At 40.1% G+C, this 217,609-nt stretch overlaps 10 protein-coding genes and 1 long non-coding RNA gene across 25 annotated transcripts; 7 read left to right on the top strand and 4 right to left on the bottom strand.

Moving 5' to 3' along the window:
* Positions 1–54,779: 54,779 nt before the first annotated feature.
* On the bottom strand, positions 54,780–57,442 carry LOC110947607 (endoplasmic reticulum chaperone BiP). The gene is given in 10 exon segments (XM_051938942.1): positions 54,780–55,363; positions 55,474–55,644; positions 55,735–55,750; positions 55,752–55,970; positions 56,092–56,482; positions 56,586–56,698; positions 56,868–57,005; positions 57,116–57,325; positions 57,327–57,347; positions 57,431–57,442. Coding segments are annotated over 10 exon segments (1,860 nt in total). The 3' UTR covers positions 54,780–54,794.
* Positions 57,443–61,541: 4,099 nt separating this feature from the next.
* rabepk (Rab9 effector protein with kelch motifs) lies at positions 61,542–65,711 on the top strand. Of its 3 annotated transcripts, none has more exons than XM_022197954.2 (8): positions 61,542–61,852; positions 62,401–62,455; positions 62,540–62,694; positions 63,181–63,336; positions 63,542–63,706; positions 64,492–64,641; positions 65,168–65,317; positions 65,447–65,711. In XM_022197954.2, exons 2-8 carry the CDS (start codon positions 62,403–62,405, stop codon positions 65,671–65,673), a joined length of 1,056 nt encoding a protein of 351 aa, XP_022053646.1. In that variant the 5' UTR covers positions 61,542–61,852; positions 62,401–62,402; the 3' UTR covers positions 65,674–65,711. The 3 variants fall into 3 exon arrangements, with proteins under 3 accessions (XP_022053646.1, XP_022053645.1, XP_022053647.1); XM_022197953.2 differs by having other exon boundaries at positions 61,542–61,925; XM_022197955.2 differs by lacking the exon at positions 61,542–61,852 and adding an exon at positions 61,976–61,997.
* A 169-nt stretch (positions 65,712–65,880) lies between these two features.
* LOC110953791 (endoplasmic reticulum chaperone BiP) lies at positions 65,881–69,743 on the bottom strand. The gene is made up of 9 exons (XM_051938352.1): positions 69,593–69,743; positions 68,929–69,081; positions 68,569–68,800; positions 68,321–68,458; positions 68,103–68,215; positions 67,610–68,000; positions 67,252–67,489; positions 66,999–67,166; positions 65,881–66,888 (listed from the first exon to the last, which is right to left on the bottom strand). Exons 2-9 carry the CDS (start codon positions 69,042–69,044, stop codon positions 66,320–66,322), a joined length of 1,965 nt encoding a protein of 654 aa, XP_051794312.1. The 5' UTR covers positions 69,045–69,081; positions 69,593–69,743; the 3' UTR covers positions 65,881–66,319.
* Positions 69,744–73,350: 3,607 nt separating this feature from the next.
* On the top strand, positions 73,351–93,380 carry golga2 (golgin A2). Of its 6 annotated transcripts, none has more exons than XM_022197959.2 (28): positions 73,351–73,460; positions 74,860–75,021; positions 76,748–76,816; positions 77,819–77,956; positions 78,303–78,349; positions 78,759–78,822; positions 79,463–79,519; positions 80,901–80,981; positions 81,715–81,753; positions 81,868–81,930; positions 82,322–82,415; positions 82,505–82,611; positions 82,841–82,899; positions 83,032–83,173; positions 83,380–83,469; positions 83,834–83,941; positions 84,037–84,124; positions 84,596–84,738; positions 84,955–85,173; positions 85,545–85,658; positions 85,905–86,129; positions 86,385–86,484; positions 86,912–87,003; positions 87,263–87,491; positions 87,679–87,840; positions 87,950–88,056; positions 88,486–88,678; positions 90,066–93,380. In XM_022197959.2, exons 1-28 carry the CDS (start codon positions 73,413–73,415, stop codon positions 90,332–90,334), a joined length of 3,309 nt encoding a protein of 1,102 aa, XP_022053651.1. In that variant the 5' UTR covers positions 73,351–73,412; the 3' UTR covers positions 90,335–93,380. The 6 variants fall into 6 exon arrangements, with proteins under 6 accessions (XP_022053651.1, XP_022053652.1, XP_022053653.1 ...); XM_022197960.2 differs by having other exon boundaries at positions 73,376–73,460; positions 87,682–87,840; XM_022197961.2 differs by lacking the exon at positions 76,748–76,816 and having other exon boundaries at positions 73,376–73,460.
* A 1,297-nt stretch (positions 93,381–94,677) lies between these two features.
* On the bottom strand, positions 94,678–157,963 carry dnm1a (dynamin 1a). 7 transcript variants are annotated; one of them, XM_022197965.2, is made up of 23 exons: positions 157,526–157,963; positions 145,695–145,768; positions 143,588–143,737; positions 143,191–143,394; positions 142,434–142,532; positions 138,869–139,029; positions 138,622–138,764; positions 138,418–138,553; positions 136,616–136,683; positions 134,872–135,010; positions 128,625–128,711; positions 127,019–127,089; positions 126,875–126,926; positions 125,369–125,380; positions 122,865–122,894; positions 122,436–122,549; positions 105,338–105,447; positions 104,204–104,315; positions 103,921–103,935; positions 103,239–103,409; positions 102,859–103,100; positions 101,824–102,027; positions 94,678–97,763 (listed from the first exon to the last, which is right to left on the bottom strand). In XM_022197965.2, the coding sequence occupies exons 1-23, from the start codon at positions 157,684–157,686 to the stop codon at positions 97,733–97,735; spliced, it is 2,586 nt and encodes an 861-aa protein (XP_022053657.1). In that variant the 5' UTR covers positions 157,687–157,963; the 3' UTR covers positions 94,678–97,732. The 7 variants fall into 7 exon arrangements, with proteins under 7 accessions (XP_022053657.1, XP_022053664.1, XP_022053665.1 ...); XM_022197972.2 differs by lacking the exon at positions 122,865–122,894 and adding an exon at positions 100,871–100,907; XM_022197973.2 differs by lacking the exons at positions 122,865–122,894; positions 134,872–135,010 and adding exons at positions 100,871–100,907; positions 132,651–132,789.
* LOC127530943 (uncharacterized) lies at positions 116,002–117,986 on the top strand. The gene is made up of 2 exons (XR_007937752.1): positions 116,002–116,819; positions 117,447–117,986. It is a non-coding gene; the product is annotated as an uncharacterized LOC127530943 (long non-coding RNA).
* Positions 157,964–160,088: 2,125 nt separating the features above from the next.
* ciz1a (cdkn1a interacting zinc finger protein 1a) lies at positions 160,089–169,643 on the top strand. Its single transcript, XM_022197975.2, has 16 exons — positions 160,089–160,274; positions 160,761–160,990; positions 162,148–162,275; positions 162,386–162,603; positions 163,350–163,473; positions 163,666–163,753; positions 163,995–164,104; positions 164,243–164,322; positions 164,437–164,643; positions 164,754–164,884; positions 165,230–165,323; positions 165,465–165,569; positions 165,678–165,818; positions 165,957–166,035; positions 166,125–166,246; positions 166,543–169,643. The coding sequence occupies exons 2-16, from the start codon at positions 160,836–160,838 to the stop codon at positions 167,068–167,070; spliced, it is 2,310 nt and encodes a 769-aa protein (XP_022053667.2). The 5' UTR covers positions 160,089–160,274; positions 160,761–160,835; the 3' UTR covers positions 167,071–169,643.
* On the bottom strand, positions 169,490–172,652 carry bbln (bublin coiled coil protein). The gene is made up of 2 exons (XM_022197978.2): positions 172,291–172,652; positions 169,490–170,656 (listed from the first exon to the last, which is right to left on the bottom strand). The coding sequence occupies exons 1-2, from the start codon at positions 172,367–172,369 to the stop codon at positions 170,400–170,402; spliced, it is 336 nt and encodes a 111-aa protein (XP_022053670.1). The 5' UTR covers positions 172,370–172,652; the 3' UTR covers positions 169,490–170,399.
* A 302-nt stretch (positions 172,653–172,954) lies between these two features.
* Positions 172,955–176,804, top strand: surf2 (surfeit 2). 2 transcript variants are annotated; one of them, XM_051938933.1, is made up of 7 exons: positions 172,966–173,364; positions 174,034–174,229; positions 174,429–174,580; positions 174,763–174,866; positions 175,704–175,889; positions 176,150–176,292; positions 176,425–176,804. In XM_051938933.1, exons 2-7 carry the CDS (start codon positions 174,155–174,157, stop codon positions 176,512–176,514), a joined length of 750 nt encoding a protein of 249 aa, XP_051794893.1. In that variant the 5' UTR covers positions 172,966–173,364; positions 174,034–174,154; the 3' UTR covers positions 176,515–176,804. The 2 variants fall into 2 exon arrangements, with proteins under 2 accessions (XP_022053668.1, XP_051794893.1); XM_022197976.2 differs by lacking the exon at positions 174,034–174,229 and having other exon boundaries at positions 172,955–173,364.
* A 2,534-nt stretch (positions 176,805–179,338) lies between these two features.
* On the top strand, positions 179,339–188,006 carry surf4 (surfeit 4). Its single transcript, XM_022197979.2, has 6 exons — positions 179,339–179,564; positions 181,847–182,033; positions 183,308–183,384; positions 183,495–183,538; positions 184,387–184,573; positions 186,628–188,006. The coding sequence occupies exons 1-6, from the start codon at positions 179,517–179,519 to the stop codon at positions 186,892–186,894; spliced, it is 810 nt and encodes a 269-aa protein (XP_022053671.1). The 5' UTR covers positions 179,339–179,516; the 3' UTR covers positions 186,895–188,006.
* Positions 188,007–190,313: 2,307 nt separating this feature from the next.
* Positions 190,314–217,353, top strand: ass1 (argininosuccinate synthase 1). The gene is made up of 15 exons (XM_022197980.2): positions 190,314–190,456; positions 192,137–192,267; positions 193,246–193,314; positions 193,779–193,967; positions 196,867–196,923; positions 197,394–197,468; positions 198,543–198,613; positions 198,707–198,737; positions 203,813–203,903; positions 207,317–207,401; positions 209,017–209,081; positions 211,808–211,939; positions 213,621–213,777; positions 216,794–216,859; positions 216,959–217,353. The coding sequence occupies exons 2-15, from the start codon at positions 192,166–192,168 to the stop codon at positions 217,005–217,007; spliced, it is 1,239 nt and encodes a 412-aa protein (XP_022053672.1). The 5' UTR covers positions 190,314–190,456; positions 192,137–192,165; the 3' UTR covers positions 217,008–217,353.
* Positions 217,354–217,609: the final 256 nt, after the last annotated feature.

Genomic DNA, 217,609 nt, shown 5'->3' with positions numbered 1-217,609 from the left:
CCCGCCTAAACATTTTCTTTTCATTTTAATTCGTTGACTAAAGTGTCTGTTATATTTCCTCACAGTCTTCGTCTTCATGTCTGATTTTTTACTTACTTTTTATTAAGTTTCCGTTCATGAAAAAGGCTCATTGATGAATATTTATCGTCAGAGGCTTCGTCAACAAAATGAACACTGATGATGAGAAATAACTGAAAATCTAAGTTGTTTATCTTTAATAGTTCCTGAGATGATGTCATCCAGAACAGAGCCCGAAACTTCACTGTGCTAAAAAAAAAAAAAGAATTTAAAAGTAGCTCATGGACATTTTTTTTACCATCTCGAAAAGTATATATATCTAAAATGTCACCAATATCTTTATAAATATCAATATATTAAGTGATAAAAATGGTTGAGTAGAAACTGTTCTAAAAATCTGACCATTTTTGGAATGACTGTCAGAGAATGAATTTGGATTTTATTACTCTGTAAAACTTTTATGGTCATTGTGTTTTCACAAATTGATTTTCAGTACAGCGGGACATCATCTGAAAATTTGACGGCATCGGTGCAAATACCTCCAACTTCTACCCACACAGAATGCCATTACTGATACCAATACATATTTTGAAACCTTAGTTTAAGGAGCATTTATATGTTTCATTGGACCCGTTTTTACCATGTTAACCTCTCCATATGGCGTTTTTTCATATGCTAGACATTACCATGAGCAAAAGAAGCAGTCAAAACCACAACATTAAAATTGTAGTGTACTGATTACAGTCTCACAAACACTGATGCAGACTTTCGGGGACCAACCCTGTCTACTGGCGGGCTGGAGGTACATCAGTGTCAAATAAACCTGAATAAAACATAGCCTGAAGACACATTTAGGTCTCCTAATTTAAATTAAAAATATCTCAAAGAATAAGCAAACAAGAATCTGAACAAAAACTAGATGCTGCTCCTCTAATGTTAGATATTCTTGACTGCATCAACCTGATTACTGATTCATTTATCTTACCAATGCTGTGGTGATTGTGTTGTGTGGGCACTCTGAGATGCTTCTTCGTCCCCAGCTCTTCCCCAAGTAGGTAGTACCATCCGTGAACCTCCTGGAGAACACACACACAAACACGAAGACTGACTATTTGTGTGTTATACATGCGGACATGTGTGCCTGAGTGCTGACTTCCAGCTTGGAGATTCAACCTAAGGAGAACTAAAATTAAAATGAATCATCTCTGTGACAGCATAAACACATTGTACAGAAACTCACAAGCACAAACACACACACACAGTTTGTTTGTTGCTTCGGGGCTGCAAACACTGAGCGCACACACACTCACAATGCTTTTTCCAGCAGCTGATGCCCGGACTTCTGCACGCCTGCCTTGTGAGCCAGATGGTGTGTACGTCAGAGTGTGTGTGTGTGCGTTGTGTTGTGTATTTGCTTCATGTGTGTTAAATAAAACCGTGCAGGCTGAGGCAGAGGGACTGTGATTTGTAATCCCAATGATGTGGACACGGGAGTTAGAAACAAGACCATGACGGCGGCGTCTGCCATCATTTCACCGTGTCACACAATCATCCGATGTGAACGCGCGCACACACAGCCAGCCTCCTCCTTTTGTACTGAATAATGTGATGCTGTGGACAGTGACAATAATCTCCATTTTAAAAGCATCTTATCTGAGTGGACAGATTTCTGCAGGCTGTGGGACAAGAGGGTGGAGGGGGACAGGCAGGGAACTTGTATAGAAGAAGGGGGGATGGGGAGGGCATATGTCCTGAAAGTCAGGGAGGGATTTATGCCATCGTTCAATATTACCCTGCACATGTGACAAAGGGAGGGGGGTTTAAAAAAAAAAAAAAAGAGTGGGGCAAAGAGAACTGTTAGTCAGCAGGGAGATGAAAAGGCAAAACAGGCAATGAAACAGAGGTAAAAAGAAAGCACTAAAGGGTGCGAACATGAGACAAAATCTGACAGGCAAGTACAGCAGCTTCATAAAAATAACAACTCATAAGCCGCAAATGAAACAGAAGGAAGGGAAACACTAAAAGGATGGGCTTGGAGGAAGGACTGAATGGAAAAAACAACAAGAGAGGAGAATGACGGATGTGGCGAGTAGGATGAAGAGACATAACTCCCCATGACTCAAAGCTAAATCTCCCTCATTAGCATATTAAGCCAATTAAATATTCATCCGGATAAATGTTAAGAGGAAGGGAGCTATAAGCTGGTGTAAAATATAATTTCTTCTGTTGTTGGCTTTCCGTCGCTGATGTGTTAATTGAAACTACAGAAAAGAGTTTTTTAAGAGAGGGGTTGGGACATTTGTAGCTGCGTTCAGTTCTGCTCTTCTCGTTTTATTGCCAAACACCAGATTAGGAGTTTTATGCCAGCTTGTTAATTAGTTTCTTAAAGCCTGGGTCACAAGGTCAAAATAAAGCAGGTACAGGGTTTTTACTGGTCTTCATTTTGCAGTAATAAACTCCAGAATGTTTTAATTGTCAATGTCAGAAACTCAACAACACAAATGTATTTGAACCAAACCTGTGTTACTGTACCAACCACTAAAACATGGATTTCCTTTTAAATGTGGTGAAAGAATCCCATCTGTAAAGGCAGAGGACAGACGGAAGGATAAATTAGATCTGAATAATTAAGCAGTGTAAGGGAAGAGCTAAGACAAGCAGTTATGGGGATATTCTGTGCAGCGGAGGACGACCTATTACTTCTAACTCAGCCAAACAGCCCCACTGAACTTTTGGACCTCACATTTATCTGCCATCACCTGGGACAGTTTTGGGAGGACGACTAAACGCCAGTGTTCTCCTCTCTGCTATAAAGTAGGTGTTTGGTTGAGGTGGAGTCACTCTTTGTGTCTGTTTTGTGTTTTTGCTCTCTCTCCTCTTTGGCAGTAATAAGTATCATCACTCCAAGAGTGTTTACACTCAGTTTCTGGTTATTTTCACTGAGAAAAAAAAAAGTCTGTTGGATTTATATGAAAAAAATATGTACATAATAATATGTTAAACAAAAATGATTTAAATTAAACACATCAAACAATTCCTTACAGAACAAACATGACTTGTTTATGTTAATTAACGAGAAGCATGTGGTTTTGCCGAGCCAATCAGCGAAGATCACTCTGCATTACAGCACACTAGCATCGTGGCATTTGACCAATCAGCAGAGGCCTGGAACGCATCAAACTTTCTCTTTTCTCCAAAGTTGGAAAAAGACAGCCTTGTGGCTTAGTCCTCTTCCATTTGTGATGGAAACGTCAAAACCAGGCGTAAACTAACCGTGACGTCACCCGTTGGTTTCAACGCCGAGAAAATGAAGCCCGGATTTTGCTACTTCCTGGTCGCCGTTTTGGATTTTTTGGAGCCAGTGACGTAAAAAGTGTCATCAAACAGACTGGACCGGAGAGCAACCAGGGGCAGGATTGGCTGAGGACTCTCTTATCCTGCCCACATTTTACCGCAGAGGCTTCTGTTGCTGTCTATCAAGTATAGCCACGCCCCCTGGCTCCGCCAACTTTAACGATTTATTTAAAATTCAGTACTGATTTATTTTAAGATCGGCCACCTGATCTCTCATTTTGACCATGAAAACTAACGGGAAAAAAATCCTGAGCTGTAGAAAATCAGTCTATCAAATTTTATTTTTTCCAAAAATGAATTGGGGTCTATGGAGAAAAAGCTTTTTGGAGCCAACCCTAGCGGACGGCGTGATATTGCAAGTTTTTGATACTTCCGGGTTGGCTTCAATTCTGGAGCCAGATGCTACATCCACTATATATACAGTCTATGGTCAAAACTAGCCATGCTTAGTCGACGTAACTCACATTTTATGGTTGAGTAGTTGTGCTAAGTGATGACACATACATTTCTCGGATTTTTTTTTTTTTTTTACCACAAGCTGGTACAGAACCATGTAAATGTTGCACAGACTTTCACAATGATCAGAGAAAGAATCGTACCAACTTTTGTGATTCACCGACTTTTCATTGAGCACCAGCAGGTTGACAATTTTGGCTTGTTTTGTGATATGAATGCTCACCTTAGTAAATGATTGTAATTATTATTATTACATTTTTATTATTAATTTATATAGTGGAGTTACAAAACTCTGGTTTATGACTAACTATTTGCCAAGCCAATGACAACACAGTGGCATCTTTGTGTTTATTTCTAATTAGACAATCCAAGCACGCTAACATCTGGTGAAAATGAGGTTTCTTACAGAGTTAATGTGTCCACATGGTGCATTTTTATACACAACATGAGCAAAATATGCATGACTGAGTATTTCCCCTTGAAGCTTACAGTAAGTGTACCCAATGGCAGTGTCAACGGCACCGATTCAGACTTTCAGGGTCTCATATGCAACAAATCTGAAGAACCAATCCCATCAGTTTGCAGGGCGGGACTTTCTGTATTAATATTCCATATCAAGCACATTGGGCTGAATTAGGCTAACATTACAACTTGCCATTGTGTTGTGCAGAGTGGTTTTACAGTGTTTGAGCAGGTGTGCTCAGGCTTCAGCAAATAGTGGAAGCAACGGTGTTCAATTCCTGGAAAGGGACTGAACAGAACTCTGTAACTTCCACCATTTCGCCTGAGCATGCTGATGTTTGCACTCAGCTCGAAGCACCGCTGTATATAGAGGTATCTGTATAATTTCGGAATCATTTAGTGCAACAGGAAGCCAAATAGAGGCCAGAGCCCGTGGTAAGCAACACAAGTGTGCTGAGAACAGGATGTGCCGTTTCTGACAGCTCAAACGCAGACTGAGAAGAGGAATTGATTTAGTGCTTTGTTATTTTGTGACAGAAAACAACAAAGCCAGTCTTACTGTCATTGTCTCCATGAAGTCACACATCTCCACTTATTGTGTTCATGTTTTGTTCACAATGCTGCCACAGAGGACACAGTGTTTGTGGAAAAAAATTTTTTAATTTGATTAGAGAAGAAGAGGATGTAACGCTTCTAAATTATTGTGACCAGTGGAAATAGTAATTTTTTTTTAGAAATAGTCTAAATCAGTAAATGGCAAACATTCTGTTCTGTGACACTTGAAGTGCATCTATGTGTGTGTAAATACAAAATGATGCACATACACTGAACAGATGAATAATACTATTATACAATGATAAAAACTGAATTTTGTCAGATTCTCAAAGTTTACAGATAATTCACACTGATAAAAACACATTCATTCAGCATCACCACACTTAAAGTATACAAGATTTGGTAACACTTTATTTGAATGGGGGTTCATAAGACTGACATAACACTGTCATAATCATGGCATGACGCCCGTCATGAATATTAATAAATGCTTATGACAGTTGTCATTAAGTGTCATTCGGTAAAATTATGTCACTTTTGATGCAAGTTGACAGTGTTGGAGATGCCTTTGTTATGAAAACTTGACATAAACCAAGACAACAGAACCTGTCAGAAACATGACATAGTAGACTTACTGTCAAACTTTAAAAAACTATTTAGTTTTATATCTTAACATGACATCAAACTGCTATAAGGTTTGTTTTGACATTAGCTGTCATAATACTGTTACGATTGTTCTAGCTGTTTAGAACTGTCTTATTTTACCTCTTGTGGGTAGATAATTTGAACCTGTCATTAAGTGTAATTACATAGTTAAATAACATTATAACAGTGTCATGACTGTTCTTTGAATTCAAGTAAAGTGGAACAATTTGAACCTTTCGTTAAGATGTCATTAAGTGTAATTGCACAATTAAATCATGTTATAAGAGTGTCATGACTGTTTCTTCTGAATTCAAGTAAAGTGGAACAATTTGAACCTTTCATTAAGATGTCATTAAGTGTAATTGCACAATTAAATCATGTTATAACAGTGTCATGACTGTTTCTTCTGAATTGTGAAACACGTTAAATTGACACTGAATAGACATCTCAGTTTCAATGGAAATTTATTCCCAAAGTTGTCTCCCTCTTTTAGATTTTGTTGCCTTTTTACACTCAGAAGCGTGGCACTGCCTTTTCAGTTGCTTCTTGTGAGAGGAATTTCACAAGAAGCATAGCACCCGACCCCGATCTCCTGCCCGGTGGAAGGTGGGCCCTCCGGGCGGCGACCCCGTGTCACTTTTTCCGGCTGTGCCCGACCAAGCCCACGGGGCACAAAGACTCGGCCACCAGGTGCTCTGTGACCAGCTCCCCTCCAGACCAGGCTCCAGGGGAGGCCCCAGTTTCCCTAGTCCGGACGAGGTAGCGGCTTTCGTCTTTGTCATCAGGGTTTTCAGAATCGCTCTATGTCTGGTCCCTCACCTAGAACCAATTTGCCTTGGGAGACCCTATCAGGGGCTATTGCCCCAGACAACATAGCTCCCAGGATCACAGGGACACTCAAACCCCTCCACCGCGATAAGGTGGCGATTCATTAGAGGGGAACATAGAACACAAGACGCAGGACAAGACACAGGACAAGACACAAGACAAGAGAGGAAAGGAAAGAAGGAATAGAAAGAAAGAGTAGTAGGGAAAACAGGGAAAATATTTTTTGCAAATATTTAAAAACCTTTTGTTTTGGTTTTTGTTTTTGTTTTTTATAAGTATTCATCCACTTTAGTGAGCTGCTGAATTTTCGCATCTTGCTTAGTGGCGTTCTCAGTGAGCTGCTGCTGCCACAGATCATCAGTAATTTGTTATGGAATTCAGCAGTCCTTTTGAGCACGATCGCTTACATGTTAGTGTTAGCTCATTCTCGCTCTTAGTTCTTGTTAGAGAATGTAAAAATCTTTTGGCTAAGAACTGCCTAAACATAAAATGCTAATGGAAGGATGGATGTCTAAAATGGAGGTACATCTTGGTAGGAGAGCCCCACCGAGCCACCCAGACAGCTGTACAGCTCAGTTGTCGTACTTAACTGCTGATACCAGCAAAAGACCATACAACAGGTGGCACCCACCTTTAAAAGGCTTTTACCCCAGCGACCCCAAAAACCAGGCTGAACTGCAGCAGCTGGAGGGTCAGCAGCAGGAGTGTTTTCAAGAGCAATTCTTGATTCGTCTTGAAAATTCTCTGCACCAGTCAGAAGCTTTTCTTTTTGTTGTGCCTCCAACTGAGCCTCAAGAGCCGCCACCTGGAGTTGAAGATTCCTCACATCCATCTTCAAATTCTGATTTTCTTCATTTTCTTGGGTTCTCAGGCTCTCAGTTTTGACCAACTTCTCTGCAAGCTGACTGTTCTGCTCGCTCAGGAAGACTTCCTTTTCACGGAGGTCATGCATTGTTCTCCTGAGCTGTTCCAGCTTTTCCTGGTATTTGTCAGTCAGCTTTTCATTTGTCTTCTGAGAGTCTCTCAGTTGACACTCGAGGAGAAATAGGTCTTCCTTCAGACTTGCGATCTGTTCGTGCTGTTTTTCCTTCAGACCTTCAAGCTGGGCCGCTTGAGCACTGAGGCTTTGATTCTTCTCAGTGAGGATTTTCGTATTTTCCTCCAGAGCCTGAATATCTTCCAATAGTGTGTCATTTAGCACTTTCTTTGTGTCCCTTTGAGTTTTAACCCGTTTCAGCTCAGCACTGATGACGTCTTTCTCTGCACTCAGAGAGTTCTTACTCTCCTGCAGATCTTCCAGCTCATCCAGAAGGTTGTCGTTCCTGATCCTCAGTTTTTCGGTCAGGTGCTCAAGTTCACCAACTTTTTGCAACAGCTCGTTTTTTTGGTCTTGTTCAGCATCATCAAGTTGATACTCAAGCTGCCAAACTCTTTCCTTCAGCTGCTCAATTTCTGCCAGTTTTTTCTCATACACAGACTGAAAATGAGCAGCCTCAGCAGTGAGACTCAGCTCTTCAATCTGACTGCAATCTGACTGGTGAGACATGATCGATTTTTTCTCAATGTTTGCGTGTAGCGGAGATGAAATTGTAGAATATGTTCCTACGGTATTGTCGTCCGTTCACAAAATTCTTTCGTTGCTATACGTTGGCTGTTCCAGGCTTCAGAATAAGCGATCTTCACTGTTTGCTGAATGCACTGACAATATCTCAACAGCTCAACAGGCTTGCATTTGTAGACTTTTTCTGCTGATGTCATAGTGATGTCATCAATGAAGGGTAATTGGAAGCTTGTGATGTCACAAAGTAGAATTTTGCCTTTGAGGTCTGGAGTTCTGTTGATGTTTACATTTGATTTACAGTTCTCTGTGCCTCAGTGAGAAGTTCAAAAGAAAACAACAGCTGGGTGTCCAACTGACACAGAAGCATGAGGGAAAGATTTAGCAGAAAGAAGCAACGTCCATAAACAACTACACATAATAAAACTGTGTAAATGGAATCATAAAAAGTTTAAGTAGATCTGTGTGTATGTGTTTTTTTTAATTCAATTCAATTCAATTCAATTTTATTTATATAGCGTCAATTACAGTCAAATTGTCTCAAGACGCTTTACAGAACCCATATGCCTGACCCCCAGAGCAAGCCCAAAGGCGACAGTGGCAAGGAAAACACCCTTTTAACAGGGAAAAAACCTCTAGCAGAACCCGGATCTATATGGGGGGACCCATCTGCCTGCTGGCCGGGCGGGTTGAGAGGGACAGAGGAGGGCAAGGGGGAGGGGGTGGGAGGAGAGGGAGGAGTGGGAAAGCAAGGAAAGTACAACACACATTTGGATACATGTATGACAAGATATGTGACACAAACAAAGTGTAAGCTAACATTGAAAACTGACTCATAGTTTACTCTTATGATGTACGGCTCTGACATTAAACATACTACATATATAGCTAGCAGTAAAATTCAAACAGTATGTAGATTAGCATAACAATTATAGTGAGGGCGATGCAGAGTTGACTGGTCAGTGTTGCCAACTTAGCGACTTTCTCGCTAAATCTAGCGACTTTTCAAAGCTCCTAGCGACTTTTTTTGGTCAACAGCGACTAGCGACAAATCTAGCGACTTTTTCTGCCATTTTGGAGACTCTGATAGGAAAACTCGGCTCATTCTGCAGTTACTGTTTTCAACAAGCAGTAGGTCAGGTGCTGCTGTGAGCTTCTCCCCCTCCCAGAGCACAGGCTGTCAGTCCAGTAACCCCGCATCAGTCCCAGTGAGGGGAGGGAGAGACCCACATCACTCCGCGGCCAGACGACAAATGAATTGCGCCTGCGCAGTCACTACAGATCCTATCCAGACTTACGGAGCCATATAAACGAAAATGTTTCTTCACTGTCATGCTAAAATAAACCACAGCATTTAGCCTCTTGTACAAAAACATATTTTGGGTGTTTTGTACTCACTTTTTGGTCTCTTCGACAACGTTATTCTTCTCTCCTACAACGTTGATTACAATTACATGCAAACTGGGAAATATGCAAATTTGGCGATGACGTCATTTAGCGACATTTAGGACAGCCAACAGCGACTTTCCTTACTGAGGAGTTGGCAACAGTGTGACTGGTGGAAAAGGGGAGCTGGAAGCAGAGGGCTGGAGGAAGGTCAGCAGCAGCATCCCACAGTGGACATTTTTAGAAATAGTCTGAATCAGTAAATGGCAAACATTCAATTCTGTGACACTTAAAGCTCGTGTCCGGAGTTTGAATCGCAGCGTCTCCCAATACACTGTTGGTCCCACCCTCCCTCTGATTTCGTCCCTTTATTTGTGCACGCGCGCAGTACCTGACAGGAGTGCCCGGAGTGCTGCAGCATCTCGCCTGTTTTGCTGTTTTCCACTCTTCTACATTTAGTACATTTAGTAAATAATAAAGGAATTACGTTAGAATGCTGTATTGAGTCTAACTTGTCCTAATACCAAAATAACATGAATCTGCTAGGACGAACGAGTAAAGTTTCAATATGTGATTACACTCGTGTATCCCTCTTGATGACGTTGTTTATCAAACTTAGTGCATTTACACGTGTATATGTGTTATATTGTTTATTTCTATCTAGAGTTCAGAATTGCATGACTCCTCTGACGAAGAGTATGTCCCAGACGCCCCAACATCTTCCTCCAGAGGTCGGGCATCTAAACGAAGCGGTCAGGCGGGCTATGGAGGCCGTGGTCGGGGAGCGACACGAGCACCCCGAGCCAAAAAACGTCCTGCAGTCTCTTGGCCTGACAAGCCGTGGGATTGGTAACTTTTCTGGAAGTTGCTGATCCCTGATGCTCTCTCCTCCACAAGCAAAACAAATGTGCTCACGGTTGCGTAGTGCGTAGCTCGCCCACCTCTGCATGGGCTTGCTTGCTGTGCGCGTAACCGTTGATTGACAGCATGACAAAGCTGAAGCTCGAACTTGATTGGTCGGCAGCGACCGGCGCTTTTCGGAATAACATGGGGGTCTATGAGAGGAAGGCGGAGCTCATGAATAAATTTTCATATCGCGTCATACTAACATTATATTATAGTATCGAACTAGACTAACACATTTAAGCTTTGTTAAACAATGATACATAAATTGAAAACAAACGGAAACTCCGGACACGAGCTTTAAAGTGCATCTATGTGTGTGTAAATACAAAATGATGCAAATACACTGAACAGATGATTAATACTATGATATAATGATAAAAACTGAATTTTGTCAGATTCTCAAAGTTTACAGATAATTCACACTGATAAAAACACATTCATTCAGCATCACCACACTTAAAGTATACAAGATTTCTTTCATTTAACATTTTTTTTACGTTTTTTTTTTTATTTTTCTATCGCAGCTATCACTAAGCTGCCGTTTACAGCTATTATCAACTCTTTTCTACATCTAACTGAATATGCATATCATGGGATAAATCATAGTTTCTACAGTAAATGGGCACCAGTTTAATGTTTGACAGAATCACAGAGAACAAATACTGGACCTCCAAACAAATACTGCAACATAAGAAAAAATAACTCTTTTGAAAACAATATATTTTATCATTAAAATACATTTGCCTGATGTATATGTTAACCCACAGAACCAACACTTACACATATATTCACATGAATAAACTTTTATTTAACAAGTTGAAATAAACTGGAATTATTATTTTATTTATTTTCTCGGCTTTAATCTGTTTACAGGTGATCACAATAATAACTGCATCATTCCAATACATCAAATAAATGTGATATTGCTCTTTTTTTTTTTCTTTCCAATGCTCTTGTTTTGGAATAACAGTGCCGTCTTTAAGAAAAAAAGAAAAAAGAAAGAACAGTGTCATTTAAATGCCACTGTCCCGTATCTCATCTTTAATCAAAAAGACAAACACTGCTATTCTGATGGCTTTTTCCTTGTTCTTTTTTTGCTTTTTTCCTGGAGCGATCTTCTTCTGGATATTCTAATTGCATCCAAATGTTCTTTAATCCAGAGATGAATAATAATAATAATAATAATAATAATGGATTAGATTTATATAGCGCTTTTCGAGGCACTCAAAGCGATTCACAATGCATCCATTATTCATTCACTCACACATTCTCACTCTGGTGGTGGTAAGCTACATTTGTAGCCACGGCTGCACGCCGAATCGGATTGTGTGCCGCGGTCCTGTCGGGGAATAGAAGCAGAAGATGATCTCTATGTCAAGGATGTTTCTATACATTTCCATTAGACTATTTTTCTTTTTTACAAATCTTTCCTGAATTGGTAAATTCCTCCCAGGTGAATCTTGACTTTCTCTAATGAAGGGAAATGTGTGAAGGGTTGGAATTTTCTGAAATCACTCAAAGACGCAAGAGAAGATACTCGTGAAGTGGATGAGAATTTGTGGCCCAACCGACAGGAACATCAGGAAGTGCAGGAAGACTGCACATTAATTCCTACAGCACTGCATGTACAGTTTTCCCTAAGGACATTGTCCTATGTTCACATTTCTACTTTAGGTTTTTTCGTTTCTTTCTGTGCTATGCAGCGCTGTTTTGATTTCTGTATCACAATGACGTGATCTGTCAACAAATTACACTACAAACAGTAAAAGCATAAATATGAATCTTGTCCAGTCTCTTGCGGTCAATCTCCCACGTACACTAAGGTGGAACTTTACAGTATACAATACTTGTCATCAAAATTTTAGCCATCGTTTACATCAGAACATCCCTACAGAGTCCACTGTTATAATGACAACATGACTAAGCAATTTGACTGTCTTATCCATACACAATGACCCGAGGACTAGTTATTCTGACGGCACTGACATGTTCATTGACACAGATATTTACTTTTGAGAGATGAACTAAAGATTTTGAGCAAGAGACTGGCTTTTGCAGGTAATTCACGGTGTTTTGCTATTTGTATGAATTGTTTTGAGAAACGCATTTACTGTTTTGCAAATGTTGAGGATGATTCGAGAAATGAGGAAAACTGTAATTTAGCCGTTTCTCCTTTCCTCCTTTCCTGTGGAGGCTGAGCAGTGTGAAACCCCGTTAAATTGACACTGAATAGACATCTCAGTTTCAATGGAAATTTATTCCCAAAGTTGTCTCCCTCTTTTAGATTTTGCTGCCTTTTTACACTCAGAAGCGTGGCACTGCCTTTTCAGTTGCTTCTTGTGAGAGGAATTTCACAAGAAGCATAGCACCCGACCCCGATCTCCTGCCCGGTGGAAGGTGGGCCCACCGGGCGGCGACCCCGTGTCACTTTTTCCGGCTGTGCCCGACCAAGCCCACGGGGCACAAAGACTCGGCCACCAGGTGCTCTGTGACCAGCTCCCCTCCAGACCAGGCTCCAGGGGAGGCCCCAGTTTTCCTAGTCCGGACGAGGTAGCGGCTTTCGTCTTTGTCATCAGGGTTTTCAGAATCGCTCTATGTCTGGTCCCTCACCTAGAACCAATTTGCCTTGGGAGACCCTACCAGGGGCTATTGCCCCGGACAACATAGCTCCCAGGATCACAGGGACACTCAAACCCCTCCACCGCGATAAGGTGGCGATTCATTAGAGGGGAACATAGAACACAAGACGCAGGACAAGACACAAGACAGGACACAAGACAGGAGAGGAAAGGAAAGAAGAAATAGGAAGAAAGAGTAGTAGGGAAAACAGGGAAAATATTTTTTGCAAATATTTAAAAACCTTTTGTTTTGGTTTTTTTTTTTTACAAGTATTCATCCACTTTAGTGAGCTGCTGAATTTTTGCATCTAGCTTAGTGGCGTTCTCAGTGAGCTGCTGCTGCCACAGATCATCAGTAATTTGTTATGGAATTCAGCAGTCCTTTTGAGCACGATAGCTTACATGTTAGTGTTAGCTCATTCTCGCTCTTAGTTCTTGTTAGAGAATGTAAAAATGTTTTGGCTAAGAACTGCCTTAACATAAAATGCTAATGAAGGATGGATGTCTAAAATGGAGGTACATCTTGGTAGGAGAGCCCCACCGAGCCACCCAGACAGCTGTACAGCTCAGTTGACGTACTTAACTGCTGATACCACCAAAAGACCATACAACAGGTGGCACCCACCTTTAAAAGGCTTTTACCCCAGCGACCCCAAAAACCAGGCTGAACTGCAGCAGCTGGAGGGTCAGCAGCAGGAGTGTTTTCAAGAGCAATCCTTGATTCGTCTTGAAAATTCTCTGCACCAGTCAAAAGCGTTTCTTTTTGCTGTGCCTCCAACTGAGCCTCAAGAGCCGCCACCTGGAGTTGAAGATTCCTCACATCCATCTTCAAATTCTGATTTTCTTCATTTTGTTCGGTTCTCAGGCTCTCAGTTTTGACCAACTTCTCTGCAAGCTGACTGTTCTGCTCGCTCAGGAAGACTTCCTTTTCACGGAGGTCATGCATTGTTCTCCTGAGCTGTTCCAGCTTTTCCTGGTATTTGTCAGTCAGCTTTTCATTTGTCTTCTGAGAGTCTCTCAGTTGACACTCGAGGAGAAAAAAGTCTTCCTTCAGACTTGCGATCTGTTCGTGCTGTTTTTCCTTCAGACCTTCAAGCTGGGCCGCTTGAGCACTGAGGCTTTGATTCTTCTCAGTGAGGATTTTCGTATTTTCCTCCAGAGCCTGAATATCTTCCAATAGTGTGTCATTTAGCACTTTCTTTGTGTCCCTTTGAGTTTTAACCCGTTTCAGCTCAGCACTGATGACGTCTTTCTCTGCACTCAGAGAGTTCTTACTCTCCTGCAGATCTTCCAGCTCATCCAGAAGGTTGTCGTTCCTGATCCTCAGTTTTTCGGTCAGGTGTTCAAGTTCACCAACTTTTTGCAACAGCTCGTTTTTTTGGTCTTGTTCAGCATCATCAAGGTGATACTCAAGCTGCCAAACTCTTTCCTTCAGCTGTTCAATTTCTGCCTGTTTTTCTCATACACAGACTGAAAATGAGCAGCCTCAGCAGTGAGACTCAGCTCTTCAATCTGACTGCAATCTGACTGGTGAGACATGATCGATTTTTTCTCAATGTTTGCGTGTAGCGGAGATGAAATTGTAGAATATGTTCCTACGGTATTGTCGTCCGTTCACAAAAGTCTTTCGTTGCTATACGTTGGCTGTTCCAGGCTTCAGAATAAGCGATCTTCACTGTTTGCTGAATGCACTGACAATGTCTCAACAGCTCAACAGGCTTGCATTTGTAGACTTTTTCTGCTGATGTCATAGTGATGTCATCAATAAAGGGTAATTGGAAGCTTGTGATGTCACAAAGTAGAATTTTGCCTTTGAGGTCTGGAGTTCTGTTGATGTTTACATTTGATTTACAGTTCTCTGTGCCTCAGTGAGAAGTTCAAAAGAAAACAACAGCTGGGTGTCCAACTGACACAGAAGCATGAGGGAAAGATTTAGCAGAAAGAAGCAACGTCCATAAACACGTACACACAATAAAACTGTGTAAATGGAATCATAAAAAGTTTAAGTAGATCTGTGTGTATGTGTTTGTTTGTTTTTTTAATCCAATTCAATTCAATTTTATTTATATAGCGTCAATTACAGTCAAATTGTCTCAAGACGCTTTACAGAACCCATATGCCTGACCCCCAGAGCAAGCCCAAAGGCGACAGTGGCAAGGAAAACACCCTTTTAACAGGGAAAAAACCTCTAGCAGAACCCGGATCTATATGGGGGGACCCATCTGCCTGCTGGCCGGGCGGGTTGAGAGGGACAGAGGAGGGCAAGGGGGAGGGGTGGGAGGAGAGGGAGGAGTGGAAAAGCAAGGAAAATACAACACACATTTGGATACATGTATGACAAGATATGTGACACAAACAAAGTGTAAGCTAACATTGAAAACTGACTCACAGTTTACTCTTATGATGTATGTCTCTGACATTAAACATACTACATATATAGTATGTTTAGCTAGCAGTAAAATTCAAACAGTATGTAGATTAGCATAACAATTATAGTGAGGGCGATGCAGAGTTGACTGGTCAGTGTTGCTAACTTAGCGACTTTCTCGCTAAATCTAGCGACTTTTCAAAGCTCCTAGCGACTTTTTTTGGTCAAAAGCGACTAGCGACAAATCTAGCGACTTTTTCTGCCGTTTTGGAGAGTCTGATCGGAAAACTCGGCTCATTCTGCAGTTACTGTTTTCAACAAGCAGTAGGTCAGGTGCTGCTGTGAGCTTCTCCCCCTCCCAGAGCACAGGCTGTCAGTCCAGTAACCCCGCATCAGTCCCAGTGAGGGGAGGGAGAGACCCACATCACTCCGCGGCCAGACGACAGATGAATCGCGCATGCGCAAAGTCACTACAGATCCTATCCAGACTTACGGAGCCATATAAACGAAAATGTTTCTTCACTGTCATGCTAAAACAAACCACAGCATTTAGCCTCTAGTACAAAAACATATTTTGGGTGTTTTGTACTCACTTTTTGGTCTCTTCGACAACATTATTCCTCTCTCCTACAACGTTGATTACAATTACATGCAAACTGGGAAATATGCAAATTTGGCGATGACGTCATTTAGCGACTTCTAGCGACATTCAGGACAGCCAACAGCGACTTTCCTTACTGAGGAGTTGGCAACAGTGTGACTGGTGGAAAAGGGGAGCTGGAAGCGGAGGGCTGGAGGAAGGTCAGCAGCAGCATCCCACAGTGGACATTTTTAGAAATAGTCTAAATCAGTAAATGGCAAACATTCAATTCTGTGACACTTAAAGCTCGTGTCCGGAGTTTGAATCGCAGCGTCTCCCAAAACACTGTTGGTCCCACCCTCCCTCTGATTTCGTCCCTTTATTTGTGCACGCGCGCAGTACCTGACAGGAGTGCTGCAGCATCTTGCCTGTTTTGCTGTTTTCCACTCCTCTACATTTAGTACATTTAGTAAATAATAAAGGAATTACGTTAGAATGCTGTATTGAGTCTAACTTGTCCTAATACCAAAATAACATGAATCTGCTAGGACGAACGAGTAAAGTTTCAATATGTGATTACACTCGTGTATCCCTCTTGATGACGTTGTTTATCAAACTTAGTGCATTTACACGTGTATATGTGTTATATTGTTTATTTCTATCTAGAGTTCAGAATTGCATGACTCCTCTGACGAAGAGTATGTCCCAGACGCCCCAACATCTTCCTCCAGAGGTCGGGCATCTAAACGAAGCGGTCAGGCGGGCTATGGAGGCCGTGGTCGGGGAGCGACGCGAGCACCCCGAGCCAAAAAACGTCCTGCAGTCTCTTGGCCTGACAAGCCGTGGGATTGGTAACTTTTCTGGAAGTTGCTGATCCCTGATGCCTTCTCCTCCACAAGCAAAACAAATGTGCTCACGGTTGCGTAGTGCGTAGCTCGCCCACCTCTGCATGGGCTTGCTTGCTGTGCGCGTAACCGTTGATTGACAGCATGACAAAGCTGAAGCTCGAACTTGATTGGTCGGCAGCGACCGGCGCTTTTCGGAATAACATGGGGGTCTATGAGAGGAAGGCGGAGCTCATGAATAAATTTTCATATCGCGTCATACTAACATTATATTATAGTATCGAACTAGACTAACACATTTAAGCTTTGTTAAACAATGATACATAAATTGAAAACAAACGGAAACTCCGGACACGAGCTTTAAAGTGCATCTATGTGTGTGTAAATACAAAATGATGCAAATACACTGAACAGATGATTAATACTATTACACAATGATAAAAACTGAATTTTGTCAGATTCTCAAAGTTTACAGATAATTCACACTGATAAAAACACATTCATTCAGCATCACCACACTTAAAGTATACAAGATTTGGTAACACTTTATTTGAGTGGAGGTTCATAAGACTGACATAACACTGTCATAATCATGGCATGACACCCGTCATGAATATTAATAAATGCTTATGACAGTTGTCATTAAGTGTCATTCAGTAAAATGATGTCACTTTTGATGCAAGTTGACAGTGTTGGAGATGCCTTTCTTATGAAAACTTGACATAAACCAAGACAACAGAACCTGTCATAAACATGACATAGTAGACTTACTGTCAAACTTTAAAAAACTATTTAGTTTTATATCTTAACATGACATTAAACTGCTATAAGGTTTGTTTTGACATTAGCTGTCATAATACTGTTACGATTGTTCTAGCTGTTTAGAACTGTCTTATTTTACCTCCTGTGGGTATATAATTTGAACCTGTCATTAAGTGTAATTACATAGTTAAATAACATTATAACAGTGTCATGACTGTTCTCTTTGAATTCAAGTAAAGTGGAACAATTTGAACCTTTCGTTAAGATGTCAATAAGTGTGATTACACAATTAATTCATGTTATAAGAGTGTCATGACTGTTTCTTCTGAATTGTGAAACCCGTTAAATTGACACTGAATAGACATCTCAGTTTCAATGGAAATTTATTCCCAAAGTTGTCTCCCTCTTTTAGATTTTGCTGCCTTTTTACAATCAGAAGCGTGGCACTGCCTTTTCCTTTGTTTCTTGTGAGAGGAATTTCACAAGAAGCATAGCACCCGACCCCGATCTCCTGCCCGGTGGAAGGTGGGCCCACCGGGCGGCGACCCCGTGTCACTTTTTCCGGCTGTGCCCGACCAAGCCCACGGGGCACAAAGACTCGGCCACCAGGTGCTCTGTGACCAGCTCCCCTCCAGACCAGGCTCCAGGGGAGGCCCCAGTTTTCCTAGTCCGGACGAGGTAGCGGCTTTCGTCTTTGTCATCAGGGTTTTCAGAATCGCTCTATGTCTGGTCCCTCACCTAGAACCAATTTGCCTTGGAGACCCTACCAGGGGCTATTGCCCCGGACAACATAGCTCCCAGGATCACAGGGACACTCAAACCCCTCCACCGCGATAAGGTGGCGATTCATTAGAGGGGAACATAGAACACAAGACGCAGGACAAGACGCAGGACAGGACACAGGACACAGGACAAGACACAAGACAGGACACAAGACAGGAGAGGAAAGGAAAGAAGAAATAGAAAGAAAGAGTAGTAGGGAAAACAGGGAAAATATTTTTTGCAAATATTTAAAAACCTTTTGTTTTGGTTTTTTTTTTACAAGTATTCATCCACTTTAGTGAGCTGCTGAATTTTTGCATCTAGCTTAGTGGCGTTCTCAGTGAGCTGCTGCTGCCACAGATCATCAGTAATTTGTTATGGAATTCAGCAGTCCTTTTGAGCACGATAGCTTACATGTTAGTGTTAGCTCATTCTCGCTCTTAGTTCTTGTTAGAGAATGTAAAAATCTTTTGGCTAAGAACTGCCTTAACATAAAATGCTAATGGAAGGATGGATGTCTAAAATGGAGGTACATCTTGGTAGGAGAGCCCCACCGAGCCACCCAGACAGCTGTACAGCTCAGTTGACGTACTTAACTGCTGATACCACCAAAAGACCATACAACAGGTGGCACCCACCTTTAAAAGGCTTTTACCCCAGCGACCCCAAAAACCAGGCTGAACTGCAGCAGCTGGAGGGTCAGCAGCAGGAGTGTTTTCAAGAGCAATCCTTGATTCGTCTTGAAAATTCTCTGCACCAGTCAAAAGCTTTTCTTTTTGTTGTGCCTCCAACTGAGCCTCAAGAGCCGCCACCTGGAGTTGAAGATTCCTCACATCCATCTTCAAATTCTGATTTTCTTCATTTTGTTCGGTTCTCAGGCTCTCAGTTTTGACCAACTTCTCTGCAAGCTGACTGTTCTGCTCGCTCAGGAAGACTTCCTTTTCACGGAGGTCATGCATTGTTCTCCTGAGCTGTTCCAGCTTTTCCTGGTATTTGTCAGTCAGCTTTTCATTTGTCTTCTGAGAGTCTCTCAGTTGACACTCGAGGAGAAAAAGGTCTTCCTTCAGACTTGCGATCTGTTCGTGCTGTTTTTCCTTCAGACCTTCAAGCTGGGCCGCTTGAGCACTGAGGCTTTGATTCTTCTCAGTGAGGATTTTCGTATTTTCCTCCAGAGCCTGAATATCTTCCAATAGTGTGTCATTTAGCACTTTCTTTGTGTCCCTTTGAGTTTTAACCCGTTTCAGCTCAGCACTGATGACGTCTTTCTCTGCACTCAGAGAGTTCTTACTCTCCTGCAGATCTTCCAGCTCATCCAGAAGGTTGTCGTTCCTGATCCTCAGTTTTTCGGTCAGGTGCTCAAGTTCACCAACTTTTTGCAACAGCTCGTTTTTTTGGTCTTGTTCAGCATCATCAAGGTGATACTCAAGCTGCCAAACTCTTTCCTTCAGCTGTTCAATTTCTGCCTGTTTTTTCTCATACACAGACTGAAAATGAGCAGCCTCAGCAGTGAGACTCAGCTCTTCAATCTGACTGCAATCTGACTGGTGAGACATGATCGATTTTTTCTCAATGTTTGCGTGTAGCGGAGATGAAATTGTAGAATATGTTCCTACGGTATTGTCGTCCGTTCACAAAAGTCTTTCGTTGCTATACGTTGGCTGTTCCAGGCTTCAGAATAAGCGATCTTCACTGTTTGCTGAATGCACTGACAATGTCTCAACAGCTCAACAGGCTTGCATTTGTAGACTTTTTCTGCTGATGTCATAGTGATGTCATCAATGAAGGGTAATTGGAAGCTTGTGATGTCACAAAGTAGAATTTTGCCTTTGAGGTCTGGAGTTCTGTTGATGTTTACATTTGATTTACAGTTCTCTGTGCCTCAGTGAGAAGTTCAAAAGAAAACAACAGCTGGGTGTCCAACTGACACAGAAGCATGAGGGAAAGATTTAGCAGAAAGAAGCAACGTCCATAAACACGTACACACAATAAAACTGTGTAAATGGAATCATAAAAAGTTTAAGTAGATCTGTGTGTATGTGTTTGTTTTTTTAATCCAATTCAATTTTATTTATATAGCGTCAATTACAGTCAAATTGTCTCAAGACGCTTTACAGAACCCATATGCCTGACCCCCAGAGCAAGCCCAAAGGCGACAGTGGCAAGGAAAACACCCTTTTAACAGGGAAAAAACCTCTAGCAGAACCCGGATCTATATGGGGGGACCCATCTGCCTGCTGGCCGGGCGGGTTGAGAGGGACAGAGGAGGGCAAGGGGGAGGGGTGGGAGGAGAGGGAGGAGTGGAAAAGCAAGGAAAATACAACACACATTTGGATACGTGTATGACAAGATATGTGACACAAACAAAGTGTAAGCTAACATTGAAAACTGACTCATAGTTTACTCTTATGATGTACGGCTCTGACATTAAACATACTACATATATAGCTAGCAGTAAAATTCAAACAGTATGTAGATTAGCATAACAATTATAGTGAGGGCGATGCAGAGTTGACTGGTCAGTGTTGCTAACTTAGCGACTTTCTCGCTAAATCTAGCGACTTTTCAGCCCGATCTCACGAGGATTCGTGAAACTGTCACGTAAGTTTTAGTTTCGGTTTCGTGCGCACCAACACGATTTCGTCATGTTTTTCGTGCCGCTCACCACGAAATGCGCACCAATGTATTTTAAACGGCGGACTTTTCGTGCCACCCAGAACGTATTTCAAACGAATGTGTGTATTATATTTTTAATGTAAAACCATGGCGAATCCAACGCTATATTTTGCATGACATCGTCCCTAACCATAACCCTAACCATAACCATAACCCGGTGGTACACTTACCTTTTTTTTTTTTTTTTTTTTTTTTTTTTTTTTTTCCCAATTTGCATAGGAATTTCAAGAATGTCCGGCGGCCGGCGGCCGCAAACGCGATCACACAAGCAGTATACACCGATGGACAGCTTAGATCGTCATGAATCCGCCGGTATAAACCACTTTCAGCTGTGATTACCACAGCGGGTTTCGTTGTGAGCAACACGAAAAACATTTCGTGGTGAGCGGCACGAAAAACATGACGAAATCGTGTTGGTGCGCACGAAAAAGAAACAAAAAATTTACGTAACAGTTTCACGAATCCCCGTGAGACCGTGTTGGACTTTTCAAAGCTCCTAGCGACTTTTTTGGTCAAAAGCGACTAGCGACAAATCTAGCGACTTTTTCTGCCGTTTTGGAGAGTCTGATCGGAAAACTCGGCTCATTCTGCAGTTACTGTTTTCAACAAGCAGTAGGTCAGGTGCTGCTGTGAGCTTCTCCCCCTCCCAGAGCACAGGCTGTCAGTCCAGTAACCCCGCATCAGTCCCAGTGAGGGGAGGGAGAGACCCACATCACTCCGCGGCCAGACGACAGATGAATCGCGCATGCGCAAAGTCACTACAGATCCTATCCAGACTTACGGAGCCATATAAACGAAAATGTTTCTTCACTGTCATGCTAAAACAAACCACAGCATTTAGCCTCTAGTACAAAAACATATTTTGGGTGTTTTGTACTCACTTTTTGGTCTCTTCGACAACATTATTCCTCTCTCCTACAACGTTGATTACAATTACATGCAAACTGGGAAATATGCAAATTTGGCGATGACGTCATTTAGCGACTTCTAGCGACATTCAGGACAGCCAACAGCGACTTTCCTTACTGAGGAGTTGGCAACAGTGTGACTGGTGGAAAAGGGGAGCTGGAAGCGGAGGGCTGGAGGAAGGTCAGCAGCAGCATCCCACAGTGGACATTTTTAGAAATAGTCTAAATCAGTAAATGGCAAACATTCAATTCTGTGACACTTAAAGCTCGTGTCCGGAGTTTGAATCGCAGCGTCTCCCAAAACACTGTTGGTCCCACCCTCCCTCTGATTTCGTCCCTTTATTTGTGCACGCGCGCAGTACCTGACAGGAGTGCTGCAGCATCTTGCCTGTTTTGCTGTTTTCCACTCCTCTACATTTAGTACATTTAGTAAATAATAAAGGAATTACGTTAGAATGCTGTATTGAGTCTAACTTGTCCTAATACCAAAATAACATGAATCTGCTAGGACGAACGAGTAAAGTTTCAATATGTGATTACACTCGTGTATCCCTCTTGATGACGTTGTTTATCAAACTTAGTGCATTTACACGTGTATATGTGTTATATTGTTTATTTCTATCTAGAGTTCAGAATTGCATGACTCCTCTGACGAAGAGTATGTCCCAGACGCCCCAACATCTTCCTCCAGAGGTCGGGCATCTAAACGAAGCGGTCAGGCGGGCTATGGAGGCCGTGGTCGGGGAGCGACACGAGCACCCCGAGCCAAAAAACGTCCTGCAGTCTCTTGGCCTGACAAGCCGTGGGATTGGTAACTTTTCTGGAAGTTGCTGATCCCTGATGCTCTCTCCTCCACAAGCAAAACAAATGTGCTCACGGTTGCGTAGTGCGTAGCTCGCCCACCTCTGCATGGGCTTGCTTGCTGTGCGCGTAACCGTTGATTGACAGCATGACAAAGCTGAAGCTCGAACTTGATTGGTCGGCAGCGACCGGCGCTTTTCGGAATAACATGGGGGTCTATGAGAGGAAGGCGGAGCTCATGAATAAATTTTCATATCGCGTCATACTAACATTATATTATAGTATCGAACTAGACTAACACATTTAAGCTTTGTTAAACAATGATACATAAATTGAAAACAAACGGAAACTCCGGACACGAGCTTTAAAGTGCATCTATGTGTGTGTAAATACAAAATGATGCAAATACACTGAACAGATGATTAATACTATTACACAATGATAAAAACTGAATTTTGTCAGATTCTCAAAGTTTACAGATAATTCACACTGATAAAAACACATTCATTCAGCATCACCACACTTAAAGTATACAAGATTTGGTAACACTTTATTTGAATGGAGGTTCATAAGACTGACATAACACTGTCATAATCATGGCATGACACCCGTCATGAATATTAATAAATGCTTATGACAGTTGTCATTAAGTGTCATTCAGTAAAATGATGTCACTTTTGATGCAAGTTGACAGTGTTGGAGATGCCTTTCTTATGAAAACTTGACAAACCAAGACAACAGAACCTGTCATGAACATGACAAAGTCGACTTACTGTCAAACTTTAAAAAACTATTTAGTTTTATATCTTAACATGACATTAAACTGCTATAAGGTTTGTTTTGACATTAGCTGTCATAATACTGTTACGATTGTTCTAGCTGTTTAGAACTGTCTTATTTTACCTCCTGTGGGTATATAATTTGAACCTGTCATTAAGTGTAATTACATAGTTAAATAACATAACAGTGTCATGACTGTTCTTTGAATTCAAGTAAAGTGGAACAATTTGAACCTTTCGTTAAGATGTCAATAAGTGTGATTACACAATTAATTCATGTTATAAGAGTGTCATGACTGTTTCTTCTGAATTGTGAAACCCGTTAAATTGACACTGAATAGACATCTCAGTTTCAATGGAAATTTATTCCCAAAGTTGTCTCCCTCTTTTAGATTTTGCTGCCTTTTTACAATCAGAAGCGTGGCACTGCCTTTTCCTTTGTTTCTTGTGAGAGGAATTTCACAAGAAGCATAGCACCCGACCCCGATCTCCTGCCCGGTGGAAGGTGGGCCCACCGGGCGGGGACCCCGTGTCACTTTTTCCGGCTGTGCCCGACCAAGCCCACGGGGCACAAAGACTCGGCCACCAGGTGCTCTGTGACCAGCTCCCCTCCAGACCAGGCTCCAGGGGAGGCCCCAGTTTTCCTAGTCCGGACGAGGTAGCGGCTTTCGTCTTTGTCATCAGGGTTTTCAGAATCGCTCTGTGTCTGGTCCCTCACCTAGAACCAATTTGCCTTGGGAGACCCTACCAGGGGCTATTGCCCCGGACAACATAGCTCCCAGGATCACAGGGACACTCAAACCCCTCCACCGCGATAAGGTGGCGATTCATTAGAGGGGAACATAGAACACAAGACGCAGGACAAGATGCAGGACAGGACACAAGACAGGACACAGGACAAGACAGGAGAGGAAAGGAAAGAAGAAATAGGAAGAAAGAGTAGTAGGGAAAACAGGGAAAATATTTTTTGCAAATATTTAAAAACCTTTTGTTTTGGTTTTTTTTTTACAAGTATTCATCCACTTTAGTGAGCTGCTGAATTTTTGCATCTAGCTTAGTGGCGTTCTCAGTGAGCTGCTGCTGCCACAGATCATCAGTAATTTGTTATGGAATTCAGCAGTCCTTTTGAGCACGATAGCTTACATGTTAGTGTTAGCTCATTCTCGCTCTTAGTTCTTGTTAGAGAATGTAAAAATCTTTTGGCTAAGAACTGCCTTAACATAAAATGCTAATGGAAGGATGGATGTCTAAAATGGAGGTACATCTTGGTAGGAGAGCCCCACCGAGCCACCCAGACAGCTGTACAGCTCAGTTGACGTACTTAACTGCTGATACCACCAAAAGACCATACAACAGGTGGCACCCACCTTTAAAAGGCTTTTACCCCAGCGACCCCAAAAACCAGGCTGAACTGCAGCAGCTGGAGTGTCAGCAGCAGGAATGTTTTCAAGAGCAATCCTTGATTCGTCTTGAAAATTCTCTGCACCAGTCAGAAGCTTTTCTTTTTGTTGTGCCTCCAACTGAGCCTCAAGAGCCGCCACCTGGAGTTGAAGATTCCTCACATCCATCTTCAAATTCTGATTTTCTTCATTTTGTTCGGTTCTCAGGCTCTCAGTTTTGACCAACTTCTCTGCAAGCTGACTGTTCTGCTCGCTCAGGAAGACTTCCTTTTCACGGAGGTCATGCATTGTTCTCCTGAGCTGTTCCAGCTTTTCCTGGTATTTGTCAGTCAGCTTTTCATTTGTCTTCTGAGAGTCTCTCAGTTGACACTCGAGGAGAAAAAGGTCTTCCTTCAGACTTGCGATCTGTTCGTGCTGTTTTTCCTTCAGACCTTCAAGCTGGGCCGCTTGAGCACTGAGGCTTTGATTCTTCTCAGTGAGGATTTTCGTATTTTCCTCCAGAGCCTGAATATCTTCCAATAGTGTGTCATTTAGCACTTTCTTTGTGTCCCTTTGAGTTTTAACCCGTTTCAGCTCAGCACTGATGACGTCTTTCTCTGCACTCAGAGAGTTCTTACTCTCCTGCAGATCTTCCAGCTCATCCAGAAGGTTGTCGTTCCTGATCCTCAGTTTTTCGGTCAGGTGTTCAAGTTCACCAACTTTTTGCAACAGCTCGTTTTTTTGGTCTTGTTCAGCATCATCAAGGTGATACTCAAGCTGCCAAACTCTTTCCTTCAGCTGTTCAATTTCTGCCTGTTTTTTCTCATACACAGACTGAAAATGAGCAGCCTCAGCAGTGAGACTCAGCTCTTCAATCTGACTGCAATCTGACTGGTGAGACATGATCGATTTTTTCTCAATGTTTGCGTGTAGCGGAGATGAAATTGTAGAATATGTTCCTACGGTATTGTCGTCCGTTCACAAAAGTCTTTCGTTGCTATACGTTGGCTGTTCCAGGCTTCAGAATAAGCGATCTTCACTGTTTGCTGAATGCACTGACAATGTCTCAACAGCTCAACAGGCTTGCATTTGTAGACTTTTTCTGCTGATGTCATAGTGATGTCATCAATGAAGGGTAATTGGAAGCTTGTGATGTCACAAAGTAGAATTTTGCCTTTGAGGTCTGGAGTTCTGTTGATGTTTACATTTGATTTACAGTTCTCTGTGCCTCAGTGAGAAGTTCAAAAGAAAACAACAGCTGGGTGTCCAACTGACACAGAAGCATGAGGGAAAGATTTAGCAGAAAGAAGCAACGTCCATAAACACGTACACACAATAAAACTGTGTAAATGGAATCATAAAAAGTTTAAGTAGATCTGTGTGTATGTGTTTGTTTGTTTTTTTAATCCAATTCAATTCAATTTTATTTATATAGCGTCAATTACAGTCAAATTGTCTCAAGACGCTTTACAGAACCCATATGCCTGACCCCCAGAGCAAGCCCAAAGGCGACAGTGGCAAGGAAAACACCCTTTTAACAGGGAAAAAACCTCTAGCAGAACCCGGATCTATATGGGGGGACCCATCTGCCTGCTGGCCGGGCGGGTTGAGAGGGACAGAGGAGGGCAAGGGGGAGGGGTGGGAGGAGAGGGAGGAGTGGAAAAGCAAGGAAAGTACAACACACATTTGGATACATGTATGACAAGATATGTGACACAAACAAAGTGTAAGCTAACATTGAAAACTGACTCATAGTTTACTCTTATGATGTACGGCTCTGACATTAAACATACTACATATATAGCTAGCAGTAAAATTCAAACAGTATGTAGATTAGCATAACAATTATAGTGAGGGCGATGCAGAGTTGACTGGTCAGTGTTGGTCTGGAGTTCTGTTGTTTACATTTGATTTACAGTTCTCTCTGCCTCAGTGAGAAATTCAAAAGAAAACAGCTGGGTTTCCAACTGACACAGAAGCATGAGGGAAAGATCAACATCTATACATCATAAAACTATGTAAATGGAATAATAAAAAGTTTAAGTAGATCTGTGTGAATGTGTTTGTGAAGCATCTGTGAGGCTGTGAGTTTCAGCTGAGGGTTTGTGTTGTCGAGTCTGATTGCTGATGAAATGTTTTGATTTTCTGAATCTTAAGTTTCAGAAAAGATGACAGCTTTCAGTCCAGTGTGGGGCAAATGGTGTCCTGTGGCCTGAATCTTGCCATCCAAATATCTGGCATGCTTTGAAATATCTTCGGATTTACGTTCAAACTTTGAGTTTGTACGTCATAAATCCTATTGCTGAGGCAGTTGAGACAAATGAAGGGTTGTTGATCAGTTATAGAATTAAACAGAATAGAATATATACTTTATTGTGCAGTAGGAGCAATTTAAACAACAATGGCGACGATCATTATGGAGAATTGAACTACTTTCGCCTTGATCCATTAAAGAGCAGTTTTGTAACGTTAGATAAACTAACTTGGACATCCTGCCATTTTCTTTACAGCTATGCGTTCATTTTCAAAATGATGGTAAAGGAAATGACACTTCTAATGCAGCAGCTGGTTGCAGGTAGCAGGTGCGTAGTAGCTGTGGTTCAAGCTCAATGTCACAATTCAGGTGAAATCAGTAAAGCACAAATTCTCACTGACTTTTTCATAAAAGTTGAAAAGAATGAATGAACTAAAGGCAGTCTGTGCACAAATTAATTTAGTTACGAGTAAATAAATTAGTTGCAGGTGTCTTGTTTGCACTGTCAGAGAGAAATACACAAACAGGAAGTTGCCAGAATCATGGCAACACAAAGCTGCTTAAACTGCTTGTACCTGTGAGTGATCATAGTGTGTGTGCGCATGATACATCACATTTCTGTCGACATTTCAGTAGACAGAGTGACTCACACTGAATTTCACTCCAGTATCTGGAGGCAACATTGCTGTGCTGTAACACTGGTAACCCCAAAGTGTTTCCTCATAACTATTGAGGTCACTGGAATTCATTCACACTGAATTAAACTCTCAGATTCATGGCCTAATGGAAAGACATACACATCTGTGTTGTGAGGAAGAGTTGAAAAGGACACTGTTCAGAGAATGTCTTTATACTCAATCTGTGTTCGAACTCACCTTCTCTGGATCCATAAGGGAGCGAACACTGAAGCTCATGCAGCCGAGCAGGACACTCATCCTGTTGCTACAGAGAAAGAGACGGACAGACAGAATAAATGAGTAAAACAGAAATCAATTAACGCCCTTAGGTAAAGCCAGTGTGTTCTGTAAATCAGGCCAGACATCCAAAATGTGTTTTTTATTGCCCTGAAGTGCTAAATAAAATATCCCAAACAACAAATCCAAGTGATGCTGTTAAAATTTTATCGTGCTCTTCATCTTGTTGTCAGACTTTGTCAAGCATAATCTGGTCCCGCAGCACCATCCAGGCTCATTTATAATGAAACAGAAAGCACAACATTAATCCCTTAGGTGAAAAAGGCAACATTCAAAGCACAATAAGCCATAATGAAGAGACAGTAATAGCAGAAAAGGAAACTCTTAAAAAATATGACACTTGAGCAATATACATAAACAACAAACTGGCATTGGACAAGCATGTTATGTAGAAAGCCTTCTGTGCATGGTGGTGTTGGAGCGGGTGGAGATGTTTAATTATGCATACATGAGAAAAACACTTCTCGACAACCTCACAGCTGGACAGGGGTAATGCAGCTGCTGATGCTGTGTTCATGGCAAACTAGCCGTCAGCACTGATGAACACCAGAAATGCTCCTTGGCTCCACTCGGTAGAGCAAACCAGTGACCAAAAACCACCACGAAGCTCCAGTGAAACCAGACTCAGCTCTGTCAAACTTGTTCAGCCATCAGAGTCAGTGTGCAGTGCATGCAAAAAGCAACACCACCATCGACTCTAAATCCTTATTTTAAATAAATCCAGTGAAAAGTCCAAAGCTGATCACGAGCCGAGCCCAATATATTGTTAATATCTAATATGCAGTCTGTAAACAACAAAAACACTCAGTGAGTTCAGCACTCCAAGTCGTATCATTTCCTATGGATGAAAGCTTAAATAAAAACGGCCTTCCACTGAGCACATTCTTGTGTTATGTATGTGTATGTTATGTATGGATACCGAATGGTGTGATGTGAATATGTAGCGGGCAGCGGGAATTGATGGGACTCTGAAGCATCCCCACAATTTAATCAATTGCTCCTTGTATCATTTCCGATAGATAAATTCTGATAAGTCCGCAGGTGGATTTGTCGTAGGATTGCAATCATGTGACTGTCAGCAGGCAGTAGTTACAGTGACGCCATGCTGCTATCTCGCAATGACATGGAAATCCTGAACAAATCCGCGGATCCAGACTATGAGCTGCATCACTGCCAAAATCTAATCAGGTAGTCCTTGTGTCATTTCTGACCTTCTCTGAAAATTTTATCCAAATTTGTTATTCTATTTTTGAGCAACGTTGAGCACAGAGATAAATGGATAACTCCATCATGTTCCTTGTCAGAGTAAAAAGTATTCAGCTCTCTTGAAAGTTTTCCCACTTTATTGCTTTTCAACACTAAATTATGATCATTTTAATTTGGCTTTTTTTTTACAAGAATTCATAAAAAACTGTCAAAGTGAGTGCAGATTTCTACAAAGTAATGTAAATTAGTTAAATATATAAAACCAGAAATAACTGAGTGCCTACATTAGTCGCCTAACTCAACACAGGAGCAACCAGTTGGTGCTAGAAGTCACACAACTAGCAAAATGGAGATCATCTGAGTGTGATAAATGCGTTTCAAATCACTGTAATATCCGGTCACAGATTAATCAGGGGTGGCAAGACAGAGCCACTTGGAAATCTTGGGGTAGCACTCCAAAACTAAAAAAACAAAAAGCAGTCCCTCCAGGAATTTGCAATGGCAGCAATTAACGCAAATTATTCTACACTGAAGTCTGGCCGGGCATTCCACATTCTCTTCATGTTTGTTTTTTCCAACACTGATTAAACAGTAAAAATTTAAGCCCGTCATGGCTGTGGATAAACATGTCTGTAAAGCTGGCAGCTGTCTACATGGGACACATTTGGTGCAGTGTAGATCTTCATAGAAAGGAATAAGATGAGGCATAAAATGCAGGAATATCACTCATGCTTGCACTGTATAGTGGTCCAAAGCAAAAAAAAAAAAAAAATTAAAATTGAGATTTTGTGAATTTGTTCATATGAATTTTATGACTCATGTATATTCATAATAATCTGCAACTGCTGTTGTGCATAGATTATTTTTTCAGGAGTTGTCTCATGTTTAATTGAATGTTTTTCTATTTTATATCCATCATCTAATAACAATAGCCGTTTCTCCTTGTAGGTTACAGAGAGGCTGGAGTCTATCCAAGCTGGGCATAATGCGGACCGATCACTTAATCACAGGGTTTGATTGGAATCATAAACAGACATTTAAGTGAAAATCTGTTTTTATCTTCACCTTGCCGTTGTGTCAATACATCACATGGCTGCATTCATGTAAGCATCAGCTGAGCTTGGCCACAGCCGCACTTTGACCAGTGCTCTGTGGTATTTAAGAGGATTTGCTCAAGAGGCACCGCTTCCCACAACTTCTTCACTGCAGCGCAGCAGGAGGGGGAGTTGAATAAGCACATTTCATGACATTTCAGCTGGACCTTATATAAAATTGTTTCTGAGATGAATGCAGGGCTAAAGATCATCCCTACAGAGACTGCAGGCATGTTTTCTAGTTGTGCTACTTTCATCTTGGTTCCAACAATCACAATAGCCTATAAGGTATAAACAATTATATATTCAACACAAGGTCCAAATCAGTCCTTTGTAATTCTAACAATATTCCCTTGGATGCGGCATGATGTCCTTGGGTCCATGAAAGAGGACTCAGCAGGTTGATCTCAAGGTCTTTTCCTTGAGCTATTCTAGAGTACAGTTGTCAAAGGACTCGGATGATTGCTGCTCATCTGAAGTGACAGACTGTCTGTGCTGAACAGATGCTGCCCTGCCTCATTGTGAGGGCAACAATATTGTCATTGCTCAGTACATCTGAAGAATCCACAGCAGTGTGTGAAATGGCTTTCTGCAGAAGTACGTGAACAAAGACGGCTAAATACAACTAGAAGTACAGCAACCTTGGTCCTCAGCTGTTCTGCACAGTGACAATGAGAATATGTACATCCACCTCCTTCATTTGGACTTAATGTGTACCTATTCCCAGAGACTGGGCCCACTGCTTTGAAAAAAATCTAATCCTTGGGGAAAATGCACTTGGTATCTCTTTTTTACACAATAAAAAGAATATTCAAGTAATCAGGCACAGATTGTATACGGCAAGCAAATGTCCAATGTGTAATTCCTTTGGAAACATTTGTTTCTACTGGCTTTTCCCAATTAATACCATGTAGACATTTGGTGTGAATGAGGCTTAATTCCTTACCAAAGATGAGAAAATCGCTCTTAATCTGTGTCCCAGAAACTGTCCCAAAAAGGTCTTTATCTTTATAATCATTCCATGATCTCAAGTCAATCACTCATGCAAGCCTCCCAGTATACAACACATCTGTATACATCCTTTTGAATAAATGCAATATAGGTATTTATATTTAATCATCTGAAGACAGCTAGAATTGTTTAAGGAAAACAAAGGGAAGCCCAGCAATTTTTCTACATCATCGTCCTGAGAACCGAAGTTAAAAAAAAAATCTTTCAATTTAACTTTTTCCTGTTATTTCCCGCCTTTTTGGAGCTTAAACAACAATCCAGAATTTTACAAAAAAAATTTTTATCTTATGGATCCATGGATGGATATTTTTATCTTAGATTTGACAACATGCCCACCGTAGTGGACAACGGAACGATGTTCGTGACTCTTCAAAATCAAGAAAACAAGTATGCCAGTCCATTTTCTAATGAAACTTTAAGAAGCTACATTAAATAACAAGTGTCAAATTTAAGAGGCTACATGAAACAGTTATTTACAACTATTTATTCATTATATTAATTACTTTACATAGAAAATACATTCGGCATGTTTACTACCACACAAACAAATGTGTTCTGGGGAAGAAATCTGAATGTAAACAAAGAACTGGCAAGCTAGTTAGCTATTAGATATTCCCATCAAATCATTCTCATGTCCACTACAGCTGACATATGGGGCGGCATGGCTCAGTGGGTAGAGTGGCCGTCTTGTAACTGGAAGGTTGCTGGTTCGATCCTCGGCCCGTTGAGCTCATGTCAAGGTGTCCCTGAGCAAGACACCGAACCCGTAATTGCTCCTGATGGACTGTGGTTAGCACCTTGCATGGCAGCTCCCGCCATCAGTGTGTGAATGGGTAAATGTGACATATCATGTAAAGCGCTTTGGATAAAAGTGCTATATAAATACAATCATTTACATTCATAAAGGGGAGATTATTTTTTCTGACAATAAGTTTTACTGAACTCTGACCCCCATTTATAAATCCTGATATGTTTATAAGAAAATAAAATTACTATTGGTAAAAACAATACCTTCCTTGATAACTTCTCTTTTCCTGACAGGTGCATTTTGTTGCAGTCTCCATTTTGTTTCAGCATGAAAACTGAGTTTATCCAATCCCACGATATATCATTTGGAAAGACCAGGATGTCCTCTACTGAGCACATCATTTAGTACGATAGCTCAAATGAGTCAAAAGATAGATTTTTTTAAAAATGCCTAGTACAGAGGACATAAACGAATAGGTCAGGTCTCAGGAGGACATGATGAAGTAGCTTTAACCATAACAGTGTTCCTCAGTGTTTCCAGCACATACTAACTCTTTTCTTCTGCCCTCTTGATACAACACAGCACAAGAAAATGTGACTCATTCAACCACATGTCCTCCATCCCCAGCAATGACCCTGTTTCAGCCCAAGTCTGCTGAGGCAGGGAGGCGAGAGTAACACATTCACTCAGCCAGATTCAGAAACAGGCATACAAAGAAGAAAAAAAAAAACACACACACAAACACTGCATGCAGCAGGAGCAGCATCAATTATAAAATGGTATGTTGCTGCCCTAGGAGGAACCGTTGTGTCTGCGCATATGTGGTGTGCTTGCTAATGTGCTGGAGCTTCTCCAAAACAAGCATTTTTAATAGGACTTCAAATGAAAAGATACTGCAATCATTATCATCCTCAACTTTCTCAGCAGGTACCTTGTTGTGGAGTTGGAGTTCCACACTGTGAGGAGCAGTCTCTTATGAAGATCCCCCTCACTGACAACACTGACAAAACAAAAAGAAACAAAGAGTCAGCTATTATCAAATTCCATCTGCGTGTTCAGACAGAGACGCAAGGCAAATTATGAATGCAAACTCGCTCAGGGGCCAAGAACGGACACAAAGATGCATCAGTCTTGAAAATATGTTAACTTATGCAAAAAAAAAAAAAAAAATGGTGCTTATCCTGAGGCTTGATGTTGCTTCATGATGGCACAGAGACAAGAGGAAAAATATGGAGGGAATTAACAAAAAGAAACCAGAGCTCCTTGTGAGTCCTGTTATTCTGAACATCAACAGAAGAACAGAAAAAAAAAAAAAAAAAACAACAGCATGGGTATTGTTCAAGTTAAGTGGCACAGTGTGGTGACTGAGCTACAAGTAATGAAACGACAAGAAAACGCATAATCTTCAAAAAAAATGCTTACAAGTAAATGTATGTAAGAAGATGGGGTTCCTGCAGTGAGGAACCATCGGAGTCTTCTGTCTTTCTGGAGGATCAGAGTCAGGAAACATGCCAACCTGAAGAACACGGCAAAGCAAAGGTACAGATTTTGTCCACACAATGGCTTTCTTTATTCTATACCGTGTCTCCTACCTTGACATAAGAGTCACATGGTTCCTGGCACTCAGTCAGAAAGCCCCTTGCCTCCAAAACTGAGCACAAAGATAAACAGCTGAATGGAAAACAACTTGCAAGCCACATTATTGTGTAAATGTGCATCCAATTTTTAGGTTTGAGGTCAAAATGAGAACATGCATGCAATGTTTCACCATAAAGCTTGTTGCCGTGTTTAGCCTGTCTGATTTCTATCAGCTCGCCCATATTTCTGCGTCTTTTTGAAGCATGTGAGGGAAGAATAAGAGGGATGTCTGCCTGCTGAAATAACAAGCTGTGAAAATGATTTACAAGAAGCCATCAAGTATTTCCAGTGGCTCAGACCTCCTCAAAGGAAATGTGCATACTTTACAGAAACAGCTGCAAGTTGTGAGAGTTAATCGACACTTGATGCACCATTTTCTGCTTTTATCGTTTCCAGCAAAGACCGTTTATTGTGGGTATTTCATCCTTCGTCACAGCACTGGATCACATTCCATTTTGCTGGTGAAAAATGAGGTTTTTGCATTGCTTAAGCTCAACTGTTATCTGTAGCCCTTATATATAATAACATGCACATGGTAAGACAAGTAACACACGTAATCTCAATATTAATACTTTTTAAATCAAATTAATTTTATTGCATAATATTAAACCTTTGAGGTCATGGTGGTTGAAGACAGTGAAGTGGACAAAATGAGCAAGGATTGTGTGGAATTACAGGCTATTTTGATCAGAAATTAGTAGTGACTTGTAGTATTTCTGATGATTTGAGTTATTTACTCAAGTGGCCATGATACAGAATCCTTACAGGACACAATTAGAGAAGATTCATCCATATAGGGTCGCTATTATGCACGATGGGGTGTGACTATAGCTGATGACTCCTCAACAACAAACATAACACAAAACCAAAGCTTCAAGTGCAATTTGACTCCAAATACAACATGAAAAAGTTTTTTCTTCTGTGGAGAAAAACCAGAGACGAAACAAGCTTCACATCAGTTGCTGGTTTGACTATAGTGATTTCATATCTTAACAGATAAAAGCAACTGCTATATGACTTATTACATCTACCATGGTTCTTCTGTTGTTGTGAGAGAGAGGCGTTTATAGATGTAGTCATTTTGGAGGACATTGTGGTGCTATGCTGTTGGACAAGAACAAATACAGAAGAAAACATCTGAAGAGTAAATGGCCTGCCACAGAGAGAGAGAGAAAGATGCTGAGAGGGGAGGAGGAGAATTGCAAACAATAGGAGGGTGCTTGGTGATGGTTGCTGGGAAACCAGAATAAACAACCACTTTGCTTGGATTGATGCACCCACCAATCTACACTCCTCATTAGCGGTCGCCTGTCACGGTTTGAATGGTGATCTGCACTGTGCCAATGAATATTTATCACACGTGTTGTGCAAATAAAGTAATTTTTCTGTACATTTCATACAGGCATATATTGTATAGTGCTTTCACTTCAAAGAACAGCAACAGTCTCAGCATGAAGAGGCTTTGACAGGACTCACCGCTGACAACCAGGACTTCATGCTCTTCGATGATTGACAGCTTGACCTGACCTATTGAAAATGAGAGAACAAGAGAATAGAATCGCTTTATTCATCCCTAAAGGGAAATTCAGTTGTGATATGTATCAAAATTAAGGTCTTTATTAAGAAAACTCAACCTTCTTTCTTGTAGAGATCAATACCAGCTTCATATCTGTCAGTCTCATATCCAAATATGAATTTAAAGTAAAGAGAATTTTTTGTTCTTTTGGTTGGAAGAGGTGTTTCAGGGTTAGTATTTAGTTTCAGGTTTAGGTTAAAACTGGGGTTAGATAAGGGATCAGGGAGTTCATAATGTCAACAAATGTTCTCACAAAGATTGCATGCGTGTCTTTGTTCACCGTCTACCCTGTGTCATTTATTCTCGCTCTCACTCTGTACGTCTGCCGGTTTCTCTCCTTTCCTGTAAACCTCCTCGCACTGCGAACAACTCCAGGAGACTTGTTAGTCATGTTGACACGGCTAACAAGTCGTGGCCAGTGCCAACATTGGCTTTGTGCTTCTCTAAATTAATCCTGCTCATAAGAGCCGAGTATAAAGCTAAAATGAGGGAGCCCCGTTGTGTGATAACACCGCTGGCACTTCAGAGCATGGGTACAAAGGATGTTTGTCGTTCCCACACTGAACTTGGCATCCTTTTGTGCTCCTGGCCGCGGTAGAAGAAAGTGAAAACGCTGCCAGAAATGCACTTATCAGCCACAACATTAAAACCACAGACAGGTAAAGTGAGTCACATTGATTATTATGATATTAATGTTGTGTCTGATCCATGAATCTTCTAGATCTAAACAGGACTCATTTAAAAGTAGGATGAAAAAGTACAAACTCTACTCATATCCCCCTGCAGGCACAAGACATACCAAATGGATAATAGTAGAAAGAGAACCAACAAATGCTGACAGTCAAAGGCGTTTGGAAATAGCAGAACATTCTGCAGGAAAGAGATCAGTAAAAATGGATCTGATCATTCGTGATCCATGTAAACAGTTTGAGTTGCTGGGCAAATAAATAGTCATGGAGAGAGTTACTTTTGTGTTAGTGTTCTGGCTTTTTCCGTTTCTGCATTTTGAAAATAGCCATTTGTTTTCATTTTCAATTTTGTTCCCACATACCCATGAAAAATACAATGCACCACAGTACTGGAAGAGGCTATTTGTTTGAAAAGAAAAATGTCCCTAAAAAAAAAAAAAAAAAATTAACAATGCTTTTATTCTCTCCCTCTCTGCTTAACATGGATCAAAAGCGAAGAATGAAAGACAATCCAAATAGAGGGCTGTTGACAGGACTTAATACGAGGTCAAATGAAGTCACTTCCTGTTTCTTGTCCTGCACTGCTGGGAAATCCATCTTGTTTAAGTGGACACAACCCGCTCACAATGTTGCTTAAAAGGTCTTCATGTTTGCAGTAAACATCAGTATTGATCCTCTAATGGGATTTTCCTCCATTCTTAAAACGCTGCAGGTGATTTTACTGAACAGGGGTTACGTGCAGTCGATACATAGATTAACTACAACGTCACCTCACGCAAAGAAAGAGAAAACATAATTACAGCGGGATAAATAGTCATTTGGAGTGATAATAGTGGGTGATTAACCAGCAAAGGCTTCAGAAAGTCAAAGTAGATGGCCTATAAGAGCAAAACATCAACATTTTGAAGTCTGTGAGAGGAGGAGTGACTTAAGGCATGGCAGAAGAGATAGCACTGCGAGTCAATACATGCACAATTGCAAAACTCACCAACAGCACATGAATGCACACGAAAATGCACTTAGCAACATTTATGGAGTGGTATGCAGCCAGTCCTGTACAAATATTCTATGTTTTATGACTGAGTTTAGGAGCAGATCATGGACTTCATCTTAATTATTGAAGAAGACACGCCTGGAGCCATGCTAGCGGCCATGTGAGGCTGTACTTGGCACAGCACTACATGCAAACATACTCACATCCAGGGTGCTGATGGTAGGCATGTACAGCATACGTAATGTTTACTATATTTAGCTTTTTGTTAAATAATTCTGCACGGTTTGAAGGCGTAGAATGGATAGGCAGCAATATTGTGCAGTTGAGGGAGATGGATATGTAGCTTTACAGGTGTTCGAATTTGGATGTGAAAATGCTAATTAATCCTAAGAGGGAACAAATTTCACGCGAAGATGTGTCACACTAGAAGAAAAGCAATGTGTTGTAGTTATGAGGATATATTGTCTGGGAAACAGTTTCTCCCCCCCCCCCCAAGTAGTCTAATAAATTTTGAAATATTTCATTAATGAGAACCCTGACCTGCTGGTGCCGCTTCTTCCTCCTTTGAGGACCATAAATGTCTGTACAAATGTGTCTCTAATGTTTTTAAACTAATTTGAAGCATGACACAGAATGCAAACCCTCACTGTCATTAAAGTCATGTGTTGTGTGGCGTTATGTGAACGTCATACTACTTCTTTCAATGCGACAAACCGTGCTAGTGACTGTAAATCAGGGTGCAACAACTAAACTTCTAGAAATTATTAACAGATTAAAAAAAAAAAAAAATAGTGGAGCATAAAATCCTTCTGAGACTATTTCCTGATTTCCAGAGACTCTGAAATGCTCAGAATAAATTACTTGGATTTATGCATGACAATCCAATCTACTGCAATCAGAGAAAGTTCCATCAAGGAGTAAAGTTCAGCTGAACTTCAAAAACTATCAAATGTTCCTGCAGTTCAGCAAATCCCAGCAAATAATAAAATGCAAATGCAGATTGGTAAAAAAAAAAAAAAAAAATGAATTGACTTGGATATATTGTTATTGTATTAAAGTTTTTAAAAGAAATCTACTCTCCGCTCTTCCTCAGCCACTCTTTTAGTGAGTTAGAAATGCACCAAACTCCCCTGGGGTGGCACAGTTGCCATCCTCAGTTGTGGACTTGATGTGTGTGGAAGGATGTGGAGCAGGCGGGAATTTGCAAAGTCGTGATTGTTCAGGTGAATGGAGGTCAAGGAAAAACAAGCCTTCAGTGTTAGAGCGATGCCACCTTTACAGAAAGAAAGAGTCTATAATTAAAATAACACTGCATAATAAAAGGTCTAGAATGAGACTTTTTACAGCAGCAGTAAAAAATAATGAGTCCTCTCGACAATAAAAGTATTCAGTCCCTTGGAGTGGCGGAGCAGGTTGGAGTAAAAGAGAGGAATGAGACAGGAAAGGATAAAAACGCTAAACTCAACCATTGTGTTTGAGAAAATATTTATTACTGAGACGACAAAGAACAAAGAGACTCAATTTTCTAGCGTTTGCATCCAATGTAGACTCACGGTGCTGTAAAGACCAAAGCTATTACAAAGTCGCTTTTCATTTACATGGAAATTTAAAAATGACTTTCCCTGAATCCTTGTGTATTTCTGATTATTTACTCTACTTCCTCTTTTACAGTCAGTCACCAGCCCCCACTATCAATTTACATACTGGCTGGTCTCCACTGTGGGACAAAATCTGGCATAAATTAGAAACTCCACTAAGGTTTTTGTCAAATAACAGCAGAGATGGCTAATATTTTGTTGATATTGTGGATATTGAAGAGGAAACTCATTTTCAGCATGTTATTGTCTTCGAACTTCAACATATAGTGGTGTCGTGCTCAATTTATTGCCTTTCTTATGTGCTGTTTGTGTCCAGCTATTTCTCTGGACAACATGTGCTGCAGCATTTCTTTCTCTGTATGTTTTATGTCTCTTCTGTCCTCAAATTCACCAACTGAACATCCAACAATATGTTTCATAACCTGTGGTGAATCTATGAGAATATTGATTTTTAAAAAAAAGACAGTTTGCGTGTAAGGAATTACACCAGAGTGGCAAAGTACTGTAGGACATATTAAATCAGTCAGATATGAAAAACGGGTTTAGGAAAGAAGACAAAGATTTAAAGCTGGGGTCAAAAAAAAAGAAGATGAGACAAGAATGCTAATATTAACTCTTTTTCCCTGCCCAGTCTGTCCCTGTTCATATTCCAGCTCATTTAGGCCACAAACTGCTGTCTATTGTCCAATAATTAAACAACTCCACTGCAACCAAGTCAATAATAACCAAACATGATTTTTGTTTTATGTTCAGATAACTTCTGTGACCTGTGATCAAAATAATAGGATTTCTACTACTACTACATTTGCACACACAAAAGCACATAGATCAGCAAAAACAACATATACAGTATTTAAAAACACACTTGTACGTAAAAAAATCTGGCAAATTGCAACTGAACTTAGTTTTATAACTCTTTGCAACATGTTCGACTCCTATTCTGGAATTTTCGTCTACATCTTCAGGAAAGTTCATTTCAAGTTTGGAGATATTTTTAGGCTTGCACACACAGCATATTTAAAATCTACAGATTTTGTCTGATTTTCAGGAGGGAGGACTGTGAGAGCTATAACAGAATGGCATTTGCATTTAGAATTTGCTGATACTCGATAGAATCCCTTCCTTCTTCCTGGGTGACACACAGGCACCTCTACCTCCATATGCTAAACAGTTGGCAAAGTGTTCTTTTTGTCAAATCCTGCTTCCTTTGCCCTCCAAATGCAACGTTGGTGACTGTGGGCAAAAAGCTCAGTTTAATTTTTTTTTAGCTGTCCTCAGTGCTTGATGCCCAAAAGGACAGGAATTTATCCACATGGTGCTTTGCTGAGGTCACACGTAACAGTGCAAAAGTATTTGCCCCCCCAACAGAAATCTTCTATTTTTGCACATTTCTCACACTTAAATGCTCCAGGTCATCAAACTAATATAGTTTGATGATAGTTATTGAATATTATAGATAACCCACAAAACACAAAATGCACTTTTTAAATAATTATTTACTGATTTTTTAATTATTTTTTTTATACAGAACTGTGCCATCTTTGTGGACCTAAAAACTTGTTGGTCCGTTGGCAGCTACAACTGCAAGAAAATGTTTGTTACAGTTTGTGATCAGTCTTTAACATCGCCATGAAGGAATAGTTTTAATTTGGTCATATTAGATGGTTTTCAAACTCGAACCGTTCTTCTAAGGTCTAGCCACAGCATCTCAGATTCAAGTCAAGGCTTTGACTCAGCCACTCCAAAACCTTAATTTTGTTCTGTGTGAGTCACTCAGAGGTGGACTTGCTTGTGTGTTTTGGGTCATTCTCATGCTGCATGAACTATTTAGATCATGAACTGATGGGTCTTTAGCTTTATGTTCTTTTTGGTCAGTAGTGGTTTGCACCTTACAGTTCTCCCATGGATGCCATCTTTGCCTAGTGCCTTCCTTATTGTAGAATCATTTAGACAGATGTTCGCCTGGGTTCTTTTGTGACCACCTGGATTAGATAGGAGAGCTTTTGGAGAAATGTTGGTAGGCCGGCCAGTCCTGAGAAGGCTCACTACTGTTCAATGCTTCACCATTTGTGGATAAAGTCTCTCACTGTGGTTCTCTGGAGTCCCAGAGCCTTAGCAATGGCTTTGTAACCCTTTTCAGACCGCTAAATGTCAGTGATTTTGTTTCACATGTGTTCTTGCATCTCTTTAGATGATTTGAAACATTTAAGTGAGACAAATATGCAAAAATAGAAGATTTCTGCAGGGGGTAAATACTTTTGCACTACACTGTATGATTCCTTCTGGTGATGCTTCCATTTGTGTAGCACCACTTTCAATTAAATTTCTCTGTTCCTATGCAGTCACGTGGAGGCTTTGCTTTGACTTTCTTGTTCTTCCAGATCTGGTCTCAACTTCCACAGTTACTGTTGGCTGCCAGTTCTTGATGACATTTCAAAAATAGGATTTGCAAGCTGTGAGGACTTGGATTCCTTTACATTCTATTCATTTTCTGCTTTCTAGGCATCAGTTAGCTTCATTTTCAAATATCTAGTCAGGCTCATGGGAAACCAAGGTTGTTATAAGTTCCTACAAAGCTTGAAGAGCTTTAAACGATTACGTTTCACAACAGAAATCTGAACTTTGCAGAAAACAGCATCAACATTTTTGTCACAATCTGTTAATATGTCAGAATCAAAGGTTTTTACAGATAGGATATTGGATCTCTCTTTTTAATCGCTTCATAGATCAGAATATACCATCAGCACCCAGAATATATTCCAATTTCCATTAGTTTAAAAAAAAAAAAAAGTTCTGTCAGCCTATGAACAAGATAAAACTCTTTGAAAACCGTCAGCATATCAAGAGGAGTAAAACTGGGAAGTTTTATGTATATAAGTGGAAGCGAAGTGGAAGTTTCCAGGCCCTGAGTAGGAAAAAAAGCTTATTTTAAGAACACAACTTTTGAAGTTATGTATTCTACATTAAACCTGCAGATCCAAACAGATGAACTGTAGTAAAATACACATAAATGTGTATTTTGAATGTTTTCTCACAATTTGAAACAGAAAGTGATATGGGAGCCTGTTTTCTTGCCTTCATTTTCTTTAAAAAAAAAAAAAAAGGAAAAAAAGTTTTCATATTAAAAAAATAAAATAAAAGCAGTTTCCATTTAAAGAAATGCTTGTTTTCTGCATTTTTCCTGCAGGGGTTGCATTTACTTTTTAAACTTCAAAATAATTTCAAAAATCGATAATTTGCCCAAACTTTGCTCACCAAGGACGCCGTCCTTCCTTTAGGTGGCCTTGCATTTTATTAGCCCATCAATTCAGAAATAGAACCTTTTTTTTTTAGGTTTCAAGCCGGTATGACACAGAATGTGACCTCAAAAAATATCTTCAAAGAAAACTACAGAAAAAAAGTATTGAGAAAAGGCTGAATTCCAGCTGATGAAGGTTATGTGGTGTTTGTGTGTTTGGCTCTTTGTTATCCTCCCAGTCCCCCGCTCTCTGCCTAAATAGGCTTTGCGCTTATTTGTTCAATTTACATTTGAAAACCTGCACCCCAAGAGCATCCAGTAAGGCCAGACCAGAGGACACCGTCAGTCTTTATGTGACAGTTTAAGTAGCCATTATCAGCAGAAAGGAGCAAGAACAGAGAGCAGAGTTAATCCCTGTTCTGTAACATTGTCTTTGAAAACCAGAGCCATTTTGAAAAGTTGGAAACTGCTGTGTTTAGGATTTAGAGTTTTCATCTGGGGCGAGCGCCAATTCATCCCATCTGATCCAAGGAGGGAACAAAGAGCAGATTTGATGAGACACACAAGGTGTCCTCGCGTTTCTTCACTGGATTTCTTCTAACGGGCTTGTTATATAACTCCTCGAAACTCATCTTCCTGCGTTAGCTGCCAAAACCAGTGAAACAGAGCTCTTGCTGCATTACCTAATCAGGGGAGTAGATCAAATTTATTGTGTCCATTGAATCCACAGAGGGACAGTAGAACACCCTTTGATGGCTTCAAAGAGAAAGGTCTGCAGGAATTCACCATGTGGAAGACTGCACACTTCCCATTTCTGAAAGACCTTGGCATGTGTTTAATGTTTAATAATCGGAAATGCTCCATGCACTTTAATCACGACGACAAGAAACTTCCATCAATTACACCCAATCATTAGCAGACCATCCATTCTGAGAAAAGGACAAGAGATGAATGTTCTGTAAGGCGGGGCCAGAGGGAAACACTGATGCTTAGTGGAAGCAAACAGAAGATAGAAATCCTTTTAAGCTCATGCAGCAATCTCTATATTAGTTTTATTATTACTGTATTTTTCCATTAAAATTGTCAAGAGAAAAAAAACACACTTAACTAACCTATTTATAGTGATTTGGTGTGATATAAATGGCATCAAACTGTTTTAGAGTTTGCAGATTTTTACCGTCATGGTTTGACAGTTTTTCACTTTAAAATTACAAACATTTTTATAGTGTACTGTTCACAAACTGCTGGCAAACTGAACTTGCTCAAATGATTTAGATCACTTTAGCTGAGTCGCCGTCACAAACAGCTTAACCTCTCATGATTTCACTACTTCCATATATTCCATTCTCATTTGGATTATCTCAAGATTTTTGCTTTTGCTCATGAGACAAACATGACATATAAACAAAAAACAAAACTTGAATCCCTGGCAGTACATTTTGTCTCATATGATGTAAAACCTGGAGCTATTAACTGAAGAGCAGATTTTAGGATCTAGATAATGTTTAATACCCAAATGGTCCTTTGGTAACTTACTACCTCTGAGTCACTGGAAAACTCAAATCCTTACTTCAAATGTAAGATCTGGTTTGCTGATTCTGTGCTGGACAGTCGCTAGAATTACTTGTGCTGATGAGACTAGAGGAAAAAAGTATACAAATTCTTTAAAAAGAATTGGTTAATAATAAATATCACTGTAAAAACACAGTTTATCTTAAGGTCAGAAAAAGCCTGTGTTCTTTATTTTTTCTGATGTCTTTAATGTCATTCCTCCCTTCTCTCCTCTCCCTCCCTTCATCTATGATTTTTCTCTGTTGCTTCCCATCTGTTTGACTCACATTTTGCCTCAAGCTCCAGTAAGTGGTGCAGACAAGATTAATGGGTGAAAGAGGGTGATAGAAATCGCCTCAGTCTGCAGATTTACAGTAGCTCAGGAAAGTCCTCTGCTGCAACATGTGTGAAAACTATAGAAATCCTCAGTGAAAGAAATAAAAAGTACAGCCAACTACAGTAGTAAACACTCAGGACCTTACCTGGTTTTTCACTGTAACTCACTCTGTCAGTAAAAAAAAAGTGCGCGCATATATATCTATATATCTATATCTATATCTATCTATCTATCTTTCCCCTCAGGGTCCATAACTACCAAACAATAGAAGCTTTCTGAAAGTGGTAAAGCCAAATTTGGCCTAGTTTTGAAAGGGCATACTGTCAAAATTAACTCAGTAAAGGCCCAAGTAGAAATGTCACACGTATCATAACCCCACATAACAAATCATATCAACCTTACATTTTATATAAAGCGCCTAATGTCATTTGTAGCAAGCATTTGGTGCATTTTGTGTTATGGTAAAAGCTTGAGTTCTCTTGTTTTGACAAGTTTCCAAGAACTTTCCTCCTAAGAATGCAGAGGTCGGCCATATGAGCATCCAAGCGAACTTTGGAGCTGAACCAAAACAACTTAGCTATGCCTTATGGGTCAGCTGCGTAACCAATGCAGAGAAAAAAAAAAAAAACCAAGAATAAATATAGGTTCGTATTTATTGTCTCGGGACATTTTTCCAGCCTGTGCACATTCCCTACATACAACACAACATAAACACCCTATAGTTATGCCGCTGCATGTCTAAAGCTATACATGCGTATGGATGTACACAGATGGGTCTGGAATAGAGACTGACATTTTTTCGGGATTCCCGTGGGATTCCCACGGGATGGGAGTCAGCTTTACTATTGATCATGTGATTGGGACGGTACAGGATAAAAAGTTAACGGGAGCAGACGGGAGTGGGAACCAATCAATAAGACAAAATATAATTTATGACATGCGCCGCCATTTTGTAGTTTTTTTTGCCAATAAGCCCACACTGTAATGGAAGTGAAAAGAAATACACGGCCCAGAAGCCAACAGTGCTTCCGGGCGCTGCTCTCCACTGTAATTCAAAGAAGAAGAACAGCAATGGAGGGAGTCAACACTGGCGTAGAATCTGCTGTGCTAAAAACTGATTTGCAACGCAAAGTAAGAAGTAAGGACCTATCTATTAAGCTGACAGAAATGGCAGGGAAGTCGGAAATATTGCTCAGCTTCACGAGAGTTGAGTGTGACGGTGTTAACACGCCGTATGCCGCTTGCAAAACGTGTTTAACCATAGTTAAGTACAGCAGTGAGTCAGGGACGAGTGGTCTGGGAGCGGTAAAAAAGGGAAGCGGTACAGAAGTGGGAGTCATTCTGAATGGGAGTGGGATGGGAGCGGGAGCCATTTCACCGGCAGTGGGATGGGACAGGAATTTTTTTTTTTTTTACTCTGGCCTGGGATTGGGACAGGACAAGATTTTTTCTGTGGGAGTGGGATGGGACAGGAGTGAAAATCCACTCCCGTGTCACTCTCTAGTCTGGAACAGTGTCAACAGTTCAGTTTGTGAAGTGCTACGATGTGAAGGGACAAAACATCTGCCAAAGTGAGCTCTTGTCCATTTTAAAGTCCCTCCCTGGTCATTGATTAAACCCCTCAAAACTTAATCTGTGTTTGTATGACAATAATCCAGTCCAGCCTTACAATGATTTAGATGTAATTCTCTATGAAGTCCCGGCCTCTCAGTCCACACAACCCTCCACACTCACTGCAACTCAAGCTCACCAGCTCACCTATGACTGCTCAAACACTACTCCACTATATACAACACAGTAGCAGGAAAAACGCTATTGTGACACTGGAATACACCACAAACCGATTATGAAGGAGAATACCGATATGGAAGGCCCAAAGCTACAAGATTGATTCCTTAAATTTACATGAAACTGCATTGCAGTTTAAGGTGGAAATGCTCAATCATGGTACTGACTGCTTATTTTACTCATATGTCCAATAACATATTTAAAAAAAAACACCAGATGGGTAAATTAATTGGGTAATAAGACAGCCAGTGTTGGTTAAAGGGAATAATTATGTGTTTGTTGTTGTTGGAAGTGTAAGATGTTTGATGGCTCTGAGGAAAGCAGTTTTGAAAATGGAACATGCATCGTGATGAGCTTGTTTTTATTGGATAATGGGGAAGATTATGGGGGAAAAAAAAATCCATGTTAAATAGAATAGTGTTTCCTCAGTTCCTCAAACCCTGTGTTTGAGAGTTCTCTAGTTCTAACATGACTTTGGGTATGGGGGATTGTTTGTACTGTTTTATTGCACTTTAATTCTTGTAAAACACTTTGTGTTGCATTGTATTCATATGAAAAGTGCTATATAAATAAAGTCTGATTGATCGATTCTTTGATTGAATAAAACATGTGGAGCAGAACAATGGGACGGACTTGAGCAACAGCAGGAAGTTCTGTTTGTACATCTTGGGCTGCTTTATAATTGAATTTCCCTTCGGGGATCAATAAAGTCATTCTATTCTATTGTCTAAAAGTGGTGTTAAATGTTTTTAAAAAATTCTTGTATTTATGACATTGAAGTTGTCAACAGGAATAAAATGGGGTTTCTTTTGAAAATAAAGTTGTTGATAATGTGTAAACATTGAAGCATAGTGTTTTGTCTGAAGTAGGGGTTCCTTTTATGGGAAAGAAAAGGAACCCCTTCTCATAAAGGCCAGCAAAGCTCCAAGGTGCATTTCTTTTATAGAGGAATGACTGATTATCTTCCGTTCTCTTGAAAGATCAGTGGCCCTCCTGCATATTAAAGCACTTGTAACTATATGATAATTTCACAATAAAAAGATAAATCTGATGTTTCACGACAAAGATGTTAGGATAATTCCTTGCTGGGGCCTTTAAAGTCCACCACAGCGAAAACTTAACCTCCTGATAAAACCACACATGCATCAAAAACCTACAAAATGCATCCCCGCAACTGTAACCACACACCTATAATAGTGTATCCACATTAATTTGTGCTGACTGATAAATACTGGATAATGGATGAGGCTTTAGTCTCAAACAGTTCTGGTGCACCCTCCTCCGGTTTGGATAATAACCCCCATAAATGATTCAGGGTGTCACCAGATGAGGAGGGGAAGCCTCATTACCAGACCAAAGGACATGTTGCTACACCTGAGTCGTCCTGTTGATGTGAGTAATGCGCTTCTCATCCTATACGCACTGCAGGATTGAGTTTCTCTGGTGTGAGACGTATGTGACAATCGTTTACGCAATATGGACACATTCCTTTACTGTCACTGTGACAGATAAAGATTATACAGACATAGATAAATACAGAAACTTCTATACTCTTTTGGTCTATATGGGTTTCTGCAGAAAAATTTTACCAAACTTTCAAAAATTACCATATATAATCCTACCAAAAAAGAAATTTATCTCACCGTGGGTACAGAGGAGGAAGGACGGCGCTTCAGGAGAGCTGGTAGGCGGTCTGCGAGAGTAAACTCTGAGACAGGTCATCTTAGAGAGAGCATGTCAGCTGCTACTGCAGGCGGGATGTATCAGCGGCTATGAAGAAGAGAGGAAAGAAATTTGATGCCTGCTTGAGTGTCTGACTGTACAATATGCATGCAGCTGAAGACAGCAAGGAAACACACATTTAGCTATAGATTGATTAAAATATAAATGTCAATAGAGATTTACAAATGTTTGACATGGACTGGTCTGGTACAAAATACATCACTATTAAAAATAAGCCCCATTCAATACATATTAGTATAATGCTATGCATGATCCATCTGATTAGTGTGATTAATTCCGTGAACTCTGCTTGTTGCTTATTGCTACTGATAGTCTGTCTAGTGGTAGTAGCTCTGCATTTGAAACAAGAAAAACATTCAGAGAGTGCAGTACTCTATCAAGAATGTTTATTCCCTGACTGCGCTGAGCACAGGTGTGTGTTATTCATGTGTACGTTATGCACAGATACTGAATCGTGTGATCTAAATATGTAGCACTCACCACTAATTTATGGGACTCGGAAACATCCCACAATTTAATGAATTGTTCCTTGTATAATTTTCGATACATCGGCAGTGGTCGATTTGTAGTAGGATCGCAATCATGATCGTCAGCAGGCAACGGACAAAGCGTTCGCTTGTTGTCATAGTTACAGTGACGCTGTGTCGGCCACTATATCTCGTAATGGGAAATCCTTGACAAATCCATGAATCCAGACTATAAACCGCATCACTGCCAAAATCTAATGAGGTGGTCCTTGTGTCATTTCTGACCTTCCTTAACAGTTTCATCCAAAAATGTTGGACCGTTTTTGAGTAATATTCTACATGGTCAGACAGACATTCACAGACAAACGTACGCCAATCATCACATAACTCCGTCACATTCCTTGGCATTAAAAATCAAACATCAGCGTTCTATTAAAATACAATTGTGTACTGTGTTTTGCATGGGATGGCTGGACTAGCATAGTTCAAAGCTGATCAGAGATTTGCAGGAAACCATCACAGTACTGTTTGCAGCTGTACTTGTCAGCTGCCACATGGACTCACAACCACTTGACAAATGCATATGGACAAGAGTATTAAGAACATGTTAAAGGCAAGATTAACTTAGCAACATGCGTTTAGTTCCCAAGATTTGATCTGTTGGTTCGGAGAGGGATAAAGCCTATTTAACTTATTTTTGTGGCCACTTTTTGTGCAACATTTTCCATTTAACATGAAAGCTATTTTCATCATTCAGTTCAACAATTTTAGACAGAAAGGCTGTTCTCTTAAATCTGGTGATATTTCATATTAAAGTCAGCAAGGACAAAAAAAGAGCAACCTCCAGCTGCTTCTAGAGCCAACAACAAAGAGAAGACAAAAAACATGTTTTTAATGCCCAGATTAAATAATCAGCAATTAAATAATCACAGAGGCTACAGCGCAGAAAAATCAAAGCTAATCCAGTTTTATGTTTTGTGGCAATAATCCAGATTACCTGACAGCATCATTTAACACACCTCCGGGTGAAATGTGACACAACAGCACATTGTTTTGACATCTCCCCCAGTGGCAGTGAACCAGTAACCTACAGATGAACTCGCCATATTAATCCCGATTACCAAGCTGCACGCCCAAGCACGAAGGCACCCAAATCAAGCTTTATTTAACGGAAATGAAAAAAAATCCAGTTGACAGATTTACCACTGCCGACCACACACAGTGTTCAAACTCAAACAGGCAAGTATCGCGCACACACAGTATGCTCACAACAATAGCGTGCACTCAAAGAAACTATTTCGGGCTGACAAAAATAAAAAATAAAAATCATATCTCCACATATCTCTTCTGCCTCTTGTCCCTTCCTCAGAACTTTGAAAAGTCATAATCATTTTCCTTTTTCCTCTCATTCTGTCCCTCCACAGAAAGCCAATGATTCATTCGGTCCTTATCAGTTAGAGTGAAGTGGAAAACAAAGGAGCTCTCTGAAACTCATACTCTGCTTTCCTGAAGTGGAAGCTGGCCAGATATTTCTCCTGTGAAACAGCACGGTCTGTGCCGTGGGACAGAACGGCACTTCCACATGTCAGACTTTCACAACGAGACACTTTTTAGGATGTTTATAGTCCTCATTTTCAGAAAAGTACACATTGTATGTGACAGAGTACAAGGAAGTGGCAAGAAAACCAGAATATAATCACCTTGATCATTCACAGGCTGTACAAGTTTGTTAACAGAAACACAATAGAGACACGGTTCGAAATAGACAAAGAAAATTCATTAAACAATTGATTGAATTCTAGATAGCCATAAGTGCTTGCAGAGAGAGTTGCTTAAAAAAAATACAAAAGAATAAGCTGAATCTTTATAAAGATGCACCAAAAGATTAATTCTGTTCAACAATGCAAGTCTTTTTAACACTTCCAGCACAATAAAACTGGCAAAGAGAAAGGAAAAGGGGGTAAAAGGCAGCAGGCAGGAGGTAGCTCGTTACATAAGAGTGTGTTTTGGGAGTGCAACAACTTACCCACTGCTTGTGAGCTCACTGGAATTGTATAATATAGTGTGTCCCCAGTGCTCTTAATGCTGTAAGCCTAAGGGAACCACACTAGCTTCAGCCGCCAGCCAGAGAAATAACCACAAATACAAACAAAAACACAGGAATAATGACCAAAAACAGGTAGGTTCATCGAAAAATGACGGTAAAGACTAACAAAGCAAAACTGATGTAAACTTTGGCATAACGGTGCACTAGCTGAGCAGATGTGAGGAGCTCAGCAGCATCCACATTACCCAAAGCCAGACAAACCTTTTCAGCCAAGCAGACCTTATGATGAGAGAGAGGAGCACATGTGGCAACCAGCAGGTGAGACAAACAGTAGCCATGTTGCCTTAGGTGCTTTAAATGCCTCCAATTAGGGGCTGGGCCATGTGAGGAGTCGACCTACTTCTAAGGTGGTGAGTTCAACAGTGATCAGGGAATACTGAGTTCACCTGAATACCCTAAGTGTTCCCACTAGAGGCAATCCAAACAACCTAAAAGTCCAATGTGTCAAGTAAAAAAAAAAACTTGCATGATTCATCTCCTGTACTCACCAAGAAGAATAAGTTATGACGTATTTGAAAGGTGTTATTTTACTGTCTATTTACTCTATATTTATCTAATTGTGATGCTGTTTTCTGTTCTTATTTCACTCCCATTTCATGATGACTTTTGTGCATCTCATTAGCCTTTCATAAGCACTTTCTATGACAAAGTTTGAGCTAACCCAAAAATAGTTTTTAATTTTTAGTCCGTCACGCTAATATTCTGCATCAACCCCTAATGTAGAGTGACTGGAGTGCAGCCGTTTAGTATTTTTAGCCCCTGGATGGTCAGTATCACAAGCTACAGGTTGTGGGTCAAAGTCACAGTAAAGCAGCTATTAGACGTAACAAATATTCCTGTGTCCCAAACAGGTTGGGGCACGATAAGGAAAGTGCAAGGGGAAGGCTGTACAGTTTGTGCAAGGCTGAGAAATGCGAGGAAGGCGCAACATCAGGTGCAACTGGAAGAGGAAGGTAAAGGCGAGGGAGACTTAATTAAGATGGAGGAGATAAGTAGGCGAGAGCGGGACATGTTCCCCGAGGAGATGAATTTTCAATTTGTGCCGGAAGATTGGAGATGACTGTGCAGTTTTGACTGGGGGTGAATTCCATCGTTGTGGAATCAGAAGAGAGGAGTCCATACTGCCAGAGGGGACAGCTCAGCTGCTGGTGGGAACAGACTGGAGAGTGAGACTCCATTTCATGACTGACGCCCACTTTAAGTCTATTAAATACACAGCTAGTCACAATGAAACAAGATCATGACGTCAGGCAATAAAAACAGATGAAAAAAAATAAGTTAGAGACACAAACTTTAAAATTTGCATTCAAAAGCAGTTCAAGAATTAGACAAGATTAAAAAAAAACTGAGCTGAATTCCTCATATTTAAAGGATAAGTTTGGTGATATTCTGATTTGTTGTCAACAAATCCCATTAAAGGCCAAAGCTAACAGGTCGCAGTGTAGTCTGTCTCTTAATATTTTGACATTAAAGTACAAGAACAAACCACAGTAGCCATGAATATAGTAAAAACTGACTTTCTGATGTCTTACTGTCTGTTTCCCTTTGCAATAATAGAGTAAGCATTTTAAAAAAAGGTTTTTAAAGTTGCAGTATCTATAAAAGAGACCTAAATCCAATATAAAAACATGCAATATGGCGAGCTCCATTCTGAATGACAGTTTCATTTGTTATTTTTTATATTCTTGAAAGTGTTTTCCCTTCAGGATGATCGGATAGGGACTTTCTTTACATTTTTGTTTTTTATTTGGCCAGAAAATCATGAATGAAACATGGGACTTGAACTGTAAGTTTTACCCTAGAAATAACAAAATTTTAAAATTTAGTAATTCGCCCCTTCCAAGTCTGAAAGCGCTCGTGTTATACTCTATGATAACCATAACCATGGTTATTTTCTTTGACAGAACCTCTACTGGCCTAATAAAATATGGCACACTAGTTCAAACTGCCCAGCAGTGTACGACGTAATTAACAGTTGCTTGCCCTTGATCTGCCACAGTCTAATAATGAGTTTACTTGTTAGTCTTTTTATGTTTTTTAGTCTATTTGTGTGATAAACAGAATCTAAACCATATTAGCAAAGCATAAATTAAAACCAGCAATAGAACAGTCTAACTGTCTAAAGTGTTAACTGTTAATAAAATGGAAGGTCAACAACTGAGATGGGTCTTCACTCTTAAAACTAGAGGCTGTTTGAGCTTATGATGGCGATATCCAATAAAATGTGCCTCAAAGAGCAAGTACAAACGGTTCTGAAGCATTTACAAACTCACATAGGCAAATAATCCTACTCCCATTCTAAACCCACAACTGAAGAGAAGCAGCCTTGTAAGAGAATCCTTCTGCTTCTCAGTGAATTATAAAGGGCACACTGAATGACAATGTTTATTCTTTCAAATATGCGGAACTATCCGACCTTTCTCCCTCAGACTTTTTTTTTTTTTAATCTCTACAAACTGATTTCCAGTCATTGCAGAATAACATACTTACATATTCAGGACCAATTTGAGCATATGAGTAATCTAACTGCAGTTTATACAGACATTTGGGAGGATTAAATCGTCCAAATGTTTGTTTCTCCCTTTTGGGATTTTCATACGCTCACTGTTTTACTCATTTATTTAATGATTTGATAAGGAATGGGTACATTTTAATTCCACTGAAACATTTCTAACAGTGCAGAAAGCCTTACAATTACAATTTGACTTTGTTATACTGCATTTTCCTATTAGAGATTAAATCTTTATTATTCCACACACCACTTCATATATCTGATTGAGGATACATTGTCATATTCATTGTGGTTGTTAATTCCTGACAGTGTTACTATTTTATGGATTTTTATCGCAGTGATTAAAAGAAGTCAGACAAAAACATGTTTTAGAAAAACATTGTATTTACCCTTACAGAAAAATCACCAAACAATGTACATTTGTGCTGCTTGCTGATGACATCCTTTTAAAAAAGTACATATTTCATTGTTACATTAACGCACACAATGAAAATATAATGAGGAGCAGTGCATGGAAATGTAAAGGTTAATAGCTTAAAGCATCTCCCTGATTTAGAGCAGTCACTGCTTAAGCTGAGGTAACAGAAAATACAATGGCACAGCCTAGTGGGGACACGCTGAAATGCACTCTTGTGATAAAACGCATCACTTGGAGAAACTCAGCTCATGAAACACACAGAGAGTAAAAAATATTCGACAATGCATTGTTTACCATACATTCACTGCATTGACTAGTTTCAGATTTGGGTTTGTATATGCAATCTTTCCTCTCATAAATTTTTAAAAAGGCTCAGTGTATTATATTTCAAATATGCTGGAAAACTGTAATTGTAATTTTCTTGCAACAATTTTAAAGTCATGTCAGTTTGAGTATGCTTTTCTGGAAAGTGTTTGCAGATCCTGCAACAAAACCACAAGGCTAATGTGAAGTGGGTTTTGGCACTCCAGCTTAAATGTGGAGTCACTACACTGTCAATTTCTACATTTGATCCACATTTACGCAGCATTGACCACAAATTCTTACACATTTTACTGAAAAATTAAGGGACTTAGAAACATCAAAATTTGTATTTATAATGGGAGCACAGGCAAAGTACAGGCAAGAGAATTTTATACTAGACTAGTCTGCAATGGATTTATTTGGTCTTAATGAATCCAAAATATAAATGGCATTGTAACAAAATGTTGTTTGTTATGACCTTTGGTAAAGTTTGGATGCATGATTGTGTTGGATTTTGCTCCTGTGAGTGGATAAAAAGTACAAAAATGATTGCCGACTGCTGAACAGTGAAGAATGATTGTACAATATTTCCCAAGATGCATCTCAATCTGAGATCAATCTAAACTTTTTAAAACCCACAAGTGGATTAACAAATGATATCTAAATTTTAAAGCATCTCCAGATGCTTCAAAGACTCAAATATTCCCTCTTCTGCAATGTTTTTAATGTGGTGGACTTGTAGCTTCTCTTCCACAAAGGATAAAAACACAAATACTATGCTGTAACATAAATAATGAAAAATTGTACTGCCACTGGAGTTATGTCTCACCATTGTTGTCTGGCTAAACCAGCACACAGTATCTTACAAGACACATGGTTAAAAACCTGGTGTTATAGGTCTTTTTTGTTCCAGCTATGTAAGAGGTATTGTTATCAAGAAAACATCTTTGAAACAGCCATGACTGCTTGTCAAATATCCTGCAGGATGTTTTAAACTTTGAGTTATATAGAAGTTGGTAAAAGGTAATTAGCTGGGCTTCAAAATGTCACTGCAAAAACAGTGTGGCAGACTTCATCCATAGTCCACCGTGTTACTTTTCACCAGTAATAGATTAAGATTTTGAGGAGAAACTTCAAAATGCCTCAGCCCAAACAGGCTTCTTTGCAAACCATGCAAGGAATTCACAGTGTGATAAAATAGGAACTTTACAGTTGCTAGTTGCTCTGTTTAGTGGTTGAATGTTAAGAATAGGTGGACCGTCTGGGCAGGAAACCCTATAACCAAGACAACTACATTTGGAATTGGTGTCAACCCACAACATAACCATTGTAACAATTTACAAAAACATACTGTTTTCAAAATGGAGCTCCATTGTGTATGGCAGCTCAGTATTTAGCGAAATTCATCATTTGTTCTGTCCTCGAAAGTGTGTTCAGTTGAAGCTGAAAGCACAGGGCTTTATTTAAATGTCTTTTGTTTTTGTCCAGATAAGCATAAATGAGACCTTGTAGAGTGAAAAGGTTTGGAGGCACAAACACTGTAGTTTTGTACCAGAGAGCTGTCCACAGAGTCTCTGGGTGTTTGCTGGGGCACAGCAGACTGGCAATGGCAACTACATCCAGAATATACAATTTAAATTCACCTGACATAGAGACCTCAGGTGCTTTCATAGATCCAAAAAAAGGCTTCAATCAAAGAGGACAATGATCTGTGAAATTATCTGCTGTGGATTTTCCGTCATATGATCATAACGGTTGATTGTACATTTTGTGACCACAGATTTCAGTAAAAAGAGTCCAATTCATTCTGTACATACAATATATATGTATATATGTGTCCAGACAGTAAGTCCTGGGATATATCACTCAACTCAGTTTGTCTACTGTATAAGACTTCAAACCTGCCTACAACTCATCCTTGTCATCATGCTCACCCTCAGCACCCTCAGGTGGAGGTCCACCTGCACGACCGTAAAGCTTGCTGATGATGGGTTGGACCACCTCCTCCAGCTCCTTCTTCTTGGCCTGGAAGTCTTCCAGCTCAGCATCTTGGTGCGACTCCATCCACTCGATCTTCTCCTCCACTGCCTTCTCAATGGCCTCCTTGTCATCATCGGACAGTTTGCCACCAAGCTTCTCCTTGTCGTCGATCTGGTTCTTCAGGGAGTAAGCGTAGCTCTCCAACTCGTTGCGGGCATCGATCCTCTCCTTCAGCTTCTTGTCTTCATCGGCAAAGCGCTCAGCGTCGTTCACCATGCGCTCAATATCCTCAGGTGTTAGGCGGTTCTGGTCATTTGTGATTGTGATCTTGTTCTTGTTGCCGGTGCCCTTGTCCTCAGCAGTGACACGCAGAATACCGTTGACATCAATCTCAAAGGTGACTTCAATCTGCGGCACACCACGAGGGGCAGGGGGGATGCCAGTCAGGTCAAAGGTGCCCAGCAGGTGGTTGTCTTTCGTCAAAGGACGCTCACCTAAAGAGAGTCAATAATTAGGCTTGTGTAACATTTCATTTCCCTCTCTGTATACACAGGAATAATGCAAATGATAAAATCTTGTTTGGAAAGTTCACACCAACTCTTACCTTCATAGACCTTAATGGTGACAGTAGGCTGGTTATCAGAGACTGTAGAGAAGATCTGGGATTTCTTGGTGGGCACCACAGTGTTCCTGGGGATCAGTTTGGTCATTACTCCTCCAGCGGTCTCAATACCAAGAGTCAGGGGGCACACATCCAGAAGTACTTTACCACCATCTGCAAGAGGAGAAAAGTATATGATAAACAAGATAAAATTTGCCATCTAAATCAACTGTAAAAATTATTAAGAGGAGTATGAGAACTTACCAGTATCCTCTCCAGAAAAGCACTCCAGCCTGCACAGCAGCTCCATATGCCACAGCCTCATCAGGGTTGATGCCTCTGGAAGGCTCTTTGCCATTGAAGAACTCCTTTACCAGCTGCTGGATTTTGGGGATACGGGTGGAGCCTCCGACCAGGACAATCTCGTCAATGTCAGACTTCTTCAGGTTGGCGTCTTCCAGCACCTTCTGCACAGGCTTCATGGTGGAACGGAACAGGTCCTAAATAAGGTTTTAAAAAAAATAAAGTTAAAAACATTGTAAAACATTGAGTTTTATTTTTTGAAAAACAGTTACTGTTGTGATTGTTTATTATTGTACCATAATTAAACTGCTAATTTACCATGTTCAGCTCTTCAAACTTGGCACGGGTCAGGGTCTCAGAGAAGTCTTCTCCCTCAAAGAAGGATTCGATCTCGATGCGGGCCTGGTGCTGGGCAGACAGAGCCCTCTTTGCCTTCTCAACTTCACGACGCAGCTTCTGCACAGCACGGTTGTCTTTGCGCACATCTTTGCCAGTCTTCTTCTTGTACAGCTTGATGAAGTGCTCCATGACGCGCTGGTCAAAGTCCTCACCTCCCAGATGAGTGTCACCGTTGGTGGCCAACACTTCAAACACACCGTTGTCAATGGTCAGGATGGAGACGTCAAAGGTGCCACCGCCCAGATCGAACACCAGAATGTTCTTCTCGCCGTCCTTCTTATCCAGGCCGTAAGCAATGGCAGCAGCAGTTCTGAAAAAGAAAATTATCATGACATGTCATTATAGACAGATGCAAGGACACATCTTCATACTTTCAAATTTAAAAATGATTAAATCATTCTTTGTACACTTACGGCTCATTGATGATTCTCATGACATTCAGACCAGCGATGGTTCCAGCATCCTTAGTGGCCTGACGCTGGGCATCATTGAAGTAGGCAGGGACAGTGACCACAGCGTGTGTGACCTGCAAAAGAAAGAAAATTAAATGAAATTCTCTGCTCATATTTTAATATTACTACATTGTTTGATGTACACCCCCTGTCAAAAGTTGTGAGACACTTTCTTATTCAAATAAATTAGAACCTGTCTCAAAACTTTTGACAGGGGGTGTATATTCTTTGACATTTTTGTACCTTCTTGCCCAAATAAGCTTCAGCTGTCTCCTTCATCTTGGTCAGCACCATGGCAGAGATCTCCTCTGGAGCAAATGTCTTCATCTGGCCACCACCAATGTCAACTTGAATATGGGGCTTGCTCTTCTTCTCAGTGACCTTAAGAAGAGCATGGCTTATTATTAGTACACAAAGTCTGTCACTCAAAAATTGTCTGAAGATCTTACAATTATAACTATAACTGTAAACTACAGAGAGCAGAGGATCACCTTGAAGGGCAGGTACTTGATGTCCTGCTGCACAGAGGAGTCGCCCCAAGTGCGACCAATCAGTCTCTTGGCATCAAAGACAGTGTTCTCGGGGTTAGAGGTCAGCTGATTCTTGGCAGCATCACCAATCAGACGCTCACCCTCACTGGTGAAGGCCACATATGAGGGGGTGATGCGGTTACCCTGGTCATTGGCGATGATCTCCACACGGCCATTCTTGAACACTCCAACACTACAGGAAAACATTTGAAAATGCGTAAAATACAGCCTCATTTTGAAGTGGCATTATTGCATTGTCTTCTGGAACAATCAAGCCTGAAGACACATTATTTCTTACCAGGAGTAGGTGGTGCCCAGGTCAATTCCAATCACAGTGCCCACATTCTCCTTCTTGTCGTAGTCATCGGCAAACACGGTGCCGATCACCAGAACCAGAATAACCCACAACAGCTTCATCTTTGCTTCTTTCTATTTGAGTCGATGAAAAAAATTATCTGCAGAGAAGAAATACCATGTAAAAATTGTGATTTTGCATTCATGACATGGGCTCTCCCCTCAAATTCAAGTAGCCAGCAGCTAATGAGAACGCAAATTGTTATTTCCTGAGCTGAGACGCATGATCGCTTGAATGAACAACGCAAACGAGGTCTTTACCAATAAATTCTTGTAAGATTGTCAGAGTGTGAATTACAAGATCCCAAATGTGAGTTTTTTTTCCAATCTGTTGCAACATAAAAAAAAATATATGCATCACTCACAATCAACGTTCAGATCTGACAATGCATAAAAAATAATACAACAGAATCAATGCTGTTAATTGTTGACATATCTCAGACTATAATAGTAAAAAATTAAATCTGCATTGTTCTTATTATGTGAAATGTACTTTTTGGTCTTTCTTCATTAAAAACAACAATGCTACTATGTAAATAAACTGACATTTAAAGGTTTAACATCCTGAAAATCAATGAAAATTGGTAGTTATAATCACTACTAATATATGAGATGGTCTATAGAGATTTACTCAGTGATAATGGACAACAATATTGATATATACTAATTTTATGGCAGACATTTTTATCTTTAAGGACCTCTGAGTAACTGTTTAAACTTGACATCTCAGGGAAACTAATTTTAAAAAGGTTGATGCTAGGTACGGACCCGTTAAGGTCACTGAAGAGCTGGCGCCGGTTAACTACTATTTGCTGCACATTACAGGCAGTTTATATGAATGACTTTGACGGCGAACATTGTATAATTTAACCAAAAATACACCGTCTCCTCTCACACTTTAGACATTGCAGTTTTTACGCTTTTAGACGCCGTGTCTAAATTGTTTGAAGTCCAGTTCCTATTAAGTAGTTTACCGCGTTCAGTGGTGAAAGCGGCTGACGAACTCCATTGCAAATGTTCCCATTTAATTTCGGACGCTAATTTACAAGATAAAGTTAAGGATGTCGAATATGAAACAAACACTCGTGAATGGTGAGGAGCAGTTCTTTAATTCGGCATGAATTAAAAAAACCCACAAACTCGATTTACTGTGATATTGTGAGATCTGTTTGTGGTTATGTAACTTAGCCATTCAACAGAGTCCGCTAACATTAAAGTGACTGACGTGCAGTGTCTGTGTTGACAGACGTAGAAAATACGTCAGGGTTTTGTTTAGGTTGTTAAAATGTAATAGTCTGTCGCTACTTTTGAAGGTAAAAAATACTTGTAGTTTGCTGGCTGTTAGTTCCGCCATTTGTTTTGTTTGCTGTTTGTGCTTTATTAGAACAGGGTCACGTGAATAAAAAGTTTTGCTATTTTTAATAGTAGTGCTGATTTCAACCCCCAAATCGCTGTCCGTGAAAAAGTCAGATAATGGTATTTATAAGACATTATGCATGATAGAAAAGAGAACAGCAGATGACTGACATGACAGGCTCGGCACGCAGATTCACCTCGAATCACGGAAGCGCCTTCATCACTCGGATTACAAAGCCGGCTCATTAATATTTATATACGTCGGATTACCAGCCAATCACAAAGCGCGTTCATCAGCCGGCTCATTAATATTCATGTCCGTCTAATTAATATTTATGACAAGGGAAAGTGCCGTATCCGAAGGCCACAGGCTACGGGTACGGGTCCGTATCTGTAGACACTACCTTTTAAAAAATAATTAATAATCGATGAAAATTAAAAAAAAAAAAAAGATTAAATAAATAAAATTAATAAAAATATTTGATTTAAAATGCTACAATAAAGTTAAACTTTCGGTATCTACAAGATCTAAATAACATTTAGCCTTGTAGAAAATATAAAACATTTAGATAATGCATTATCATATTCATACCAAATTGTGTACTTACCCCAGTGGAAGTGCTGTCAATCAATTAACTTGTACCAGCCTCTTGTAGCAAGTTGGTCTCTTCTTTCACCTGAGTTGAACTCTTGCCGCTATGAAATGATTTGATTGATGATTTGATGAAATGATTTGTAGTGAACCGCGCTCCTTTTATTTATGAGTCGACTCGTGTTTCCTGTTGGAGAGGTCCTTTATTGGCTGAGCGGCTGCTTGTTGGATTGCGCTGATTGGCCCATCCAGCATGCTGGCCACCACTTATTGGCTGTGAAGTCACAATGCTGCCTGTGATGTAGAAAGTATGAACACGTCTGGTGCAATAACAAGCAACCACCGTTTGACTTATTTTAAAGTACTGCGGTCACGCCAGGTTTAAATTGAGTACTGCACTTCTGTTTACAATATAACTCAGTGTATTGGATTGACACTTATTTATTATTATTTATTATTACAGAATTTCCCTCTGGGGATTAATAAAGTCAGTCCAAGTCTATTTGTTGTTGTTTTCACGATTGTGTGCATATGTGTTCATATCATGCGTAGGAATGGTGACTCATTGTAACGAATAACAAGTGTCCAAAAGCCTGTATCTGACAGAAGGTTACATCAGATAAACTGGACTGTGGAAGTGTTGTTTGCTCTTTAACTGATCACACATTGATGGCTACATTATCTATCTATCTATCTATCTATCTATCTATCTATCTATCTATCTATCTATCTATCGTGTAAACTTAAGCCAATCACGTATGACTAGGTGTAATGTGTCACTTGTTTGTCTTTATTAAAATGTTCACCAATTTTATTACAGGAAACATACGGAATATCAGTAAAACTATACTTTTTGTTTAAGTTTTCTACAAGCAGAACAGGTCCACTCTCTACTGATTTGACATATGAAAAGTTTTTTTCCTTATTTGACCTGTTTCTAGACACTAAGTTGAAAGAGTCTCTAAAGTCTTTGTTTTATGAAAAAGTACACAGACAGAATACAGAACATGAAATAGTCTATGGTTTTCCCAGTGGGGCTATGTCATGGCAGATTTGTTTTACTAACCAAAGATAAGCCAATTTATGGTTAAAATTTTGATGACGTGTACTGTGTGATGGCCGTTTTTGTACCAGCCATCACTGTTCGTCAGATATCTTTCAGGGTGGTTTAAAATTTAACGTAGTTAGGTGCGGTTAGCATATTAAGCTAGTCTCAACCTTTCACTGCAATAAAATATGTATCTTACCTTTTCATTTGAAGTGGGACATAAATTTAATTTCAAGGAAACTGAAGACACACGTATGAGTGTCCAGACCGAAACAAGCTTCTCTGCAACCAAGGACCTCACATTTATATTTTATTTTTGATAATATAGCAACTTTAAGCTAGTTGCTACTCTCAGTGGTTAAATGGTAAAACCATAGACATAATAAAGAGTAGACGCGCATCGACCGCTACTGCCTACTGGGGCTGACGAGACGTGGGGCCGCCATCTTGGTCCGGTAATAGAATATTCTGATATTAAGCTCGACTGTAGACAGGTATTTTGCAAACACTGTAAACACACACACACACTAATATATGTTAGAGAAGCAGATAATGGCAATAAAGTCAATTATTTTAATAATTTGAAGAGACAATATATGATTACACTATATATACATATATAAACAAAATACTGACTAATGAACGCATATTTCTATATAAAACAATAGACAGGAGTTATATATCAGAGAAAATGAATATATATAAATCATAGATGGAGTATCAACATCATTCACATATATACAGGCTATAATCGATAAAAGTTATATATCAGAGAAAATCATACTACATATATAATACCTGTCTACAGTCGAGCTTAATATCAGAATATTCTATTACCTATTATTATTATTATCTATTATTCCCGCTATGAATATTAAAATACGCCGAACCATTTGTCCTGTATCATAGCTACATGTATGACGTTTGCAGCAAAAAATAAATAAAAAATAAAAACGCGTGAAAATCTGTTTAGTATTCAGAGTTAGGATGGATTAAATGTGCTGTCAAACAGCGCTGAGTGGAGCGGGTGACCGGACCAAGATGGCGGCCGTATTTCTCGCTGCGCAGCACCCCGAGCGGCGTCTACTCTGCTGTCTATATATCTATGGGTAAAACGGTTGGACGGCTTGTGGACTTGCGCTCCAGAAAGCACCGTAACCATGGCAATTACGTTTCGAACGCCACAACGTAACCAACGTAACTCTTTACGTAGTTTTCAACGTAGTATTCCACTCGTGCGAGCCTGGTGCTAGCAGCTTAGTGTTTACGCTACCGAGTTCGTTTTACAATTTAGTTCAGCCCTATTCGCCGTTGCACACATGAAAACAAGCCTGTGTCGTGTTGAGAGGTGAGAAAACGGGTCTAAAGAAAACGGACTTAAGTTAAATACACGGATAAGTTTCAGGGACCCGGAAGAACAGGTCAGTGTAGATGAAGCATTTCCTTCACTCAAAATGTGGACTGATGATGTTCATTGTGTTCACAACTCAGTGGTATTGTTTCTAATCTAAGCTACATTTCACTGCATTTTACAAGCCACCATTTACTGGAAGTGGCACTGTAAATATACCTCCCTGTTGCTTCGTTTGTGACTACGTTTCACTTAAAAGTTTCTGTGCGTATCGTTAGCTTCCTCAGATACACGTTAAGATCATAGTTAAATCATATCGGGCAGTAAGATCCTCGTCAAATTTTGACCCTGGCTGCTACGGATCGCTGAGTTCCTTTTTGCACAACAATTTTACCATTTGGTACAATAAAGAAACCTTGAACCTTGAACTGTATTATCTATTTGACGTTCATCTGATCACCACCTAAAGTGTAATATAATCAGTGACAAAGGCAAACGTAAGAACACAACAATACCACGTTAATTTATTCATATATCTCTTACAGCCATGGAGTTTCTCCCAGTACTTGACCCTCTAGAAAAACCCAAGGAAGGATTATGGTAAGTAAATAGGAATAAGATCACTCCACTTGTGATGTTAAAAATAAAAACGTGTCTCTTCTGAAGCTGTTTTGTTGTCAACAGGTATTCTTTAATACCCAGTGGAGATGCTCCAGGTGTTAGTGTGGGTCACACCTGCACATTTGTTCCATCTGAAGAAGGAGGAAAAGGAAGAATCCTTATTATTGGGGGAGCCAATCCCAGTGGCAGTTTCTCACATTCACACATTATAAATCTAGGTAAATATACGTACATATACAGTTAGTCTTTTATAGTATTACATAGTGCTTATAAACAACATCAGGCGAATTACATCTTAATTCTGATTGATTTTGTGGAAACCATCAGGCTTTAGGATATAAAAAGTCACACTAACAACAGATGTGACCTAACCCGGGTCTTTTTAATATATATTTGTTATGAAATCACAATCACTGCTAGCAATGGTTTATTTTACAGAAACTCTAGAGAAACAAGGATGTGGAAAAATTTTAATGTTTTGGTGCTAAGCTTTTTAATTCTAATACATTTTATGATCAGTATAGACCATCTTCATTAACTAGGAGGCGGCCAGGGGCAAACATTGATATTGGCATTGTTTGTTAAGTCAGTTGTCGCAGCTCCATATTGGCAAAACATTCATTATTTGCTATGTATTTGGTAGTGTGTTGCCTTCAGACTGATAGCATAGGGCTTTATTTGCATGTTCTTTCACCTTTTGCCAGATAATCATGAATGGGACATGGCAGAATGGGAAGGTTTGGAGGCGCGATATGAACACTGTAGCTTTGTACCAGAGAGCTGCCCACAGAGTCTGTGGGTGTTTGGAGGAGCACAGCAGACTGGCAATCGCAGTTGCATCCAGAATATACAACTATCAGGTAAATGCCGATCAAATTTATCTTGGTGTTATCGTCATCTATAGTAGTCACTTTCACAAATACACAAGGCTTCAGTCAAAGAGGACAGGTCAGTCTTTGAAATCCTGTTCCGTGGTTTTTGGTGGCAGTGAAAACGAGCATATTCTGTTCCATCACATAGCCATAAAGATTAGGTGAACGATTCTTTACCTTTGTGTGTGTGCAGACAGTGAGCCTCGCTGGAAAAATGTAGTTACAAAAGGGAAACTCCCCAGTCCCAGGACATACCACACCAACTCAGCCTGCCTAGAAGACAAACTGTATGTCTTTTCTGGTGGTGAAGCAGGAGCTGCACCTGTCTCAGACCCCAAGCTACATGTCTTCGATACAGGTTTGTCTCAAATTAACCTGCTGCTCAATATAATTGTGATATGCTTTGCAATGAAATTAGCCTTTATTCCAGCTTGACTCCTGATGATCAGAGGTCACAATGTTTCAAACATCACATTGCACCAAAATGAAGATATTTAGTCCCACAACTTAGATTATCCTCAAGGCAAGATAACGTTTTGATGAATAAGCCAAGAAATGTAAAAAAAAAAAAAAAGAAAAAAAGGCAGAATTAATTTGTGTTAATTGATTTAAGCTGACCATCACTTTGGATGTTTCAGGAGATCGTGGAATAAATCTCAGTGTGGTTGTATTACATATAAAAAGACACATGGTAAGTGCAGACATCTTTCATTAAAGGTGTTGATCCTGTAAAAACAGGTGTTTTTCAGTTTTTTTTGGCTGAATTGACTTCTTAGGACTGATTGTACAGAGATCTGATTTAAAACAATTACTGAAAACAACTATGAACAGATCCATAGATGTTGAAAAAATGTTATTAATGTGAGCTTTATTGTCTGGTGCAGCATGATAACGTATTATGCCCAGAGATTAAGTTCTTTGTAACAGATTGGTTCTGTGATAGTTGGTCACTTTTCACTGCATCAGATCCTTTTGGATGTAGTAGACATACTTTATAGTTGTCCTAAAATAAAGCATATTCCATTGATGGTGTTCAGTTATTGTTCATTATAAGTGTCATCAAATTCCAAAACAATGTGTATTTTTATATGACAACAATTATTAACGCTGCATAATAATAATTTTTATGGAAATGTGTTCTAGTGTCTTCCACTTGGTCCCAGCCAGAAACACAAGGCAGGCAACCTCCAGCCAGACACGGCCACATTATCGTAGCAGTGGGTTTAAAGATCTACATTCATGGAGGCATGGCTGCAGATAAATTCCACAGTGATATGTACTCTTTTGACTCAAGTAAGTGAGTTTATGTGTTTTTTATTTTCAAATTTAGTAAATTTACAAGGCAGGAAGACAACTTAACCTTCTTTGTTTACAGTTTTCACTTTAGTTTGTATGATGTGGAGGTCAGGATTACTACTCAGAATGTATATTTAAAAGAATTTCTAGATCGTGACAAGTTATTTTGATCATAAAGTAAAATACTTTGTGGTTCAGTTCCAGATACCTGGGACTGTTTTGTACCTTTTGTAGAAAAACGAGGCATAATATTGTTGAAATTTCAGGTTGTTCATAATGTTTTGTCAAAAGATAGTTCATTCAATGTGAACCTTTTCAGAATGTACTTTTTTGCACTCAAACAAAGGAAAAATGTTATAGTTTTGGTTATTACGTTATGATTTTACTGGTCTGAGCCAGGTTATGTCAAATTGGGCTGTATGTGGCCCTGAACTAAAATGGTTTTGACACCCCTCATTTAGAGCATGGTGCTGGGATGCTTTAAGAGTTTTAGCTAAACATAATTGAACTGTTCTGTTTAAAGGGAGCACGAAGTGGGATAAAGTGCAGGCCAAAGGAGATATCCCACCAGGAGTAGCAGCCCACTCAGCTGTGGTGCTGGGCAAAAACATCTACGTATTTGGAGGGATGACTGCAGATGGAGCCTCCAACTCCATGTACAGATTTAACACTGGTATGCTGCCTTCAGTAACTATTAGACTAAATATTGGTTTAAGTCATTGTTTGTTTCTACTCACTGTACAGAAATGAAAAAATAAACACCTTGAAAATTTAAGTATGAATGTTATATTTCTACTTACAGACAAAAGTAGATGGATCCTAGTGAAATTTGAAGGAGATATGCCACCTAATCGACTTGACCACTCCATGTGTGTGTTGCCATGGAAGAAGTGTGGTGTGGGGAATGGGGATGAAGAGCAGGCCAGCACCTCAGTAGCCTCTCAGACAATAAATCTGGCCTTCGTATTTGGTGGGATGGACACTCAGGGTGTCATATTTAATGACTGTGTTGTGACTGTTGTAACATGAAGAGCCTTGATATTGTAATAAAGCATTGTTGAGTTCCACAGAGTAAGTGATTTTTTAGATATTGTGCTACACGTACTGACAGAAAAAGGTAAATTCCTCTCATTTGAGCAAGTGGTGAATGTGTGTGGGATAAAATGAAAACATTTGGCAGTAATACTGAAATTTGTTATCTGAACTTGAAAGTTAATGCAACAGGAGTCGGACAAGTAGCAGTTTGTATCAAACATTTATTTCAATTTCTTTCCAGAAGTACAGTGACCAGATTCAATAAATAACTTTTAGCGCTGTCTGTGAACATGAAGAGCCCTTGATCTCACAGACACTCTACTCAATGTATCCACAAATACCTGCCCTCCCAACCATCCGCCCAACTGAGTCCCTCCCCATTACAGAACCCCATCAGGACTGCCTGAGAACAGCAGCAACAAGCCTCATATCCGGGCTGACGAATATCTCCGCCTTCCAGCGAAGAGAACACCTCTTACACACTGAAACCTATTTTCAAGTCTTTCAGAAGATTCAGTATGGTTGCTTGTTATCGTCACCCCTTCCCTGCCATTCCTCTCACTATTTGAGTCCCATCAGTTCAATATGTACAGATGCCACCACTAGAAGGGCAAGGGGCGACAGAAGACTTCAAACCTGCCTACAACTCATCCTTGTCATCATGCTCACCCTCAGCACCCTCAGGTGGAGGTCCACCTGCACTACCGTAAAGCTTGCTGATGATGGGTTGGACCACCTCCTCCAGCTCCTTCTTCTTGGCCTGGAAGTCTTCCAGCTCAGCATCTTGGTGCGACTCCATCCACTCGATCTTCTCCTCCACTGCCTTCTCAATGGCCTCCTTGTCATCATCGGACAGTTTGCCACCAAGCTTCTCCTTGTCGCCGATCTGGTTCTTCAGGGAGTAGGCGTAGCTCTCCAACTCGTTGCGGGCATCGATCCTCTCCTTCAGCTTCTTGTCTTCATCGGCAAAGCGCTCAGCGTCGTTCACCATGCGCTCAATATCCTCAGGTGTTAGGCGGTTCTGGTCATTTGTGATTGTGATCTTGTTCTTGTTGCCGGTGCCCTTGTCCTCAGCAGTGACACGCAGAATACCGTTGACATCAATCTCAAAGGTGACTTCAATCTGCGGCACACCACGAGGGGCAGGGGGGATGCCAGTCAGGTCAAAGGTGCCCAGCAGGTGGTTGTCTTTCGTCAAAGGACGCTCACCTAAAGAGAGTCAATAATTAGGCTTGTGTAACATTTCATTTCCCTCTCTGTATACACAGGAATAATGCAAATGATAAAATCTTGTTTGGAAAGTTCACACCAACTCTTACCTTCATAGACCTTAATGGTGACAGTAGGCTGGTTATCAGAGGCTGTAGAGAAGATCTGGGATTTCTTGGTGGGCACCACAGTGTTCCTGGGGATCAGTTTGGTCATTACTCCTCCAACGGTCTCAATACCAAGAGTCAGGGGGCACACATCCAGAAGAACCACATCACCTGCAAGAGCAAAAAAGTTTTTAAGAAACAAGATAAAACTGGACAGCTAAGTTAACTGTAAAAAACACTGAGTATGATAACTTACCAGTATCCTCCTCTCCAGAAAGCACTCCAGCCTGCACAGCAGCTCCATATGCCACAGCCTCATCAGGGTTGATGCCTCTGGAAGGCTCTTTGCCATTGAAGAACTCCTTCACCAGCTGCTGGATTTTGGGGATACGGGTGGAGCCTCCGACCAGGACAATCTCGTCAATGTCAGACTTCTTCAGGTCGGCGTCTTCCAGCACCTTCTGCACAGGCTTCATGGTGGAACGGAACAGGTCCTAAATAAGGTTTTAAAAAAAATAAAGTTAAAACATTGTAAAACATTGAGTTTTATTTTTTGAAAAACAGTTACTGTTGTGATTGTTTATTATTGTACCATAATTAAACTGCTAACTTACCATGTTCAGCTCTTCAAACTTGGCACGGGTCAGGGTCTCAGAGAAGTCCTCTCCCTCAAAGAAGGATTCGATCTCGATGCGGGCCTGGTGCTGGGCAGACAGAGCCCTTTTTGCCTTCTCAACCTCACGACGTAGCTTCTGCACAGCACGGTTGTCTTTGCGCACATCTTTGCCAGTCTTCTTCTTGTACAGCTTGATGAAGTGCTCCATGACGCGCTGGTCAAAGTCCTCACCTCCCAGATGAGTGTCACCGTTGGTGGCCACCACTTCAAACACACCGTTGTCAATGGTCAGGATGGAGACGTCAAAGGTGCCACCGCCCAGATCGAACACCAGAATGTTCTTCTCGCCGTCCTTCTTGTCCAGGCCATAAGCAATGGCAGCAGCAGTTCTGAAGAAGAAAATTATCATGACATGTCATTATAGACAGATGCAAGGACACATCTTCATACTTTCAATTTAAAAATGATTAAATCATTCTTTGTATACTTACGGCTCATTGATGATTCTCATGACATTCAGACCAGCGATGGTTCCAGCATCCTTAGTGGCCTGACGCTGGGCATCATTGAAGTAGGCAGGGACAGTGACCACAGCGTGTGTGACCTGCAAAAGAGAGAAAATTAAATGAAATTCTCTGCTCATATTTTAGTATTATTACATTCTCTGTGTATGTATGTATATGATGTATATTCTTTGACATTTTTGTACCTTCTTGCCCAAATAAGCTTCTGCTGTCTCCTTCATCTTGGTCAGCACCATGGCAGAGATCTCCTCTGGAGCAAATGTCTTCATCTGGCCACCACCAATGTCAACTTGAATATGGGGCTTGCTCTTCTTCTCAGTGACCTTAAGAAGAACAAGGCTTATTATTAGTATACAAAGTCTGTCACTCAAAAATTGTCTAAAGATCTTACAATTATAACTGTTACTGTAAACTACAGAGAGCAGAGGATCACCTTGAAGGGCAGGTACTTGATGTCCTGCTGCACAGAGGAGTCGCCCCAAGTGCGACCAATCAGTCTCTTGGCATCAAAGACAGTGTTCTCGGGGTTAGAGGTCAGCTGATTCTTGGCAGCATCACCAATCAGACGCTCACCCTCACTGGTGAAGGCCACATATGAGGGGGTGATGCGGTTACCCTGGTCATTGGCGATGATCTCCACACGGCCATTCTTGAACACTCCAACACTACAGGAAAACATTTGAGAATACTTAAAAACACAGCCTTATTTTGAAGTGGCATTTAATTATAAAGTGGCATCTTTACACAGTCTCCTAAAACAATCAAACCTGATTGTTCGCGGGTTATTTCTTACCAGGAGTAGGTTGTGCCCAGGTCGATCCCAACCACAGTCCCCACATTCTCCTTCTTGTCGTCGTCATCGGCAAACACGGTGCCGGTTACTAACAGAACAACCCACAACAGCTTCATCTTTGCTGCTTTGTACTCAAATCTATGAGAAAAATACCTGCGGGAAAAAAAAAAACTATGTTTAAAAAACGTTGCCTTGCGTTCATGACGTTTTCTTTTCCTCGCAAGTTCATGTAGCTAGCAGCTAATGCTTGATGTCATTTACACCCATGACAGACGGAAGTGAGGCCTTTAACGATAAATCCTCGTAAAAATGTCACATTTTTGATTACTGGGGGGAATGGATGAACCGACTGTAATGAATATGATTTTTTTCTTACATCCGGCGGTAGCTAGTTAACCACGTTAGCATGCGTTGCAGACATGCGAGGAAACACACCATGCCATAATGAGCAGTCAAAAAAGAATATCATGTTTGCATGTTATATTAAAACAACACCGACTATCCACTTCATTCAAATAGCTATAGCAACGTTAAACTTCGGTTAGCTAAAACGTTAGTTTACCTAGCTTCGGTATAAAACGTTTTAAAATAATGTCTGACGTTGTGGAAAATGCTAAACATTACGATGCTGCATTACCATATTCATAACAACTTTCATACATACCTTAATGAAGATACTGTCAATGAAAAAACGGCCTTGGCGGTGCTTCAACTGGTATTAGCCTCTCGCTGCAACTTGTGTCTCCTCTTTTGTCTATTCTGAACTCTAGCTTCTGTGAAATGATGTTGAATGAACTGTGCTCTGTCCATATATAAGCCGTCACTTCTTTCCCGTCGTGGAGCCCCTCGATTGGCTGAGCGGCTGTTCGTTGGAAGACGCTCATTGGTTGCATCCAGCACGCTGGCCGCCGCTGATTTGCACACGCCGGGTCGAGGAGACGTCACCGCTTGTGTCTACTGCGCCGCTGATGATTGGCTGTCTGTCAGCCGAAACCAGAAACACAGTTGGTGCAACGACACGCCACTCCTATGGCCGGCGATGGGTTCACTTACACATTTCATACATTTTGAAATCTGTTCTGCATTCCTTTTTGTATTAAATTGTATTAAATTGACAGTGGTATGTTGTTGTTTGAACGGACGAGATTGTGTCAATATGTGTTTGTGTCTTGATGACTCACTAGAATGACTAATAACAAATGTTCAAACCTTGTGTATGATTATGACTGAATATCCTAACAGAAGGTTACATCAGATGAACTGGATTCCCTGCATGTCTCATTGGTGAATCAATAGACTTTTATCTTAAACATTCATCTTGATATTCAGACTGTATTTATCTAATTTTATACTGAGCACACTGCAACTTGCTGTTTCATTGATTACAAATTGATCACAGACATACTGTGGGCTATCCATAAGCATGTTGTGTACATGAGACAAAAAAAATCACTGATGCAGTGCATTGCATTCTGTTAATAATCTCAGAAGCCTAAATAGGTCAAGGTTAGATAACTGGTTGCCAAATCCATACTGTATTTATATGATGCCTTTCAAATATGCACACTTTTGCCTGCCAAAGAATGATTATAATTGGATAGTTTAGAAGTTACTCTTGCTAAATATAGAATTAGGTGCCTCTTGTTTTTGTCTTGGTTATAGTATTCACCCAATTTGTGTGTTTTAAAAAAGAATATAGTTTATTGTTGTGTTGCAGCTAAAGGCCTAGTCATTATTACTGATATGTGGTCAGTCAGCCCTAATGAAAAAAGAACACAGTAAATTATAACTATACTGTTTTAATCTGGGGACAAAAATCTGACAGTGGAGTATGATTAATCCAGTAATATTCAAACATATTGGGTTATATCAAGAATTTTCTAAAATCCAAATCTTTTTTATATAAATGCAGATATTCAGTTTTCCCATGTTAACTCAACACACACACACACACACACACACACACACACACACACACACACACACACACACACACACACACACACACACACACACACACACACACACATTTCTTGAACATTCCTGATTTAAAAGGAGCGGAGGAACTATATTTTTTCTATCCCAAATAACAAGTCAGTCCAGTCTTTTTATCTTCGTTGACTTATTTCTAAGGATTTTGTTGAAGGGATCTCCAAAGTAAAGACTTTGTTTTATTGAAGATTAACAAATTTAACACAGAGTACCACAGATTTTGATATTATAGATGTTGCTTTTTTATGGCCGACAGTCCAAGATCAATTAAAAGCTAACCCCTCATTTCGTGGAGATTTTTAAAATGAAACAAGAAGACATGACACTTGATACGGATTACATAGATTATGTTCAGGTGACATTGATTTTGGAAACAAATGTTGACAAAGAGAAACTGGAGAACACACACTTCATGCTTTCACTTTCCTCAGTTTACTTCCTGAAGTTGAGTTGCCTGTGGAAGAGTTTAGTTTAGGGGAGTGAGGCACTGATGCGGCTCTGATGTGTTCTTAATAGCTAATAGACAGCAGTGGACATCTATAGAACAGATGAATAGTCAAAATTAAAGGTAAAAGAAAAAAATCTGTGATCTACCTGGAGAAGACTTTCTCATTTCTAGCCTGACGTGTGTGTTGTTATGTTTTCTTTAGAGATAATAAAAATTTTGTTCACAAAAAACTGATTGTGTTAAGAACTGACACAGCCCAGACTGACCAGTAGATTGAAGGAGATCTAGAAATTCTACATTTCCTTTCCTCAGTACATTTCAAGGCCTTTGACTTTGATGTCTTAGAGTAGGACATCAACATGAACTCTAGGAGGAGCTATGCTGCCGGCTAAATGATGAAGGAAATGAAATCAGTCATATTCAGCAATGCCTGATTCCCGGCAGGAACAAACCTAATCACAATCAGCTCCATTTTTCTAATTTCCTATAATACAGTTTCAGCCAAAGGATAGTCTGACTTTTTAATGCCTTGACTTCTTGTAACTAGAATACCTACTTGTTTGCTACACATGTACAAAGATTAAGATTTAACACAAATCTCTGTCTCATATTTTACACAGATATGTCTTTGTTACATATTTTTGAAGACAAAGTTATGCTGCTTTTCTGGTAGAATACAGCTTTTACTGGCAAGTAACATTTGTGCCTCTATGTAATGAAATGATCACTTTATCACAAACAGCAGACTATTGATCTACATTTCATTCAGTTTCAAAACTTTCGTATTATCACTGTCAGTGTCATGTCACAAATTTGAGTCTTTGACCTTCTCTTATACATATTTCTTTGAGTTGGTATGTTCTACTCAGAGTCACGTAGATAGGCCTGTGTCCCAGTTTCGTCCACCGATGTGTTAATTGCAAGATTAATTTAGAAGCCTTGCACTGAAAACACCACAAATATTATTTTATAATTGTTGCTCTGTTCATCTACATCAGCCCTTTGATGGATTGCTAAGATATGAATGGTGCTCTGTGCTAAACAGATTAACACATGTATTTTATTTATTTTGATATTTATTGCACTTTATGCTTGCATTTTATTTTCCTAGACAATGCACATTATACATTTTAGATTTAGACTTGGAGAGACTTTATTAATTTCCAGAGGGAAATTCTGTTGTTACAGCAGCTGGATATTCAACAAGGGGATAAACAACACAGAATGTTAGGGTCAGGTATAAAATGAAGGCAAAATAAAATCAAATAAAATCAAATAAAATAAGACTTTCTGTCATTTCTTAGGACATATTTTTGTTCTTAATTTTTTAAATCAATGTAAACATATAATATTTTTGTTACTTTTTCTAAATATTTGAATGGGATCAACTGTAACATAAGCAGTTCCCATAATAAAGTGTTTCTGATTCTGCTACCTAGTCATTTTCTCTAATAAGCTATTAAAAAAGACACTCCGGTAACAATGGGGCACATGGATTTTACTCTATAATGTTTTGTTATTTGTTTTGCTATGTTTTACTCTTGTTTTAACCTTATATGTCACATACAGGGACTGCACAGTGATAGAGTGGTTAGCACTTTCACCTTGCAGCAAGAAGATCCCCAGTTCAAATCCCGGGGTGGGCCTGGGATCTTTCTGCATGGAGTTTGCATGTTCTTCCTGTGCATGTGTGGGTTTTCTCCGGGTACCCCGGCTTCCTCCCACAGTCCAAAAATATGCTGAGGTTAATTGGTTACTCTAAATTGTCCGTAGGTGTGAACGTGAGTGTGATTGTTTGTCTGTATATGTAGCCCTGCGACAGATAGGCTCCAGCACCCCCCGCGACCCTAATGAGGATAAAGCGGTGTATAGAGAATGAATGGATGGGATGTCACATAGAGAATATAATTGGTCTCAAATAAATTTCTGGATGTCTTTAAAATCCTGATCATGACCCAGCCTCAGCTCTGCGCCCCCTAGTGGCAGAGACACCGACGGGCACCAAATTGATGACGTGGTTGGGTCCGTTGACCAGAGCAGCAGGATGGCCGACCAGAGTAGGCAAATAAAACTCGCTGCAGCTAAGAAAAAGGTAAAGTATCTTACAACTGACCCAAGACCAATATAAAAGGAAATTCCTGCTCTTTGTTCTAGTCTGCGAGTCTGTTTTATTGATGTTTTGTGTCGTTTGGTTCCAAATTTCTTTACGGAGCAGGGGTGTTGTCATTACACGTCGTCCGACCTCTGCGCTGTCGCTTGTCCCGCCTCTCTCGCTCCCGTGTCGGTTTCTTTGCGCAGGAGAGACCGCTGTCTCCTCTGGGCCTTCACTGCTAGCATTAACTTTTCCATATTATGTAGACTATTTGTAGTTCGGACAGGCATTTATAGCATCCCACTATGTTTAGTTTGTCGGCGACTAACTTAACTGATTCTCTTTGCCCAACGGTTTCACATGTCTTTGTAGCTAGTTAAATACAGTTATTAGCAAAGCTTAACGTGCTAACTATGTCAAGTTAGCTTTAGCTCGCTTAGGAGCTAATGAATAGTTGGCTACGTGTGAGTGTAAAGAATGCAGCAGAGCTGCCGGCTAGCTCTCTGTCTTGTCTGCAGCATTTCAATAATGTAAGGAAATGGCCATCAGCTCTAGAATTAAACAAACACTGCGCCTAGCAAGCTAGCATTGTAGCACAGTTAGCCGGATAGATAGAACGAGCTGGGAGTGTTTTGACAGCTGACACCCCTCTTTCCCGTCCTGCTGTATGCTTTGGCTAGGTGTGTTGTTCGGCCAGTCAGAAGGATGGCCTTATCAGCTGTGAAATGTTAGCTTCAGGATGTGGCTCGTCAGCATTCCGTGCTGCCTCACAGTTTTCGTGCAAGAGTGGTCATGGTGATGGCACTTGACATTTTGCTGCGATTCAACCCCGGTATTTTAGAAATTGTAGCTCTAGTGGTTACTCTATGATTCTCTCTGTTCCCCCCACAACAGCTGTCATAGGCCCCATGGCCAAACATAGAAGCAATACAAATTGTCTTAATGCGATCAGTGGGGTGATTTATACATAGACGACCATAGTTTCTCACAAATTGGGAACTTCATTCTGTCTGGTTTGGAATTGGAAGCAAGTCACTGTGGCAGATATTTGCATGCAGTAGCTATTTCTGTCAATCTACATTTGACACCAGTTTGTTTTCAAATAGCTATCTAGTGTATTGCCAGAGAATGGAAGCTGCAATCCTGCTCCATCAACTTGGACCAAATTAAGATTTCCAAATTCATTTTGGATGACAAGACTGTTAGGCTTAGAGACAGTTTGCTCTTAACAATGTCTACAGTTGTTTAGAAGTTGTAAACAAATCCTGTGTCTCACTACTAGATTTGTATGAAGTAACTATATACGTTGTGATTTTAGCAGTCTGCTTTCTGACAGTCAAGATTATCTTACTATAGCCCTGTCCACACATTTGTTGTTTTCCTGTCTTGTGCTGCTCAGCTGAAGGAGTTTCAGCAGAAGAGCTCCCCTGCTTCTGTAGGAGGAGAAAGGGGAGGAGGAGGAGGAGGTGGTGGTGGAGGAGCAGGGTCCAAGAAGAAGAGAAAGGTGAAGGGACTGAGCCAACTTGATGCACCTTCGTCAGATAGAAACTCTCCAGATAACGTAAGTCAGTCGGCTTTACATTTATTTGCTCTTAGTGCTCAGATAACAATCTCTTGTCGTGCTTGACAGTCTGTGCTCTTGTCATGTCTCGTTACCAAGTGTGACCACATAAATGATGCTTTAATTTCAACAGCACAATTTCCAGTCTGAAAAAGGAACACAAAATTCATAGTTTTTATATACGTTGTACATACTATACTTAGCAAATACACTGTGCTTGATAAGAGTTCCACTTGCACATAGTCCTTTATAGGTTTCTTCAATGGTAGTGATTTGTAATGGGCTGCTGAGCACAAATTAGTTTGCCAGTTGTGGAATTATATAGCTGAGATAGTATGAGCTTTGCAAATGCTGATCCTTTGTATCAAACACACACATAATGCTAGCACAGTGGCAGCATTCACACCTATTCGACTGGAGACATTACTGTGGCGATCATTTTTAGCTGAAAAGTAAAAGGACCTCGGACAGTCATCAGTTCAAAATTGCAGCAGCCTGTAATGATGATGTACACTTGCAGATATGTTTTTTCACCTGATGACATCAGCATTATGGGCATTATAATATAGGGCAATTGTAGCCTTAATCATAAAAACCATTTACATGTAGGTTTGATAGGTTTTCACTATTGCCATCAGTAGTAGCAATCCTTTTTGGATTTTCTATGAATATCAGCTTGTTTTGTCCTGTATGGTGCTGTGATTTCAAAGACAGAATGTGGGCAGAAGTAGAGGGATCCGTCCTTATCAACAGCATGTTTATATCTGATTAATAATTATATAATTCTGATCATGGAAGCAGTGAATCATTACTCAGTTGTTGTCAAAATTAGAATTTAGACTTGCCTGTATTGCACTAAAAACTGTATATGATGTCAAAGACTAGTGATTTATTGTGTGTGATGGTGGTTTTGTAAAAGTCAGTAAAAGAATTGCTCGCTTTGAGCTCATTAAAACAATTAATTTGCTTTATCACGACTTGTCACTTCTTAGCATGTTAATATCAAGCACCTTCTCACACTGTGTCGTGTAGTTGAAGCTCTTTAATCAAACTGAAAGTGCTTAGGACCCGTCTAACACTTTTGGACAGCAGATGTACTCATGACCTGGGTCTGCTGATTGACATCTGACCCATGTTTGGACCCATTCATGAGACAGCTGTCCCACTACTTCTCAGCGTTATCAGAGACTCAAGCCTGCAGCATAGTTCCATACACTTCCCTGGTAAAACCTGAGAGTTACATCCAGTAATTACCAGACAGAAGTTTTCCTTTACCTGTCTGTTCTTCTACATGCTTCATTTCTCTTGATTACAGCTTGGTTATGTGTTCTGTTTCCTTCTCTGTCACTATCGCTCCTCCTCTTTTTACAGCCATGTAGCCACATGACATTTTACCGTCACTGCTGTTGACTTTATTGTATTCAAAGATGATGTCACTTCAACATTTGGAGAAAAAAATATGTTTGCTGATGTTTTACAGATGTGATTTACAAGATTTGTTTCAGATTGGGTTGTTGTGATTATTTAAAAGGCTGTAGAGAAATCCTGTCAACATGTACTGACTTCTTAGACTGGGCACACTTTCCAGTTTCTTCTCATTTCACACTCACTTCTCTGGACCTCCTTGTAGTGGCTGCTTCTCAGTACCTGTTTACCTTTCTCACTTTCTAAATTGTTCTCTCCCCTTTCACGTCTCTTTCTCTACCTTTGTTTCTGTTTCCTGTAGTTTGACAGTATTCTGAAAGTACTTAGTCAAAGCAATGGAGTAGTCCTCCCCCCTTATGGCAACTGTCAGGTGAGCCTCTATTCTTTCTGTCCTTTCTTCTGTCGCTGTCTACGTTTTTTTTTTCTTTATTTGCATCCCTCTCTGCTGTAAATAGCAGTTCTCCTTGTGGTGATACTGTTTGCTGCTTCCCTACTCTGACCTCCCTCTTACATCAAGTACACTTGTGTCACACAGGCCAGAAAGCATGGGTAATTAAATTTAAGTACACATCTCTTGCCATTCTGCTGTTTTGTTTTTCAATCCATGCCAAGAGAGCGCTTTAAAGGTTCATAAAATACATAGGGGTTTTTCAGTGTTGACCCCAGTTTTGTAGGTGATCTTCAGGAGTTATTTGTCTATTTTTAATCTTAGTATTTGCATGACTGATAGCTATCATATCTATGGTTGAGTGCATCTTACAAACATATATTTGAGACAAGAATGTATGTGTGTTTTCATGTCTTATGTCTCTTATGTGTCTTTTTCACTTGTTAAAGAGTTGTCTTGAGATTTCAGATTATTGCAAATGCCCTTGCCATTAAGGTGCTTGTTGGTTTGTGTGGCTGGAGTAATAGAGAATGGTTATATTGCCACTCACTAGAATTACAGCTTACATTTACACAGCCTAGGGCTTTCATTTTGCAAATGTTTCACAGAACGCGTGCTGGCTAGCAAGTGAGAAAAATTGGGGATGTTGTACCAAAACTACTTTCCAGTTACAGCTATTATCACAAGCAATTGGGATTGCATGAGGGTGCTAAGACATTTAACACAAAAACAAATGGCAGCAAAGTCTTTTCATCTGGTAATTCCTTTCTTATTTCCTCTTAGCCAACAGGCCATAATGCAATCTTTCGGACACGTAAATGACATCATTAACAGACCATCACCTTAATCCTAATCAGTGCAATATTCAAAAATGTTTTCACATAAAGTTTGCAACATTGTGCTCTTTCTGTTGCTTGTACAGTAAATGCTCTTTGTTGTGGGCATTAAAACAGTGTGTGCGTTTTTGTGTGTGTGTCATCTCAGACCTTCCCTGACGTGGACGCTGTGGGTTCTTCAATTCCACAGCTGCTGGAGGAGCCAAACAGCGAGCCTGTGTCTAACCCCGCTAGCGCTAACACTGCTACTAACCCTGAGTCTGTCGGTCACAACGTTGACCTGCAGGTGTGTGTCTCCCTTCCAGTCTTCTTTGTCTTTCTTTCTCTTCCTCTCAAAACGTCATTCTATGTCATTCTTACCCCAGTCTGACCTTCTCATCAAATTGCCATTGTGCGCGTTAATGTAATGACTCTGAGAATTCCACTGTCATTTGTTGCATTTTTAATAATTTATCTGTGCGCCGAAAACAGCAGATTCAGTACAGCTCTTTTTTTTTTTTTTTATGTTTTAATGCGCTCTGCTATCACAAAAATTCTGTTTTGTCAAATGTGCTTACTATCCCCCATTTCTCTCTTATCTGTCTGGCTCATTTACTCTTTCTACCACGTTCAATGTTTCCCTCTTTCTGCAGGACTACCCTGATACCAATGGCAATGAGAACTCAATAGAGGAAAATAGGTGGGTTATTAGACTCCTCACTGATGTACTTAACTTGCCTTTATGAAGTCATCGAACAGAGATTGCGTACTTATGCATATGAACTAGTTGCCATTAAAGAAAAAGCTAACGCAGAGTATGTGTTTACCGAGATTTTTTTTCTGTCAGCTACTATATGTTTAAAGTTAGGAGATATTGGATTTTTTGTGCATGTGCAGGCAGTCATCATAATGTCCAACTTCAGAAATCAGCTTCAGATTTATATCATCGCATACTATGAAATATGCCTGCATTTGTTATTAATTCAGGTAAACAAGCAATACTGCTGTTCCTCCTTTATACCCATGTAGTGCAGCAATATATTTGCTTCTAAAGCGAAACGTTTAGTGTGAGTGATCAAATGTTTTTGTGTGTCTGTGTTGTCCTGCAGACCGCTGTCTTCCACAGAGAGCCTGCGGCAGCTCTCCCAGCAACTGAACGGCCTGGTCTCTGAGGTACAGTGTCCCCACCACCAATGTCATCCCGTCTCTCACACTCACACACACATTTCTTTGTCGTACACAGTTAGGCTTTTAACAATAACACACCAGCACTGATGTGCACTTTCAACCAGGGTATGTTGCATCTATTCTTGGCAGGAATGTACTGGAAGCAGCTTCAGTTTTGCCAGTCATTCCCAGTGGCCTCAAGCACACTGACAGCGTCAACTGGCGCAAATAAAAAAAAAAAAGAAAAAATAGCTCAATATATCCTCTCAGAACTTGGTTTGGTTTTTTAGAGTCAGCAGCTTTTTGTGAAGTTTTAGAGACACAGTTTATATTAAATTGTTTTCTTATTGTCTTTCTCATACTGTTGCCTTCCGTTGTGTTGATAAGCGAGTCTTGCTGCAGCTTCCTAATCAAATTATGCATCTGCAGTGTATTCACTGCGTTTTAGCTTTAGGCTTATAGCAACATCATTTTTCAGTAAACAGCACTTTTATTACTTCCCCAATGAAAGCCTGCGTAGACAGTCGAACTCTAAACAGTTATGCACCATGTTGTCAAGTTCTTACTGCTGCGTATGAACTTAAAACACATAAGAAATTGTCTGTGCTGGAAGTGCATTAATGTAGCTGTCATTGTGTAATTCCAGTCATCTGCTGCTTATGTGAATGGAGATGCGCCTACTGTCAGTGAAAGAGAACTGGAGGTAAGATGGAAACCATACAGTTTCTGTTAACCAATATTTTCTGTGGCTTGTTTTTGAAATATGTTCAGTCATACAATAGAAACTTAATGCTGTGTTATGTGTAGTAAAATGCCTGCCACATAATGTCAAGATTTTTTACTTCGCAGTCTTACCAGGGCGTTGTCAATAGGATTGTTTTAAGACACAGTACTACCATATACAGTGAGAGGGAATTCAGTATCAGCATGCTATGCCCAGAATGGATTTTCAAGGGCGCTGGTTATTTATTGGTAGAGAATACCTGCTTACTAGCTGACTGTCTGAAATAGTAAGCCTCATCTTTTTTAGTTTAAGCAGCGTAATTTGCCCAGAACTCACCGTGAGGGTGACCGTTCTTGCTTTCCATCCTTAATCCTCATTAGGGTCGCAGGGGGACTTTAGCCTATCCCAGCCGACTTAGGGCGAAGGCAGGGCAGACAATTTCGAATCACCAATTAATCTCAGCATATTTTTTGGCTTGTGGGAGGAAGCCGGAGAACCCTGAGAAAACCCACGCTTGCACAGGGAGAACATGCAAACTCCATACAGAGAGATCCCAGGCCCAGACCAGGACACGAGCTGCAAGGCAACAGTGCTAACCACCGAGCCGGTGTGCAACCCCCTGTTCTTGATTTGTGTAATTTAATTATCCCCCTCCTCAAATTTCAACACATGCACTCCCCCCCAAGTGAGCCTGTATGGAAGTAAGGAAGATGAGCCTCCAAAGACAACATAAATATGAATGCATTAAAGCTCTTGTAAATCGACAGAGTGGAGCAAATGGAGGTTCTGGGAATAACAACAGCATACTAATATGTTTTGTCCCTTTATATTTGTGGGAAGTGGTTTTTCTGGTGAGGGCTGTAATAGAGGAAAACACACTGTTATCCAGATATCTCCGTTGTGCGCTTTAGCACTAGGTAATGCTGTCATAATTACCACACTGCAGGGTGACGCTGATTTTGGTCCATTAAATGGCACTTTGATGCTTTTTGCACTGGACAGGGACTTTGCATTACAGTCGAGGTTATGTGGATCCTGTGCACATCTTTCAGAAGATACTTAAATGTATTGTTGTGAAGGTTCCACTGCTTCTTAACTGCCTCCACTATTCAGTTTAACAGCCATCATGGATTTTAATTATTTGCTTTACTTGTCATTATTGAAAGCACATTCTACACATTTATAATGGTGCTATTGTTTGCGTCCATGTTAATAATTCACATTTGAATTTCTCTCCTCCTCGTCCTCCTCCTCCTCTCATGTTCTCTTTGTTTGACTTTTGCCACTGCACTTTATCCCTCTCTTCTTTTTTATTTATTTATTCTTTTGCCTTTCCCGGATGCATGTGTGCACGTGATAGACTCGGAACCAGGAGCTGGCAGCCGCCCTGGAATCCAGCAACCTAACAAACTCTCAGCTCAATACCAAGCTAGACCAGCTGGTAAGAAGCTGTGTGTGTGTGTGTGTGTGTGTGTGTGTGTGTGTGTGTGTGTGTGTGTGTGTGTGTGTGTGTGTGTGTGTGTGTGTGTGTGTGTGTGTGTGTGTGTGTGTGTGTGTGTGTGTGTGTGTGTGTGTGTGTGTGTGTGTGTGTGTGTGTGTGTGTGTGTGTGTGTGTGTGTGTGTGTGTGTGTGTGTGTGTGTGTGTGTGTGTGTGTATTCATGTGTGCACCTTTGAGTGATTGGAGTAACCCCCCTCCTACCCCTCCACAATTTATCACATCAGTGCATGTGTTGGAATGCGTTCTGCATGTCATCTTTAGTAACCACAGCCAGGAAGAAGTCATGCATGGTTTTCATGTTGTTGATTTATCTTTCACTTAGACTAGAGTACTTTTCTGCTAGTATACAGAAAAAGGAGCTCTTTGGGTGCACATTTTGGCCAGAGCTGTCATGACTTGATGGTAGATGCCTTATTGTGAGGTCTTTTCAAGCCAGTTTAGCTCACTAACCACAATAATGTCAAAGCTTCAAAGAAACGAGAGTTTAGCACAACAGAAATAACAGAACATGTTAAACATTTCAGCACTTTACCCTGTCAGTGTCCTGTCTGGCATGCAGATGAGAGCTTTGCCAGAATTATAGCTATGTTTTAAAAATTGTGTAACACCGCCGGGATGATGTAAAAAGCTTCTGATCTTTCTTAAACTCAAGTTTGTAACATGTTTGTCTGGCAGGCACAGCAATCTCAGGAGCTCACAGAGCAGCTGCAAAAGGTAGACAGTTTTTCTCTCTCTCTGCTCGACTGCCGGTTCACTCCTATCTGCAGTTTTGTCTGACCTGCTGGGGATTCAGTTCATGATGTTTCTTTTTTTTTTTTCTTTATTCAGGAGCGAAAAGAATTTGAACAGAGATTTTCAAAAGAGCAGGGAGCCATGCGGGAGCAATTACAGGTAGATTCTCTTACCTTAAGTTGAATTTGTCTGATGGTGCATTTTTTGCATTTCTTAAGCAATGTCATTACAGGAGAAAGCAGTAGAAAGTCTCATTGTACTGCAGTGTAACATATTGGTGTATAATGTCAGAGTGCACAGTGTCACCTTCATATAAAATGGATATAAATGTGATTCACTGACCCTCCCTCCCCATTCCACCCCTCCCTGTCCTAATCGCTCACCCTGACCAGAATAAATTGCGTTGGAAGGCTGAAGCACTCAGCGTAATTACTCGGTAAAGAGTTGTGTTTAGTTGGTGTTGTGATTTGCTGAGGGACTTGTAGTAAAGTCAGTTTGCATTAAAGTCTTATGAAGAACTGTGCTCTTTGTTCACTTGTCCTCTCCCAAGGTTCATATCCAGACCATTGGTATTCTCGTATCAGAGAAATCGGAGCTGCAAACAGCACTACAATACACACAGCAGGCTGCACGGCAGAAAACAGGTGTGTGTGTGTGTCTTATGATGAATTTGGCAAGCTCTTACCTCCACTACAGTTACTTAACATTGTGTGTCCTCTTCCGTTGTGTGTAGCTGAGGCAGAGGAGCTAAATAACCGTCTACAGGCAACAAAGCAGAGAGTGTCCGAACTGGAGAGAACTCTCTCCTCTGTCTCAGCTCAGCAGAAACAGTTTGAAAAGGTAAAAAAAAAAAATACAATAATCTCTCACTATACACAGCTTTCACTGACAAAGCGGAGTTCTACAGATAGAATATAACATACATGACACAGCTACTTAATTTACAGTCAGCTGCATGCATGCAAAACAAAAAATCACTTACCTACATTCTTCTTTTCAGTTGTTTAAAATAGCATTCTGCTGTGTTTCTGTCACACTGTTTAGTATATGTTTTTATTTTTGTCTCCAGCACAACAAAGATCTTGAAAAGGAAAGAGACAATCTGAGGCTAGAAGTGTTCAGATTAAAGTAAGTCCCTTTACCCAAACATCCTCAAGGATATGTATATCGTAACATTTTCAGAGCAGAATATTTGCTTTGAAATTAATCCTATTAGAATCGCATAGGTTTCAGATATTCTCTCCATATGTGTGTTCGCAGCAATGTGAGTGAAGAGTCGAAGCAGCAGAGCTCGGAGCTGTCAGAGCAGTTAAAATTGACTACACAGGACAATGGCGCGATGAGGCTGGAGCTAGAAGATCTTCGTAAGAGGCTCGAGATCGCTGACCTCATGTTACAACAGGTGTGTTAAATTACAGAACACATTTAAGTTCATCTCTCTGCTATTAGTAATTGGAAGTGATGGAATTACTCTACATTTTGTTTGTGCACAAAACTCATTGTTTGGAAAGTGTTTTAGTCTATGACCTTAAACATTTGTTGCTGACAGTGTACTCGGATGTCACTTTTATGTGTTGCTTGCATTTCACTCCCAACATTTTTTTGCAGTGCTCCAGTCAGTCAGATCCCACCAGTGCCAACCAGCAGGTCCAGTTACTGCTAGAAGAGAAGCAGCAGATTGAGGCACACAGTCACCAGGTTTGCAAGGACTTTTCTCTTACAGTTATCTGCATGTGTTGTACTACTTACTTGTCTGTGTAGATATGAATGTGAACAATTGTCAGCGATTACAGCAGCACAAGATAGATTAACTACCCAAAGATAGTGCTGCAATCTTTCCTTTATAGTTTGCACAATCATCATTTCATTATCTGTAATCTATGAGAAGTCAACTACACTTCCTGTCTTTTCTTTTTCTTCCAAATTTGATTATGAAATACATAAAGATCAAAACTGACCCAATAGACTACTGTAAAACTGATGTCTAAATTCTATACTGATTATAACTGTAAAGCCTTGTTTAATTAACACCATTATAACCTCTACATTTGTAATGTTTTAGCTCATGGAGTCTATCGCCCAGCTGAAGACGGAGAGAGACCGTTACGCAGAGCAGATCCAGGAGGAGGGCCGTGTATGGAAGGACAAAACAGAACAGCTGCTAACACAGGTATAATAGCATCAGCCTGGATTATGTTTGACTACAGCTTTGAAAACAGTGGATTTGAATCATTTTTTGATGTGTCGATTTCTCTGTCCATGAAGGTGTCTTTGGTTGCAGAGGAGAGGGACAGAAATATTAACCGAGTTCAAGAACTGGAAGCCAGCATCGCCGAGCTAAAACACGCTGCAGGTAAGAGGTGCTCCTTCCCTTACCTCAATACTTTTCATGCCCTTCTTGATGTGGAGAACACTTTTGACAAATATCGCCAAAGAGAGTTCTCTTCTACCAATATACACCTAACTGTAGGGCTTCTGAGATCAAGGGCAGACAACTTCACAAAAAAGCGAACTGGAGCATACTGAAGGACACGCAGCCTTAATTTAAACGTGCTGATCCACTGACACTTTGTTTGCTAGTGTCAGAATGTTTATCATGCCAAAATATTTGTCTGCTAAAAGGCAGTAAATCAGCCAGTGTGCACCAGTTGTCTGCTCTTCGTAGTAGGATTAACTTCAGTTCTAAATAGCATTTATTGTCAGATATTCCTGTACTGCACTACCTTTTTTGAGTTTAAATGTTAGGTTGGCATAACATTTAAAGTTTTAGCATTTCTTTGTACTAAGCTGATTAAACTTGACAACTGTCATTCTTTGCCTCCAGCATTATTGTCCCAGGAAAAAGAAGCTCAGGACGGTGCAGAGCCTCAGTCCTCAGGGCCGTCAGAAAGTGAGGTGGCTCTGCAGGAGGCCCTCAACAGTCTGCAGCAGGAGAAAGATGCTGTTACTATGCAGTATCAGGCACAGGTATGCTAACACTGTTTTCACTGAATGTCTTGTTATATAAAGGAATTTAATGTGATCAATTTATGGTATTATAGTGGTCTTCTGTTTTTAACCTTCTAAAAGCAGCACAAATTGACTTTCTCTTTACTAAATGTTTCAAAGATCAATAGTGCTTCCATTGTACCACTAACGTTGGAATGTGTTTTTTTAATCCTCCTCTGTGATGTTTCCCCCCAGCTGCGAGATAATGAGCAGCTGAGCCGCCTGTGTGCAGAGCAAGAGACACGTCTGGGGGAGTTGGAGCGGCAGGTGGACAACCAAACCCAGGAGGCGGAGGATCGTCGGCGTATGTTGGAGGACGTTCAGTCAGACAAGGCCACGATTAGCCGTGCTCTCACCCAGAACCGAACGCTGAAGGACCAGCTGGCTGAGCTACAGAACGGTTTTGTCAAACTGGTGAGACTGACAATCTTACTGTCCATCTGTTCTTTTTAGATGACTCATCTACTGGTGATTATATACTTCTGCTTCTTCTGTCATTTATACATTTCACAGCCTCTGTTTCAATTTATCACAGTGCTCATGTTCTTTAGCTTTTCATCTTTCTACGCCCTGCTGCCCTCTTTTCATTGGCTTTACTTGTTTTGTGTCTGAATTTATCGTCTCTCGTCTTTTTCATGTCTTTGTTTTTAGTTGATGAATAGCTTTGCGAAGATATCTGACTATTCCTAAATGAGTGAAGTGCACTCATAACCTCAGTATTCCCTTTGAGGGCATAAGACTGCCATGTTTAAGCCAAAACTCCTGTTGCTCCTTCACTCTGACAGACTAATGAGAACATGGAGTTGACTACTGCCATCCAATCAGAGCAACATGTGAAAAAAGAACTGGCTCGCAGAATGGGTGAACTGCAAGAAGGGCTGCACAACACCAAAGAGCAGGTAAGGTCATCCACATCATCCATGTCTGCTGATGGATTTTCATGTTGCATTAGCAGTTTTTACTTATTTGTAGTCTTCATTATCCATCATGCGATATATTCTTCTGTTATATTAACACAGCATATGATATTAGCATCCAGAGAGACATTTATTTACGTCCTATTTGACAGCAGGGATTGTGAAGTCAGTGGACAAATATCAGCCTCTTTCTGGTATTTATTCCTCTCGTCATTTCCTTGCCTCTAGCTGGAGCTGAAATGTAACGAGATTCAGGGTGTGATGGAGCAGAGGGATCAGGTGGTGGCCCACCTGCAGCAGTACTGTGCTGGCTACCAGGCCCTGGCCTCAGAGAGGGAACAGCTCCACCAACAGTATCTGCAGCAGAACCAGCTGATGGATCGACTGCAGCACGATGAAAGTCATGGCCGTGTGCAGCTGGAGATCAGTCACAATCAGCTCAAACAAGCCCAGGTGTGTATGTCAACGAATAAGACCTTGTTCATGTGACTGTTGGTGATTAATCTGTAAACTTCATCCAGGATATAAAACTATGTACAGACTGTTTCAAAAAGGTCTGGAGTCACTGTATTCCAATGTTAATGTTTTGCCAAGTCATTTAACTATAGAGTAAAATAGAATTTTAAAAATGTGTTTCCTGTCACAAACCTCAAACACATGAACTTGTTTTGCCTAATTATTGTTTCGAATTTCTGTCTACTCCTACAGGAGCACTTAGAACAGTTAGTCAAAGACAATGAGCAGCTGAAGGCTGAGGTGAAGGAGCTGCTCAACAGCTCAGCTCTTGTGACATCAACCAGAGACCAGGGTAAGTCTACTGTATTAGTGGTATGTTTATTTACTGTCCCTGTTGAAGCCTTTTCTCCTAAATCTGATTGCCTGCCCCTCTTCTTTTAAAATGCTTCCAAAATTGACAGAGTTTGTTGTTTGTGTGGTTGTGACTGACATGTTCAACAGCTTAATGACTTAATTACTGTGCTTTGTTTCAGTTGAAAGAAATAAAACTGAAACCTGTAGTCTCTTTTAAGAAAGATTCTGTGTCATCGATGTTAAGCACGTGACAGTAAAAAAGAGCTGGATTTTCAGTCGAAAATGTACCAACTGAAGACAAAGAGCAGCAGTTTCTAACCTCGAAAGACATGCTGTTGTAAACAAGGAGAGTTGTAACTGCTCCACTGTTCCCACAAATGTGGCAAATTAGTGTTTGAGGTGTTTCGCTTTGTCATGCCACTTAGGAGATGGAGTTGAAAGCCAGTCTCTGGAAGAGAGCCCAAAACAGTCCTCCTCCATAGTTATCCCTGAGGACTTTGAGAGCCAGAAAGAGATGGTAAGCAGGGTGATGAATGTAGCACCTCCACACCTACAAATGCAAATGTGTTTCAGCTGTGTGTTTTTTTTCTTTACCTTTCATTACACATCTTGAAGAGAAATCAAGTTTAAAGTTGAAATTTCTAAGTTAATACCAGTGTGAAAGATGCATCCTAATTTTTAAATGCAGACTCCTTTAGTAGTCTACTACAGAATACTAAAGGACCATATTCCTTTGCTCTGTCTCATCGTCATTGCCTCATCATGTCCGCCCACAGGAGGAATTTATCCGTGGAGCTCTGGCTCAGGTAGAAGCAGAGAGAGACGAGGCCAGAAGGCAACTGGAAGAGGAGCACAGGCTCCACATGGCAGCCCGGCACCAGGCCGCTGTGGCCCTCAGTCTGGAGCAGCAACACAGCAGCCACAACCCTGTTCATCACCATGACCACGATCACGATCACAGTCAGGACCACCACAGCCACTGTGAACACAGTCATGAGCATTCAGGTTAGAAAAACAGAAGGGTGTGTTTGTGTGCAAGCTTGCAAGTGTTTGTGCAATTATAAGCCCAAGATTGCACCACAGAATAATGAGTGTGTGTGACTAACTGCCTGTTTACATTTTGTAATAATTTCTGATTATGAAGATTATGGGTTGTGCATTATGTAAACACTCAGTGTGCTCTGCTGTCTAGAAGGAGGTGTGCCAGTGGAAGTTCATCAGGCCCTGCAAGCTGCAATGGAGAAGCTTCAGCATCGTTTCACCTCCCTCATGCAAGAGAAAGCAGACCTAAAGGAGAGGGTGGAGGAACTGGAGCACCGCTGCATCCAGCTGTCTGGAGAGACCGACACTATAGGTGACACTAAACAAGAGGACAAGGCCCTTATTTTAATGTTCTGAATGTCAACAGTATCTTCACATCCAAATGCTTTATACTCATTTCTGTTATCTGAATGTGTTTCCAGGGGAGTACATAGCCCTCTACCAGAGCCAGCGGGCAATCATGAAGCAAAAACACAAAGAGAAGGAGCAATACATCAGCATGCTGGCCCAGGACAAGGAGGAAATGAAGGTAAATGTAGAGGACGTAGTACAGTAACTAACCTCTGCACAATCTAATGAGATGCCGTACATAAATGGACACTTCTGTTCTGTGTACTTGCAAATGTTTAGATGTCGTTTCAAAGTTTTCTTTCTCGACATTTGGAGTTTCTAGCGACATTTAGTGATGGACTTTCTGTACTTCATTGTAACTTGAAATTGTTATGTCCACAATGTTTTGGATCTGGTTTTGTTGTGATCAAAACATTCAGTAAATCTACACAATGAAATGGGTGCACTTTGTTCAAATATGCCATCTAATTTCTCAAGACATTAGTCTGCGGAAACCTGCTTATTCTTCGTAAACATTTTTTAGTTTGAAGTCTTCAAGATATCCTCAACAGTATTGTTTAATAGAAGATAGACTCCCAGCTGACATCGTGTCTGTACCGTCCATCAGGCAAAGCTGGCAGAGCTGCAGGATCTTGTGATGCGGCTGGTGGCTGAGAGAAACGACTGGTACAACCGCTACACTGGAGCCATCGCCAACACCAGCACAGTAAACCCCGACCTGCTCCCTGTTGGGGAGGATCACGCTCACCCAGAGCACCCAGCACACACACAGACAGAGCTTAATGCTGTCAGCGGAGAAGGTAAGCTCAACCAGATGCCCTACATCATACAGAAATGCAAAAATAACTGAACTGAACTGAACGCTGATCTGAGGTCCAGAGAATGGCCAGATGATTGAGGGTGTCCTCTCTCAAGCTGCGTGTACAAACTGGGCTGTCTTTTCTTTGTTTTCTACATTTTTCCATTGAAAGCATGAACATAGGACATTACCATTAATCAGAATAAAGTCAGATTCGATCAAGTGAAATGTACTCAATTGTTGTGGCACAAAGCAAGCAGGACAGGCAAAGCATTAATCTTAGTCACTGCTGTTGAACTCACAACAGTCAAAAAGAATCTTTTGCCTTGCTTGTCAAGCTAGAATATGAACAGTATTACAAGAAAGAGAGACCAGTCGTGATTTCACATATCAGAGTTTAAGAGGAGGGGTGACATCTAGTCTTATTGTACCATAAAAGCAAATGGATTAAGACATATTTCTGTTGCTGACATGTTATTGGATGCCAATTTTGACTTTGTCTGCCACAGCCCTGCCATCACAGCCAGACAGACATAAGTTCAGCCTTTTAAAATAGATATTGAATAACGAATGCATCACACAATGTGCCATACGTTCTATTTCTTTTAAAAAAGCAGAGTTAAATAACTGGACTGAACCAAACTGTCTGAATGGATCAGAAGGAATCTAAGATTAGATTTCAAGCAGACACATGCAAAAGTAGTCTTTAAAAACCGGCCGTTGTGACTTTTGAGAATAGCTCCATACCAAGCCAACACTCAACTGGCTGCAGGTTGATGTTTACCTCATGGATGCATGGCATTGACTCAATAGACAGGCAATAAGCAGATTTCACTAAAAGTTGGAACATTCCTTTATCCTAACATGAAGCAAACAGTTTTTTTTTTCACTAAGCTGAAATAGTTTTACCATGTTTTGGTCCCTCTTTTGAAATCACAAAGAATACTTTTTTACACACCAAATACTCACTTTTAATTACATTTTAAGACCTAATTTTTTTTGTATTTCTGTGAGAGGACTTAAGCCGTCTTTTGTGAAGATCCGGCATATAAGGCTCAAGTTCCCTCAATTTCTATCCACTGTTTATATCTGTTTGTATTGTTTATATCCATTACAGTGACAGAAAGCATGATGTTTCTGCAACATTTGCAACCAGAGATGGTTTTGGGGGACAAGGTTGAATGCTAGAATGAGTGAAACATAATGTTCTGTTCATTACTTGGAATTTTCTAGTCAAACTGTTTGTCTTTAGTGAAAAAAAAGCATCATTTAAATCTAAAATCAGCAGGAAGGGAAGTTCTGTCTCTATGATTCTTCGCTGCTTAATCTTTTTATGATTTATTCGTATAACTTCTCTCCTCTGTTCTTACTTGTTCTGTGTGCTGCAGAAGCCATGGAGGTCATCCCTCTGTCGGAGCCCAGCCCAGGACTGGAAGCTGCCTCCTCCCGGGCACTATTGACTGGATCTGCTCAGACGGACTCCAAGCACCTGGTGCCCAAAGAGGACGGCACGGCCCAGCAGATCATGCAGCTGCTCCACGAGATCCAGAACCCCCAGGGAGCTCCGAGATCACCCCCCTTCCTCGGGGAGAACCCCTGCATCCCCTTCTTTTACCGGCCTGACGAACAGGACGAAGTGAAGATCCTGGTGGTGTGAGCTCTGGGTGTGACAGAGGCGTGAGTGTTTGTGTGTGTATGTTAGAGATATTGGACATGTCTTGAAGTCTGGGGAATATTGAAGTCCACAGTTTGTAGCTTATCGGTCGCACTTACAAACACTTCTTAGAAAAATCGACTTACAAAACTGGTCACAGATGTAACAACGCCTTTGGCCTGGTTACGATGAAACGCCCCTCTTTGTTCTGCGTGCACGGTTAAAATGAGAGAGGACTTTCTATTTGTGGTTTTCATGTTTTTGTTTGTCTACGATGCTCTTCCCCGAGAGGAGATAATCAGTATTCCTCAATGCAATTCGATTATTCTCCTTACCGCAATTTTGAGCACCCACCTCTCACACATGTGCAATAAAGGGGCCGTATGTTGTGTCCCCTCGCTGATACAGCGCTTAGAGGCTGTCAGAAGTTAGCAGCTAGTTTGTGTGCGACTTTATTCAAGTGCAAATCTCAGTTTTAATTCACTGTACACATGCCAAAAAAAGAGCATCACGTTTTTTTGAATGTAACAGCCCGAATATTTACCTATATGTTTGTGTAATGTGAAGAGAAGGGAGCAGCGGGAGGATGTGGGGTCGGGCGGCCGAACTAATAACCGGAGGGTGAGACGAAAGGTAAAGTCAAGTCGGTGAAGGAACTTTGTGCACATGGGTTTTAAATTGTAGCTGCTCTTCCGTTTCAAAGTCGAGAGCTCGCTAAGTTACGGAGTTAAAGTTGAGGAAGATGGAGGCAGATGTTGCTGATGGGTACTGTTCCTAAAACCACCTTTTTGTCATCGTCTTTCTCCTCCAAACACTGAAAAATAAGTCTTATGTTTAATTGTGTGTGTGCGTGCGTATCATTGTGAAGTGTTTTTGTGTCACGATGTTGTCTGTTTTGACCGAGAGAAGTCACCGCCACTGTGAACTGGTGGTTCAGATTAATCCTAGGGTATAGATGCAATTTAAAGACCCTGTGAAGTTTAAAGACAAAACACTTTTAAGTCAAAGCTATGAAGGCATTACAGGCATCTTTTCCATTCAGATAGATGGTATAGCTTTCGCTGCTTTCCGTATTATTGATTCTGCAAGTTTCTACAAGTTAAGGTACAATTGTTTTTGGAGAAGTTACAGGTAGTTTGGTTTCTATATCTGCAGTTTGTTCCTCAAATACATGTAAAAGTGAACTTTTGTTTCATGGGGTCTTTAAGTTTCTGAACAAATTGACACTATTATCAAGTCTTTTCTGTTACATTTGCTCGTAGTTTTACATATCAAAGATGAATCAATGCACATCGATAACAACTGGACTGTGTGTGTGTGTGTGTGTGTGCGTGGAATCCACACTTTTTCTTCTTCAGCCAAAATTGCATCTGTTGTACTTTTTTTTTTTTGTAGAGTTCTATCAGATTATATAAGTATGATTGCACTAAAACTGTACAAAGCTTCTCATTTAGCTCTGTCCTCTCCGGCTGGTTGGGCAGAAGTGTTTCTATCATAGAGCCTCTTAGCTTTTTATTCGGAGGTTGGGGGAATCCTATGAAGCCTCACGCTCAAGCTGAGGGTTCCACTGAGTTTAACTGGAAGTGCGTTGGTGCACTTGGAGGGTGAATATGGTGTGTAAATATGGATAGAAGATGAATTAATGAGAACGCTCGCTTCAAGAAATTTCTTTCCAAAAGGTGAGGGACCAATCGGATTTGGAGAAAATGAACAACTCTCTTTAAATAAACAAAATGAGTCACATTTGTCATGTTAGTATGCTGTGGTTTTTGTTTTGACTTGAGTGAATCTCTTTTGGGGCATTAAAAGGAGAAATAAAGGAGCGTCAGATGTTCAGCTTTAAGAGAGATGCTCGTGTTCACAAATGTAGATTGGAGGTGGATTGGTTGATTTTTTTTTCTTTCCTTTACAACTGATACCAGAGGCTTGCGCTATCGCAGCATCTCTTCTTTTTCTTTCAATTTCAGCTTAAATCTTGGCAGAAGCATCTTGTTTTGTGAAAGTCTTTCCATGATTTTAATATGCAAGGACCTTGGGAGTCTCACTATAAATAAAATTAAACAAATAAAACAGACAAAAAAAAAAACAGACCATGTTTGCAGGTGTTTCTACCTTTTTATTTGGACGTCTCTGAATTGTGAGACTCTTTCTGTTGGGCTTATTTTGCCGTAGAGGACACATTTAATAAATTATTAAATTGCACACTTGATATTTATCACTAAAAGCAACGGGACTGAAAGCGGCTGTATGAAGCTCGGTATTTTAAGCGTATTACACGAAGCAAAAATGTAATTAAAATGTGGTTGCCATATGTACTGGGTGTTGTTTACAGAGGAAGGTAAACGGCATCGAAACTAAACCACGGCACTTTGGTAGAAACAGGTGGGGGGTTTTTCTCCATTTTAAAATTCCTAGCTTCTTAGCATCCTGTCATGTTTTCCTTTGAAGATGCCACAGATTTTATTTAGTTTTTTTCTTTTTGCTTTCGGGTGTGGTCAGACCAAGATTATACATTAAAACCCTTTTTTGCATTGCTTTGGGATCTTGTAAGATAACAGATAAAACAATGTGGATAAACTGATTTCCCACGCTTTCTAATTCACTGTTAAATATATTATGCGTGATTGAAACAAATGAGAAAGCATTTATTGTCTTTACTGTAAAAGAGGTGGTGTACATACTGTAACTGTGTAACATATTGTATATTCTTTATGCCTGGTGTGTGGGGAGAAGCTGCCGCGTTTCCTGGCAGTGTGGATTGTGTGTCTGTTAGTACGGAGTCGGGGTGTCGGCAGTTACTGACTGGCTGTGATTTAATACAAAGATTGACTTAAAAAAAAAAAGAAAATATTCTATTTATTTGGGTTAAGTTAGTATCTCAACTAATCAGTTTTAATTGTAAACTAGAAGTGAGTGTAGGTTGGAAATGAAGGATCATCGAGAGAACTGATTTGTTGGAGTGCTGCTTCTGACAGAAGCTTTCTGATTTCTTTTTTTTGAGTAATATTTTCTCCTGTTATCCTGAATAAAACTGATTGAGCAACTTAAACAGTGTGCCTGGATTTCATTCTTTGTACTCTAAACAGAGACGGAAGGAAGAAAGAAGGATTGACGTACGCCGATTGTCACAGACCTCCACGGGGTTCCTTGGCGACGTAGTAAAATATAAGCGAAAAATTGTTAAAATCCAAAACCTGCCAATATCAGAAGCAAGCATCAGGCATATCAGAACTTTTCCTCATTCCTCCCCCAGTAATTATCTGATGACACATGGACTTATCTGCCGTTCATGTATGTAAAACTTTATTACTCCTCCAAGGAGCGCAGTGGAGTTATGTGACGATCAGCGTATGTTTGTCCTGTTACTCCATCTGTGTGCAACATTGCTGAAAAACAGATTAACGGATTTGGATGAAATTTTCAAGGAAGGTCAGAGATGACACAAGGATCAACTGATTAGATTTTGGCTGTGATGCGGCCTATAGTCTGGATCCATGGATGTGTTAAAGAGTTCACAGTTGATATTGCAATCAATTATTGGGTCAATATGTAGTTGTGGGACTTTTTGTATCATAGTTGACATTTTTTGCTGTTTTCAGGCCTAAAATCAACATGGCCGCCTATAACCAAACACCACATGGCATTTTTACAGAAAGATTCTTCTAAATATTACATATACAATTGAGTAAAATTGAAACTGAAAGTTATTTATAAAGATATAGTAGTAAACCTGTTGACGTGATAAATCCACACTTGACTCACACACTATATTAAATAAAAAAAGCCTTCCAGTCTTTTCTTCAGGAGGAAATGACATCATGTGGAGCAGGTCATGTGATCTGGAATCAACACACTAACTTGAGTGGTTCCTAGAGAGGTGTTTATGTAATGGGAAAGTGATTTCTCAGACAGAAACTATTTATTTTCTATATAAAATTTGATATATTGGCGAAAAAGAAATATCTGTCATGATTATCTCAACTTAATAAAAAGAACATAATCAAAACTATTTTTAATAAGCTCATTTTATTATTGTTTAGCTAATTAGAATGTGGTTGTTATTAAATTGGGATGGTTATTTAGTTGACATTTTAGTGATTTTCAGTCATTTTTTATTAATAAGTGATCGTTTCAATAACTATTGAATTTGTAAAAATATGATCATAATGAACATAAAAGATATATCCCATGGACTTCGAAAGGCCCTCAATTTTATTTTGGCCCCACTGATTACTAAATTGTCTGTTTTTCTGGTTTGTTTTGTTGAAGGCTCTTTATCATATTCAGTGTAGCTGTGACGCTGATGTCTAGCACTAAAAAAAGGAAAGAGAAAGCGGACACTCCACTCATTACACTGAGGTTTTTATTGTGTTGACAGAGCACAGCAGTCCTGCAGGTTGAACTCATTGTTCCATCAGTTTGAATAAGATGCAGGATCAGGTTTCTGCAGGACTTCCCACATTCACACCGTCCCTCCCTGCTATTCTAAATACAGAGAGGGCAAGAAAAACAACAGAAAAACACCCTCTCGGCTACAAGCAAAAGGTATCAAACAACCTGCCAACGTCCATATACATCACTCTATTTTTTTGAAGGTTTTTCAAACATTATTTCCTTATACTCATGTATTCATAACAATAATTTAAATATTCAGCAGTTTCATACATTGCAGGCTAAATTCTCTAGACAGTGGAAGTACAAGTCCAATAAGATGCACCACACATATACATAATAACACATTAAGATATGTCCAGAATCAACTATTTACCGTTAAATAAGAAGTAGAATATGCTTGCTTTGCATTGCCGTGATGCACAAAAGGGGGTCGGTGTTTGAAAAAGGTGTTTAAATGGCTAGAGTGACATCGTCTGGGAGGCGGATTTTTCTCGTAGCTGGCGAGTTGGGGGGGTCAAAATACGACACGTCACGCCGACAGTGGAGCTCGGTGGTAGAAAAAAAGGGGGGGGGGTGAAAACGTGGGATGGACTCACAGCGATGTGGGGGGGGGGGGGGGGCACACACGACGAGGAGCTAGATTTATGCATAGAGACTGTGGCTGTTTTCATGTTCTCACTCACCCCCGTGACCACTGAGAGAAGGAAGAAAAGAACAAAAGAGGAACAAAAAAAATGACAAATCATCAACCTGGAAAGTTTTCCTGTCAGAATATCAGAAATTTTTGACGCATATTCCTCGCTCTCTGCGAATAAAAAGCACGTATAAGGAGCTTTCTAACAGTCTCAAGGTGCCACCCAGGCGACAGATTCCTCTCAGGCTTGGAAATGTTTCCAAGAGTATTGTAATGTTTGCAGAAGGACATCCTATATATAGATGTATATATTATTATATTGCACAATGTATTTAGGTCCAGCCTCCATAAGGTAATGCTGAAACAACGTTTTATGTGAAAACGAGAGGAAGAAACGCGCCACGGGAGGCCTCCTTTACATGTCAGAAAATACTTTCTTGCATAGATTCTGTGGAAACACAGACAACAGCAGGTGGTTGTGACAGTTGTGTGTTAATCTACTGCACAGGAGAACAAAAAACAAAACAAAACAGAAGATCTCTCAGATGATTTCCCCTCCTGTCCTACTGCAACAGAGCAAGGTTGAGGAGGAGTAAATGCAAGGATAAAAAGTCTGTCCATTCCTCCCTTACTTCATTCAAACCCTCCCTCATAACAGCGATGGAGGAAGAGGTGTTTCATAGTTGTGGTGGAAAGTTAAGATCAGAAGAGAGGAGGTAAAAGGCGTTTTCTTCTAAGAGTTCAATGGTGGCAGGGGGCACTAAGAGCGAGAGGAGCCGCCATTGTTTGGCCGGCTGTTTAACCCTCATGTCGTCCCGCGGGTCGAAATTGACCCGGTTTAAAGTTTAATAATTTGGAGAAAAAAGAATTTCACTGTGAAACTTCTCATGTCCACATTTTTGAGAATTTTTTGAATATTTTTTGGTGGAGAAAAGAAATGTTAAAAATGTTTCTTTAAGAACATTCACATAAAAATCAACCAAAATCCAGCGAAATTCGCTGGATTTTGGTTGATTTTTATGTGAATGTTCTTATAGAAAATATTAGAGGTTTTACTGATATATGTGTAATCACTTTAGATATTTTTTGGATTTTTTGGAGGATTTTTACTAATTTTTTGAAAATATTTACAAGAATTTTCTTGCCAAATTTTTTATTTTTTTTTTAATAAAATTTGAGGAATTATTGGAATTTTCTTCCTGAAGGTTTGACAAATTTTCAGAAATTTTTTAATTTTTTGCTGAATTTTTAGATTTTTTTCAGACAAGGAAACAATCTTTTTTGGTGTCCGTAAATGAGGACAACAGGAGGGTTGAGATTAAAAGAGAAAAAAATAGAGAGACAATAAAAGAGGATCATATTTGACACGTGAGAAACATCCTGAAATCATAAAGGCGACAAGACACCGGGGAAATCACCATCTCCAGCTCAAAACTTCTGGCATTAACTTGTCAGATGAATGCGTAAATGCCCAGCGTTCTTTTCTCTTTGGGTGTTTAGTTGTGATTAAATGTAATTAAAAGTGTGTCCTCGTCTGTGATTTTCAAGGGACCACAATCACAGATCTAAACCTGAATACAGCAGGGAGAAATGAGACAGCTTAAAGAAATACTTCACCTCTGGTTTGCTACTTTCAGCCTGAAATGCTGCAAAGGAGGAACGATACGTATGAAGAAGTCATAGAAAGCAGAGCTGCAGGGAAGTTTTTACAATTTCAAAACATGCGTCAAGCTACTAGTACAATGTGAGACCAGTCTGCAAAAACAGAACTAAAGATTTACATCCATTTTCTGCAAAAATAACTGACACATTGGATGTTTTTTTGTGTATTTTTAGCACAATAAGGTGATATAAAATTTGAATTTCAGGTGAAGTATTTCTTCACAGAGAGAGAGAAGCATGAAAAAAACATGAGATAAAGCATTAATGAAGGAAAAATAAGTCAGAATACCCATTAGAAATACTCAGGCGTATCATCATGCTAATCTGTGTAACCCCTTACCTTAAAAGCAGGAAAAATATTCTGCATATTTGCTCCTATATACCATATATGTGTGTGTATGAAAGCAGGTGTGTGTGTTGCGCGTACACTAGTTGTTTCAGAGTCTCTACACAGTTTGTTTAAATTCTGAGGGTGTTTGAACGTAATTCATGCAAGTGTGTTTCAAGTATTCCGCATCTCCGCGTGACAACAGAGCGCTGAGGGGAACCAAAGGAAGGACATGGCTTGTTGCGAGGGCGAAGAGGCGGGAGGAGGGAAGTCGGTGCAGGTCGGATGAGGCAGAACACGACGGGAAGGTGGCGCTGTTGTCTGTGGCCCCTCATCCAGAGGGGGAGGACACAGTGGAGGAGGGAGGGAGGAGCTGAGAGGTCTAGTGGGTTGGAGAAGGCGGGGGTCTCCGACTGAACACACAGGAACAGATAGAAAAAGAGGAGAGGTCAGGCTAGTGTTTTAAAGTTGCTTTTTTGGTCTTCACTGACAGATTTTGGGGCCCCATGTGGACGATCATGCAAATACACAGAGATTCTTCATCTCCGCTCACACAAATGATCGTTTAGATCACGAGATAACACATGGAAGAATCCCAAAAACACCACCAGGGTCAATATATAACTGTGGGACTTTTTTTAACATAGTCGACAGGTATCACAGCTGACATTTTTGCTGTTTTCAGGCCTAAAATCAACATGGTCGCCTATAACCAAACACCACATGGCATTTTTACAGAAAGATTCTTGTAAATGTTACATATGCAATTGAGCAAAACTGAAAGTTATTTCTAAAGATATTGTAGTAAACCTGTTGACATGTGATAAATCCACACTTGACTCACACACTACTTTATATTAAATAACTCAGAAAGCCTTAGAGTCTTGCCAGTCTTTTCATTAGGAGGAAATGACATCATGTGGATTATTTTTCAAAAAACATTTGATATATTGCCAAAAAGAAATATCTGTCATGATTAACTCAACTAAATAAAAAGAACACAATCAAAACTATTTTTGAATAATCTGATTTTATTACTGCTTAGCCAATTAGAAGGTGGTAGTTATTAAATTCAAATGATTATTTAGTTGACATTTTAGTGATATCCACTCATTTTTAGATAGATAGATAGATAGATAGATAGATAGATAGATAGATAGATAGATAGATAGATAGATAGATAGATAGATAGATAGATAGATAGATTTACAACCCCTCCCTTTCTGCTCATGCAGGTGATCAGCTCCTGCAGGAGCTGGCAGAAAGGGAGGGTCGTTAGACTAATATGTGGCACCTGGTAGAGCTTTAGGTGGCTACAAAAGCTCACCTGGTCTCACTTATTCTCTCTCTCTCCTAGGCTCCACAGCTTGGTTTGGTTTTGGTTTGGTTGGTGATTCCTTTTGCACTCAACACTAACACTCACATCTTCACTCATTCATGCACTCCACTCATTACTGATGTAACCATTTGTCACACCTCATTCCTTTGTCTTTAATTACTTAAGATATATTAAAATATTGTGTGTGACTGTTTCAGCCCATTTTGTGTGTGTTGTCTTGGCTGATGCTGTGTTGGAATGAATGTGGTGCTAGTTTACTAATTGTTACAGTAACTGGGTTTGTGGCTGAAGGCCATGTAGTGTCCCTTTGGTTTTGTGGTGGTGGCAGGTCACTTTTGGTTGGGTCTTTGTGTGTTGCTGTTAGTGAATGGCAACTTTGCAGTTGGACTACTTGTTGCGACCCGTTTTGTGTGACTGTCGACCCCAGGTTGTGTTGGACACTTGTTACTGTTAGAGAACCAGTAACTTTGTTTTGTAATTCCCTCATGGTGATAGCCCTTTTAGTGGGAGTGGCACACACTAATTTTGGTCTTGGGCACCCCTGGACTCAATCGCCTTTTGTGTTTGCCTACGTGGTACCTGGATTGTGAGTAATGTATGTATTTTAACTGAATGGGATATTGTAAATTTGAACAATGTTGGAAAATTGTTCTTATGGAGGGGGGGTGTTACGACCGCTCTCTTTCTGCTCACGCAGATGATCAGCTGCTGCAGGAGCTGGTAGAGAAGGAGGGTCGTTATACTAATATGTGGCACCTGGGAGAGCTTTAGGTGGCTACAAAAGCTCACCTGGTGTCATTCTCTCTCCGAGGCTCCACAGTTTGGTTAGTGATTCCTTTTGCAGTCAACATGAACACACATCTTCACTCACTGAAATACTCCACTCATTACTGATGTAAGCATTTGTCACACCTCATTCCTAGGTAGGTAGGAAACCTGTTGACATGTGATAAATCCACACTTGACTCTGAGAAAGCCTTAGAGTCTCACCATTCTTTTCTTCTGGAGAAAATGACATGTGTATTAGTTTTCAAAAAAGACTGATATATTGCCAAAAAAGAAATGTCTGTCATGATTAAGTCATCTAAATAAAGAGAACATAATCAAGACTATTTTTGAATAATCTAATTGTATTATTGCTTAGCCAATTAGAAAGTGGTTATTAAATTCAAATGATTATTTAGTTGACATTTTAGTGATATCCAGTCATTTTTTTTATTAATCAATGATTGTTTCCATAATAAATAATTCTAGAATTTGTAAAGATATGAGCATAATGAACATAAAACACTATTTTTTTAAATGTTTAAGCAAAATGTATGCAAGATACATCCCATGGACTTTAAAAGTCCCTCAAGTATAGATTGACCCACCAGCATCACAATATGTGGCTCATTTGATACGGCCACACAGTTGATACAATATGCACTGGTTGGTTGGTATTTCCGGGGGTTAAAGTAGCACTTACGAAGCTCTCTGTTTTTGCTGTTTTTGCCATCAACAACTATGTAGTTTGGCTATGTGAGAGCAACAACCTTACATTGCAGATTAACAGTAAAGGAACATTTATTTAAAGTACCCTCCAAAAAAGTAGGTCATTGTACAGTGAAAATTTAGCGGCATGTTACAAAGTTTTCAAGGGGATAGTTTCATAAATGGAAAACATCTTACTTCTTGTCTTACACATAAATGAGAATCCTCTCGCATCTACCTTGTCATATATGACTAATTACATAGATTTAATTTGAAATTCAACTATGAAATGCTTTCCAGAAACACTTTCGTTAATCCACATCAGTGTGTACATTTTAAAACTACTTCCTACTGAGGAAATACCCCAGACCTCACTGGACAAAGCTCCGCCTCCTCACAAATTCCAACTTAAGCGCTGCATACAACACAAAACAAAACCAACAATCTTGGACATTTGAGTTGAATCCTATTTGACGTGCTGCTGCTGCACACTGACAAAATTCCACTTTTCTGTTCTGATACCTTGCAAAACACAAATTCAACTCCTAAAGAGACCAAAACCAGCTCAGACATTGATGCAAACACACTGAATTGAACTTTGTTTGCTCATGCAGCGCTCAGAGAACAGAAAAGTGAGAAAAACTGGAATGTCATGCGGTGAAAGCATGTCAGGTTGATGATGATGATGGGGGACAGTACTGAACGTACCAGAAATGTTAGTCCTCATTGGTCAGTGATAGTGATTCTGTAGGAGGAACCATAGTTATGTGTGGGACAGAGTGGGTGTGGGAGGGAGGAAGAGGAGGAGAGAGAGGGAGTGCAAACAGTTACAGTGCAGGAAATGGCCAACGTCGTGTGTGCTCAGCTCTCACCGAGGACCAATCAAACCATCGTAAAATGATTTAGATCTAAAAAAAAATCAAGGCTTCTAAAACCTTTTCACTGAGATCCTCCACTAAGATTTCTTTTGGTTGCATTTTCCAGTGAGAGCTTTGCTCAGCGGTGTTCGAGAAACACTACAGTAAAATAAGCAAGCTGCTATTCTGACAATGCTTAAAATAAGTTAGTTAGCTCACAAACACAAGCAAGCACAAGGCAGACTGTACAGGAGCAAAGCCACAGACAGTTAATGGAGACCAGAAAGGAAAACCCTCACTTAATAAATTCCCTTTTAACCCTCAACAGTCACTGACTTGCTTTGAAGCAAAAATATCTCAACTATTCAGAGGAGGTCTGTGGTGAGGTGGATGTAAGTAATGAACAGTGCTGCTGGTGAAGCTTTACAGCGTGTTGAAAGTTCAAAAGTGGCAGAAAGATAAGAACAGGTGCAGGTAAAGGGAGGCAGTGAGATGTTCACTCAAACCAAAAGAGAAGAGGACAAAGAATCCACTGATTGTGAGTTAGTTACATCACTTGCTATCCGTGTATTTGGGGATCAATCTATTGAGCTATTTTCTATCACAACCAGTGCTCTACACTTTCATTTACCTCCTTCATCCCATCATCCAGGTGTCTTCACATCCCCCTTAGTAACAGAGAGCATCCACACTTCAGCTTGGGTCACACTAAAGTAGTTTAAGCTAAGGTTTGGATGTCAGTGTCTTTGTTAGATCTGCTGCTGGAGTTGAAAAAAGGTTGAAAGATCTTTTGCTTTCACTCACCTGGGCACACTTGGGGGTGCACGGTTAGGCCTGGAGGGCACGGTGGGTGGAGGTCCACTGTAAGGATCCGGAGAAGCTCCGGGGCGAGAAGGGACTGGAGGTCCTCCAGCGGGAGGAGGCCCAGGTGGAGGTCCACGAGAGCCTGGACGGGCAGGAGGTCCTGGTGGGGCCCGGCGGTTTGGAGTTGGACTGGTGGCTGGAGACCTGGAGGAGAGGATGAGAAAAAACATCAATGCTTGATTGATACATCTCTTGGATGCTCCTGAACACATCAGTGATGTAAGCTGGGGTTCTTGGGTGTTTCAACATCAGACACCCTCGCCCAGCCATGGTTAATCAGAACCGGCTTGTGTTCAGGTGGCATTTGCTACCCCCCATGGATCTCCTCTCCTAATAAAGAGCCAACTCAAGGCTTTCTCTGCTTCCTCCGTGATGTTCCTGATGGCTCTTCTTTCTCCACTCTGTTGATACCCAGTGCACTCAAGGTTTTGCAGAGTGATTGCCCCATAAACCCTCTGCAGCCAAACTCGATGGGCATACACTTAGCCTTCCAGCCCTGCTTCAATCAGTGACCAGCTCTTCATATTTGGTCCTCTTTCTCTTGTAGGCCTCATCCAGACCGTCCTCCTACGGCATTGTCGGCTCCATCAGGACAATGTTCTTTGTCTCCTCTGAAACCAGGATAATGCTTGGCCTTAGGGTAGTCGCAACAATGTGCTGGGGGAACTTTAGCTGTTTCTCGAGTCGACAGACAGCTGTCAGTCCTGTGCAGTTGCCAGGAGTTCTGGTGGGTTCCTGGCTCCTGTGGTTCTATGCAGCTGTTCTCTAGCCTTCACAAAGGCGATCGCCTCGGTGGTGGAACAGGATCATCTACTACTGATTCCCACGCTGATGGTTTCCACTATGGGTTTCAGAACCTGATTATGGTGCCAGGTGTACCGACCCTACCCAAGAGCTACTGAGCAGCTGCTCAGGATGTCAGGACCTCAGTGCTGAATCTTAACTCATCTGCTTGTCATTTTTGACGTTGCTTACCTTCCTCCGGAGCCGCCCCTCTGCACCTGCAGCCAGGAGTCGTCCACAGGTGGCGGCATGGCAGTGGTGATGGTGGATGTGCTGATGTCGCCGATGATGCTGAGAGCTTCCTTTAGAGCGAAGTACATCCGCAGCATCTCATCGCGGTGCTGGGCCTGTTCCTGAGACTCCTCCATCAGAGAGTTCTGGTCACCACATGAGTACAGCTGGGCCAGCAGTTCAGCATTGATGAACTCTTTCGTCTAAAGAAAGAGAAAAATGTGTTGGAAATGTTCAAAAACACAGCTTTTAGATCTGACTCACGGGGGAGACTTCTGTCTTTTTGTCTCTGCATGTCACAGTTAACAATAGCGTTGCTGCCTCCCACACTGATGACTCACATTGTTGATCATGAGGTGCATGATGGTCTTCGGCATCAAGTCACGAACAGTCTTGTTGACGATGGACATGTAGGAGTCGACCAGGTTGCGGATGGTCTCCACCTGCCGCTCCAGCTGAGGATCCATGCTGTGCATGAAATTGTCGGAGCCGTTTTCATCACCGCCATCACTCTGTGGAGACAAATTTAGACCTTGACTGTGGTGAAAAACACCATCGCAAGACACTGCAAACTAGACAGAACGAGGATAATTGCACAGCAGAAAACAGTCTTTGTGTCTGGATGTTCTGTGTGCACAATGACTGCTGAGAATAGCCGGTGCATGTGGAGACAAGCACACATCCAGAAGTATTTTAAGCTTGTTATTGCACCTGCATGGTTAGAATAAGACCAGGAGGGATTCACACATGTAAAGATGATTGCTATGATTGTGATAAATATAGTAATATTTCATTAAAACTTACTATCAGTGGAAGTAGTACTTTGGAATAATTGTGACGGATATAACTGTAACTAGGCAGAACAGACTCTTTAACTAGACCAAAACTACTTTCTGCTGGTAACACTAAATAACTAATTAATCAAATGGCAATTCCATGTAGGTGAAATCCTCTTAAATACATTTTTAAGGTCAAATATTATATACAAAAAACGCAAAGATGATGCAGACCAGAAGAACATACCTTTCCTTCCTTGTCCTATAAGGTCAAACAGCAGTGGAAGATAAAAGACATTGAAAAGGACAGATAGCACATGACAACATTGAAATGGACTCCAAATAAACATCAGAATAATTAACTTTACATATTCATGTGATCTGGAAAAAAAATGTAAAAGCAGGTCTTGAGAGTAATATTTTCCTCCTATCATACACATATATTCACATTGTGTGTAAAAAGAAAAACACTGGAATTATTTCACAGCCTTGGATTATGCTTTGTGCAGGTGTTTTTGAATAAATCTTACCGTGACCCTTTCAGGATAAACTCCAGCTCTGAGGAAAGAGGCCTTCCACGCATCGACGTCTTCCTGGCTCTCACATGCCAGCTCCAGCTGACGGTAGTCCTTGTACACGTTTCTGTGGACGCACAACGAGATCACAGCTCGCTAAATGTGAGCAGCGATACAGTTCCCCACTAGTGGTACCATAATTGTACTTTCTTTAGGTAAAATTTTGAGGAACTGGTACTTTACTTGAATATTATATTTAGATTTATGACTCCACTATCTGAATGAAGCATTTTTTTTACTACACTACATTTATTTCACAGTGACGACTACTTTTTTTGCTTGACATTTCATAATGAAAAGAATTCTATTTATTTTCCCAAAGCAATTGCTTCTATGTTATTGCTTTCAAAAAGGTCTAATATTAATATTATATGACACTGACAACAATATTCTGCATAATTAATACCTTTACTTTTATAAATTGTAGTAAAATGCGTTGTTAATCCTTCTGTATTTTTGCATTGGTATAAAATTGAATATATCTGACTCATTCTTTAACCTTCCAAACCCCAAAACCTGCCTGTGGGATTGAAAGACACTTTTTTTAAAACTAAAAATCCATCCATTTCCAAGCTGAAAAGCTGGATTTTTCATCGAAAATATTTTTTCTTATTTTTGTATAATCTTCCTACATATATATTTCAACCAGCTGAACCTCAAAATGTGACAACAGGATTAAAATGCATTTTATTTATTTAAAAAAATAAGAAACCAACAGAATTTTATTAAAATGCCACTATTTATCAGAGTCAGAAACTACAAGAACCATTTCTCAACTGTTTTTGTCACATCTCTTTTGTTGGAAAATGACCCACATCTAACCTTTGAATCATGACATTTAATCAAATTCACTTTATTCTACACGTCTCATTTTACAATTTAGATCATAAACAAAAAACTGACATTAAGTAGATTCTGCAAAAATAAGAAGAAAGTGTGCCATTCGCTTAGCTAGACTGAACTGCAGGCTGTGTTTACACGGAGCATATAGAGTCAACATTTTGTCCAGTATTTGAACAAAAAAATGAGTTAAGAAAGGATTTAATTTGACCATTCTTATGTGAACAGGTTTCTGATGTAAAATAAAACCTCTGTTCGGTGTTGAAGAGGGCGAAAATATGCTTGCTGGACATGAAGCCTTTCTCCACGTCTCGCAGCTTCAGGTTGTCCACCTGCAGCATGTACTTCTTCTCCTTCTCCTGTAGGGGGAGAAAGAGAGACACGCCGGTCAGGGGAAAGAGAGGCATATGAAGGTGAGGAGTCTAAGAGTAAAACTGGTTATAAGAGTTGCACCGACACTGTAGGTGAGACCACAGCAGCTCGACACAAGTGTAGATGCTGTATCATAATCACAGAGGTTGAAAAACCCTAAAGCTAAACGTACAATATGCTCCATGAGTGGGTAAGATTTCGTAGGAGAGGCAATCACAGACAGAAAATGACAGAAACTGGACCAAAAGAAACAAAAAGGGGGAAACTCAGGGGAAATCAGGAGCTCTCGCAAGAAAAAAGTAAAGGAGATGGATGGGAAAGTCGTACACAGTCTGTGAGTCTGTGGTTTTGATTACAGTTGTGCCGAGTTAAAAAAAAAAAACGAGGGGGGAGGCAAGAAACAAATGAGAAACACACACATACAGAGAGAGAGAGAGAGAGAGAGAGAGAGAAAGCTGTGTCCCAGCATAGAAATCTCTTGTACTTGTAAATCTGCACACAACGCACGATACACAGACATCCAACTATCTATGAATCAGGGAACCTCAGAGTTAGTCAGCTCAGCCTGATGCATGCCAGGACAGGGCTCCATTATCTCGCGTTAGTGTCTGTTACAGAAGAACAGCTTTAATGTTGTAATGTGGACAAGAATTAGCAGAAATGAGATTCTAAAAATAGCCCGGGGTGAGCGGGTTTGTCCAAACACACACACACAAATACACACACACACATGCACTCTGCTTGGGTTGCAAACAGCACCTTTGAGCGTAGTCTCTAACTAACCTTAAAACCATCTGGATGGCTAACCGCGGGCCTGCCCTGCCCAACCCACTGCGAGTGAGTGTGTGTGTGTGTGTGTGTGTGTGTGTCACAGAGAGGATTGTATGTGTGACCAAACTCCTTCATCAAAGGATTTATGGCCTGTGCAGCCAAATGGTCATATCCCCTAAATGCATGTAAAAACCCTCGCAGACACACACACACATAAACACAGACACACATTCGCTGCTACACTTTGAGGTCCACAATATAAAAAAAACTAAACAAGCAGTGGCCCCAGACTGCTTACATCATCATTTATAGCGCTGGTGAGTCCCCGTCCTCCATCTTTTTGTCTTTTTCTTTTATTCGCTCAGTATTTCTCCATCTTCCTCCTTTTCTCCTGTCTTTTTTTCCCCTTCTTTTCCCTTGTTCCCCTTGCTCTCTGGCTTTCCCTCTCCCTGGGAGTGAGCAACCTTGGACTGATTCATACATTTTCCTCTCCTCTGGCCAGTAAATCCAGTCAGGAGAGTTGGAAAGGGAAGAGTAAGGCGGGGGGGGGGGGGGGGGGGGGGGGGGCGACTAGTGAGCGTGTACATGATGCGGGGAAAGTAAAACGAGATAAATCTGAGGCGAAAAGGTGAACTATATGACAACAGTGATAACACATAACCCACAAAGACCGACTACAATGATTAGTTTTGCATCTCCAAGCAGCAGGAAAAGTCAGGAAATAATAAACACTGGGTATCCATTGAGATGAATTTGCATTGTTGCGACATCAAATCAGATTATTATTTTCTCTCTGTCTAGGTCCAGCAGCCCATTTTTCATGTGTGTTTTTACATGTGTGGTGTTTGGGGAAGCAGGGGATTGAGTGCTTTCCCATATGCTCCTATAAAATCCAGTCAGCATGAGTGGGCAGCGGTACAGATTTCAGACATTAAGCACACTCACAGGGACACAAGAGAAAACAGACCTACACGCAGGCAGAGGCACTCACCATATGCATAAGGTATATAAGACATACGTGAAGCATGCACACTATATTTGACCTTTGTCTGCTGCACTTTACTCTGTGGGAGAGCATAAAAGAAACTACTGGGCTGTTGGGAGACGTCTTTTGAGAATAATCGGACTGGAAACAGCTGAAGTGTAATAAAAATGTATGTGCCCGTGGTCATTTGTGAATATACCTGTTTTTTGATGCACTTGTCCCTGTGTATGACTAATCAGCAAATATTCTGAAATGCAGAACAAGTTTTACGGAACATTTAAGCAAAACTGTGAGCGAAATGGGGGGTTTATAGGATTTGAAAGCCACACTAAAGAGAACAGAAATTATAATAAAAACTATTGTATCAAGCAGGATCAAGTTTTGCTCAAAGCCACAGAGACAAACCACTAATCCTGTACTGGATTAAAATCTATCCTAGTTATACTACAAAATCAGAAAAATTACCAGTGGTATTGAGATTAGATTTAAAACTTCTATAGGACATTTACAAGCCTGTTTTTTATGTCTAATATTTCTATTTTTTTCTTTTCCAAAATGTGTGGAATACAGCTGCAAGCTGTAAATAGTCACTGTAGTCTTAAAAAAAAACATGAGTAGCGGAGAAAAGATGAATGTAACAATAAATTATTAAAGGGGAAGGAGACACGGCATAAAACATTTTGCTTTACAACACCATCACAATATTCTCGTGTGTTTGCATTCATAGATTTACTGGTTATGTAACTGAAAATAAAACGACATCCAGCATATTTACTGTGAGATTATAATTATAATTATTATTATTATTATTATTATTTTACATATAAGGAACTGTTGCAGTGCCTGCTGTCAGAAACCTTAGCTATCACTGGTTAAAGTAAAGACTGTATGTAAAAGATTGACTTAACCCGTAAATACAGTGATTTAAACTTGCATTCTTTCCAATGTCCAGCAGGAGGCGACTCCTGTGGCTGTAAAAAGAAGTCTGATTGTATAGAAGTCTATGGGGGGAAAACTACTTTTTAATTGATTTATTACCTCAGTCAACATTTTCCTAATGAATTTATGGTCTCAATCTCTTGTTTCACATCTACTTTAATACAGTAATATGCTTATTTTGTAAATTAATTTACCATTCAGAGTAAAACAGGCAATAGATGCTTGACTTCTTATTCCGATCTGCCACAGGCTAATCTCTCTCTCTCTCTCTCTCTCTTTACAATCTATGGGTAAACTTTGATGTGTCCAGTTTATGTCAACATTCTGGAAAATTGACTTTGATGTCTTGGCATACAAATTCTAGTTGATGACAGTCTAAGGACCCCAAAAATGACCACTGGTCATGGAAACAAATTCAGCACGTATACTTTTCTTAATGCGCAAAGACAGAAAATCCTACATTAGTCACATTTTTTGAAACTTTAAGGCCCTAAAGATATAATCTTAAGTCTTGTTTTTTTATTTTGCTAAAGCTGATATATTGACAAGCATAGTGAACTAAAAGAGACATACACAGATAAAATACATCCCTTCCCTGTGGGTCTCTTTCACTGTTTTCAGCCTCCTCATTAAGGCATCCAGGCTGTTCTGGAGTCGCCTTTTTCCACTGTTTCTGGAAGGTGGTGTGGTTGGAAATGTTTCTGACGATGTCATGTCCGTGGCGCCTCACGTCTCCTGCAGCATCAACACATATTTTGCTAAGTGTCATTAGGAAGCATTTGGTAAACTTTTCACCACCTGCAAGTATCCGTTTGGCTCCAAAGATGTCACATAACTGGCCGACGTGCTCACCTGCACTAGCTCTAGTCTAGCTGCAGCACTGTGGTGACTCAACCCAGCATTCAGCACAATGTTCATGGTTCAATCTAAGCTGCAATTTTACATCACAGTGTCCAATGAAACATCTTCTTGGTTAAGGTGTTGGACTGAGACAATTTCAGTATGAGAGCATTGTCTGTTTCCCCCACCATGTCATCCATGGTCATCTGGAGGTGAGCACACTTTTTTTATCTCCTCAGTGACACATAGGTAGATCTTACACAGCTTTTGCTTCTGTGCCTCGGGATGGTTCCTTGCCAGATCTTGGACAGATGTCAAACCATCAGAGTTGAGAAGATTCAGGATATGATCTGGTCTTGTATTGTGACTGGACATTTGCAGCGGTCCTTTCTTTTCTTTGTCAGAAATTTGAGAAGATAGTCTCACTTGGGAGGGTTGAGAAAGTTCAGATGTGGTGGGAGAAGGAAGAGAGGTGGAGTCAAAATATGGCAGAAAGATGGTTTAACTTTAAACCTCCACTGTGCTGAGAGAGTCCTTAGAGCTGGTCAGCATGGACCTCCAGTCTTAGGCAATCATCTCAGATACTTTAAAGGGTTCCTGTCTCACAGGAGCTCAGATAGCCTCCTCTGTCATCAAGATGCATACGTTTTTCTCAGCAGATTCTTCAAGAATTTTCTGATTCATCTTGTGTATATTCTTCTGTTGTAATCAGATCAACCACTATTTGAGTTTCTTCCATGACAGACCAGAAGATGTCCTCATCAAAACACTCTCAGGTCTGCAGGTCACCCTTGGACTTTGGCCATCTATGACTGCCCCATTCTCTGACAATCAGATCAGTCACTTTCCAATCTTCCTGTTTGAGGTGCAAAAACACAGCCCAGTTTTTCATGATAGACCAGAAGCTGTTCTCATCAAGTCATTTAGTCTATCTTGGATACAGGAGTTTTCTGATTACCCCAGTGTCTTCATATTCCGGTATCTATCAGGTGGGTTTCCAGCTTTAGCAAACATGGTTTTATCCCTAATGATAGATTGGAAATTGTACTCATTAAAGACGTCTTAAGCTTTCTGGGTTGTATTCACTTTCCTGATTGCTTATTTAGAGGCAGTGCAGGTGCTGCAACGCTAGCAAGGAGGTTAAGTTTAAAGTCCCACTAAATGCATCTGTTTTGATGAGACTATTGAAACTGGAGGGTTTATTCATTCTATTATTCAGTTGATTAATTGTCACACAACTTTTTTTATTTGAATTTTTCAATCGCATTAGCATCACAAGCTAAAATTTTACTCTCCTCCACTATATTTAGGCAGATTTCTAAAAACAAGATTCAATACCACCAGAACTAGCAGTGAAAATGTGTTTTTTAACCACAGATGTTGTGTTTTTGCGTATTTCCACGTGAATCACAGGTGCGAATCCTCATCTTTGTCAGAACCTTTATTTATCCAACATTTTCTGCCCCTAACACACACGTGCACCAGTTAATTCTCTGCACTCGGCGGTTGGTGTTTGCAGCCGTGTGTGAACAAAGTACTTTTCATGGTTTTGTTTTGCTAGTGAGTAATAGCAGGCTCATTATGAAAAGCCAGAGGAAGTTCACTTCAGGAATCATAAAGGCACTTCACCACTCGGCACACCGTCCAAAAAAACATCGCAGGGACTCAAACACAATTTCAAAACGCTGATGAAATATGGCCTCGCACGAACACACACACACACATATGGAAGTGTTAAACACACACACACTGCGAGCTTACACAAACCATATCCAATTAGCACTCTGAAACAATTCTGAGTAGGCTGCCTTGGCTAAACCGAGAGGACACTCGTTTACAGCATCCATGTTGTTTTAAAAGCCTGCATGTCTTAGGGTGTGTGTGTGTGTGTGTGTGTGTGTGTGTGTGTGTGTGTGTGTGTGTGTGTGTGTGTGTGTGTGTGTGTGTGTGTGTGTGTGTGTGTGTGTGTGTGTGTGTGTGTGTGTGTGGTAGTGTGTATGTTGATGGGAGTCTGATAGAAAAGTCCTGGTGACTTGGGCCATGCATCAAAGGGCTGCGGAGAAGCAGCACGGCATCTGGGAGCAATAACGCTGCTTCTAACCCTTCATTACCACAAAGACTGGGCCCTGGGTGGCAGCCAACGGCAATTTTTACAACCCTCCTCCTCACCTCCCTCCGTTTTTCTTTCCCTCCATTCTTCTACCATTCCCCTATTGAAAAAATTAAACACAGAGCGGAGTTCTGTGATTCTTACACGATGGGGGCGGGGGAAAGTTGTACGGGATGAGACATCAGCGGGTTTGATGCACTTGTTTAGCGCATTTAATTCAATTTATGGAGAATTTTTGTGATCAACTTTTGCAAGAAGAAAACTTTACGAGCATCGCATATAACCATAAAAGCCACTAACGCATGCAAAGCCCATGTTTGGTGTTTGAAAAGCAGCAGAAGGAGTGTTTGAGAAAACTTAATTTGACTTAATGCTGTTTGGACTTTATTTAAAGCGAGGCCCTCATGTTGCCAAATTTTAAATCAGGAACAGAAAACGGTTTAGCTGAGAGAATTGCAATCGGGAACAGTGAGATTGGAGCTATTCTGGGACAATGTGTAAAAAACGCGCAGCTGTTCATGACTCACTGAGCTGCAAGGTTGTGCAATAACGCGCATAACAAATCACCTCGGGCAGGGTGCCAGCGTCCGCACTCTCTAATACTTCATCTATCGTGCAAAGTGCTACTTGATAAGAGTCAAGATAAGGAGGCTTTTTTTTCTAGCTGGCCCGTCAGCTGCAGACAAATGTTTCAGGAAAACAAATCCAATCTGAAGTGTCCAGTTTCTTGGGGATAGAAACATGAATTCTCACATTTCCTTGTTATGACAAAGTTTTGGCTGCTCGGTTTGTCTTTTTTTTCTTTTTCTTTTCTCTTTCTGCTTTGCTCAGCTCTTCCTGTGGGAACGAGATTAAGAAGAAACGTGCAGAAATGAAACTTCCACAGCCTGGAAATTCACTGATACCTTCCAGTTTAGCGGCTAATTGCTGAGCAGTTAATTACCTGCTCGGCATTTACGTCTGCAGAGGGTCGGTGTAACAACCTTGGGGCTGGCCAGGACATGTGATCAATCACCAGTGACCACCAAAGAGTAGAGAAAGGGGGAGGAGGGGGACCCCAGCCGACTAACCGTATAAACACATGTGAAAATCCCCATACGTCTAGCAGCTCTGGTTTGATGGAAGGCAAATGTTCAGGAGACTTTTACAAAGCTCCCAGTAGATGAGAATTCCAGCTAGATGGTGGCAGACAACCGGAGAACTTCACTTGCAAAAAATTCACATAATCTTACAAATGTGAATTCATGCACATATATTACTAAGTTGGTGTTTCTTCTGTGAAAAAAAAAACTGAAATGAAGCAACAAAAGATATGCAGCAGCGCGTCTCTCATGTCAGAATAAAACGTTCGCATGTGTAAACCAACCTGAGTGTAAAATGTAAACATTCTTTCAAAGCCACATGTGGTTTTCATGTACAACTTTTTGGTTTCTCACAAGTAAAGTAGTGAATATTTGAGTCCTGAACGTGTATTTTTGCTTTGGAAAAATTATGGGAAAAAATGAGAAAATCCCAGAATGGAGCTCTCTGCATAATCAAACTGTCCTATTTCTCTAATCTATGGTAACTTTCCTCATCTAATCTGAGCTGCAAACCAGTTCTATGTACATATGACAGACCTAAATTAACCGCTAGCACAGGCTTTGTCTTTTTATACAGCAAAAATGAACAGCCAGAATATCAAATTTGCACTTCGCAACCCGCTTGTTTTGAATACTAGACAGAGGGTGTGTCTGGCCTGAGTATATTTTTAAGATTCTACCAATGATGGGCAGTTCTAAGTGTGGAAAGGGATTTTTTTTTAAAACTTACACATTTACAGTAACTCCAGGCTTGTAAAATTATATTTGTGAGCATAAAAATCTCTCGCTTATGTCAAGTTTAAGGATTCAGTAGTATTTCATTCATGAAATCATGGAAAAGGCAGTCATTAAAATAACATATAAAAATGTAAGAATCGTATCAAATAGCCATAAATATGAATATTTGCAATGTGAGAATACATTATTTAAAAGCCATAAAACACATTTAAATGTCTGTCAAAAGAACATACACATAAGAACACTACAACACTGCCACACACAGTTGTATTTCCATCACTTTACACTGATTTATGCTCATTTCTTGGAAACTTTGCCAAAAACCCAACTGCAACTACTACTTCCATAACCCAAACCGAACCTTAAACCTCATCTTTAAGCTAAACTTAATGCATTATTAATGATTTACATCATAAGCACTTGCTTTTTGTCCTCAAAACAGAAGCAAATCCCCACAATGTGACTGTAGAGAAAGATTTATGTCCTCACAACATAAGTAATACACACTATTAGAGCTACTTTTTGTGTTCTTTTAAAATTATATTCTCAGATTTATTAATTTACTGGGGTGATGCAAGTTCTTTTCCGTTGCCTTAAAATTGAGATCAATAATGATACTTTCAGAAATAATTTCTGAATTTATTGTAATCAATCAGGTGATGATTAACTGTAACAGAAGGGAGGGATGGGACTGAGTCTTGGTTTCTTCAGCAAATATAAACATCTCTGTGGTTTCTTTCAGTCTATCTTGCCCTTTTTGAGTTTACTCCCAGAATTTGCTCCCGTAACGATTTTTGAACCGGCTATGTGCTCTGGACAAGTGTGGAACAACTAAAGAAAAAAAATGATAATTTACAGAAAGAACAGCATAAACTATCCATTATCTCATCAGTCAGGCAAAATAAACTTTGAATTATCCCCTAACCAGTCTCCAACACGCTGCACTCATCACTCATCTCATTTGTATTTTACAATCTCTCACCCACTTTTCTACTATTTTCTTTTACAATGAGACTCAGTAATGTATTAATTTAGGGGGTTTAGCAGCATTTTTCCATCATACTCCCCATTAAACCTTTCCTTTTTTTCCCCTAAAAGGTCACACATATTTGCTGCTTTCATGAAATTCAGTCGATTTTACACCTCAAACAGACATTAATCACTCTATTGACTGAATTTTCAGCTATTTTTCTACCTTTTTCTATCTCTGAGGGTGTTTTCTTTGAAATAAAAATTGATTTTACGAACTATTTGAACTATGCAGGAATGCACAATCTAAAAAAAATCAAATGTACAGTTAGAAACAATAGGGAAATTGTAATAAAATTGAATAAAAATAACCATTTTCCCTACAGGAGAATTTCTTGAGTGCATCATAAAGGAACAAATTCACATTTTGGCACCTGAAGACAGCCATGAGGAGAGAGATTCTGCAAACACACGACTTTTCACAAAACCTTGAATTGTTATTTTCACACTGTTTTTTTTCTACATATTAAACACAGAAGAAATAGCGCATTAATCAGTGAGTGTAAGTGGATTTTGGTCGGAGCCAGACAAGCTATTTCTCTGTTTCCCGTCTAAGCTGAGCTAACCAGCTGTTGGCAGCGACATCCCATTTAACTGACAAATATAAAAGCAGCACTGATTTTCTCATCACATTCTTCACCATTAAGCATATTTCCAACAAAAAAAAAAAAAAGTTTCCTGACCTTTTACCCTCTACTCAGGCCTCTACTTTAAACATTTGATCTCCTTGTTTCTCCTTCCAACAAATAAGTAATAATAATAATATGATACTACAACAGAGAACGATAATAACGCCGAGCTATTATGTGGTTCACGTTTAGCCAACAGGAAGAAAGACTGACACACTATCTGTAGTTTTTAAACTTGCCGTGAGATTCCACTGAAACATCAGTAAAATGTAAAATATAGCCAATCATATTTTGGGGCTGCCTCTCTGGGTTTGGCTGGAGCGTCTCAAATAAATCTACGTTTAAAATCGAATCCTCCCCGCACTGATGCAAACACACAAAAGGTACAGTTTCAGCCGCAGGAACTGACGGCGTTGTTCGCTTTAATGCAACATCTAAACACACAGACAAGAAAAACAAAGCCAGAAACTGGAGGCTTTTCGCGGCCGTATTAACGAGTCGTATTTCACGGGGAGACAGAATAACACAGAATCACGGATTAGACTGGATGTGTGTGTGCATACTTTCTCTGTATTTCTGGCTTTACTGACTAAGAGTTTATAAAGGAAGCTGCCTGCCTGGTCATCCAAACAGTGGAAACAATGTTGGTGCAACCGCAGCACTCCCCCCACCCACCCATTAAAATTCACTCTTTCCAGTCCCCAAACCCTGAAACTCAACTGCAACAATCATCCCATTTTATCTCCTGCAAGGACCGATGCCTGTCGTTCTCCTTTCTGGCTCGTTTCTCAGCTGCATTTTAGCGGTGAAGCTTCGCTGGGCATCTGTCTGCCTGCCTTTTTTTTTTTTCAGATTTTCTCAATTTTTCCTCCGCGGCCCTCCATCTCTAGCAGCACTGCTGACTCGTCTCTCCTGGGATCGTGTCTGCTTTGATTTGGAGCTCAGAAACTATAGCTAAAACAAACACACGACCTCGACACACACACACACACACACACACACACACACACGTATACACCTGGAAACACTAGCACTGATTGCTCCTGTCTGCCAGGAGTCAGAATGAAGCCTCGGAGTGTGTGTGAAGCGAAGACGAAGGTGAAGGAGGCAAACTTTGAACACTCACACACACAAACACACACACACACACACACACACACACACACACACACACACACACACACACACACACACACACACACACACACACACACACACACACACATCGTCTCTGGTTCTGATTTACCAGTAGTATGTCACCCCTCCAACCAGTGCCCACATCCCCCCTCTCTCTCCGCCACCACTCGGTGTGTGTGTGTGTTGCTGCAGAGCTGCATAAAGGGCTCTTTATTCGAGTCGGACAGGGAGAGGAAATCAGCTTTAGAAGTAAAAACAGAGGGAGCAAGAGCGAGATGGAGACCACAGGGCTGCACATCTGGAGTTATTACAAGGCTTCCTCCCGCTTGCCAAGAAAACGCCGACATTCCTGCCCTCGCTACAAAGACCGTGGAGCCTCTGCTCTCATCCAGCCCCACTCCTACACACACATCCATCACTCAAAACGTCCAAAAAAAACCCCCGCACATACGCTCGCATGCGCCGAATGCAGGGCATGCACGAGAAAGACGAACACGCGGGAGCTTTTTTACGAAACACACATATGCCTCCACAGACATCCTCCCGTCTTCCCACATACGCTTCCACTAAAAAAGCTCCCTCCCTCTGCAGCCAGCCGCTGTTCCAAAACTTTACAGCGCGCCAAATGAATGCATCTCACTTCCTGTTCACCTTTGACCCTTACACTTTCTCCTCATAAGAAGAAAGACAGAAAGGAAAAGAGGGGAGGAGGAGAGGAAGGGGGAGCCAGACAGAGGGAGGAGAGAGAGAGAAAGAAGAGAGGAGAAAGGAAAAATGGGGGGCCGGCGAGCTCCTCCTCTTTCTCCCTCCATATCTCCTCTCTCTCTCGCTCCTTTTCTCCTTCTGTCTCTCGAAGGGGAAACTTGGTGGCCAGTTCTTTTGCCACGTCGAACCTCCAGCCGGTCCACCTTGCTCATAACTGGAGCGCTTCTTCTTCTTCTTTTTTTTTGGCTCTAGGAAGTAGAATAAGAACACCATCAAGAAGCAGCTTCTGCCTCCTAAACAGTGCGGCAGGAGATTCTGAGGAAAGAAGAGCGACATCAGCCGAGAAGAAGAAGAAGAAGAAGAAGAAGAAGAAACATCAGTCAAGAAGTCGCAGGTATTCCCTCGTCGAGGAGAAAAGCTCTTTTTTTGTTTGTGTCAAGGAGACTAAAGTTATTGCGGCATTTTAATAGGAAGTGTTGGGTCAGACTTAGCGTGATCTCAGCTGACCACAAATATTCCCTGATAAGTTTCTAACCAAGAGCGACGAGGAGCGCTTGGTTTGTTGATGCATCTAACTCTGAAAGCTCTTACGAAACATCCTGGCTTTTATTTATTTAGTCTTGGCCTGGGGTTCAGCGGAGGGAAACAGAGATTAGGTTGTACAAATTTGGGCTAAATTTGATTTGATGAAGTCATTTTCTGTGTATGTTGTCTTCTTTAACTCGCTTCTTCTTTGAAGAAAATAGATCTCGGGCTGAAAGACCACAGATGAATGATTGAAATTCTGATGGGATTTATTGCTTCTCACAATGTTTTGCTTCTGACATTTGGTGAATCTAACAAGCCTCCCTGCGTCTTGTGTTTGAGCTCGGTGTGGAATGTTGCTTCTCACAGCGGGAAGCAGGAGGGAATGTCATTGAATCTGTCAGTCAGTGGCTATCACCTCTGTCTAACCTCTCCTCCTCCTCCTCTTCTTCTTCCTCTGCCTCCCTGCCGGCGCCCCTCATCCATCCCTTTACAGGCCGTTCTTCTCCTCCGGCTCGCTCCATCTCCAGCCTGATCAGCACTTTGTAGTCAGACTGCGAGGAGCTGGAAGTCTCGCGGTGAGTACTGGCTCAATCTGGAAGCCTAAACTTTCTCCACAGCATCCTCCAGCCGCCCAGCCCGCCTGCCCAGTGTTCAGACTACCTGTTCAGGAAGTAGTGGTTGTACAGTAGTCTGCACATTGGTTAGGCTGGCCGGGGAAGCACGGGACAAAGCGTACAAAAGGAAGAAAAGAAACTAAAAGCGCTGCAGAGGGCATCCAGAGCACATCTGTGGGAGCAAACAGCAGCACCACCCCTCGTCCATCTGGACCAGCCTGTGCACAAGCCTAAATAAAGCACCCAAAGGCCCCACCACAGAGGCCTAGCCCTCGCCCAGGATGGATTTATGAGTGACAGGCGTCCTAAAAATGTAGCCATCAGGTTCATTTTGCTATAAAAGTGTTGTGTACTGTCATCTAACCAAGAGCTTGTGGAAATAATCTGAAATAGTTGAAATAAAGATTCTTGGATTCTGATCTGTTTCTCTGCGTTTTTCTTTTTTTTTGACACTTCCTACAGATTTGTACATATCAATGACGGTTGCATGATATTCTCGACGTGTTGTTTATTTTTCTACCCGAAAGACGGAGCTGAAACCAAAAAAAGTTCAACCACACAGGGAAAAAAAATGAACACTTACCCAAAAAGATAACTAAAGCACACAGCAAACCCCCAGCATCACACTGCACTCGTGATGAAAATGTACAATTATGTCTCGGCTTTTCCTGCATCAGCTTGTGGCTGCTTTACCTCAAATGACCATGTAATGTGCAGAGAGGCAGGAAGCCACCATACAAAAATGTTGAAAGAGCAGCCACTCTATCATTGTCTATTCACCGTTTTTTTTTTAACGAGTCTTTGTATAGCAACCCCCCCCCCCCCCCTCAAAAAAAACCACTGAAAATTGTTTGTGGCTTCGGTGTTTGTAGGTGACGTCATGTGAAACATTACGCGTTTAGCCGGACCCCCTGCTTCGCGTCCCGTTTTGTTTTCTCTTCCACCTCTTCTCCGGGGCCGTAGTTCGCCTTCCAGCCAGCCTGTCTTTGATAAAAGCGAACCATTTTGAACTCTTGTCTCACAAAAAGAAAAAGAGGGAGGCAGAAACATTCACACGGTGTCCCATCACAGAGCATCATCTGCAAGAATGAAAACCGCAAACCAACCTGTTTCCATTTAGAGCCCTGCAACCAGCACACAACTTTTATATATATATACATAGGAGTGTACACGCAAGCACACACCCACACATGACTGCAGACACACACACACACACACACACACACACACACACACACAGACACACCTTATAGCAGATATGTTACTGGTGAGTGTGTTGAAAGCTGCAGTCTGCTGGTTCCCCCCAGGATGTTTACAGCTGGGATCACCAGGCGAGTCTGGCTTTCTGGCAGCTTTACAACATGAGCAGGGAAACCCAAACACACACACACACACACACACACACACACACACACACACACACACACACTCACGCAAAACACAAAAAGGCACCCAATGAAAATACATCCCGCAGCCACTAAAGTCATATCTGCCATTCATCTCTGCTTGTGTGCCACTTAAATGCATGTATAAATGCATGAATCTGCAAATATCACACATGCTATAAAATCACAGTTGTAAGAGTCTTTTTTTTTGTTTTCAACCATTTTTTTTTTGGCTCCATTCAAGTTTCCCTGCTCTGCTTTGGGAAGCTCTAAGCTACAGAGAAGCCTGATTCAAAGAATTGGCATGTCCTGTGGTAATACGGACCAGAAGGTTTCTGAGAGCACACACACACACACACACACACACACACACACACACACTAACCAAAACATCCTGGCACCGCTAGTTGGGTTGAAAGTTATTATTAGTGTCTGGGGGTGGTGTGTGTGTGTGTGTGTGTGTGTGTGTTTCTGTGACTGTGTGTTGCCAGACTACGACAAGGGTTTTCCCCATGACAAGAGGCAGCCAATAAAACGGCGGTGCGCTGTTTTGCGAGCATGGTGTAAAGAAACATGTCAATGTGTCTGAATTTAGCAGCGAAAACGTGAAGGAAAAGATGCACAAAAACTGCATTTGCCAGCCATGTGATGGTGCATTTAAAAAAATTGAAATCTAAGCTTAAAAATTTGATCAACTGTGTGCTTTTTGGCCGGTATCCGCGCCGGCGCTCGGTATAAGCCCTCAGGAGCACTTTAACTTCTAGTGCGTGTCTGAGCAGCCTATATAAACAGAATGGAAAGTTTCTTTTTTCCTCTTTTACTTTTTTCTTTTCTTTCTTTTTTTTTTTACCCGTGCCATGGAGCTGAGCTGTAACACCAGTGTTGGTTTTAGGTCTCCATGCGCTCTCGCTTGCTCCACGTTCAAATAAATATACAGTACAAGAAGTACAAGAAGGAAGGGAAAGATGGAGGGAGGGAGGGAAGGAGGGAGGAGGAGAAGGAGAGGGAAAGATTGAGAAAGAAAGAAGGGAGAGATGGAGCGACGGATGAGGGGAGGGAAGGATGACAGAGCGTTTCTTCAGCTTTTGGGATGAGGGAGGCAGCGAGGATAAAAATCCACACCAGGACTTTCTCCTCTTCCTACCCCCTTTATGCTACCTTTTCTCCCATTTTCTCCCCCTTTTTCACATGGACTTTGTTACTCTCGCTACTAACCAGCTAACGAGAGACACTCCTGCCTCCTCCCCTCTCAGTCCCACCACTCTCGCTCTGTGTCCTTCCTTTGAAATGAAGTAAGTTTATTGGAAGCAGCTTGTGTGAGTGAGGGAATGGGCTTGTGTGTGTGTGTGTGTGTGTGTGTGTGTGTGTGTGTGTGTGTGTGTGTGTGTGTGTGTGTGTGTGTGTGTGTGTGTGTAATTGGTAACAGGGCAGGGCAGGGGGCTCTGGTATGCACATGTGTGTGCCAGCTTTGGTGTCTGACATGCTGGGGGGTCCTGACTTTTTAGAAAAGGCCTTCTCAAGCCTCCACACACACACACACACACACACACACACACACACACACACACACACACACACACACACACACACACACACACACACACACACATACATATACACACACACTGAGCGGCTGTGGCTAAGGCCTGGAGACACTGAGACTGTGGCTAGCTCCTAATAGTCCTGCAAAGCATCATGGGACACCACTCTGACCAGTCGGTCCAGTAACAAAGCAGGTCGGGTCAAATCGTCTCGGCGTGCAGGAGATGACCGCCGAACTTGACCAACAGTCACATTTGCCAGCGGGACGAGCTGGATTGAATTTTGGAGCAGAAAGTGGAAAAGAAACTCGGAGAATAAACACATGAAATTGTTCTCCTGGTTTTGTAATTTGTTGGGAGAAAAAAAAACATTTAAAGAGTGCTGTTGTTATGAACGAGATGCCGTTTTTTTTAGATTGTGCAGATAACCACCACAGTAAAATGTAATAAAGCGTTATATCACAGCATTAGATCATGAGATTACACAGCTATTAATGCTGCTTAATGGCATTTCAATATGATAATTCATCTTTTGGAAATTACTGGGTTGCAGAGATAATTGGAAAATCAGTGAAAGCTTTTTTCCAAATATGTTTTTTTCTTAATTTATGTGTCTCTAAAACCATACAAGCATTAACATTAAAGATAAATAGTTTCCAAATTCAGTTAAGATTCAGCCTAACTTTAAAGAATAAATAAGTGATTCATTATTTAACATAGTAACTCATTTTCAGCATTATAAGTTAACCTTTAAGTCTTAAGAAATTTAAAAACACACTTTATATTTGTTGGTAACTTTAAAGACAGTATCACTATCACATTGTTCATCCACCAGGGGGCACTGTCTTGTTTATTTTTCAACTGTAAAATACATAACTCTCTAATGTTCTAATTTTAGGATCCTTTTCTAGAATGTTTTATACATAATGCTTTAAAAAGAACAAAAAAAGAAACTATACATATTGTGCAGATTTTCAAATTTTAATACTGGCCCTAAAAATCCAGTCAGACTTTATTTTGCACCCCAAAAATCTAATTTCCTGCAAAATACTCAAACAGTAAAATTCTTGTTTGTTTAAAAAAATCATTTTTGAAGATAAATCTTGCCGGTAATTTTCTGCAGTTTAATCCTACACTGCAAAACATCTTAAGGATTTTTGTTAAATCAACTTGTATTTTCTGGTTTACTTGATTTTAAAATGAGTTTTGCTATTTTCTGACCTTAAAATGTCAAATTTTTATCTTCAGGGCACATGATTATAACTGATTATATACATGATTATATAAATTCAGTCAAAAAGAAACAAAACTAGCATTAAAGTACACTTCCCAGGATGCATTGTTAGAGAGTTACAACTCTCCAGAGACTTTTGTTATTTGTAGTTTAAAATGATAAATATGATGGAAACTCATCTGGAGTGGAGAGTCCTCAATGTTATATGAAGAAAACACTCTTAAAACTTACAAAATGTAAAGGTAAAGTCTGTTTGCAACCGTTGTCTTTGTGACTAATTGATTCAAGTTAATATTTTGAGTTTATTGAACTTTTTTTCAAGTTCAATTAATGTAATTCAGCTGGTTCTGCACTTTCACAAGTTAAAAGAGGATTTTAAACTAAAGAATTATCTGAAGTACAGTTCACACACATTTTTAAAGCAGCAGGGAAACTCATGTTTCTAAGCTGAATGGACTTAAAATGATTTACAGTGTCCTTCCTATGCCTCATTTTTTAGTGTCACGTCAATCTATCAGCCTTTCATGCTGGATTGTTCCTTGGACAACACCATCAAGCAGCTGGCCGGTGATTTAAAGATTTGATTGGCAGATGATTCAGCTGCATAAATCTGAATGATCCTCCAGTGTACAAACACAGAAACATGTAGAAACACACAACATCCTGTTTCTGCATCTGCACTGTCTGTGTATGTTTACATGAACTCACCTCATCGTCCTTGTACCAGGACAGAGACTCGGCGGTGAGGACAAACCAGTACTCCTTGGCTCCTCCTTTCATGATGCCGATGTTGTTGATGGTCAGCCAGCCCTTCCTGATCACCTGAGACCGACACACAGACACACAGAAACAGAAAACGACTATAAATAACCAGACAACCCACCTTCTATTTCCATATTACACAAACTTGGCATCACATTTGTCATCCTGTGCACTTAACAACTACACAGTAAAAATGCAATGAAACAGCTTCTAGTGAAGACGAGGAGCAACTGACACAAAAACTCTCAACCTACACGACTAAAAACATCCCTCACACTGTTTTTTTTTTTATCTGCGTTGCTACTCTTGTATTTCACTCTCTCCACTTCACAGACACTACAGACACATACAGGACGTGGTGCACGAGTTATTTACCTTGAACCGATCGTTAACTCCTCTCTCCGGCTGAATGAGAATGTGGAGAGAATATTACAAAGCTACGCCAACGCAGGGCATTTAGTAAAGGTTGGTCATTTACCAGCACATTTCAGCTGGCTGCTGGGATGGCAGCAGGGGGACAGCAAGCAGGGCGGGATGAGGGGAAGTAAGGAAGCTACGGTAAGAATGGCCCAAGTCAAATGTTTTTAGATCATGCAGCAAAATGCAGGGACTCTTTTACACTGTACTGTATGTAAATGGAGACATAAGCTACTGCATGTCAGTGTTTGGGAGGCATTCCAGCCAATTAACGCTCGTCTTTTCACAGTAAGAAAACTATACATTTAAATCAGACATGTCCATTAAGGTTTAAACTGTTTTACTGAGAGGGATATTTAGATTTTAGGCTTGATTTTATTGTGTAAATAAAATTTGACTAGCCTTAAAACAACGCCCCTCATGTCACAGAAGGAAAAAAACAGTGTTCCTCTGTGAAAAATTTTATACATAATGGTTAGAATGCATTTAGTATCTTCAAAAAGTTTGTGATTTGGATGAGAATTTAACCCTCTGAACCCCAAAACCTGCGTCTGGCTTTGAAAGGCATGCTATCTTAAATAAAACTTCAAAAATAACACAATTAATCCAATTGAGGAATTGTAAAAACAGAAATAAATGAATCCCATTTTGAACAGATCGTGTGTAATGTTCATACTTTCATTTACGACATTCTGTGTCATACAGAAAAACATTTCTGAATTCTTTTTATTTCTAGTCTGCTGTTTCCATAGAAATGCTGGACTTATTTTGCAGGAAAAAAAAGAGGCCACACTGAGAAAAAATGTGGCAGCAATAAAAAGCGCACAGAAACTGCTTCGGGTTCAGAGGGTTGTGAAAAATTTCTGTTGATTTTGGCTGCATAGAATATATTTGCATCCGATGAATCCTGCTAGATATTGTAGTTATTCACGAAGAAGCAAAGGCTCTCTCCGGCAGCATATTTAGTGTTGAGTTCATACATTTGTGTTTCAAGGGTGCTACAGTTCCCAGGTCAGAGCTGCTGAATGAGAACAGAAGCCGCGAGGTCTTAAAGGGCCAACGACATCCATTTATAAACAGGAAGTAAAGTTCACCACTTTGCTTACTATGTGCCTCCCACCTCTGACCCCAATCTGGGTGGTTGTTATGACAACTGACAACTATGGAGCTGCCATATGTCAGGTCTGCAGCTTCCCTGGACCTCTGCTAGTTTGGGTGAATTAAGGAGAGAAAGAGGGACTAAAAGAGGAAGACTTATTATATTTGATAAATGTCCTCAAGAAAAGAAAATCTTTTTATGACTTTGTTGCCTCCTTTGGGTTTTTTTTTACTCTCTTTCCTTCTTGGACGCAGTTCTACATGAGTGACTTTCTCTTTATGTCGTTCAAACTACGGCTGGAGGGCGTCTATTTACTGCCAACGCAAACAGACCTCATACTGTAAAACACGTATGTATGAAAAAACATGCTAATATTCCAGCAGATGAGGAGCCAAAAACCACACAGTAAAATAAAGAAAAAGATAGATAGATAGATCGATAGATAGATAGATAGATAGATAGATAGATAGATAGATAGATAGATAGATAGATAGATAGATAGATAGATAGATAGATCGATAGATCGATAGATAGATAGATAGATAGATAGATAGATAGATAGATAGATATTTACGAAACAAATATATTTCTTAATTAATTTTGTGAAATTACAATGAATGTGCAAGTGTACTCTAACATTTGTTTTGAAAAAATACTTAAATTTCTTTAGACAAATGGAAATTGAATTGTTTTTGAAGACTTTCATTTGAATTTAAATTTTCTTTTTATTTATATTGATTGACATTTTCATATATTTCAAAAATACGAGGGAAGAAGAGGAAAACATAAAGGAAAACTTCCACAAAATTACAGATTTTTTCTTTTTACAGTGCAGTCATAAAGGTACAGTAAGCAGCTCCAAATCAAAGCCTTTTTACATGACTGATAGATGCATGTTTTGCGGAAAAAAGAATGCTACATAACAAAGAAGCAAATCCTAACTCAACTCTTTTAGGTTTTCTGCAGGCTAACCACATAAAACCAGCATTTTACAGAACATTTAGCATCCTGAGGTGTAACTGTGTGCGTGAGTTTAAGTGTTTGTGCCTGCTGGAAGGACGTAGCTGAAAACAGAGAGGAAAGGGAAGCAGCCAAGCATCTCCCACTACAGCCACCTGCTCATCTACTAGCAGCTAATATTAAACTTATTTCACACGCACACACACACTCATATATCCACTGTCAGTTGAAGCCCAAAACAAATAAATGACATACAAGTTTAAACATATATATATATATATACACACACATATATCCTGACATATGCAGAGTGTTGAAACATGAGCTCATACGTGTGGAAGCCTAAACCTGCAGACATGCACAGAGTCACACTTTAAAACACACACACACACACGCTACTCACCATGATTTCATCCTGAAGCAGAAAAGCCACAGAGAGAAGGAGGAAGGGAGGAAAAAGAGAAAACACTCAGAAGAAACGTAAAAGCAAGAAAAAAGTGACAGACACAAGAAAATAGGAGCTTAAGAGATTAGAGAATAGAATTCAAACGTGTAAAAAGCAGAAGAAGAAGCTACAATAAGTGCTTTAAAGTGTGTCTAAAAGCAGAGTGCAAATCATGCAAAGCCTGTTTTTGTACCATGAATATGCACTAATATGATGCACTAACTGTGTCTATTTACTGCACACATAGATTTTTAATTAACCCTCATGTCGTCCTGCGGGTCAAAATTGACGAGTTTTAAAGTTTGAAAATGTGGAAAAAACATAAATTTTCACAGTGAAACTTCTGATGTCCACATTTTCAATATTTTTGGGAAACCTTTGAACATTTTTTTGGTAGAAAAAAGAAATGTTAAAAATGTTTCTTAAGACCATTCACATTAAAATCAACCAAAATCCAGTGAAATTTGCTGGATTTGAAAAAAACTGAAAAATATTCGAAGTTTTGCTGATATATATGTAAACACTTCAGATATTTTTAGGATTTTTTTTGGAAGATTTTCACTCCTTTTCTGAAAATATTTACAAGAATGTTCTTACCGAATTTGTGGATTTTTTTTTAAATAAAATTTTTAAGGGAACCTTTCAAGGAATTATTGGAATTTTCTTCCTGAAGGTTTTGCAAATTTTCAGAAATTTGGGAATTTTTTTTGCTGAATTTTTAGATTTTTTCAGACAAGGAAACAATATTTTTTGGTGCCCATAAGTGATGACAACAGGAGGGTTAAGTGACGCTTTTATTTCCTATTATTCCAGAAATATCCAACATTTTAGCAAATATTTTGAAGGACATTTTGCCATTTTTGTGCAATTCTTGGAATCTCCTACAGGATGTTATTTACATTGTCATCATTTTAAAAAAAAACTTTGGATATTTTCACATCCATGTGGGTCCCTGTGCTTATTTCTAATGCAGTTTGAGATCCAGATGTATGTAAAACAATGTTCCCTGGCTCTCTATTTGACATTATTATCATGATTGGTGCTGTTAGCGAAGCTTTCAACCACAGGAACTATCATATATCATGTATCCCGCGTATGTTGCAGCAGAACTCGATGTCAGCGAGGCCTTTACCCAAAAGTTGTTTCGCGATCAGACAACTGTTGTCCATTAGTGTGTACAAGAGGCTGCATTGTGCAGGATGTGGACGGTTGCCCGGGGTAACAGTACACTGTATAGATCTGCAACATTTAGCATGAGCAAAACCAGAGAGCTGAGTGCTAACAGAAAGAAGCCTGGGGGATCGACTGTATGAAGTTCAGATGTCATGTTGTTGGCCAACAGACGAAACACAGTTGGACGGGTTCAATCTGGAGGCCTCATGCTCCTGCAGCCTGAACAGGACGACTCGGTTCTGTTCTACAAGCTGTAAAACAGAACAGCGAACGTGTTTCTGATCACAGTACCTGATTGCCGGCTGCCTTCTTCTTGCTCATTTGGTTGATCCTCTGCTGAGCGCTGCACAACAGAACACATCAGGAGAGATGTTATTTTTTCTTAAACTGCGAATGAACCGTAAGAATCGACAAAAAAAAAAGAGAAAAACTCACTTGGCAAATCCAATGAAGTCCTCATGGTTGGTGTTCATGTAGGATAATTCAATATCTATCAACAGCAGCACCTGAGCAGAGAAGAGACAGACAGAGAGAGAGATGGTATCAATAAATGTTCGTGTGTTTGACATTTATTGATCATATTCACCTCAGGAAATCCTAACTTCCTAAGACGATGATTTGGTTTGACATTTAGCAAACAGGATAAAAGGTTTTAAAGTAGTTCCTAAGTCAATCTATGCGCTTTTACTCATTTAATTCTAAATTTATTTTCTATTTTATCATGTTCATTATCTCTTTCATACTTTCATTTAGTCTTTGTTTAGCTGTTTTACTCAGTTTTAATTATTATATATATTTGTCTGAGCTTTATCCAAGCTGTCTGTGTTGGTAAATGGTCTGTATTTATATAGCGCTTTACTATACCTGCAAGGTACCCAAAGCGCTTTACAAGATACGCCATATTCACCCATTCACACACACATTCACACACTGGGCCATGCCGTATTGTATTTGATTAATGTAATTTGTAAATTTAATTTCATTACATCTTTAATTTTGAGTTAATTTGAGGCACATTTGAGTTCAAATGTGTTAAATTCAGTCTCCGGTCAGTGATTAATGATACATAAAGCTTCACCCTGCAAGTTCATGGTTATGTAATTTGCTATGTATGAAGTGTGAATGTGTGTTTTTGAAGCAGTCATTAATGTTGGCTGCTTATCTAGTTCATGATATGCTTCTTTTTTAATATGTAAAAAACACTATAGATTAACAAGATAAAAACACTTAATTATCTCTAGATAGGGTTTTTAAGGTTCACATTCAAAGCCCTGATTCTTGAGAATAATTCATTCTACGTTATTAATATTTTTAACTCTGTGTAATTAATGACTAGAAAAAAAATTATAATCTAATATGAAGCAATATCAGCAAACAGCAGCTATTTGCAACCCAAAGCAACTTAACTATCACCTGGACACAATACATAATTCAGGGACTTTTGAAGTCCATGGGATATATCTTGCATACACTTTTATTAAAAGAAAAAAAACTAATGTTTTTATGGTCATTATGATCACGTCTTTACAAATTCCATAATTATTTCTTATGGAAGCAATCACTTCTTTAAAAAAATACTTGATATCACTTAAAAGTCAACTCAATAACCATCCGAATTTAATAACAACCTTCTAATTAGCTAAACAATAACAAAATGGCTACTCAAAAATGTTTTCATTGTGTTCTTTTGATTAAGTTGAGATTATCATGACAGATATTCCTTTTTTGGCAATATATCAGATTTTATATGAAAAATAACATAAATATGTTACAAAAAGTATCACAATTATATACTGACCGAGTAAACGGTAGCAAATGCCTCTGACACACGGCGTCTGTAGATGTTTTGCATCTTTTTGTGCTGTTTTTTGGTCATTTTGTGCTTCTTATATGTACTTCAGAGATAATTAAACAAAACTTCCATAGAAAAGTTGCAAATAACAGCAAACACAGTCAAGCATGCCTGTTTAAAAGTAAGAAGAACATTAATTATCCTCACTGCTACACAATCTATGCATCGTTTGTGGATTTTGTGTGTTACCTGGTCCTTGGTGCGATTTTCTCTGTCTCTGATGTGCTGAGTGACGATTCTCTCCATCTCCTCTCTCAGCAAAGGATACTGAGCGAGCTGTGAGCACAGGAAACAGTAGGTAGGTAGCAAAAAGACACACACAGACACACATGCCAGCACGCATACACTGTCATACATCGACTTACAAGCTCCACTAAACCACAAAGTTACTCATCTCGCTGAACCACAACACACAGTTCCACCGACACAACAAAATACGTTACAGAAACACAATTAAACATGATATGTTTTGAGGGATCCGGGTTTATCCCAGACTCAGCTCTAGTCCCTGCACACCCGGACCAGTGGGTGGATTTGTGTTAGATTGGACTTTTAGGTGTGTATTAGCCGCCAATGTGGAAGAAATGCAAAAGAATAGCGCAAAGTCTGTGATATTACCACACAAACACAGAATAAACAATGTTCCTGGCAGAAAATCGTTCTTTTCCCAGCACACTGTGGGTCTTTTTTCCATGAGCTCATCGCAAACCCACGAACGCAGACATTGGTGGGCCTCCAATGTGACACAAACACATTTGGAGAAGTGTGAGGAGAGAAGAAAAATCTAAAACCAAAATCACAGCGCAAGAAAGAGAAAAAAAATATCTGCCGTTTTCGTGCAAGTTGCAATGCATCTTTCATGTCCGCTGGATGGTTTGTGGACGGGTGAGTGGGGTATCAATAGGCCTCTTTCTCAGATTTGCAAGTTGATTTAGTGCTTCCTGGCTCCAATTACAGAGCAGAAGACACCCATAAAGAATAGATGCATGAAAATAATGGGTCAGAATGTGACAGTCAAACTACTGGCATTAAAACCTTTGTTTGAAACAGACGATAATAAATGTCTGTCACATTTTCTCTGCATGCAAGAGCGACACTGGACGCACAAAGAGCTCAAATCTTATTGCAAACTGAGATTTCTTTCATTTTTTTCTCACCACTAAATTGCTTTAGTGAGGGGTTTTCCTTTCCTGAATCGAGCGTCTCAGGACAAAGTTTGTAAAACATTTCAAGGTAAATTTGAGATTTGTGATATTGGGCTAAACCCTCTAAGAATCAGGAAAGCCTCAAGGAAATCTGGAGATACTGAAGGAACTCTGCTTGCTCTGGATTCTTTGGAGTAACCATTAACAGATAAATTTAGAGAAGAGGTTGCTGAAGGAACCGCTAAAGTTCACTTTCAGAGTTAGGTGCCTAACCTACACTTTAAACTTGCATTGACGGTTTGTTTTATTCGTTTTCTTTTAAAAACTAAGTGTCAATTTATACATTACAGAATTTCAACATGTATTTAAAAATATTAGTTTGGTTAAATTTATGATAAAGAAATAATTCTGTGTTTTAGTCTAATATAAAACAAGTGGGAAGTTTTTTTTAAAAATTACAAACAATAAAAAAAAACATACTAAGAAATTAAGGTAGATTATAATCTTATGGCATTAAATTATGGAGCTCTTATGAACAACATCAGATGCACTAGTAAATGCAAAGTTTAGAAACTGATTTTGTATATTTGAGCAAATTAGGATCTTGTCTGACTTTCTGCAAATAGATTTGTGAAAAAATGGGTCTAAACACCAATTCTTAAGTCCCAATTTGCATTTAAAATAAGAAAAAAAAAGCCTATCCGTTTTATTTAGGAACATCTACACATTGTCCAACGCATTTTTTATGTTTTGAGGTTAAAAAAACCCACTATAACAGTAATTAGAGAAATTATGACAATAATTAAGTTTGAAATGCCACAAAACAGCTCCTAAAAGAACATTTCTGTGGTCGTTTTAAACTAAAAAGGTCCCTCTTTAGTGGCAATAGTGGGGAAACCTAAAAAGTTCCTTGAGGCTATTCTACTTCTGCAAGTGTAGAAATAAAACTTTCCTTTAGTACTTAACACTGTCAGCATTGTCTCTGTACAAGTGCAAACCATTATCTGATAATAATACGTATGGTTTTCATATCAATAGTACAAAGTTATGAAAACCATGAAATTTAACAAAACAAAACCATAAAAAGTGGATCTATTCGACATCACAACAACTGAAGGGAACTTAATTTAGGCAGCGAGAAAGATGCATTGTAACTTGAAGACTGTCTGTCAAAATCTGTGTTTGTGGTTTTTAAAACTGGCACAGAAACACAACATGGTTGACAGGCAGCGGAGCAAAACAATTAGTTTGAATGAAAAATAAAACAGAAAGGCATCAGGCAGAGGCAGTCACGTTGATTCAGACCGACATGCAATGCAAAGAGGCAGGGAGGGAAGGAAGGGAAGGGAGGATGAGAGACCGGGAGGAAGACTTCAAACTGACCCCTTTGTGGATTTTCCCAAACACTGTATATTATGATACAGTTTCTTTAAATACAGTTTGTCTCTGAAAATGAAATTAAGATAAAAGTGTGACAGAGAAGAGAAATCCAAAGGAAGTCCCGCTACTCTGTTTAGGTCGTTTGCATTGCGAGGAAGCAGCCCGGTTCAAAGGTTTAGAGGATGGAGAGGAACGAAAAGAGAAACAAAAAGAGGAAATAAAGAGACGCTCGGAGTGTGTCAGTTAGTCAGTGAGTGGAACTACACAACCAGTCACTCCGGAGCATTAAACCATACTGACAAAGACAGAAAAATATGGTTTTAATCAAATGAAATCAATGGTTTTTAGACATATTGAGATCAAATATGAAAGAAACTTATCTAACATGCAGTCTGCTAAATTGTCAATATAAGGCCGATAATTGACAAAAGACAAAAGGACAAAAAGAGTTTCACTAAAATGCAGGTTAAATGGTTCCATCTAGAGTAAGGACAGACTGATATGTGCTGGACGAAGTGCTTCAGAGTACAATAAACCTGCAGTAATTCCATTTTATTGTCAGTTAATCTGAATTCATTCATGTCCGTAAATGAATAAATCATGGGCAGGGCGATGCTTTGACCATCAGCTGCATGGCTCTATTGTTTGATCACCACTCTGGTCCAATATTTAACCTGTCAGATATTCACGGTTCCTGGAGGATGAAGCTGATTGATTTTGCTTGACTTTTCCTGTAGCACCACCCTAAAGACAAAATTCATCTTTTTAAGTATTTTAATATCCTGCATGATCAGTGACACTGGGCACTAACTTTAGCTGTTATCTGTTAACATACTATCAGAAAAACAATGGTTCTTAGATGGTTCTTTAAGGCTCCATCAACAACTCCTGCTGCAAATTCTACATTTACAGTTCATACATAAAAGTTCTTGAGATCAAACCTGTCAAATGCATTCAGTCTTAATATGTTCAAAGATCCATCTTAATTTGAAAAAAATATTTGACGACAGTTCTTTTAAAAAATAACTCCTTATATAACCTATTTAAGTTCTTTGGAGATCCATTTCTGGTGTATGAAGGAACCATTTTTAAATAAATGCGAGGACACAAATGGTTCTTTAAAGAACATCTTCCTAAAATTTTCTCTGTGGATCTAAAACAATTCTTCTATGACACTGCAAAGAACCATTTTTGGTTCCAGTTACACCTTATAAGAGAGATATCATGTACACAGATAAAAAATAAAAATGAAAAACTTCTTTATTTTAATCTGAATTGCATAATATGTTAATATTTGAGAGTAATAAAAATGAAATATATTCATGGTCCATGTTTTTTTTTTAGAGGCATCTCCTGTCTGAACATTAGCACTGTTTTTAGAAAGGTGTATTCAAAAGTTGACAGAAAGTCTTAACTTGAATGTTGAATATATCCTCTAATTTACTGCAAATCAATAAAACCATGCAGTTCCACATTAACTAGACGGGAACATTTTCCAATCGGAAAAGAAAAATATATATTTATCTGAAGCCACTTTGTGTAATTACTACTTTTAAAATACATCATAACTCCTGCTTGTCTCTCATACATCTGATATCAGCTGTGTTTAATTGATCTCCAGCCATCAGTCTGCCCCTACCTGTGTGTTAACAGAGATAGTGAAAGTGGTTGGTTCTCTTTGGCATTTTACCTTTTGACTACACTTCTGTATGGTGAAGGTGAGTTCACTCACTACCATATCTATACACTTCAGTGTGGGCTCCTTCAGCTTTTGGATCTGCTTTTTCACTATGGCCTCAAAGGCCAGATCAGGGGTGAATAGCCCCGTCCTGTAGGGATAGGCAGGCGGCACGAGAGAGGGAGGGGAAAAACAAATAAGAAAGAAAGAAAGAAGAGAAAACGGATAGAGAGAGGGGAAAAAAAGCACCAAATGAAAGTTGTAAGAAGAGATAAAGGGATCAAATAAAGTGAGAAAAATAAAAGCAAAAGGAGTGAAAACAGATGGTGAAGGAGAGGGACAGACGAGATAGGTAAAAAAAATGGAGATGAAACAGAAGACATAACAGATTGAAGATGAGAAAGACAAGAAGAGGTGTGGGGGTTGGAAGGATAAACAGCACAGAAGGAAGAAAATGCAAGTGAGACATTTGGTTTCCCCTGAAGCCATTCTGAAACAGGACAGAGCTGGAGTCTCTCTCTACGAACAAGAAAGAGAAGAGAGTAGAGAGAGTTCCCAGCCTGCACATCTCCGCCAGCCAAAAAACTCCAAGCAACGCACCGAGACCACAGCTGTGCTCCTCACCGCTCAGCCAAGACACCCTGAAGCCTCCCGGTGTTGACCCTCCCTCCACCCATCCACCCTCCTTCTCCTCGGACTCCTGGCGGGAGCCGAAGCACAACATTTATTATCCCAACGCCTCCATGTTGTTGCAGTCCAACCGCTGTTGAAATTGTTTGGTCACAGTGGATCTGTTTGGATAAAGACTACTGCTCTTTCTTTTGGCCCCACTTACAAGCCTCTTTAGCTGCGAGCCGAAGCCCCCGAGGCAGTTAAGCTGTGATGGTCATGGCTCCTGTCGGCTGCAGGTGCACGGCTGCGATCTCACACACAAGAAAGTCTGGACTCTGAGGTCATTCAATATGGCTGCCGGGTATTCTACATGATAGACACAAGGTTGCAGGAACATGTGTTTGTTTTACTGTGCAGGAAAATGTGTAAAGAGTATATATTTCTGAAGTAAAACTAAGAATACTTGAGTGGAAAGGTACACTCTCTCATGAAATTCTACTGACTGTTAGCTCTCTGAACTCCAAATCCAACTGATGGGCATTAAAGGTATGTTGTCTTTCAAAAATGGCCAAAATTACACAAGTTAGGAACTGTAAAAATACCATTTCTCTGAGAAAATTAACCGCATCCAGGCTAAAAATCATATTTCATCAAAATTGCTTTATTTTAGAGGCTTCATTTAAAAATTGTACATAATAAATTATTTGCTCTAGCCAGATTCTGTAAAAAACAAAATATTCTGCACTCCTCACCACAACTATAAAGCCACGACTGACTCAGGTGTGACTAACAGTCATGTGTCAATAATTGAGAAAATTTTTCAGCTGATCTGAGTTGAACTGCAGGCAGTGTTTACTCAGAGCAGTGAGGAGACAAATATGGGAGCAAAATAGAAACGTAAGTTGTAAAAAATCACGCTAATTCCATTTTTTTTTTCCAGTTTTTGAAAAATAAATAATCATAGAAATCCTATTTTTTGTATTTAGGATATTACAACTTCATCATACCGCAAAAAAGACATGTCTGAGTTTGCTCTAGTTCTAGTCGTGCTTGTGCTGTTTTCATAGAGGTGCAGGATTTTATACTGCAGTGAAAAATGAGCCCACAGTGGCTGAAATCTCCCAGAAAGTGTTAGGGGTTAAAACACAACTGGGACACGGCTCAAAACGATCCTCCTGAGTTTGCATAACCGAAGCTTTTTTTGGCAGTACTCTGTGTACAGTACCTCCTCAAAATGTTGCTTACAGTAAGCACACAACAGAAAAGCTTTTTTCAAAATTAACTCAACCCCTTCTGATATGTCGTCTTTCATCGGCTGCCATATTGAGATGACCGCTCAGCTTCCACACTGGATTCCTTCGGCACGACTATCAATCACAGCCAGCCTGTCCAGCCAAACCCGTCCGAAGCGGTACAGTCGTCAGGCAGGCAGGCAGGTAAACCGCGGTCCACCCCGCCTCTCCAGGTGACCCCTCGCCGTCCAACAACAACAACGAGGGCTGGAGAGAGCCGGGCGGTCACAGTAGGAGGGAGTGAACAGCAGAGGGACTTTGTGGATGAGGGGTTGAAAGCAAAAAACGAGACAAAACCGCTATCCGCTGTTTGCTACTGTTGTTTTTACCTTCTTGGTACACTGCCTAACCGTATTGACTAGCTCAGAAATGACCATGTCCACACATTTGGTGCAAGGCTCTTTTATCTTCCCAATCTGCCTTTTCACAATGGTCTCAAAGGCCATGTCCGGGGTGAAGAGGCCAGTTCTGCCCGACACAGAGAGAACCAGCCACAGGGCCGAAAAGACGAGGAGGGGTGGTGGAGAAAAAGAAAGAAAGAAAGAAGGGGAAAAAAGGAGGGTTGGGCAGAGAGAAGAGTGTTAATTGTAAAGATTTACTCTCCATTTCTGAGCTTTTTACCCCCAAAATATAATCAAACACAAAGTAGACAGAAAGAGGGAGGGGAATGGAGATTAAAAACAGTTGGAAATTCTGTGAAAGTTGTCTTTTTCACTGCAGATATGCAGCCATTTCCAGTGAAAGGTAGTCTCATCTTATAGCGAAAATTCATTCGATTTAATGGAGAATAGATCCAGATCAGAGCGGATTTAACAGATCATGATCCAACATACAGTATATTAAACAGCTTATTAGTTAAACTAGATGTGAAATAAACCTCACCGTGAGTCAAAGTAAACTATTTAATCTTTTAACCCTCCTGTTGTCCTCATTTACAGGCACCAAAAATATTGTTTCCTTGTCTGAAAAAAATTGAAAAATTCAGCAAAAAAAATCCCCAAATGTATGAAATTTTGCAATAATTCTTTAAAAGTTTCCCTTAAAAGTTTTATTTAAAAAAAAAAATCCCTCAAATTTGGCAAGAAAATTCTTGTAAACATTTTCAAAAAATGAGTACCAATCTTCCAAAATAATCCTAAAAATATCTAAATATCATTTTCATAAAAATCAACCAAAATCCAGCAAAATTCGCTGGATTTTGGTTGATTTTTTTTTTGTGAATGTTCATAAGAAGCATTTTTAACATTTCTTTTTTCTGTCAAAAAAATATTCAAAGATTTCCCAAAAATGTTGAAAATGTGGACATCAGAAGTGAAAATATAATTTTTTCCCCACATTTTCACACTTTAAAACGAGTCAATTTTGACCCTCAGGACAACATGAGGATTAAAATCAACCATCACCTCGTTTCATTGCTGTGTAATCAAATATAAGTGTTAATGAGAAGTGTCAAGGTAAATGTGGATTTTCACAGCACTTAAGGTGATAATTGACACCCAATTATCACCAAAACATCTGGCTGGCATTTAGAAACCAGAAAAAAATGTTATTACTCCCAGAAATGAGGCAGAAACCAAAAATATTCTGTCCTTCATGGAAATAACTTAAACACCATTTGCTTATACGGTGCAGTTACTCTAAATTTGCCTGATTTAAACAAACCAAACGCTAACTATAAACGCTTTTTTCCTGATGTTTTAGCCTAATTGGATGAAACTGCATGTGTACACATCATCCATATGCAAACAGGAGTTAGAGAACAAGGACAAAGGGAGCTACCACACATCCCAGATTAAAGATGCAGGATTCCACCAACCAGACATGATGGCAGACAAACAGGCCACACACCAGCAGGGACATACAAACACACACAAAGCACATGGAAAAGCTAGAGCGTGTGTTCTCGAATCTCCTCTGCATCTTGAGTGGATTTTTTGATATCAGTATGCACTCGGCGCGGTGGTTTGGGATTAGAGAGGCAGTCGGAATAGCAGCGAGACAAAGACATGGAGGGAGGTGAAGCAGAGGAGGAGGGGAGGAAGGACGGAGGGATGAGTCGGAGGGCGGACGTGCCTGATGCCGTGGATGTTCTTGATAGCGTAGCTGATTTCCTTGCGGAGTTCTTTCTCGTCAAACTCCATCTGAAATGCAGACAAAGAGAAGATGCTAAACATTCTGCTGCACACTTATATAACCTGGTCTGCTATCCCTGCACCATCTGTTTTTAATATGTTTGTCCAAGTAGCTCCGCTTTATTTACTGCAATGCCACATTCTTCCCTAGTTTCTTAATATTTTCTCCGAAGCGTGCACTATAAACATATAAAACATCGACTTCTAATGTGTCTGGCAGACGCTGAGGTTTTTCTGTGTTTTCAGTCAATCTTCTGGTTAGGAAGCAACCTGCTCCGTCCTCTCGGTGGGAAACCGACGGGGCATTTTTCTGCGGCCTCGGTCACAGACAGCATAAGTTTTATGTCCTCAGAGGGAGGGCGAGAGAGGACAGAGCGAGACAAACTGGATGGGAAGGGGAGGAAGGACGAGGAGGGTAATGGCTGATTGCGAGAGAAAGCGAGAAGGGATCAGACGTGGACGAAGGGAGAGGAGGGGATGAGGTAAAAGGCTTAGAGAGGCAGAGGTCGGGGGAAGTGGATGAGGGGAGGACAGGCTCGGGATAAAGATGATGTGAGTGGCGGACGGAGGAGACGCGAGGGGGAGGGATGAATTGCAGATTGCATGTGGTGACGGGATGAGAGAGGAAGGTGAGGAGGGGGGAGTTGGAGTGAAGAGGTGACGACGGGAGAGGTAGCTGTTAAAGTGGTAAGGGAGGAATGTTGGAGGAAGAAAGCTCAGACTTGTTGTGGCTACGGGACAGAGACACTTGTCTTAAAATGAGATGAGTCGATATGTAACTGAGGGACTTTTGAAGTCCAAGGGATACATCTTGCATACATTTTTATTAAAAGTAAACAAAAATTAGTGTTTTTTATGTTGTGATCATTTCCTTACAAATTCCATAATTATTTATTATGGAAACAATCACTTATTAATAAAAAATGACTGGATATCACTAAAATGTCAACAAAATAATTGTACAAATTTAATATCAATCACCTTCTGATTAGCCAAACAATAATAAAATGAGCTTATTCAAAGATAGTTTTGATTGTGTTCTTTTTATTAAGTTCAGATAATCATGACAGATATTTCTTTTTTGCCAATATATCAAATTTCATATGGAAAATAACAAATTGTATCTGTGTCCAAGAAATCACTTTCAACTAAGTTCCCCATTACAAAAACACCTCTCAAGGAAGTGCGTTAATTCCAGATCACATGACCTGCTCCACATGATGTCATTTCCTCCTGAAGAAAAGACTGGCAAGACAGTTTTACTACAATATCTTAATAAAAAAATTTCAATTTCAACTTTACTCAATTGTATATATAATAATTGGAAGAATCTTTCTGTGAAAAATGCCATGTGGTGTTTGATTACAGGCGGCCATGTTGATTTTAGGCCTAAAAACAACAAAAAGTATGTTACAAAAAGTCCCGCTATTATATATTGACCCAGATATTCTTTCCTAGGGGAGAGGGGGGTGATTAGCAGGGCTGCCTTTGTGCATGTTGTTGCTCAAAGGTGGTTTATTCCAATAGTGAAGGGGATTTTGAAAACTAACATGTAAACAGCAAAAAGGGAGGAAGCTGCATGAAATGTGCAGCCAATTGCAGGATTACACCAATTAATTGTCTTTTTAAATCAAGAGAAGAGGAGTTACTGTTGCCTGACACTAAATAAGTTAACCTGGGGGTTGTGAATAGATGAATCAAACCCACTCCTGCACATACACCTAAAATGTGGTGAACACACACCTTGACCAGTTCGAAGGGGAAGCGTTCATGGAAGATGCGGTTGATCCTGGCACCACCCGACAGCTCGGCGGTGTCGATCTGGTCCCCGGAACCTTCTATACACTTCTCAAAGTCCACAGAGAACTGCTGCACCATCCTGGAGGCAGAAACAGGCTTTAACAACTTCACTTATCTAGATGTCTATCCGTGTGTCTGTCTGCTTACTGGAGGAGAGCCTTGGTTTTACGAGACGGATCGTCGGGTCTGAAGTTTTTGTACTCTTCCACTTCCTTGTCTATGGAGAGTAGCTGACTCTGCAGTTTGGCTCGCAGACCCGGCAGGGTGTCCCGGATGTGGTTGGTCAGTTGCTGTGCAGGTCACAGGTCAGAGTAAGATCACTGGGAATACGAGGAATATTGGAAAGCAGACTTTGTGTTGCTGGGAAGTATAGGAATACGCTTATTTCACACACCTGATTGAGTATTTTCTGGAGGTAGGCGGTGCCCATGCGTTCAGCCAGGTGTCTATAGGCAGGATGGGAGAGAAAGAACTTCCTCTCAGCAGCCAAAGCAGCAGTAATATCTTTCTTTCCATCTATGTCTTTCTGGCTTCTGTTAACCACACCGATGTAACCTGAACACAGCAGACAAGACATTTACAGAAAACCATCCAACTCCTTTCATTACTCCCTAAGATGTTTCAGAACAGTCTGGTAATTTGTCTAGAAGAAAATATAGCCTTCTATTGAAGCAAACTTGGATTGCTCTGGGCTCCTTTTTTATATCTACTTATGAACTCAGTTTGAACAGTCAAACCCACCCGCGTCCAATGTGTTTAATAATGTTTAGCTGTGTGAAACCACATTTTAAGAGACCCAGGACGCAGAGAAGAAAATGAGTAAGAGAGGAATAAATGTGAGTGAATTTCTGGAAGTTTTAAAGACCGAGAAAAAGAAAAAGGGCGAAATAAGCGGGAGAGTTCAGGTCACAAGGATCCCATTTCACCTCCAGTTAAGTTTCCTCATGCATCACTCAGTTAAAAGCTGTTTCATGCTCCATAACTAAGGCAACTGTGAGCCAGCAGCCTTGTAAATGCGAACATCCACAGGATTAGACGGAGAGACGGAGGGAGAGAAAGAAATGGGGGGAAAAAAACATAGAAAAAACAAAGGACATGGAAAATATTCAAAAGCACATGCCTGGGTTCTAACCAAGTGCAAATGGAAAAGAAAAGCACCGCATCAGCACATAGCAGTAAAGGGCAGCCCACAAGATACATGCAAGCTCTTTTTCAAGACAGTGTTTTTCTCTTTGCCCCCCTCCCCGTTCCTCCTTTCCAACTCTTCCTCTCTCCCATTTTTTTTTCTTATGTGTCTGGCTTTTGATTTCTGACTGCTTTCTTACACTCCCTCTCCCCCCCCCCCCCCCCCTTTTTTATTTTTCCTTTGCTTTTTCTGCATTGAACAGCTTCGCCTTTTTACCACAAGAGGGAAACAGTGCGTCACCACAGTGGCCCTCAAATAGAGAAGAAGTGTTGGTCCAAGTATTACCAAGGTTAAAGCAAAACCCCAGAATGTAAATGATTAAAATTTAAGAAGAAGACATGTTTAAATGTTATGTTAAGGTTAGAGTTACAGTTAGGAAGTAGATGATTTGTTATTTTTGCTCCCACCACACTAGCCAACACACACATTACCCATAACTGTGACATTTTTAATTCTAGAATTCCATTTTATGCATGTAATTTCCTTTCTTTCAAATACAATTGTCTCTCTAAAGATTAATTATCTGAACCTCAAACCCCACAGTCGGGTTTGAAATATATCAATATATCATTGATATAAAAATAAAATACAGTGGTGGAAAAAAGTTTCCGGATACTTCATACATTTGTGAAATATTGCATTAAAAATCACTCTATTCTATTCTATTCTATTCTATTCTATTCTATTCTATTCTATTCTATTCTGTTCTATTCTATTAAGTGCAGTTTCTTTTAGTACAATCACAGCCATAATAACAAACAAATCCTAAAACAAATATTAAAAACATAAACTTGATTGGTTTCATAAAGATAAGAAATTTTGAGTGTTGGCTCATTTTGTTTGAATTTAGTTTTGTTAGTTTTTCTTTTAAAGAATAAACAAAAAATATATAATTTGTATTTGTGTCTGCCTAATGCAGCTACACCTTTTGAAACACAAAAAAGATTTTTACACAAATATTTCATGACAATATTTGAAATTCTGTAAAATTTTAAGTGTGAAAACTTTTTTCCTCCACTGTATACCATTTTGAAATGCATCGTATCTTTAAAAAAATCATCAAAATTACATAATTAATCCAGAAACTATACGAACAAAAAAGAACTGTCACATATTATACTTTAAAATGCTCCTTGATTCATTCGTGTGAAGTTAAATCAATTAAAATAATTTTATTCTCCATGCTTCATCAGAAATATTACCCAAAAATACAGCGCTTCCTCTAACTAGGTTCTGTAAAAGAAGGAAAATTCTGCATTTCTTGGCAAAACCATGAAGCCCTTAGCCACTTCGCTGCAACCACCCGTCACATGGCAAAAAATTGAGGAATTTTTCGACATTGTGATTACATAGCAGATATTAATAGATAGATAGCAGAACTGGAGACAAGTACGGAAACAAATGAGAGATGCAAGTAGTAAAACCTCTATATTATGTAGAGCCAACTCTTTCCAGTATTGGTAACACCTGTGGGCAGTTCAGAAATATTGTACATGGTATGTACTACAGATTCAAAGATATTTTTGATTTTGTCTACCTCTGTCCATGGTTGCACTGTTTCCACAAATATAATAAATGAACCAAAAGTGAGCAAAAATATGGCCAGAGCAACAAAATGCCCAGAAACTGCTTAAAGTTCAGGGGGTTAAAGTAATGAGTAGAAACAGCTTGAAAATGTACAGCGTAGTTAGTTTATTCAAGCAGTTTTTTTTCAGGTTTCTCACAATACACAACAAGCAGGATCATTTTTATTTACATGACACACAAGTTTTTGTATTTTGCCAATCAAAAATAGAAAATGAGATTGTATGGGCTACAGCAAAGTATAGAATTTAGCTTTTATAGTCTGTAGTTTAGAGAGCATTATAGAAGGAGAAAAGCCACACACAGTATTCTGGATGTATCGCTGCAGTGCTAGTCTATTGGTCTCTTGTAAACCAATATACACGGCTGGGCATGCTTGACATGAAAATAAAGAAATAATAATTTTAAAAAATCTAATAGATCTGAGACGAAACTGACAGAAGAGTGGAACTGAGATAAAAAGATGCCATTATGAAGCCATCTGCTCTTCAGCACCACGGACAGCTCCATGGATTTATCAATACTCATGAAAGAAAAGCATGAATTGCCCTCTGGGACGGACTCATGCTTTTGGTTTCCATTTGTTTGCAGGAGTCCATGTAGAAATGGCACTCGGAAGAAATACTGGTTTTGAGGAGAGGCTTTGTGAAGAGATTCTTTGTTATCGAAACCTTTAGAATTTTACAGACCAATCTGTAACTGACTGCTAAAGCCTGCCTCGCCTGTCATTCTGTGATCAATAAAAGGCTAGTGTGACAGCAGACCAGCTCGTATCTATTACGGTCTGAACAAAACTGCGTCTGGTGTGCACATTGATCTGCACATGGAGATGTGGGAACCATGACTCAACCGTATTGATATTTCAGAGTTATGGTCGGCGCCATAGATTCTAGAGCGCACAGATCTCAGTCAGATACAAGATCAATGAGTCAGGCTAATGATACTAATATATGCATCTCTGCTAGTGCACTCTTTCTGCTACTGAGGGATGGACAGCAGTGTGGCAGGCTAACAAGGAGGATGAATACTTTCACTAAAAAGTGGATGCAATCCCTCTGTAATCCCTCCTTAAATTGCCAAATTCTGCAGGAACTGAATGTAAGTCGATGTAATATCCGCTAAAGTCTTGGGTACATGGCTGTGTGTGTGTCTTAATGTAGTTTGTGTAATGAAGTGTGTGTGCGCTCACCTCTCCTGAGTGGAAGCAGCTTGTTCTCCAGAATGTCTTTAGCATCCGTCCCCTCGTCCATCAAATCCAGTTTGGTGATCACACCGATGGTCCTCATACCTACATGGAGACACATTCAAAAATAAGAATGATATGCACCAACTAACCCTACAAACTAAACTAAAAACATGTTAATGCTTGATGTACAGAGTAAAAAAAAAACAATCCAAATTTTATGAAAATAAAAGTACAGAATAATTAGAAAATTGACACTTTTCTATTGTAAAATATTGTTTTATATGACAGAATTGTTACTTCAGATGCATTTATGTGCTGGCAAAATTTTAATGTTGTAACTTTAATTTGCTTCTTTAATAATCTTCATTTGTATCTCATATTTCAAATCAAAGCTGCAAAGCGTCTCATAAAAAGCAAAATAAACATACAAATATAAAAACATGTTAAAGCAGAAATGATTGGGACAATAAAAGAAAGATTATTCAGGTGTGATGCCACAGAAAAATAAAACGTAATGCTTTACTATAAGTTTGAAAATGATGTTTTAAATCTGACCAAAAAAACAATTAAATAACACTTGTGGGATAAGAAGAACTCCAGCAATTCCCCTGAAATCTAGTTTTGCACTAATAGATAATAGAATGTAAATGCTTAAACGGAGAACCTTTGATTTTACTTGAGTTCAGTAAATTAGTTTTCCTTCTGTACATTTCTGTCATGTGTGTGGATATATGTGTGTGTTCTTGTAGCCTGCTCTCACCCTGAGGGTCGACCTCTTTGGCAATCTTTAAAGCGTCAGAGTTGGCCAGATCGGAGTTGGCCGGGGACACGGCCAGCATCAGGCAGTTCTCCTTGGTGACGAACTGCATCAGCATATCTCGAATCTGTGACTCGATGTCCGCAGGTTGGTCGCCCACCGGCACCTTGGTCATTCCTGGCAGGTCCACCAGTGTCAGATTCAGCACTGTGACCAGAAAGAAAGAACAGACGGACTAAGAAAACAGGAACTAAGATGTGCTGCTGCCAAGTAAAAAGCTTAGTGGTGCAGAATTTATCGATGCAAGACGGGCATAATTTGCAAATTGGATCAACATAAAATCAAATCAACGTGCAAATCATCTCAAACTGTGGTGGGAATGGAGCTGCATCAGCCTCACCGTGAGGAGAGTAGACCCGCAGGTTGATGGGCACCGGGGAAATTCCTTTATTGGCTCCGGTTATACGATCGGTCTCTGCCTCGATCTCCTGCCGGACCTCATCAAAATCTGTGAACTTCTTTCCCTTGCAGTGGAGGAACTCGGCATATTCTGGAAGACAGGGAAATTTGTGGTGGATAAAAGCCACATGTGGTTCCAAAAATATCCCTAACTGACTTTAGCTTTATCATTTCTTTTGTTAATATGTGCTCCAAGATGAGACTTTAGATGACAAACTTTTTTTTTCCAGATTGCAACTCACCTATAATCAGAGGCTATCTGATCTACTGCACTCATCCAAAATTGTAAATTCGGGCATGATGACAAAAAACAACAAAAATTCAGTCTTTTTGATGAGATTTTTATTGAGATTCCCAAGATAATAGGCATGAGAGCCAATGGGCTGGTTTCCAAAAAAAGAAAGTATTTCATAAATCCATCTAAAATTTCACAGATGCCATTGCATATATCCATAGTTTATGATTAAAAAAAGTTTTATGCAAATCGAGCAGAAGGCCCTAATGATCTGATATGGATTAACCTTTCATTAAAAATCAAATCAAATAAAACTAATAGACTTCCTGTCAGCATTAGATATTCAAAACCAGTAAAAACTTTCATGCAGAACAGTAACTAATATATTCTAGGGGTACACACAATTATCGGACTAAAAGAAAACAAACTTTAGCCAACCGTGAATTCACATAATAAAGTGTAGCTATGGTAACGTGAGGTTGTTGTCGTCACTGAGCCTGTAGACGGCAGAAACAATGTTAAGGGGTGGTTTTCCCTGAGCAGAGGAGGAAGAGGGGAAGAGGGCTGTTTAGACTCGAGAGGCTAAGACGTGGGGATTTCTCATTTGCTTTTTCTTTTCATTAAAAAAACAAAATCAAAGGAAACCAGGCAGCTTTTTTATTAAATAAAACACAAGAATAGTATAAAAAAGGTCTGGATGAGGGCACTAAGAGGTGATCACGTCTCTGACAGGCAGCAGGAAGGATGGAGTGGAAGAGTTAGAAGGTGTTGTAATAAACTAAAGGCAGCTGGACTCACTGTGTAAAACTATTGAACGTTAAAATCAGTGAAAAAGTGTTTTAAGATGCAGTACGTCTAATGGCCACTAGAGGCTGGAAACATGGAGAATTAAAGTGAGTGAGGAGTTCCCTTTCAATCTTCTATTAGAAGGTTGTGAAAAGCCTCAGAAGGTTTTAATATGTCCCTTCAGAAACCTCATGGTGACCTCACTGACACATCCATCCACACTTTATTTAGCTATAATTTGATGTCACGTGAGAGCTTTTGCAGATTTCAACTTACTGACAGCAGCTAGTTAGACGGTTAATTTTGATCTCTGTTGTGCAAATAATTTGCCCTACCAACATGAAATTACAAGACATTTCTACGTAACAAACAAAGAAAAAAATACCAAAACTGTGCAGTAAAATAGGGATAAATATGTGAACTCACATCTTCCATCTTTAAAAACCCATTTCTGTTTGTAATTTAAAAAGTAAAATATTGCAAGATTCAGAAAGCCAAGTTAAATTATTACTATTATTATTATTAGTATTATTATTATTATCAGTTTATTTAAAAAAGGGACCGTGTACAATATTAAACATAAATGTACTACACCAGAGTTAACTTTAAGCTAATTTCCATCTGCAGTTCCTCAGCAGGTCACACTGAAAACATCACAACATTAAAATGTCACAAAAAAGCTGGACTATAAAATACAAAACAGTGAAACAAAACATTGTACAAACACACACACACACACACACACACACACACACACATGCAATTTAAAAAGACCGCAGTGGTTTCAGTTCTGAGTATCCTTAAGCAGGTTTTTCAGTTTGTTTTGGAAACCGCCGATAGAAACACAGTTCTTAATGTCATCAGGCAAACGTTCAAATCATGTCTTTGGTTGATAATCGAGCATCAAGTTTCCTCATTGTCTATAAAATCCAGCAGAGTGTGGAACCTTTCAAACAACAGAACCTATATCTTTAAGAGTGTTTTTTTTGGAAGACAAGAACCTCTAAAAAAATGTTTTGAGTGTTACCTGTGGGGCAGTTCATCAGCTGCAGAACCAAAGGACGACGGGTCACAATGCCAGAACCACGGGGAAGGAAGTCCCTGCAACGCACACAACAAGAGATGGTGGTTTGTAAAATGAATAAGAATGTAACATAACTAAACTAAATGACCCAAAATGTAAACACATTCAGCCAACTGTTATTAATAACGCGCATCATCACACAGTAAAAAGATAAAAGAAGACAAAGAAGTGATAATAATCAGACAATCAGCGTCCTGATGCTTTGTGAAGATGTCAGCGTTATTCCCTCAAGAAGTGTGTGTGTGTGTGTGTGTGTGTGTGTGTGTGTGTGTGTGTGTGTGTGTGTGTGTGTGTGTGTGTGTGTGTGTGTGTGTAAGAGACAGAATAACTACAAATCCTCACACAACAGCTGTGTTCCCACCGGGTCATTTAGCTCTTTTCTGCATGAATCAACTTGACGAGTTCATCTGATCAGTAGAAGAACAGTTTAACATTGTTCACTAGAATAAGGGCTGTGACTAACCAATATCTACCTTATCAGTTAATCGTTATTTATTATAGATTAGTGAATCTGTGAAATATCAGACAATGGCACACTTTATATAAATAAAAAGCAGAAACATCTAGTTCACAAAAATGTGTAGTTTCACTGCTGCATCAATAATATGTTACGTTCACACAGACAATCTTAAATATTTTGGTCTTTTCTTCTGTTTTTATTGAAATATTATTGATAAAACAATGCAAAATCAATGCTGCTACACTAGATTAATTAACCAGCTTATGATAACTATGATAACAGCTAACCAAATTTCTGCAGTTTTTGAGAAAAATTGGTTCAAAATTTTGTGTTTGAACATTCAAAGCGCGACTGTAACACTATATTTGGGTTGTGGTGTGTTGTTGGACCACTAAAATCTCGACCATAAAATATTACAGAAATTCTAGAAAACTCAGTTTGGATTCTTTGTGGGTTACACCACTCTGATTCATCCATCCATCCATCCTCTATACACCGCTTTATCCTCACTCTGATTCAGTCAATTTTCATTCACTTGATTTTTTTTTCTCAATGAAATATTAATCATTTGGTCTATAAAACATCAGAAAACACTGACAAGTGATCATCAAAAAATCCCAGGGAACATCAAATGTGTTGTTTTGTTCAGTCAAACGTCCATATCCCATAAGAAGAAGCAAAGCCGAACATTTGAAAACCTGGAGGCATCTAATTTTTGACTTTTTTTGCCGTTTTTGCTTTAAAAAATGTCAAAAAAGTTGCCGATCCATATTCTAATGATCAATTAATCCATTAGTTGCTGCAGCCCTACACTATACCATCAGCAGGACTAGACATTTATTGTGTCTGTACAGCAGAATGAGTGACTTTGAAAATGTGATCTACAAAAAAATCTTTCAACTTTGATTATAAGTATGAATGAATTATTTAGTAAAAATGGGGGGAAAAAAAGACACTCTTTGTGATGTTCCTTATTACATAAAGAATCAATATATCCTCAGCAGCTGATTACTGTGGAACAGGAACACTGAAAATGACTGCATTTGGCAAATGCATCAGGTATTAGTAGTTCACTTGAGTGCTTTTCTGCTTTCATATTTTATCTGGGAGTTCACATCACATATGTTTATGCTAATTCAAATGTTTTGAATCCAGAAACACTCTTAGGGTGTGTCTGAAGTGTGCAGTGTGTGATTGTGACAGCATGACAGCGTGTGCTCATGTGTTCACATACAGCTGGCTGCCTACCAGCGATTCTTCATGTGTTCTTGTGCACAAGACACTGTTTTCTTTCGAGGCTTTCAGCAGCGTCCACTGGCCACTGGCACTGTGAGCTCCTCGCCCCGCTGACGTGACAGTTGTCATTCAGCGATGCGTGATGAACAATAACAAGAGCCTGTTAAAGATGCATGTACTCTAGTTTTCTGTCCAACAATTTGAATTCAAGGAGATTTATGCTCCTTGTAGCTTAATGATGAATTCATTCAGTAAAAGAGCTACAAGATGCTTTCATAATTACTCAGTTCTTAGAAATAAAGGCTTTAACTAAAGGCAGTTTAAAATGTGTTCAAGTTACACGCTCAGGGATAAAATATTCAGTATCTGATGAAAGGCCTCGACATTAATCAGCTGAACGACATGAATAAGAAATAGATGAGGCCTCTGTTTGAACCTGAAGCAAAGCCTGAGGCGGTTTGGATCCATGAGTCATGAGCTGAGAGTTAATCAGAGCTCAGCTGCGTTTGCTCAAAACTCTGACCTGACAGGGAAAAGCGAATTCAGCAATTAGACTTTCAACGCGCCGGTCGTGTTCAGCTGTCAGAGTTTAACGACACTGTTCACTAAATACATTTGCAAAATCTTCTCATGTACATTCTTCTGTAGGTTTAAAGAAATGCTTCAACATTTTAATATGAAATAAGCCCATTTGTTGAATGAAAATGTTAATATTATCCTCTTCATCTGTCTAAACGGCAGGAAAATTTGCCTTATAGCATATTCAAAGCTTACCAATAAAGATGTTTTCTCATTTGTTAATCTATTTTTTTTTAATGAATAAAAGTGATCATTTTTACATTTTACAAGCTACTGGGTGCAGCACTGAGCCAGACAGAATACCTTTATAATACTGCGATAACAACCAGATAGCACATAAGCATTCTTTTAATCTTATTAGAGGAATCAAGAGCTTTAACTTTATCTATTGCTTCGAGCAGCTCTCTGCTGCTATAAATATGTGTAATAAATCTCCCATCAGCTCAAAATAGAAAAGTAAGCAGGACTTTATAAACAAGCTATTCCTGGTTGCTTTATATTTACACAGACCAATAATACATGAAGGTTTCAGTTTAGTGACTCCTGGAAAATGGACATTTCTGGTGTGTATTTGATCATGTCATCATCAATTGTTAAACCACTAAAATCCCATCTCTGTGTATCAAAGCTACCCCTATTCCAGGGATTTTTTTGTTCCTTCCCACCGTTGTTCATAGGGAATCCAAAGGCAACTTTGTGTTATTGGCTTTTCTGTTCTCTGTTTATAATTCATAAGGTCTGTGCTTACTATGCTAAGCACTATGAGATGACATGTTGTGAATCTGTGCTATGCACACTATCATTCAAAAGTTTGGGGTCACTTAAAAATGTTCTTGTTTTTGAAAGACAATCACTTTTTCTCAATGAAGATAACATTACATTATTCAGAAATACACTAAAATACACATTGTTAGTGTGGTAAATGACTATTCTAGCTGGAAACGGCTGAGTTTTAATGGAATATCTACATGGGGTACAGAGGAACATTTCCAGCAACCATCACTCCTGTGTTCTAATTAGGGATGTCCAACATTGGCTTTTTTGTCAATAACCGATATGCTGACATTGTCCAACTCTCAATTTCTGATTCCAATATCAACTGATACTGATATATGCGGGCTTGGAAATAATTCCAAACCACAGACATATTGTTAGTCAGGCACAGCAAGCTTGTTGCTGCAGCCACACTTCTTATTTACACGCTTCACGGCGCAGTTTGATGATGTCATCATTTGTGCACAAATGCCGGCAAAATCCAGGCATTATTTTGTCGGTTGTTATGATAGGCAAAAAAAGCTATAACGATATTGACCAATATTAAATTTTTATGCCAATATCAGGCAGACATCCCTGGTTCTAATGCTACATTGTGTTAGCTAAAGGTGTTAAAAGGCTAATTAATGATTAGAAAACCCTTGTGCAATTTTGTTAGCACATCAAGAGAAGTGTGAGTTTTCATGGAAAACATGAAAATGTCTGGGTGACCCCAAACTTTTGAACGGCAATGTGAATAAAATTGAATAAAGTTTCTGCCTCTTTCTGTGCAGCTCAGCACACCAGCTCACCTTCAACTCTGAGTCATTCAGCGATATATGTACAAACTAGAAACTAATTCCGAAAAGAAATGATACAGAAAACCTCAAACTGATTCTCATGATGCGTCTCTAACATGTAAGAAAAGGCCACATGGACAGGTTGACTAGTTAAAAAACTTGATTTTGACTGGAGATGGTCTTTAAGGTGGTGCTGGATCATTAAAATGAATTCTTCCTGAAGACTGAAGCGTGTGCAATAATCTCATAAAACTGTCAGCTGCTGACTTCTGCAAATCAGTCTTTCTTAATCCAGCCTGCAGTTTGTCCCTGAATGCATGAAGGAGAAACTCAACAAGCTTGTGATTGTTAACAAGGCCTGAAAAGACATCAGACTGTTTGCTTATTAGGAACAGCTGCTAGTTTCAGATACAGCAGCAATAGGGAGTGTTCTTTCAGTTCTTATTCTGTCGCCTTGTACAACAAAGGCTCTCTTTTTCCTTTATCTCCTGTGTATCCTGTGGTCTACCTGCCTGCCAGCGTCCAGTTTGTCTATGTGTGCAGGTGTCCCATTTGGAAGCCTTTTAGAGAGGACAGATGGTCTTAACTGCAGGTCTTCCTCTCACTCCTCCTCCTCCTCCTCAAACTGCCACCACAGAGACCCTCCAAATGAGGAGGAGAAGCCACAGTGAGAATCGATTTTTACGTACATTTTCTGTCACATTATTGATAAGATCTAGTAGCCTTTTAAGTTTTACAACAGCAAGAAAACTATCACGCTTGTTCGACAGGCTCACCTTCTCCTCACCCTCCTCTGTTACAGACCCCACAGTGGTGAAAACATTTATATGTCTGCCTAAAAGCACATCCCCAAACCAACAGAGGAGAGGGCTAAAATTTTCAACAATGAAATGGAGCAAATACGGACCGCAGGAGATATTTTTGCAACGCAGACGATCACGCTAAGGGAGATTTCAAGGTTACTTCAAGATACCTTCTGCAAGCACTTACCTATAAGTGCACTCAGCAGTCTATGTCTAAAAGCACTTCCAGTCAAAACGGTAAAAACATTTACTTACTTTACTGTTTGATAGCATTTAGTAAAATCTGCAGCTCGAGGGACTAAAGGATCTGTCTGTTGAACTATCCGGGGCAAGGCTGGGCAATGTGGGGATAGATATTTGTAGAAAATTACATGCACTGTCACATTTCCCTCATTTTCTGTCTATTTATATACAAGTAAGGAAGGTGTGCAACAAGTCACACGGTCGAAAAAGGTCACTGCATGTGGGGTCACAGCGTTTTAGAAGCAAGAACTCCCATTTCAGACAAAACAACGTAATAGATTGAACTCTTGGAAGCTGATTCTTGCATTCCCGGTTCTTTACAGTGCTGCACACACACCTACACACACACATAGTAAGCGCCCTGCTGCTGTGTAGTAGTGACTCATTGCTTCTCTGTCATGAACTCTAAACATTCAGCTCGACGGTGTACGAATAATATACACAGATACATACCCAGATGGCCTATTCACTTGTAAAATATTGATTTCGAATGTATGTATCGTATCATGCTACTTCCCTGCAATACTTGAGCAGCTACACTTGTGCAGATTGAGATGCTGTTTTCGAGCTCTTTTTTATCGCTTCTCACTTTTGTTTTTTGTTGCGCTGTGAATGTGTTGATCTCCCACTGGTTATGTTAGATCTGTCAGCTAGTTTTTAGAGGACAATGCAATTATTGTAATAAGTGAAACTCAACATGCCTGGTCTCAGTAAGTGCGTCACCTCACTTCCGATTCCCGGACACAGTCAGACACTGAGCCTCGTCTAATCCTGCTCTAATGCGTCGCAGCATTACAAGCCCTGACATTTGTGAACGAGCACAGCCAATTTTCTTTTCCAGCAGAGTTTGGGTCTCGGAAGCAGAAGTTAAAGAGTGCACATACACTACTGTTCACTGAGAAATGTCCTTATTTTTGGAAGAAAAGCAGTTCTTACAATGAAGATTACATTAAATTCATCAGAAACAGAGCGCGTAGACATTGTTAATGTGGTAAATGACTATTCTAGCAGCTGATTTTTTTAAAAAGAATATCTACATGGGGTGCAGAGGAACATTTCCAGCAACCACCACTCCTGTGTTCTAATGCTACATTGTGCTAACTAATAATGTTGAAAAGCTAATTGATGATGAGAAAACCCTTATGCTAGCACATGAATAAAAGTGTGAGTTTTCATGGAAAACATGAAATTGTCTGGGTGACCCCAAACTTTGAACACTAGTGTGCATACAGACACAAACACATGCACACATGTTGCTGCAACCCACAGTGCAGGATGTAGCCAATGAAACGGCCGAATGCTGGATGGTGAGCGCTGAGATTAGACCAGAACCAATGGAAGAAGGCATTGCAGGCAGGCTGCAGCCCAAACTGAGATTAGTCCTAATCCTCTGTAGAAGTATCAGAACAAATGATGTCCTCTTTCCCTCTGTCTATCGCTGGCTGCTCTCTCACTCTTGCCGCGTTCATTCTCTCCTCTGTTTTTATAGTTTACCTCTCCCTTTAAAACTGATTTTATGACTTTTATTAGAACAAGAGCAGGAACATTTTGCTTTACAGGTCCCATAAAATCCTAATGATTTCCTGAGAAGCACATTATTTGATACTAACTAGAGCTGAAATTATTAGTCGATCAGTTTCTATTCAATGCTAAGTCATTTTCACAAAAAATACCACCTACTTCCAGCTTCTCAGTTGGGAAGGCGTGGGAATTTGCCACTTTCATTGGCAGTATGTAAAGAGTTGACTAGATAAAACAAGCAAGTTACTTTCTTTCTGACATTTTATAGAGCAAATAACAAATTCAGATAATTGTTAGCCACAGCTAGAGCGTCAATCATAGAGAGTAGAGTCTATTTATTTGTCTACTGACTCATTCATTTATTCATTATTAAAGACAGACCCAGGGAGTTATTTTCGCTGTAGCCTATTGAGTTTATAAGCAAATGCTGATTATTGGAGATTATGCATAAAAGAATTACTGAAATGTAAATGCATGGAAAACTAACAGAGATCCATTCAAAACAATATATTTCCCCTTGACAATTACAAATTCGGTATACTATATACTTACACTGACCTGGAACAGGCACAAACGTCTTCATTTTAAGTTAAATATAAGTTTATAGTCTAAAATGTTACCACAAGATTGATCTGAGTTGCCGTAAGTGAGACCAAATCCTCACAAACATTTCAAGTCTGAGGGAATCCAAATAAACTTCAGCTGCCAGAAAACTGAAAGAACTACCAGGAGAGAAACCACGCAGCATATGGGACACTGAATCTCCTCTAATCATTCTGTACTTCTGTGAAGGACCATCTTTCTCTGCGTTTCTGTTTCACTGCCTCCTCCTCGTGCTTTTATTTGAGCAGAATAAAGGCGATAATGGAGCTACAGTATCGTGTCCTGCTGCTACTCATCAGAACACTTCCAGCCCTCTCGCTGTTATGTAATACGCGAAACCAGCCATATATCATAGGCTTAATCTCAGTGTGGGGGTTGGAGCAGTGATGGCAGCAGGGAGAGTAAAAATCCTCAGTGTTGCATTTTTATATGTCTGCTAGCACCAGCAGCCCTTCACTGACAGAAAAAGTCGACAGCCACAAAATCCTCGTGGGATTGAGCGTATCCCGGGACAGAACAGCGTTTTTCTCATTTCTGTATTTGTTTGCTACAATCAGCTATTAATCTGCCACTTTATCCTATACAATAAATCTTAAAATGAGCATATTTGTGCAGGGGGGCACTGCAAAATCTTTTTAATCCAACCCTGAAATACTTTTTGTTCTAAAAAAGCAGGAACAGAAAGACTAAGGTGTAATTCCCAATGTTGATTTCATAATCCACCACAGTGACGGTGAACTGAGGTGATGCAATTTAATCTTCCATAATGAATTGAAAAGCAATCCTCCCTGGCGATGATATATGCAGCATTTCATGTGTTTTAAAAGATTCGGTCGCTGTACTGATTCAACCGCAAGCTGGTTTTCGGAAGAGCTGTCCGTGGTCCTGAAACTAGTTCCTGAACCAAAACTTGCACTTGAGCTTTTGTGAATATCCTCGAAACTAACTGAGCTTTAAAGCAGCACATGGAAGCAAACACTGTGCTGCATGACAGATTCGACATGTTAACACGTGTGTCGACTCCTTTGGGAATCCAAACCTCCAGAAGCAACTCACATTTCAAGAAAAAGATCTGCATCATGACAAAATTTTCCACGCACACCTGAAGCCTTTTGACTTTCTGATCACCTTTTACCTGCAAAATTCAATGTGATGCATCTCTTTCCTTTCAATATGCCAAATGGACAAAAAAGTAAATAAAGGAGTCTCATTTTTAGATAAATTGTCACTCTGCTTTTAATAATACTGAATTCAGCCCCACATCCACAATGACTGTGCACTAGCAGGTTTCACCCAGCTGGCACTGCATGTGTTTGGCTCTTTCCTTTGTCTATGATAATTGGACTCATGGGAGTCTAAAGTACTGACTGGGTGACTGCCACAAACGGGAAACAACGGTTGGGTTTGAATTTGTATTCAAGAAATGTCTTTTTTATTGCCAAATGCAGGCTAGAAATGCGACATGACCTGAGGATGCAGAGCTTACAGAAAGGGATGTTTGGCAGGTATGTACAGGTGTGGCACACAACAAATAGCATATCTACAATATTCTGACAACTAAGTTATTATTACTAAAGTCTGTCATCAAAAGAAAAGACACATATTTAGTCATTTCAGCTGCTAAATGATGAGAATATGATGCTATTTCTCACTTATCTCTTTGAATATCTGTGGAGCTGAGGTGGAATTTATCTCTTTTTTTTGCAACATTTTATAGATTAAACAATAAATTTATTGTCAAAATAACCTACAGATTAAACAATAATGAAAATATCTTCATGCTGCCACATAGACATATCCATAAATTGTCTTTTAGTTGAATGAATTGCTATTTTTTTCTATTCACTAGCACCTAAAAGCAGTTAAATGCTTCTTTGCCTGTCACTGTACAAGAAAATTTTTCAAAAATATCAACAAATTATGCCATTGTGTGACATTATAAAATTGTTGGAACCAATTTAAATTTAGTTCAGCACTTTCCCTCCTCTATTTTGGAGTTTTCTAGATTATGTCAACACACTACCGTTCGAGTTGAATTCAGATGAAGAGACACAAAATGCTGAAAGGTTTAACTGCGATGACATATAGCTAAACGAGCAGCGTAAACACGAAAGACAACAGCTGCTCTCTGCAAGAAAGACGCATTATGAAGGCAGGATTAAAAAAAACAGCAAAGGGCAGACGATAAAGGGGAGCAGACAGATTCGATTAGTATCCTTAGATGTTCTCTCATGGCATCAGCGCGACACATCTCAACAGCTTTTGGCTGCCCTTGTCCCTGAGTCACACCTGCTAGACATGCAACAGCAAATTTAATCCACCTGTGAGGAAAAGTGAACAAAGCTCCTTACAGCAGGGTTTTTGGATTCTGCAGTTGCTACTTTTTGCACAAATGTGTCTCTGCTTTTGAAGTTGTTATAGAGCTAAATGTGCGGCAGAACTGAAATAACTGCATTCCAACTGCCATTTGTACGTCTCCTATACTTTGGTATTGACTGTCTGGGCTAATCTTAAGCTGCAAAACCAGATAGAGGGAGGACAAAGCCTGCAGTATGGGAGAGTAATAAAATCAACCACGCTGCTGTTTATTTCTATTGGAAAAAGCAGTATAAAATCGAAAGCAGCTTAATGACAGCCAGAACGATTACCAGAATAAAAGACTTTCTGAGAGGAATCGATGTGAACGGATTAGAAACACAAAAAGGAAGACAGAGATGGGGAAAAAAAGACGCCTTGTCACATGTAAACACACACAGTATTGTAAGTGTGCATTGGTTGAGGCTGATAACGCGAGCACAATGGGTCGCTGGGGGAGGTGGAAGGCTGGAGGAGCAGGAGGATGGGAGGACCTGAGCGACGTCACTGCAGCTGGACGGGGAGAGCGAACACATTAACGCATACATAAACGCTGCAGGGTGCTACTTTGCAATCTGTTCGCTGTTACAAGACGGCAAAGACTGCAGGTCTGACTGACACGTGAACAAATCGCCTGTTTGACACTTTTCCTCGTAATGATGTTTAAGTCTTTCCGTCAATCCAACTCACTGGGTCCCTTCGGTAAGGGAGGATAATTAGGCGCAAGCTGTTTCTATGACTACAGCAGACTGAGTGCAACACAGCATGGTGCAATAATGAGCATAGAGACCGACTTAATAGCACTAATTACTCAAAAAAGATATTAAAACAAGGCTGTAAAACAAATTAGAAAAGTGAATATAAGATGCTGTCAAAAAGCTGCTTTTCTAATTATGTTTATGGCAGGTATGGATGATATTTGAGATAATTTAGCTGCTCATATGGAGTTAAATAGGAGCAGAAGTTAATTTACAGATATGAAAAGTTACTGAGAGAATTGTAAATTTAAAAAAAAATCTGTGGGCGGTGATTTTTTTTTTTAACTGTCCATTGTGAATCCAACAGTGTTCTTTCTTAAAATCCCAGATGGCAGTGGGTGGACACAGCATTCACCACAAAACTGCTCTACAACAACATCACCGGTAGACTCCTGTGACATGTAAACAGTAGGCGTGCCTCGCTTACTACCAGTTAAGATGAGGATTAGTGGCCATGTGGTGAACTGTGGTAGACCTGTAGATCTACCAGAGAGTGATGGATCAGTTACAAATCTCAAATCGGGTGCTGGATAAACTGATCTTTCCCCCTGCAGCGGGTTAAACAGCATTTTGTCGTGGAATACGCAGGCCTTGTTCAGTGCAGGGGGGGTTGAGTTGGCTTGGAGCCACAGTATGCCTACACTCTGACCTTGCCTACGCAGGAAATACTGCTGAATCACACGCTCCGTGCACACGGGATTAAACATCTGTGAAACCATCACTCCAAAAAAAAAAAAAATTCAGATCAAGTGAAATACAGAGAATGCAGAGCTGACTAACAAATAGCGGCACCAGAGCTGCTGCCTGCACACAGTAAGCTTCACTTACAGCATTATAAGCACTGGCAGACAGATGGATGAGCTGAGCTGGAAGGGCTCAAAGCTCAGGTGGACTCTCTCATTGCAAGGTCACACTGCAGCATAACAAATCACATTTGTTCCTCTTGTTTTGTTTTCTATCATCATCACAGTCGCCGTCAGCACTGGCCGAATGCAAAAAGTGCACATTTGCATTCAGCACTGGCCGAATGCAAAAAGTGCACATTTGCAAGACTGAAACCTCACAGCAAGCATCATTTTGCACCCTTGCCTGCTCAGGATTAAATAGCCTTTGGGCAACAAAATGGTAGCCCTGCTAGAAAAACAACACATCCACCAAGCAGCAGCCTGTAACTGTATCTGCTGTTGCAGGAAGTCAGCATCCAAACTGACCCTGCCTCCTCTGGCATGCCTGACATGAGATTTATGGGGATAAAAATGTGTGGAAAATGTTTTCTTAACACCAAATTGAGGAACTTTGTACACTTACTGAACCCTTATAAGCAGATGTGGGTTTTCTTGTTAGATTCCAAGTTACTTAAAGGGGAATAAGTGGTTCCTGAATGCATCATGCAGTAGTTAACAGATAAACTTCACTGGGGATTTATGCAGGCCTAGGCAAATAATCTGCTTGCCTTGGAGCTGCGTTCACGGAGGAATGCAGAGGTAGAAAGGGAGAAAACTGCTCAAGGGAAGCCTGTGCGGTGGGTTTAAACCTGCCAGGAAGGGGGATGGGGACGCGTAAAATGAACGTTTCTGCGGCCGCTTGCGTGATGCACCGGGGCGCACCGACATCCACCACTGCAGCCTGGATGGGGGAGAGAGGGGGGAAAAAAGCTACTTACTTCCCCACGAAGTTCTCCAGCACCGAGCTCTTCCCCGCACTCTGGCCGCCCACCACGGCGATCTGCGGCAGGTCCAGGTTTGCGTTTTGTCCGATGGCGGAGAATGCATCCTGCATGCGGTTCACCAGAGGAATCAAATCCTCCATTCCCCGGTTCCCCATCTTTGCGCTGCAAGAGGAAGAAGAGCTGTCCTCCTTGTCAGAGCAGAGAAGGGTTTATTTACTTCTTTTTATATATTTAAGTATGTATTTTCCTCTTCGTCCCTCCTCGCCACCCTCGGGCGTTTTTTTTTTTTGTTTTGGTTTTTTGTTTTTTGCGCACAGACCGGCTCACTCCTCCGCTCGCTCCCTCATTGACGGCGCCTCCTCGGTGTGTCAGATCACCTCAGCTGTAGGACTCTCTCCGCCACACTCCTCTCCAAACACCGCAGGGGGGAGGAGGAGGAGGAGGAGGAGGAGGAGGAGGAGGATCTCTCGTATTTTCTCGGGAGATCCCTGCAGTTCTCCTCACGCACCGCTGGGGGGTGACACTGGGGCGCTTCATCTGTGCAGGCTGTCAAATAGCTGTTGTTTTTTTCCCAAACATGAGCCTCTGAATTGCAATTAGAGAAGTGCGTATGGGAAAGTTATCATCCAGTTCTTAACTTAAATGTGTATAGAGCTGTCTGTGGTGCAGCACCATGCGAGATGTTGGACCCTGACTCCATAACCTACACATGTATAAATATGTATATACATATTTACAAATTGTACAACACTAAAAAAACCAAAACTTTCTTTTAAATCTCACAAAAATAGAATCATTATCCATAATTAAAACACATTTTTTAGTCCTAATGCTAAATGAGATAGTGTGTAATTCAATGTGCCTAGTTATATTTGCATGTGTAAAAACTATTAAATGATAGATAGATAGATAGATAGATAGATAGATAGATAGATTAAAGACTTATACACTGATGAAAACATATTTGTGTTGTAAAATCTCTCATTTAACAAAGGAAATCTATTTAAAATACTGATTTTTATGCTACTTGTCACTAATTGTGTATAATTCTACAAATATTTACTATGAATGTGCAATTCACTTGAGTATATATTCTTAAACTTGTGTTGTTAATATCCTTGTGTTCTTCAGTTTTTCTTATCTAGATTTTATATATATAGTGTATATATTATGTCTTTAATTTATATATGTTTTCTCTTGTTTTTTTGTCACTTTTGCTGCTGTGATGTTGCAAATTTCCCCTTGTTGGACTAATTAAGGATATTCTATTCTAATCTGTTCTATTGTACTCACTTGATGCAGATGACGTCCTCATTGGGTCTGTTTGTTCCATAGGTTCCTTCCCATTAAAAAAAACAAATCTGCACCTTTACCAAAGAGCTTGCGCAAAGGAAACCTTTGGATTTGTTGGGCTTCCCTTTACAATAATAATAATAACTAGAAAAGCACTCAGAGAGCACAGTACTCCGCCAAGGCTGCTCAGTCGTATCATTTCCAACGGCGGAAATCTTTTTTAAAAATCTGTGGATCCAGACTATAAGCCACATCACTGCCAAAATCGAACAAGGTAGTCCTTGTGTCATTTCTGATGTTCCCTGAAAATTTCATCCATATCCATTAGGCCAGTTTTGAATAATGTTGCTAAAAGACAGGCAGACAGACAGACAGACAGACAAACCAACACTGACCGTCACATAACTCCGCCAAAGCCCTAATTCATTATCGAGTAAGAAAAGAAAATAATAATAATAATGTGTTTTCATCTTTGTTTTTTAAAGTGCCTGGTGCAATATGACAAAACTCAGCTGAACTGAATTCAAGATTAAACCAGTTGTTTCCATCCTGTTTGGCCTCTAACATTTTAGAAAAAGTCATGTGTAAACAGGGTCTATGAGTTCGAAACAACTTCATCAAATTTTCACTCTAAACCTCTCACAGGTTCTCATCTTAATAAATGTTCAAGTGATCCAATATCTCACCAGAAATTAAGATTAGAGATTAAGTCCATAAACTGAAAAGTTTAATCTGAAATATCAATGCTTTGTTTTGCCAATATTCATCTGATGACTCCTCAGATGTCTCTGTTGTCCTTTTATATAAAACTGCATATAAAATAGCTGAAATTAGCCTCCCCTGCAGCAGCTACAACAGTAACTGATGCCTCTTATTTACTATTAATGATCTAATCAGGTCACATATGGTAACATAAGAGACAAAACCTTATGTTTTTATTTTACTATAATACTTTCAATACATTTTGTGCTGATACTCAGGTACTTCATCTTAAGGAGCATTTTTATATTCATTTTTTGGTTTTTAGTTTTTTGGGGGTTTTGCATTGCTGTATTGGTAGTTTTATTAGTACTTTAGCAAAGAATCTCAATACTTCTTCCACCACTACTGTTTGATAATAGTTGGCAGGTTTTGCAGTTGCAAAATGTAGAGCCATAAAGCTGTAAACGTTCGTTAAATGTTTGAGAAAGAAACACTCATTTCCAATCAAAATGAATGAACCAACATTAGCTGAAAGTGCTGCCTATTAAGCAGGAAGCCAGTCTTCAGACGGCCGTTAGGGGGCAGCGTCCACCGGTTTCAGCAGGTTTGGGTTTCTGCTTTATGCGAGTTGCACCGCGGCCGTGACAACGAGTATTTAACTCCGAGCGAGGATTTCAGTCAAACAAACTGCACACGTCGCCGCTTTCCGCTTTGAGAAGTCCGTGGCAAAAACTGCTGGAGGTTTAAGGTAAAATGGAGAAAGTTCCTGAGGAGGCGCGTCCGGTTTATGTGTGGGCTAGCTAATTGATGCTAGGCTAAGCTAACTCGCTGGGTTCAATAACAGCGCGGCGGCTAATGAAACATTAGCTTCGTTGATTTCATGGCAGGTGTAGCTGTACTTTATTTACAAATTCAGAATTAATGCTTCTTGTGTTTTTGGAACAACACTCTTCTCTTTTGCCAGAAAAAAACAGTGGCTAACACACTGTAGTCGTCCTAATATTGGCTAGGTAAGGGAAATAAAGTCAACCTAGCAAACCACAAAAGTAAATTATTGTTAGCTCAGTTGCTAACATTAGCCAATTGTAATCATGAAATACGAGAGCGACCTGTTGTCTCAAGAGGTGCTATCTGTTAGTCGGTATGTCTTTTCGGCATTGAGTTATTCTGACAGCATGGCACGATGTCACACAAGCTATGTTCTTCCTCCGGTTTGGGGTTGTCATCTTTGCAGCGGCGTCAGACGTTGGCACCTCACACCTGCGGGTCTGACAAGTCGGTGCAACGAAGCGGAGGAAAACAGACCGTGATGTTCAATCCACACATCCATCAGCAGCAACAACAGCAACAGTTTCACCAGCACCTGCGGCAGCTACAGCAACTTTTCCAGCAGCAGCCCCCGCCTCCTCCTCCGCCACAGCCGCCTCCGGGACACCATGTCCCCCATCACCACCAGACGCCGCGGTAAGCCTGCTAACGCTAGACCGGGGATTACGCAGGGCCCTCCAGATCACAGATGTGCTAACCGGTGGTGCCCGAGCCAGAGGCCCTGTCACCACACCACCTACAAAAACTACGTTTATGGTTTCAGACATTAGATTTAGTATGAAACTGTACGACATATGTATTATAAGTTAAACTTCTGCCATGCTCTGTTATCTGCCCTGCCCTGTGGTAGTGTTTACAAACTGCCTGTTATTATAAAACGCTGTTGAAAGATTTCTGGCTTCAGACCAAAAACATAATCGCATCACCTTTGTTCAGACCTCCTGGCACTGACAACTATTGCAAACAAAGTCAGAGCCTAATTCAGTCGCCTGTAGTTAAAGCTAAAGAAGCGTGGGTTTGTGTCAAGTTAGCTGTTAGAATTTATTCCTCCATTTTTAATCCTCATTCAACCTCAGAAGGCATGTCCTCATTGTCTTCATTGTCCTTTTTACTGAGGATGAACAACAGTTGCAGCCAATTTGGTTTTATCATAATGACTTTCAATGCTGTGTCTCTGTTTTTATTAGGTGCTCCTCCCTAAGTGTTTGTTCATTTGGTCATATTTGCCTAGGATTACGATTACTAGGTGACTGAGAATCTGTACAGACATTTGGTCGTATTGACTTTAACCATTTAGGAAACCAAATTGTTGTTATTTGGAACCACTTTATTTTATTATTCTCATTTAGTTCAGCACTTTAGAAATATTCTGCATTGGACTTAATTTGAGAGATGTTTTCATCATCATTATAATTGTCATTTTTTTGTCATGTTCATTGAGTGCCATTAATAACTTGTTTGCTTTGTACTGATTTGGAAGGAAGATGGCTTCTGATAAAGGCTATGTAGTCTATGTTAGAGCTGACAACTTCAGAATACAAGCGTGAGGAAACAAGAGAACATGTGAATATTACTCATATTGTGAAATAATTTTAGTAGCAGCTTCCACTTGCATTTGGTGCAAACGTCTATGTGCATGTGTCCGTCTCAAGTAAAAGTTTCATTTTGTTTTCCATTCAGTATTTTTAAGATAAGGATGCTAGCTCATTGCAAAACATTATGGATGTGCGTGAAATGAATGCCTTGTAAAATAATGCCATATGTCTATTTTCTTTTCTGTGTTTGTTACCCAGAGCCCTTCCCGTTCCTCCTCAGACAGCCCCTCCTCCTAGGATGGTCAATCTCTGCCAGGCTACCCAGACAACCATCATCGCCCCCAATCCTATGCTGCAGGGCGCCATACTCATGCAACAGATGCAGGGTACACTTTAGATTATATAAACACGGTCTCATAGATATTGTTGTTGGGTTCTTTTTTTTTTTTTTTTTTTTTTAAGCATTCATCTCCTTTTATGCCTCGCTATCATGCAGGTAACATGCGGGGCTTTGGAATGGGCGGGCAGCAGTTCAGACAGTTCTTCGCTGCAGGAGCCAGATCGTCCCTGCTTGGGCCCGTTCCCATGGGCATGGCCATCAAGTCTCCGATGATGGGTTTCCCAGCTGCACGGCCCTTTCACCCACACCCTCGCTACTACAACAACAACACCATCACCACCACAGCTCCGTCTGCCTCTTCCACCTTTAACACCGTAATTAAAACAGCATCATTATGATAACTAGAAGCTGTGTAGAGGTTTTCTCTCCAGCTGATATGATTCACAGTGAATGAGCAACTGGCAAATGCAGTCAGAAGCACTCGGAGTGTTTTTGTCGATTCGGGTAAATTTTCATAATGGTTTGATTTAAATATCTCTTTAATGCAGGGATGGGTCACCCAAAAGGACCAGAATAGTTTATTATGTTTTAAATCTTTGGTGGGCAACAGTGGAAGAATTACTTCATTTATTTGATTGCTTTAAGGAAATATGCCTAAATTATTCAGTTTTAACTTCTCAGATATAAATATTTAAATTTTTTAACATAAATACAAGTAAATTTGTGGATTTGGGGTTTTGGCTAATTGAGAGGACCGTTTTTCATAATAATCACAGTTGATTGAGGAAATGGTAAACAAATGAATCAGACTTTCATTAGAGCAGGATACATTAAGTGTTTATTTTAATGTCCTCAGTTGAATTGAATGAATAAAGTAAATCAGAACCAATGGAGCTGTCAGATGGTTTTAGCTGATCTGATTAAATAAAAGGAGCTCAGCACAAATTATCTAACCTACAGATGCAATAGTAAATTCTTTGTCATCTTCTTGTATAAAACAGAGTTATTTTGATTTTAGATGTAGAATTAAAATCCACTGTATCTTGTGCTTTATAAGAAGCTGTAATTTATGTGAATGTGTATTTAATGTACGTTATTTGTTATCTGTCTCTGTGTGCAGGACGCTGCAGCTCGCCAGCCAGACAGGAAGAGAGACAGTGAGCAGATGGCAGCAGGCAGCACAGACGACCAGCCAGCAGCATGCAGCAGCACCAGTGATGAAGCTACTGACAAGACTCAGACAGGTAGAGCTGCGATTCAGCCACGACTGAAACATGTTTATTGTTTGGGAGGGGAACTTGACAGGAAATGGCATGAGCTAAACGCTGTTACTTAATTTGTACACTTAAGTACTGAAGAATACACACCTGGATAAGATTAGTGATAAATACTCTTTTGTGTGTTTCTACCTTTGGTGTTGCGTTTTCTGCCCACAGATGGTGCTGTGGGAGGAGTGGAAGAGCTCACTAAGAACTCTGAGGAACAACTTGGAGAACCTGTAGTGAAGAGGCAAAGGACAGAGGGGTGGGGGAACCATACTTTATTGCTAGTAGTTGAACTTTATGTCTCAGAAAATCTGTAATCTGTGGAAGTAACAAATACCTAATCAGAAAGTAAAAACAGTGGATGCTGTGGATGTTTTCCACCAATAGAGACATTTAAGGTTATAGAATTAAAGAAAGCACTGTGGAAACCTTGCTAGACAGAAATGCTTATTGCTTAGTTACAAATCCTTGATCTTTGTGCCTTTTTTTTTTTCTTTCAGGTCAGAGGGACCCAAAGAACAGTGTTCTGTTGAGACTATCACTATTCCAGATACAGATGGGGAAGTTCTTTCCTCAGAGTGTAACAACACAGAGGACCCTCAGCCTGAAGGTAAAAAAACACAAACCTAATAAAAATAGATCTTTCATGTCCCAAAAATCCTAAAAGTTCATCCACATGGTGACAATTAGCTAATCGCAGTTCATATGAACACCTACTGCATGTTTCTGTCCCCTGACCTTTTCCTAGACTGCACTGCTCTGGAGGACGGAGGCTCCACAGGGGGATCAGATGTTGTTGAGGCCATAGAGGAGATGAGAGCTGTTGAGGTGAGAGGATTTTTGTGTAACTAACTACTGCAAACAACACTAATTCATATTAGGTTGCATGTCAGTGAGCAGTGTTTGCTAAATTTATATTTATGTCTGACATCCTCTCTGTAGATGCATAGCTGTTTGTCGGCCCCATCACCCTCTGGCAGACAGACTGAAGATCACCAGCAGGTTAATTTACCAGCAGAAGAGGCTTCACAGGACAAAGATGCCTCTTTGGCATCACCAGACAACCAGGATGAAGAAGAGGAGGGTGTATCAGACGGCTCAAACAAGTTCTACTGCTACCTATGCAGCATTACCTGCCACAACCAGCAAGTAGGTTGAACAGGTCATCGTTTTTGTAGATAGTGCATGCAAGAAGTTCCAAATTAAATCCATAACTCTCTACTTCTGCCTTTAATGTTCTCTCCTCTGTTTTTTTGTAGAACTTCAGGAGTCATATGAATAGCATTTCCCACCAGCAAAGGATGATGGAGATCCAACACATGAGCAACGCCTGCTTGGTCACCCTGCTGCCACGAGTGCAGGAGTCTCTACAGGGAGCAAACAAAGATGGGTCAGTTTGAAATGCATCAATGTTGTCCATATTGGTTCACTGCAAAATAAGTAATCAAATAAAGTTATGTTTTTTTTTCTTGACTTATGATTTATGATATTAGAACTTTGGTGTACTACAGCTAATGAAACATTTTGAGTTGTGTACTTTCAGCCATGGTTCTACTTAATCCATAGAAGTGCTGGACTTTATGTTGTGAAAAATTAGCCCACAGTTAGTAAAAATATTACAGCAGCAGGAAACGCAGAGAAACCACTCAGGGTTCAGAGGGTTAGAAACACGGAGGGAGTGTTTTAAAAAGAGATCATGGTCTTTATGACTAATGTTGGTCTGTGCTCTCTGCAGGGAGAAAAAATCTGATTCGAAGCGCTGGTGTGCCACCTGTCACACTCACTTCACCTGTAGCATCACGGACCACCATCGCACAGAGGAGCACAAAGTAAATGCTGCTCACTTTTTACTACAGAATAAGCACATTTGCACAGTGCACATGAGTTCAAGGGATATTGCAAAATGTTTTGGAAAAACTGCTTTTTTTGTTGCTCTATTGAGAATCCGCTGTCACTCTGCCTCTCCACAGCTTGCCAGTAGAATAGACATGTCGTCCTGCTCAATCTGCAAGAAGCGCTTCAAGAACTCTCAGATGTTTTTAGAGCACTTGCAGTCGCAGGAGCACAGACAGAAGGTAGAAAACATATCTGTGTTTTATCTTCTTGACTTATGCATCAGCAAGTGTTCTTTAAAGGTGAAAATGAAATGCAGCTTCATCATTGTATTTGTTTCTGTTTAACAGCTCCAGGAAACGGGCTGTGAGGCCTTGGCCAAGCTGACTGCCCTGGATACTGATGGCTTTTCATTAGAAGAGGAGGAAGGAAATGAGATGGAGGAAGCAGAGGAAAGACAGAGTATTGAAGGAGACCAAGGAGACAGACAGGTGATGTGCTTACAGTGTATTTGAAATTTCTTTCAAAGAGATAATTACAACATTTATATTTGATTGAAATTAAATTACAACCCCACATTCTGTGAAGTTAAATATCAAGTTTATAAAGTACCTCTTTTACTGCTGCAGGATGGCTGGTCCTCCCTGAAAGAAGTGACTCTAAACGACATGTGCAGTGATGAGCAGTATGATCCTGACACAGTCTATGGTCCGTGACCAACTCCTGATCTTTCACTGATTGCAGCTGGTTTTTGTGATGTAACACATGTGATGAAACTCTGATTTCTTTAATTACAGGGTCCAGTTTTTTGGTTCCAGTATCAGGTTTTATCTGCAGACTCTGCAACAAGTTTTTCAACTTTGAATCCTCTGCACCACACACCCACTGCAAATCACTGAAGCACTTTGAGAACCTAAAGGTGAGCTTTTAATGTCTTCACTGTCATTTAGTGGGCAGCTAATATGACTAAATACCTGTAGTCCAAATGAAAATAAACGGAAAATAGTACTTGTTGAAGGAATTCAACCTTGACTAGATTGATGTTGATGTTAAGCATAGAAGAGATATATCCATTTTATTAATTACATAATGCTCAATCCAAGTATACCTGTGCTCTTAAATGGCCAGTGTGTCCATTAATCTACTGGAAAAGAAATATGTTTTGAAGTGTATTCTGTAGCTTTACCGCAGTGTTTTTCTGCTTTTGTTTCTCAGAGCTACAGAGTGGTAGTAAGTCAAAAAGGTGAAGCTGTTGAGTCCTCCGGAGAATCTCTCCAAGCTGCAGCCAGCCTCAGGCCTTCAACAGACACCACCACAGACTGTTCAGATGAAAATCTGCTCTCGGATGATGCAGGTTTAGCGACAGACACAAGCTCCAAGCACCCCACCATCACGCTCACTCGACTGAAAGTGCAGAAAGAAAACCAGCAAGCGGAACCAGAACTGACCTCACAGGATTCCACCTCCGTCTCAGCAACCAGCACTAGCGACGCAGACCAAGACCTCAGCCTCCATCACGAGGACGAACAGAATGCATCCCAGGTGTCTTCGGCTCAGGAGAGTCCTGCTGAGCCGCCCGCTGGCAGCGCTGAGGAGGCAAACTCAGAGCCAGGAGCTCCCGAGCAGGGGGCTAATGAAGAGGAAGAGAAGGAAGCTCCTGCTGGCCCACGTAAAAATATTGGCACTGGGAAGGCAAAAGCCACACCTAAACGCAGGTCAGGGAGAGCCGCGAACAAACGCTGAGTCCAAGATTTGATGTAGAAGGGAAAGAAACCTGGTACAATCACAGCCACAGGACAGGATGTGAGTTTACGTGATGAGGTGCTTTCAAGGACCAGAGACCAAGAAGTCAACAGCCCAACCTCTCTCCATGCTGGAAAGTCAGAACTAAACGCACGCCTACAATTAGGAATACTCTGACTGGTGAATCACAGTGGAACAGGACTTCATGTGAACTGCTCTCCCAGCATGGGAAATTAATAGCTATGAAATGCAGGTTAGCATTGATTTTTGGTAAGGATCCGAGTTGGAAACGGGTGCGTCTTTGTGTCTGCCAACCTCCACCTTATGAAGTACGTGCATCCGGTCTAAACTAAGCCTTTTCTTTTCAGTATTTCCCAATCAGGAGAAATTGCAGTTATGTTGCCCAGGAGAAGCTCCGTGCATAATGAAAAATGCCGTGTCTTAGTTTCACACTACGTACTACATCTGCGCAGGTTGTGGGTAGCTTTTAATGCACACATACCAATAAATCATATTTGTGGTTTTAAACAATTATATTTGAACTTCCCAGAGCCAAACTATTACATTCTTGGGTAAACATTTTGAAGTGTAGCTTGCATCATATCAAAGTCAGTTTCACATGCGGTGATATTGGATCATTTTCTTCATATAATTAGCATTTCACAAAAAGCACCACTGCACTGAAATACAACCTCAGAGCTCATAGTGTTTTGTGTTCTCACTGCAAAAAACAGTATCATGTGGCACGTATGCTGTATCCTACAGTGTACTTTATGGTGTATACAAGTAGTATGTAGTGTGAAATTAGGGCATAGTATTTACAAATCACGCAAGCGGAATACAATTTTAATTTATAGCCAGAATTACAAATGTGGTTTGACATGAATTTTCTAAATACATGGATGTGGATAAATCAGCATTTTTATTTTTTCGGTTTAAATGTATAAATGCTCTGCTCCTAATAAAGCAGATTTTAAACGTTGCTGAGTTTCAGAAAGAATGCTAACTTGTAGATGTTCTGTGACTGGTTCACCCAAATGTTAATTTTCCACCCTGCTATCCTCGAGGATCAGGACGTTTGATGAGGGCTCATCGTCAGCTTTTGCTAGTTCTCCTGCTAGGTAGATGATTGTTAATGTAACCTTCAAGTGTAGAAGACTCTACTGATGGTAAAGTGGAGACATTTTCCACATCGCTAACCACGTAGCACACGCTTTTAGCGAGCTGAAATGTAGAATGTAACTAAATTAAATGTTTGGGCAGGTGACATCTTTTGGTTTTAAATTTTTTTTTGATAAAATGTTAAAATGGTACATTGGCCTGAGTGTTGAGAAACGCTGATTCTTGAGTCTGATCACGGTGTGGTTCAGGGCATTTTATCTTTTTGTTTTAATTAGTTGTTGACATTTTGGGTTCGAGTTGATGTTGTGGTGTTTGGGGCATAAGGTTGTCAGCTGCTGTTGCATTTTCATTTACAAACAGTTCTGCACACATTTTATTGCCCTAATATCTCCAATAGCAAAGGTGTGGGGAGTTTTTTCTACGCAATCTGCAGACAGTCATATGAAACAGTCTGATTGTGTATTCTTAAAATGTCAAAGGGGCTCTTAAAAGACCAGCAGCAGACAGCTTTATCTGCATCTCTGAATCAAAAAATAGAAGGCCTCTGCTATTACTACTTACGAGCTACTCCCTTGGTGTCTGCATATTGCGTATTTTGACACTTGGAAGGTTTAGGCTGCTTCAAGCTCAGAATCCATACATATAGAAGCATTTGCATAGAATGGATCATGCCGGCACCGCAGAGGTTTCATGCAAAGTCACATTTGGTGTCACATGCCTGTGGGAGGTTTTGTTTTTTTCACATTTCAATGGACTTAAAATGCTTTTACATTCATTCACAACACAATATTGTTAAGGGTGTTTATTTGACTCCAGTTTTCTTTGTTTTCCCTCTCATTGAAGGTTATTTAAGTTGCTATACACTGGACGGAGGGAAACACATTTGAGTTAATGGTCTGAAATTTCTTTCGAAGAAAATTCTCTAAGTGTAAAGAATCCTTGCAAACTTTCAACTCTTGATTTTAAGCACCAGTAACATACAGTAGATGTTCCCGGTTACAGAAAATAGATTTGATTGTGGCATCTCTGAGATCACAGGGATGTGAATTGGGATGTGTCACTTCCTCTTGCGCGACCAGTGTGCTGTTCTGGAAACGTTTCATGCTCCGTGTAAGAGAAGGATATTTTAAACTGGGTGACACATGTAGCAACTCTCATGGTGGCGACTGTCACATGGTTAGTATCGTTTTGAGTTCTGAAGGAACAAGACATGATCTGAAGTGTACTTTTAAGCTCTGAAACCGAATGGAGCAGGAGAGGAAAAAGGACATGTAAAGGATAATTTCAAACAAATCTGTATGTTTCTTATTGTATTTTTATTCAGCTACTGACAAATTGAGATGAACAAACAGGTGATGTTTTCTAACTGCTGGAAGTTTAATGTATTTTTGGATGTTTGTTTTCTGTTTGGGAGTCATCTTAATTTATATTAAAATGTCTGACAATTCCCACACTTTGTTGACTTCATTTTATATATATATATATATATATATATATCTCATAGTTTAAGATTTACAGACACCTTTTAAACTTATCTTAAACAGGAACACAACAAGTAGCTGAATCAAACATTACAATACACTGAGACATCAGGAATGATGCAGATTCACTTTTGGGACAGTACAGTAGTTAAAGCGAATAAAGCTTTTACAAAGCCAAAGCAAACATTAAATACATCTTGAATAAATCCAGAAATCTAATCAAGGGCATTCAAATATCTTGCTCCAGAAAAGGAAAAACCTATTATTTAGATCAAACATTTTTAAGAGCCGACTAATCCCAGTACAAATTCTGTAATTTGAGCTTTTTTTTTTTTCAAATAAGTATATCTGCATTTTTTATTGCCTTTTGAAAAAAATCTCTTTCTCTCTGTTTGATTTGATGTGATTTTGATCTCCTGCATTAACCTGAACAAGTTTCTGGACACAAGTGAGCATTTTTTTTGTTTACTTTGCACCACATTTGACTTTAATTTTCTCAGGTCTGCGATGGAACGCTAAGTAACAGTGATGTCCAGCTTGTAGGAGAAGCTGCTGTAATCTACTCAGGAGCGACACATCAGCACAATTCACCAAGGAAGAACTGCCGTGTAAATTGACGGATGAATCGGACAGACATGACTGCAGTTTAGAGGTCACTAGTCCAACACACAGAGGTCAGTCATAAATATTTCTATCCCTGCTTCTTATGGAAGTCAACCCGCTGACCTACTCGTTCTTGTCAGTCATTTGTGAGCCTTCGTCATCCTTGTTCGGGTCTTCGTTGCTGGGTGAGGAGGCGTCACCACCTGCAGGACAGTCTTCCTGGTCGTTGGAGCTCAGCAGCTGGGCCCTGAAGTCTAGACGAGCCTGCCGATTTGACTCCAGCAGTTCATGCAGTTTGCCATTAAGCGCGTCGTTGCGCTCTTCAAGGTCGTCGAGATAGGAGTTGATCTGATCTAGCATCGAGTTGACGGCAATGTACTCTGTGGATGAGCAGCAGAGAGAATAGTCGGTTCTGTCAGGCTACGTGAAGAGCTTCTATCCCAGAGTAAACACACTAAAAGATATATAATGGACAAAAACATAAAGGCAGAGTTTAATATTTTAGTACATTTTGTCTGTATTTGTTACAGACAAAATGAAACAGAAGTATGCACTATTTTGGAGATGATAACAGGCAGATGAAGAATGGAGTCAGACAAGAAATCACAAGTTACTAAAGAATTATACATCTATAATGCATAAAGTTGCATTGGTTGTTGATGTTGTAAAGCTTGTGAAATGTTGTCCTACTGTTCCTGAAGGGCTTGGTGAAGCAGCCATGTTGTTGGTTATGTCTATCCAGAGCTGTGATAATTGACAGTTGCAGTTCCAGACATCCAAGTGTCTGGCTGACTACGGCCCTAACACATTTCATATATTATTTATTTCTACAGTATTGAACGGATGAGTTTTTTGGGGGGATCTGATGAAGGTCCTCAGCAGCACTGATGCTACCTGTCCTATGATGTATGCATATAATTATTTTATTCAAACGGATAGTAGGGCTGCTCAGTGGCGTAGTGGTTAGCACTTTCGCCTTGCAGCAAGAAGATCCCTAGTTCGAATCCCGGGGTGGGCCTGTGATCTTTCTGCATGGAGTTTGCATGTTCTCCCTGAGCATGCGTGGGTTTTCTCCGGGTACTCCGGCTTCCTCCCACAGTCCAAAAATATGCTGAGGTTAATTGAGTACTCTAAATTGCCCGTAGGTGTGAATGTGAGTGTGAGTGTTCGTCTGTGTATGTAGCCCTGCGACGGACTGGCGACCTGTCCTGGGTGTCCCCTGCCTTCGCCCGAGTCAGCTGGGATAGGCTCCCGCGACCCTAATGAGGATAAAGCGGTGTATAGAGGATGGATGGATGGAAACGGATAGTAGACAGTAGAACTACATTGAAGAAATCTAGTTAAATGAACATTTCAACCAGATATCTCATGAGCCCACTACACTATTTCAACTCTAAGCACTGGAGTGGTGCACTGAATTTAGTTTTCAGGCTAACTTCCTCATTAACTGCAGTAATAATTAGCAGAGAACACATTACCTTCTTTTCCAAGTTCAGGTTTGTCTGTGTCATAGTAGCAGATTTACTGTGTACAGTTACACATGTCAAACTACAGTAAAATCTAACATAGACTGGATTAATGCTGTCAAAATGACCCATTTTGACTTCCAATGACTATCAGTAACTGACTGATTTGAATTGTAGATGAATAAAACAGACAAGTAGCACAAAAACATGGGAAAATACACAAAAGAGAACGCAAATGTGGATTAATGCTGCATCGTAAATTAATTACCAGCATATACCAGTAGCTTGATGTTGATTTTTTAAACAGATTTCTTATTCTTCTTATTTCTGCAGTTGAGTTTAGTTTGTTGATTTGAATGAGGGTCTTCAGTTGAAAGGTGGAAAGATAGTAGTGCTGATGTTATCTATTCTAAATGACATCTCTTTAGATTTTTTACTCGAGCAGACATACAGTAGACCAACATCACCAACAATCAGACATCATGACTTAATCTTTTACTGCAGTAATTATAAACATCTATCACAATGAATGGACAAACGCTCGTTACCTTCTTCACCAAATTCATCCTCATCGTCGATGATACCATCGTCAGCGCAGATGTTTGGATCTCCATTTGGTCCAGACATTATTTAAATATTCAAGCTTTTTAAGTTTGTGACAAAAAACAGTTACGTTGTATAGCGCTCCTGTTATACTGTCAAGCTAGCCAGCTAGCTAACTAGCATTAGTACAGGCTCTGTACGAGAAGCTGTTCAAATTAATCAAAATTAACAATATATCTGCTATCTAGGGTCTAGTTTAACGTTATTTTCAGAAACAATACTCGGGAGAAGCTCCAAGTCAGCTAGCTTGACATGTTAGCAAACGTCAAGTATTTATTTATTGCACCAATGAATTCTGGGAGAACGTATGCGGAGGTTTACGTCAAAGCAAGATGTCTCACTATGTGCAGATTATGACGTGGCTAGATGAGTAAAAATATGTTCAATTTTACACCACAGGGGATTTGCAAATCTGTATTATTTTAAATTACTAATGCCCGTTTTCGAGAATGGCCCAGATTCTTAATTTAATAACTTCTACAGTTTACTTGTAATCTGTATTTATGGTTTCGCTAAATACTAGTAGAGTGAGCTATCTTCCTTCAACAACCTCTTTGACTAGAAACTGACAGTCAGCTGGCTGAACACTTGACCCAGTAGGGGCAAGACCGATTTGTGGCACTGGCAGCTAGCAGTGACACTTTTTGTGGCACCGCCGGATGCCACGGTTAATGCCACTGTTTGTGCCACTAGCAGTGACACTTTTTGTGGCACCGAAGCATCCGCACTTGACTTAGCCTATCGCTGTGTTACGGAAGTAGACACGCATGCGCACTCACGTACTGCTGACTGAACTCCGGTCGATATCTATGGATAGCAGGCAGGCCAAGCGGCGTATCGGCGTACCCATAGATACCGGTGGAAGAGCGGCGTACCGCCAGCAGATCTTTTCCCGGAACTGCGTTCCGCCACCAGATCTTTTGCCGGTACGCAGTTCCGGACCGTTCCGGCTTACTTTCACCCCTGATGGCATCTCCCTCGGACAGCTGAATAAACCATGGCATCTCGCCCAAACAGCGGTAAAAGTACTGGTATTAACCGTGGCATGTTCCCTAAACAGTGGCATTAACCGTGGCATCTCTACTGGCATCTCCAGAGGCCACTGGAAATGCCGCTGCGGCAGTGGCATCTCGCCCAAACGGTGGCATTAACTGTGGCACCTCTGCGATGCCACAAAAACTGTCACTCCACAGTGGCATTAACCGTGGCACCGCGGCGGTGCCACAAAAACTGTCACTGCAGCAGTGGCATCTCGCCCAAACAGTGGCATTAACCGTGGCATCCGGCGCGGTGCCACAAAAAGTGTCACTGCACAGTGGCATTAACCGTGGCACCGCAGCAGTGCCACAAAAAGTGTCACTGCTCGCTGCCAGTGCCACAAATCGGATCTGCTGTCTCTCACTTGACTTGAGCCTATTAACGTTTATTCTTGCACTGTGGCTGAAAATTACCGCATTTAGAGCCACTTCTGTGCAGATTTAAATACACTGATTTGTCTCTGGTTTATGGTGTACAGATTTACACGCGTTTGCTCAGTTTATCTCATTGGTTTCCCTGCTAGCACTACTGAAAGCTTCTACTTGTTTTTCTTTAATACTGATTCAATCAAAGGCTTGTGTGAAGAGTGCCACGATGATAGGATAAAACTTGATCGCTTTGTCTAAGCTGCCTTTCCTTGCTTTGATCAGTGGGTGGCGCCATATCATTCATCAAACAGTCTGCTCAGTCAACTCACGTGTGGACAGTTTCCTGTTAGGGGGGTAATCTGATCAACACGCTATATGTCCTGTTTCGAAGAGTTTCTAAGCTATGGATGAATTACCTGCGGACCTCAAAGCTTTTCTTCTTAATCACCCGTTTCTTCAGCTTACGGATGCTAAAAAGGTCAGCGAGCAAATTACACAAGGAAAGCCCTTGTAGCCTTACATTGTGATGCTAGCTGTATGCTAATGTACCTGATAAAGCTGTTGTGATGACTAGATGTGTTGAACTCGATTAAATGATTGCCACTTTTACTGCCGCACCAAGCTAAACTACAACATTATATCCACCACCCGTATCATTTTTATTCTCTTATCTCCAGATCAAATGCACTCTGAACGGCCACGAGTTTCCTTGCAACCTGACGGAGCTACAGAAGTTCACAACAGGGAAGAAATATGAGAAACTGAGTGCAGCAGCAGAGTTCAACTATAGCCAATATGAGCCACACATTGTTCCAAGCACAAAGCAACCGTAAGGAGGTTTTTAGTTGACCAGAAGTGGTTCTGTATTAAAACTCACCCTGCTTTGATTTGTCATTATAGTAGTGTATTTGTCAATTAATTGCCTCAAATTTTTTTAACAAAGTGACTGAATTTGAGTGAGTATACAGCACTTTCTAATGTACTTTCTGATGTTTCTTGTCTGTTTTCTAGCAATCAGCTCTTCTGTAAGCTGACCCTCCGACATCTCAACCGACAGCCGCACCACGTCCTAAGACATGTTAATGGAAAACGTTTCAAGAAAGGCCTCTCTAAATGTCAGTGAATCCCTCATCTGCATGCATGCACTTTCTCATAGGCTACTTATGTTTTGCCATTTGAGCACTGAGGATGTTATGCAAAACCCAGTTATACCGTTCAGGAAGGAAATCAAAGCTATCTGATGAAACAGATGATACTATCATTTTTATGCTGAACACAATCATTTTTAGTCTGGTCTCACTAACGTACTCGGACATATTTTATGATTTTGCTGTGCTCACAAATATGCAGATTGCAGTAAAGTACACGTAGCTGAAATAACCAACGTTTAATTTCATCCTGATGAATTTCGATGTCTGTTGCTGTTCATTATTAAATGATGAAACATTGACTTACATATGGGTTTGAAAAAAATTACGAGACACAACAGGCCATAAATAATGATAATTTAGTTTGAATTTTAGTTTGAATGGTCTTCTAAAAGTCATAAAAAGTCTTGTAATTCAATATATGCAGTTAATTAGGCTTAAAAATATGTTGAAGCTACAAACATTTCACAATTCACACAAAATGGTCGATAAAATATTTTTTATCACTATTATTTTGTCCAAAAAAACTGTATATGCATAGTCAACAGAAAATTCAAACAATTCTAACTAAAAATGCCTAAAAAAATCGCAAAATGATGAAAAGACAGCCATCTTGGTTACCAACCATAAAAGGAAAACCTAATATGAATCCTTCAAGACCTGCAGTGGAAGAGGCAAAAACAGTGGTCTCAATGATTTAATATTTATTTTCAAAACTGTAAAAATCCATATAAGATACCTGAGTTTTTGTCAGGGCACGCTGTCAGCTTGATTACTGACATGTCTGCTTTATGTCTGATCCAGATGAAGACTGTGTGAAACAGGGGATTGAATACGTTCCTGCCAGACTGAAACAGAAAAGACCCAAAGACACCAGAGAGGAGGTCAGTCGGGGGAAGCCCTCGAAACGTGGAAACGACTTGTGGGAACCGTCGTCCAGTGAAGAGGATCACAGTGACTCAGAAGACAGCATGAGTGACCTCTATCCTCGTCAGTATCCCTCGCACACACCATTTAGATTTCTCTGTTGATTTTTATTATCAGGACATTCAACTGTATATCAAAGAGGTCCAAAACTGTTCAGGGTGTAATCAGGCAAAATAGCACACAAGTGAATTTACTGTTTAATAAATATACTGTCTATGTGGCTGTTAGAGCTTTAGAACTTGGCTCTTCATTAGTCTGGATATTCACATACAGATTGGTCAGTTTTACTCAGTGCTGTAACACTGTGTTCTATGTTCCCACAGCTTCTATGTTCAGTTTAAAAAACCCAGCAGAAGAAAGTATGGAGGGTGAAAAGGATGAGGAGGAAGATGATTTCCAAACAGATGAGGACGATGAGGAGGAGGAAATGGAGGTGGAGAAGCAGGTGGTGCAGAAGCGCAAAAAGGTCTGTAGAATATACATATTAAATGATGTATTAAAGTCAAAATTGGTGATAAAAGTTAGCAGAAATGAAATCTTGTTTATGCAGAGTTGATGTGGAATGTGTCATTGATCGATGTTTTTGCTTGTCTTTCAGGTTCAAGGCGGCGGTTTTCAGAAGAAATTCCGAAATAACAATTGGAAATCAGGGCGCAAGAAACAAGGAAAAGTGCGAAATGGAAAATAAAATCCAAAAGCATATCTGTACAGTATTTTTATATCTGTCAATACACATGCAGGAGTGTCATTTTGGTGTCTAAGAACTTTGAGCATCCATCACCACGGATGTTTGTGATTTCTGACAAAGGCTTTCTATTTTCCATGTTGTCATGTTGCACAGTTCCAACGAAGCTGGTTTACATGACATGCAAAAAAGGGTTGTGAAAGTTTACACATCATTTGGACTGGATAAGCCCTGATGTCTGGTTTGCAGTCAAATGCACCAGTGTAAAATACAGCTCCATTTGGATTTGCAAACATTGTCTGTTGTTTTTTCTAACCTTCACTGCAGTCATCCCTGAAAAGAACCCAAAAGAATGACAAATCTCAAATGTGGATGTTAAATTGCCAACCTGAGGGTACTTTTATATAGACATCAATCTATCTGTATATTACCTCTTAGTAAGTGCATAATTTCTAAGTTTACATTTACATAGTTTGTCCTCCTATGAACAATTGAAAACTAATTCTTTAGAAAGACTATTTTGAGAATCCAGACCCCAAAGGTGAATACACCCGTGATCACTCACACACAAGTTAAAAACCTTGTCATCATTGACACAAAATTGAGTAGACCTGTGATTTCTAATCAGCCCAATTGCATGAACATGGGTTTATAATGACATGTGAACACCAGAACTTTATTACTTTGGGACCTATAGGCTGTATTGGATAAGATTCACTGGAGGAACTGCAAAAAAAATCAGATTTTGAGATTTCACAAAGACAGGAAAGTATGCGGGACGATCAGTGACTGAACACCAAAGCAGCAGTAATTAGGAGGTATAGAAAGAGACATAGTACCACGAATCAGAGTTGGAATGTTTGTTCTAAAGTAACAGGACAGTGAGCTGCTACAAGTTATCTCTGAAAAATAGATGGGGAAGTAATTTAGACTTGGCAGAGGAGTAAGTTTCTGTGAGGGTTCAGACTAGAGAATATTGCAGACAGCGTCCAAGAAAATGAACACCTTGCTTGTGCTTTGGCAGCACATACAAGATGAAAATTTACATACCAAAGGACAAGAAAAGAGGTCGAACGAATATTGGGAACACATTCTTCAGTCAGATGACGGTTAAAATTGGTTTGTTTGGTTCAGACAGGTCCATGACATGAGCCTGGTCAGGACTGCCACAGTGTATGCATAGTCCTGATAGTGAAAAACATGTATGTGGAAGTTTGATAAAAGGCTGCATGAGAGCACAATGATTTGGGGAGAGGACGTTTATAGATGGTACCGTGAATACCTGTGGATATTCCAAAATTCTAGCTGACAAAATGACTCCCAGTCTGCAGAAACTTGGCAGAAAAGGAATGTTCCAGCATGATATTGATCCAGCAGAAGAATTTCTGAAAAAAGTGAAAACTATGACCTGAAAAAGTATGTTTCCTAGATTAAATTTGACAGATTAGAGAACGAGCAACACAACTTCTTAAACAACGGATGGCATAATAATAATTAGAAATTTCTGTGAAAATTCAGCTCAGAAAGAAGTTATTAAATAAAATGGTGGACGTATGGAATTTGAATTTCAGTACAAACTGATTTTATTTGCATTAAGCTCCTTTTCTGATGCCTGTATTTTAAATATAGCAGCTCTAGACTGTTACTTTTTGGTTTTGCATACAAGCAAATACACTACTGTCCTCCTTAGAGGTCATGTGATTACTGTAAGGTGATATGATGCTGACTCATTTGACATTTAGCTGATAGTTAATTAAGTAGTAATGTTATTGAGTATTTGTGAAGATTATTTGGCTTTTATTTTAATGTTATTTGAAATTTGCTAGTTGAAATTAAATTGGGAAGGTAAAATTAACCAACAGAGTGTCAATATTCCCATTTTCAATAATCAGTGTATGCATACATTTGATTATTAACTCAAAGTGCACTATATTATTGTCATTACCATTAATTAATACTATAGCTAATATTAGTGGTAGTCATAGTTATCAAACTACATTGTGTTTATTCTTTAAACAAATTAAATTCCAGACTTTTCAGCAGGCATCTTTAACCTCCTGTTGTGTTCGTTTCTCTGAAACAGCAATGATGTTTCTGAGTCAATTTGACCCAGGGCATGTTTAATTATCAAAAAAATCCCAATAAACACTGTTTATATCTCATTATTAACTCCATTATTACCCATATCAAACAATATTTAGTGTGATGGTGTTCTTTACCTCTCACAGATCATGTTTCAATGAGGATAATTCATTAATTTTTCATAAAAAATGCATGTTGAAAACTTTTTTAAAATTTAGATTGAAAAGACCTGCATACAAAATATAGAAGTTTTACATGGCATTGATTTTTTTTAAAGAATTTCATTTCACATTATGATTTTTTTCTTTTTATAGAGTGATGTTGACATCTCTTCGGTTCAAGATGGGTTTACAAATATGAAAAAATGAGCCATTATCATGTTGTTAATACTTATTAAAACAAGCAGAAGAAGTTTCATACAAAAATACTTACTATTATTTTCTTTTTAGATTTTTTTTTCACTTAAAAATTGGTCGATTTGACCCACAACATAACAGGAGGGTTGAAATCAGCATAGATGAATTAAAATTACTCATATATGGCTGCATCCTGAAACTAGAACACCAACATGTCTAACAGTTTCTGGTAGAGATGCCATCAGGTGGGATGGAGGACACAAACCTGTGCCTGTTTACTTGTGTAAAGCCATAAACAATGCCGGGTGTCTGTGTCAGGCCCCTGCACGGTTCAGTATACGTGGCATACAGCGGTTGCAGTACCATGTAGGGGGGCTCCGTCTCGCTCGTCAAATCGCGGGGCATTGTGGGGCGGAGGCGGCCTTTCTCTGCGTCCAGGCGATCGGGAAATCTTCAAGTAAATAACGGGGGGAGGAACAGTCTGTGCGTAGCCTGCCAAGTAGCCAACACACCGAGACTGTGTTGCGACCGAGCCTTAGATATTCCAAATTGTAATATTAGTCAAATATGGGGCAGGAGGATCTCATGAACACAGCCGAAGACGTGGCAGACCAGGTAAGTTCAGTTTTAGCTCGGCAGTTGACAAGGCTAGCCGCTGTTAGCATGCTAGCTGCTAACTAGTTTGTAGAGAATGAAGTAGCGTCAAGCTCTTCACCTTTCCTTCAATGTTTTAAATACGGTCCCAGCAAGTCAGCAGTGGCTTTCCAACCGTATTAACCTGGTGCTGAATTAGTGCATTTTAGTCGCGTTTTTATTTGAGTGATAAATGCCTGAGATGTCAGCTCCTGTCATGTGTCTCAAGATGGATATGATAGCATTATTAATTCACTGAAAATCAAACTGGCGTCTGGCTGTGACTAATTCTTGTAAGACAGGAATAAATTTGGTTAGTTCCTTCATTATTCCAGCTAGTTAGCACGTCTGTAGCCTCTCGGGTTTACTAACAGTGTCACAGCCAGCCAGTCATGCTAGACAGTTGTGAAATATCTTAGCTAAGCTACCAAGTTATTGGCTAACATTTAATAGTCCTGTTGCTTAGCCATTCCTTGTGCTTCTCTAAATTTGAACACCTGGTTTTCTCGGCTTGAGCATCTGCATGTGGCCTTCCCAGAACTACCCCACCATCCAGCTCACCCTCAAACTGGATGTGAACCTTGCTTTCACTTTATCTCACATGCCACGACTGCTTTTCTATTCTTTTTCTGCTATTCCTACTGGTGTGAGTGGTCTATGAGAGGTGAGCAGGGATATCAAGATCACATTTAAAGGCTGCCTGTGACCCATGTTGGTGTGCAGGCTGCAAAACTACCCCACAGATTTGCTTATATATCTAGTTTTATAACCTTATGTTGTTTGAAAAGTTACTGGCTAATAAAAAAACATCTGTGCTGGTGTGTTGTTTTTGCAGAACAGGCCAGGTATCTGCTCGGCCATCTCCTTGGAGATTGCTGTAAAAGCAAACAAATTGAGTCACTGAGGCAGTTCTTAGTGTATTTATGGCAGCTATGTTGACTGAACTCTAGTCCACATCCCTGAAAATGCATCATTCCCTTATCTAATAACACCTAATTGATTTGCAGAGTCCTATCACAAGAGCTGTGTTATAAAAAAAAAAAAAAAAAGGCGCTCCAAAAAGCCACAAATGCCTGCAACAGTTGGTTTGTTTGCCTTTTAAAGAAGCTATGTAAATCCCATTATGAGGGCCCATCCTTCTCTAATAGAAGCTGAGCCCCAATTTTTTTCCAGACATAACACTTCAGATTAGTCTATTTCTAGGCTGTTGCAGCAATCTTGGGCTTGTTCAGATTGGCTCCAAGTTCGCCCATTCATGTCCCGCACAGCAGTCATAGTGGGAGTTGGTGGACGCTGATAGGCTGCTGAGGTCTGGCTGTGCTGATGTGGACTGCCGAAGAGGCGGAGCAGGGTGCACTGTGTCACTGTAGTATTTGGAGGCCTGTATGAATTCTTAAAGAGGAGCTGAGGGTAGCTGGGGTTTTTTTGTTTGAACATTCAGCATTGTTCGTATGCCAGAAAAAGATGCCTTTTGGGATTTTAACAAGGAGCCACAGCCCTGCTGTTGTTGTCCTGAGATATTTAGGCCACAGCACCACATCTACTGTGCACATGTTCTACTGCTGTTATGCGCTTTTGAGGTCAATGACCAGAAGTTAATTTGCCTTCTTTAAAAATATATATTCCACAAGAGTAATCTGGAAGTAAAGAACATTTTATCGATTATCATCTCCTTTTATTTTAAGTGTGACACAGAGAAGAGTTGTGACTACAAAAGGGGGTGAACTGACAGGAAAGAGACCAGATCTGATGTACATGTTGTCCTACTTCACTGCAGTTCCATGTTCAAACTGTAGAAACCTGCTCTACAGGTAGCAGGCCTACCTGCCATAGCTTCAGGGACTAGTGTGCTATTTTACTAGGGGATCCATCTGTGGCAATAAAACGTCTTTGGGCTTTTTTTTGAAAGTCTGTTTCAATGACTACTGTTTTGGCATTTACTTACTAGGATGACAATTACATTCAAATGACTACTGGGTCGATTCCCACCCTTGTAATTGACAGTGTAAATGATAATTAGTAGGAGTATGAAGCCTACTTTCCCTCACAGTTAAGATTTGGTGATCTTTTTGACTGTGTGCAGATCCGTCTTTTATACATTGTTTTTAAAGGAGTCTTTTAGGGGACTTTTATTGAAGTTGGTTTATATTTTTCTCCGTTTTTCTGTTCGAAGCATGCTCAGAATCATTGCAGTAACAACTTTTCATCACTCTTCATATCTTTTTTTTTGTCTTGTAAGTGATTTTATCTTCTCTGTTTCCCAGTTCTTGCGGGTAACCAAACAGTACCTACCCCACCTGGCACGTCTGTGTCTCATCAGCACCTTCCTCGAAGATGGGATCCGCATGTGGTTCCAGTGGAACGAGCAGAGAGACTACATCGAGGCTACCTGGAGCTGTGGCTACTTCCTGGCTACGTGCTTTGTGCTGCTTAACCTTATCGGACAGCTGGGTGAGTGAATGGGTGACTGTACATGCTCAGGTGTAGGGTAGGACGTTACGTGTTCCTGTTGTTTCTGTAGTGTGTTAGAGGTGGTGGCATCAATTCTGACGATGACAGGAGAAGCAAGTCAGATCACCTCACTGAAGTAGGTGATATTTGTAATGCTAGCAGTGTCATTAGATTAAAAATAAATGCCCAATGCCCTTCATATTTGAAGTAGGAAAGCCAGTCACTAGAAATACCTTCAGTACATTCAGGTGTAACAAACCTGCAATCAGTCTTCCTTCATTAAAGTTATAATGTTCAGTTTTGTTGAAAGTGTTTCAGAAAAGTATTGGTTTTTGCTTATGATCATTTAAGAGAGTTTGTGGTGCTGTTAAATGTAGATATATTTAGTTATACAGACCGGTGTTTTCATTATTCTGTCTAACCTGTTGGCTAAAAACTGATATACCTCTCTATGAAGCAGTTCAGTTCATGAAGAAATGACAGTTTGCAAAACTGTTGGACGAGATTGCATTAGCTTTAGCTGGGTGTTACCAGTAAACCAGCAACTGAGTCAAAGTGGAAATTCAGTTGCATCAGTCAGAGACTTTGTAAGTGATTCGTAATGAAAGACATACAGGTTAAATGAAAGAACCCGGTGCATTTCAACCACATCTTATCTACAGGTTGAAGAAAGTTGCAAAATAAAACCAGCACAACAAACTTCACTCCTGAAATGTAAACAGAATTCCAGATTATTGAAATTTGTTGAAGGAAGCCAGCTGTCAGACCGCACGTATACAGATCAGTTTGGTGCCAAAGTGTTTTTAGTTGTGCCATCTTTCAGTTTTATTCAAGAATTTTCTGCTAGATCAGAACATGTGTAGTAGATGTCCCGTTCCATTCTTGTCATGTAGGAACTAGACATCAATGAAGTCAGACAGGTGAGGTTGGAATTTCTTTCTGGGATTAATGTGGTTCCAGTGCTGGAGGTAACAGCCAGACTTCAGCATTGTTCCTATAAATCCTCGGCCCTATCCTGTTACGTATTGTTCCTATCAAATGAAAGGATCAGCTCTTGGGAGATAAATGTCTGTCCTCTTCATAGGACTAAAACTAAAAACACAGAATGCGTTGAAATGCACAATCAGGACAAGTGAAATTAGATATCTTGCGCAAATTCTTTAGCCCAAGTGGCTTTAACAAAAGTAGTATTATGAACAGTTCAGATAGAATGATGATAAGAAGAAAATAAAATGAATTTCTTGAACGTTTCTTTAATGTTTTTGTCCTAACAGGTGGTTGTGTCCTCATCCTCAGTAGAAATTTTGTACAGTATGCCTGCTTTGGATTATTTGGAATCATAGCATTACAGGTGAGAATAATTGCATTATGTTGACATAATTATTATTATCTTTGTCTTTACATACAAGCAATGTGTAATTGGCTCTGACCTGGAATATGTTTTCATCTTTTTCCTTCCAGACTGTTGCATACAGCATTTTATGGGACCTTAAATTTTTGATGAGGTAAGTGTCGCGTAGTGCAGTCCGTGCTAAAGACACTGTTCAAAGTACATGAACTTCAGCAATCAAGCTGTGTTTATTGGGATATTATGATTTTAAAAGCGCCACCTGATCCACTCCCCAGCATAAATCTTCATTGCTCGTTGTTGTTTCATTGTTTTGATTGCCCAATTCAATTCTATAAACAAGTAATTAGTATTAAAGGTATGAGACAGCCTGCAGAGTCAGAAGAATGCTCTTCACATCAGATTTGAATTTCACATAAATTGGACCGAGTTTAATCATTCAGAAAAATAAAACAATTTGCTGCTACTGCATTGGCAACTTCAATGTGCTTGTAGTGGCACTATCTCAGAAAGCGTCTCAGTTTTCATAGCGACACCAACGCTTACAATTACTATAATCACTGTGGACAAGACCTGTGATTTCTATAAACATTGACAGACTGGATGAGTCATCAGCCAGGAGAGAAATACAGTGCTACTATTGAGCATTTCTGTTTGTGCATTCTGTGTCCTTTTAATTCGTGTTGTTAGGATGCAGCCAGAATGTAAAGTAATTTCAGTTCTACGATCAACAAGTTTATGGACAGAGAAAGGATTCCAGCTGTGATAAAATTACTTACTTTTTTTACAAACTAAATAAGCAGTGTTTTGACTACCAGTTGACATTTAATACTAATCAGCAGACAAGAACATAACCGGTAGCTTCAACCTTACAACAAAGCATAATTTCGGTAAATAATAAGATTAACAGATGCTAACAGTTTGGCTTCAGCTACCACCAGCAACATCTTTCTGCTCGGCTGACAGAGCTGTGCAAAAATAACTGTCCTCTTTCCCCTCCCCTAGAAACCTGGCCCTGGGAGGAGGTCTGCTCTTGCTGCTGGCTGAGTCTCGTTCGGAAGGGAAGAGCATGTTCGCTGGAGTCCCCTCTATGGGAGAGAGTTCACCGAAGCAGTACATGCAGCTGGGCGGTCGAGTGCTGCTGGTGCTCATGTTCATGACCCTGTTGCACTTTGACTCCAGTTTCTTCTCTGTGAGTTCTGACACATACAAACACTCGTATGTTCCGCAAGTAGTTTGTACGGATGGACGTCCTGTCGTTACAACTTGTCCTGTGCTGCCACATTTGATTGGACTCAAATAAAATCTAGGTCACCATCAAACTGCCCACGTCAGCAGCTCATTATAGAAAATGTTTTTAAATATGTAAGAGCCGTGTAGGTGCTTTTATATGTTCTAGCCACTAAAACACACATCAGATAGACTACACATCACTGCCAGGTGTTTTCCAGAGCTTTCCAGCCAGTAGCAATTATTCATTTTAGTACAAAATTTAAGGGAATTTGCAGAGACCTTAGTGTTGCTCATATTTAGCAATCTATCCCAGTGAACTTTAAATTGCATTTCTATGGTTAGTCAGTTTTTTTAGTATTGTTCGAAGTAATTACTATGTTGAAAACTCTTTCTTGGGTTTGAATTAATTCATTAATTAATTCATTAGATATTTAGATTCAGCTTCTAGGAAGCATGATAGTCTTTAGCTTTTATGTCTGAAATCAAGTCATACAAGGAAAAACAGATTGCAAAAAAATAACAAGGTTTTTTCGTTAAAGGGACATAATGGCTATTGATATGAACAAAAGTTATGTAGATTAGTGAATATCAGTATTAGATAAAAACACTTCCTTCAGTTTTGACAATTTCCCCTTTTACATGCATGACTGATGTTTAAAATTATTGATAATCCTTCCCCCTCCTCTCAGAGAATGCCTGGCCTATCAAGGCAATGGCAGAGCAGGTAGAACTATGTATTACTAGAGGTGACTACACACCTGAGGTACCACAGTACAGAAAGACAGATTTTGGTCAATCTGCTTTCTCATTTAAACCTATGGTGGAGTGAAATTCCATCCTTACAAACATTAGAGACTCTGGAACCTTTTAGTTTTTAAAACCAGCCTCAAATTTTGACTATAGTCAGTACATAATCATAACCAATAATTGCCTCTTATTTGTATGTACTGATTCTGTTTATTGTCACACAGTGGTGAAATGTGAGGCTTTGTGGTGCTTTATGGAGCCTACTTATTGTTCTGTGACTTTTTTTGTGTTCCTGCCCCGGAAATTTAGAGGATGTAAATTAACTGATAGCTAGCTATGCTGTAGTTAATTTAAATAGTGAGCTGTATCTGCAAAAATGCACAATAAAGTAACACACAATCATAATAGATATATTTTGGATGTTCACCTTGCTTCTCTATGAGAAAGCACTTTAACCTAATGTCATCATTGTTTTCAAAATGCTGTATAGAATGCTGTTACCTACTGAGAATCAGAAGCAGCTTTAACACAGCATACAAAGAATTTGGTTTCGGCTGTTGGTGTCACCCTAGGAACATGGCAAGAGAATAATATTTTTTTTAAACTGTAGAAAGAAGAACAGGGAAAGAATAGTAGTAATAAAAATAAATATAACACAATATATACAGATATATACAAACTGTTTATATATTCCTTTCTAGCTTGTAAATATCTGTATATATTGTCTTAGATTTATTTTTATAACTATTTTTTCCCTGTTTTTCTTTTCTACAGTTACTTTTTTATTATTGTTTTTTTCCTAGGGTGACACCAGTAGCCAAAACCAAATTCTTTGTATGTCATGTACGTACTTGGTCATTCAAGCTGATTCTGATTCTAAATCTAAATATTCTAAAAGACTGTCCCAGGTTGTAGGCTTACTATAAACTCGGATGTTGGAGCAGAACTTAAATAAAATCATACTTGCTGCTTGGAATTTAAAAAATCATTTAAAATATTTTAAATAGAGAGCTTGAACTGAATACACTTGTCTGAATAAGTTAGGCTTGACTAGCTAAAGCCCAGTATAATTTCTGAATATCATAGAAAAGAACAGCAAAAAGTCTTGAAGCCTATTTTTGGTATATCTTTTTTGGAGCAGTATAATAATGGAATCCACTGATTTAGTTTCTCCGGGTTACATTGTGCACATACTGTTGATTCATCTTGATGATTTTTAATCCCACATCGCAGTCATTTACCCTTCCACTGTGACTTTTCCCACAGATCCTGCAGAACATGGTGGGGACTGCTCTCATCATCCTGGTGGCCATTGGCTTCAAGACCAAGCTGGCAGCGCTGACCCTCGTCGTGTGGCTTCTGGCTATCAACGTCTACTTCAACGCTTTCTGGACCATCCCCGCCTACAAACCCATGCACGACTTCCTCAAGTACGACTTCTTCCAGACCACCTCGGTCATCGGCGGCCTGCTGCTGGTGGTGGCGCTCGGGCCCGGTGGAGTGTCCATGGATGAGAAAAAGAAAGAGTGGTAGGCAAAATAGGGGGTTGAGGTGAGAGGATTGCACAGCACCACTAACTTCCCCCACCAACCGGGACACAAAGACCCTCCCTCTCCTCCAGTTCCACCAGGGTACACAGGTTTTTTTTCTTGTTTTTTGTTATTTGGCCAAATCCAGAGACACCATCTCAGCCATCAACGGACAGTTGTTTCTGTTTTTCTCCCAACTGCTGTTTTTTTTTAGTTGAACATAGTAATAGATTTTTTTCAAAAACACTTCTTGTGTGTCCTGGTTTATTTCATGACAGCAAAAAATTAAAATGCCCATGTATTTCAGAGTGCTACGAAAATGAGAAAGGATGATAAATAAAAGAAAAGATTTATTTGGTCTTTGTGCAGAGGATCAATGAAAATAATTCATTGTATTTTATGGGTGTTATGCCATAAATTATGATAAATTAACTTTAATATTTTCTGAATGAAACTGGCGAATTGGATGGAGTTCAGCAGTTTGGGTTCTCCGTGGATATTTTTTGACCATTGGATCATGGAGTGTTTGACACTCAGCCCTGAGAACTTGAGCAGTGATTTGACAACAGCTCGCCTCGACTCTCCAGGTTTCATCTCCCCCCTTTTATTTTTCTGCCCCCTACGAGCACCCTAGTTTTTCGTACATCTGTACACCTTCAGCTGACTGACAACTGTTCATGGGGAGTCGACTCGGGGTTGGGACGTGTACATTGTATACTAAGTGGTGGATTGCAGTCGTGCTTGATTGAAAATTTCAACAGTTATTAGCTCCAGGACTTGTTATTGGGCACTTTGTACTGTACGTCTTTGGCAAATGCCTAACTAGTGAACTGTATATGATCGGGGACAATAAAGTGGGGGGGAGACTCGACGTTTGTGAAACACCATATTCTGCGATCTAGGAAAGCAAAGAGGACTAAGCAGAGTCACTAGCCGCCTGGACTTTGTCTTTGCTCAGTGTTTTTTGCCCTGTGTAAGAAAAGCTAAAAAAAAAAAAAAAGGAAAGAAAAAGATATTCAGTGTATTGATTTTCAGAAGTTTATATTGTATTTTTGATCATTTGTTTTTTTGATTTTGGAAGTTCATGGCGAAGAAATAAATATTCAAAAATATGAAGTTACTGCCTCAGTCAAACTTTTTAACTGTGATGTTCTCAGAAGCTGAAGGACGTCGGTGGAGCAGCAAACCAAACGAATGTAAACAAAGCACACCATGCAGCATGAAGATCAAGTATATTATAGTGTGATTTAGCCATACTAAAGGAATACTGCATAAGAATGAAAACACTGTGTGAGTTACACATACAGCAGGTGTTACACTGGTCAGTTGTTGGAATCATTCAGCCTCCACTCAATAGGTGATGATAATACTGGAGACCTTGAGCAAATGCTGACATCTAATGGCAGAGTGGTAAAAGTTCACTTCAACTCTGCATTTCATCATTTCATTTTAGCTGTGTTGGTAAAGTACAGCATGAGACAGGTTGTGATGATATTTCTACATCAGTATAGCGTCAGATTATTGTCATCTTGCTTCTGGATTTAGACTGCTGCCATGGTGTGTTACTGTGTGATGATAACCGCAGGAAAAACTCATCTGAACTTTATCAAAGGTGAACGTTAATAAACAGCTGTTTCTAAATAAGAACAAAAATGTTTTGAGAAAATAATACTGCAGTGATGTAAACAAAGTGTTTCAAAAACGTCTGATGAGGTGTGTAGATGGACATTAAAGCTGCAATGATCAACTGATTAAAGTAATCATCGACTATTATGACAATCATTTGGTTTAAATTTTGCTTCTTATCAAAAGGCTAAATTCTCAGATTCTAGTTTTTTTTATATTTTATTTTCTTCTGATGGAGAAATAGCCCACATATTGTCGGTACTGTTACATGTTACCAGACTCATTCTTTGATACTGTCTGCCATGCCCCCTCTTACCTCCTGTTATCACACCTTTCTGCCATACCCCCCCGTCTTACCTCCTGTTACCCAATTGCCCTTTTGTTCTGTTGTTTTACATTTATTTACAACCCCCTCCCAACCCTTTTATCCATCCTCTGAGATGTCCCTTTTGTCTCATCCTCTGTATTTGCATACAGCCCCTCCCTACCCTTTGATCCATCTTCTGACATTCCTATAAAATGTGCGCCCTGAAAATGCTCTGGGTCGACTTACCCTTACAGACCCATACTCTGTGTCGGTAAATCCACTGTATTACCGGAAATACTAATAAAAACACACCATTACAGCAAACTTTGAAGGACCGAGAGTGAAATTTCTTCAACACTTCTTTCTTTAATCCTTTATGACAATAAACTAACTTGACATTTTACAGACTAAGCAATTATGAGAAATAAGATTCAGGTTGGATAGACGAAGTTAAACTTGCCTATGAACTCAGCATTACACATCTTGATCATTTTCTCAAAAGGACAAATTGTGAACAGAATTAAGTTGGAAAACCATTTTTTGCATCGGAAGAAAATGATATGAAGCTTTGAATGTTAACTGTACATGTGACAAGCTTTGTTTGACAATACTGGTCAGGAAACTGGGAACTAGTTTCTGATCCATACACTAACTTCAATCGGCATATTAACAGGCATGTTTAATTTCACTGTTTGCAAATAAAAAACAGTGATAAACTTAAAATAATGCTCCCCCAAAACATAGATGAAAATCCACACGCTCTTTTTTATACATCTCTTCCTTTTGGCTGTCCAGAACTTTTAGAGAATGGATAACGATAACTAATCTCTTAAAACCTATCCAAGTACTCGTAAATGTAAAATTTGTAAAAGTTAATGCCAAAATAATATATTAACACCAAAAGTCTGTACTTTTTTTGTAGCAGTAATATGTTCTTTCACAACATTAGACCATAAAAAGGCAGTTTTTATTGCATTTAAATAAGCAAAAATTGTCAATCTTTGACAGATTTTTTACAGATTTTTTTGATCTTTGACAGATCACTTTTACAGTTTTTAATGGTATGGTATTCTTACATTTTTTCCATATTTTTTCCATCTCACAAAGAAGTTTTTTTCCTCAAAGTCGTTTTTTTTGTTTTTAGCAATTTGGCATTTTCTAACATATTTTACTGTCATCATTACTGACATACTTTTTTGATTACGATTTATTTAGAAAATTGTTTTGCCAGAGTACAATACAATAAACAATAAACAAAGGTTAATGGAATATATACAATTACACAGGGGTTAGTAGTAAAATAGAAATAAAGAATGCAAAATGCAAAGTGTCTAAAAGTGTTTGTGTGAATGTCTGTGAACAGAATTTGCAGTCTTGGTAGATATGGTCTGATTATTGTTGGTTATTATAATGAGATAAATTAGTGTGATTTGACTCCTGTCACTGTGTGTTTTGCTGTTTCTGTCCATATGAATAAAGCAGCAACAGGCCGATCAGTGTGTTGTTGGTGACGCAACCTGAGGAGGACCTAAACACAACCCCACATAACCCCACACAACACGCTGCTGCATTCATCCCTTAGGGAAGGACGCCAGCTTAAACGTCTGTTTGCTTGACAGAAAACCTCTTCTCTGTGAGTACAACCTGTTTCTTGCTTTTATATTTGAGCCAGCGTTTAAAAATATCACATACAGCGCCTGTTTGGGTTCGTTTGTTTAATTCAACCGCAAAGTGGCGTTTATTGGAGAAAAACACGGTGAAAACAGCTAAGTTGTAGCAGAAACAACCAAAAATGTTTATGTTGTTGTTGTTGTTGTTGTTGTTGTTGTTGTAAATTAGCTTAGATTTTTGTCGCTGCTAGCTTGACACCTTGTTAGCTGGCACGAGACGCAGCTAAAGGTTTGACCAACGTTTATTCTCGTGTTGTTCATTAACGCTGCTCAAATACGAATGAAGTATGACGTTTCTGATAACTCCGTGCCATGAAATAGGCTGAGCTAGTATCCTAAAGTGGAATAATTTCGTATTTTTCGTTCCCTGTGAGCGGCGAGGGAACATATTTTATGGGAACACGCATTTTTTACAAACCGCTAAACAGGCTGAGGGAAGGCTGTGAAGAAAACCCATGTAGAGATGTCATCATCCTCTTTAATCCATGCTCACACCTTTGACTTTTACTTCCAACTGAAAAAATGGATGAGATTATTATGCAAACAGAAAAAATAATGGCAAGTCAATTGAAATGACAGGATTATGCTGCTAAAATGACTGCTGGGATGGAAAAGGAAAATAGAACGAGAAATGCTATTTTAAGCTCTTTCTATGTGTATAAAATTGCATCTTGGAGCCTAAAATACCAGAATATACTGTATCAACAGGTTTTTTGTCTGTGCAATAGTATGAATTGAAGTATAAGTAGATACTATAAGAGAAACTGAGTCTATGTTGAAGTTTATCCAGAATAAATTAATCAATTTTCAATAACAGCTGAGAAATTTGTCTCTATCAACTTAATCTCTGAAATACCTGAATATAGTTGCATCAACAGTTTTTTTGTCTGTGCAATAGTATGAATTGAAGTAGAAGTAGATCATATAAGAGAGTCAATGTTATATACAATAGTATGATTGAAATATAAGTAGATCATATAAGAAAAGCTGCGTCTATGTTAAGGTTTGTCCACTGTAAATTAATCACTTCTCAATAACTGCCAAGAAATTAGCCTCAAGCAGCTACTCATTTAATCTGTAATTATCAGACTATAGTGGCATCAACCAGTCCTTTGTTTTATCTGTTTAATATTTACTATTGAAGCATAAGTAGCTCATATGCGAGAACCTGAATCCATAGTGGAGTTTGTCTACTATAAATCACTCAAACTGATTAATTTACAGTGGATAAACTTCAACATAGACTCAGCTTCTCTTATAGTATCTACTTAAATTTCAATTCATACCATTGCACAGACAAAAAAAACCCATTGACGCAACTATATTCTGGTATTTTAGGCTCCAAGATGCAATTTTATAAATACAGAAAGATCTTAAATTTGCATTTCTCATTTTACTTTCCTTATTAGATGTTGCGCGTTTTCAATTTTAACCACTTTTTCCATCCCAGTAGTCAATAATCAATAAACAAGATTCACCTCGATCAAGTACCTGTAGCTTCAGATTCTGTTTTAAGGCAAAAAGGACGGACGCAAGTTGATTTAACATTGTAAGTCTGCTTGGGTTATATATTTCAACTTCAGCAAGGTAATGAGTGAAATAAGTGACTGAGTGTCGTTTTTTTCTGTGCTGCTACTTCACAGCTCCTCTGTGTGTTGAGAAAGCCTGCATCATGTCTAAAGGTACCGTGGTTCTGGCCTACAGCGGTGGATTGGACACGTCCTGCATCCTGGTGTGGCTCAAGGAGCAGGGCTACGATGTCATCGCATATTTGGTAAGGTTTCCGGACAACTGTGTGCACAGCAGCTCGACAGGTGGCTTCGTTTGTCCAAACCACCTGCTTTCGCACATCATGTTTTGCAGTTTGCAAGGGTTAGCTTGTTGTCACTTGTCATAAGAACTGTCTGTGAGCTGTTCTTATAAAACCTGTCAGAGCCACAGAACTGGTTATCCAGCAACCACGGGATTTGACTTCATAATGCCAGCGCAAATCTCACTGGATTTACTTTTCACCCTGTGGCCAGTCAGAAGTGCACAGCAGGCACATTTTCGTGTTGTCTAACTTCATTCGGTGGTTCTGTGGGTCAGTGTAGGGGGATGGGTGATCGTCTATAGTTCACTGCTGAGGCCCACGTGGGGCAGCTGTCCAAATCTTTTTGGCTTTTGCTCTGATCCAGTGCAACGGCTCGTGAAATTACAAAATAACAAAGTGAATACAGAACCGAGAAGCAGGCAGAAACGGCATGTTTTTCACAAGTTATTTGTGCAAAATACAAGTTTTGTTTAGTGTATTTTAATATAAAGGACATTGGTGCCATGCAGTTGTACTGTTATGAATTACAGAATTTGTGTAACACTGAGATTAAAATGATAATCTGCCAGAATATCAGAAGCATTCTTAAATATTAGAACTGCGTATATGCCAGTTGTGTTTATTAGATGAGTTTTTTAGAAAAATGTTCCCTTGGTCAGCTCAGGAGATCTGGCAGCCAGCCTCTTCATGCCCTAAAGTGGTGTTCATGCTTGATTTCAGCTGTGACGGAGTTGTTACATCTCCTCTACGGATGTGATCTGAATGACAAGATGGTGGATTGTTGGAATTAACACTTGCGCTGACATGCGCCTGTGTGTCGACGCATTTATTTCTACAGAAGTGTTCAAACCTAACGTCGGTTTGTGTCGTGTTGGTGTAGCTTCTGTCGTAGATTTTGAATTGCGTCACTTTGACGTGCAATTAAATGTGTCTCTCCAGGCCAACATTGGACAAGATGAAGATTTTGAAGCAGCCCGGAAAAAAGCAGAAAGCCTCGGTGCAAAGAAGGTGGGAGACAATGAAATGTGGCATTGCTTTGGATGAATATGAGACATTTTTTTTCCTAAAAATGCTTTAAGATTCATATTTTTATTCATATTTGCTCTTGATTTGTTCCCCAGGTGTGATATCACAGCGTCATAGCTCATAAATGTAGGGCTTTTTGCCAGAACTCCCCCCAAGCAGCTGGATACACCAATAAATAACTGCTTTTAAAAGGATGATGATAAAGCTCTGTCCTAAAGCAAATTTTCAAATCGTACTGTAATGAAGTAGATTGTTTATTCTTATTCTTGAATGAAAAGTGTTCTTTTCCTTCATCTCACAAAGCCTTTTTGTAGTAAACAGTTATTTTCCTTGATGGGAAATCTAAATAATTTAATATTTATCACAGTGGAAAGCTACAGAGATTAATTGAATCAAATATGTAACACAAAACCCTCTTCTATTCCCCTGCCTCTGTTCCTTTTCAGGTTTTCATTGAAGATCTGCGCTCACAGTTTGTGGAGAACTTCATCTGGCCTGCAGTCCAGGCCAATGCTGTGTATGAGGACCGATACCTGATGGGCACTGCGGTAGCACGGCCCTGCATCGCCCGTCGTCAGGTCGAGATCGCCCGCCGGGAGGGTGCCCAGTTTGTATCCCACGGTGCCACTGGAAAGGTAAATCGGATACACGTCAGTACAGCTACAAGCTGTGGGAGAAAAATGACTGTATTCAGGCACCTGGATAAAACAAAATTGTTCATATTTTTCTTTGTGCTAAAACTAGGATAGAAATGCAGGTGTCAGGGCAATGAAATTAAACTGTACACCAGTTTTCTTTTCTGAAACTTAGCCCTACATATACTGGTTATAAGCAATGTGACTGATCCACTTGGGCATCCCAAGCAGCATGTTCTAAACACAAACTGCTTAACTAGGTTGTGATAAACTTTCTTCAATCAAACTCCAGCAGTAAATTAAATAAGCAACCCTTCCCTAAAGTCATTTATGTCCTCTCTCATTTAGAAACTGTAATTTTCTTCCATTCAGTCATTGATTCATTGAAAAAAGTAGAAGTTTCTTGTGATGCTAACGTTTCTATTGCTTGACTTTTCTTCCCACTGCATGAATCACCAGCTAAACTAAATGATTCCCTACACCTCAAATTAAAATTTAAATGTGCTTTTGCACTTTGGAGCCCTGCAGGATGTCTGTCTGATGAGCATGAGTGGGTATAAGTAAAAAAATAACTTAATTAGCCTGAGTTCTGCACAGACTTTCATGCAGAGTCACGTTGCACCTTTGTTACATTTTGAGGGACTCACTACCACGTCTTAACATGTCTGCTTGATGTGTGCGTGATCTGTTGACTGCGTCCAGTATTTTGCTTTATCTAATATTTACAGCATTTATAGAATGTTTTTTAAGTGGAAGAATGTAAAAGTTTTCTTTCCTCTTTTGTAAAGTCAAAAAGTATCTGAACTATTCTTGAAAATAACAAGACAGAGTTTATCCAGTTGTTTCAAATGTGATCTTAAAGGGGACATATTATGCAAATCTCACTTTGTGAAAGTTTTCTTATAGTAGTGTGTGTTGCAGTAGCTCATTATGAGGTTCGAATTTGAAAACTGTCCGTTTCCTCCCTGCGCCGGGCAGTCTCGTGCAAAGTGACCAGGCTCATGGCACTGGTAGCAGCCGTCTGGAGAGCGGCGGCAGCGGCGCCGGTCGGCTCCCTGCTCTTGGCTAGTGGTGGCCGGCGGCTGGCTGCCGGAGCATCTCTCCTGCTAGCGGCTGCTGCGGCGTCGGCTTCGCCGCCTGTGGCGGCCCACCGTTTCGTCAAGGGGCAGCGGGTTCTTGGTGTGGTGGAGCTTTCAGGGATTACGGGATTCCGCTGCATCCTGATTTCCCTTCACATTTTGTTTCTCTTTCCACAAAGTTATCTGCTATTAGAGTGAAAACATCTATGATTGGCTAAAATCTGCCATCAAGGACTAGATTTTGTAAACCCTAAAAACAAGAGGATGCACAGGAGTTAAGTTTCCTCTTAGATCACTTGAATCACAATATACTTAAAAGTCAATGAACTTCTACTATTCCTTCTACAGATGCATTGCAGTCCAGATGCTCTGGGTGGTTTAATTGGACTTTGGTGTGTTTTAAGTCACTCGCAGTGTGATGCTCCATACAACGACATCAAATCCATATGACATTGCTAAAAAGAATCTGTGCTGCTACTATCAAAACACTGTGGAGGACAACAGTTCATGGACAGATTCCAAAATAAATTGTCTGCTATAAGGAAATCAGCTATGTAGTCACTGATGCGTTTGTTGTTACCACAGCAACCAATGTTCGTAGGCTGATGTCTTGACATGGAAATCCAATCTGATCCCTTCCAGTAACAGTGTCGACAGTCTGTCCTAATGATCAGATTTTAGAAACAAATCAGATTTGCCTGCAGGGAAATCAGATTTGTTATTTAAACTACTTTCTTATACTTTAAATGGGCAAACATTCAAATAATGGGTTAGCAATTTGTACAGACAGCAGTGACACATCACCTTTAAAGATAATTTATACAATTTATTATGCATCCACTGTAACAGAGGAGCATAAAAATTAGTTTTAAGTTGTGTTTATGTCTACCTGATGACTGTAAGTATTTATATTTGCTCTCATCTTGCTGTATTTTTGGTCTCTATCAGCTCCTAAGAGAAATACATATAGTCACAACTGCTGCCTGCTGCAGCTGAAAATGATGAAAGTGGTGACAAGTTGTGTGCTGCACCGCTCAACAAGGAGTTGAAACTCACAATGAAAGTCAGTAACAGACGAGTGGAGCTGAAGAGTCAGGTGATAAAGATGTGTACAGTGAGTTTGCAACTCAATTAAAAGTAGTCGTTATGACAATAGTTATGATTGCATCCAAGATAAACAATATATTTTTAAACAGTTTTTGTATTAAATAGTTATTCTCTTGTTTTATTTCCACTTCAAATTTATGAACTAGAGACTGCCTACTCGTTGGTTGAAATGCCCCAACCGTATTTCACCTATAGATGGAGACAAACACCACTTCATGAAGTAAACCATCTACAGCTGTGGCTTCTTTATGAGCGGAATTTAGAAAATGTAGTTCCCTTCCAGCTGTTTTTGGTAGAAACACAGATGGAGTACTGTACAGGAAATTTTAGGAGCAGCCAGTTGGGCAGGACGTGGCCTTGACAGGTCAATAAAAAAATGCAAACATTGGTGCTTTACCCTCAGTAAATGCTACAGCTGAATGGTTTAGCAAGCATTACCTTAATTGTTTGACAGCAAAATAATCTGCAAATGTTTTAGTATCTGATTGGAGCCATTTTTAAGCTTTCGATGATAGATCTTTGGATTTTGAAAAGCAAAACATGTCAACTCTTAGAAATAACAAATGGGGCTTTTCACATTTTTTTTAACTTTATTGAGCAAATATAGATAATAATATGAACTAATAATAAAAATACTTGTTAGTTGCAGCCTCCCTGTGCATACTTTCAGTTCATGTTACTGATTTTAAACTGTTAAATGTTGTACTTTTCAGGGAAATGACCAAATACGGTTTGAGTTGACGTGCTACGCCCTCTACCCTGAGGTCATGGTCAGTCTACTGTTTCATTTTTTGCAACCGTACGGTGAATCAGAGATGTAGAATCTTAGATTTTTGTCAATATCATATATGTCAATATTTTCCACCTCATTTTGGATGATTGCTGTTGCTGATACCAATATGTGCACACACACCCTTTTTACCATGTATTTTGCCTACTCTTATCGTTATGACTCACTGGCAAACACAAGTATATAATGCAATGCAAATGTTAAGTACACATTCACTGGACAAAATAAGAAAACTACTTCAGTTTATTTGAAAAATATGGCATATTTCCAACATTGCACTGACAAATTTACCCTGCCAGTTATTTCCCATCAGTGTTCGTTCAAGTAGTGCCAATATTTTACTTTGAAACCATTTTTGGGCCAATACCAATGAAGATGCAGATATCATCAACGATAGAATGATGTTGATGCAGCTGAGACAAATCTCTCTCTCTGGCCTGTGTTGTTCAGATTATTGCGCCATGGAGGATCCCTGAGTTTTACAATCGCTTCCGGGGGAGAACAGACCTGATGGAATATGCACAGGTAACTCCATCAACACATTCTTATATTCACATTCCATATTTTCATTACTTATGAGTCCGTCAACTATGTGGAAATGCTGAGTCACAATACGATGGGCAATAAAATGACAAACATCCCTATGAAAATCTGCCAGCAGAAGAAGTTCTGTCTTAAATTGAATAATGATGTTTAAATTTATCACTGATAAGCATTTAAGTTAATTTAAGCATACAATTTGGAAATTTGACAAATCCCAGAATTCGAGATGTTGTCTCAGAAGCATTTCAAGACAAAAGAAAAGTAGTGTCTGCATTTCAACACAAATATCTCTAATAGATTTTATATTGTAAAGCTGTCCTCTTTTGTTTATTTTATTGATTTGGTTCCCACTCACTGAAAGCATTTCTCTAACGATTTTATGTCTGTATTTTGCTGTAAATGGATCATTTCTGTATCTATCTTTGCCATGTGTTTTGACTAAATATCAAAATATTTTCACAAATCCCTTTACAAATATGTATTGAGTTTAGACACATATAATAAAGAATCCAATTTTGTTTATTATTATATCGCTGCTTTTTTCTGCAGTGTAAATTCACACTTATTCTTACACTGGACATTAACTATTGTCAGATTAAAGCACTCAGACCACACACATATTCCCTGGCTGTGTGTTTTTATTCAACACAGTCCCTTCCAATGGTGGTCCTGACCAGTATTTCCCACTAGAGGGTGGTCATGATGTTTTTGTCAACACCTCTCACTCACTGGTTTGGGGTGAACTTGTGGAATCACGCAATCTTTAAACACTAAACTTTTCCTTTAAACCAAATAGTCTTTGTTTGTTGGTTGTTTTTACCATTTTCATCCTGGAATCATGAAAACAAAAGCAGTGTGGAGAAGTAGACATATTTTGGTCACACAGCACGCTAAAAGCCAGCTGCTTGACGTAGCTTTCTTGGTTTCTTGCATTAAGAACTTTCTCAGCAGGCAAGTTTAACTCTTAGTAAAAGTCTTTCTTGTGACTCTTAGTTGCAGTTCATTTTCAGACAGACAGTGTGTAAAATAACAACTGTTTTCTCTGTCTAACTGTAGAAACATGGCATCCCAGTGCCCGTCACTCCTCAAGCACCTTGGAGCATGGATGCCAATCTGATGCATATAAGGTGGGTAGGAATCTTTCATTCTTATTTCAGAGTCTTATTCTTTTGAGTCAGAAATAAATAGAATGTAATTCTCTAAACTATATTCCTGTACAGCTATGAGTCTGGCATCCTGGAGAACCCCAAGGTAAGTTTTCAATGTTGCATCAATGTCCACAAAAAAGAGACAAGTGCCATACCAGTGACATCATCTCTTCATAAAATAGCACAAGTTAAATACCAGGAAAGTCACTAGTCCCAGCTATTTGTCTTAAATTATTTTGTACAATTGTATGTTCACTGACAGTGCTGGTTGTCATCAGGGTTTATTTGTTACTTTAATCACTGACAACTCTTTTCAAGATCCTGTAAAAATAAGATTGGGTGAAGAGGCAACAGTTTGCACAGGTGTAATCAGATGTGCATCTGAGAGTGCATCTCACATTTGATGCCATTTTCAGATTAGTAATTGTTCTTAACATGTGAAACTGAACCTTGCCCTCCTTTCAAGCACACACTTTGCTTGCTGTGAAGAGACAAATACTTAACTTTTTGCACAGTTAAATGCATCACACACTTAGAGTGACACAGCAGCGAGTCCACTCATCTTTCTGCTGACTGTGCCAGCTCCATCTGACACAACACGACTCACTCTCTCACAGTGCCACGGCTGAGACGAGTTTGATCTCTGCATGGGTTGGAGGTCAGTGCAGTACATACAGGTTGCCCCCAGTGACCCCCAAAGCTCCCATCCCTTGGTCGCTGTGTCTGTGTCTGTGTCTCTCTTCACCCGGGGTCCTCGCCGGGCCCTGGGAAGAGCCTGGGACACACAGACACTGACTTGTCGTCAGCAACGCTTCGACTAATTCCCGATTTCATGGGAGCCTGGGAGGGGGAAGGGTTAGGGCGTTGCACCCAGCTGGGGCCTCCTGAGTTCCAGCCCCAACTCCTCGGGACCTCATTGTTCCACTGGTTGCGCCGCCGCAGGCTGCGACGTGGGAGGGGAGCCATTTCATCATGACACCGTGACACCAAAATGTCACCAGTAACAGTAAAGTACAAAGACAGTGCGCCAGACAGATGAGTCCCCAATGCACGGGGTGTCATAAGGAGGCGAGGCGTCCCGCACTGCTGGAGTGGAGATGCAGGGGCAGGGCCACTGTAACTCACAGACCTCTATCTCTCACTCTCTTTCTCTGTCCCTTTCCCACCCCTCCGCTGCCTCTTTAGTGGTCGTCCTGTGGAGAAATGTTTTGAAAAGAATGAGATGAACCAGCTCAATAGCATAGCGATGCATCATGTTAGTATTGTGTAACTGATTTCATTCAGGGGGTTTTGTGTTGGACCATTTACTCCAATATTGAATCAATTAATGGCATGAAATACAATGAAATATTTATGGTTCAGAGATCTAAAGTGGTAAAAGGATTTGAATACATTACCCCGGGAACAAAATGATGTTTTGAACTTTGAAAGAGCTGTAATAATTTAGTAATTTTCAGTAGTCACAACCTTTTAACTCCTCTGGCAATTGGACTTTTCCCAAGGTTGTTTGTTAATTAAGGTCGAGGTTTACATCGCAACACTAACATCAAAGCATAATCTTTAGATTTAACGCTAATTTAAATGCTTTTTTTTTAAAACCAGCAGTGAATACAAATGCAAATTTAACTCCAAAAATAGCCAACAAAGTCAATTTCTCCCCCACATGCTCAAACTGACATGTCAGATTCTGATCCACCTCAAAGGTCATCTGATAGAAGTCACCTTGTTCTAAGTATCTCCTCTGTGTATCAGCCTCTCTCTCTCCTCCAGTTACTGCCCTAAAGGCTTAGGCCGGACCTCAACTATTCAAGTGCCCCGACTCCCCCCACCTGTAGTACAATGGTCCCTCTTTGCTCAACGCCGTCATATTAGGAAATGTCCAAATGGTCGCTCATATGTTCTCCTGTAGATAAGAGTCAACAGAGTTCAGGTTACTCTGTGATTAACACTATATCCTTCCTGATAACCCCTAACCATGTAGCCTGTACCACAATGGCCTGGAGACCTTTTTCATTTACTCATCTCCATCTGGGAGCGTTAGCCTATGTGAAGACATGCTCTCAGGGCAACTTCAGCTAGCTGTTGGCATATCTATCCAGTCACATTTATTGCTATTGGCATGGAAGTCATAACTGCATAAACGTAGTGGTTGTTATAAAGTCGCTTTTCATTCAGATATTACACATTGAAAAAGTCATACCTTTAAGGTCTTTGCTTCTTTTTGACCGATAATGCACAACTGCATGTACTGGATGTACAGGATTTTCTTACATGATTTGCATTGTATTAATCCAAACAATTAGGCGATAAAACAATAAAATCAACAATAAAGTCTTCCTCGATTGAATGTTGCCAATTGTCCTATACAATAATGCATGCTGTAGTTGTGATATAATGTCAAATACTGTCAGAGAAGATTGTAAGTACTGTATATCAACCACTAGTTGGCATTAACTGGTCAGTTTTTTGTTACTACCTAGTATTTCCAATGTTGTAGCATTCTTCCAATATGATTAACACTATGTCAATTGTTGGATGTGTCCACATCCTCCAGTTTCCTCACTCTCTCCACTCTCTTCGTCCGTCCACACATGAGCAGTCAGAGCCCACCCTGAGGCAGCCTGACACTCGTCCTGAGTCATTAAAACATCACTTCAGTCTTAATTATAGCCTCTGTCAGTGAGTTTCTTCGGGCCCACTTTGTTCTTTGATCAGGGAGCCGACGGGCCACCGCTCGTGTTGACCGGGAGTAAAGGAGCGAAACGGCAAAGCTCAGCTCACCTAGAGGAAATGAAAACTTGTTTGCTGCTGGTCGCATGGCCTCCTGGAAAAGATGGATGGTCAGAAGGCTGCCTGTAGGGCTAGGAAGTGGGCTCATAGGTGTATGTATACATGTGAATGTGTGCTTTGAAGCAAAGAGGTCAGCGTTTGTCATGTGCCCTCACTGCCCTCAGGTCTCATTAGTCTGACCTGTAATACTTAGTGAGGGCTCACTGCGTCTACCTCAGCACCACCGTAGCTTTAGCTTTATAGAGAACTGCCTGCTGCCCTCATTAAATTCAGCTGAGGGTCCAACATTAACCAAAACATCCCGTTTGTTAAGAATATAAATATCTCTCCATCGCATCCTGTGCATATTGTTTTATACTTGGCTCAATTTGCCGTGTTTGCATTTTAAAGAGAAGGACAGACTTGAAACGTGGTGATTTAAGCATCATTTCCAAACCGCTGCGCCAAAGATGTTTTTACCATCCTCTTCTGTTCAACTCTCCTTTTTCTCCTCCTCCTCCTCCTACCCCCTTCCTTCTGCCTCCTGCCACCTCTACGTCTTCTGGCCCCTCTGGCTTTGATTGAAAACCAATGAGGCAACTAATAAGTGGAAAGATAGAAATTTACTTGCTTTAAGTTCATGCGTCAGCCTCCTTCTTTGCTGTATGGGCCACGTTTAGCACAACAATATCGCAGAAGCAAAGACTGCCAAAGGAGCTGCTCTGTGCTACATGATGGTGCGCTTCACGCCCCATTTCCCACCAATACCCCCAGGCCCCCCTGTCTTCTCTATCTCTACCTTTTCCTCTCTTTCAGTGCCACGGCTTTGGGACAGGTCCACCTGCAGGGGGTTTGAATTGAAATGCATTGATCTCTCGCTCACTGGAAACAACCTTATTCCCTTACATTTCCTTTTTTCCCCCCTTTGTATCCAGTAGTGTATAAGTTTGAGCTTTCCTTGTTGCAGCATGCATGAGGTTTTAGACATTGCTGAATTTTGTAGTGTTTTTAATTGATTGTTGTGGCCTTTCTTTAAGCTTTTACCATTTTTTAGTCAAAGAAGACACCAATACAGGGAGTAAAATTAACATTTTAAACTGAGAAAGTTAGTTTATTTTCAAACCAAATTGGATTTAATTCACGTATAATCAGTAAAATAAAGGTTCATACTTTTATAGTTTTCCTGTAAGTTGGCAACCTGCCACATATAAATATTGTTTCAGCTAATGGCTCTTATATTCTACACTGTGTTTTTACTTGAAGGTTGAAAAGACAGCCAGAAAATGCATTCCTCCTTCAAAGAGTAGGCATCAAAAGGCTTTTTAGGGTAGTCATTTTGTCCCTCTCCTGTTCGCTCTCATTTGGCATCTTTCAGGGCACTGAGGCAGAAAATAAAGGAGAGGGAGTCGGGCGCCTTCCCAGTCAATTTTGGTGTTTAGTTAAAAGGAAGGAAAGTGATTGCGCTGCTCGTTTTCTCCTCACTGACAGGCGGCAAGCGGATGCCGATTAGTTATTGTATGATGATTTAGAGTCTGGTAAAGCTTTCCATTTAAATGCACCCAGTAGTTATTTTGCATAGTCCCCCTGCAATTTGCCTCAGCTCAGGAGACATTGGCCATCGTCTTGGCCTAATGCTGTGTAATTGTTGGAGGGGCACATCACTGGGCGGACACGTCAGGACTGCCACGCTCTTTTAGGTCCCAGCCACGACTTACTGAAATCACTCCCGGCTCCCACCGACTGGAAAAACTACAAATGTCTGTCACTCAGGACAACTTTAGTGAATTTAGGGTGTGGGCTTGAAGGCTTTGTTGTAGGAAAATTCTTCATTTGAAAATAAATCAGAAGGGAAACGTCACTCAGGAAATCAAAGCTGAAAAACTGGAAGATGAGAAGTCAGCTAAAGAACTGCAGACACATGATGGAGTGGGCCAATGTGAGAGTTTCACAGACAGGCAGAATAAGACTGAAGACTTACTGTTGCTCAAATAGGTTCTGTCATAGTATCAGGTGTTTTTTTGTCTTGTCAAGTGTTCATTCTCAGGGATGTGAGTCATTTCTTTCTTTTGCCCTTTTCCTCTTTTTCTCACTCCGTCCTGCTTTTCCCCGCCTTCCCCTGTGGTGAAGGGCCACATGGAGAAAATGAAACCAAATAGAGGAGAAAAATGGAACATTGATTTTTTTTTTTTGTCTTCACTCGACTCGTGATGTTTTCAGGTTTCTTCTTTTTCACGCATCAGTCTCTCCGTTCTTCTGCCCGCCATGTCTCAGGTTGTCCGTTATCACCTCACACAATAGTCCTCTCATTTTGTTTCTTTGATGAGGTCTCAGAAGGTCCAAGTTATTCATTGAGGGGAACAAAGTGTTTGAAATGGCCACAGTGAGTCTGTGATTTTGTGTGTTTTGCAGAGCCATGCTCCTGCTGACCTCTACCTGATGACCAAGAACCCAGAAGATTCTCCCAATGAACCGGATGTACTGGAGATAGCGTTCAAAAATGGTTGGTGTGTTGTGTCACCTGTTGATAACGTCAAAACCTCTAAAGATTAATGTTTGATATAGATGTAAGAATGCCTAAGCTATCAAAAAAACTGAAATAGTTGTCTCGAATTTCAGAAATGACCAGTTTCATTTGACCTTATGCATTAGATTTAATGAAAATTCAGTCAAATTCATCTACGTTCACATGATATACAACATTAATACTCAGCAATTAATTTCCACTTAAATTGAAATGAAATTGAAAATGTAAGCCATGTGATTATTCTCCTCTGTCATATTAGCGAAATGGATTTTGCATTAGTCTTTTAAAATATGTAAACAGTCCTTTGCACTATGCTTGAATCATGTCAGGATCTTCTTCTGTTATTTTCTTTTCATTTTTTGCAATTTGTATATTTTTAGACATATTCTAGCATAGACAAGCAGGTAATATTGGAAAAGAGAGCAGGGGAAAGACATGCAGTCCAGGTTTGGTTTTCCAGCAGGGGACTCACTGTTTAAGTGATTTGCACCCATGTGGTCTTTGCTGTTTGTTTGCCCCCAAATTGTGTCGAGATTTTCGATGTCAAACAGTATTTTCACCATAAACTGAAAATCCCAAACCTTTCTTTTTGAAGTCCTTCGCCCATAAAACGCCAATGCATTTTGCTGCTTACTCACATGAGAGGAAAGTTACTGACTGATATCAGTTCTGAGCCTCTATAGTTCATGTGTTGTTGTCCATCTTTACTCACTCCTGACTCCGTGCCTTTTCCTATTACTTAACAGTGAGGGTATTAGCCGCAGGCCTACAGCTCTGAGGCTGACCCGGCTGCACTTTATCACCACTTCTGACCACCCAGATTTATCCTAAACCCCTTCACAGCATTACTTGGTCCAAAGCTGCCATGTTTGGCCTGGGGGCAAACTCACAGGCCGGAAGCATTAACTCCAGCTAATACACCAAACCCTGAGGGGCCAGAAAAAAACGCTCATTAGATATATGGCGACGAGCGACAGACTGAATGGTAGAAAGTGTCACATGTTTGTGCAAAGAGAAAATGGCAAGACACATCCAGGCCTGAGGCAAAGAGCACAGATGTCCCTTCAAGCCTGGTCACTGGTGGAGGCTGAAGTACAAGAACATCAATCAGATAAGAGATGCTAGATTCTCTGGGCTTTATGAGCTGTGAATGTAATTAAAGTGGAGTTCAGAAGATTTGGTAGGAAATTTTGCAGTCGCTAACGATGGCAAAAGTGTTTTTAGAACGTGCAAATTGAAATGGCTCTCAAGTCTTAATGGAACTGCAGCAAAACAGTGTTGGGATCTCACTTTACCAGTTTCCCAAAGAAATGTTTAACTGTGAAACAAGTTGGTTGGTGTCAGGGGATGAGATGTGCTTTTGTAAAACAGTGATGCACTAGTGAAGCCTAGTCTGGTTTCGCGGGTTCTTTGCGGCCCTGCGCTCCATTTTCACACATATTCTCAGTGCCTTTATTGAGCGCCCTATGACAAAAGCTGTTTTAGTTGTCCACACAAAGGCCCAAGCCTACTCCTCCCTCTGAGCACAAGATCAGCACAAGAATGTTTCATTTCATTCCCCCTCCCACCTTTTCATCCCTGCCTTTCTCACCAAAGTTTTCTCACTGATTAAAAAAGAATATTTAACGACAGGAACCTTTTCCCCCGTCAAACGCTCTATTCCCCATTCCTCTCCCTTTTTTTAAGAAAAAAATTTCATCCCTCCCTCCTTTCATGCCAAAGAAGTGAGGAGGAAAAAGAGACAGAGAGGAAAAATGTAAAGCAGTAATTTTTCCTACAACTGTGTCTGCGCTCCCATTGTCTGCACTGTTAGGGTGCAAAAAACTGAAGAAAGGGATCATGAGTAGAAAAAGAGCCCTTTAGTGAATGATAGAACCCGCAACATGGAGAGAGCGAGGAGAAAGAGAGCGCAGGGACGAAAGGCCAGCCTTTACACTCCCACGTTCAGACACTCAGTTAATTTATTTGAACTTTTAATCTAATTATTAGATATCTGGGAGGGGCGTAGTTTTAAGAATGCACTATCCTTACTGCCCTCTCCTGCTCTGGGAGGTACTTTTTTCTCCCAGAAATTTAGTCCTGGTGGCTTCCATGGGAGCCACCGGGATTCCCGCGATATGAGAATGGAGCGTCAACAAAGCCCTTGTCTAAAAAAATTTGTCAAGTCCCTCACATGTCATTCCTATTAAGGCTTTGTAAACGCTGGCTGAGAGGCGACCAGAAGTGCTGGTCTTCTCTTCAAAACTGCTTGACTGACAACTGCAAGCATGCTTAAGTATGTATGGAGCTCAACACTGGAGGGACGGAGAGTACAGCAGATTTCTTCTCATTTCCTCCTTGTGCAGTCTTTAATAGGATATATTCCTGTCTCTCACACACACACTCCTTTTCACCCGTGTCTCTGTTTGTTTCCTCGCCTCCACCTTTGGCCCGTGTTCCGTATTGAAGGCCATGAATAAGCAGGTCCGTGACATTGATGGATGTGCACTTGGTTTAAGTGGCTTCGCAGAGGAAGCGTGCGGACTGAGCGTGGGTGTCTTTTTAAAAGAGAAATCCTCAGTATGTTGGAGATAGATGAGTGATGGATCTGCAGGTGGTTTTGTCTCCTGCACATGCGCATGCACACACAAGCACTCAGTGGCGCAAAGAAAATCTCAGCGCTAAAGAGAGTTTGGGTAACAAAGCTGCGTGTGTAATTGAATTAGGTAAAGGCCTGCCCACAATTTCACAGCTTTCAAATCAGCAGAGCCTTTGAATTTATTAGCCCTTCTCACCAGCTCCTTTTGTGAAGGTTTTCACTTTTAGTTGACGACTATTGATTTCACTGACTGATAATGAGTGCTTGTCAGCAGATTGTATCAACTCTTTGCTATTGTTTGCCATTTCAATCAGTTGAAATTGATCTTTTCATTAGTGTTTGCATTTTTGTTGTTGTTATTGATTAACTAGGCTGTGCAAAAGTTACATTTTTATATTGTTCCTTGTGTTCTGTGTTGATTGTTTTTTCTCATCTTGTTCAAAATCACTTTTGTTTTTGTCCTAATAGAACAAAAAACGATCCAATATGTTTTAGGATGAGTAGAGAAGAATTTAATTCACTTCAATGGCTATTGGCTTTCCTCCTGTTGTTGTAATACACATAATTTTAGTTCATTTGAAAATGATTAACATGCCTCTTATGAAAAGAAAATGTTACATCAGTTACTGTTTAGTTTGTTGAATCTCAAACATAAAACGGCAAAGTAAATTGTGACATTGCTTCATTTTAAAGCAATCAAACATTACCAGAGAATGGATCACAAATACATTTTAAATAATCTAAATAAAAGCTTAAAAATCACCACTAATCACTACTTATTGTGTTATCTGTATGTATGGTATTCCTTTAGGAGTGCCTGTCAGGGTGACCAATGTGAAGGAAAACAAATCTGAAGACACTCCACTGGATATCTTCTCATACCTCAATGAGATTGGGTAAGCATTTTTCGCTTTATTTAAAAAAAAAGTTACCCTCACTTGTTCCTTGTTAAACTTGATAAATGCAGTAAAAGTAAGTCTCTCTATCAGAATAGTGTGTAAGTGTTCCCAGAGGTAGAGCAGTGGTTAAGTTCACCACCTCTGGAATGATGAGTGTTTGTCGCTGTTGGCCTGGGATCGAATACCACCAGTTTTTACTCCCGTGTCTCCTCCGCTCTTGCTTCCCTCTCTGCTTTCCAACTGTCAAAATAAATGAAAAGTACTAAAGGTGAGCCTGCCGATAGCACAGAAGAATCTATTTTCCTTTGCTGCTTTTGAGTTTTGAGCATGATGTTGAGCATGAGGATTTTTTTTCCTCAAGTTATTTTTAAGGGGAATTGTTGTTAACTTTAGACATTAACCTCAGATCTGTTTAACTTAGTGCTGCTTCTTTATAACGTGTAATTTAGAATTAATTAGCACAAACTATCACAAAAATTGGTGTTGAATGAATTGTTAGGTGAATCTGAATTTTTTTCTGCTTTTCTATAAAAAATATGGGAGAAGAGATAATCAAAGAGCCTATTTAAAGACGAAAATCTGACTATCGATGAAAATGTGGAAATATTTTGAGGAGAAACATTATTCTTTTTTTAAAATTTTAGTATTGGTGCATGGTTTATAAATTTACTCTCAGCAAGTCTAATCGCTCAGAAAAAAACTATGCCCATCACCGTGATGCATGACAACAGCTCAACGAAGATTAAGAGGTCTCTTAATTTCAGAAATAAACAACAAAAAATGTAAATGTATGCGTCTACATGGGGGTATGGTTGATATGCATCATGTCAAGATCTTCTTGATCAAGATCTTCAAGTATATTTCTAGTTACTTAATAAGTGATCACATCATACAGTAGAATATGTCACAACAACTTTAGCACTCTAATGCATTTGAAAAATAAAACGTTTTGCTCAAAGGAAAGCTGTAAAGAAGGCACTTACACACAGGATTGACACCAGTTCAAAATTAAGGACCAGTTTGATGCATGTAGTATTAAATGAGGTTCCTTTGTAGCAGCCTGCTGTCATTTGCATTCCATTTATTAAGGTAAACATGGTGAGCAACAGGTTCTGTAGGAATCGCACTTTTGCAGTCTAATAACATTGGCAGTTTAATCTGAACACAATAAAGCTACATTTTTTTATGCTGATTTAGACATATCTACTGACTGAGGAATATTTATTTAAGTAGTTTATTTAGATTTTAAGCATAATTCTATTGTCACCAAAGTAACAGCACATTGACTTTGCGTTGTGAATAGATGTCCAGGAGACACGTCTGTTCCTCACACAAAGTCTAACATGTATTTTCCACCAACAAGTCACTTTGTGTTGCTTCATTTAGATGAACTCTCGCCTGAGTGTTCTGCACTGTGCACTAAAACACCTCGCAGATATGCATTGTTTCTGAAAGTCACAAAATTAAAAAAAATGTCAGAGCAATGCTTGAACTGGTAACTGAGCTGCCATGATACGAAGGCCCTTAATCTAAACCACCTCTTGCTGGTTAAACTAATAAAGTGTTCAAATAATGTATGAGTGCGTCCAGTGAACCTGTCTTTGTCTCTTAGAGGAAAGCATGGAGTGGGCCGGATTGACATCGTAGAGAACCGTTTCATCGGCATGAAGTCCCGAGGTAAAATTAAAAATTGTTGTTTGTTTTGTCTGTCTTGGTTATGACATTTTCTCCATTTGTGCCAAATTAGTCTGACAGGCATCTTCAGATATACACTGTAAATGAAGTGAGACAGATATATTTGCACTTGCACTAAAATACCTCTCAATATTTTAATTTTGCAGCCGTTCAAAAGCCTTCCTTTCAGTAGCCAGGGCTTTCATGCAATTTGCAGTTATTTTACATGAGTGCTTTTTTGTCACACTTGCTGTTCTGCTTCCATAAAAGTGGGCTGGATGGCAAAGGCGCTCTCCTCAAGAGAAAATGTTTTCCTCTGGTTCACCTGGAATCATAGGCACTGAAGTTACTTCCATTCACTTATGCATGCACACACATACAGAAAACACACACACTGTGAATAAGAAAAAGGTGCACATGCTCCACTGGATACACACAAACACACAGTCGATCACATATCTGCACACGGGGGTGTTTTTTGTCTCTTTATCTTTGGCATCAACAGGCAACTTGAAAAGCTCCTTTGTTAGCGCTCTACATGTGTTGTCGCAGTAAACATACAAAGCCAGTGTGCTGTCCTGGCCTTGCGTGACGCACTCACATGGACATACACACACTCCTCTTCCCCCACGACACTATGTGCTATGATTGGCAAATTGACTGGCCAGCAGACTGTGGCTGTGGCGCAACTTGGCAGGTAGAAATTGGAAAATGGGAAGCCCACTTTTCTCTTCCCTCGACTGAACAAAAGATCAAAGCTGTTTCCTCCACTGAAGCAATAGGAAGAGGTGGAGCACAAGGTGCCCAAGTGGTTGAATAACTACCATTGAGTGGACACGTTGGTCTCCTCTGGAATGGCAGTTGTGCCATCACAATAGATGACGGGAGGGATCGAATGGGAGGACGTGTCATACTTATTTGTGCTGGGTCATATTTATTTGTGTGGGGTCACAGAGGCGGAGGGGATTGAAATGGTTTGTCAAGAATGTTGTCACTGCGCTACAAAGCATTCAACAACCCGTGTTCCCGACAAACATTTCCCACCTGTCACAGTGCTGTCGGGCCTCTGACCTGTGCGCCGGTGATGGCCTCAGTAGAGCTGCATCTATCAAAAGCAGCCTCATCTTCTGATGAACACGCTGCTTCTTGTCAACTGCTGCCAAACTCCACTAAAATAGTCATCACAAGCGTCTTAAATATATTTACTTGTTTATTTTTATCAGCTGAAATTATTTCCAGAAATGTTCCACGACTAATAGCAAAGTGTTTCATATTCAAATCTACTCATTGTATTTTCTGAGCCATCTTAAGGTATTTATCTGTATTTATTTACATGTGTTGCCTGTTTATTCTGCATCATTAGAGGGAATCTGCTTAAGAAGAATTAATTCTGGTCCTGAATGCCTGCAGGCCTGCAGCAGGGTTAGCATACCTGCAGTAACTGTGTAAAAGATTAAAACCTCATAAACCACTGAGGGTTTTGTCTCTTTAAGCCCGGCTAAACTGCCACTGTTGGAGCTCAAGCAGATAGCGTTTCATTGTTTGCTTCTCTCAGTTAAGCTAGCTCTCTTTTGCAGCGCTTAAGCCCAGTTGAGTTGGAGGGCAGTTTTAAGTTATTTATCTGATAGAGCCACCGGAAATGTCCCTACGTGCCCTCTTTGGCCCTGGATCATCAAAAAGCCACAAGCCATTCTAGCTCAGGTGGAAACCTTTTCAGGCTTTAGACAATTAGCAGCATCACTAAGCTTTGTTTTTGCCCGCCAGCACAAAGTAAATGCTTCTCCTTTTTCAGATCAGGGCCGGTGTTTGAGGTCGCACGGATTTGACTTCCGCTGCTCGCCAGATTGGAAAAGATGAAATAGCATTTATCTGTTAAATCTCAGGAAAGAGTTTTGGAGTCTGAAGCACACCAGACAAACTGTGAGGTTTAGCAGTCTGGTGTTGGCTGCAGTGAAAAGTCTCTTTGGCAGCTTGGCAGCCGGGCTCGAATCAAAAAAGGTGCACCTAGCATTCAAATTGACAGATGATGTGAGGAACCATGTGTTGAATAGGGAAACAGCACTTACCGTTTCTCCAAATTTCAGCTCTCACAAAAATGGTTGTCATTGATAAAGCTCCCTTCTTCTATTGTCAGATCTGTCTCGTAGCAGTTTTCCCTGCCCTCCTTTTGTTTTAGCTGACATTTAAGTGACAGCTTCATTTCTCCTGTCATCTACCTCATCTTTTCTTCCTTCACCCCTCCCTCCCTGTCCAGAGGGGGTAAATTGCAGGGTATGCAGAGCCCTGGTCCAGACACCAGGCTGGCAGGGGCCTCCTACCCTGTCATTTACCCAGGACAGACTCATCCATGTTTTGTGAGTGCCGTGAAGGCCTGTCTGTCAGACGGCTGATGGCTAATAGAGCCGTTTGCTTGTAGTTAGTTCAGATGAAGCAGGCTTGTCATTTCATCTCCAGTGGATGTTGTTCAAAGATTATGATGCCACAGGTTACTGTAAAATAAAAAGATGTATTGGAGGAACTAATGTACTAACCCAGTTTTTGTGCAGCATGTCTTACTCTGATTAAATTTTCCTTTGTTGGGTTTTCAAAAAGGTGTTGGACCATATAAAATCATGTAAAAAAACAAGATAGATTAAATTCAGTTCTCTGAGATCTGTCATCTCCAGTTTAAACTTCTGCTGTGGTGTTAATTTACTTAATGTTGATTTCTTTTTGCTGTGTTTTTTCAGGAATATATGAAACCCCAGGAGGCACAGTTCTGCTGAACGCCCATTTAGACATCGAGACCTTTACCATGGACAAAGAGGTGCGGAGGATCAAGCAGGGACTTGGTATCCGGTTCTCTGAACTTGTCTACAATGGTGAGCGCTTGTTACACTTTTGCTTTAGAGAGAACTAACCGTGCCACATGTGTCCATACGCCCCTGTACTTTCAGTACGTCTTCATGTGTGCGCGAGCTTTTCTTGGCTCAGGTATCTTAATCCTCCCTTCTGCTCCATCTCCAGTCCCCTGCACCTTCATCCACATAATAGGATCAGTGCCATTACAGACTGACTAATAGGCCGCTTCAGTTATACCCTCCAGAGACGGGAAGCAAACACACACACACACACACACACACACACACACACACACACACACACACACACACACACACACACACACACACACACACACACACACACACACAAAGGTGCTACCTTCAGAAGCAGGGCAGAGATTAAACCCATTGTGGGTTTAAATCATTAATAACTCTGCAGATAGCAGACGGCTAGCAGCGGGGCTTATGTTAACAACCCACCTGTCCTGCATCTTTTTACTGCACTGTTCACACAGTTTTTTTTAGAAAAGAAGTCGCAGCAGTTTAGAGTAGCACAGCAGGAATTTGACAAGTGGAAAGAAAACAACTGATTGGTGGTCAATAAATTAAAATTCATTAAATGGCATTTTGAAATCTTTTGGTTTCACTTCATAATAATCATGTACATTAAAGTAAATGTTTATCTAAAACGAGCAAGCAATAATTTCAGGACAGCACTATCAGAGCAAATATGTAATTGTTTTCAGAACAAATGGACAAAATGATCAATTCTCATTCACTTATACAGAGACACGTTAGTGACTCATAGACACAACTGACATACAGATCAAAATATAATCTAGCCGTGGCCTGTGCAATTGTCCTGGCCGTCACCTTGTGCCAATTTCCAAGGAGTGAAAGCAGGGAAGGATTGTGTCTTTGAGCATGGCCAGACGATGAGGTGGAGGTCAGCCGCTGATGAGATGAGGACCCCTGCTGAGTGGGGCGTGCCTGACCTCTGAACGTATAGACACATCCCTCACCCATCTGTCTCAGAGACTGATGGTCCAGGTTGGCAAAATGGGGGGAAGAAAAGAAAGAGATGCATGAAGTTTACCTGGGACTGAAATTAGACCAAAAGCACAGAAATCTCATATCTCACAAAAGAGCCTTGGAGCTGGCATGATGAAGTCAGAAATAACACAGACAGACAGATGTTATTTCCCAGAGTTAAATTCTGTTGTTACAGCAGCTGTGTATTTAACAACAAAGGGATAGACAACAACATGACAACACAGAATATTAGATCAGGTATAAAGACCTAATATTCTGTGTTGTCTTGTTGCTGTTCTCTTCACGTTGTCTAAAATGAAAAGAAAAAAGCTTCTAAGACAGCCAGAATACACAAACATACTGTGGCAACTTATTCAAGATGCTTGGAACAAGTGACCTGCCAGGTGTCTTGAAAAACTGTGTGTAGTTTTAGATCAGTATATGTCAGATAATACCAAATATTAATTTTAGTTAGGTTTGCATAAAATGTATTGATATGTAAAAGCTCTTTGTGAAATTATTTGTATAGATACTAATTGGTGAGTTAAACTGTCAACATATATGCACTTTTTAATTCGTAATAAAAGCAGACACACGAGTTTTTTTTCTCTTTTATGTTTAAATAGTGAAATAAAACGCTTTGAAACCTGAAATCTTGACTTCAAACAAGCTCTACTGTTTGTTTCAGGTTTCTGGGACAGTCCAGAGTGTGATTTTGTGCGACACTGCATCGCCAAGTCTCAGGAGAACGTGGAGGGCAAAGTGCAGCTGTCCGTCTTCAAGGGTCAGGTTTACATCCTGGGGCGAGAGTCGCCCAAATCTCTGTACAATGAAGAGTTGGTCAGGTAAGCAGAGAAAAAAATAAAACCTGTGTGAGTGTGGCGATAAAACAGAAGCCGCCGTGTGTCAGTGGATCAAAGCTGGGCTTGTTCTGACTTGACAGCTGTGTGCGGCTGCTCTGGGCACAGTGCTGCTATTCCACATGTTCACCAGTCGGCCTGTCGTCAGGCCAGCTTGCCCAAGTTCTCTGATGACCTCCACATCGGCATACTAAGCCGACCCTGTACACAAAGACATCAGAGGAGTGTCAAACTCAGTTCCTGCAGGGCAGCCCCCGACCCTAACCCCACCACCACACCCCCGTGGCCTCTTAGCTGTGGTAACAGTGGGTTTGTTCAGGAGGATGACCCCCGATGCCCTCTGGGCAGGCTCAGCACTGACCAAAGTAAAAACCCCTCCATATGGCTCTCCATCTCCACTTAAGTCACACACACTCCAGTTGTACCCTAGAGTCAGAGAGCTAATGGTGTTTTCAGCCAGAGGAGAGAGGTGATTTCACTGGGCTTTTAAGAGGAAAGTAGCGGGGTGTCATGCTAGTTAAGCAGGTCAGAAAGAGGGAGACAAAAAATATGCCTCACACAGTCAGCCATTCAGTTCCTTAGACTGGTTTGGCAAGTGAAAAGCCAGATAAAAATCAATACGGTGAGTGTATATTCTGTCTTCTGAGTCCGTGGGAAGGAAAGCAAAAAAAAGATCATACTGTACTCAGACAGGGAACTCATTCAGCTCTTTAATCCTTATTGTTTTTTTATGATTTTTGTGAATAATATTCTGTTTTCAGTTCAACATTTTAACTCTGTCAACCTCCAACAAAAAATAAATTCCAACTCAATACTCTTTAAAAGCAGCAAATCACTAAAAACATTCACATTTTCTTATTTCAACACCTGTCCTTGAAGAGACACTTTCTTAGCTGGAACCTCACATCTGTGTGACAGAGTGTTGTGTTGCAGCAACACGAAGTCCTCGGGGTCTCTGCCAGATGGGCTCAGTGGTTCCTCATAAAGTGGCTCGTTCGAAACATGTAAGAATAATACTGTCACAAATCGGTCTCGAGTGCAGTCACACACACAGTGAGTCACAACTTTATAACACACCCATGGGCTTAGAGCGCTCAGTTGTTTGTGTCTGGGGAGTGTTCTGTTTAATATAAGGCAAAGACTGAAAAACTAAAGCCTAAAATGAACTCCGGACTACATATTACTTCACCCAGTTTTGCATGCAGGCACAGTTTCCTAAGTCTTTTTGTTGACCGAACCTGATCACTACTGAGCTCTCAGGCCGATGCAAAAATGAATATTTAAGAATAATGAAGACAGTGTTATTATTTTGTTTTCATAAGAAACATACATTTATTCTCAGTTCCTCAAGTTTTCCTCAGTTTTTGTAAAAGCTGAGTTGTAAATAAAGATATGTCTGGTAGTGGGGTCTAATTTTACATTTTTTTTTATTAATACCTTTTTTATTAATTCGATTAATACCTTTGTTTGTCTGCTTCAGCACATAGAGAAAAGAAATGTGTGGAAAGACAGCAGTGAAATGACTGACAATCGAATCTGGGACTCACTATCTGTGTATTAACAGTGAAATTTATGGAATGTTTTATAAAGAAAAATAAGTGAAACTACAAATACTAGCCAATTAAAAACATTTAAATGAATCAGTAGAATTTAACTGTAATTCAAGGCAGCTTTCAACTGTCCATTGTCTAATGAAATGCACAAAATGCCCCAATAATAACGTAAAAATGTTGCTAAAATGTATATCAGAATCAATATTTTTACACTATGCTTCATAATATCTATAAGAAAACTGCTTATTAAAACATTTCAAAAGGTGGCAAAGGCTCATAAGTGTATCAGTCGGATAATCCACTGTTGTAAAATTGCTATTCTTTTGTTAAAATGCTTGTCATGTATTATCTTAACTTTGACATACACATGTACCTGTCGCTGATACACCTGGAGGCAGCGCACACTTTCTTCGCACCACATGAAAACCCGCCACAATCACACACATACACACACAGACCAGATTAGGCATGAAACCCCCGCTGACATCCTGTTGGCTCTCGGCGGGCAACAGTAAACGGCGTCATTAACACAGTGGTAATACAGCCCGTCACCGCACCCATCTGAGACAGAAATGTCACCCTCCTCGCTCTCGGCTGGCTCCGCTCTCAATTAGACTGCAGGGTTTCTTCAAGGAATACACAATCGCATGCTCGCACACACACAAAAAAGTGCCATATTCTTTGTGGCCACTCATTCATAATGGTGTTCAGGTGCCGGGCAGGGAGCCTTGTATTGAGAGTTGATGATTTAGTTGTCGGCCTTTCTTTTTATAGTGTTTATCCTATCATTTGTTGGCAATTTCCTCTTTTGCTAAGTGCTTTTGAAGAATGAGTGCAGGCTGTACATTGGGAGTTGGGGGTGTCACAGGGAGGAGAGAACTCGGTAAGAGAGTGTATTAAACACTGCAGGTAGAAACTGCTGTAATTACACAGCACACGGGCACTCTTTGTGAGGCACTCGCACACACTGAGGCGAGATGTCTATACAACAAGCAGCCTCGACAACATCGAACATGCACCGGCACAAGTTTTATATTCTTTTTTTTTTCCAGAAGAAGTGGATAAACTAGAAGACAAACACCAGATTACAGAATCATCCCGACACTTAGCTCACAGTTGATATAATGGGATTGTTTTTAAATGGGTTATGCGCATCTTTTGTGCGTTTGTGTACACGAGCGTGTTTTCATTCTCCTGTATTGATTCAACGTCATTCAGGACAAGCAGTGCTAAAGAAGAGCATTCAGAGGAGGATCGATGAGAGCCTTATTTCAAAAGAGCAGATTATCAATGATCCAGTTAGCCCAGTAGTTGAATATGTTGTGCGTCTCTTGTGTTTGCTGCGATGATGCCAAACATTTCAATTGGTTGGTTGCCAGAATATGCTGTAGCTTTTCCTCAAACCTCAAATTTGAAGATTAGTCACCTAATTCTTTTTCTCTCTCCAGCATGGATGTGCAGGGCAACTACGACCCTTGTGATGCCTCTGGATTCATCAGGATTAATGCTGTCAGGTTAGCAGCTCTTGAATCATAAGAATAAACGCCAACAACTTCACAAAATTAAGTTATAAGTGGCTACTACTTATCCATCTTATTGTTTTTCCTCTGCAGGTTAAGAGAGCACCACCGTTTGCAGGGTTTCTCCGGCACCAAGAAGTGATCGTTCCAGTCATGTGAACCATCTTCCTTTCTTCCCTCCTCACTCCACTGTATCCTAGAGAGTAACTGATTTAAAGTTTGTGCCTCCATTGTGCACCTGTTGCCTTATTGTCTAGTGTTAGTTGTATAAGCAGGATCAGGATATCTAACACACTTGAAAGCACACTAGACTCTTAGTGTAGAAATATTTTATAGGTGGTGAAAAGAGGAGGAAGAAAACATATGACATCACGTCTGAATAAAGTCCACAGATACGTCTAAAATACTCTGTGGATGAATGCTTGACACAGTCATGTTGGTCAATAATATGAATTGTTTGTTATGGAAATAAAAAGGAGAGAATTGTATTTTTTCTTCCTCATCTTTTTAATTATTATTGATGGATTTTCATCAGTTTATATGCAAACACTATTGAGATGTGCATCGGATGTTGTCAGTATGAATTTGTTTAATAGTTCCAGTCTTTGGCAGGCAGCCTATTTATTAATGCCTGCCTGTTTAACTCTTGGGACCGCTGCCCTGAGGACACTGTATCATATTTACAATATGCAGATGAAGCAGGAGGTTTGGCACAGGACAAAGTGAACACGGTGGCTCACTGGT

This window comes from Acanthochromis polyacanthus, chromosome 18, assembly GCF_021347895.1.
Source record: "Acanthochromis polyacanthus isolate Apoly-LR-REF ecotype Palm Island chromosome 18, KAUST_Apoly_ChrSc, whole genome shotgun sequence".
Classification (NCBI taxonomy): Eukaryota; Metazoa; Chordata; class Actinopteri; family Pomacentridae; genus Acanthochromis; species Acanthochromis polyacanthus.
Note: the sequence above shows the minus strand (reverse complement) of the source record. Positions and strands in the feature narration are given on the sequence as shown.

Coding starts and splice junctions, on each gene's coding strand:
- rabepk (XM_022197954.2), top strand. CDS start 62,403: ATGGAGTTTCTCCCAGTACTTGACCCTCTAGAAAAACCCAAGGAAGGA. Junction 63,337..63,541: donor CCAGAATATACAACTATCAG/GTAAATGCCGAT, acceptor GTGTGTGTGCAG/ACAGTGAGCCTCGCTGGAAA. Junction 63,707..64,491: donor GCTACATGTCTTCGATACAG/GTTTGTCTCAAA, acceptor AATGTGTTCTAG/TGTCTTCCACTTGGTCCCAG.
- LOC110953791 (XM_051938352.1), bottom strand. CDS start 69,044: ATGAAGCTGTTGTGGGTTGTTCTGTTAGTAACCGGCACCGTGTTTGCC. Junction 68,801..68,928: donor CTGGGCACAACCTACTCCTG/GTAAGAAATAAC, acceptor GTTTTCCTGTAG/TGTTGGAGTGTTCAAGAATG. Junction 66,889..66,998: donor CACCATTAAGGTCTATGAAG/GTAAGAGTTGGT, acceptor GACTCTCTTTAG/GTGAGCGTCCTTTGACGAAA.
- golga2 (XM_022197959.2), top strand. CDS start 73,413: ATGGCCGACCAGAGTAGGCAAATAAAACTCGCTGCAGCTAAGAAAAAG. Junction 78,823..79,462: donor TGAACGGCCTGGTCTCTGAG/GTACAGTGTCCC, acceptor GTGTAATTCCAG/TCATCTGCTGCTTATGTGAA. Junction 85,174..85,544: donor AGAACGGTTTTGTCAAACTG/GTGAGACTGACA, acceptor TCACTCTGACAG/ACTAATGAGAACATGGAGTT.
- dnm1a (XM_022197965.2), bottom strand. CDS start 157,686: ATGGGGAACCGGGGAATGGAGGATTTGATTCCTCTGGTGAACCGCATG. Junction 136,684..138,417: donor TCCCCTTCGAACTGGTCAAG/GTGTGTGTTCAC, acceptor TCTGCATTTCAG/ATGGAGTTTGACGAGAAAGA. Junction 127,090..128,624: donor AAAATCGCACCAAGGACCAG/GTAACACACAAA, acceptor TTCTCTGCTCAG/GTGCTGCTGTTGATAGATAT.
- ciz1a (XM_022197975.2), top strand. CDS start 160,836: ATGTTCAATCCACACATCCATCAGCAGCAACAACAGCAACAGTTTCAC. Junction 162,276..162,385: donor ACTCATGCAACAGATGCAGG/GTACACTTTAGA, acceptor GCTATCATGCAG/GTAACATGCGGGGCTTTGGA. Junction 166,247..166,542: donor AGCACTTTGAGAACCTAAAG/GTGAGCTTTTAA, acceptor TTTGTTTCTCAG/AGCTACAGAGTGGTAGTAAG.
- bbln (XM_022197978.2), bottom strand. CDS start 172,369: ATGTCTGGACCAAATGGAGATCCAAACATCTGCGCTGACGATGGTATC. Junction 170,657..172,290: donor GGATGAATTTGGTGAAGAAG/GTAACGAGCGTT, acceptor GCTCATCCACAG/AGTACATTGCCGTCAACTCG.
- surf2 (XM_022197976.2), top strand. CDS start 173,113: ATGCGCACTCACGTACTGCTGACTGAACTCCGGTCGATATCTATGGAT. Junction 173,365..174,428: donor GGCATCTCGCCCAAACAGCG/GTAAAAGTACTG, acceptor TCTTATCTCCAG/ATCAAATGCACTCTGAACGG. Junction 174,867..175,703: donor CAAGAAAGGCCTCTCTAAAT/GTCAGTGAATCC, acceptor TGTCTGATCCAG/ATGAAGACTGTGTGAAACAG.
- surf4 (XM_022197979.2), top strand. CDS start 179,517: ATGGGGCAGGAGGATCTCATGAACACAGCCGAAGACGTGGCAGACCAG. Junction 182,034..183,307: donor TAACCTTATCGGACAGCTGG/GTGAGTGAATGG, acceptor TTGTCCTAACAG/GTGGTTGTGTCCTCATCCTC. Junction 183,385..183,494: donor TTGGAATCATAGCATTACAG/GTGAGAATAATT, acceptor TTTTCCTTCCAG/ACTGTTGCATACAGCATTTT.
- ass1 (XM_022197980.2), top strand. CDS start 192,166: ATGTCTAAAGGTACCGTGGTTCTGGCCTACAGCGGTGGATTGGACACG. Junction 196,924..197,393: donor CCCTCTACCCTGAGGTCATG/GTCAGTCTACTG, acceptor TGTGTTGTTCAG/ATTATTGCGCCATGGAGGAT. Junction 203,904..207,316: donor GGAGATAGCGTTCAAAAATG/GTTGGTGTGTTG, acceptor GTATTCCTTTAG/GAGTGCCTGTCAGGGTGACC.